Here is a 245,390-nt window from a genome sequence, read left to right as displayed (position 1 = left end):
TGAAGATTTAAAAGCAGCTGCAGTCAAGGCATTATGAGAGTGAAGGGAACTACCAGTAATTGCTGGCCTTAAGTAATTGGATCATGGAGATTTCAACTAGACAGAAAATTTAATCCTTAGTTCTGGTTAGTCCAGCTTAGCAGTGGGATAGGAACAGAGAGATAAAGCTAGACAACCCAAAGAGGATGCACCACACTGTATAATACCTTTTTTGTCTGGCTCGAGAGCCTGGTGAACAGAAAACAATAGGACAATGAAGTTTCTAAATTCTCATGAGGCACCCCAGCTGCATTTCTAAATCAAAACATTTTTTGTGTCCCATCCTCCCTCATAAAAGGACGCAGGAAAAAAACATCTCCAGTATAAACTACTACCAGTAATGTGCAATATTGGCATGTTACATTTCTCCCTTGTGGTTAGTCTTTTAGTGACAGTTCAGTGTGACAGGTTAGGCAACAGAATGCTGTACTGAAATTTTGAAGGCTTTCTGCTGAGAAAGATGTATCAGTATTGATAATAGTTGAATGTTTAAAAAAGCAAATTATGTATTTACTCATTGTTTCCAGGCTAATTTTAACTTCACTGGTTAAACTGTGACCCTGCATGAATACTTGTTCCTATGTAGAGAATGACAAAGACAAGAAGCTGATGATGGAGAAGGCAGTGAGACTGCTTTTTTCTCTGTCAGGCCAGTGCTGGCTTAGAGTTTCCTTGCAGCTATGGCTCTAAAGCAGAAATCATACCAGGCTCCCCATGTGCAGTTCTATTTACTTCAGCAGGAGGTTTATATGTAGAACTGATTGAACAATTGGGTCCTAGATGTACAGGGAACTTTGCTTGCATCAACAGGATTATAAATTCACCAGATCTGAAGTCAGGGAGGAATTTCCCTCACAAGCATAATGTCAGCAACATCATCAGGACAAGCAAACAATCTGCTAGCACACAAAGAAGGAATTATGTCAGGACCAGGTGGGTGTGTTCTACATGTTTCATTCAGTTCTAATGGACACTTATTTTGGGACTGTATTCTGACAGGGTTGTGCTGTTTGCTTCCTCCCCTGCCCCACCAAGAGGCACTCAGAACATATTCATGCAAAAAATCACTAAGACTTTCTATGTATATATAGAGCTTTATCATGTGCAATTAGCTGACTGGAGAGTAAATTAAGGTCAATAGAGGCTAGATGTATTTCAGGAAAAGAAAAACAAACAAACAAACAAACAAAAACTCCTTGAAACCCCAAGAGAACTCCCTGAGAACAAGAAAAAAAAGTGAAATGTTAAAAAAATTACAGAAATAATTTCAGGTATGTGGTTGTGAAGAATGGATCTACCCTGTTTATTTGAATCCACTCATTTCACTGAAATTCTCCATCTTTATTTAAATATATGTCTTACTGTGCATAGCTTCACTTTTTCAAAAAGAAATTATGAATCAAGAGAAGACAGACTAAATAGCAAAAGGTAGCATTTGTAAAACCAGTGTACAACAGAAAGGTGGATTGAGGTAGAATGTATCTGATTCTGTCTGTCTCTCTCTGAACACTATATAGGAACATGTCTGTTTTCTTGCAAGGATTTCCACAGAGCTCATTCACTTTGGGGAAGGCCACTGTGAGATTCATGTGACATGACCTACACATGAAGGAGGGACAAGAGCAGATTCAGGTGAGCTTAGGTGCAAACATCAGGAGAGAAGAATTAAATTTCAAAGTATGGAATGGTATTTTTACCTGTTTATAATATAGATTGGACCAGGCATCTAATACTTCACAGATGTTTGGTTTGTTTCCTTTTGATCTAAATTTGAAATATGCCCCTTACACAAGAAGACATTAACTTTTCAATTTGTACAGAATAAAAAGCTACCTAGGAGCAATCCTGTAAATATGATATTGTCATCCTTCTGAGAATAGTTCAAAATTCTTCCTTCAGCAGAAGGATGTTAGAAAATTTTGCCCTGATTTCTGTACCAGTTCCTTTCAGCACTGCTTTTCCCACTGTGTGGTAACCTGGTCTCTGGACTGCACTTCTCAGAAATCAGGATATGAGCCAACTTCATGCTGCTCTTGCACAGAATGGAACAAACGTGAAGTAACACATAAGGCAGAGGAAGAAAAAACCCTACAAAACTATGGGTGGTGGAAAAAGGAAAATGTAGTGAAAGGAAATTCCCAGTTAAAGGAGAGCTGTCATTAATATGCAAGTCCAGCCTTCTCATCCTCTCGCCTTTCATGGTTGTCTCTTGTTCCTTGAGTTCCCACCCCCATTCTGTTTCTTAAGTATGATACACCCGTGTAGGCATACAAGGAATCTGTCCTTCACTTGTTCACTTGAAGAATTTTCTGTCCACCAGTGTGGGTTTTTTTCCTCCTCCAACATGTAAATAAAGCAAAGAGGACAGTTTTCAGCTGGGTTTTGAGCAAGGCAGATGACAAAGTTACAGATAGGAAGTACTAAGAAACAGTAACAAGCTGGGTTTGCTTGTAAGGTCAGGGGTTTTGGCTCATCTCTGCTTGAGTACAACCAGTTAATATTAATAGGGAAAATGCACACGTTAAACACAAAAAGTAGGCTTGTTATCTTGGTAGTGTAATGAGAAAAAATAGCAGGAAGCCTGAGCTGGGATTTCCAAAAAAACAGGTCAGAAATTCCCGACTTTAGATTCTTGGCTCATTCACAGATTTATTGTGCTCTTCCTAAAGCAAATTACGTGACCCACCTGAGTAATTTTCTTCATCTGTAAAATGGCACAGTGCATGCCAGCTGCACAGAGTTTACACTGGTAGAGCACTCTTGTTTATCAAATTAATTTGGATTACTAATAAAAGAAGGAAGACATAAAGGGCAAAGTAGACCAGTTTAACACCAATCTGACATAAAATTAAAGACTCACCTATGCCCATAAATAGCTCCATCAACCCAGATATGTATTAAATGTAGTCTAAAATAGGGCATGAACTGGCATGACTTAACTTGGATTTGAAATAGGATTGAAACAGACTGTGGCAATATTTTTATGAAAATATTTCTTCTAGAGTTGAAGTACTCAGATTTTCAGAATGACTCATTCAAGCTTCCCCTATTACTTCCAGCAGCTCCTGGACAGCCCTTCAAATAAACTTCCTCCATTTTCCTGGGTCTTTGACTTAGATTTCTTCATTAGCCCCTTCTCTTGGTTCCCAGCTTTTTACCCAGTTTGCCTTTCTCATCTTGCTCTCCATCATCTCCTTTTTCAAACCAATTGCTTTTTTAATTCTGTTTAAATTGGATGGTTTCTTCCTTCATGCTGATTAAAGGTCAGCAAGGGAAGAGAGAATCACTGAAAGATTAGCAACTGCTTTCAGTTTCCTGATCAAACTTAACCCAAGCAGTCACAGGGACAGTTTTTCAGCAGCGATGCAGCAGAGTTTTGGACTCAGTCCTACTCTTTCTTTCTGAATGGCAGATATGCAGTCTGGTCATGCATGTGAGAGATTTATCTGCTAAGTAAGCATGGAATATTTTGAGACTTTAGTATTCAACTCTCACTTGTCTTCAACATGTGCAAAATGCTGTTTTACAAAGCCTCATAATTTGGCCAAATTTAAAAAGATTGTCATAGGGATTTCCATGGCACACCTTTGATATTAAGGCCTCTTTCTATGAAATCTTGGCCTCCTACTCGAAGGTAGGGATTGCCAACCAGTGAGATGAGAATATATTAAAAATCAGATGTAAGGCTTCCCCTGTTTCCTTTTCTCTTCATTTGGACTATACAAACAGCAATCACAATGAAAACCAACAAGGGATGAACTGTAAAATCAAGCTTAATGTACGAGGGAAATGGACTCATTTTCTCTAGAAGAATAAAGCTTCTTTCTTCTTCATAACCTCCCCTGTAATTTCACTTGATACAAGATGTTTTCACAGCCTTCAGAAAAATCAGACACCAGCTGACTAGTAGGATGATGCCATGTTATGTCAGTAGTACCCCAAATGTCCTTTCTTCACACATCCTTCAGTGTGACATCGCTACAACGCCCTCGCCAGCACCTTTCTGTGAAATTAACAGCCACTACCTTAGTGCAGCTCGGTAAAGGCCAGTGTTCCTTTACAAACCTTCAGATTACAATGCATTCTGAAATAAACGTCTGCTAGGGGAATGGCCAGTAAAGAAGCACTGGCCAGACAAGTTTGTCTGGGTGTATTTCCAGAGCTTCATCTCGACAGCAGAGTGAGCTTGTCCTGTTTTGTAGGAAGCAACCATTTGGTAAAGGGTGGTTCAGTTACACAGACAACATGCATTAGCAGCTGCAGTTATCAGTGCACTATTGTTTGCCATTAAGGCACAGTACTTTGCCTCTTTTGCTTAATTAGTCTTGACTGCATCCTGCATTCATGAACTACTGTGCAGGAGGGGCATTTACAAGAAGTGGCTCAGGATTATTTTTGTATTATCAAAACAACTTTCTTCAAAAAGTATGAATTATTTCATTACTCAGCACAGGATATTTCATCCCCTATGATTAAAGTTTTACAAAGTCAACAGTAACTGGATCTCACAGAGTGAAATGTCAGCCAGCTTCAATAGTCATAGGCATTACCAGCCTGGTTCATAACATGTGAACAAGCCATTCAGCTTTCTATGTGGACGTGAATATAACACATCTATACCATGTAAAACAGCAACATTAATTTTTCAAAAGCAGAAAATGTTAAAGGCAGTTGTTAAAATAAGAGTAGAAACAGCTTGACTTGTTATCCAACCTTGTTAGCCTTCACAAAGACACTCGTAAATGAACCTCATTAGTCTCAAAGAACTGAATTAAAGACTGATTATCCACCTCTAGGCGTGGGGAATTCCCTGTGCTCCTACTCTAAGATGTGTAACATCAAATCACAGTAAAAGTAGTATAAACAGTCAACTATATTCACTCAAAGCACAGAGAATGAATCTATTGCAATTTGGCCTTGTACATTGTTTCTTAGAAATTAATTTCGTGGGCTTGATTTTTATGGTTTACGCCCACTTTGCCATTCATTGTTGTAACAGAAATGACTGTGGTAGAAAATACTCACAGGCTTTTGCCTTCAGAGCTGCAAACTATTATGATAAACATTAAGAATGTAAATATTGTCATCAAAGAGTATGTCAAATGAGTCCTTTAAAATCACTACACTGTTAAACTGCATTCTCACAATATGTTCATTTATTTACAGCAACTTCTAAGCCATCAAGATTTTTACCCATCTTCCAGAACACTCAGTGCCTTACTAGTTGGGCTGCCCTCATACAGAGAGGAATCAACCACAAAACTAAAGGATTATGGCTATTTCAGTTTCCAGTGAGGAAGAAATCCAGTACAGGACAATATTTTCTTCTTTGTTCAGATACTTGACTTTAACTTGCTTTGAAAATAAGGGCTTTTATTCCCTCCAAACACTAGTTACAACAGGTATAGAAGTCCATTTCCTAAAAATCTCATCCTCTGTCCTAATTTACAGATTATACTTTAAGTAAGAACACAATTTTTAGAAAATAGCAGAAAAAGCAGAATGGCAAGAACCAGTTGCAAAATGGTGGTAGAATGTACATCTAATTAGCTGATGGTAGGATACATCCAAATCTACTTGCTTATTATTCAGTGGAACAATGCACTGGACTATTTATATGAGGACAGAAGCAAGAAAAGATACTGTGAACTTGATACACTCACAGCATGTCTCTTACAATTGAAAATTCAAGAGATTTATCCTTTTCTGTCTTTGAATTGTAGTTGAAATCCACGTGGAAATCTGATGACATTGATGGTCCTGTCCACATGCCGATTTGTCTAAGACTGTCCTGGTTATGACTTCAATGGTTAGTCTTGATGATCTAAAAAGACTTTTTCAACCTAAACAATTCTAGGACTCTATGATCTTTGTCTGTCCTGTTCAAAATTTTGAATAAGGCTCCTTGTCCTTTCCCCCAAAATAATTCATAGTTCAAGATCAAGGATTCTATTACAAATTAAAGTACTGTATGAACTAGTACTGGGAGTCACCTGCAAATAAGAATAATATGCAAAAATCTTATTTACAGTGAAATTAATCTCAATTGTAATGGAAGTCTGCATTGCTAGCATACTATTCTCCTTTTCTCTAGAGCCAGCCTAGTCCTCATGTGAAAGAATTACAGCTGTCCAGATGGTCTTCTATTTTAGTAGTTAAAATTATTTGCTGTTGCTCTCTAAAATCGAGAATTGCTTGGATAGCTGAAGAACCTGATTATGTGAAATAGGTGTCCCCTGTGTGTCACGTACAACCTAGTAAAAATGGGGGTGCTGCAGCTTATTGGACATGAGGGGAAAGAGCAGCTCAAGAAACTGCACTTGATTTTGTAATGTGTATTCTATTTCCAGTAGTTCTTTAAACTATTGGCAACCACTTCTACCCAGCTTCTTTTTCAGAGAACTCGAGAGGCACATTTGGCACTGCAGTGTCCAAGGCTTATTTGCAGCAGGTTATTCTTGAATCTTTGTTGTCTTGGTTTTGTTGAGATTTTTAAATTGTTGCTGAAACAGAGTCCTTTTCACCAAATTCATATCTGATTTGGCTCACAGAGAGAAGAAAGAAAAAAAGGGTCACCCTGTAACACTTTGTATCATGCTAAGTCTTAAATAAATATTTTATGTGCTTTCATTTCATCTCTCTTTTCTGTTCAGAAACAGCTGTATCTCTTGCTGCCAGTCTACAGAGCGTATAGAATTTCATATTAATGCATTCTTACACAGGGATTGTGATGGTTAGGGAGGCCCTTGATGAGGGACTGGGGCTGTCAGATGAAAGGGATGTTTACCAGTTATGGTTTTAAACAGCAGTGCCATAAGAATATATTAATCAGTTGAAAGTCTCAGATTGGAAGAAGAAGTAACTTCTCCCAGTATCTGGTAAAAGAATATTATAGCCTGGTGGGCCATTAGCAAACCTCTGAATGGAGAGAGACAGCAAGCTGTGGAACAGATACAGGGAGTTCTCTCCAACATTTTCACTGACCACTGTGATTTTCTCATATTTCTGTCCCTTGTAAGACTCATCAAGCAGGAACAGGGAAAATACAAAACTGAACATTAAAAGGATCCTGAATTATGATGCTAAGGCTAGCTAAAAATGAATCTCATTCTTACCTTTTTGGCTGCAACGTATCCTGTGAACTAAATGTGACAAGAGACCCAACACTGCAAACACAAAATTATTACTTAAAACAAGAGGGACTTACCATGGGCATTCCATGGAAAAGTGCTTTAATGCTAGTACCTGTGTGACACAGAATTCAGTAGGCACAGATAAAAAACAGGCACTTGGTTCTTGCTAAGCATCAGCTTTGAGTAAGTTTAATAGTTACCAGTTAAACCGTGCCTAGAAAAAATGGTTATTTACATAGGTAAATTTACAACAGCTGGAATTTTTATTGGATTGTATGTGCACACACCCAATAGAATGAAGGCCCCAAGGGGGAAAAGGAGACAGGAGATGATAAAACTCCTGTCCTTGACCAAAGGAAGAGTCATACTATGCTGTCTGCTATTCCCCACACTAATTAATACCTGCATAGGTTATACTGTGGTAATGCTGTAATTCTATCCATAACAAAGAACAGACCTTTTATGTGGTAGCTCTGTCATCAGTTCTGTTTTTATGAGTCTGTCCTTGGGAAAATTCAGTCTCTGTCCCTTTCATTGTTTTTGAGGCCTGCTCCATAGCTTGGTTACCATTTTGCTGTCTCTGCTGCAGGAATTTCTTACAGTACAGCCCCTTTTGCCCCAATCTAAAATCTGAGACAAACTCTTCTGCCTCAAAAGCTTTCCAACATGAATGGACAAGGAGATAGACTTTATTTTCTTTTTCTGGCATTGACTTACTCCCTGCTTGGTTCTTTCATTCTCAAATTTACAGAAAGTGTTTATCTGTAAGAGTTTGCCATCCAGAATCAAATTCTTTGTTGTGCTCACCCCAGAGGACCACTAGGAGGTTGCTCAGGTCTCCAGCTAGCTCAGATCAAGCTGTAGCACAACTGTCCCGGTCTCTTTTTGCATTGCTTAAACAAAATAGCTGTACAGAAATTGAGAAAGTCCTGTGAAAACAGGGACTTAAACTGCTGTATGGTCCCTCATACTCAAGAGATAAATGGCAAATGAGTATGTAGACAGACAAAAATAGAAGCTGTCTTGAATTGTGCAGGAACAGTATCACAGTGCACATGCTGTAATTCAGGTTCACACTGCAAAATAGGTGCAATGGATACCAAATTACTTTAATTTATCCACTCCACTATGCAGAGGACTTCAAGAACATTTCCTAATATGATTTTTTCAGGAACAGATTGCAAGGTATAAAAGTATAAGCCATCCTTCCTCTCCTGTCCTATTTTTGGACATAAGTAGCCTTGTGTAACTCTTAACTTTTCCGCTCGCCGAGAAGAAACAGTTCAGAGCTTTATCACAGTTATTTTAGCTTTTTGTTGTCAGGAACAGACATGCCTTCCTGAATTTTTTTAAATGCCCACTGCAGACAAAGATCCAGGTGCAACTTCAATAAAGAGGTCAGCGTTGGCAATAAATGAGCTAGTCTGGATATTATGGCAGCAGCCTGTTACTGGGGACCTGTGGTTACTCTGCACTAAATTAGTGAATTAATTAATAAGTAACCTAGAAAATTATCAGGCTATCCTGCTGGAAAAATGCAAACCAACTAGTTAAATTAGCTCAAATGTGTTAATACAATCTGTAGTTACTCAGGATCTGCAGAGTTGAGAACTGTATCTGTGATCTTAGACCCTAAATTGAACTTTGCCATGCAGCAATACATTACAGTCTCATTGGTCTGTAGGTCACCGAGTCGATCCAAAATTCAGGGCCCAGCATCCCCAGCTATTTCTCAGGCTTACACTGAACTGAAATCCAGCCAGGCTTGACCTTCTCCACCACCTGGTGTTGATGGGTGGAATAAGAACTGGATGTGAGGCCAGAGAGCAGCTGTGCCATGTTCTGCTCTGGTCTCTGATCTGGAGGAACTGAGGAACCAGGGTTTGGGCGTGTTGTGCAGCACAACACTTCATAGTTTAGACTGGACTTGTGAAAGTTTAGACTGCTTTAGATTAATAGTGACTTTGTTGAAAACTGTACATATAAAAACCTTTTTTCCCCTCTCTGAATTTAATCACTGGTCAATCATGCTTCCCCAACAGACAGTGCATAAATTAAAAAAAAAGTGCATAAATATTTCAGATTCTTTCCCTCTTTTTCTTGGAGTACTGTATCATTAATTTCCTGTTTCTAAACATGGGGGTGAGGGGAGCTTTCTTAGCTTGACCTTTGGATAAAGCAATAATTCCTGTTTGTATATAGCAACAATTTACCCCATATATTTAAGCACTTGATCTCTATTTTTACTGCACTCATCTTTTAAAGAAAGATTTCATTTAATTAATGATGCTATGGTTCTCTAACTCTCAACTTCTGTTTGCAATGTCTGAAAACTGCAGAAAAGATATCTCAAAAATTTCATGTTGTTGTCTTGCTACATTTATGTTTGTTTCATAAACGATAAAACAAAGACATTTATTAATGAAAAGCAGACAGTCAGTTAACCACAGACACAGTTTTTTATTCAAGTAGTATTTAATTAAATGGGAAAATCATCCTTTTGCAGGGCCAGAAGTATGTAATCTAATATATGTCAAATTCCTCTCTTCTGCATAAGTACTACAGCTCGCAACACAGTGGTTTTAAAATGCCAAGAAACATTAGCACCGGAACATTTGCAAATGTCAGAAATTTCTAGTTAAGTTCTTAGAGTTTTAACTCTACATAACTTATTCATATCATAACTCATTTAATCTCTTTCTTAAGTTTCCTTTTTCTGAGTTGGAAAATTATTTATTTGTACTGAGTGCTGAGTTCAAGAAATCTCACACTCTAATTAAAATATCTATGTGAAACAGCACTAAAGGTACTTTAATTGCTATTTTATTCCTGTTTTGATTTTAATAGGATTTCTATTAATATTTTCTTAGCATATTTCCTAAGAAAACAAGATTTGTATGAAGGGTTTGTCCTAACCTGATATATTTTTAATTAATTGTCTGATTTCAAATGAAGCTGGCAGTAGGTTAGTCGTCCAGTTATTCAGTCTCAAAATTACTATGAGGATACTTGGGATAGACACTACTAATATTTCCTTTGACAGCAAAGGAAGGAGAACTCAGGAGCCTTCTACTCTATTTGGCAGGAGTTGCTGCATCCTCATCAGTAAATCAACCCATTCTCCTACTGTGGTCCAGACAACAAGCTGCAACATGGCACACAGAGGTCACAGGTGGCACCTCGGCTAATGTACAAATGTCTGGAATAACAGAGTGGCAGAAAGGCAGCTGAGGTACAGAAGGCAGCTGAGGTACTGGAAGGAAGTACAGGAAGCAAAGAGAAAGAATATTTTGATGGCACCATGAGCGGAAGAGTAGGGAACACTGAACATAAATTTATCCAAAACCAACCTACATTGGGTTTATTACTCAAGAACACAGTAGTGGTTGCATAGGTTGGCATCTTCTTAGTAGTTTTTAACAGAACCTATCTGTAGATAAATTATTTTCAGCTAATGAACATATTGTGATTTATAAGTAAGAGAGATTTTAAAATGGATATCAAATTTTATGCCTTGATTTTGATTGAGTGATGCAAGCAAAATTTGCAAAGTTATGATTTTAAGATGATACTTTCTCTTTTGCACTGAGTTGAGATCTTCTCACTTTCTCTCTTGTGGACTGGCTGAACAGCATTCTTCCCAATGTGTGAAGTCTGTTCACATTTTTACCACTGTGTCCAAATATGTTTGAAATCAAATAAATATGGATATTTTGTGAGTATTCTTAGCTCGGGAAGTACACCTGTTCCTATGTCACTTATGTGAACCATCTAGTCTTAAATCAGAATTTGGCATCTTGTTCTTTAAAACAAATCTTTAAAGCTGCTTGTTGAGTGTATGTTTATATGGCAAGTCTTGCTGAGTGTTGTAGTTTGGGATTATTATGTAAATTCTCTCCCCTGCCACTTAACTGCCCAGGCCAGCGGTTAACAAAAGAAGCAGTTAACTGTTGATCGCTGGGGTGGGGGCAGGTTTGTCTCTTTTGTTTTTTTTTTTTTGGATATTCTCCCCAGTCTTGGCTCGGTGGAAAGGGGGAGTGGGGGCTCGAAGGAGGCAGGCTGCCCTGCTGGTTACTGCTGGGGTTTTCCTGGCTGTTTTGCCGCTGCCTACTTCGGACTACTTTTACGTGCCGTGCTGCTGTTGCTACCTGCCTTGGATTTGCTGCTGGTTGCTCGTATCTTTCTGCTTCTTGGACGGGGAACACAGGGGGAAGAGACTGAGTCCATCTGAAAGCCCACTGCTCGTCTGTCTCGCTGGAGAGGGACTGAAACTCACTCTGCAGCCAGCCGGGCTGTGATATGAACACTTGAGTATAACCTTTCCTCCAGGAGAAAAAAACCTGCTGGGTTTTGTTGTTGTTTTTTTTTGGTTTTTTTTCCTCTCTTGTGGTGTTGGGGAAGTGGGTTGCACTAGTCTGTTTACATATATATATATATATATATCAGTTATCCTTCTTGTATTAAAATTTTTTTTTCTTAAATTTGATAAAGAGTGGTGTGATTATCGTGGAGGAGGCCCCTCCCCTGCTTGTGGGTAAAACATTTTGGTTTTTTCCCCTCAAACCAAGACACTGAGAAAAACCAAGCATGCCTTTATCAATACGCAGTTATTGAGCAGGGGCGTATTCAAGCTCCTTGCCCTTGTAATTTCTGTAGTTTTTGTAAAAGTTAAGAAAAATACTGAACCTAAATTCTTTGAACTTTGTCCAGCACTGTGAGCTGGCTACCTTGAACTACCTGGAGCTGATTCAGACTTCCTCAATGTATCTGGGGCAAAACTCTTCTAAAACTTTGCCTGCAGTAGGTTGTAAGGCATTTTTTTCTCAGATCAATGGATGCTGCTAAAGGACACAGTACGTAAATGCATTTTGTAGAAATACACACCTACTATGGATTTTTTTTGAGTGATCTCTTCTGATTTTATTTGAGTATATGACTGAACAGTTGTGTAGAGGGATGCTTCCAAATGCATTATGAGGCTTTGGCAAATTAGTAGACTATGTGGTTGCCAGCAAGAGGGAAAGCATTGGAAATACAATGTATTTATACAAGATTACTCATGTTGTAATTGCCACTTTAACCTCAATGGTATTTCTTTAACAGGAAAAGCAATACCAAGAAAATGAGTGGCATTTGTAGATCGGTGATGACTAACAGTAGCTCAAAAACTTAATGGACCTATGAAAGAACAGTCTGTCCACAGAGCTGTCCACAGCGAAGTGTCTGTACAGAAATTGCCCCCATACGGCTGCTGTGTGATGTTGCGGTGCAGCAGCGAGGCACAGTTTCTGTGAATGCTGTTCACCTGTTTACAAATGGGACCTTCATACTGCACTGGAGAGAGTTTTTCACACTTTCTCAGTAAATAAAGAGCAGCTCCAGACCTTGTTGTAGGAAGGTGTGTAGAGGCACATAAATAGCTGCTGATTAATGCCTTCTGTTTTGTGCCTGGAGAATTTTATGGATTACAGTGAATAAAAGGCTAATTTGTCTCCTAAAGCATACATTGATATAAATGTGATCACTTTTGTGCACTTCCTAACTTGGGTTAATGAAGTGTTGCTTCAATGTATTGTGTTTCTGGCATGTTCTGACTGTATCCATAATGTCTTTGTGTGCCCTGAATTTCTTATTCATTACAAATGGGTGAACAGCAACAAGCACTTCAGCAAACAGGTATTTCTTAAGCTGTCAAACTCAAAGCCTGAATAACCGAAAGAGGAGTGCAACCATACCTGCCAACTGTAAACAATAAACACTTTTAAAATGCAGAATGGCTTACAAAAAATATAAAACTGGAAAGTTAAGTTGACCTCCAACTCAGCTGTGGTTTATGAAAACATTAATACACAAAAGAACGAAGGCAGCACCAGTGCCTGGTACCAACTATTTGCTTTTCTGCTTTTTTCTCTTTTCTCTTCCTGCTGCTTTCATGCACACCAGAGGCACACAAAAGGAAAGGGCTGTAGGGTTCCCTGAATTGTGCCAGTCAGCTCTTCATGTCTGACTGCTAACTTCTGTGCATAGAATTTAGAGGGAGACTTGAATAGACTTAAATGTCTTATGAAGAAGCTGAAGCAGCAGAAGAGCAAGAAGTACGTGTTCATTTCACTATGAAGAGGCCCAAAAATGTACAGCTACTGTCCATGTGAGTTTGGCTCTTCCCTTTAGCTTCTGTCTGTAAGAAATAATTCTGAAAAATCTTGAGTCTGTACACACTTTAAGCCGAGTTTGAAAAGATATTTTCATTTTCTTAGTTAACTTTTTCTCCAGAATCTCAATGCTTGCAAACTGCTTTGTCTGTTCCAGCATTAGTTCAGAATTCTCTGCTGAAGTTTGGACATAAATTTTATGTGCCACACATTTCCATTTGGTCTTTTGTAGCAGCATGTACTGAGGATAGCCAGGAAAATACCCAGGCTCTCCAACCTGGAGCCGCAGACTGCAATGTCAGTCTGGTCATTTTTTATGTGTATATGGTAGAAACAGAGCACCCCCTCCACCTTCTATTTCTACAGAGTAAGACCATCAAACACAACTGTATCATGTTGGAATTTTTACCCTGACCCACACCCACAGACAGCAGGCAAATATTAATAACAGAAAAGATTCACAGTATATCAAGACGTTAATTTAGATATTATTTTAAAGAAAGGGGTTGGGTTTTTTCTAGGAATAAGCAGTATGATGCCAATGAAACAGTTATCAGCAAATAGAAAACAAGGAGCTGAGTTTATTAGTCAAGGCTGTCTGTCTTTCACAGCAATTGATCAAAAACCTGCATGTGCTGGAAGCCCTAGAAAGATGAAAAGGTGTCTTTTCAGTCTTGGAAGGGGAGAGTGTCCTTTGAAGGACACAAGGGTGCTTTTCAGAAGAGCAGTGACTGTGCAGCCTGTCTGTCAATGGAAGGCTCTGTTCAGAGCAAACCTTTCTCTTCTGCTTTAGGTAGCTAGTCTCTAACATCTCCAATTGACTAAAACTATTGTTTCATAAAATATCTGTAAATATCAGCTCTGTGATATGAGTAAAAATCAAGGGAAAACCCAGAAAAATTGCTTAAGCAACCACTCCTTGTGGGTCTCTTCCAGCTCAGAATATTCAGTGATTCTGTAACTTTTGGAATGCTGTCTGTTGAACCAGACTCCTTCCTCACCACAAGCTGAGGAGAGGAGGAAAGAAAACTATCTGGACTCAGCATTGTGGGCTTTCTTGGCTGACTTAGCCCAGCTCAAACTGTGACTGGCCAACGGGACTTCTGCCAGAAACACTTCACCTCTCATTCTCTCCCCCCTGTTTTTTCTATTCCAATCCAACACAGTTTCCACAGAAACAGAGTAGCACAAATAGCACAGGTTTTGGGTGCCTTTCTGCAGAAGTAAATGGGTATCTTTAACAAAAGAGTCTGCATATAACATCTCACTTTGGTAAAAGGTTTTATTAGATTTAGAGGGTATCTGGATACTAAAAATTGTATTTTGAATTCTCAGTCTTTTAAACCTTGTGTAGTAACTCCATGGAAATACAAAATCCAGCAGAAATACAAATCCAATATTCTATTTTATCACTTGGTTCAAGCCTGTTTCAGATTTCTTCTCCCCACTACTCTTCATGAGCAACTTTGCCAAGTGTCTGACAGAAGAAACAGAACCAGGCAAAGCAGTGTATCAGCCCACTCTGTGGCTTCCACTGTGCCCCACAGCCAAGCAGAATCCTCTCTAACACTGCACTTATTTCATAGCTACAGGGTAAATTTGTACAGTAAAACATACAGTCAGGGTGGTTGCTCTCAGAACATACTCCATGTTCCCAGCTAACCAGCAAGAAAGTACCTGAGAGGATTCAGGATTTTGCTCTTCATCCTCACCTGCATAGGAGAACTTTTTTTTGTGTTCCCAGTACTGATGTCCTGGCTCAGGGAATGCTCAGCTAAACTGCTGGGAAATGACACACTGTGGTGAAATACATTCCTATTATCTATTTCCTATTTGAAATCATGAATGTTTTCTGTACTGCTTCTAGACAGTAGCCTGAAGTCTGTTGTGCTCTTTTTGTCAAGTAGCCAGGAGGACCTTGGGATTACTTCTGCCAGTGCTAATCAGTTTGAACAGCTCCCTAAGTGAATGAAGGATCAGGAGAATCTCCAGGCAGCAGGAAAGAGGTGGGTGATAGAAAGATGAAGGATTAACTGTATTCTGTATTTTATTGTCCATGAACTACATGCAGAGTTAGACATATAAAGAATGAATACCATGATGTGGCTATTTCCTAGATGTTAACCAAGCTCAGGTACCAAGATTTTCATTATGGATGATGGGGAATGAGATTAAAGTCATTCAGAGTATGAGTAAAAAAATATCCCAAGTATTGCCATAATCCATTTCAGTTTCATGTCTGTGAATCTTTCACATGAATGCTGTGACTTCTAAAGTGTTTTTAGTGGCCAGATCCAGTTGTGTTGAGGACAACAGGCATTTTACCAGGAGCTTCCTAGGGGACAAAATTTTACACGAATGACAATGATCAAAGGCAGCTAAAATAATGCCTGGAAAACCCAGTGTGACAGCAGGCACAGACAAGGCAAGCAGGCATAAAAAAGAGCACTCTCCACAGGCCAGCACTCAAGCAGCATGAGCTGCCAGGGTAGCTCATTTTCTCCCTTCACCTTTGCAGCCTTCCTTTTTTCCTCCTGAGTGTGAGGCAGCAGCTTTGCTGCAGGAGAGGCTCCCACCCAGCATCACTTTCCATCCTGGCTCTCTTCTGGCCCTGGTGAGGGCAGTGGGAGCAGTCAGCCCTGCAGACAGCTCACACTTCAGGCTCTGTCCTGTCCCAGCTGTTCTCCTCCTCCCTTGCACAAATACAAAGAAAGGTATTTCACCCCTTGGAGGTTAAAGGCCTGCTGAGATAATTGTGAATGGGGGCAGAAGTATATAATTATTCCCCCAGCTCAGATTCCTGTTTCATGCAACACTTGCCCTTTACTGTCTTTGCAAAAATTGAATGCTGCCACTCAGATACTTGATCTGTGGGCGATAACATCCTGTTTTTCTACACTGCTGCAAAGCTTTACAACATCCCTGAGTCAAATGTCTAACAGTGAAACAAAGGTGAAAAAACCAAAATATATTTCAGTTACCTTCCAATCCTATGGTGAAGGTTTTGCTTAATCTGCTATAGTAATATACATTCTTAATTTAAAATTGCCCTGTGGAGCACAGCACCTGATGATTTGTTTCCAGCTACCTTTGTATCATTAATTTGTAAAAGGAAACAAACTCTCTGCCTAAAATTCTCCTTGTCTGTTTAGATGAGATGCTTTGCCACCTTTCTTCTATTGCCAACCAATTAACCAAGGGATTTAGAGGGGAATTTGAAAAACAAGCAGCTTTTCATTTGAAAAAAGAATAGGTGAAGAGAAAAAGGCAAGTATCAACTTCAACGTGGTGGCCTATCAAAGTGCTATAAACTTTGATAATTTGTGTTCTCTGAAAATCCTTTTTTGTCATTATTTTGGGAATCTGTATGATTTGGCTTGGATTGTTTTCAATGTTCTTCAAGGAACCTTCTTACTGAAATTACCTTGTGTATTACGTTCTGTATTTTCAAAACTCCTCTTTTTTCATAATACTGTATTTTTAAATTTTGCATGCTAATGAATTATCACCTCCACTATTTCCTTCATGCAAGGCTTCAAAACAAGCATTAGAAATGCAAACAACCTACATATGAAAAATAGATCAGGCTTTTAATAGTTCTTTCATTTCAATTCTCTGTGGTGCTATTAGTGAGAGGTAAAAATCAGACTAGTTAAGCGCAGCTGGTGCAAAGAGGTGTAAAATTGCAACTTATCTGCCTGATTGTCTGTGCCCCTGGGAGGCATAAAACTGGAGAAGAGGGAGTGCAGTTATTGCTGCTCTATTTTATTAGCTTTTTCTACGGACTGGGAACAGCTCAACTTCTCACCTTTGGGTTTTCAAGGAGTATCTTTGGAGGAGACTGACTCAATGTGCTTCTCACTTGTGTTCTCTTCCTTGCCAGATTTATGCTCCCATCTGCCAAGATGTGCTATCCTGATTTCGCCTCCTGGGGAGCCTGAGAGTTGGAAGACATTATAAACTTATTACAGACCATAACTATGGTCAGTCATATTTTTTTCCCACAAAACAACTTCCTTTAGGTTACATTAAATGAAGATTCTACATGAACCTACGGATACTCTCATTTTAATTGAGATTGAAAATAATTTTAAAGGATACCACCCAATGGGTATTTTAGACCATTTATGATAGAGGGGTTTTTTTTAATTGTTAAACCAACCACAGGAGAAAAAAAATCAAGCTGAAGTGGCAGTCATTTTGTTATTTTCTTATTACATTTTACACTGTAGTTCTGTACATAAAGGAGCAATTGACTAATGGAAAGAGAAAGTGATGACGACTGCATACCCTTTGCCAGCTCACACTTGGAAACCATGAAGGGGTAGACTGTAACAGAAGGTGACTGAGCAAACCATATTTTAAGTACTGATGGTCTCTACTTGCCAGAATAGCTCAGTTTTATCTCAGAAGCAGAACTAGACATTCCCTCCTTCCAGCCTCTGAACCGTAGGAATAATGGTGTCAAGGATTTTGTCTGTAGATTCTCAGACATAGGCAAACATTTCTTTAATATGTCAGAGGATGCTTACTGGTATTGACAAAGGAGTAATAAACTTTGCTGAATATAACACAAAACCCAGAAAATGCAGGGCAATGATTATATTAGCTATTTACCATGTGGAAGCACCTGTAGGCCCTTCAAAGTGCTGGTTCTTCAGTGTATGATGAAGTACTTCACACCACTCCAAATTCTATCTGAGCTGATGGTAATGGATGATAGATGAACACAGTCAACAGGGAGAACTAACAGAAGGGTAATTATCATACCAAGCACAGCTGTAACACACAAACTACTCAATTACTGGCAAGAGTTTTGTAGCCAGGGAAGTACTGAATGTAGGAATTTGAAGGAGGAAAAACAAGTATTTTAGGGAAGTTCTCCCACATAAGATAGAAGAAGCAAAAAGTTACATGACAAAAAACATTGAACTGATGCATAGGAGAAGTCTTGCTGAAGGTTTGCCCTAGCCAGATATTTTCAGCCAGATGTCTTTGCCTGGGACAAGTGAAGGAACTACTTTTGAACATACCAGAGTCATAGCAATTGGCCAAATGACAGGAATTGGTCAAATGACACATAGCTCTGTGTTGCCCCTACCACCCAGACAGCCTGGGAGTTGGGCAGTAGCCCTAGCTCTGGCTTCCTCAGTGATGCTACAGTCTTCAGAAGTGCCATAACCTGCCTTGATGATTGGCAGATACTGTCTCTTGTTGTTTCCAATCCACCATTGACGTGTTCACAGGAGTGCACTAAACCCATTCCTGATATCCCTACTGGTGTCTAATAGGTTATTTAAATTTCAAGCGTGAAGGGTGAACAGTGTGTAAACTAAAGTTCCATGATAAAAACAAAGGTTTGATCCCATAGTGCTTTAAAAAATAAATCTCTATGGATCCATCTCTGCTCAGAAGTAAGGAGAGCCTCAAATCTTTGCTCCTTCCTTTTTTCCTTGATGGGGTCTTTTATAAGCTACTCATAGAGCAATGCACGTGTACCTGGGATTCTTTAAATCCAAACCAAAGTACTCCATTGTGTTACTTTCTTATTGTACTCCAAGGGGGAAGGTAAGTACAAGGGATGAGAAAATAAGTTACCCATATACACATAGCAGTTTTAAGTCTCATCACATAAGAAAAGTGTGAATACAAGATAACTAGAGAATGAGAAGTATGAGACACTAAGTACTGGTGTTAATAGCCCAGCAGAGAGAAAGTCTGAGGCAGGCTAGGATTAGAACATGACACAAAGGGTCTGGAAAATAAGGACAAATCTACATGTGGAAGTTAATAAAAATACATTCTTTGCACCACTGCTGAAAATAGAAAGGAGGGTAAAAACCGACATTGATTATGTCAGAAAGGGCTCATAGCACAGATCTGGCCTGGTTTTATTTAGTTTTAAAATGGTAGCATGATTTGCATAGGTACAGAGTACGTTTTGAAATGGTACTCGAACATGCCCTTGTCCTGGGACTAATGTTCAATTAGCACAGTGTGTTTCAGGTGCCAGGCGAGCTCAGGAAAGTCAGCATCTCGCCTTCGCGACTCCCTGCTTTGGCTACAGCCATATTTTGGAAACTGATCTTCCTAATTTTTTTTTTCCTGCAGAGTTGTAGTTCTGTAAATTCCCGCCTGCCTCCCCAGGCGGTCGGCAGGAAGCGCCACAGGCCGCCGGGGGCGGAAGCGCGGGCAGGAGCATCCCGGGGGCAGGAGCATCCCCGCGGACAGGGGTATCCCCGCGGGCAGGTACCACCCCCTTCCGCCAGCTCGGCGCTCGGCGGGGCGGGCACAGGCTGGGGCCGCCCCCGCATACGCGGGGCGGGGCGGGGCGGGCTCGCTGCTGCCGCCGCCGCGGCCCGCGCCTCCCTCCCCGCCGCGCTGACGCCCGGCCCGTGCTCCGTGCGGGTAAGTGGCTCCCCCTGCGCGGCTCTGCCTGGCGGCGGGCGGAGCCGCGCCCTCCCCCGGCAGTGGGGCCGCCTGCCCTCCCCCGGCCCCGGCCCCTGGACACGGCGGGCTCCGCTTCGGGCAACTCTGCCCCCGCTGCTGCCGGGACCCCGCGGCAGCGCCTACCCGGCCCGGCCCCCGCGCTCCCGCCCTGCCCCGGCGCTGCCCGCGGCCCTTCCGTCCCGGCCCGGGGCTGCGGGCACCGCTGTGCCCCCCTGGCCCTGCCCCTGCCCGCTCCCCGCCTCCGGGGCGGCCCCCGGGCGCTGCCGCATCAGCGCGCCCTCTCATCGGCCGCCGTTTAATCCCACGTGCCTCGTTCCAGGAGAAGCCAGCGCCGTGCCCGGCTCGGGCACCGAGCGCCCCTCGCCCCGCCGTGCCCGGCTCGGGCACCGAGCGCCCCTCGCCCCGCCGTGCCCGGCTCGGGCACCGAGCGCCCCTCGCCCCGCCGTGCCCGGCTCGGGCACCGAGCGCCCCTCGCCCCGCCGTGCCCGGCTCGGGCACCGAGCGCCCCTCGCCCCGCCGTGCCCGGCTCGGGCACCGAGCGCCCCTCGCCCCGCCGTGCCCGGCTCGGGCACCGAGCGCCCCTCGCCCCGCCGTGCCCGGCTCGGGCACCGAGCGCCCCTCGCCCCGCCGTGCCCGGCTCGGGCACCGAGCGCCCCTCGCCCCGCCGTGCCCGGCTCGGGCACCGAGCGCCCCTCGCCCCGCCGTGCCCGGCTCGGGCACCGAGCGCCCCTCGCCCCGCCGTGCCCGGCTCGGGCACCGAGCGCCCCTCGCCCCGCCGTGCCCGGCTCGGGCACCGAGCGCCCCTCGCCCCGCCGTGCCCGGCTCGGGCACCGAGCGCCCCTCGCCCCGCCGTGCCCGGCTCGGGCACCGAGCGCCCCTCGCCCCGCCGTGCCCGGCTCGGGCACCGAGCGCCCCTCGCCCCGCCGTGCCCGGCTCGGGCACCGAGCGCCCCTCGCCCCGCCGTGCCCGACTCGGGCACCGAGCGCCCCTCGCCCCGCCGTGCCTGCCTGCCAGGAACCGCGCCAGAAGTAGTCGCTTGGTGATTGCGGAGTAGAATCAAGCCTTTTATTTGTAGTAGTAAATTCAGTCTCCACTAAAACATTGTGGAGTTGCTGTTTATGCAGATTCCGGCTTCTATGGAAGCACCTGCTTGTCAGGGGAGGGACCGAGCCAGCTGAGCAGCTGTCAGGAAACTCAGGGCGCCTCTCCGTAGCGACCAGCACGGGCGAGGCGGGGCTGCCCCGCAGCCGGCTCCGGCCCGCTACTGCCCTGCAGCAATTACCCCAGATGAAATTATCCCAGATGATGGCCGCCAGTTGGCACAGGATAGTACTTTGTAGTACGTAAGTCACTCTGCTGTGAGAATAGTCTGCATGTGACAGCATGTGGAGTATTTGTGCCCAGCGTTGAATTATTCTAGCAGTTTGTATAATTCAATAACTAGATATTACAGTTTTGTTTTAGAAATATGAGATTTCTCTTGTTACCACGTTTGGCAGATGTCTCAGAGGATTTCACTGTGCCGAATGATTTCACTGTTTTGGTCGCCGTGTGAAGACATTCACAAGCCGTCTAGAAGCCTTTTCCACTTCAGTGCTTTATAATCTGGGCTCTGCAAATTTCAGTACTTAGGAGAAGAATCTGGGAATGATGGTGAATTGCTTCTCTTGCCTATGGTTTTATTTTTTGGTCCTTTTTAAAGAAGTGTTTTATGTACTTCTGTTTTTATTTGTGGCTACACTGAAGTTGGTGCTTTCAGCCTGAAGGTACACTGATTTGCTAATTGTTCTGCCTTCTTCTGTGTGTGTCTTGTCACCCTTGAGGCCATGCCATATATACACTTATTTTTATGTCCTGTCCCTTTTGTTCATTTATTTGTATAGCGGGTGCTTTCAGTTCTTCATTTGAGCAGAACATTTCAGGTGTTTCTCAAACAGTTGCTCTGCCTCTTTACCCTAAGTCTGTGATCTCTGCAATGGAGAGTCCAGGCCATGGAGTCAGCCGTGAGTAACAGCTGAGTGGTAACAACCAGTTACCAACCCAGCATGTGCTGATTATGAAGTTAGTAATGAGTCTTCCTTTAAAAACATACCATTTAAAATTAGAGTAAGCTATCTAGTGGCTGGAGAAATAATGCAGGATGATGTGTGTAGCTCTAAAATGCTGCTTTGTGCCTAGATTAATTTCTCAGTAACAGCTGAATCCTATTAATTTAGAAACTTGGCTGTTGTGGGCAAAGCTGGAGAATTTAATTAAATTTCATTTATTACTGGTTAACATAAACTTTTAATTACCAATTGGCTAGTGAGATACAAAGAAAACCACCACTTAAACACCTGGAGAAAACTTTCCTCCCCTTATCTCCTTAATCGCTCAGGTTAAGCTCTGACCCTTGCACAAGGCAGTGGTAGTGCCAGAGATTGGGGCTGGTACATGGAGGTTTCTTTCTGCTGTTCATTCCTTCTCATTTCTTCTGCTCCCATATGGGCCCCTCCACAGGCACCTCAAGGGTGTCCCTGCCCCTGTGTGGACACCTCCACAGGCCATAGTTCCCTCAGGGATGTCCTGGCTCTGGTGTAGAGTCTCCTTCCAAGAGTGCATCTCCAGCTGTGACCTCAGTGGTTGTCCCCTTCCCCATGCTTCCCTGTCTTTATTAGCACATTGTCATGTGCCTCCTCCTGCACTTTCTTTTACGTTTTCCACCACTGGCAATTCCTCCCTTTCTTAAATAAGCTGGAGCAGAGGCATCATGTGCTCATCTGATGAGTTGGAGGATGGCAGGCAGTGGGTTTATGGAGCCAGCTGGAACTGTCCATGACTGGCACAGGGCAGCTGATGGCCTTCTACCCTGCTACCAAAACCTGCACTTTGTCCCCAGTACAACCAGTGTGCCAGTGGGGTGATGCTGCAAGAGAGGTCCTGCCCTTGCCTAATTATAGTAACTCCATCATCCTTTCATAAACAGAAAATAAAACCAAAGTCTTCTCCTGTAGCTTGCTAAATATCAATAATGTCACTAGGTTGGTAACACTTCTACACCTGTATTTGTTATTAGTGTGTCTATCTGAGTAGCTGTGTCTGTTCTTGTGCAGCTGCTGATAGCTGAGTTAGTCTGGTTTCTGTAATGATCACATTCATACATGTTTTCATGGTCTGTTTTTTTGACTAAAACTTTCTCAGACTTGGTTTTCCTCTGTTTTGCAGATCTGAAGGTGCTAGTTCTGCTGATACAAAGGTGGCAGCTCAAGTTGCTAGAGAAGAGTCAGAGCTTTGTTCCACCAGCGTGAGTAGTCATGTTCTTCTCAGGGATCCTTTCACTTCCTTGTTTTGTTTGTCCTGCTCATTCAGTGATTTTGGTATCTCATCCCTTTTATCTTTTGGGCTGAATTGCTGCCACCTTGAGTTCCATGTGGTGTTGTGTGTGTGTTGGAAGAACTTGGAAGAGGTGGGATTTCAGATTTGGGAAAATTGAGCCGTCGTCTCTCAGTCATTGCAAGGTGGAATCTTGATAGAGAAGGGAATAATTGAGAGTAGTCATGTTTAACAGAAGGCTTGGGAACAAACATTTTCTTGGGCACTGAACTGCTGTTGACAGCAGAGCCTGTGTGTGCACAGGGCTGGATGCAGCTGTGGTAAGGGTTGGCAGGAGTGATGATGGTGGTAAATGGTCAGTGTAGTATTGAATCCTGCTCTGCTGCAGCCCAGCATGCATGCTGCCTTGGGGGGTGTTAAGTCCCCGTAACATCTTCCATCTCTCTTCCCAAATACATACTGTTTCTAGCTGTTCAAAATGTTAGCTTGGTGTTTAACTTAAATATGCAGAAAGTTACGTGGTTTTCCTGAACCATTGCAAGGGGCAGAGTCCTTGGAGTGAAGAGACTATGTATTGATACTGCTCTTAGGCAGACAAGAAATAAACCATTCTTCTTCCTCCTCAGGGCTTTCTATCCTACACTGTGCCTTAAACATGGAAACTGTAGAAATGAATAGTGTATCCTTGAAACGTCCTCACTCTGAGGATGATGTGGCTAATACAGATGAAATTAAGATACAGAAGATCTTGGAGAAGTCTAAGTCAGGGAATGACTCTGGGCAGGGTATTGAGACTGTTACAGAACAACCTGAGGACATGAAAAACGAAATAATTTCCAATGAGGAAAGTGAGGAGCAGGAAGAAGAACTGGAGGACAGTGATGAAGATGGAGATCCAGAGAGCTTTGCAGACATGATGAAGCATGGACTGACAGAAAGCGATGTTGGCATAACTAAATTTGTTAGCTCTCATAAAGGGTTTTCTGGAATCTTAAAGGAAAGGTAACTCTTTGTCTTGTTATGTATGTTAGTTCCTTGTGTAATGCTGCTGTAGTTCTCCATTTTTCTGTTCTGACTTGCAGGATACAACTGGATTATGTGTGGCCACTAGAGAGTGTCATCACTTTCTAGTGCTGAGACTGAAAGATAGGTTTAATTTGGGACTTTTTGAGATTGTGGCTTGTTTTTGTTTATTTTTATTTTTGTGTCAAATGGAGCTCTGAAGAGGGAAGTTGTTTATGAATAGAAATACATGACTACACTGACCTTTGCTGTTTGCCTTGCTCTCTGGCAGCAGCATACAGAAATCCTTATGCAGTACTCCTACCTTCTGTACCACTCCTCAGTGCTGATACAAGATGCACCAGAGAACAGTGTCGAAACCATCCCTCTTTGGTTCTTCTTTGCTTTGCCCTGACTTTTTTTGTGCTAATGGCTTTGAACACATTTTTTATCAAATGGTCCATTAGGCTTTAAATTATTGTCTGATTGGTGGTAATGTCATTTGCACAACATAAAAGGGAATTCTGTCATTCAGGATCTGGAATTTGCTATATATACACGTTACATATTTAGTAAGATATTTGGATTTTAGTAGCTTGTTTTGATGAAGCTTCCAGGTTTTTTAAATTAAAGAACATCTTTGAATAAAACAGAATGCAAATACAAAAACACACTGAAGTGGGAATCATTGTTTCCCTGACTTAGCAAAGCTGTTAAGGATGCTTTGTTTACACATGGAAAAGGTCCTATTTCTAAATACTGGCTTAATATGTAGATAATTTTACATAATAAAATGATATGTACATATTACGTATGTGTTTAATCCTTATGTGCAGCATTAAGCAGCTAACATAATTCCTTCACTAGGGAACACAGTCTATGCTGAATCTTCTGGGAAATCTGCCAATTTTTGGTTGGCCAAAAGTAGCTGGATGGTAGGAAATTTGTGGGCTTGTGGTTATTTTTTGATCCTAGTTTATAACACCTATTATTAAATCAGTCCTGACATTTTTATGGTACTAGTCACTAGTATGTCTAGACAGCCACAGATAATAAATTCAGAGAGGTCACATAACACTCCTCAGGAAAGAATTCAAGCAATATGATGTATGGCTGCACAGAGGGGTGGCAAACAGAGGCTTGGGGGAGGTAAAGTAGAAACATTCCCATGCTGAAGTTTTATTCATCTTTCAACCTTCATAGAATAAGAATTGGGTTTTTTTCCTGTTGAAAGCAAATGCTACTTAAAAATCATACAGTAATTGCAACACAGACTGTGCTCCGTTGAAGTAAAGATGTTTTTATTACAGGACATTAATGACTCAATCAAAAATGTCCAATCCTTTGTTGCTGTCATATAGTATGCAGAATAACTTTATTTGAACAATGTTCTTTATAACTGAATGTATGAACCAAGCTTAATTTGCCCTGCCTTCCTTAGAGCAGCTAAAAAGTGGCACTTCGTCCTGCAGGTGATTTGAAGCAATGGAGTTGATGCATTCCTATTCACACTGTGGCAATGCAGTAGAGGCTTAATTGTCAGTAATGGCTGAGACTGAGGATATGCATTACTGATCTCTGCAAGCTAGTGAGAAAATGACTCAGAATAACTGCAGCAGGTATTTGGTGATCTGCACAGAAGTCTGCTGTGTTTAGATGCGTGTTCTTGTGGTATCCTTCTGAGGGATGGGAATAGGTACAGCTTTCTCATGGTTTAAGTTTCTTTTCTGTGAATTGAATTATGTGAATTCAGAATTCTTCAGTGAATTCTGCTTGCTAACAAACAGCTTCTTAGGCAAGGACTTAATGTGGTGTGGGATTTTTGTTTTTATTACAAATGTAATGCATGTTTCTTTCTATCAGATACTCGGACTTTGTTGTCCATGAAATAGGCAAAGATGGACGTGTGAGCCATTTAGATGACTTTTCCGTTCCAGTGGACGATGAGGTAAATTTTGAGGTAAAGATTCGGTATGGCTGTGCTTTTTAATGCTTCTTAAGCAAGAATGTTAAAATATAGAAAGTTGTTCCCATGAGGGTTACTGGATGTTTGGTTTTTCCTCCCAAACATGTATTAGGACCCATCAGAAGAAACATTTACAGTTTTGTCGGACGAAGACAAGCAGCGTTTAGAGGAGCTCCAGCTTTTTAAGAATAAGGAAGCTAGTGTTGCCATAGAGGTAAAATTAATAAATTACATGAAATTTGGGGGTGGGGATAGAGGGAGCATGAGAGAGGCAATGAGTGCAAGTCTGTGCTTTCTAGTGCATGTAAGGTGTTAGAACAGTTTGAGCAGGATGCAACAGGCAATACCAAACTGTGTCCAGTGTAGGGTTTGGTTCTGTAAAGTCTTAGAGATGCAATCAAATTCATGCATGTGAGTTGTCATTTTTATTTTGGTGGGACTGAACACAGGAACTTAAACACAGGTTTTAATTCCTGTGGTGTTAAAATTATCTTGCAGTATTATGGTTTTCTGTCTAGTATTGCTTTAGAGGTTTAAATAAAACATCCATCCTGATGAAACACTGTTTTCAAGGTCGGAGTTTAGTTATAGGGTTTTGTGACTTAATAGAAAAGTAGATAATTATGGTCTTCTGGAACAAGAAAGATAAGAAGGTACAAAATGAAATGAGAACCTTGGTATTTTTAAACATCCAAATATCCTGTGTCCAATAACTGTTGAGCTGAATTTGGGACACAGAGATGAGTAGCATTAGATCTGGTAGTTTCAAATAAGCATTCAGACATTAAATAATGGTACATAGCCAATGTTTTTTCCTTTAAATCATATAGAAAGAATTGTTTTGCCAGTGTTTTCTGTAGAAGAGGGAATTTTATTAAGTTTAGAAGAGAGGAATAAATCTTGAGAATTTTCTTCTGTGAATGTTGAGACTGAAGTTTGGAACAGAGTTATTAATAATTTTCCAACTAATTTTAAGTAGGCCAGACTTTTAAAAGTATACCTATCCAGTATTTATTGTTATTTAGTAGGTTTTCTTTAAACATGCAAAATTTAATTCTGAGACAATCCATCCCCTTTTGTATTAATTTATTTGGTCTCTGCGTCTGTTTGTATTAACACAGGTAATTGAAGACACCAAAGAGAAAAGAACAGTCATCCATCAGGCTGTGAAGTCCTTGTTTCCAGGACTGGAGACTAAAACAGAAGATAGAGATGGAAAGAAATACATTATTGCTTATCATGCTGCTGGGAAAAAAGCACTGGCAAGTGAGTTTTAGTATCACAGCAGCTGGGTAAAGTAAATGCTAAAATTATCCTGAAAGTAAGGATTGTTAGTAAGTATTTCAAGTGGAGCATAACTCCTAAAGTAGTCTGGCTTTGCTTTCTCCTCGTTACAACTCATGCTGTGCATCTAAAGGACAGGAACACAAAAAATGTTTCAAATTTAAGTTTCTACTTGTTTTTCTTTCCAAATAATTAATCCAATACATGTCAGAAGTGAGAACAGCTTCTGCTGTTTCATTGGGAATAGGCAAAACAGAGGTTTTATTTTCAGTATTTTTTGAACTTAGCTTTCATGAACTTACCTGGATGTGTTGGTGGGCAGTGTGGAGTAGCTGGAATGTGTACATTACACTGACAGGCCATGTAATCTTGACTGTCTTGAAAATGCGTGACAGAATTCTCAATGAATTGAATAGAGACAAGCATCTATTTGTTTTCCCAAAGTTATAGTTTTATATAAACATAGTTTATTTACCATGATCTCTAACACTGCTTCTGCTTCCACAGCTAATTATATTTGCAAAAAATTGTCTTAATTGTCTTTATTCATTATATATCTCTCTTACTCTTTTGGAATGGTCAAAGTAATGAAGGATTTTCAAAATGAAGAGTTATCCACCAACATCTTGCAAAATACTGTTTTGGTTACTGGGAATAAATTAACATATTCTAATCTTTTTAATGCTATTACAAATTTGTTACAACTGTAAGTTTAGAGGATTATCTACATGAAGAATGGTGCACATTTAACAGAAGGTATTAAGGTTTGGTTTATACTGGTTACTTTCCTTGTCATTTTAACCTACTACAAATGACAGTATGTAAACCTAACCCTTTCATTTTAAAGATGAAGGAGATGAAGAAAGGATAGAAAAATTTAAAATTGGAAACAAACTCATGTCCATATTCAATTGAGTTATATTTTTACGGCTTGTTCTATGCAAATATGGGACTATTGTAATTTTATGGGTCCATTTATAATGTGTTTGTGTCTTATTTAACCATGTTTAGAAAATGTGTATGTTTGCATGCTTTATGCATGGAGTATGTATACTTACCAGCACAAAATCCTCCTCAGCCAGTTTTGTCCTCTGTTGGTTTGTGACAGTTTTACCTCCACCTTGTCCTTCTGCTGCTTCTATTCTTTAACCATTGTTACAGTCAAGTGGTTGTTGTTAAGTTGACCAGTCTGATTTAAGAGATTCTGAATTCAACTATTTGAAATATGCTGAAAAGAATTTAGTGGTGTGTCTCTAGGATTGAAACATTCTCTGGAGCACCATCTTGTAATGCAGAGAAGCATCATCTATTTAAACCTGGATTCCTGAGCTGTGATGCTGCAGGCACCTGTGCATTCTGGTGGAGATGTGTGCAGTTTCAGTGTGTGTGTGTAAATGCTTATGGGTGTAAGATTGAAGAGTGCAAACTCTTTTTAGTCAGGATTGTATTTATCTCTCCTGTTTATATAGCCACAAACATGTCTTAGTCCTGAGTGGGCTCCCCAGGCAAGAAACATTTCAGAAGTATAGAATAGTCAAATAGTAGCTGAGATACCTGATTACTTTGGTTGATAAAGTAAAAGGTTCCCAAACATACTTTCTAAAAAGTAAAATCAGAAGCTGCTTTGTGTCTATAGTAAGTTTACACCCCAAATACTTAAAATACTGTCTTACTAAGTTGTCACTAAACTATTGTTTCATCATTGTCCACAAATTAACTTTGTTGCATCTCTGAAGCTTTCCATATGTTCACTGTTTGCCTCTGCACGATTCCATTGCATAACTGTCTAAATTGCTGTCATCCACCACCTAACTGTTGGATGCTCCCTGAAGCATAAACAATCCCATATCCATAAACCTGCATGTTCACCTCTAAAACCCCTTTGACAGTCTAAAAATTAAATGCTACTCTTTTGTGCTCTTTATGCTCTGCATTGGGACAGAGGTCAGAACTGCAACAGGTAAGAGATGTTGACATTTCATGCTAACAAAAATGAAATGCCAACCATTATGACCTCCTAAACAGCAACAGGACTGGCCAAACTTGTAACAATTCCTAAAAAATCCCTACACATAAGTAATACTTAAAATTCCCTGAAGCAGCCAAGAATTGGGCTTGTTCTACCTCTTTTTCCTAGTGCTGTATAGGCAGTAGATGCAGAGGAAGTCTGCCAGTAATAAGTGATGAGAATTAGCAGTTTGGCAAATTTTCCATGGATTCAGTAAGCCAGGCCTTTTACCTTCAGCCTGTGTTTCAGGCACTACTATCTGGCTTTATACAACTTTGAAAGTTTGTATCATACATCCTGATATTAATAAAGAGGTTCCAGCCCTCAAGTTTCAGCGAAAGGTTTGGAAAAAGGGCTTGGAAACACAGTGTTTCTCACAAAAATGTTACATGGCTCTGAAGCACAGCAATAAGGACTGCAAACTGCCCCTCTGGTCCATCCATCCAGTTGAATACTTGAAAGTATTGGGTGAGGAATGGTTAAATACACAGAGGCTGCAGCCTCTGTTGGATAGGCACGTGGCTGTGATGCCCAAAGCACGAGGAGTCCGTTGGTGTGCACAGTATCCATAGAATCCTTTTAGTCTGGACCAGATTAGGGCTCACTTTTTGAAGTGTGTTGAAATGACCGTGTGCAAGGTGGGTTAGTTCACTTTAAAGAATTATGCCAACTGGAGAAGGCTTTCCTGGTGAATTGAGCTCTGTCTTCCTCTCTTCCTTTCTGATTGCCAAGATCTTCATGGAGGACCTTACTCTTCCAGCTGAATGCAGTGTTTCATTGTTAGTGTTTAAGAGCAGTGGTGGCTCAGAAGGGGAGACCAGCAGGAGTGTGAGGTCTCTTAACAGGCTTTGGACCATCCTGCTCAGTTTGGGTCCTGGGAAACTCTGTGGGAGGGGACTTTGCTTAGAAACTGATGGTGCAAGGCAAGTGGTGCAGTAGTTCTAAGTGACCGAAAACTCTGCAAATAGTATTTTATACTGTAGCATCCAAAATTATTTTTGCAAAGTGTGTGTATGGTTGGCAGCCTCTCAAAAAAAGAAAGAAAGAATTAAACATATTTACTGTCTCTGTGGGATATCTGGGCTAAGGTGAACAAAAAGAGCAAAATTTCCCAAGAAGTTTCTTCCTGCATTGGTGTTTATATACTGAAATAGGGCTAGCTTTTGTGCTTTGTTTTTGCTGTTATGAAAGGTGCTTACAACTGTTTTGTACAAAACCAGGAATGTCAGCTTTGTGGCTACCAAGTGATAATGGACTTATTTAAAACAAAACAAATTCTTAGTTTTGCTCTTGTAAAGCAAAGAGTTGATAAAGCACTTCAAAATTGGTTGATAAACCTGTGTGGAATCAATCCCCCTTCCCAGTAATGGCATCAACAGTGTGTTATTGTAAAAGGAAAGTTTTACCTCTGGAGGCTTTTATGTCCAACAAAAGCTTGACAAATCACTGACAGTTTTCTTCTCCAGAAAACACCAAGTAATTGCAGATAATTGTACTTCAGTTGTTAGTCTGTGGGAGCTGAAGTTACCTCACCCTGTGGGCTTCCCTAAGCACAGCACAGTATCAGCCTTGTTGGTATCTGTTGTGCCAGATACCTCTCTCCCATGGGATTAAAAAAAAATCACCTTAAAGTAATTTTTTGGTGTGTACTTTTTTAGGCTTTTGTAGAGATGTGATTCAGGCTTTTGCATGACACACAGAAAAAATGCTGTAGAAATAAAGAGTATGTCCATAGTAATTGCAGTCTTCCCACAAACAGGCCTCCCAGGTTCCTCAGCTATTAGTTATAAATGGCACTAGATGAGATGGGGGAGTGGCTTCTGCTGCTGAAAGTCAGTGTAATGATAATGTTTTTTAAAAATTTAATAGGTGATATGGCAGTTAAATGACTAGGGTGTATTTTTAGATAATTTCATGACAAATGAAGTTTCGCTGTTTCATTCAGGATTTTCTAGGTGACAGAACTGATTAAAGAGAAGTTCACAGCCGACTGAAAGGGGAGGTATTTTTCATTGTGCTTTACAGCTTTTGATGTCAGTAATTAACTCTTTTCATTTTTTTTAAGCAGATGGAAATTAGCAGAATTTGACTCTTACATATTTGTTTTAAATGTAGCTGCAATGAAAAAGAATTATTTTTTTTAAAAAGTGACACCAACCTTTTTGCTTTTAAAGATCCAAGAAAACACTCTTGGCCAAAATCTAGGGGAAGCTACTGCCACTTTGTACTGTACAAGGAGAACAAGGACACTATGGATGCCATTAATGTCCTATCCAAATTTTTAAGGTAAGGCTGATGTTTCTGCCAGCCTGGCAGTCCTTCATATTTCGTGTTACTGTAAATGTTGTGCTTCAGAGTGATGTAAGAGTAACACAAGTGATTGCTATTGCCTAATTTGTAGACAGAGTTCAAATAAAAAGTTAGTTTAGAATATCAAATTTGAAACTGAAAGGTTTTGCAGGGAGGTGAGAATGGAACAAAGTGAGCCTGATAAATTTAAAAGACTACTCTCTTGCTTCAAGGAGAAAAGCCCACAACTGACGCTGGCTGATCTGAGAGAGGCTTGGCAGTTCAAAGACTCAGTATGTGTAACCTGAATTAAAAGCCAGTTTTTTTCCCAGTTTGTGAATATATGCAAGTATGTTATGAACCTGTCAGATATTGTTGGGATAATATGTTGATCAGTTCCTAACCAGTTACACTTGATAGACTGTTGTTCCGTGTATTAATTTCTCCATGGCAACACAGGCTTAGTTCCTTTCACCCCATCAAGTGCAGAAACAAAAAGATTGGCCAAGGCGTGACATGAACACAGTGAATTGCAGAGGAAGGGCAGTTTTAAAATTGAGTCAGTTCAGTGATCTTCTGGTAGGGAAACTTACCCACTTCTCTCCTCCTTTTCCCTTGGCCCCTTCCTGTCCAAAAATAAATATTTGTAATCTGTACTGTAACTGGTATGCTGTTTAGTATTTGTATTTGAGAACAGAAAGGCAGGAGCATAGTTAGGTGGAAAACTGTGTGTAATGGCAATCCTGCTACCCCCTGGTGCCCATAAATGGAATAACTAGAACCACTCCCTGTGTTAACACAGGCTGTAAAATGCAAAGTGAAAAGGAAATTTTCTTTTCAAGGAAAGAAATTGATCAAATTTTAAATTAACTGCTCATACTCTCAGGCAATGTGCAGGCATGGTACTCAAACAGACATGTTGTTTGAAGTTGAGGGAAGAAGTGGACATGAATTATTTTTAGTGAATTTGGTGGCAGCTGTGCATACATATATATATATGTGTGAATATATGTAAAGAAGTACTTCAAAACTCATATTTTGAAAGCATTGTTCTGGTAAAAGTGAATTTGTCTGCATATAATTAAAACAAAAGTTTCCTTGTGTTTTATGTACTCCTGGATGACACTAAAAGGTGTCACATATCTGTCCCCAGTTCTGAGGAATGTGTGTATGTTTTTAATACAGAGGATTAATAATTCTAGGTAATTATGCTGAAAATTATGTTTGATCTGTTGCTATTTTAATATACATAATATCTGTTACTGTTGCTTTTAAGAGTGAAGCCAAACATATTTTCCTACATGGGAACTAAAGATAAAAGGGCTATAACAGTTCAGGAGATCGCTGTGCTCAGGTAAGTAAAAGTATACTCTGGAGTATGTGCGCTCCTGCCATGACAGCTTGGACATCTTGCTAAATACCTTAAAGCCTCAGTGGCACAAATGGCAGATTCAAGTCCTGTAAAGCACAGGTGTTCCTGAAGATGCCATAATTCTTTTTTATTCCATAGTGACTGTTGGTATGTTCAGTCAGTGGTGCTCTGAGCCATGGGCTGAAGCAGTGGGACAGGTTGCCTACGTGTTCTCATGCTGCCTGTATCCCATGCAACAGCAGAAAAGCAGAATGACATGAGAAAATTATGTCCCATTTCCTTCCTGACTTTTGTTTCCCCCTTTCTCCAGCTGGAATCCTATTTTCTTTCTCACTGAACTCTTGAACAGCTCCAGAGAAGGCTAAACCACTGCCTTTCCTCATCTGTGAGTAGCTAGAAGGGGAAAAAAATGATGAGGAATTTCTCCTGCCTTAACCTCAAGTTAACCTTAAGTCACCTACTAAGAGAAAATAAAATTTATTTTGTCATATTCCAAGATAATTATATGGTTTCTGGACACTTGAAATTAGCATTATATCCACAACTGAGAATGACAGATGTCGTACAGTCATATATTTCAATGTCAGTTTAGCTTGCTGGAATATTCTGCCTGTCCTACTATTTGCAACTTTTTGAAAACCACACTCAAGTGAGGAATTCCATGGTTTGAGAGCCAGAAGTTTGATCAAACCCTTGTTAAAAAGAGGGAATCTACTGCTGATTTGTTGATATATTTCCTTTTGGTGTTTTGTACATGCCTACATTTGCACATAAAAAAGGAAATACTGATTGTGAATTGTGAGAAAGCCCCCAGTTCCTGTTGCTGCAAGGCAGGTTTGCAAAGTGATGACAGTTAACCAGGCCTGTGGTGTGGCCATCTCAGGTGCTGTTCTGTGTACTTCTTAGCATGATCACATTTAATGTGCCCAAGAGCTCTGCTGTGTTGTAGGTGTGGACTGTATTATGTGTGGTGACTGTTCAGTGGTGTCACAGCACAGGAGAGGGGACATTACCAGCTCCTCAGCCCCTCTGAGCTGACTGTGCTGGCCATGCTGGTTCAGAAACTTCTCTATCCCGGTATAAATTTTAGCAGGTGTCCAAGAGCAGCTCAGTGATTTAAAGAACAGGATATGGTTCCAAAAATACTAGCAACAAAAACAACAGATATCAGTGACAGATTGGATTCCATGTTCCTTCATCTGCATTAAGTGTACACAGTGGCTAATTTTACTTAACTCTGCATTGATGACTGTGCTAACTGGAGCATATTCATGGAGCAGTTAATCAGATAAAGCACAGTTCAGCTTATGGGGTACACTACACATCAGTATTGCAACATACTTTTTTTTGGAGTGCATGTTGTAACATAGATGTGAAAAGACAGTGCTAACAGTCTTTGTGACAGTACAAATCTTGTCTTGTATGAGTAGCCTGAATAATTGTCTGCTATTTTCTTTCAGCTCTTTCATTAAAATATTTTTAAAAGTAGAAAGTGGGGGAAATGGGGCTCGCTGCTTTTTTTGTTTTGTAGTGCTGGAATTCCTATATCTATCTGCTTTTGTAGGCATAGGTTGGTCACTGTTTTCTGTTTCCTTTTAGAATCACTGCACAAAGACTTGCTCATTTGAATAAATGTTTGATGAACTTCAAATTAGGAAATTTCAGTTACAAGAACCATCCACTGAAATTAGGAGAACTGCAAGGGAATCATTTCACTGTTGTTCTCAGGTAGTATGTTAGTATGTATTAAGACAGTTCTGTTAGAATTTTTTTTTAATAGGTAAGAGTTATCAGTCCAACTTGGGTTACAAAACAGAATTCCTCTTGGCAGGATTTATAATACTACTCTGTTGAATTTATAATACTGATGTTGAGCTTTAATATCATAAGCATCACAAAACAGCATAAGCCCTTAATAATCTGGCTCTAATGTCTTTTTTTAATGCTAGAAACATAACAGGAACTGATGACCAGATAGAGCAAGCAATGCACTCTCTCAGGGAAATTGGATTCATTAATTACTATGGAATGCAAAGATTTGGAACCACAGCTGTTCCTACTTACCAAATTGGCAGGTATGGGTTGCTTTCATTCCCCTCTTTTTATTTTTTTGAATTTTATTCTTGTCCCTATGCCTGTGTAACTGAATATATTTTTGGGAACATTTTTCTGGCATATTGCATGTACCAGTTTTAATTTTAGATCCAAGAAAGATCTTGTTTCTGAACTTGCTTCAGCAGTTATCTTGCATAAGAGCACTACTTTTAATATTGCATAAGTCTAAACACTAATACTTTTTTTTTTTGAGAAGTTGGCTAAATCCCTTTAAAATACATTTAATTGGTTCTTAATACACTTTCCTGTTTGAATCTTAGAGCTATTCTACAGAACAATTGGAACGAAGTAATGGATTTGATATTAAAACCACGACCAGGAGGTAAGGACTGAAAAATGATACATCAAGTGTTTCTGTTCTTCTTCTCCAAGACTTGTGTGTTCAGGAAAAACACTTTTAGATTTTGATTCTTTTAATTTGAAAGGACATTCTTGAGGACAGCTTTGCACGTGCTAAACTCGAGCCAGTTGAGCAATGGAGAAGCAATCTTCAGACTTTGCCTTTCTGCTTCTCTGTCCTTGCTGGGCACTTCCCTGTAGTGTGTGTGAAAAGGGACCTGAATACTTGCAGAGTCTGCTCAGACTCCATGTGAAGCCTTCCAGCCTCCAGTGCTCTGTGGTTGTGTTCATTCCTGTAATTACTGTGACTGACACTTCAATTTTTCAACTGTTTTAACAAAAGGTGATGCAGATGCTTTTCTGGTGTGTAGTTAAAATGTTTTTATTTTACATCCTCATTCTAGCTGAAAAGGGATACTTAGTAAAATGCAGAGAAGAATGGGCAAAGACTAAAGATCCAGCAGCTGCCCTCAAGAAACTGCCTGTAAAAAGGTGCGTGGAAGGGCAGCTTCTCCGTGGACTCTTAAAGTATGGAATGAAGAACATAATCTCTGCATTTGGCATAGTGAGTGTAAAAGTGCTGGGGGGTATTTACTTGTATATAAATATTCTTTTGATTGTATCATGATGAATTTGAAGTAGACTGATAGATGCTTGATGAATACAAGGTTAAGTTTAAAATTTTTATATTTATCCTGCCTTTTTGGTTGAAGTACTGCTGTATAGTGACTGATGACACCTGTAATTAATATATGATTAATGAGCTTTCCAACTTATACAACAATGTCCCTGGTATGTTGGAAGCAATGGAGTTATACTTGGTAATCTTATACTTAGTAAATACATAATATGTATCTGAGAACTGTGCAAAAGTTCAGTTTCAGTGTTTTTCTGTTGCTTCACAAGTATAAATCAAACTGACACTGGGCTAATGAGTCAGCCTGGGATAGAGGTGATGGACTCACTTGTCATTTTCAAGTGCTGTAATCAGGATCAAGTCTTTGGAGAAAATACCTCATCACCAGCAAACTACTGAGCCCATTGTAGGAGACAAGGAATAATTTGTTTATGAAGAAGATAATTAGAATAACGCTGGGGTTTCACAGCTGTAAAGCTCACTCAAGACTTAGGAGGCTGAGTATGAATTCAGTGTTTTATAATAGCCTTATGTGCTTGATCAGCTGTTGAATTAAAAAAAAGTGTTGGTTTTTTCCTACATATAAGCACAGTTCTTTTTTGTGCAGATTTCAAATGTATAAAAGCTTTATTTCTTCACATGCCCTTTTCCCAAATAGTGAACAAAAATCAAATCTGTACAGCAAGAAATTGTGTTAGTCTTGTTACTGGATAAGGTAACATTTCAAATGTATGCCTTTTTGGTGATGATTGTGAGAAAAAACTAAAATTACATATTTCTTGTGTTTCACTTTTTTTTTCCTTTACCTCTAGATACCAAGAAATAATCGCTTAATGTATATTCATAGTTACCAGAGTTATGTGTGGAATAATATGGTGAGCAAGAGAATAGAAGAATATGGGCTTAGAGCTGTACCAGGAGATCTCATCCTTAAAGGAGGTAAAATCAGACAAAGCCAGTGATGCTGTGTAGTTCAGATTCTTAGGAAAACAAGGCACATAGCTCTTTGTCCAATACTGCTTACATTATTTCACCCATTTTGGCCCAGGGATATCTGAATCCATTGGCCTGTTTTAGTCAAATTTTTCAAGGAATTGCAAGTTCGGTATTGCACTTCCATGAGCTGTTGGCTTGCTTGTTTTTCCAAATAATTGGATAGGGAAGAGAGACTATGGAGGAGTGATTATTCTGAAGAATGACCTCACACCTAGTTAAGCTGTGAAGAATTATGGAAGGATGTTATGAGTGTTTTAACCATAAAGCTTTTGATTGCATCTTATAAAGCAGAAGCTCTATGCAGTTAAAACTTGCTTCACTTGGATTTGCTCTGGCATTTCCCACAATATTTCTCCTTTGTGAGGGGACTGTTCTCTAGCAGTCTTTACTTCATTCACCTTCAAGTCACTGGAAGCCAGGCTGTGATTCTGCCAGTAACTGTGACAGCCTTGAAGGCTGTTACTTCATTTCTTGGAAATGTTGTCTATTAGGTGGAGATAAAATAGGGCAGTTATCCCTCTCAGAGTAAGTTTATTTCAATCAAAGAGTTTGTTTTAAATTTAGCTAGTTCTAACTGTCAGAGGCACCCCTACTGGTAACTTTTCATTTTTCTGTCCTGACTGTAGCCACAGCTGTTCATATTGAAGAAGGAGATGTTGATAAGTACACTATCCACGATGTAGTGATGCCATTGCCTGGATTTGATATTATTTATCCAAAGCATAAAAGTAAGTCTGACTGTTAAGTGATGTATTTACTCTGCTTTAAGATTGTTCTTAAAAGGAAGATTAGATCTATGCCACCTTGGTGACCACTAAACAATATACTATTTCAGATCTCTGACACATTACTGTCAGCCTTTCGTTGCTGCCAAGTCTTTCTCTTTAGTTTCCTTCCCACTGGGAATCCCAGATGACAGTCAGCAGCATTGCTCCCCAACTGTACCACTGCAAGGAGTTAATCAGTCTCAAGTACAGGACTTTGTCCTTGCAGAATTTCATTGGGTTCCTCCTGGCCCATTCCTCTAGCATGCCCAGGTCCCTCTGAGTGGCAGTCCTGTCCTTGCATGTATCAAATGCCAGCCCAGCTTGACTTTGTCCACAGACTTGTTGGGATGAGTTCCAGCTCGTCCTCCTCCAGGTACACTGATAACTGTATTTAACAGGACACCTCCCAGTTCCTTGAGAAGCTCTGCTTCTGGGTAGAGCTCCAGTCACTAGTGTCTATCCTTTGACATGGTGAGCCAGACAGTTCTTACACACCCAGCAGTGCACCCACTGTGACATTCTAACCTCAGGTACAAAGATGCTGTGGGAATATGCTGACATCATTGCTAAAGGCAGGGTAGGCAACAGTCACTGCTCTCCCCTCATCCACAGATGCAGTAATTTCATCATAGAAGGCAGTAAGTTTGCTGGGTTTGTTGGTTTTTCTCTTCCTTTTTTTCCCTTTATTAAAACCACCCTCATGGTGTGCCCAGAGGAATTAGCTCCATTATTTTTTGCCAGGGACCAGGGTGAGTCTGACTGGTCTGTGGTTCCACAGATCAACCTTCCTGCTCTTTCTGAAGTTGGGTGCAACACTTAGTTTTCTGCAGTTGCCTGGGACCTCCCCAGATCTCCACAATTTTTCATTGCTGATAGAGAAAAGCTTTACCATGGTGTGAGCCAGGTCTCTCAGCCTGTTCATTCTTGCACTGCTGATAGTCCCTCTCTTTTTTGAACCTTTCCTCTAGCAACAGAGGCCTGGGAGACCTTGCTGATCAAGGCTGAGGCAAAAGAACCACTAAGACCATCAGCCTTACATCTGTCACTAGACCTGTTTAGCAGCAGGACAACATTTTCCTTGTTGTGTTCTTTCATTCCTTGTGTTGCAGCTTAGCTCCTGTTGCTCTTGATGTCTGTTGCTGATTTCAACTCTCGCTGAGCTTTGGCTTTCCTAACTCCATTCCTATATGCCTGGACAATTTTGGTATATTCCATTTTTATAGCTGACCCTGGCTTTCAGCTACTGTATTGTATCCTTTGAGTCATGAGTTCCCTGCTCAGCCAAACCAGACTCCCAATATGTTTTCCTCAATATTGGGTTGAACTGGTCTTGTACTTAGTTACTTTTTTCCTTTCCTCCCTTTTGTCAGTATGAAGAAAGTGACTCTATTGGGCATTGGCATTTTACCAGCTCAACCCAAGACAGATTATCAACTCCTTTCATTCTGCTGCTTTTTCAAAGAGAGTAATGGGTATTCTGGCCCTCTATTTTTAGTTTTTTTCTTTCCATATATCTGAGATTAATCTTGTGAAGTTTAGATAACTGGAAATCATGTATGAGATGGCAATGAAATGTCCAAATATTTTTAAAGGTTTGTTTTCAGCTGAAATTTGGATTTGATGAAATGCCTTCTTGGTTACTGCCTCTACTAATCAGGGTGTAGAAGCAAACATTGTAGGTAATAAGAATTGCAGTAATTTTAAACTTCTGTGCAGCATTTCTCGCATATATACTGAAAACCATTAAATGCAAGGGAAGGAATGATCCATGGAAACAGGCTGTTTTGACTGGCCACACTGTGCTATGTCCTATTAAATATTTTCTTCTCTTGCAGTTGGCGAGGCCTACAAGGACATGCTCATAGCTGACAATCTTGATATCAACAACATGAGGCATAAGATCAGAGATTACTCACTTTCTGGAGCATACAGAAAGATTATCATTCGGCCTCAGAATGTCAGTTGGTGAGTAGGGGATTACACTTGAATTGACAGCACAGAGTTTATGTGAGATGACTAAGGATAGAACACCATGTAGTTTGAAGCACAGATAGGAAGGAATCTCTCTGTGTGTCCTTCATGTTTTTAATGCAGTTGAAGTTGAAATATACCTTTATTTTCTCCTCAGTCCTCTGGTTCTGTGATGCAGGAGCATCAAGATGTCTGTCTAGTTCACTCCTTGCAAGGACTTGCCTGAACACTTCAAAGATAATTATTTATATTGAAATTATGATAGTGTTCCAAACAGGGGTTTTTTTGTAGTCTTGCTACGAGAACGTTGGTCTCCATTATCTGTCTCTCAATCAGAAGGATTTGTATCACTTAAACATATTAAATTACTATTGTTAGAGACACAACCTAGTTGTAACATGGCAACTGAATAAATACCTTTTAAGCAGATACAAATGTGCAGAAAGACTTGATCACTGATGCATAGAAAAAAATACAGAGGGTCTAGGAGGGAGATAAAAAATACAAATGTTTATACACTTGAAACATCAGTGCTAATTAAAATAAAGTTTATCTACTTCCCAGTTATTTTTTCAACCTTGTCGTTACATATGGAAGAATTTCATACATATGGAATTTCTGTTAAATGAATGGCAGAATATGTTTAAGCACTTTCAAAGTGTAGGTGACTGTACTGAAAGGCTTCACTCCTCCTAAGTACTCCTAGTGTTGACCACCATTCTTCCCTTAACTTCCTGAACTAAACTTCTTGTATAGTTGGAAATCCTGACAGCCCACAAAGGGAAAACAGCTGAGTTATGCAACAGAACTTCTCACTAATTCATTACTTTTAAAATAATCTTCATCAGAGGTAAGTCTTTCCATAAAGCTTTACTAGTTAGTGTGTCATAAATGCCTTGTATTATTAGAAAATCAACTCCAGTTGTGACTACCAAACTAGAATAATAATAAGAATATTATTATAATAAATATACATTGATACAAAATAATATGCTATCCTACATAATTAAAAATAATAAATCTTATGTATATTATAAAGGGAGGTTGTTGCATATGATGATCCCAAAATCCCACTATTTACTACGGATTTGGATAAACTGGAAGGAAAACCATTACCAGTTCTCCCTCCAGGTAAGTTGATTTTTGCTGATTTGCAAAGTAGTAGTTTGATCTGGCTGTTGCTTTCAGCTGCTGCATATTGAAAGCTCTTTTAAGGAGGAGCTGTCATTTAACTAGACTGTTAAGCAATGGCTTTACATTAATGATCTCCAAAGCCAGGTGTCCAAGTATTTCTCTAGGGTGGAAGCCATTCTTCCTGCAGTCTGTATTGACTTTTACATTTTCTTACAGGCATCTGTAAAATCTAATAAATACTTAGTAGTGAATGTCTGCAACTAGCAAAGTGGAATTAAGCTACAAATTATTTGTATGCTTGAGCTTGTATTATTTGTTTTCAACACAAAAGATTACTCAAATACTGAACTCTGGTCACAAGGTGTTCTGACACTGCTTTCCAGAAAAGTGAAAGAGAGGCTAGGAATTGAGTTTTGGAAGAACAAATGTTTGCTTTTAAAAGAAGAAAACTCTTATGTTAAAAAGGTTTTTTATGAAATGTCACTGTGTATTGTAAATAGGAATGTGATGATGCTGGTTGTTCTGTTTTATGGTTGGGGGGGTTGTTTGTGGAAGCTGTTAGTCCAGTTTAGGTGGCATCCAGAATATGTATGACATATGGCCTTTTTCTTTGTGTCTTCTGATAGATGGTAAATTCAGGGCACTAAAGATGGAGTTCTCTCTTCCCCCATCCACTTACGCTACCATGGCAATCCGGGAAGTTCTGAAAATGGACACAAGCATAAAGAACCAGACACAACTGAACACCACCTGGTTGCGCTGAATGGACTGCAAAATGACCTGATTTTAACATGCATAAAGAGATTCCTTATTTACATGTTCTGTACAAATCTTTAAAGATGGACAGTAAGAGATTTGTATTTTTTTAAGTTTTTTTAGTGCTAGCATTTAACTTCTGTAGTCATTTGCAAGATGGTGGCTCTAATATAATACAGATCTTAGTGAATGGTGCTTTTTACTGAATGAGTAAGTTGCTTGAGCTGTAACATGGGTGCATCTTCAAAAATGGGCTTTTAATAGTATCAGACCTGGAAGAATGTTTAGCTTGCTTTCCTTTGGCAAGCACTGAATGTTTTAATGAGTTCGGCACGCCTTGAAGTCTCTTCAAATACACTGAATTACCACTGAGGAAGATGAGTTACAACAGAATTGAGATACTGAACATATGTATCACAGGAATTTTTGCTGGGAGCATTTGCACTGATGCAGTAGGGGATTCTGTTCGCAAGGCTTTTTGTGTGCTGTAAAGGTGTACAGCTGTTTTAAATAGTTGGGACTTTTAACGGAGAAAATACTTGCATTTTCCAGCTATAATACCTGTACCAAAGAACAGGTACTGAAAATAAATTAACTAACCTGAAAGCTTGAGCGCCTATGTTTCCTTTGCGCCTCTCCCTGCCCCTTGCTGGGTTAAAAAAATACTCTGAAGCCGTTCTAAAATGACATCGCGTGTTCCGCCTCCTGCTGAACAAAAAAACCACCTTTCCTCGCCCGAATCACGTGAACAGAGGGCGGTCAGAGCGGCTGCGCCGAGGCGGGGACGGGGACGGGGACTGGGCAGGAACCGCGGCGGCTCCTGCTGCTGACGCGGCGGGGGCGGTGCTGGGCTGTGCAGCCCGCGCACGGCTCTGCTGGGTCTGCCGGCCCCGCGGCACCACCGCCTGTCCCGGCCCTGCTGGCCCCGCGGCACCGCCGCCCATCCCGGCCCTGCGGGCCCCGGGACAGCACCGTCTGTCCCGGCTCTGCTGGCGCTGCGGCACCGCCGCCCATCCCGGCCCTGCGGGCCCCGGGACAGCACCGTCTGTCCCGGCTCTGCTGGCGCTGCGGCACCGGCACCGTCCCCGTGGCATCACCGTCTGTTCCGGCCCTGCGACACGCCACTGTGCCTGCGGCACCGGCACCGGGGGCTGGCCCGGGACGCCCCTAGAGCCCGCAGAGCCTTCGTTGGATCCGTGGCACGGCCCAGCCCTCCGGCCAAGGTGGGTGCAGAGCCGCGGGCCTGAGCGGGGGGCACTGGGAGGGATGCTCCTCCCAAAGTTGTATGTCTCTCTCCGCTATCCCGATCCGTTCCTCTGGTAAGGAGAGAGCGCCGCTTGGTTAGTTGTTTTCTGCGGCGTGTCTTGTTTTCATTGCTGCCAACAGTCGTTTTACTGCTCTGTTTTCTGCATTCGCGTCTCCAAACACTATTTGCACTATCCAAACACTTGTCACTGTTGCGAGTCTTGAGAGGATCACAGTGGAACAGTGTCAGGTTTTCTCTGGGTGGTGAACACAAATGTGTGGATCAGCAAGTGCTTCTTATGTTATACTGTGTGTGGGGGTTTATAAGTATTTGTTATGCTTTCCTTTCCAAATCATTGTGAGACCCTCATGGACACTTCGTTAATAGTATGTCAGTCATCACTTAATATCTCCGGAACATCCTAAATGATGTGAAAAGGTAGAGCAGGAATGTTACTTACCTTTGCATTTGACAAAAATATTTTCCCAGTGCTTTTCATCAAGTTTTCTATATTATATGTGGAGGAATTACTTGTATGCTGAACTATTTTTAACGTATTTTGTGCTTTTGGGGAAGAAAAAACAGGGATAATTTTCTTCAGTAATTGATATACAATAAATCACCAATTGCATGTGTGAGCAAGGTGTTATTAGATCTCAGTTAAGACTCAAGCCAGCACTTGTAGCACTTAAGGCAGTATATTTTGTGAATATCTTGTTTCAGTTTAAATTGAACTGTCCAGCTTTTCATGAAGTTTTGTGTCCTTAATAGATCAATATTTATTTGTGCTTAGTAGTGGCTAATTAGACACTGTATGCTCAGTATTACAGAGACAGAAAACATGGCAAGCGTTGCTGTTAGCAAGAAAGAAGCCAGTAGAGATCTAGATCATTGTGATATCCCATACTATGTTTCTGAATTTGTGGAAAGAGAAGTTGGAAATGACTATGATTCCCTGAGGAATCTAGACAACCTGATTGATAAGCTATCTGAAAACAAAAAGCAGTTAGAAGAACAGGTAAGCATTTTTATTTTTCTGAATACGCTGTATGACTGATCAAGTATATTTAACTAAATGAAATGTATTAGTATCTCAAATGGCACTACTCTGCACAGTGCAGTGTTTTTATGTTAGACAATACTTCTCTGTGAATATAGGTACTCACAGTTTCATCCGAAGTCCCTAAAAGAATTCAGAATGCCTTAAAGAATGCAGAAGATTCTAAAAAGTCTCTGAGTCGGCTTCTAGAGGAAGAAACTCTTCTGTCTGATTTGATCAGCTCCCACTTACTGAAAGCTCAGCCGTGGATGGAGGATCTCGATGTACTGATCAGTCAAGTAGAAGAAATTGAGCGACATCTGGCCTATCTCAAATGGATTTCTCGAATAGAAGAGTTAAGGTAAGATTTTTGAGTACTGTATATATGTTCCAAGACTGGTAACCTAGTTTATTCCATCATTAAAATGTTTTAGATTCTAAAAAGCTTTTCTTCATTTTTCAATATACAAATGATTAATTTCTGCTGTGTTTAATGAATATTTGGCCTTGACTTTTATTGTATTTGACAGTGATAGCATCCAGCAATATCTGATGACCAACAACGTTCCAGAGGCAGCCAGTACTCTGGCGTTCATGGCAGAACTGGATATTAAACTTCAGGAGTCATCTTGTTCTCATCTTCTTGCGTTTGTGAGATCCACTGTTCAATTCTGGCATAAAATTCTGAAGGACAAACTGACGAGGTAAGAGACACGCTGTGACTGCCTCAGTGGGCCCTGTGCTGTGAGCTGGTGTTGATGTGCCTGGTTTGTGTTGCAGTGACTTCGAGGAGGTGCTCGCACAGCTCCGCTGGCCCTTCGTGGGGCCGCCCCAGGCTCAGGCACTCGGCCTGGCTGCTCCAGCCAGTGCTCCTGACGTGTACAGCAACCTGGAGGTGTTGTTTTGCCAGCTTCTGAAACTGCAAACCTCGTATCCTTTTACATAGTTGTGGTGTATTTTGGTAAGAATAATAAATGTTGGAGATGCGTGTTCTCAAGGATAATTATTTAAAATTTTGTTTTTCCTAAAGACAGAATATAATTTGAATTTGTGTTACTTTGTATTAACATTAGACTATTGTGGTGGGGGTTTTTTTGTCCTTTTGAAAATGCCAGGTGCCAAAGTTGTCCTTTTTGGCGGTAGCAACATTGTAACTCCAAGTCATCAGATCTAGTGGTCTCATGGTAGGTGACAGTTCAGGTTCCATGAGGATCTGGCATTACACACTTTGATACTTTTATGTTAGTAAAAATAAATGGTGATACATCTTTTATTTTACACAGTCAGTGCTTTTCCTTTATAGCCTTATTTTAAATTAGTCTTAATCACTTTAATATGTCCCACCACAAAAGAAAAAAAAGGGAAAATTAAAAATGCATGTCTTGGAAGGAGACTTTGCAAAAGGGGGAAACTACAGGAGGATTTTCATTGTGCAGCAATACTAGTCTGCCTTTGTGGTTACTCGGAAGGCACTGCTGCTTGTTCTGTTCCTGGGTTTTATGAATCAAATAAAGCACAGCTAACCATTTTTTGTGACTCTGGCTGCCTTTTTTTTTTATTATTTAGTCGTGGATTGGGAAGCTGCAAGGCCACTGTACATAACCCTGAGTTGGTGACAGTTTTGGTTTGACAGACTGAGTCACTTAAATCACTTACATGAAAATGGAAAATAATGTGTTGCATTTATTGATCCCAGTAGTCTTTATCCTCCTTTAACAAATATGAATAAGCATGTCTCTTGGGCAGCCACTGTGTTTGATTCTGACAGTGGTGGTTTGTGGTGTTCTTTTTTAAAAATTGTATGTTTCCTAAATTAAACTGGCTTAAGAGACTTGTATTGTCACTGAATAAATAATCCTTAGAGGCCTGAGTTATATTACGTTATATAAAGTGGAGTATTTTGAGTATCTTTTATATTTGAGGAATTGTATTGATTTCATAATACTGCCCTCAGCCAGTGAGGAGAAGTAAGTAGTGTTAATTTTTATAAGCCCATTGTATTGGAATTATGATGATGATGGGAGAATTACACACATAAATTCATCCTTGACTGTCAAACTTAGAGATGAACTGTTAACCAAGCCTAAACAATTGCCAGAAAAGTACTCTTTACCCCCATCACCTCCCATTGTCCTTCCGATACAGATCATGCTGAACCCTCTTCAGAAAAGATTCAAGTATCATTTCACTGGGAATAAACAAACCAATGTTCTAAACAAGGTATGGGAGAAAGCAGTTTGATATTTCTAAATTGCTTTTTCAAACAACAGATAGATTGCTCTATCTAAATTGTATAGGTTTCACACTTTCCTTTCTAAAATTATTATTCTTCAAAACTGTGCTGTTCATGTGCCTATATAAGTATGAAAAGACATGGAGACAGCACTTGGAGACTTTCCAGAGGCCCAGGCATTTTCTCTGGGCTAGATGATGTTTTTCCTTTGACCAGATCCTTTTTGTTGTACTAAGTAATAAAGACCACACAGAAGAACAGGAGGAAGTAGATACAAAGCAGTAAAGAGGCTCTCATCAGTGACAAAGCTGTAGAGAAGGGAAAAATAAAAATGGAGCTTTTGCTTGACAATAAACAGAATATTTGGTACATTTAAGAGAGTAGAAATCCAGAAATATTTCTCCGATAATACTTTTATAAAAGTCAAAGCTAAGTGAAAGAGAGTGAGAGACTTGTGTGACCTGAGATCAAGAGAAGGCAGGAGAAGAGAGTGCTGTTTTTAGAAATTTGTCGTAAGATACTCCTACCTCTTGAATTAATGTTGTTTGACTGCATTTAACAGTTTCTTTTCTTTTTTAAATAAGCCTGAGTGGTATTTAACACAAGTACTTATGTGGATTGGAAATCATGCAAAGTTCCTTGATGACAAAATCCAGCCAATACTGGACAAGGCAGGATCTTCAGTGAATGCTGGGGTAAGCACTTTCATGGTTCCATGCATGTGAATATCTAAGTCAGCTTCTGACTGGTTTCAGTATGTGGTGAGACTGTCTAGGAGCAGCTCTGTACATGTTTGTTTCCTATCTTTGACGTTTTATTCCCTTTCCTTTCAAAAGCTTGAATTCTCTCGTGCTCTAGTAATGCTGATTTTGGAGAAGCTGGCTGCTGATATTCCCTGCCTCTTGTACGATGACACACTCTTTTGTCACCTTGTGGATGAGGTACTTCTGTTTGAGAGAGAGCTGTACAGCGTTCATGGTTATCTCAGCAGCTTTCCCAGCTGCATGCATATTCTGTCAGAAGAGTCCTGCTTCCAAAGGTGGCTAACAGTGGAAAAAAAATGTAAGCATTCCCATGCAGTCAGAAAGTATGTGTATACTTAGACCACTGGCCTTCTCAAATAGGCTGTCACTTGGACAGGGCTTCTACAGAAAACATTCGTGGTTTTATACTCTGTGGTTACTCTCAATAAAAATTGATTAGGCTCTAATCGTGCTTCTGTAGTTTGTAGGACTCTTGCTCCTCAGCTGTATGGGATCAAATGGGCTTATTTTAAGACATGAGTGTGCAGATAAGGGTGAATTTCTAATTAAAATAAGGGAAAGGTATGGGGTTTGAGAAATGAGTAAGAAATACATTGGAAAGAAGCAAACCAACTCTTAAAAATCCAAAGCAAACCCCCAGTCAACTCTGACAGAGCTGTTAACAGCATTGTAATTACAGGTACATTGAAGCTGGTTTTGTATGAAGCCAGTTGTCAGTAGTTTTTATAACCTGAAATGCAAGATTTAACTTAGTCAAGATAAGGCTTTTATATTTATATATTTTAGAGGGCTTTTGTTAGAATTTTTTTAATTAAAAAACTTAAACAATTTACGAGTTTTGTGCATCTCAGTTGCTCTTCAGAAAATGGACTCTATGCTTTCATCAGAGGCTGCATGGATATCACAGTACAAAGATATCACTGATGTGGATGAAATGAAAGTTCCAGACTGTGCTGAAACTTTTATGACTCTCTTGTTAGTTATAACAGGTAATTATATCTATGGGCATTGCTGTTGTTTGTAGCAACAACAGTTGAATAGTAAAAAATCTTCAGCTAACAGATTTCTTTACTCAATATTCATTGTCAGCAGCAGTCACCCAATAATGTTGCAAAGTGTGATGTTTGCAGTTTAATGAAAGCTTCCTGTTTGTTTTGTATTTTGGACACTAATGCATTAATAATCTTGAGCTAGTGACATGTTAACAATAATAATTAAAAATAAACATACATTTACTGGGCAGAATATAATTTGTTGCAATGCAGTAATAAAGCATACTATTCTTTTTGAATCTGAGAATGCAGAAGCTATTAAGTAACATCTGCTTTTTTGGAACAGAACATAAGAGCAAGTATGTTTTCAGGAGAAAGTTGTATATTCAGTGGCTTTGTCTTCTCTGTGTGAGGATGCTTTAGGGGCCACAGGGGAGGGTGCAGCATAACTACACATTGCTTCAAGTGTTAGAATACAGACTGCTGGTGGAGTCAGGATGGGGGCACAGTGTTGTTTCTTTGCATGTTTAGCTTTTGCATGAGCTGTTTCCCTGAATCTGTTGAAATGTCAGCTGTTTTAAATACTATATGATGTTCTCACAGGCGTAAGGTGATGCAGTCAGATGACTGCAAAGTTTCTTTTGTCAGTGTTGGAAAACCTAAAAACATTTTATTAATGTCTTTCTAGACAGGTATAAGAATCTTCCAACAGCTTCCAGAAAACTACAGTTCCTGGGCCTACAGAAGGAGTTAGTTGATGATTTCAGGATACGATTAACTCAAGTAATGAAGGAAGAGACCAGAGCTTCATTGGGATTCCGATACTGTGCAATCCTTAATGCTGTTAACTATATAGCAACGGTGCTGGCAGACTGGGCTGACAATGTAGTAAGTAATTGTTCTACTTCAGGAAAAAAAAAAATTAAAAATAGACTTTGGATGTTTGTTTCATAACACTTTATTTTCAGTGCTGTTTAAGTATATTCAGAAGAATTAATACTGAAAAAATAGAATGAGATGTAAATTCAGATTTAATAGAAGATGTATAAATAAGGACAGGTTATTGACCCTGAGATTAGCTCAGTTGCTTAAAACATGGTTGTAATAATGCCAAGGTCACGGGTTCAATCCCTTGTATGGGCCACTGACTTAAGAGTTGGACTCGATGATCCTTGTGGGTCCCTTCCAACTCAGAATAGTCTGTGAGTCTGTGATCCTATGATTGTTTGAGATCTAAGCTGCATTAATTATAAACTTCCTAGGGAAATGCAAAGAGAGCCTGAGGACTGAAATAATAAGAACAGAAAAAAATAGTCTCCTTTGCATGTTTTTAATTGGAAAAAAAAACTACTGAGTTTGGAGATTTCTGAGTCAGTATTAACAGTCCTGATGTTGAAATAACCTATGGACAAGGCTTGAACTACTCCTGTGGCTGGAGAGTTTAAGTGGATGGAGGGTGGATAACTGTGTTGCAATGCAGTTTAGGTGTGGCTTAGAAAGGCCACTCACTGGTAACTGAGAATTAGTTATTTTGCTGTACAATAGCCTGGTGGCAGCATGGCTGTGTAGCATATCAGCTTTCCTATGGTTATTGGTGCACAAGGTCAAAAAGCCTGTAACATGTAAAGTGTGCAGAATTAGGTATTTTGTGTGATATAGGCAGCCTCCAAATTATTTTTGTCTTCAGAGGAAGCTGTGGCTGTAGCAGGGGGTAATCTTGACTTGATAGGACAGCAGCCTTCATGTTGTATAACTGCATCTACTACACTTCTTGATCTTCCTAAAAGCAAGATCAACAAGTTGGTTACCACAATGTCCATTACACTCAAGAAATTCAATCCGTTGTCTTGCTGTTGTCAGCGCAGCAAATTTATGATTTGATGAATGCTCATTTATAAAAAAATTACAATAAAAGTTTACTTTTGCAAATGTTAAAAAGGTCAAGGTAGGGTTTTTTTAAAGCATTCTGCTATCAATCTTAAAATGTCTTTTTAGTTTTTCTTTAGTTCTGTTCCCATTACTTATCTTCTGTTTTATCTGAAACTCAGTTCCATCACTAGAATTAAACCACTATGTTTTGTTTTTGACTAAATCAGGACTACAGGGAAAGATAAGAAAGTGGTTTTAAAATCTTAAATTTTGGAGCTTCCAATTGTGCCAGGAAAGTGTTTTCTAGAACTGTGCCTATCAAAGTACCAATGAAAATTTCAAATGGCAAGATTATTTTCTGTGGTGTTCATACCTGTTTTTGTTTCCCTAGTTCTTCCTGCAGCTCCAGCAGGCTGAGCTGGAGGTCCGTGCAGAAAGTGACGCTGTCAGTCAGCTCCAGCTGGGGCAATTGGCATCCATGGAGAGCTCCGTCTTTGATGAGATGATCAACCTCCTGGAGCGCCTCAAGCATGACATGCTGACCCGCCAAGTAGATCATGTCTTCAGGGAGGTCAAAGATGCTGCAAAGCTGTACAAAAAAGAGAGGTCATTGTCTGTTTAATCTCTTCCCATATTACAGTCTTAGGGGCAGTCCTGTGGTGTAGAGGAGAGCACTCTGGACTCTGAATCCCAAGGTCCCGAGTTCAAGTCTCAGTGGGGACCATCCCCTGGCAGTTAAAGCCTCCCTGCCATCCGATCCTGTCAGATCTCAGATGCTCAGCAGGGTCAGCCCTGGTCAGTACCAGGTGCTGTGACAGTCCCGAGGACTTCACTGTCACTGTCCAAGCTCGCTCGGCCGTGGCAGATGAACCTCAGGACTTAAACAGTGGGGCCAGTTCTGTGCATGCTGAGCCTCACCTAAAAAATCCACTGCACAGGCTGGAAGGGCACACCCACGTGTTCACAAAGTCTGGCCATACACACATTACAGTATTATTTCCTGTTAAAAATACTGAGGTAAATAAAGGCGGGAATAGGTAATACACAGAATTATTTTTTTCCTGAGTAGGAACGCTGCAGGGTAGTAAGTTTTGGAAAATTCAGTGCTTACCTCAGAACTGTTTTCATGCTATGTTTTCTAAAGTAGTTGCACCATTAGTGGGTGCATTATATTAAAAACCCAAGGAAGAATTCTGTATCTCTCTAGTTTGGACAAGAAATTCTATACATAGTAGTATTAAAGATTTGAAGCAAAATGGCATCTAAAAACTGTTCTGTCTTCACAGTCTCATAGGGCTTCTTGAATATATCCCCCAGAGTAGAATTTCTGAAGTTCTTCTTGAAAGGAATAGAACTCTGATTTCCAGACTAGATGGGGTTTCCTGGAATGACATGTTCAGAGATTTATGACTAAAGCATGAGTTTAATATTAAATGAAATTCAAACATACCATTAGACTGATAACTTTTAGATTCGAAATGGGAAAGGAGAACTGTCTCTGGACCATTGTAAATGTAAGATTTTTTTTCAAAGGATAATTTTAACTTCAGTTGTTGTAGTATGAATAATTTCATTGTAATGACTTCAGTGCAACGTTTTCTTTCAGGTGGTTGTCTTTACCATCTCAAGCAGAGCAAGCAGTGATGTCTCTGTCGAGCACAGCCTGCCCCATGTTGCAGACCCTACGAGACCGTTTGCTGCAACTGGAACAGCAGCTCTGTCACTCTCTGTTCAAAATTTTCTGGCAAATGCTTGCAGAGAAAGTGGACCTATACATCTATCAGGAAGTAGGTGTCAATGTGACCTGTGCAATACCCTGTAGTGTCAGTGACTGGCTTAAACAGCAGATGTGCCTCTTTGTCTTCATAGATAATTATGGCAAATCATTTCAACGAAGGAGGAGCAGCACAGCTTCAGTTTGACATGAGTAGAAATTTGTTCCCTTTATTTTCACACTACTGCAAGAGACCAGAAAACTACTTCAAGCAGTAAGTAGGCAAACTTCTGAACTACTGGTGTTTCAAAAGTGAGGGTGCAGATGAATATGCGTGTTTTGCATAAGACCAAGATTTTTTCACAGTTCGTTTTGATCCACACTTCTAAAATGTGTAGATGATTTTTGCTTCTGATGTTTTCAACAAGGAGAATTTTGATTCTGCAGCATGTATGCAGCAACAGACATGTTGTGGAGTGTTTGTGCAGTCAGGATGTTTGGATAGACTAACTTATGGAAGGAATGTAAAGTAGCACAGACTAAGGAAACCAGGTCCAAAGAAACTAATCAAAGATACAGTTACAACACAATAAACTTTATTGTTAGAAGAAAGACTATTTAAACTATGTTTCTGCTCAACACTGCCTTGTGTAGCAGTCAAGTTGCTGTTATGGATAAGAAGCTATTACCTTGTTTGTGGTTAGTCTTTACACAGCCCACAGTCTTGTAAAGAGTCCAGCATCAAACTCCGAGGCTAACTGCAGCAGAAATCTTAATATTTTTGAACCAACATGGATCATGGAAGTTGGTTTTTTTAACACTTAAATTTGTGCACACAGGGATTATGGCATGGGTGCTGCTTACATTAATGCATGTAACTTTTTCCTCTAGCATAAAAGAAGCCTGCATTATCCTGAACCTGAATGTTGGCTCTGCCTTGCTTCTGAAGGATGTCCTACAATCAGCTTCAGAAAATGAAACTTTAAAACCAAGCCAGCCCTCTGCAACAGCAGCACTAAATGAACTCGGAGTTTATAAACTGGCTCAAAAAGATGTTGAGATTCTTCTCAATTTGAGAGCTAGTTTGCCCAATACAGGAAAATAAAGACTTCTTCAGCAAGGATTAACATCTTGGTCTACATTACTTATTTCAAACAAAAGCAAGACAAATATGTTGTAATATACTTGTGTAATTTCTTTCAATTCTATATGCTGAACAACTGGTTTAACTTGACCTTCTGCTGATTCTATAAAGTTTTTTAAAAATTTCAGACAGAGGGAATAGTCACTTTGTTTACTTCATTCATACTAATTCAATTTTCAATTTTTTTTTGTGTATGAGAGTCTCCTAATTTTTTCAAAAGTTTCTCTTTAAAACTTGCATAGTGTGTGATAAGTTTGAAAACAGCACTTTACTTGGAAGTGCTGCCTCCCTTTACCTGTAGGCACTTACCATAACTTGCTGAAGTTGCTTTTTCCTTAAGGAAAAGACCCCAAAAAATGGAAACACAGCACAAGCCCAAAAACCAACTTAATTTATTCAGTGGTAATGAACTAACAGATAACAATCCCTTACTCTAAGCTACAACCTGAAGGAGAAAACTCCAAACCACTAATTTAGTTGCATAAGAGATCTCTAGTTTGGGGTTTTTTTTTTACCATCTAACTGTATTAAGAAAAGCAATTCTCAAAGGATATCCCTCCAGTGCCTGGTAGAGATGAACAAGTTCTTGCCATTTGTTCTTTTCAGCTGATTGCTCATCTGGAGCAGGGGGAGACAAGAGTACTACTTAAAATCAGCTATCCACAGCTGACAAAACAAGAACAATTGAGGAAGATGCCTGTTTTTGATATACTTAGCAGACCAGTGCTCAACTAATACACAGCCCAGCTCTCCAGCATCCTTTTCTTCCTAAGATATAAAAAGAAAACCTCTAGTTACATAACAATGTAGATAATTAGTTCATTACCTTTCAGTGATTGCAACAGTTACTAAAAATTGCCCCTAGAACCACAATCAGAAAGTATTAAAACTTTGAACTCATTTCACATACAGCTGTGGTACCACCCAAGGCAAAGAAGACAACAGAGCCTCACTGTTTTCACTCTTCTAGATCAGTATTAGAGGCCCTGGGCTACCTGATGAGGGGAGTAGGTAAGGTCAGAGTTCTCCTGGGGGAGCATCCTGGAACAGGCGGTGGAGGAAAATGGAATTTTGTTCAGCTTAGAGCAAGCCAAGCAAGGTCAGGCAATAACTGCCCTTTTAGTCTTGCAATGCAGAGTGACAGGGTTAAGCTTAAACCACCCAGTCCTTTAATGACATAGTTTTGTAAATAAAAAATGTATCTCCGTCAGATATTTCTTATATGTATCCATCCCCTCAAAAAACCAACTTTCAGTTAAACTTACACTCCTTCCTTGAATACATCCAGTGTGATACCTTCATCATCTCCAACTTCCAGATCCTCAGCACTCAGTCCCAAAGTTTTAAGAGCTGAAGTTAAGGAAAGAGAATTTCCTATGTGAGTTTTTGAAAGATGAACTTAACATCTTAAAGGGGCCTGGATCAAATAAAAGGTAAACATATGTAACTTCACAGCACATAATTTTTTTAACCTCCCGTGTGCCAAGTTGTGTATTGGCAGCTGTGCGGTAATGCTAAAGTAGACAGACGGGTAACTTTGAAACTATGTTGTTAATTCTGTGCAAACAAACGAACAGCCCGCCCCGGCCTGGCCTGTGGGCAAGCGGGACGCACCTTCCCGGTACTGCGCTGGTGTGATGTGGCCCTGGCCCAGCACATCCAGCAGGCTGAACATCGCCTCCACATTCGCCTCGTCCATCAGCTCCGGGTACTCGCCCTCGGCCCGCCTTCCAGCCTTCACCCTTTCCAGCACCTGGATCAGGAACTCGCGTGGCCTTTCTGCAACCAAGTCAGGCCAGGGCCCTCAGACCGGGCCTCTCCCCTTTGTCCCCTCTGTCCCCGCTCCCTCCTGCCGGGCCGGGGCCGCACCGGGGCGGTGGAAGAGCAGCAGCGCCCCGAGGTGGTGCAGCAGCTCAGGCAGCCGGTGCTGCCGCAGGTATTCCCGGCTCTGCTCCTCGCCCGCCGCCATCGCGCTGTACCGGGACACAGCACCGCCCCGCGGGGCGGCTGAAGCGGGGCCGGGGCGGTGTGAGGCGGGGTCGGGGTGGGCTGAGGCGGGGCACGGGGCGGCTGAGGCGGGGCCGGGCGGGCTGGGGCGGGGCCGGGTTAGTGTGAGGCGGGGTCGGGGCGGCTGAGGCGGGTCCGGGCGGGCTGAGGGCTGTGTGAGGTGGGGCCGGGACGGTGGGAGCTGTGCGGGCCCAGGGCGGGAGGAGGAGCGGGAGAGGAGCTCTCAGAGGCGCGGGGCCGGCGCTCCCTCGGGCCCTGGGCTGCGGACGGGAGGAGGAGCGGAACAGGAGCCCTCCGAGCCGGGGCCGCGGCGGGAGAGGAGCCCTCAGAGACCAGGGACGCGGGGCCGGCGTTCCCCCTGGCCGCTGGACCGCGGGAGGGAGGAGGAGCGGGAATGAGCCCTCAGGAACTCGGGACGGGAGAGGAGCCCTCCGAGCCGGGGCTCGGGGCCGGCCGCGGGCGGGAGGAGGAGCGTGAGGGAGCCCCCAGCGCCGGGCGCGGCTCCCTCGGGCCGCCCCGCCGGGGCCGGCGCTGCCGTTCCTGGCGCCGCCGCGTTACCCGGCACAGACACTCCCGCTCCGGCCGAGGCACCGCTCGGCGGCTGCCTCGGTGCGTGGGGAACGCGAACGACACGCGGTGGTTTCGAACCTGTATGCGGGTATGCAGGGTCTGTTTAGTCTGGAGAAGGCGGGGAGAGCATCTCATCAATGCATATAAGTGTCTCAAAGGTGGGTGCCAAGAAGATGGAGCCAGACTCTTCGGTGGTGCCCTGCGACAGGGAGGAGGAGCAATGGCCCTAGACTGAAACATCAGGAAGTTTCACTGCAACACGAGGGGGAACTTCTCTGCGATGAGAGTGGCAGGGCGCTGGAAGAGGCTGCCCAGGGAGGTCGCGGATTGTCCCTCTCTGGAGACATTCCAGCCCCACCTGGATGTGTTCCTGAGTCACCTGCTCCAGGTGTCCCTGCCTTGGCAGGGGTTGGACAGGATGATCCTGAGTTCCCTTCCTGACACTTCAAGAGTAAGAAAGGTTACATTAAAAAATCTTTACACATATTATTTTTATAGAGGCTTCCAGCATAGCCTATGCAATCAGAGAAGAGACATCAAGGAAGCTTTTGATTGTACCACTCAGTGTGAGTAGAAGAAAGATGTGTCCCACTTAAAAAAAAAAAGGCAAGCAAATTACAATGATATAAGTATCTGCCACCAGATAATAACAGATGATAAATAAATGTAAAGAACAATGGTATTCCTGTGAAAAGTCTAGCCCTGTAAATACTTAACTATTTGCCAAAACTAAAACATCACAAAACATTATAGAACCCACCTTTTTAAATTTTTGCATAAACTGGGAGCAAGGCAGCATCCAAAACTGCAGAGATTGTACAGCCATGCTCTGTTTACATACTCTAGTATTTTAAAGTGGTTATGTCCCTGCTTCGAGTTTTATTTGGGGGCTAAAGGAATTGTAGGTTTCTAACTGTTACCTCTTATGAGAGTTACCTGGAAGTGATGGAAATGTCCTTTTCCTAAGGAATAAATTTCATAGTTACTGAATCCATTCCTGCATTAGATTTTTCTTTGCCTTTCAACAGAGTTTGCAAAGCATTGGCAGATTTTTTTCCTAAAAAAGAGCAATGGGAGAAAATGTAGATTGAAATGAGAAGTACAAACAAGAGAAAGAGCTGGTCAGCAGAGGAGAGATAAAGACATGGAAAATTTTCTCTTAAAATGAGAACCTAAGGATAGAAGCGTTGACATTAAAGGAAGGAGCAAATGAAAGACTGGTTGGTTGGTAGGTAGGTCAGTGTTTGGGGCAGGAAAAACAGCATTTGGCTAAGGATGTTTCTCCTTGAGTAGTCAACAAAGACAACTAGTATAAAATACTATGCTGAAGACTAAAATTTTAAGAATAAACACAGGAATTACAGATTTAAGTGTATTTCTCTGAGGAATGGTTCAAAAAATCACTAAGCAGGGCAAACCTTGATTTGAATTACAATTAGAAATATACTTTTAAAAATCCTAATTCACTGTTAAGGAAGCACAATTCAGTTCCTTGAAAAAATGTTCTGATAATGAATCATGTATTTGTTATATAAGTAATAAATTATTATCCTCAGTTCATATCACAATAGTATCAGTTATACATACATGAATCCTAAAAGTATAATAGTTTAGGATAATTTGTGGGAAGCACACATGGACTGTTTTAAGAGAAACTGAACTTTGGTGACCGAGAAAAACAGGATTTGACAAACATCTGAAAATATTCTGGTTCCATTACAGAGATACTGTGATACTAAGAAACTAAAGGACCAAATTATTTTCATGTGTTCAAAGTGTCCTGGTGATATAAATTGAATTTGTTTGAAAGACTTAATACCTGTTGTGACAGAAGCTGAATATAATACAGAATATCGTTAGTAATTTAAGCCTTTTATCTATTTTAATAGGACTAAATAGACTACCTGGGTTGTAATGAAAAGGAACAGGGTCTACAGGTCAGATATGAAGCTGATTGTAGAACAAGCACTTGTCTTGCAGAGGAAGACAGGCAGATGGACATGTTCTTCCAAACGGGAATATTAGAAGACTGAAGTCAGGGCTGTGGAAAGAGACAAGAGCAGTATGGGCTGGGGAAGGTCTGCCGTAGGCTTCCTGTGCACACAGCTGCTGAGAGCAGGTCCTTTAATGCTCTGCCTGCCTCTGCTCCTCCTCAGCATGGACATTAGAAAGGATTCTGTGCTAGGGAGCACAGGATGAGCTGCAGGGATTGGGTCCTGCTATTTCTGTAGCTGCTTTGGAAGAGCCCTGCTGAAAGAGCACCTTTCCTCTGTGTGTCCTCAAGGACTTCCAAGACACAAGTGAGTTCCTCATCAGGGGATTTTACACTATACATTTATAGAGGGGAAGTGCTTAACTGCAGAAATATTGAACTTCTGGATATTAATTATCTCAACAACCAAAATGATATTTTTGGTTGATTTTACTGAGTAGAACAGCAGAATAATTTAGGTTGGAATCGTGCTCTGGAGATCATATGGTCAATCCCCTTCCCTCCTCAAATAAAATCTCAGGCTGTTCACAGCCTTGTGAAGTTTTTACTGTCTCCAGGATGGAGATTCCACATCATGTGGTCCCTGTACTAGTGTTCAGCTACATTGCAAAGACTTTTTACCTTGTCTCTAATCAGAATTCCCCTTGCTTTCCCTTACCTCTATTGCTTCTTGTCATTTTGTTTTGCACCATCAGAAAGTGGCTGGCTCCATCTTCTCTGTAATCACCCATCTTGTACCTGAAGACAGCACTCAGGTCCCTCTCCCCTCCTTAATCTTCTTGTAAAACTCAACAAAACTCTTTCTTTAGTGTATCATTTTACTTGATATGCTCCAGCTACTGATCCTCTCGTCAGCACTCCATTTGGACTCACTTTAGGCTGTGTCTGTGCAGACCCAAACTGGACACGGCTCTGCAGATTCAGCCTCACGAGTGCCAAAACAGAGCTGACAATCCATCCTCTCTGAGTGCTGCCTCCTCGTAAGACATGCAGATAGCACTCAGACTGCTGAAGCTCAGGCTGTGTAACATTCACTTCCCTTACTGACTCATGCTCAGCTTGTCCACCAGCTCCTTTTTCTGCAGAATTGCTTTCTTGCCAGTCAGCACCCAGCTTGTTCCATGACATGTGGTTATGCTTCTCTTGCAGATATAGAGCTCTGCATTTATTTAGGATGAACCTAATGAGGTTCCTGTCAGCCCAATTTTCTAGCCTGTTGAGCTGCCTCTGAAGGACAGCCCTGCCCCTGCGGTATCAATCACCTCCCTACCCTCAGTTTGTTACCCATAATCTGCAACCCATCACTAACATCCAGGATGGTAATGGAGCTCTTCAACATTATGTGGCCCAGTATTAACCCCCAAGGCATGTTACTAATACCAACCAGACCTCAAAGAGCCCACCAAAGCCCTCTGTGCCCATTTTCCACCCACCTCATAGTTCTCACCTTGAATCCAGCTTTCTCCAATTTACTGTAAGAATACAAAAGCAGATGGTGTCAAAAGCCTTGCTAAGGACCAAGTAGACAACATTCTCTGTTCAGCAGCTGAGGGGAGTCATTTCATCACAGAAAGCAAGCAGGGTGGTCAGACAAAGTTACCCCTTGGAAAATCCAAGTTGTTTGGGCATGGCTTCCAGGAAAGCTTGTTTCATAATTTGCCTGGGCTGAGCAGCCTGTAGTTCCCTGGGTCTTTCTTGGAAATGGACATTGCATTTGCCTTTTTCCAGTCCTTAGAACCCCTGTGCCCTCTTCATGATCTTTCAAGCATGAGAGAAACCTTGTCATGGTATCAGCCTGCATCCTTGAATCAGGCCCAGCTTTTCCCTTGGGCTGCTATAGATTCAGGATAAGTAGTGCTTAACTCAGGCTTCCTGTTTTGCAATTAGTACCTCACTGCTCAGACTATACCCAAAGTTCTGAGCACAGACCTTTCCAGGTAAAACCTGAAGCAAAAGCAGCAACAAGTGCACCCCAGTCATTTTCCTGTCCTGTGTTGCCAGGTTACCCACCCCATGAAGTGGGGTTCACATTTTACTTACCCTTCCTTCCATGTTAATGTACTGAAAGTGTCCTTCCCATCCCTCACTAATTCCAACTCCAGCTGAACTTTGCCTTCCCTAGTTCTGCTCCAGCATCCCTAGACAGTGTTATTCCTCTAGGGTAGCCCACTCTGTTCCTACAGTCTGTGTACTTGCCTTTTGCATCTGCCTTCAGTGAGGAGCTCCCCATCCAGCCATGCTGGCCTTCTCCCATGTCTGCTCAACTTCAGCCAGGTCAGGACTGTTCCTGTGCTCCAGCTACCTCTCCTGGGCCCTTCAGGGAAGTCTTCTCTGGGATTCTGCTAACAAACTGTCTGCAGGAAACAAAGTCTGCTCTCCTAAATTCCAGGGTTGCTATTCAACTATTTATTTTCCTCACTTTCCTCAGAATCCTAAGCTTTGCTATCTTGAAGTTGCTGCTGCCAAGGCTGCCACCAGTGTCACTGTTCCCACAGCCCTTCCTTCTGTGTGAGCAGCATGTCTAGCACAGCCCCACTCTGCTTGTGGAGCACTTCTGTCAGGAAACTGTCCTTGATGTGCTGCACAAGTAGCAGGATCACTTTTGCCTCCACCGTCTTGCCACCCCAGACCCCTCCACAAGAACAAGAGCCTGCAGCCAGCAGGCTAAGCTGTAAATGTTGGCTTTATTATTCTTTTTTTCCAATCAACTGCAAAATAAAGACTAAACCTGCCATCAGAAATCATGTACTGTGAAAAAACAAGCATCAGGAATTAGAAAAATACTTCCTGTGTCTGAATCAAGGAAAAGTATAAATATGTGTGTTTAAGTTGAGCTGGCAAAGTGCCAACTGCCCAACACAGAGAAAAAGGCTCCTCCCCACAACCAAGGGAAAAGGAGGGAGAAGAAAAAAACCAAAACCCCAAAGTAACAGGCTTCTTATATTAGACAAAAGGAAAACATTTAAAAACAGAATATAATACATATATATATATACAAGTGTGAGGAAAAACAAACTAACAACAATAGCTATCAAGTCACCCAACCAAATAATAGATTCCAACCACCCAAACCCCATAAAACCTCCCAAAAACTCTTCCAGAGAAACCTCCCAGCAAGAGAGGAGAAAATATAAGAAAATGCTCACCTCCCTCAATAACACAGAGCAGAGGGCAGCAAGGCCTAATCTCGGCAAGGAAGGGCAGGACAGTGTGTCCTTACCAGTCTGAGGCAAAACCCAAAAGAGGCAGAAGCTCCACCTCCCTCTCTTTTTATACTTCTTGACACATCTTGATGATGTCAGATAATAGGAAATACCTCTTTGGTTGCTTAGGTAAGACGATGCTTGTCCCTTCTAATCTATGTCACATCCTTTGGGCGTAGCTGAAACTAAAGCCAAAACTATCACAATATGTCACAAAGAGGCTAGTTGAATATCAAGAGACTTTGCTGTCTTACAGAACTGTCCACTTTCTAGCTCGCTGAAACCCCAAGAAACTGATTTCCTAGAACTACAGTGGGACTCCTGCTGAAGGTAAAAGGAAAAAAGAAGTTACTGTAGCAGGAAGCTGCATTCTTTGAGTACAGTATATTTATTTGTTTAAGTGTGGCTCTGAGCCCACAGCTCTTAAGACCACAGATGCCTTTATTCTAGCAGCATGTGTAGAACTTACACCAAAAGGTCTTTGCACCTGTGGTGTTTTGTAAATGTTCATGTGAGACAACTTTTCTGAAAAACTACTCCTGTGGTGTCACATTAACCATGTTGGCAACTGCTCCAAGTTAATCAAACCCAGATTCAATTTCAGAGCTCAATCTGCCAGGTTTGGGGAATCTGCAAAGGGCACAGCTGAATGTTGTGCTGCATCTCAACCCTGAGATGAGCTCAGCTGGTCAGAGCATGGTGCTAACAATGCCCCGGTCATGGGTTTGATACCTGCATGCGCCATTCACTTAAGAGTTGGATTCAATGATCCTCGTTGGTCCTTTCAACTCAGAATATTCTGTGATCTCAAATACCTATTGGACTCCTTACCCTCAAATCAAGTTCTGCTGGATCCTGATTATTATTGCTGGCAAACTTTCCCTAAAGCTCCTCCTCTCCTTTCTGTGGGGAGAGCAGATCACAGTCCAGAGCTAAATATCTCGGGGTCAGCCATAAGCAACAAAAACCCTCCCATGAAAGAATGGAGCCTGTGTTGTTTGTGGTACTACAAAATGGGAACATGAGTATGTGTTCTGTCTGCCATGGATCATCCAGCTGAAGGGCAAACAGGGACCTGCTGCTCAACAATCGGCTTCAGCTTTCCTCTACTTAGGAAAGTATCATTTAAAAGAGATCTGCACTTGTTTTGAGTAGTCTCTCAGAACCACTGGGAGTACTCAAGGAGCAAACAGCATAAAATTTGCATGAAATAAATATTCTTGTGTTCTGAAGCCTGAATCTGTTGTGTGACTCTCCTCCAAATATTTCTGGAATCAGTATTTGGCATTTTTTCCGATTGTGAATCCTGACACATTTGGAAGAATAAAACAGATACTGGTTGCACACAGCAATTACTTCTTTCTAAAGTAAATAGTTCTGTGATAAAAACAGAAGCATAAAAACTAGAGTGAAATGAATAGAAAAGTTACAGTGTGATCTGCCTCCCTCTGAAACTGGTGGCATTTAGAGAATACAAGCAGAAGAGTAGTGCTATCAGCATAACCAAAAAAAGGAGGGGAAACCCAACTCCAGTAAGAGAACAGTTTATAAATGACTTCAACAAACTTGCAAGAGCTAAAAAACTACTGATTCATATTTGGGGAAAAAAGACAGTGGTCTTCAACCTTTGCTGGCCATGGGCAATGATGGCAAGCAACTAATATGGCAGCAGTATTCTGTTTTCTTGGCTGTAGTTTTGATTTCTAATGGCTGCTAGAAATAGCAAAGCATCTTACAAACAATGTCACTCTTCAGCCATACATGGGGGCCACTCATATCAGATGAAACACCCTATCTACTGTCATTCATGATGTTAATTTTTTCTATATTGGAAAAGATAAACTCGGGATTTTTTTTTTAACAAAAAAAGCTTTCAAATATAAGCAGGTCAGACTAAGGCACTAATTGGACAGCAAAGAGGAAATTCAGGATTAGCTTTTGTGACAGGTATCAAAAGGTGCAAGACATTACACAAAAAGCTGTTTAACTAAAAGGTAAAATTTCCGTCCTTCGATTCCTGTTTCCTGCAATGCAGCTCAGCCTCCTAACTCCTCTGCCAGGCCTGAGTCTGTGCACATACAAAAATGCAGTTTTCAGTCCAAACTGCTTTCTTTTAAAAAAGATCATACCATAATTCTCTGAGCATCTTCTCTACAGTATCTCCAAATGGTTTCCAGATACTTCATAAAAGGAGCACGCAAATGTACATCTTCCCCAGATTTGCAGAAGAGGGTGGCTGCGAGAGAAAAAACCTGCAATCCTCTCTGCAGAGCTGTCGAGCCAATGAACAATTTAAGTCTCATTTGATCTGTAATTGGAACAGGCTTTACACAGAACAAGAATCTTAACGCCTTGATAAGAGCTGCATTTTGAGTATTAACAACGATAAAAAGACTGGGTATAAATTTGTACTGCCCACTGAAGTGAGAATTCCTAAATCTAACAGCTGTAACCAAGTTAATTCTTACGCTGATAAGGAATGAGAAAATGCATTCAGCTAAGCAAAGGAATTTAAAAATGATTTATCAGTGCAAAAACCCTCAGTGGCTGATCATTGCACGTGTCCTGACACATAAATACAGAAATATTTTAGACACGAATGCCAAAACTAATCCCAGAGCAATTGAGCCCTGTACAGAAAGCTGGGCAGATCTTTGGAATTACCCCTGGAATTCTCAATGCTGGGTACCTGCACAGTGTGTTTCAGCCTCTGTGAAGAGAAAGGACAGTCTTGCAACACATCCCATTTTAGCTTTGCAAAGAGAAAGAATGACAAAACCCATCTGTTTCTTACAAACATATAAATTATTTTATTTACAAAGCCATGTTACAAAAAAAAATAATAATAAAGCAAAAAACAAAAAATACAATCGCTCACTAGAGAATATCTCCAGGCCCGGTGTTGAACCATGGCAGTATCAATCAGATACATGTTTGTTCTGGTTTTCCTTTTTTAAACTGTAAGCCATAGAATTTACTATTTACACCTACTTTAGACATTTATTCTGCTTACAATTATCACAAGCATGGAATGAATTCTATTTGATACTGCTAATACATAAAGGTGCAGGACAAAGAATGAAAATACTTAGTGTTACAAAATATGGATTGTAGAAAAGAAATTGGCTGTACAAGTATGGCATTTTTTTTTCTTAGAATGATTGGACATGCTTTCTTCAAAAGTCTTCTGGAAAAGGTTCTAAAATCTGTAGTAGGAAAGCACAATATAGCAGGTGCAAATTCATTTCTGTGCAACAACAGTTATTTAATATATCCCATGACTGACCAGCTATGCAAAACCCACAGAGTTTTGTTAAAGTGCCATGGGTCAACAGCATAACAAAATATAAGGTGTAAATAGAAAAATTTCTTTTTTTCTTCTTTTTTTTTTAAACAATAGTTCACTGAGAATCAGCAATAATAGAATATGCTGTATAAACTATTCTCTACAAAGGTCGATCAGCACTATGTACAATTGTTACATCGATACAAAAGAAGGCATACAAGTTATCCAAGTCGCTTTTTATGGCTGACGGGCCTATGCATTGCGTATGTGGAACAACCAAAGCTTCTGAGCCTCTATTGCTGAAACAAATCACAAGATTTTCAGGCAAATGGGGAAGAAAAAGAACTACCTAGTGAATGCTACACTAAGAATGCATTATAGGCTGGTCCAGTTTGTATCCATTTTTTTTCCACACGTTTACTCCATTTCACTTTGCAGGCTAAAATTTTCGATACATTTAATTAATTAATGATTCTTTGATGATGAAAGAACACTGCGGGAATTTATTTCGTGCTTAACTTCCCTGAAATGCTGTCAGGTGTAAGCCAGTTGAAAACAAAATTTAAGCAGCATTCAAAGGACAGGCTCCATAATTCAGCTTTCCAATTAAAAGATGCATGGAAACAGCTAAAGCTTCCTAAAACTACAAAATTGCTCCTTCAGTCACTGATTAGCATTATTTCTCAGAAGCAACCACTGAATCTCACAACCACTGTTTTCCCTCAACAACTAGAAATAGCAGTTCATTGATTACAGAGGATGACTTTGTTACTGAGATTTTTAAAATCCTGCAGTTTTATAACTCAAAATAAATTAGAAAAATCAACATAGTACTGCTCCTAAAACTGAACAAGACAAAAATTGTGCAAAAATAACAAAGATATGTACACATTTTTCAGTCTGAAGAAATGTACAATAAAAACATAATTCAAAGAACATTTTAAAAATATAAACATTGCTTAAACTTTCCTAAGTTTCATACTGTTTCTGAAACTATACCGGTCAGTTAGCTCTGAAGTATAGCAAAACATAAATTATTACAAAATTAACACTATAAAAATTTATTTTAAGAATATTTCTAAACTTTTTTCAAAGGGTCTAGCCTTGTTTATAATTGCTTAAACATTTTTAGTCTTAAAATTTGCCTTAAGCCTTCTTTTTTTAAAAAAGAAAGTAGTAATAATCTCCCTATTTGCAGTCTCTCGCCTTTCCCCAAGATGTAAATAAACCAGCATATAAGTGCACTTTTAACACTGTAGAAATAAAAATTAACTCCTCTGTCCTATTGTTCCAGTACCTAATATTGGCTTCCTGATTATAAAATCTGTATTTTATTAAAAAAATTATTCAGTAATCCTATAAGAAACACTGTCAGTGCAATTCTATTAATGCAAGCCAATCTGCTCAACTCCTGTCCTTGCAAACCCAAACTGCCCACCAAGTTACCAAGTGCTGTGTTTCTAAGGGTGTGGCAATCCCACGGGATATGGGGATTTTACAGCCCCTGATAACAGTAACTGCAGTTTGATGCAAAGCTCCGCTGTGCATTGATCGAAGTACAGATTCCTTAAGAGCCTGATCCTGGAAGAGGCTGAACACTCAGAATTCCCACTGAAATTATTAAATGCTGTAGATACAGAGCACCAGTCAGGATAAGTCCCTAAAGTTGCAGTGCCCCAGCTGTTTGCAAATTACTAAGAAATGCACTCAATTTTTATCCATAGGACAAGCTTAAATACAGAATTACTGTAATTTTTATTTAATGAAAAAATTTGGAGGTCTTTTAAATAAATTCAAATCACGATCTGGATTTTTTTTTGGAATGTCCACTGTGTTCTGGTAAGGAAACAAAGGGAGCATTGCAATGCTAACAGCTTTAAAAGGCATGAAACATAACCAAGCAGAATGCACAGATCAGTGGCAAATACAAGTGGAAAAACTAAACAAATCACTATTACAGTTTTCTGTAAATTTAATTCTCTTTAAAACCACAAATTCATAAAAGGTTAAATCCATCTGCAGGACATAGAAAAGAAAAACCCTGTGGAGTAGGGCTGCTGAGAGCTAGAGATTATAGGCTGGTTCCTTTTCCTTGTTATGGAAGAGTCCTTATTCTACCAGTCCGGTTTGATGTCTTCTAAAAGAGAAACCAGAGCCAGGTTCAAAATCACACAATGTCTTTTGGTATATAACACTTCAATAACGTCTGTGTCTGACAGTACTCAAAGCAGGAACTTATTTCAAGTCCCTGAAATAAATTTCCTCCCTGTTTACTGACTACATTAGACCTTTAAGAAAAGGAAGTGCTTTGAATAAACAGCATATTTCCTTTTGGGACTGCATGATTTTAGTAAGCTTTGGTGGATCCCATGTTCATTAACTTGGTGTATCATTACAAATAAAGAGCAGCAATTAGACGACAACTCTGAAGAATCTTTTCCTCTACACAGCATGTTTTCATGCACAAGGAATCCTCACACAGCATACACGTTGTCACCTTTCCTTAATAAAATCATCTAGTTACTCAGTATTTAAAAACCACCGCATACTGAGGTCTTGAAGTGTTAACACTTTCAGGCACCTAAAAGCACTATGAAGACAAAAACACTTGATTAGTTAAAAACCTGAAACAAGGATAAAATCTGGAGAAAACAAACTTTTAATACATAGTTTGTATAAGCAGGCACAAATAATTTGACTGTAAAACTACCATTTCATTAATGTGGTTTTTGTAGGGAAAAGTAGTATTCTTTTTACTAAAGCAACAATAGTTGGAAAAACAGGCATGCTTTTATGTATACAATCCCTTGTTCAGGTCTCAAGGAGATACAGCAACATTCAAATTAAATATTAATTGAGAACAACCCATCTTAGTTTAACCTGGCTGAGTTTAATGCCATGGGAGAGAACGACAGGCCCACAACAGCCGTGCTCACAATCCACCGGTTCCGTGGGAGCGCCTGAGTGCACTTCAACACATGGAGCAAATGGCCAAGAGAAACTATTCATGTGACACCAAAATAACACTGGGCCACCTTCAGCTCACAACTCAGTAATGAGAGACACCCAGTTACCAGCGGCCGGCGACTTTCCCAGCACTGCCTTGTGTCCTCTCGGCTCCCACCGGTGCTTTTGGAAGGCCAGGAGGAAGCTTTCCCAGTGGGACTGCATGCAGGTGGGCACAGGGGCAAACACCACTGGGTCTACAGCCCAACACAATTCCCCAAATGCCTCATTCTCACCCAGACACTCAGCTCTGTGATGAGTTATGGAACCCTCTCCCTTCTCTTGAGGAACAACCTCCTCCTCCCTCTGGCTGCCCCTCTGCACCAGCACACAGCCCTGGCAGGTTGCCTGGCCAGGGCACACAGCAGAGCCAGCCCAGAGGAACTGCTCATTATGCACATTGAGCGTGTCGGCTGCTACTCTGCTTCCAACTGCAATGTTCAAAGTCTGCTGTTGTGATGTATCCATGAAAACTTGCCTGATTTTTCCAACTATAAACTTTGGTGTACAGCAAAGTTTGTCTCTGCCTACAGATCTTGCTTCACTTGGACTCCCTGATTATCATGGTTATAACAACACTAACATCAAAAACAAGACAGCTCAGGTTCCCCAGTATTATCTTTACTGACACAGCATAAACTGTAGATCCACTTATTATTACCTAATTATTACCACCTTCATAATGAAGTATTATAGCACTGTTTAAGACTGAAATTTTATTTAGAGATTATTTCATTGTTATTTTGGAGATGAAAGCTATCAACAAAACAGCTCAGATTTGAAAGTGACAAGCATTTCTTGAACTGGTAATTTTTATGGTTCCAAATACTAAAATCCTGTGTTAGTTAAAAAAAAAAAGTTTATTAAAACTTGGTATCAACTTGATTTTCTTTTCTGTTTGTATTCTGAGCTCCACATTCAACTACCAAACTGACATATTTTTAAAAATAAAGAGTTTGTGAGGCTTAACACAAGGCAAACAATTCTATTTTTGATAAAGTTATGAAAATAGACAGTGAAAAGCTCTGCAATGGCCTCAGTTTACATAAGGCTGCCACAAAATTAATGTTTTGTACTCTCAGGTTTTCCCCATGGGATCCAGGCAACAGATCCCAACAAGTTATGCTGCTGGGATAGTGAGTATGTTATACTAACACAGGAGCAGGAGGCTACAGCAAAACCAGTTTTATCCCAAGTTTGTCACTGGCAGTAGGATGACAGTGTCTCCCACAGGAAAATGCTAGCCTCTGAAAGTATGGAGGAACTTTGACTTTTTTCCCTTCAGAGAATTTCTTCCATACACACACTGGTTTGCATTCAGCACTGCGGGGAAAAAAATACTTTTTGGCAGTTCATCTCAAGATGTGAGTGATTCAGAGTATTTTGAATTGGGATACAGTGGTGGGTTGTCATTACTACAATCATTACCATTCTTTTGCTGTGTCTACACAGCAGAAACTAAGCAGCACAACCATTTGGAATAACTACTCCTGTATAACTTAGCCAAAATATGTAACAGAATTCTAAAACACTGACTGGCTGTGTACAAAAATCCTCTGGATTACTTGTGACTATGCCTTGCTGAGGTGGGAAACCTTTTCATACTATGGAAATGAATTCTTGATGAAGTACTCATCAGTTCTCCAGACAGGTGAAGGTTGGAGCATGGGTCAAACACCTGTCCTCACAAAATAGCTGAATTACAGCATTTATTATCATTATCTGACTCACAGCCCATGGGATAAACAGGTATGGTGGGAGTGCTCAGAAATTTCTCACAGTCCTTCTTAGAAGGACTCTGATTACACATGGATTAATTATGCTTTCAGATTAGTTTCTCTGAATAGTCAAGTGCCCTGTCTTCTCTGTCCTATTTCTGTCCTTTCTCTGCTCCTTCACTTCTGGCCTGTTTTTAAATGCTGTCCCTCCCATGCCAGTCTGGGGATGCTGCTGAGCCATCCTGCTCAGCAGGAGAAGCTGGACAGCAAAACGAATCAGCTCAGCTGAGCCCTGCACAGAGAGCTGGAGCTGCTGCTGCTGCTGCTGAGCTTGTATCACCAAAGCAACAGCCAGGGAGGAGCACAGGAGCCAACCTGAGGTGTAGTGCAGGGGGTGAAAAACAAGCAGAAAAATTGTAATTCATAAATCTGAGAGGGGAAAATAGCTGGAAAAAAATTACATGAGAGGAGAAATCTAATACTAGTTCACCAAAAGAGAGTTCCTGTAAAAAACTGTATTCATAAAGAAACTATATTTTAAGGTTTTACAGTATAAAATATTTTAAAACCTCTTACAGACTATTTAAGTACACTGTTTTAAAGCAACTTACTTGTCTGTTGTGTACTGGGTTTGATGTACTCGAAGGACTGGATTGTGACAAAGCTACACTGCTATTTTTTCCAATCTGAAAGACATTAATTGAGCAGTATTGAGAGGCATATTTGTCAGCTGAATGCAGATGCTGGTGATGGCCTTCCCTCTTCTCTGTAACATGGCACTAATTGCTCTGCAGTTTGAACACCAGTATTCTGCTATTGCAAACGATACACTTCAGACAGAATCATCAGTATCTCTCAGAGCCTGTATACTTTAAATAAGTCTTAAAAAGGCACATAAATGCTATTACAGGTCAGGAAACAACATATGAAACAGTTGCTGAGAGAATATAGATGTAAACCCCTGCCTCTCTATAGTGAAACCAGTTTCTCTAGTGCCTGGAGTCACTCAGAGCAGCTGGTCAGAGAGCACAGAGTGCTCGAGGTCCTGGGCTCCTCCCCAGGGGACCTTCACCAGTCCTGGGGAATATAAAGCAAGTGGCCAGGCACTAGGACATGGCCTAGGTTGTTCCATTTTCTTCCACAGAGTCTTCATTTATCATTGCTCAATAAAGCAAATATTAACCAGAAGAACCAAACTCCAGAGACTCAAATTTGCAATTGTACCCTTATACTGCGCAGGAAATTTCTCTGAGAGTGAGTGCAAATGGTAGTACATGTATATACATTTAAAAGATACTTAGTTATAATAATGCAATATTCAACTGCATATTTCAGTGTTTGAGAGATTACAGCGCTCTGCAAAAGCAGCCTGTCTTAGGTTTTTTTATAATGACCCATAAACATTGTGTAGATATTTCAGCTGCAATACAAAAAGGGAGACAGCTGTTGAGTCAGAGGAGTAGTTCCTCGGGGGTTAGAAGGCTGATAAAAATTAACCATGGACACCTGTCTGCAAATGGCAGATGACTGGAGTGTGAACAGTTATTCACAAGGTCACTGCAGTCCAAGTAATGTCAGCTTAAATCATTTGATGGAGAGGTAGCAAGGACCTGTCTCCTGAACAGTGAGAAGGGCAGTACCAGTTTCTGACTGACTCGGTGGGGCTGTGGCATGGGCTGGCAGGGCTGTCACAGCAGCACCTTCTCCTCCCTCCCACAGCATCGTTTGCTACTTTGCCATCCCACATGCAGAATGAAAGGTGGCCTCTGTCTCCCTCCCTACATCTGCCCTTTCTCACACAGTGACTGTATAAGAAAGTGTTCTCTGTCCACATGCTATCCACAAGAAATGCTGTAGTTTTTCTTTACAGCCAGTTCTGAAGGCACATCCAGGGTGCACAAACATTAAAAGGGTTGGCCTCTGCCCATCCTGTTGCCTCTCTTCAGCTTGTTGTTTTCTCTGCCTCAGCTATTCTCTAGGGAATAATACTCTTTAATACACAAGCCTTGACTAAAGATACACAACCTTGTACCTTTCCTAGCCCTTCAGAACATCATGAACACGTGCAAATCTTTCTTCTGTACGTACACCTTTACAACACTCATAAACGCCTTCATAATAAATACATGCCCACCTTTTAAATGGACAGTCACTAGGGAATCGACGTGCTGAGATATGAGAATCGTGAGAGGGAATTTTGTGCCTCTTTGGGCTTTCATTCCCTCCGTGCTCCTTGGACTAACAGACTGAGTCCCCAGATCAGACCAAGCAGCAGCAGAGCTTTGCAGGACCATGTTCAGCCCCAGGCACCATCCTGGCTGCGCTCCGGGACAGGGGGGCTGTTCACACAGGCTGAACAGCTACAGCACTCCGTGAAAATAAAGATTCCAGTAAGTCTTGGGATGATGGGAACACCATTTCAAGAGGATTGGTGTGAGGCCAAATCTCAAATACTTTTTTTTTCTCCTCTCTTTTAAAAATAATACACACTTCAAAAGCTCATGGTTAACACTTCCAGTTACTATCTTCCAGTTCAGAGTTGAATAAAATCAGAAAAAACTATACCTTAGCCTATCACCCATCCCTTGTTGTTCTTTTTGTGTTCCTAGTCACTTTTATTTGCACCATTACAACAGGGAACAGGAAGAAGATTTTAATAGTATCATTTTTTTGGGTGGGATTTTTTTGGATTGCATTTCTAGAACACATCCAGTCAAACATAACAGTTTAAAAGGAATTTAAGCATCATATTCTGCTGAGCTTTAATATTCACATGTAGAGTACATAATATAATTTGACCCATATGCTTAAGTGGGTACAAATTCCATTTATTCTGTATTGCATACAATATCCTTGTCACAAAGACAATTAGCTGCCAGCCAGACTTCTGCAATACAATGAACTCCACTTTATCTCCTATTTTTGATTACTACTCTAGATCCAAAACCCAACAGAATGAGGAAAGTGTGACCAACTTTTACATACATACATATATATGCATGTATACATATATATGTATGTATGCACCTGTATAGTATATATGAAAAATTATGTTTAAATATTGGTATATTGTTACACTCATTACAAATATTTCACCTCTTATGTAAGGAAAAAATATTAGTCAGAATTACATTTTTACAAATATTCAGTAACGACTTCTGATTGATTCTTTGTGGTTTATTTACTTCTATTACTGTGCAACATGATGAAATACATCACAAATTGGAATAGGAATGACCCCCAGGAACAGATTTCATCCCTGGGAGAGTCAGAATCTGAACTCAGAACCTCCTGCATGCAGCTGTAAGACTTCCTCAGACTGCAGGAGCTACAGAGACAGTCTGTGTCCTGTGAAAAGATGATACAATCCATTTCCTACTACCTATGTTTGTGGCAAAATAACAATTTGTACTTCCTTCTTCTTCCTATTTGACACCATATTCCTCAAGGCAATTTAACTTTTTTGGGCACACACATATTTCAAAAATCAGGTAAGTGACTGAATGAAGAATTTACAGTATCCTATGCTGACCTCAGTTACTTAAAGACCAACTCTGATTGCAGGACATATTTAAGAGGCTTTTCATAGAAAGACAATGCCACTACCCATTTTAAAAAGCCAAATAAGTCATCTCTGTTGCACCTCTGCTGGAAGTAGGAAAAAGAAAATACACCTGCTGCTAGGCCGTTCTTTGAGACCTTCATTCTGTCTGCTATATCAGTTTTAAGATTCATTTATTCCTTTCTTCCACTCACATTTCTGCCTGCTATTACTCATGGATTGCCTTGCCCTTATTGTCTCCTTTTCCAAATTCTATTTTATGCACGATATCCTAAGGAAATGACAGTTTCACAAACAAAAACCCCCAAACTTCCTAAGCTACCTTCTCTGGGTTCTCTGAGGTATTGTATTTTCTATGGCTTTGTCTTCCAGATGCCAGGGCCAGGCATTGTTCCTGTGCACTGCACAGCACCGGACATGGTCGCAGAATGAAACAGTAGATCACTATAAGGATTTTATTGGCAGTTTTCGCACCAAATTTTACTTCACATATACTTTTGTCCTTGCATGGCACCACTGAAAGAAAGGCCAAAGCTCTGTTGCTAATCTCAGTGAGGTGTGTGTGACTTTATCTGTTGCACTGACTTCAATATTCTGAACATATGGACACTAAAAAACATAATTAAATGTCCACTAAGCTCATCTGGTTAAGATCTTAATTTCTTAATTTCTCCAGTTTTGAACAGGCAACAGCATCTGAGGTCAGGTGCCTCAGACTCTCCCCAGGAGAAAGGTAGATGTGTTTCACAGAAGAGAAATAAGAAGACTTGCATAACATTAAGAAATGAATTGCCAACAAGTTTGGGAAAAGAAACAAACAGAAATTCTGACTTTCATCTTCCTGTTTTAATGACACAATTTATTTCAGAGAGATGAGAATTAAGAAAAAAATTATTTTCTAAAAATGATTCATTCTGGACATTCAATTTTACTTCCAGAGATACAAATGGTTACTTTATTAATTGAATAAAAAATTTCATAAAAATATTTTGAGAAAGTATATATATATATATAATTTTTTAAACTCTCAAAACATCTTTCTATGACTGGTACAAAACAAATACAAATACGTTTCTGTATTAACCTAGAAAGTAAGTTGGGTGATGAAGACCAATCTGAAGCAAACAGTACTTTCATTTCAGAATGCACAAAATATTTCAAGAAGTCAGACATGATCTGCAAAAAAATAACTGGAAGAGTCCCTTACCTGCCGAGAGATGGAGCTGCTTGTAGGGTCTGGCACCGCAGAAATAAGGTTGGCAGTGCTCTTTCTATGAACACTATTCATACCAGGCATTTTAGTGATTTTACAGGCTTTGCTACTAGAACTAGAGTTTTTACGTTTTTTTCCTTCTGATTTGTCAAAAGAAAGGGGTAGAGAAGACACTGCATTATGTGCTCCCAGGGAGTGGTCCCCTGAGTGGTGCACGAGAGAAGATACAGACAGGTTAGAAGAGTCAATACTGCTCACTACCATGCTCATGTGTTTCACTGAGTCTGCTGAACTACTGGATAATGAAGTCCGTCCTGAGGGCTCCGATTTGGCACTGAGTGGGCTTGTTCCGTTATTGGTATTGTGCACAGACACACTGTTGTAGGAGGATGTAGCCTGATAGGAGTTCAATGTGGAACTGGGGTTCAGGACACAGTTCTTTTTGTGGGACCCTGAAAATGAAGATGAGGAAGATGTTTGCAAAGATAATGAGGATGATGACGACGACGATGACGACGACTGCGGCTTTTTCTTTTTGTTACTTGAAGACTCATCACTGCGAGATGACAGGTCTTTCACTTTTGAGGATTTGCTGGTTTTTGTTTTGGATGGCTTGTGGGATGGGGAAGGGATGACTGCTGGCACTGGTGACACAGCTGAGGGCGCCTTGAAGGTGGAGTCCATGATGCTTAGGCTTGCAGCCACGTGAGGGAAAGCTGTAGTGTGTGACACAATGGAATTCGTCTCTGCCGTTGTCACAAAGGCTGCATTGGATAACATGGCTGATGTCATGATGTAAGAAGAAGTGATTCTTGAACTGATGGGTGTTGAAGGAATATACACCGCACTGGGGTTGCTGAAAGGCTGTAAGACTGAGGCTGGAAAGGGAGTGGAGACATGTGCTGCTGGAGAAGGCATGGGACTGTCTGCTGCAGGAGGGATTTTCCTAAACAGAAAAGAAAAAAAAAGATATTTAGATACATAAAAAGTTCCATCCAAACAATGCAGACAGGAAACCATTTTTATGAAGGATGAAATTATTCAAAAAGGTAACCTGAGTTCATTCTGATTTTGATTCCTATTCTACCAATTACATATAGTACCTAAGTGCACAGTATTACAATTTAATCACTTTGTTACAAATTTAATTTCCTTTTTCCCTCTTCTATTTTACCAAACAATTAAAAAACGCAAATTAAATGCCTGATGGTAGCACCTACAAACATCTTAGTCACTGTATTTCATTAATTGTGTATGTTTTGTTTGAAAGTTCAAGTTGTGGATCAGGTTCAATACCAATCCAACCACAGGTTAGATTTGATCAAAACAGTAAATGAGCTACTCTGGGGGGTTGTGGAGCACTTAATCACTGAGCTTAAAGATAAAAGCTCATTCCTTTTTAAATGCAGTGCTATTCCCAACAGCTCATTTGAGAGCTGGTTAGATGGGATTAAATAGGGAAGTTATTGATTAATTTTCACTGATATTGAAAAATTGACAAAATATTAAACAATGCTTGATAAACTTTATAAATAGTTGAATATTCTTCTGAGAATAAAATCTGCTACTATTACTTGTTAAATTAGTAGAATGTATTCAAATTCCTTTCCATTCAGCCACCATCTTCTATTATTTTATCTAGTGCAGTGTTATGAAAGAACAAAACCTTCATAATGTCTCTTGGAAAATTATCATGTAAGCTTTTCCCATTATTTAGGCTAAAATTTAATTCATAGTTTAATCCTATTTCTCTTTGTTAAGAAACAATACCTCACCATAAGTCTGCCCTTGTTATCCTCACTACTGACACCTTCTCAGTTTGTAAAGGTTTACTCTTGCCCTCAGAGAAGCACAATAAAAACAGCAGCACTGGGTGTGCTGTTTTATCATAAATCAGATCCTAATCACCACTGTTCCCTCCTGGTATTCCTCCTGTGGACACTGCTGGACAGAACACTGTTTAGGGCACAGTTACATAAGGGATTATTACACACAGTCCATGCCACCAGGAACAAGGTAGTCCCACTGGCTGCCACCTGATGTGCACACAGCCATTCCTCAAGTTATTGCTAACGAAGGGCCAACAATTCCTACCCATTTTTGGGAAGTACTTTGAAAACTAGGGATAAAAGTACTTTAATTATCCTTCTCAGAACACAGCCTTGCACTCCCAAACCTCCAGCCACAGCTGCAGAGCTGCACCAGCACCAGCTGTGAAGCACCAGCCCTGCGCACACCCCTGCTTGGGGAGCACAGGAAAGGGTCAGTCCAGAGGGATGAGCACAAGACAGGAATACAATGGGGGTTAAACACTGGCAACTTCCTGTGTTATACAGACAAGTCAGTACAGCTGGAATTCATTACGATATTAGAGATTACGTAAATAGCTAGAATTTGGGAAAACATTTACAACTGGATTTAGTGGGAGTAGGATGAGTGAGGCCTGTTTATCTTTAACATCGAATAACTACTACAGAGGTTATTTTTGTTTTCTGTGATAGTAGTGGCACTAGTGACACATTATCTCAGATGCCTGAGTATCTTTTCTCCTGACAAACAAAGCCAATAGATAACAAGTTTTAATCTTCCTATTAAAGGAAACAAAAACATTTTCATTTCTGGAAGGCGACAGACACGAGTTAACAGCCAAATTCCCACAGCAGAACAGAGGAGCCCCTTGCAGACTGACTCTCTAGTCTGTAAACAGACAAGAAATGGGGCCCTTTATGGCAAATCCAACCATTTCCAAAATATGTCTCCTAGCACAGTGGCACTGTTATCATCAAGTTACTCGGTTAGTCAGAGAAGTCAAGCTTTAGTGCTTAAAAATATATTTAAATAAAAATCAAACCTTGTTTATCTAATGGCTGGCATCCAATGAATATAACACAGTCCTGATAATAAACAGTGACACGAAACACTGCACTTTAGTGGCATTACATTGGAAGAAGAATGCATATTCTGCAGCAAAATACCCTCAAAAATCAATCCTATCTGCAGATGCCATGAGTTTTTAAATTTGTATTTAGAAGTGCAGTCTGTTTTAATGTATCTGTGTGGTCAAAGCCTATAGTGCTTGGAACCTGCATATGCCAAATAGAGGTGTTTCAACAGTGAGTAATAATCATAATTTTAAGATCCCAAAGACAGTAAGGGCACTATGGAGTTAAAAACCATCATATTCCATCCTAAACATAAAGAAATGTATATGAAGGTCCTTATCTCACAATGTATGAGTCATACAAAGCAAGGCCTGAATGGGTGATATGGGGGCATCACAAAGGTATACAAATCCAGGCAAAATCCAGATTCAGAGGGACTAAAAAAAGTCCTAAATCTGGCAGAAATTTACCCCAGAATAGGACATTGTTCTGTTAGGCTGCATATTCCCTAGCAGAAAAGAGAAGATTTGTACACATATTACTGCTGTGCCTTAATACAGAGATAATTTTACACAAGCTGCCTATGAAGTGCTTCATTTAAAAGTTCTAAAGAATTTAAACTACCCATCAAGTGTAAAAATTCCCACTTACTTCCACATCTGTGAGTTCAAGTGTTTTTCTACCATGGAGTTCAGTGCGAATCGAAAATGGTCCCATCTTCTGTCAAAGACATAGTACCCTCTTCCCATTAAGCGACTGCCATAGGAACAGAACTGAAAGGAAAAGTATTCCAATGTTGCTTATTAAAATGTGTTTCTACATTATAAAGGATTTATTGATAGATCAAGGAAAACCGTTGTAATTTGTATCATGCATCTAAAACATCTTTAAAAAGTAGTTTTCACCATCTGCAGCATAAATACTTTTTTCACAAATTACGAAATATGTGCATAATGCTTCAGCTCAGTGTAAAGGATATTTCAAACTTTGCTAATGAGTCACTGTCAGAGAAAATGTAACTGCTGAAGTACTTTTAAGGAGGCAATTCTGGTTAGTAATACTCTTACTCCCTCAAAAAGACAACTTACATTGTTCTGTGCATATTAAATCTCGTAACTGAGTAACAGCAATAAAATACAACTGAAAAGAAAAAAGGTGCAATAGGAACATCTTCAGTATGTATTTAATAAACAAGCCACTGACATTTTAGCAAAAAAGTAAATTATCATCCATGGCATCTGCACCACAACAGAACACACGATGCACTCTTCACAGTGCATGAAAATCATTTACAGGAATAATAAATATTTTGAGAATTCTGCAGAGCTCAGGAGAAACTTGCACTGCTTCCTCTGGAGAACTTCCTGTAAAGTCCAACTACACTGAAATGGTACAATCAGGAATCTGCCCTTGTTTCTGTTTAGTCTTAGTGATCTACATGATGTAGAGAACTGCTGCAACGGCTGTTTGTAGGAGAGAAACCTGTAATAAATCATCCTCAGAAAACAAGACAGCTCTCCATCACAGAACAGACCAAGGCACACAAATTCTGGCTGAGAGCAGAAGGACTGGTGTGGGAGAAAAGCATCCACTTAAAGCACTTTTCAGCCTAATGGACAGCAAGTGGTGACTGCAACTGTTCATCTTGAGTCGGTTTCATGACAAGGTTAAACAGGTTAATTAAAACCACCACCTGTGTTGATAAACTAGCCTCATGTCCCAATGAGCTGCCATTCACATCAGGTACCACTTAGAGGCAATTTAAGAAGTTACTGACTTCCCCTGCCACCCCATCAATTATTATGACCTAGCTGGGAGAGGACTTGGTAAGGGAAACGGTTCACTGCAATATGAAATTCAGCCATTTGGCATGAACTGTGCTGGAGGTGATTTACACCATCTTTTTGGATGTCACAATGATATGGACTGAGAACAATTACATTACCAGTAACTGCTTCAGGTGAGAGATGCTAAGATTTCAGAGAACAGAGGAGTCAGTGGGTTTGCCCTGACACAGAACTGGGACACTAAAGCACAATGGCTGTTGGCAGCCATGCCTCACTGACAAGGCCTGTACAAGAGCTGGCTGTGCTTGCATTATTTTTTAAATAATTCTGATTTTCTCTTTAGGAAAGAAATACAGAATTTCCTCTGACAGTCATTTAATGTTCAGGTCATACTTTTTCCTGGTGTTTCACAGTAACAAGTTCTCCTTTGCTCTAGGGAATATAAACAATGCTACAGTTATCACAGTGTTGTATTCAGCATATCAAATGGAAAACACATAAGTGTATTCCTTGGCTCAATTCTTATGAGATCCAACCCTTTAAAAGTTCAAGAGTTCTTCCACTGCATCTTTGTTTGTACAGTGTAAACAAATTCACACTGCAGAGATAATGCCACGAAGCAGCTCATGGTACTTACAATGAAATTTCTCATTACCACAGGAGAAACACAAAACCAACTACCAGAGAAACACATACTTAAGCCACCACCAGAGCCTTTCCATTTTATATGAATGAAGCAAGAGCTTCTAAGTCCACATACAATCACATAAATTATATTTAATGACCGCTTTCAACCACACTACAAAAATGAACTAGGCACTGTACTAGCCTTCTGCTGCCAACTGCAAGGTACAGTTTCAGAAGAACTGTGGTAACAAAGAGATTATCTGTTCATGTCACATTTAAAGCAACGTAAGTTTCCTCAGTATAGCAGAACTACACCCAAACTGTAGTCTACTGAGAGGACAATCTAAAGCTAAAACTTCTGATTTGTGCTGCCCATCTTGTTCTACAACCAATTTGTCATGTGTACTGACCAGTCTTCTCCTCCTACATTCTCTCATACATACAATTTTCTGTTAAATGTATTTGTTCTCTTTAGAACACTTTTCAGAATGTAAGGTCCTTATTTCTTACCTTTTTACTAAATTAGTTACTTTTTCTCCCCTCTCTCATTATATAAGAATAATGGCAAGGCATGCTAGAGACAGACACATACCCCAAGAGGTCTGGGATGGTGCCCAGAAAAATGACAGTCTAATTTCTCAGATTCTTCAACTCCATCCGCTTCTCCTTCATCACTGGACAATCTGCTTGTTATATCTCCTCCCATGGAAGGCAGTGGCAGTTCTGGTACGTACCCACTGTGGTTTGAAGAACTGTTGCTGTTTATGCTGTTTGCAGATGAAGGTCTAGAAGGAGAGAATATACATTTAAATCATCAGTGTTCAAAGGCTCTGCAAACCTACCTGCCAGCATCAAGCAACGAAGTAAATGGTACCAGAAATGATCATGTAAAGAAGGACAGAAGAAGACATTGAATCGCTGACATTTGGTCCTGTAAGAAATATATCATGGGGTTATCATCAAGTTAATGTTTGCAGAAGCACCTTTGTATTGCCTGAAGTTTTAAATTTGCCATGAAGTTGAGTTTCAGATGTTGAGAGAAGCAAAGTATATTTTAAATGCAAATAAAAATCAGATGTGTAAAATATTCTTACACTGCACCATTACTCTGCTACTTGATTCATTCCAAGGGTCCAGTAAGGAAGTTATATTTCATACCAAAAATTTACTGAAATTAGTGTACTAAATTTAATAAAAGTGTTTAGCTGACACCCTCTACAGATAGATTAGTGAGTGAATTAACTGGGAGAACCTCCCACAGCATGTAGGTTTTCTTCACCTATGTCTAAAATCCAACAAAACAAAGTAGGAATGCCTTTGTGCCACAGGACAGGATGGTGCCTTGCCTTTCAAAAGAGTTTGGAAACAAATTAGATTAGAATTGGGGATGGAAAAGGGTCTCAGTTACAGTCTGTACAACCAAGTATGTATGGAGACCTCTGAGGCTGGAGATGTTCACACTGGGCAAAATGTGCAGATCATCTTCTTCAGTCTCATGAATTCATGGCCTCAGGACACAGCAGTCACTAAGCCTGTGGACATCCCCTCTCCTGACCTGCACAGGGATTGCTCAGGGATGGCACCAGCTGGGAATGACTCAGCAGGGTCCAGCCAAGTCTCCCCAGTGAACGCTGAGAGCTGTGCCTCAGCAGAGCAGGGAGACTCGCTGAAGCCTTCCAGCAGCAGAGCCACAGGCTGGATGGTTCCCACAGACAGGTAGCAAGGCCGTCCCCTGGCACAGCTGCTGCCAAACCAGACAGGACGACCCAACAGAGGCACCCCAGCACAAGCAGAAGTGTAGGCTGCACAAATACAACGTATCATGGCTAAAAACCTCCTCCTCCTGTACCACTGTGTCTGCAATTTCTTCAGCTGACTCTCATGGAATTGCATTCCAGCTTTGCTACTTTGACTGTAACACCTACTAAAGCCATGTTTGCCTGTTTGTCTGTCTGCCTCTCTATGTAAGCGCTGTGTAAGGTCACTCCTTTTACAGGAATTAGGCAGATTCACACTGATTTATCTATGGGTACTCTTTCACTGACCTTTCACTCAAGTCCTGTAAGGCTCACCTTTGCCACTGCAATAAAATTTCATTAGGGCTTGGTGAACACAGAAAACATTTGAAATGGCTGTGTCTGTAAGACTTGAGAGAGCAAATACAAGAAATATCTCTCTGATATAGGGACTATCATAGTACAACAGCTCCAAAATGAACATCCAATCCTGACCAAGGCTTCTGCAAAGAAATGAATGATTAATCGATACAAATATGAACAAAACCAAATAGTCCAGCTCAATGCACTCCAGCCACAACTAGTACCAAAAGCTCCCCACAAATAAACAAAACACATGGGAAAGTTTTCAAGAGGATAATTAGAATTCAGCAAATCAAATACCTCATACTGTTCTTTGTAAAGGGATGCCTTCAGAACTTTTATTCCCAAATGTGCCAGAATGACTTGAATATAAACTTTCCTAATTATAACTGATCATTTTTGCCAAAGCTAGTCTGAGATTCTGAGCCAGAGATGGACACTACTCCTTACCTCATTATTCTCCATCAGACAGCAGGCTACCATGGGCAGATTTAGGATAATAAAAGTTAGCAAAAATTCTTACATTAGTATGTTTTATTGTGCAATAGCCTAAAGAAGTATCAAGTGATACTGTAAAAGCTGTATGAAAGACTAAGAAATTTCTTACAGCACCTTCAGAATGCAACATTCCAAACTGCTTACCTTGGAAGTACAGAATTTGGTGGTCTAGATTTTGCAGGAGATGTTACTTTAGATTCTTGCCCAGAGTTCACTGAGGATCCTGACAGAGAGTCTTGTGCTGGTGTGGGCTGGCTCTGATAGCTTTCCCTTGCAGATGGTGGATGCTCTTTGTCTTTTGCGACTTCTTTTTCCCTGGATCGAGCTTTGTGTTCAGCTAGAAGGATGTCAAACTGTTTTTTACGGCCTGGAACTGCTCGTCGATGATTAAGTGAATGAGTCTAAAAATAGGGTGGTTAAAAAGCATTTGTGTGTGCATGACATTATTTATGAGTCCTCTATACTTCTGATACACCACAACTCTAACAGATAAAATCTACTTCAAACAACTTTAGCCACAGTTATGGAAACAGAGCTGCTATTCCACATTATCTTTGCTGATTTATGAAGTCATTCTTAGGAAATGCCAACATTGAGGCTTAAATTACTTTTTGCAACCATTTTCATATAATAGACTATTGACTTACCTTTTCTAAGACAGAAAATAGAATTCCAGTAATTTTAAGATATTAAGAAATAACATCATTGTAGCTTTTAGCTTCCAATGAAAAACTGATTCTATTGGATTGAAAAATGTGAATACATCTTAGAGTGAATTTAACCGATCATCTCTACTGACAGGCAGCACATACAGATACAAATATTCATTATAAATGTCTTACATTGCTGCTAATTTTCCACGTGAGAGTTACTACTGTCACAAGGGCAGCCTCCAAGTAATTCATTATACAAAAATATGTTAATTTTTCTAAACTAAAAACTGACTACACTTCAACATTGTTGCACACATGAACTAAAAAGGAGCATTTAAAATAATACTTGTGCTTCTACATGAAACGTTAATGCTTTCTGCATAATAAAATGACAAGAAAAAAATATTTTTAGAAATATCAGTGGAATAATGCAGATGCTCTGATTCAAAGAAACAGAATTACTCAAAAGAATTACCTGAAGACAGCGTCTGAATACCATACCCATTGTCTGTAAAGACAGGAGCAGGTATGACCTCTCAAACTACTGTGGCAGGATTTAAACTATAACAAAGCATCTGATATTTTATCTTCTAAGAAAAATACCTTGCAGGTGAGCGATCTTGTGCAAGGTTTCTTTGTTTCAGGATCCAGTACTCCACAGTGTTTATTTGGGTCAAATTCTCTTTCTGTTTGATGGGGGAATGAGAAAGGAATAAAAATAGATTATTACAGAAATTTTAACCAGAGTAACTTCTAATTTTTGCCTGATAGAACTTTCTTCAATCAGGCTCAGCCTGAACCACTGATCCCTACCCCAGCACCCCATAATAGTGTGCATCACTCGTACAGGTGTGCATTCTTTGGTCCTTGCATGTTTTAAACTATTTAGAGCAGGATTTCATGGCAATAAGCTGCTTAGAGAGCTGTACTCAACCAGTGGCCCCACACAGGACCAAACCCAATCCCAATCCCTGTGACTTCCATTCCATCTCTAACCCACTGCCTCTGAGGCTGTAAAAGACAGCAAACCTCACTCCTGAGTCGGGCTAAGACACATTCGATGTCTCAAGTGCTTCGAACATTTCTCTGACATAAGCTCTGGAAAACAACCCATGGTGTCTCCAAAGTAAATGCAAGATTATAGATGGCATTTAAAAAACAAAATGTATCTACATCTGTATAAAAATAACGTGTCTGTTAGTTTCTATTCCCTAAGTGAAGGGAGGCATGGAGTTTTAAGTTTGCAGAGATTATGAAAACAAGGCATTTACTGGAGTTCCACTCATGATTAACATTAAAAATGCATTAATATTTAATATGCTGTATTTGCATATTTAATTTTCGTTAATATTTTAGTATTTATATACCACAGATAGCATCACCTCCCTTATGTTATGTTAATATAATTTTAGAATTTTCACTAAGAGTTGTAACAAAACTATGGACATACACTTTTCAGTTTAAGCCACCAAAACCCCTTACCACTCTCTTCATACACCTTGAGGAAATATGGTCTAATTGACAGACTGGTTTGCTTTTGTTTGATAGGGGAATATAAACTATTTGCCAAATCCTATTTTAACTATACAGTGGTGTTACATTCAGATATAATAAACATCCTGTACTCAAATACAGCACTTAATCAGAGGATCTAAAAATTCTCTATAAACGAACAAACGAGGGCTGAGAGACAGACAGTGATTCACAGCTGTGTTACAAGTTATGACAGCATCACAGCAAGTGGAACAGCTGGAAAAGTGAGGCCAAGCAGCCTGTGTGAGACAGCAACTGTCCTTCAGATACCACAGGTACCAACAGTTTTATGTATTCTGCTACATGGACTTAAAAGTGCTTATGCAAACACTGAACGGTTATTCGACTGACCAGTTAGCAGAGACAGACCAAAAAGTAGGCTTAGAAAAAACAGTGGGCACAGGTTTTTGGTGAAATCTCAGACAGACTGAAATATGTCACAAGTAATTGTAGTTTCTGCGGCAATAACAGCACACCAGAAAGAGAAAGGTAGCTGTGTATGAGTCAATATAATAAATATTTTTTCTACTTAATGGATGAAAACACATGTTTATGAACTAAAGCAATTAATTACTCCTGGAGTTTAAGATGCTCCTATCACAGATTACTGAATCACCCATCTAGAAACCTTCAATGCCAATGAAAAGAACAAACTAAAAAGACCATACAGACTAATGAACACGCCTTCAAATGAAAAATCCTGCAGGCAGTCATAAGGCTACGGAAAGTGTTCTGGGAGTCACAGAGCAAGAACTGGTTTGGACCAACAGGGGAACATATTTCAAAAATCCAAGGCTCTCCAGATTGCTACTTGTCAACAAGTGTCCCAACGAAGTAAGACTTGCAGGACTGATTATAGCAAAGCCAGTTATTAGGAAAACATATACACATACAATCAATATAAGGAACTATAGTCAGAAAAAGTGGAAGCCTGGTTTGGGCAATACAGTATATGAAGCTTATCACCTTCTTATCAATAATAAGATGCAGCTTCTGACTACTTCTGTATTAGGAAACGTGTGGTGTGACAACCCCCAGACTCCTGTGCACAGCTTGAGAAAGCTGTTTCTTTGGAATGGATTCCCCTTCTTCATGTTGAGTGGACAACATAAAGAGCATTTGTTATAAACCCACACAAAAAAAAGAGGAAGGGCCAAAACTGAACTGTCACAAACTCCTGTTTGCAACACAACCGTTATCCTTGGTGTTAGCTGGCCATCTGACTTCACCCCAAAGAGAAGAATGACTAAGGAAGATTTAGGAAAGAAATTAATTTTTCTGCAGTTTGCTACTGGAAAACACTGATCCACTTATGCTGGGCAGCTACAGACTGTCTTTTGTGGTTCCACAAGCCGTTTCCTCTCTCACCAAGGACAGTGCTCCTGGAAATGGGCAGGTTCACTCATTACCCAAACAACCACTGTCTCTCAGCAAAGAAAAAAGCAAACTTCAATCACAATCGGGGAAACGGTGTGAGAGAGAGTAGAGGTTGCTAAAAAGAAAAGGAAACAGATGTAAACTGGCCAAACTTATTAAGGAACTTCAAAAATTAACATCTGTACAGCTCCAGAGCAGTGGACTGAGGGAAACCTAAATCTCTGAGCCACTGCTTCATTCTTTGAACTTGAAAGGAATGAAATTATGGAATATCTAAAATAATCATCTCATTGACCTTCCAAGATCTTTTTCTCAGCCTTTGTATAATCCTGTATAATAATGGAGAGGGATCCATCATAGTGACACACAATCTACAGGCAATTCATCTCCAGTGCTCTCAGGACTTCTACCATTTGCATCATCACTGAATTATTGTGTTGCTGCATCAATACTCGAGGCAGTGGGAATAAGACTGAACAGATTGTAAATCTGATAATGACAGAGTAGCTGTAAAAAAATCTCAGTTCTGTGTATTTGTTAACCATATAAAAGCAAACACATGCCTTTTGGGGGGCTCGATCAGTCCTTAGGAAAAATTCCCACCAGTGAGATGTTCCCTAGCCTAGAAGATACTGCAAGTGAGAGCTCAGAACACAGAAGAGCAGAGGAGTCACCTCCATGGAAAAAGCCAGCAAGCTGAAGGAAGGCCCTACAGAACTGATTCTCCTTCATGAACACATTTCAACAAGCACTTGTACAAAAAGTACAAGTGTTACCTACAAGTCCTGCAGTGGCACGTGGTGACATGAGGAAAACTGCTCCGAGTTTCAATTGCACAAGGAGAAATTCAGAATTGATTAGCTAAATTAAACCATTAAAGGAAATAACAGGTTAAAAGGAAGCAGTATTTTAAATTAATTGTAAAATAGAGTTTTTATTCGAATAACAAAATTGGATCTCAGAGAGTGAAATGTGAAGGTTACAGCCTAATCTTAAGCTACATTCTTGTAATATTTTTTCATTTTGTTAAACACTATAAATGAACAATGGTTCTGTATTCTTACACACCACCTTTAACAAGTTAAGAAAGCAATCAGTGTTCTGAATCCTTTCAGGGAATGGCATTGTTCCATGCCCCACACAGCCCTAGCAAACACCTCACACTGGACTGGAATCCAGCCAAGGTAGCCATACCACAGCTAACTGCCAAAATTGAGAAAATGAAAAAAATAAACCTGATATTTAGGCAAAAAATAGGGCATGCTCATTAAGTGGAAATGAAACCATTTATCTTGTACAACTTATACTTGGTTCATAACTAGTGCACATTTAGAAATCATGTGAACCAACTTAGTGCCAAAGTGACGACCTAATGCGGATCATGCTGCCATTAGCAAAATTAGCCTTTCAGGACACACAAGAAGTTCCTGCCCGAGTCACAAAGTACTGCCAGCTGGTGAATAGATCCTGCACAGCTTCTGGAGCTGCAAACGAGTCAGTTACTTTTGCTTTAAAAAAACCCCATAAAATAAACCCCCTCAAAACACTTTGTTTCCTTTCATTCAGAGCAAAAATTGGTTTTCAGCTTGAGGTGGCAAATTCTCTACTTGCTGCCCAACAGCTGGCACAGGTCACCTCTGGGAAACTCCATGGAAAATAATTGTGGATGGGAACCTTTCTAATGGAGCCTCTGCCCTCCCACAACGTGGCAATCTGTGCTTTGGTGGCAGGTTTGGATAGGGATCACAATTCCTCAAAACTACCCTGCCTAAGGCCGTCCAGGGTGTTCCTATTTAATGTGGCTTCCTCAGCCCCCTGTTCTGTCTTCCTAAGAAAGATAAAGACCCCTGTGCTAGAAATGCCTCCACTCAGATGTGAATTGCAGGGGAGTAGAGGTGGAGGGGAATTATGACATTTAAGACTTCCACAGCATTTCCTGTATCTTCTTAGAATTTTCTAGCATGTAAGACCAAGAAAAAAGATTCTTCAAAAAATCATGACTTGGAGGATAATCCAAAGTCTTAGAACTATTTAACTGTTCATCTTGATCAGGACTGAAACTAAAGTCATCCAATCAAGGCACATTTTCTTTTGTTGTAAACAAACCCAAATCCCATAATGGCTTGAGGAAGTCTTTTGCCTTTCTGTTTTAATGATTTGACTTACTTAAAAGCTTACATTTGGCCTGTTGACCAGTAATTTCAAGCTAAACAGACTGTGTACTTTGCAAATACTTTACACATCCCAAGACTATGAAAGCTTTTTTCATAGATGCAAACTGGCATTTTACAGTAAAAAAAAATCAAACCAAAAAAAGGCTGCAGCATTTTATTAACTTTATTATGAGTTACAGAAATATTAACATAGAAAGACAGACAAACTATCTCAACAGATGAACTACAACATCACTCACCTGAAAGTCTTTTGTAAGGCTTGTTACTGCTTTTAGTGCCATTTTGGTGTTTCTTGTCTATTGATGGAGCTACAATTGCTTTCCCGTTCAGAATCTTTTCTGGTGACGGTGGCACTGACTTGGTTGTCAAACCAGATTTAACCAAGGTTGGAGCAGGTATGGTGGATGAAGAGGCTGAGGAGGAGGTGATGGTGGTAGTGGTTGCAGAATTCATTTTAACATTGGCACCATCTGCCTTCACTAGGTTAGGAATTTTCTCTAGACTGACTACTGGAACAGGAACGCTGCAAAACCAAAGAAAAATCTTCAAGTGGTATTTTCTGTACCAAAGATTTACAGTTACTTAATCCCCTTCCATAGATATAAAATGTTTTATGCAAGTGACACAGTATCTTAAGACCAGACTAAAATCAGATACTTGGTACCATTATTGACTATTTTTGTACAATCAGCCATTTCCAAAACCAGGCAACTGTAAAGCCTGGCAATGTAGAGAATTAGGAAAACGAACCTTTGCATTTTTTAAAAGATCCAGTCCCCTACTATTCATTAAGCAAAATCAGTATTTGGTACTAAGCAAATCATACCCCTTACAAATATGCTCTCATGCCTTTAACACAAGCACATACCAGATACATGTGTGCTGTACTAAACTCAGCATGATAATGAAGCAGTTTGCTAATAATATTAATATTTTTAAACAAACACAAAAATAATTCATTTTCTCAGATGTGTCTGAATGACATACAAGTTCTGAAAACAAAGAGAAAAGACATTATAAGCAGTCCCTTTATAAGTACTAAAATTCTTGATGACTTGAGCATTAGTACAATGTATTTTTAATAAAATCTTAGGAACTTAAAAACAAAAATCCCCAATATAATTATTAGCTTAGTTGTCCTTTTTCAAAATAAAGTTTGCAAGAACTACCTTGCTCTAACTTACCTACCACCACAGCATATTTGTGACATTAACAAATGCCACCTTCTCAGTTTGGCAGCAAAAAAGATTACACCATGTGATTTTCAGTTCCAACAGTATTTTAACAGTCTGGGTTCTATCTCCACAAGGAAATATTCAGTAACAATAACTGCTTTTTGCCTACTCAACAACTCAGGAAGAATTGGATGTCTTGTGACTGTCAATTAATACATAAATTATATAGCCCTTCTTAGTGAAACAAACCCAAATAAAAAATACCACAGAGCTGTATGGTTAGGGGGTTCCCCACATTCACAATTCACACATAATTTCAGTCTTCTGTGTCTGAAAAATGGCACCTCCACTGCACCTTCCTACAGAAGGAATGGTTAATAGGTGTGGGGGTTTTACAATCAGAAAAAGACGACTTGGAGACGACATTCTCCATGGGACACCCTTTGGACATAACAAAGCAAGGTTCAAAATTACTTATGTCTTGACCCTCCCGGGCTCCTCCAAACTTCTGTTTCTCTGTAGCTGCTGAGGAGGATAAGCAGAAAGTGCAGAGTGTGGCTGGAGTGGACTCTCCCACATTGTCCAATATTTCTTCTAAGCATATTTTAACATGGGAACATGTATGAACTTTGATATAAACAATAAGTATACACAACTATTAGGAAGATTTAGACACCAAGACATAAAAAGGAACTGGAAGTAAATTATATGGAACTTCCATATCTGTGGTACCACAAACAGAGCAGTTAGTCAGTCAGAATCAGAATCAGATCCGACTGCAGTGAAATGTAGGTCACTGGTCTGTAGCCAGGCAGAAAAATGTACCTTACTCACAAAATCAGAACAGCATTAAGTGTTTCAGTGAATGCAAACATGTAGCTATGAAAGGTAGGAATTGATCCTCTACTTTTTTAAACTGCCTTGAATTTATTATTTATAAGGCAAACAAAAATTATAACATCTCAGTGTAGGAATTGAGTTTTTTGCCTTTAAACAGATGGGAATTACATTTTGTGAACATAGGAGACTTTTACTCTACATCAAGTAGTTTTACTATATATAAACTATGTAAAAACATATGAACAAATCTTCATACCCAGGTTCTAAGATCTACCTTAATTCTAAGTACTGATACACAGTGAAAAGGTCAAACATATTATCTGGTCCAGAAGTAAAATATGGTTAATAAAAACGAAAAAGGTTTGTCTGTTTTGAAGTGTTCAGAATCTCAGCTCCTGGGGCACATATGGATGGATCACTGTGATAATGAAAAACGCCCAGGGGAGGAAACATTTTCACTTCATTTTGTTACAGCTCAACAAGTCAACCTTCATTATGCATTTCATTGCAACGCAAAAGAAAAAAGAAAAACTTCAGTATTTGAGGATACACAAATTCTACAACACCCCTGGCTCTCTACAGTCAATTATTGGAGATCTCGGAAGCTACAGATGATAATTCCCCTCTCTTTTTTAAATACATATACATAAAAGATACTGTATTCAACAGTGAGGAACTCCAGTTTCATCTTAGCATAACACATAAAGATGAATTGATAACCAAATGGCAAACTGGAAGCTGCACAAGATCAATGATCATAGTCAACTATTAAAGGTCTACATAAGTAAATAAATCACAAGTGCTTATATTTATATTTGCTGGTTAGAAAGAGTTTTTTCCTTGAACATTTTTTTGAGTAAAAATTTGGGATTTATTTAAAAAGTTTCATAGGAAAACACAAATCAAGTTTTTAATTTTATTTACGAAATTTTAAGTTGAATTTTTGAATTTAGAGCTTGTTTAGATTTTTTAAAGACAATTGTTGAATGGCACAATTAGAAAAACATCCTGCAACAAACATAAAAATCGAGGAAAAAAAATTAGTAAAAACAAATTTGCTTTTTCTGAGAAAAGAAACTCTAATAAGAATAGCAGTATCTACCTAAAGGGTGATAAAGTAGTTACCAGCAACACAAACATGTCAGAAACATTCATTTTTTATAAGAAGGAAATATAATTCTCCCCAATCAGATAAAAATGCTTTTTGATTCCTCAGTAAGTGTATAGTGCCAGCTGAAAAATAATGACTAGTTTTTCTTTTTACATAAGGAAATCTGCATAATGTGGCCATGAGTTGCAAAAGAGATGGAGAGATATTGAGTTTCAGCATATTAATTTCTAACTGAATCTTGGAATATTTGTCAACTCAGAGAAGGGACCTGACTGCTGCTCTTGCAGCCCTGCTGAAAACACAAACCAAAGTGTCTCGGAAGAAATAAGGGAATAGCTAAGAAGAATAAACTGATAAACAATTAGTTCACACAATTGTGCTGAAAATCCGATCTTGGCAAAAAATCTGATTTCACTTTTTGATGAGGTTACCCGTTAAGCTGACAAAGACAACTGTGATAATGATTCAATTTTTTAAAAGGCATTATAAAACACAAATACGAACAGTTAAAAAGCAAACATTAAATGATACAAAATTCAAAACTGGTTTTTCAGATATTTATGCTTCAATAAGGGTGCTTGCTAGGGGAACCTTTTAGCCACCATCACCAAACCTGACATGACTGAAAACTTGGGTGAATGAGAAATATATACAGGATTACTGGTGATATCATTTTCTGATGGAATCAGGATCAAGGGAAACAAAACAATGAACAGACAAACACAGATATAAGAAGCAGAATGGAGTGTTTGGTAAAGCTCTAGAACTCCAAAAGACATTTTAATATAAGTGAAAGTAGTTGCATATGAAATAACAAGCTGCTCAGTCTGGAAAATAGTGACCAAAATATTTAATGGTCACAGTGGTCGACCAATATTAGCTGATATTATATTACTGTGCTTATATTGAAAAGGGATATGGCAAATAGATAAGGGAGCAAAAGTAACTTTGACATGTCCCTGGTTATACTGACACTGGAATATGGAGCTTCCAGTGTTGCTGACCAGTGGTGTAAGACCAATGGCGATGAATTAGAAGGGAATTAGAAAAAGGCTACAAAAATGTCTGAGCTTGAACATGACAGGCTTTAGAAGATCATTCTTGTTTTCAGATAAGGTAACATTTCCTTCTGTTTTTTCATGTTTTGTCAGGCAGTTGGACTAGATGATCCTTTTAAGTCCCTTCCAGCAAGCAAGAAAAATAATTGTAGTATGTCACAACACATCTCGTACCTGGAGCTCCTTATTACCTGTTTTCCTTTCTTCACGTTTTTAAAAATTACTACTCCTTGCTGTTAATGTACAAAGACTAGGAGATGATTAAAATATACTTTGGAAAGTGACATCATAAATTTTAAATGCTTATCCACAGGTACAACTTTGTGATTCTACTTCTCTTTACAGAAGGAGCGTCAGTTGATGAAACCCACATTATTTTCATCTAATTTTCTTCATTTTCAGAACTTCTGGCAGGCAATGGCTAAGCTTTGTGAAGGGCCACCAAGGAGACCTGCTTCAGCTGGTATCTCAGGGCTAGCTCCCTTTAACACTTGACCCTAATTTTATACTGCCTTAGGATGGTGGATGGGTAAAAATGAACACCCTGTAGCATCACAGCCCCTAAATCCTCCATGGCAGCCCCCAGAAGCTGTGCTGGGGCACAGCAAGCAAAGCAGCATCCTATGGGCAGGTCAGCAGTGAGGGAGAGAGCTCCTGGCTGCAGGGTAAGCATCTGGGCTATGCTTATTAATTACGATCACCTGTTCATTATTATTGTTATTGCTACCAACCATCTTACTCTTTGCCTTTTTCTCTCCACTTCCTACCCTTCTGCTGTACCTCTCACCACCTGAACTGCAAGCTGCAGGAAATGATGGGTGGCATTTATCTCGTGCACAGAGCAGTGGTGCTCCAGCTCTGCTCCAGTCTCTAAGCACTGCTGTATTAATAGCAATGTTAGAGAGATACAGGGAGAAAAAAACCAGAGCTGACAGATATTTCTGGATGATGTATTCACAATAATACTTTATATTCCAACTACAGGAAAGGAAGTATTAAAACAGCAGCTAAAAAATGAAACAGTTAGATCTCTTTCATCTGATCATTCTGATCATGCTTTTTAAAGCATTAGCCATGGGGCAACCTGGACCTCTGCAGCACACCTTAGAACAAAAGTGAAGAACAAAAATGTGGAGAAGAGAAAGAGCTACTCAGTCAACAGGCAAGATGATGCTTAACCAAAACCATAATGAATTAAACAATGGAAGAGTTGGTCTGCATGAAGGCAGGCATGGCCAAAGACAGATCCACTGGGCCATGCTGTTGCACAGGCCATTCCTGAAACACTAATTGTAACAGCTAAAATTTAAAGGAGATACTGTACAAAAGAATCAGGCAAGCCTAATAAAGGTTATTCCAGGTCTGGAAAGCAATTAAAGTGACACAATTCCTGAATTAAGCTAATTTGACAACTGTCTGGAAGAACTTATGTCAAGTAAATGTTTGGTATGAGACTACAATGTAACAGGCAAAAGCACCAAACAATGGGAAACTTCCAAGGATCATAAACCAAAACACACTCGGATATACAATGAATCCTACTTGCATTTTTGAGACAAACGTTTTTGCATTGAGCATTTATTTCTAAAAGATAAACTAAGAAAATCTATGGCTTGTACAATACAGAACATTAAAAAATAATTAATTTTATGCATTATTTTATGAATTATTTTTTCTCTTGAAAAAATTCAGATCTGCTGAGTATTTTCTAAATAAGTATTATAATCCTCTAATGGAATAGGAACAAATACTTTCTTCTGTAACAGCTGTCAGCTCTCTATAACCTGTGATGATTATCAGACAGGTTTTATTCTTTAACAAGTCATATAATCTAAGGCACTTAATACTAAATTTGACAACTTCATTGATCTTCACTTCAGAGTGTTTGTGACTTGTTATGTGGTAATTACAATATCTTTAACTACTGTGTGCCTCATTTTTCCCCACTGGTAAATAAAATTGCAGCATGATCTGCCAGCAGAGCTGCAAGAATTGGGCAGTTCTCAGGTACAACTACTGTCATATTCACTGCCAAACGATCAGCAGAGCAGTGTCAGTTTTAAATGGCTACATCTATGCTGTTAATCATCAGTAAATATTTGGGATGATCCCAATAAAAGGAAAGGGGATTGGTGGAAATGCTCAGTTATTTTGTTCCCTTCCAGGTTTTACTGACTGCCAGAATGCCATCTGCTGCCAGAACGGAAGATATTGTTTATAGATTCAGTTACTCTGCTGAAATGTGGATATGTAAGTTGCAGTAGGATGACAAACAGGTTTATAGTCAATAGTGTTATTACTCTGAAGTCCTTTCTGATTTTCTTTTAATTAGATTTTAAAAACAAAATCCTCTCTTGTATAAAATTCCCCTCCAACATTCAGAGGAAAAAGTCAGCAATATTTAGTTTTAAGTAGCAAATGAGGAATTTACAGATGAGACGGAGGCTATTCTATTTAACATGTATGTGTGTGTAGTCTAAACATTCAGATTTTCTATTTTCAGAATTATATATCATAACTGCCCACAATGCTCATCATACTTGAAGAGATGGTGGATTCAGATCTATGGGAAGAATAGATTTTGTCAAGGTTGTTCCAGTGCAAGGTAAATTCTAGAGCTAGGCAGAAGCTGCTGTCTGAAATCACACCAACTCGTGCATGTTTCAGCAAGTACGAGCTATTCCTTTAACTTAATTTGAACTTACGCTTTGCCTCATGAGTGAATGGTTTGCATTAATGATTTACTGTTTTTAGGCATATATGCCCAGAAACCCTGCCTAAAATCATAACCCTCTTATGCTAGTTATTACATATAAAAGGGAAGGATCTTTACAAAGAAATTAGATAAACCTTAAGAAAAAGGAAGTCTCACAATCTCAAATTTACAGACAGAGAACTGAAGCTGAAGAGACTAAGGTATAACAGAACTAGGAACTGAACACAGATCTCAAGCCAATTTCAAGTCACCAACCTAGTGACCTAATCACAAAGCATCTTTCCTGTCGATAACTAAAGACAAAACGGTTTCTTATGGGATAAAATAGTGACCCAGTTCTGCTGTCATTTACATTTTTGCAACTCTGCTGCTGCCATCACAGTCACGGGAGGATGGGCAAGGCAGTCTCAAAGCCTGCCTGTGTATATATATCACAGTACATGATGTAAGACGCCCCCAAAATAGTGATTTTTGCAGCCAGAATTTTCTTCTGCCATCTTACAAAGTACCAAACATTATCAAAATACAGAATAATGAACTCCAACAGCAGCTGCTGCTGAAGATAAATGACTCTAACCAGTAAGTTTTCATGAACATCACTTAAGCCAATATTAAGAACTCTGCAAAAATTATCCTACTGTTTAAAAGTATCAGTTTTAAGAGCTGATACTGTCATGGAAGATGGACCTTAAAGACAGCAAACTGGGTCAGTATCTAACTCACTGCATGCATCTTAGAAAAGCAGCCATTTGATGGAATATCAGAAAGTAATACAGTCCTTTTTCCTCTTCCTATATATAATTTTTTCTTCATTTAGAAATATCCCAGTTTCCTCCTTTAGAAATGTAGAGGCCTAAACTGTAAACTTAGGTAAGATGAGAATACGTATTTTTTTGATGATTGTGATATATACACAGAGATATGTTGAACACCAACATCTTTGATAACCATTATTTTGGTACTTACCATGGTTTATCCCGTGACACTTTTGCAGGAAAGACTGTGTGCTGTTTGCTACTGGAGGTAAGTAGATTGTCTTTGGGCGTTTTGAATGGCTTTGAGTTGCTGCTGACAGGGTTATGGCCGCTGATACAGGATTTCGGTTTCATCTGTACTAGGGATGTCCTGGAATTACAGGCTGGAGAAGCTGGAGAAGGGGAAGGTTTACACATTGAACCGTGTCTTCGTTCTGGAATAGAAAAGGAATGAATTTTACAACATTGTACAGGCTAAAAGAAAAAATGGAACTCGAAAAAGAGGGAATTGTTTCTCTCTATGCTAGTTACAATAATTTTATCACTCTGAAGAATGCCAGCTCGTTACTATCTTGGATGTAATTAAATGATAATTAAACAGAATCGACTCTGTGAAGTGCTCTGAAAAAAAGTAAAAAGTAGTAAAACAAAAGGCAATAATCTACCACAAAATTTCAGCAAGAAATCTCAAATAATTTCTTAAGCAATCAGAAGCATCTGTGTGAGGTGCACTTGTGTCCCACCTCTTTCACGTCAAGAAGAAAGGGGAGAACGGGTAACAACAGTTCAGATGACCTGGTAAAATGATCTCTGACAGACATGAAATCACTCCTATAATGGTCTATGAAGAATTCATGTGACCTGATTATTGGGCAGTTTATTTTATGGCTATCTTGTTTCAAGTTTAATCGGAAAAGTAAGAAAAAAGCAGGAAGACTGAAAAGCAGCGGAAGGTTTCCTGCTCCCGGCCCTTCCAGAGAGGCAGACTCTTCCTGGTTTGTATCTTGGAGGTTATCTCCAAGCACCATTCAAGGTAAAAAGCTACTGTTCTCCAGAAAGAGCAAATGGCAAGTGCAAAAAACCAGGAAGTTTGTGTCTCTGTAACAAACATGGCACCTGGAGGTGAGCATTGCTTGTGCTGCACTAGAGACCTCTCTAGCACTGCCAGAAACAAGCCCTGGCTGTTCCCACAGAACAGGCCATGGGACAGACAGCCTTCAGTGGAACTGTCTGGGTTTGCTTGTTACCAGTATGTTTTAAAATCTAAATGTCCTATTCCTGATATTGTTAAGTATAAAGATTGTTTTGTGGAGGTATTTGGCCCTTCCCTACAAATCATAATTTCTTTACAAATCATTCCTTACAAATGATGTATTTCTGCCCGGTGCTTGGCCATAGCTGATCAATGTGCTGCAAACACTGGGCTGTGCTGTCAAGTTCAGCACAACTACAGGACACTACAGAAGGCAGGAGCTGATGTTTGCCGAGGTGCTGTAAGTCCTGAACAGCCTGTCCCCCATTTGAGGAACCCCCTTCCCCAGCCCTTGACCCTCAGGGAGCTGGCTCTGGGGCTCCCCAGCCAGAGGAGCAGTGGCACAGACGGGCTGTGGGAAGAGGAATTTTCCATCAGCAGGGCCGTGCCCAGCAGCAGCTGACTAAGCAGGCAGGTGCCCGAACTCCAGAGCCCCCCCAGCAGGATCAGCCAGGTACCCCCACTGACACAGCAATCAAACGCAGCAAGGGCAACATAATCACAGACCAAGAACTGCAAAACCTCCACAGTTTCCCTTTCAACATGCAGCAATTTTTCCTGCTTTAAAGCCTTCAGCACCTGTAGAATCCAAGTGGGTGCTACTCTTTGAGCCTGAACAGCATTGCCAGTAGCCAAGAGCAGGTAAGGGAAGCAACAGTGACCTCCTGCAAAGGAAGGGTTTGTATTTACATCATCAACCCTGCGCTCACTAGTTTGATATTTCAAGGATAACTAAGAAAATTTTCCCACAGAGAATCAAAACATGACAATTTGTCTGGCATCCTCACAAGTAAAAACTTGCCAGTAGCAGAAGGACTCATCCATGATTAATTTGCAATAGGCAAATACCTCAAGAACAAAGAGAAATGCTTAAAAAAATAAAAGACTATTCCAAACTGTTTCTCTTAGATCTCCAATGACTAAATAAAGGCATTTTCTATTTAAGATCAAGCCCTTCCATCTTCACATTCACAGCTTTAATTACCAATCCTGAAATTCCCTCCAGATTCTTCTGCAACTGAAGAACAAAACAGTCTTCATTTTTTTCAAGTACTAAAGTATCCCTCACTCCCAAAAAGGCCAAGTGTCATTTGCCAGTTTTCACCACACATCTCAGTGTGCCTTTAAAAGTGGTTTGTAGGATGCAGGGAATTTACATTCATTACACCTTACGTTTGTGGCAACAACCATGTAAGCTACACATCTGCCTCTGAAATGCAGTGTTTCATTCACAGAGTACTTATTTTGTTAAATAATAGTTATTATTTCAAGATTTACTATCCGTCTCAGCAACTCTTTAATCAGTTTTAATTAGCTCAATCAAAATTTGCAACTTTCCCATTAATTACTTGAGGACTGATGAAAAGGAACTACTACGTAACCAACAAAACCAACCCATATATAAAGTAAAACTTGAGGAGAAAAACATGATTTCCATACAAAAATTATATAAATTCAGGATTAATTACTCAAATTTTTGGCACAGCTACTGATTTTCTCAAGCCTGACTGCCCTATACTAAACTCTGTCCTCGATATCAGTCCTATGGATATGTTTAGAAATTAAATATATTAATTTGTTATTAAAATGAATCTCCTGGAAAGATCAACATACAAGATACTGATTATCTAACTTTATATTTTAAAGTATCTAAGTACCTCATGTCATAGCAAGTTATTTTCTAACAGTCTCTTTGTACTGGATTTTTAGTCAAGCTAAATATTTGGTGCTTTTCCTTAGACAATTTTCTCCTTTTATTAATTCCCAAGAGCAAACCGGTACAATAATCTTGGATTTTCTTATTCTGACATAGAAAATGGTGGAAGAGGCACTGTTGTGATATGAAAATATAATTAAGTCCATCCCACTATTTTAAATGGATGCTTACTTAAAAGATAGGGAAGGGAAAGGTTACTTGATTACTTATTTTAGCTGAGTGTGTCAGATTGGTGGTCATTCTTGTGATCAGACACACCTATATTTGGCATTTCCTTTTACCTTCTCTAACTGCTCTCTTCCCCCAGAACATGGCTACAGAAAGTCTTCCACCTTTTAGATAGACTCTAATACATATTTGAGATTCATCAGCATTACCCAGCTTCTCTTAAAATTTCCTAGAAGAGAAATGGAAACTCTGACCACTGTAAAGTCATACACGAGAAAGAACGTAAATAGCCGGTGCCTCACGACCATTGGTGTTCTCAGACACTGCTCGGACAAGGAAAATCTGCACAGTTACTCACAAAAGTGAGCGTCACGTCAGTGTCAGCAGGCGAAGACAGCAGCAACACTTTGCACGTATGGCACAGTGGAAAGCTGAGGAGTAACTCCCTACAAAGGGGCAGAAAATCCCTGTTTGATGAGCACAGGCAAGCATGGACACAGGAGGCTGGATTTGCCAAAGGTGTCAGTTCTCAAGAAAAACCTTGATGGTGGGGGCATAAATTGTAATTAGATATTGATATATTCCTTCTCAAGGACTATCGGGTTGCCTGTCACTTCCTCCTTCCTTCCTATGTATGTGGTAGTGAATCAGCCTTAGACATGGGTAATATGTTTCAGAGAAATAATGGTAATATATGACAAAACAAGAAGGCTGTCAGCTGCCAAAATCAACAGCTTAAAGCAGGATGGTGGTGGCTCCTCTATCAAACTGACTTCCCTAGGCACAACTGTTTTTTAAAAATTTTGTACTAATTTGTCTGTTCCTATTTTACCTACACAAGGTATACAAGGAATTACACACAATATACAAATCTGCTATTATACAAACTAATTAATGAATTAGTATGTGAATAAAAGACATTTGCACATCAAATAGTTATTACAAAATTAAATATTCACATACTACCATATTCAGGAGACAATCAACTTTCTGTGCTCATTTGCAGTTGATATGTAGACAGATTAGACCCAGCAGTGCAGGTGAACTTGTACTCACACAGCTGCGGACGTGGCTGCCCCTGCTCACAGGCAGCAGTGGCACAATCAGTGGACATAAGTGAACATAAAGTAGAATGAAAGCTTTTGTCCCTAAAGGTAAAAAACCCTGCAAAGCAACTGGAAAAGTAGTGATCAACACTTGTAACATGCAAAGGTAAATTCTTTACATACTGTTCAGTTTCCGTAGAAGCCTGCAATGCTATCTAAAAATGTGTGTTCAAGTTGGAAAGAGAACTTTCCTGATTAATTTAAATACTTGCAAATGGATGTTTACATTCCACATAAATAACAACGAATATTCTGTTTTGTTTCTAAATACCAACTGCTGTCAAATCCAAGAGCACAGGAGCACAATCAAAGTTACAATCCTCTTTACCACATTAATCCTTCTGCAACCTCTCAGCTGTCTCAGTGCAGCCACTGCAGCAAGTGACAAGGAACATGTGACTTGTGCTGTCAAACAGTTAAGGTATTAATGACATTAATCGTGGAGGAAAGTTTAACGCTCTCTCACTGAATTAACTGCAGTTTCCAAAGAATCAATTTCAGATCAATATCTGTTAATTTTTCTAGTTAGAGGCAAGAGCCTCAAAGCCCAGTGCTACATATCATCCTAATGCGCATTGCAAACTCTGCATCAGTAGCATTGCAAACAATCTTAAACTATTCCAGGAGATTCTCCATGTCCTATGGAAACATGGATATAGTCCAACTTTCTCAGCCAAATCTGAATTGTTTGTAGACGTGAAGTCCTTATGTTGTTAGAGACCTAACAATCCCTGAATCTCCAGTTTCTCTCTATGCCCTTGTACTCCATTTCTAATCCTCCTTCCTGCATCTTGCACAACGCAACCCCCTACCTTTCCCCAAACCTCTGCTGCAGCTGCCAAAGTCCTCTAGGTCTGCCTTTAAATCTGTAATTCCACTGGATCCTCTCTGACAAGTCACCAGGGAATACTAGCAGCTGTTTTGCAGGAAACGCCACATCTCCTTCTAATCATGAGCAAAAAAAGCAAAGCAATAGAGGGGCAACGTGAGCTTCAGAGCCACAAACACAGCGTGTGGGAAAATGAGGCAAAACCACATTCTGACTAGAAAGTCTCTTCTCAAATTTTTGCCTTGACTCTCTCACACAAGATCAAGCACTCACTTAGCTCAGAGCAAACCTTACAGACGACGCTACAGCAAATATGTTGCCAGAAAAATATACCAAAGATAGTAGTTTTCTACACAAACAGATCTTCATGTGATCCTGAAACTGCAGATATCTCTAATTTGGACTACAAACAAAAAATATGTCTTAGTATATCCCACCTACATCCATTCTTACCCAACACATGCTACTCAAAATCCATCAAATCCAGTGACCAGGTTTTGCCTGCAGTGAAGTGTCTTCTCCATCAATACAACACAGAAGATCATGAAGGAAAAACGTCATGGTACAATTTGAGCGTAGAGAAAGATATGCCTTTGCTCTTTCAGTGGGGTTTTTTCAGGTAGTTGAAACAAAGCAAAAAAAATTCCCTCTTAACATTGTCAGAAGACTGGCACTAGGACTTTTTCAGCACCAGTCATTTTGAAACGTTACTCGTTTGGCACCATTTGACTTCCTGCGTGCAAGAGGCCTACAGCAAAAATCAATTTAGGTTGACTCACAAATAACTCAGAGACCCAATGTTATGGATTATAACTTGGTATTACACTAGGTAAAAACAAGAAAAATATAATTGCTAAAACTCAGAAAGGTAAGAGAAAGTTATTAGTAAACATTGGTAAATATTTACAGAATAACAAAACTCCTATTAAGCTTGCATTCATCACAACATGTGAGTTCACAGCCCTTTTACTTAAAATAGCATGAAGTAACTGATCCGACTGCCCTTAACACAATATGAATACTGTTTGTTATTCCCCATTTATAATATTTAAGCAGATGGTAATGAAATTTAGTATCTCATCCACAATGTAATTCTGCAGCAGTAACATATCACAGTCTTGTTGATAAAGATGTTACTTACGGTAACTCACACATGACCTATGCACAAATTACAGTTTTTCTATTTACAGTATATCCTGAAGTGTTTTGTTGCACAGCCCTTCACTATGCAAAGTTGAGCAATGTACACTCACAATTTCAGTAAACAGTAAATGAAACCTACCACCTTGTACTGATCCCAGTTCAGAGTTTGTAAATGTACTTGGCACTAATCCTAATAAAACCAAAACAGCAAAAACCCACACATGCCCGAAAAGCAACAGCCAGCAACCAGAAAACTGAACAACTAGACTCTTGCAGAAATGTGTCATCCTGCAGGAACTGGCAGCTGGTTCATAACAAGAATTCATAAACACCTTGTAAGCACTTTCATTTTGCAGCCACAGTCTGAAAAAAACTAGCAAAACTCAATACGTGAGGTTAAACAAAAATAAAACTGGATTTGATGTTAGCAAACTACAGCATAATGTTGCAAGATCGAAGGATAACTTTACCAGCTTTTTTGACAAAACACTATTCCAAGTCCAGCTGAAAAAGTTTGGAAATAATATCCGCAAAGTGTTCCACCCTTCTTGCGCTGCGCACTGGAAAGGAAACAGCACAGTCGGTTTCATTTTGATACTTCTTGTAAACTGACAAAGGAAATAAAGTGCCAGCTCCAACCCCCAGACTGATCCGCTGCATAAAATGCTGCTCAACAATCACAAGCTTCATTCCAGGTCAAATGACATAATTGGGAAATTATCAAGTGCTAAAATAACCACCTTCTGCTGGTGTTTATTTACAATAAACACAAGCTTCGCTTTCTGACAGAAACCCACTAAAACGATTCTCCATTTCACAAAGTCTACAAGTGAGTAGGATCAGCACAATTATGCAAAACATCCTGCTAGAAGAAGAAATGTAAACCGAGCCACTTACAGAGAGGAGCAGGCTGCCAACTTAATCTGATTCTACGACGACTGTAAACATGTACTTTTGGAACGTGAAACGATTCACATTGCCACAGATGCCATCAGAGAAACACAGCAACGTGATTAGGTATTCTGCACACGGGGAAAAATCAGGCAGATGACCTGCCGCAGCAAATACCAGATCAGCGCTCGCACTCACCAACTGTTTTGACTACAGGCACTTGTTAAGCACCAAGTTTCGGTCCTACCAGTTGGACACCAGAACTGAACCTGTGCCAAGAACAACATGAGCTGAAAACGGCTGCAGGGTTGGGGTTTTTTTCTTTTCTTTTCTTTTTTTTTTAGCAATTGTTGATACAACTCAAGTAACTGCAGAAATTAACCCAAGTACAAAATTAAAAGCAGCAAAAAGCACTGTGTGTCTTTGGAGGAAGACACTGCATTTTTACTTCCTTGATTCAGGAAAGAAGGAGGGTGTTTGTGTGTAGCACAGAAGGATGAACCTGCTGTTTCCCTGGAAAAATTTTTATTTATGGGATAACTTGGCATTTGTTGGCGTAATTACCAGAGACAGAAGAAATAATCTCTAGAATATAATTAAATTACACTTAAGTGGCCAAATACCTTAAAAATGGCCAGATTCCATAAAAAGCCACACACTCAGCATTTCCTGGAATATTTCCATTTCTCTTCAGTAAAAAGCATGTAAAGAAAGAAAAAAAAAAGTCAAATGGAACTCCAGCACATAAAAAAATGCCTCAAATAGTGGCAAATTATCCTAAATGTAAAATGAAGCTTCTGGGTACTTGTCTGCTTCTTTTACAAGGATTCTGAGATCTGAATATGAAGCTCCAAGGTACCACTGAAGCATCAGAGAGACAGGAAAACAATGGAAGTGTGAACACCCTGCCCTGGTGACAATGTCAATCTTCATATCATTGAGCTGGAAGTCCCAGATTTAACTGTAGTGTCAAGGCCTGTTTCTGCAGCTATAAAAGGGGGATATTAATGATTTAGGGTATTAACTTGATTAAGAAAAGAGCTGAAGATTTAAGCAGGCATTCATCACTTCTGTAATGACACAATTCCACACGTGTAATCAGCATTTGCCACCTGACGCATTGCTGCTGCAGGAAAAATGACAATTTTCAACTGTAAGTCGTACATATTCCCCAGTTCAGCAGGGCCAAAAATCCCCAGGCAAAAAAGAAATAATAGAGCAAGCAAATCCTGGCTACACACTTTGTGAGTGACAGCCTACCACAGAAAAGCAAGGAAAGCTTATGCACAGAAATTTTCCATTCTGCTGGAGGAGATGCTCTGTAGTCCACCATGAAACCAGTGAGACATCCTGATGTGCCTGGGAGTTTGAGCTAAATACCATCTCACACCTCGTGGCCAGGGCTTACACTGCAAGGACAGCCCTCACCACCCTTCTGCACCAGCAACTTATGACCTGCTGATCAGTGGTGATGACATTCCCACCATTTCTTGTACTCAGAGGATGGAAATGCATTATCAGCCCTAAATTTAGGACACATGTATCAGGAAAAATGCTAACGTATTTCTAGCACTCAAGCCAGGGTGCTTTCAAAGGTAAGCACTACTGATAAATCAGAAGTTTGTGGGTGATTTTATATGAGAAATCTTTTATTTGGCTATTTATTGGATGAAAGAAAAAGGTATCTTTACATTTAAGGGTGAAATATAACAAGAGGAACAGTTTACTGAAGATACAGATTTACATGAACTCACCTACTCATTCCTTCAAACACGCAACTTAAATAATTTCACTCCAGATTGTTGCAAATAGAGGAAAATTTAATACTGCCATTCTCTTGTGCCATGTAACAGACCTGTTTCCTCAGACAGATCATTCACATTCAAGATCATCTGATGATACATATTTTTTAAAATTTACTTATCAGGTAGAATAGTCCATCTTCATCACATTTACAAAACAATAAACCCCCTCATAACTCATGCACATCATTGTTTTAATTGGATATTTCCCCTCATCTATCCTAAATCAGAGTAAGTGGTACGTCCTTAACGCTTTCCTTAATCCAAGCAGATAAAATGGCATTTCTTGTCAGAGATAAGAAGAGATAAGCCATTGAAGAGTGAGATGGGACTACTGAGGTTGTTTGGCAAAAAATGATGTGCTGCTATGACTCTGAGAAAACAGGCTAACCTTTATAAGAGACTTATGTTCTTGATCTGGTTTTTGATTTTTTTCAATATCAATTTTTTTCAATATCAGGCTAACATTTCAGTAGCTCATTTCATCATTTTAACTGATACAGAAGCAGTAACTTCACTGAAATTATCCCAGAATAATAACTTTGCAGGACTTGCATGTATAATCTATTGTTTAAACCTTCTGGCTTTTCCCGTTACTTGGGATCCAAAACCAGCATTTGGTGAATCAATATAATCCTTAACAACCTGCTTTCTAAAAGGAGAAATAATCCAATTTTTTTTCTAAAAATATGTGGGTTTGAGCCCTAAATTGCTTCCTCTCTGTTACCCTGAGCTCCTTTGCCTCCCAGCAGCCTCACTGTTTCCTCTTGTCCCCAGCGAGTCAGGATAAGCTCTGTTTGGTCTGCAGGTACATGTGTGCCAGCTGTCAGTACAAGCTACCAGTGCCACTGCCACATGAAAGACTGTTCTCTGGGGCACTTTAAGGTGTCTCTTCACAGTTGCTGATTTTCACAAGACTGCTGAAACTTTGTATTTTTGAACCAGATTAGCAAATAGTTAAAAATTCTTAGACAAAATAGGCATAATCACATAAGGTTTATTGCTACTATTGTTCTTATTACTAACACAGTTATTATAGTAATTATAATCTTCTAGGAAATCCAAATTAAAATCTATATATGAATTCTTTTACTTGCTTTTCTGTGTTTGCCACTTCTCATGGGTATTCCCAAGCATCAAATTAATTCCCTTGGTATATTTAGACATGTTTTCAAAATCCAGGTAACCATCCAGATCTGCCCAACTAAGGACACTGATTTGTTTTACAAATTGATTGACCTTACTTTTAAGTTTCAATTTGCTTTATCAAAACCTGCTATAAAAGCAGCATAATTGTCAGTTCAGAATACTCCCTCTTTCCAGAGAGTTTAGATAAATCAGCTCACTCACCTTTCAGGCACACTTACCTTGCCAGAGGTAAGAAAATCTATTGTTTAGAGCGCTGTATGAATATCCACAAGTGACAACCCCTAACATGCAGCCTCCAAAGTCAGTGTGCAAAATAACTCCCAAAGAGGTCACTTACTCATGTTTTCCTCACTACATACAATAGCTCTTAGAACAAGAAACCAAACTCCTACCTGCTACAGAACAAAACCTAACAGACAACACTGAAAGACATACCCAAATACAAAAGTGGGTTTGTAGGGCATTCTTAATCTGTTCCTCTCCCTTAAAAGTCTCTTTATTCTATATTTACATACAACTTTACAGCTAAAAAGTTGGTTTCTACTTTAACTTGCATCGTTTATGACTTCTAAGTGTGTGAACTAAAGAATCTCAGACCTAACAGCATATGAATGAAATAGATGCAAATCAACCTTCAAGATTCCAAGTGACAATTCCTTCACGTTGTCTCTGCATCCAACTCTTGACCATCATCACTGCAACAAACTTCATGTACTAGAAATTAATTCTTTTGAATAAACTATTTATCTATTCAAAATCTTAACAGCTTTTCCATCGCTGCCCTGAATGTATTTTATGCCTACAATTTTAAATATATATATATATTAAAAAAAGATTTTTTTCAGATAGGCCTTTACCCAGTTTTTTGAAGCGATTAGATAACCAGTAACAAATTGAGACTCACAAAATTTGTTGGACTGAGGTTATTTGTTTCAGATGCTGCATGAAGAAGGGTGTTTTCCAAGGCCACACAGCCATAGAGTGCAGATCTCAATTTAGAGCATTCCAAGCTTATTCATCCACTGATGTTACCACTGTTATGGATTAATGTGGCTGGAATGGCACAGGGGACAGACGGGTGATTTCTAGTACAACTACCTACCAAGGTGCACAAACTGCTCAATGAGACTCAGCTGTGACTGCACAGCTGTGCAATTCAGTGTTCCCCTCCAACTGCTTCCAATGCCTTGAACAACCCGTCACCCGGTGCAGGTGGTTCCAACTTTCTATGCACCTTCTCAGAAGCACACACACAGTGTATTTAAAAAAACCTTTCAGGTAAAAAGAAATATGCAGATGCTCACCAGCTGAAGACACAGGATCTTTTTCCTATGAGGCATTCTAATTACTTGCTATGATTACTTATATGAGCTAATTGGGGGAAAAAACTCTCTTCTCATTAAAGCACCATATAACTCAACTCAGAACAATTCTTGTGAGTTTTAACACGGACAGTGAGCCAACAAAGCAAGATCATGAAGACTGGATTTGCTTGCAAGCAAGTCCACATAAAGGAATCTTAATTATGACATCTGTAACAGGATGTCTCTGAGAAGAAGTATGCAATAAACACCTTTCCAAGGTAGCAAATGTTTGATGTGCATCAGTCATTTTTAGTGCACAGGTAGAACATTAGGATGATTATTTCCTATCAGGACTTAGCTGGCTTTTCATAGTGCTAGAACCTGTTTTCATCCATGCTTGGTGTAACATTTCACTTCAGGTGGAAAGAACAAATAGTACAACTGTTTGTCAAGAGAAGAGAGTAGTCTTTGGTCAGCCAAGAAATTATTACAGAGGGAGTAATCTTGGAAGCCAACAGGAAGAAGACAAAACAATTTTAAGACAAGGATTTCAAAGTGGGTTATTTATAGAGTCAACACTCAATTATCCATGGTCAGATTATCTGTACCAGAGATGCAGAAACAAATCAGCTCCAGCTGGGCTCATTATCTTAGGTGCAGCTCGGTACGACTGTTCCTATATTTCTAGGGATGATGTGGGTTCAGAAATTATGCAACACCTTTTTTCCAATATAAGGCTGAAGTCCTTTTTTCAATTTAAAGTGAGTCACTTTGTTTCCATATAGCATTTCCAAAGGCAGGAGCACTGGGGAAAATGGCAAAGACTTCAGACGAGTCCACAGCCTGGCAGTGTTACCCCTGTGCTCGGGGTCCCAAGAAATGTTATGAACTCGGGCACAGTGTCCAGCCCAAGCTGGCTGCACACATTCCTGCATCCTGTGTCAGGGCTGCAGCCTCGCTGGGACACTGAGGGACTGGGTGCAGACAAGCACAAGATGCTTGTGACATGACAGGAGCCAGGTGCCAGCCAGCATGGCAAACAGCAGTCACCTCAAACACAGCTGGGGTGGCCTGTGCGCAGAGGGGCTGAGCTGTGAAATCCTGAGATCACAATTTAAAGTCATTTAAACCAGATACTCTAAATAAGGGAAAACTTAAACCACAAGCACTTTCCTAACTGTAAGAAAAACAGCCACAGTAATATCAACCTACACTGAGGCTGTTTTCCCGGCCACAATACCAAAAGAGTAATTGATAGTGAATACAAAGGTGGATGGGGAAGGAAATGGAAAAAATCCAACATTATGTTTCCTACCTACCAATTGTTTTTCTCTGAATCAGACTGTCTGTGTTCCTGCTCAAGGACTGGAACCTTTCTCCATCTGTCAGGAGACAGCAAACTTCAAAAGATACTCCTTACACTCTTTCGGAAGTTGTCCCTTCTCATCAAATTGATGCTGCTATAGTTGAAAGAAATCTTAGTATTTAGAGATAACGAGAGATACTTCTAAATTAGAGGAGTTTGAGATTCAGGTAATTTTTTTTCAGCAATGGAAGTCGCTTGACCAAAGAGACAGGGAAAGGACCACAAGAAGGATACTGACATGAAAAATCTCAGCTATAACCAACTGACTCCAACTTGATTGCAGAGAAGGAACTAAACTCTGTGTTTGGCAAATGGATCACAGAGCAAGCCTTTTCTAAAGCTTTTTGCTGAGTCTGCCAATTGGTAGCTACACAATACAGCAGATTTAACCAGCAATGGCTAACAAGTGAACCAAAACTAACCATGGCTGAGATATCACCCCTGGGATTTGACTACTATGTATAAATACTGAGAGAAGAAGGTTTGTTTACACTGAACAGCTTAAGTACTTTAAAACAACAGTTAGAAACAGAGGGTTACTGAGTGCAGGATGACGTAGAGGGTTACCTATTCCACCCTAACATCATTGTAACACTTGAGGAAATCTGCACATCCTAAATCTACAACCTTATTACCCCTCCTTTCCTCTTGCCTAGTCCCAAAAGTTTGGACTTTCCAGCTTAAGGTCTGGAAAAAAAAGTAATTCAAGTGAAAAAAAAATAGTTTCAAAGCAAAATTCATTATGATAGATATTACTTATCAGAGAACTGTGGTAATTTTAGTTGTTCTTATTTCTCCTTACATTTTAGGTCCCTAAATGCCTGTTGCCTAAAAGGTGATAGCAGTGGAAGTTACAGAAGGTCTGCTGTCTGGCCTAAGGACATGGAGTTTACTCTTAATATTAGTGACTAACATATTTTGGAAGGTGTAACTTTCAGCAAACAAAACCAGAGAACAGATCTGCTGCTGTACAGTATTTGCAAGTCTCGTGTAGGGTTTTTATCTTGGAATACATACTAATGAGGACAGCCACACTGTAAACAACTGGGAGCAAAAGACTGTTACACATTCAACAATTCACATCAACAGAAGGTTTAAAAGTCTTTACCTCTTGTTTAGTGTAACAAGATTAGGTCAACACTTCCCTTCTCTGCCTAGTAAACTAGGAAAGACTGTTAATGCAAAACCACTGCACTAACTCACTGCCCTGCTCAAAGTACCAACTCCTGTAAGGTCTGAGAGACAACCAAAGGATGGGGGCTACTGCCACAGTAAACTTCTGCCTGTAACTCTCAGGTAACCAGCAGTATAGGTCAAGCACATAGATGCGAACTGCACTTACATAAACTTTCTGCTCTGTTACTGCTCCCTCACTCCAAGATACCAGTTTTAGCCAGAAACTTGATTAGCAACAGACTAGGAAACACTTTCAGAGAACTTCGGAGGAGGCACTTACAACAGGACAGTGAACTTTTATGGCATGAAGGCCCAGAGCAAAGTGTGGCATCAGGCATTGCATGTTACAGCTGCAGCCATACTACAAATCAAACAAAGATGCAACTTCATTTTCTGCTCCTCTTCCCTTTCAAAACATTCCTGGCACACCTTTGGCTTTAACCCGCTATTAATCCATGGTTGAATTACAGTGTATGGATAGGGACTGGACACATTGTATAATGTAACCTTGAGTCTTTCAGCAACTGCCTCCTAGAATAGGCTGCTCTGATCCTGCAAGTACAGCAGGTATTGCTCGTGCCCAGGTGCAGCCTCACAGATACAGTATATTGAAACAGGCTTGCTGAGCCTGCTTTCCCAAGCAATCTTGCTTCACTCTGTATCAGGGACCTCTCTCGTTAGTAATTTTATGCCAATTTGCCAGTTACAAATGTTATATGCTATCCCCTTCCCCAGTTAACTGTAAAATTATTAAATACCTTAGTTACATGGACTACTTTTGTATGACTTCCATCTTCTCCTTCATAATTACCTGTCAAAATCTGGCACAATGTGAATTTTAAACAAATTATTCTATGCTGGTTTTGTATTTTAATTAAATACAAAGCAACACTAGTTAGATACCTCGGGACATTTCTTCCTTTACAGATATCTGAGCTCATTTAACAGCCATAATATTTCACAGACTTACACAGACACCACCTCTATCCCATAATACTGGTTTTGGATAAACAAGTAGGTTTCTTTTATTCTCCTGAAAGCTCTAATACTAGTGTCACTTAGATTTATAACCATTTAAAAAATGTAATGGAGATATGGAACTTAGAGTTTTTCTCCTTTTAAGTTCATTAGAACAAATAGAGGGAGGCTGTAATCCATGCACACAGCAAGTAATTTAGCTGTAATTCATACCACAGCATAGCAGAGGTAAGGCAGCAGTGCTGACATTAAACACGACACTATTTAGCCCTTAAAACTTGCAGCTATCCCTCTTTTTCCACAAACTCCACACTGAGAGAAATCAGATATATTTAAAGAATAATTCAGCATAATGAAAGTACTCACTTCCTTTTAAATTAAACTTACACGTCTAGAACCATATCAAAGCTTCCAAAAAGCAAACACTGAGCAATTTCCTTGTTGTTTATTTAAAAAGCTCTATGGAATTTATACAAAAGAGTCCATAAAAAAGTTGACACCTGCCAATTCAGGAGTCAGCGGTTTCCCACCATAGTGGCACATTGTGTTTAAACTGCTTTGGTACCACTGTCATGAGGTGGTACCAACTGAAATTTTAAAGAACCCTATGAACTACATATTTCTAAAATACTACTTACCTATTACCAATGTAACCAAATAGTTTATGCCACTTTTTAAAATCACATTGTCACATACGAAATAATGTAGCCAAACAAAACATTGAACATACAAATACATACTATGCATAAGGGACAAATCACAGCAACTTCTTTGCACATACAGGTCTTGCTAAGTTTCTATTTACCTTGCTAAGTTTCTATTATGCCTCTATTTTTCTTCAACTTTTCAGATGCTGCTGCAAATGAAGCTCAGTGTCTGCTCCTTTGCAGCAATTTGTGTAGATTTTTGCAGCTAAAACCAAAAAATAGATTAGATTCCAAGACTGTAAGCAACACGAGCTATTGTATTTGCACAGCAGCAAGCTGATATAGTTGGGGAAAAAGGCAAAAATAATCACAGTACAGATAACCAAGGGTCAAAGTTCTGGTTATGCCTGAAGTTTCAGTATTGGCACTTCCTGTTCCGAGTCTAAATACTCTTAATTAAATCTATTTTGGTTCTAAAGTAAAGAACTGCTATTCTCTCCCCACTCTCATTTATCTATCTACACCTGATTTTGCTCACTTACATGACTATAAACTATTAGGCCAATTTTAAAAGGTCTTCGGTCCACAAGCGGCACTGCCACAATTAGTCACGCAGGCCAGGGCTGCGCTCGGGCTTCCTGCACAAGGCTCAGCCCCGACCACCCTGCGGGGCGGGGTTGGAAGGCATCCATCCCTGCGCCCTGGCCCGCCTTGGCTACCCCGACACCGCCGGTCTCTGACAGCCCTGCCGCGCCACCTCCCTCCTCGCTGCGCACGTATGGAAGGAACTCTGGGGATGCTGCTCTCCAGGGAAGGTTGCGCTCTGCAGCCTCGTGCGGCTCCTACGGCAGGTTTCTCACGCCGCTCGACCTCGGTGGCAACACAGGCAGGCAGGGCAGGGTCTGTAGAGGTCCGGACTCACATTCACCCCCGCGGTGAAACCCACCGGCAGGGCCTTCCCCTTGCTGCGCTGACAGCCCCGCCTGGGGGTCTCCGGTCTCCTTCTCTGGAGGATGCCGGGCCGCAGGCGCCGTCAGCGGCTGGGAGGCTGCCGGGAGAAGGGCCGGGAGGAGGAGAGCAGAGGAGCGGGCCCGCAGCTCCCCCTCCCGGGCCCGCCGCCCCCGACATCGTCTTTCTGCTCTCTGCCGTCCCCATTCAACGCGACGAGTAGGAAAAGCTCAGGATCGGCACAGTTCAAATGCAAAACTTTTAACCGTGAAGACCCCGTTTTATTTATCACTTCATTCTTCTCCTGAAACGTTGTCAAACTTAGGATTCAGTTTCGGAAGGCTTAGGAAAGCCAGTCCTTTGAGCAGCCAAGGTCCCACAATTTCAGCCACCGCCAGCAAGGTTACATGCTCCATCCACCTCTCCTGGCCTCCAGCATTTGCTGAACTCCACACACTGATGTATAGTATGTATGGTAATTAAAAATTAAGTTTCTGAGGAACTGATTATCTTTGAATTTTACACAGTAAAGTACAAGTGGGCTGAGGATTAAGATCCTGTTATAGTCAGCTGCAGGATAAACACAAAGTTCTTTATCACCTATTTTTCTTCTTACAAGTACTCCATACTCCTAAGTATGCAGATGTCAGAGCTATGGTGTAACCGCCTGAAATAAAAAGCTACATCAACAAGCTGAGCTCTGCTGTGGCACAGCTCTTGTGTGTTAAAGCATCCCTCTGCCAAACCCTCAGCCAGCTGACTGCTGCTGGAAATGGCAGGTTCTCCATTAATCAGAAAGACCTCCTTTGGCATAAATCTCAAGATTTGGAATAGCAGTATGTTTAATGTTTACCTGATGCCATTGCAAGTAATTTGTTTCAACAAGACTTAAAAGAGCAGCCCCTCACCTCTTCCCACATACATGCAATTCCTCTCGCAGCATTTCTTGGTTTGTCCACGAAAACCAGCCAAACCCATCCATTTACATCCATGTGCAGCAGACCAACACAGGTCCCCAGGTTAAATGCAAATTTATTCTCACAGCTGCATCCAACATGAAACACACTGATAAATGCATGATATATTGCAAGGTAGTTTAAAATGTTGTAGGATTAAATTCCATATATTTGAACACATGAATGGACTGGTGTTTTGTGGGAAATTTAAGCTGGAAGATGTGCTCTGAAGTGCTGCATTCCCTGGCTGTGCACCCTCTCTGACTATGCAGGGATCCCAGTGGGACAGGACAGGAATAGCCCCAATTTATTCAAGTTTCTTAATCACAGAATACTCTGAGGACTTGGAAGGAGACAGGGAATGTGAAAACAGAGAATTTTAAGATTAGGTATGGTAAGTAAGCTCTTCAGAGGGCACTGCAGGTCCTTCTGTCAGTGATTTCAATAGGATAGAAAACATAACTGGATTCAAGACTTCCTGACCCACTGAATCAAAAAATGAAGCCCAGAAATTTGGCCAACAGATCTTTGAAGGTGCATAACCAGTTGGTTTGTGGTTTTGTTTGTTTATTTGTTTGTAATGAAATTTGAACATGAGGCTTGAAGTAAAAACTAAAACAGATTATATGTTTGAGGCATTAGCCCACCTAAGTAAAATAGTCCTGAATGCTTCTGGGATTTCTGTGTAGGAAATCATTCACTGTGTATACATGCCTCACAGAAGAGGCAATCACTGAAGTCAAGGAATAATGAAACAAAATAAAATATGGAAGGACAAATAATAAGAAGAGAAACAATAATAGGTATAGAAATAATAGGCAAGTAATATCAGCATGTAAATAAATAATAAGACAAACAGGTAAAAAGTTTAAAACTGACTGGAAAAAAACCCAGCAGAAATATAAGCTCATAAAAAGCTCCAGCAAAGCTGAGAAATTGAAGGCTAAAGAAGCTCCAGGTTGTGTTGCATACGTCCATCATTTCACGGCTAGGATGTCAGACACTGCTAGCACCTATCTGTACGTCTCAGATCTGTGCCCGAGGAGCAGCTGTCAGAGCACGCGGTAACACATAATCCTCGGCAGCCACGGGGCTGCAGGGCTGCTGCAAAGCCAGGGGTCACTGCTGCCTCATGTCAGCATGTGAGAAAGGTCATACCACAGGTCTTGAATGGCCAGTAAGGCATTTCATGGTTGTGAATGTTTAAAACATAACACAAGGTAATGGTAAGGAAGGGTTTAACTTCCACGTAGAAGCAAAACAATGCACCAGAATTTGAAGGGGGTGGGGAATATGCACACACAGTAACCATGCAAACAATCTAGCAGAAGTAAATTCAAAGTGGTGCTTTCACTATCTGAAAATAAAAATCCATCTTCTGAAAACCAAGGCCGATGTTAGCTTTTGTTTAAGACATGATCAAGATGTTGACAGTTTTCTGTACCTTAGTACTGGGCATCTCAAGTGATCCATCAACAGACCACCTAAACCAAATGTTTCAGGAAGTGATAACCAATGCTTTCTTTTTCAGTCTAAAAAGGGGAAATTATCAACAATATCAAGATGCTTACGTAAATAGGAAAGGACTGCTACAGTTGAGCTGAAGACCACAGACATTTACCTTATAGACCAACTGTCTGTAAATGGTTTTCTTTATACAGTGTGATACTAACAGAGTCTGTGCTAATGACAGACAAGTTCTACACTCAATCATATTCAGAAAATATTGCACAGTCAATAAGTACTTCTTAACTGTAGAATCTTAATATAGAAGTTTTAGCACAGAACCCAAAATCTGCAAAAAGGCTGAGAACAAAACAAGCCAATAGTTAAAAGAAAAATTCATTGTAGGTAATGTGGGGGTGGATTTTTTTTAAGGACCACTGTCTTTGCTCATCTTGCAGGCTTTAATTAAGTGGCTATGAAATAAGGAGTAGCTAAGAGTGATTCCTTTGCAACCTGATTTTTTCAGGCTATAAATGTGTTTCTGGTTATAGCAATACTACATAAAAAACATTAAGGAGACTGCCTACTCACTAAAGCCTAGATATAGACATTAAATTGCCTGAAGTCAGCATGAAGTTAGGGTATCAGGGTGTTTTATGACTATCTTGAAAAGAAAACATCCAATCTCTAGCTAGTTTTGGACTGACAGAGTTGGGTTTGTCCTTATTGAAGAAAAGAAAGCAGTATGCCAGCAGCACTTTATAGCAACTCTTTTATGCTGTGCATCAGAAGAATATTGCCACAGAATTTTCAACAGGAGGCCCGAAATTTAAATATTAAGTGCTTTGCTGATGGACACTGGCACTATCAGACAGCTTGCACATTTAAGCTACTTGAACCTGGGAACATTTCTTAGTACCCACTGCACAGAGACTGCCTGGTCTGGAATGCGTTCTGGGACTAAAACTTTAAAACGCAGGAACAAGAGTCCAATCTGAGTACACATGTTTCTTGCTAAAGCTGTGCAGGCCTAAAATAGTGCCAAAATTAATTTTGTTTCCTCATACTGCTAGGTAGGTCAACATGCAGGGGTTTTTCCCCCACTTAGAAACAAGGCTACGGCTTCACGAATTCAGCACCAGCAAAAACAACAGAACAGACTTCAGGCAAAAACTTTAACCTGACAAAGAACCAAAACATCAGCATGTATATTTGAGTGGCAGCTGTATGAGATGGTTTGGGGTTTTCTGTGGCTCTGTATTAATCTCACTCTGAGTCCCAAATCAGGCTTCCTGTATTTCAGTGCCACGGATATTTCAGCACCAAAGGACAGAGGAGGGGTTTTAGAGAAATGCAAGTCATAGTGCGTGAGAAACCCAAAGTTATATTGATTTTGCCTGTGGAGACTGTTTCAGAGGAATCCCTAGAACTCCAGCTGATCATTTCTGCAGACAGCTTTTAGAAACTACCAAGGGTATCTTATCAAAACGACATTTAGCAGAAGAGAAGAGAAGGGACACAGATTTCTATGAATTCCAAATATCCTGACTCAACTCCTCCAACAGGTCAAGCATCTGATCCATTTTTAGCAACACACTCCATAAAGCTGTGTTTGTGGCCTACAGAACGCTCCTGTTACTCTTAAAGCATTAAAGACATTCATAAACAAATCAAACTGTTGTTGTACTGAGGAAAAGTACAAAGCTCCAGCTAACAAGTGGTGCTTGACAGACACTCAGTTACGCTTACCTTACCCTACAGATCAGATTGATGTCTCAACAATCCCGCATTTCTGCGGCAGCTCCTCCAGAAATGCCATGGAATTCTGGCTTCTTGCTTAGACTCTTGGAAATGAAAAGTGCTGAACACAGACTATTATTTTTGGGAAATCCTAGACAGACTGAGATATATCCATATCCTGAGATACTCCTTTTTTTCTGCTTGCCCCCTGCATGTATCTGAGGTTTGTTCATATTTAAGGCAAGGAACAGCTACTCCACTCCCTTTCACTTGATTTCAGTCAGTCCTTGCATGAGGTTTGCTCCATCCTTTCCATACAGAGATTTAGGACAAACACATTTTTCTCCCTTTTCATTCTTCATTCAGGCCAAGAAGGTGTTGCCCATTTAGATGTCAATAAGTATACAATTCACATTTGTAAACAGCTTCTAACAGGGTAAGAAAAGACAACCTACCATCTGCTTTCTTAGGAAAACATCATCTTTTCAGAAAGTGTTTATTTAATGTCTAGCACAGGATTTCTGTTTCTCTGTCAGGCTCCCTGGGGGTTCCTAGAGATCAGTTTCTCTTATTAAAAACAAACTACCATAACAACAAAATTAAGAATGAAATTGTTTCCATTCTGAGTTGAACACAGCTTTCTTGCTGTAAATCTTCTAATCTAAACTACCTAGGCAAATTGAAGCACCCAGAAAATGATCACACAGTCTCTTCAAAATAGCCAGAGTTAATATTGTACAACCACGTGAAACCCAGTCCTTGTTCTCAATTGGTTACAAATTATGTTCCAAACACTTGGGCACCTCACCAGTGCCGTGGAGCTCAGCAGTACCACTGCAGGTGCAGATGTGCTTGCAGGATAACAGATGAAACTAGCCCAACAAGGAATTCCTCCTCCAACACTTAAACCTGCAATTCTCCAAGCGAGCTTATGGAGACAACAGATCCTCCAGTACTTCTCTCACACAACTTTTTCCACTGCTCTATGGCTCTGAAAGTTTTTCAGTATTCTTAAACAATACTTACATGTTAAATGAAACATAAAAGAGCTAATGAATTCACAACTAAAATATGCAAAAAGAGTATTCCTTATAGAAGCAATGCTGCTCTACATTGAAGTGATTTCTGAAGTTTATTACTTTTTTCCTCATTGCTTCCTTAAGGTGTTACATGGAAAGGTCTCAAATGTATCCTTTACATAAAGCAAACAAGAACAAATCTGTTATTGATGTGTGCAATGCTGCATGGGTCTTCCTTCACAAGCACCCCGACGTCATGTATTTCTTAGCTGTGAAATTATTTCACAATCCCAGGTACTAGCTGGTATCTCTTACTGACTTAATACAGCTGATAATAAAGGGTTTATTTCAATTAGTCTCACATTAGAATCACTGATTTAGATTTAAATTAAATTCACATAATTCTCATGTCCTGTGGGTATGCATGTTTTGACAGTGCTGCAAAAATGTGCTGCAAGTTGCGTAGAAGTTGATTGAAACCATCAAACCAGTATTTAATTGCTTGCTGACATGTACCTCAAAAATAGTACAGAGTGGATTTATCTGAACATACAAAAGTAGACGCAGAAAACACATTTTAAAGTCATCTGCCTGCATTGCAGAAATACAGGTTTGATTACATTTTTAATTCCTGAATCACACACCACAGCTTTTGTCCATCAATTGCTCTGACTTCAAGAATTCTTTTTTCCATGTAATTGATAATTAAAATAGTACTTTAAAATTAAAACACATTTTTAAGAAAAGTTTTAAACATAAGAATTTCCTTACTTCTTTTGTTCTGATCCCCAGCCTTTGAAAAACTGTAACATCTGTGCATGTCATTAAATACATTTGTTCAGATAATGCAAGTAAAAGAGACCCATAAATAAAATTCAAAAAGTTTTTGCAGAAACTTGTTTTTGATCTGTTCTCTCCTCCCTCCTGAATTCAGTGCTGCAGAAGGCAATACTCTGGATTTGCAGTCCAGCAGTCCTCACTACTTTTTCCCCAATTAAATCTCATTTTCTATAAATTAAAATTTTGACTTTAATTCCAGTCTGTCAGAATAAGTGGAGTTTTAGAGTTGTCTTCTAGACTTTCTATGTCTTTTGATAATAGTTTACCCCAGACTTTAAAACCTATTCTTCACCACATCCCTCTTTTGGGTTGTGAATTTCTGTTAAGAGAGGAGCCCTTTTGTGCAAAAAAAATAAAAATTGCATACTGCCACCAATTCTTGAACCACAGAATCACAGAATGGTTGGGTTGGAACCTTCAAGATCATGTTGTTCTAACCCCTCTACCATGGGCAAGGACACCTTCCACTAGAACAGGTTGCTCCAAGCCCCATCCAGCCTGACCTTGGACACTTCCAGGGATGGGGCATCCACAACTTCTCTGAGCAACTTGTTTCAGTGCCTCACCACCCTCACAGTAAAGAATTTCTTCCTTACATCTAATGTAGACCTGCCCTCTTTCAGTCTGAAGCCATTCCCCCTTGTCCTATCACTCCATGCCCTTGCAAAAAGTCCTTCTCTGGCTTTTCTGTAGCCCCTCTTGGTACTGGAAGGTGCTCTAAGGTCTTGCCAGAGCCTTCCTGCTCCGGGCTGAACAACCTCAGCTCTCTCAGCCTTTCTTCATAGCAGCCCTCTGATCATTATTTGTGGCCCTCCTCTAGATATGGCCAAACAAGTTCATGTCCTTCTTATGTTGGGGGCCCCAGAGCTGGACGGTGCTCCAGGTGGGTCCCATCAGAGCAGAGCAAAGGGGCAGAATCACCTCCCTTGACCTACTGCCCCACAGTGCTTTTGATGCAGCCCAGGATACAGCTGGCAATATATCAGTGTATTTATGTTAACAGTCTGTAGCTACCAACTACAAAAAATACTCAAAACTGGACAGGCACAGCACAAAACCCCACCACTTTAAGATAAATTCAAACAGTAAATCTTTCATCTTCAATTCAGGAGTCCTTTTCAAAAGATAAACTTCTCTGATTGTAGTTTAGAGCAGACAGGCAGAGCTGAATTAATAATTAATTGCTGCTGCTATTCCCTGTGTAAGTGCTGCTCTGAGCCATGCACTTACCCTGCTCTCACCTTGCAGCATCTCTGGCATTCACCTGCTGCCCTGATGGGTGAGCTCAGCATGCTAAACCAGCAGGAAACTAACTAAAGAAAGGGGCAAAAGGTGCTAAACCACAAATAAATCAAAGTGAATAGCTTCCTCCAATTATTCAGTAACAAGTTGGATAGTGTCACTACTGTGTGAGATAAGCAGCAAGTAAGAAGAGGATCCCAGGACTGGGTAGGAAGGACGAGGTGCCCTCTCCAGCAGTGTGTGCCTTCTGATCCATCCAGATGTCCATGAGATGCTCAGTGAGTGACACCCTGCCACAGTGACACTCGAGAGAGCTGTATAAAGGGCAGTGATGTCACCTACAGAGAAAACATCCCAGTGAGATGGTAACATTTTAAAGCTGCTCAAGGTTTTGCTGCTGTTGAAACAGGTTCTTGCCTATTTTACATTGACCATGGTTGTCACTTGGTGACCAGTCCTCTTTGGAAAAGAGCATCACTGCACCTCATGTGCTCTCACAGCTCAGTCTCCAACCTGTATTGTCTTCTTCCAGTCTTTGTCAGTCAACGTTCAACACTTTACTCCCATGAAGCATCACTGACTGCTGTCCTATTTCAAGCAATGCTATTTTATGGCAAGTGTGACAGTCTGGCATCAATCGCCTGGTACTTGTACCATGCTGGCTGGTCTGAGTTAACATACCTGCCTTCAGTTACAGCATTAGAGAGGACATGGCAAGTATAGTAAGAAGGAGTAAAAAACTAATATTTTGAGAAACGTGTTCAGGAGTCTGTAAAGAACTGGATGCAGAATGGGAGAAACACTTCATTCACTACCACTGTGTATCACCAAGAAAAAGTGCACTTCGTTTTCAAGAACAGAACACAAGAAAAACTTAGAGCTGCTGGACTGCAGACCTGCTTCATCAGTGACTTCAGCATATCTCAGATAACACTATTAGATAATTAATACAGAAGACAGAGAATTTGTTATAAAGCTTCTCCATGACTTGGGACTCAACACTATTATATTATTAGTACCATCCTTCTGAGACTAATACAGTTCATAAAAAAAATCTAATCCTGACACTGAAAATTCTCTGTATCCTAAACTTCAAAATGAAAACATTTTGCATTTTTAATTTGCCCCAGAGTTTTCAATTAAAATGTGAACTGGAAATACAACAGTTGCACTATTTATTTTCTCTCAGTTAATTAAAAAACATTTTTTAGTTAGAATTGAGAATTTAAAGAAAGTAATCTCACTATATTAAAATTAAGTTGTACATTCAAACAAAGTTTCACTATATCAAAATTGGTAAGTCAGCATGGAACAAATAAAACGCAGGTTGCCCATCAAAAAAAAAATTAACTGAAAGACAGTGTAACACTGCTAGTAATGAAGGTGTAAACGTTCATTTGTACCACAAGCAATGTGGTTATTGCATTTCTTACAACACTATATGAATATTCCACACATTAAGGAAAGAAAGATCACTAAAGCAACAGACATCAGGAAGCCTTTTGATAATGTAAGAATAAATGGATTACAATAAACGTTAAAAAAGCAAACTGCTACAAGTCTGTAAACGACTAATCCACATTTAACAAAACCACTATTAAACATCACTGCAGGTAATAATTTACTTTAGATTAATATCAACTAAGTCCAAACATATTTTAATGTAACAGTGTGGGTTACATTTTAAAATTGTTTAGTCGTTTTTGCCATCAGCACAATCTAATGTTTCTAGGAATGCAAGTCATTTTTATTAGGCAGCCTGCTGCAGACATTGCTGGAACTACATAAAGTTCCAGAAAAACTGGGAAAATTACCATTCATACGCTTTCAAAAGCTTCCTGAACACATGAATGGAAGCTGTGTTGAGTAACAAAAGTCAAACAATTTGGAAACCAGATTAAAGGAAACAAGTAGTGATTTATTTGCAGTGTATCTCTTTATGCCACATAAAAATGCTTGTGCTTAGTGACCAAGATTCGGTCCATGCTTACGAGAAGGTACTACTGCAACGATGTATTACGAAATAATCTTTAAAAAACGCACTCTGAGCAACTCCTGTAAAGAATGGCTTTCATGCACACAGCACCAGGGAAGGCAGTGATGACTAATGGGGAGAGGCGCTGCTCGGCCAGCCAAGTCCCACAGTGTGGGGGAGGCGCTGCATTCCAAGGAACGCTCGCAGGGAACGCAAGGCAGATACGCTTATATCACAGGGAAATACAGGGCAGTAAAATAAACAAAGTTGCTCAGCCTTTCCTCCTGGAGCATTTTCTTCAATACAATTGAAACAAATGGCTAAATGTCAGTGCAATCTTACAAAAACTGCTTTTATTTTCCTTATGTAAAGCTAATACTGAATGGCAGCACCCCCACATAGATGTCTATACTGCCTCCACCTAAAGACAGGTAAGCCCAGGTCCTCATGCCTGTTCCACACGATAATATATGCAAAGTCCACATGATAAGATCTTGATGCTCAAACTTTCACCATTTTTCCTTTTCATATGTAAATCAAACATTTTAAGCCACAGTGCAGCTTCCTATGCAATAGTTTTTGTCATTTTTGAATTTAAACAAATTATTAATTACTACAGTTTCACCCAGCAACACTTCTTATGCATAGTTCTAGATGATCTAAAGCAACTTCTTGGTCTGAATTAAAAAAAAGCAGAGTTTAAGTTCTTGCACACAGGTACACTTCTTTAAGAAAAACCCCAACAAAACAATAAAAATAGACAACATAGCAATATTTCCAGAAGTATCTTCAAGTGATCTGAATCAGACACTTAATACATCCAGCTACAGTCTCTAAGAAAAAGCACAATTAGCAAACATTACGATGACCACCCTGTATCCTCTCAGTGGGCAAGGAATGGCATTAGCTCAGCACTGTGGCCACTCAACTTTCACAAATCTTTGAAAACTTATGTGGAACTTCTTGGCAGAAACTTTGCAGACTTGAAACCCCCAAGCCATTTCTTTCAAAGAAGACCAGTATACATCCTGCAAACCAGGGGGATCTCAAGGAAGTCAGCTATACCTGAATGATGCAACATGCTTGTGCTATATCCATGGTCCTCCTTCCACTTGGAGGGTTGAATTATTTAAGAACAAACCAGTCTTTCCTAAAACTAATAATTTAATGGAACATTTTAAAATGTTGGGACTGATCTGTGTGGTTCAGCTGAAGCTGAGCTTGAAAGTGAAGCGTATCAGAAAAATGAGAAAGGCAAAGCACAACAAATAAAACCAGCTTAGGTCAATAATGATGCTGTCACATCCACTGTAAATGTCTTATGCGAATTGCACTAAAAAAAAAGTATCCTAGTTGAAAGGGAAAGAAAAAAAAAAAAAAAGGAGGGTTAGAGAGGGTGAAATAGAGCCTTTAAGAGCCCGGAACAATTTGCAACACAAACACTGAGGAGTGAGCAGCTTCCTCTTTGAATGAAGCAAGGCTCTGACCCCTTCCTGTGTCACAACTCCCTGCATTTACTTAATATGCTTTCTATTGGCAGTAAAACAAACAGCATTTCTATCACCTTCACAGACACGTGTGCACCAAAAAAGACACCGTATTGTATTTCATCTGGTTTTAGAGGAGATAGAAGATGCATTTGAATGACCATCTTCACATCTTTGTTGTCTGAACTGCTCCATAACATATGTGATGTTATACCTTCATATACTAACATTCAATCCATTGTTACAGCCACATCTAACAACACAAAATGATTGCTACAAAATTTACACGAAAAACACAAGAAGATCATGAAGAAAATGGTACCTTGGCCTCTCACACAACTCCATAGGTACACCTTACAAAGCTGAGTTAAGCCATGCTTTATGCATTCTTATTTTTCACAGACATAAAATGGCCAGGTTAGATCTGCAGTTAACAGGCTGTTACACAGACACACACACACAGAGGTTTCCATGAACCTATGCATGGAATACTTTTTCAAAAAATGAAAGTAGTAGCAGACCCCTCAGGATCTTGTTTAGATGGAGCACAGTTTGCATTTGCCAAAGCTAAAGAAGAGAAGGCTGCAAAGTGGAGGTGTGATGTGCTGCCACAGCAGGGGAAACAGTTTTGATAGATCATAAACACGGAAAAGCACCACCTGTTTTACTTGTTTAACAATTGATATTATAAAACTAACTGCAGAGAGTCAGCTGGCGTTCATATATTATTTTCCCATTAATCAGAACATTCCAACAGGTTAATTCTAACTTTCTTTAAGTGGTAAAGAAAATAATGACATTGTTGGGGTTTTTTTGTGTTGTATCTATGTTTTTCTGGGAAAAAAAGTAAATCTAACTGTACATTAAACATCAAAGTTTAAAACAACAAAAATATGAGGCAATTCTACTATAAAAACACTAAACTAAAATAGTTTAAAAACTGAAAATATTTCTGTTTTTTAAAATAGAACTATGGAGCAAAACCTCAGTGAATATCTAATGGTTAAAACAAAGTCTTGCATTAAACTAGTTGAAATTTTAGAGTGTTCAGTGGGATGTATTTGTTTCCACAGCTCTTTTGAACAGTGATACGTGAAGCTCCATGTATCATTTATTTGAACTCTGTTTCATCTCAGCAATACTATCTAGCTAGAATTGTCACCTTCAAACCTGTCAGTTAAAAACCAAATTAAACCCAAGTTACCTTAGCAAGGAGTGCTTTTGCTGCAAAGGCTGGCAAAAACTTTGTAATTCCTTCATAAAACTGCATCACGTGATAAGCAACTGGAAGTAAAACTGTCCTAGCACAGGGAATACTGAGTAACTTGAATCCCTCTGAGGATGAAAGGAAAGCAGAAGAAGCTGAAGTAAATTTTGCCAGGTGTCACTGACACAGATCTGAAAATGCAGAAAGAGAAAAGGCAGTTCACCCTTTCCTGCCTGCATTTCCAAAATCTGTCTTTGTATTTTGACTTTTCATCACACAAAGCGCTACCAGGCCACTCACAGGTTCAAGATGACTGGGCATCCTCGAATTAGGGCAGAAGCAACAATTCAGCTTTGTTCCTTTATGCCTCCCTACAACAATTTGCACAGAGTGCTATGAGAATCACCATAGGAAGGCAGGCAAGCACATGGATGACAGTGGTGCAAAGTGTTGAAGAGGAACAACCTCAGAGAGTACACAGGCACAATCTTCACTTGATCCCTGCTAACTGTAATAAAATCTTTTCAACAGTCTAAGATCTCCTAAACTGGAGGATGAATAAGTATCATAGTGATGTCAAAACTACTAGTATCTGTGAGACATGGTAGTCCAGTCTTTGTGGTTTTATTTCTCTAGTTTATGAAAGTAAACTAGAGTGAAAGCTGTGAATGTAACATGGACTGGATATGCAAATATCCTGACCTGCCTCTCTTCCTAGTTCCCCTAAAATAAACCCAAACCCTGCTAAGTGTGTTCCCTGCTGCAGCATTGCCATTGACCTTTCATCCCATCCCTTTTCAGATGCAAAGACAGGCTAATTTTTATCTAATTTATTCCCAGTCTGCCAGATAATGCTTATGGAGAATTGAGAATTAGGGATCTGGGACATGGAAGAGAAGAAAGCCCAAAATATTCCAGTTCTTCTCAAGTCTGTCAGACTAGACGAAGTTATCACAAGTCCCAGGATTTCAAGCTAGGACATGTGAACTGTGGCACTGGGGTTGTGTGTGATGACCTGGCACACCTTCTTCTTCTGCTCTTGGGAGACAAGATAAAGGGTTAGGATTTTTAGTTTTTTGTTGTGGTTTGTTTCTGGTTTTTCCACTCCCCTTTCACCTCTTTGCAAGAAAAAGACTCTGACTTCAACAGGGCAAATATTGCAGGGCACCTGGAGTAACACCATGCCACGTGTTAGGGAATATTTAACTCAGTGTATGTGTAGCCCATAGCTCCCTACAGCCACCACACCAACTGGACAGGAACTATGTCATGGAATCATGAGGGAATGCTCAGGCTTTGTCAACCAACACACTGCTGGCAACTGCTGCTTGAGTATTCTGACTGTCCACAAAATTATTTTATATTCACAACACATCAGTGGTTATCACTGCCCCACCAAACTCAGCAGGTGATATTACGGCTTTCCCCCCCAATATCAATTTATGATTCTGTGACAATTCTGTAACTGACTTAGTTCTCCCTTACAATCAGCCACTTTGGCTTGGTTCAGAAAGTGGATTTGTATTTAAAATTCTGACAGATAGAATAATAAGTATTTCTAAATATATTTTTTTATTAAGAAGTCATTGAGTGCTAGGTCTCTGAGCAAGAGAAAGGTGGTGAAAGGGAGATGACTACTTTCCTGATTAAAGCACTCACCTTTCTGTAATCAATATGAACCCAAGTCTTCCCCTCTTCATAAAAGGGCTCTGACAAGAGGATAAAGCCTTGTGAAGGGTGTTGAGGGGGTGTTCTCTCTCCCTCCTGCTGAAATTATTTCAACCTTTTAAAAACACATTTCCTGAACCACAGATTGGATGCCAAGTATCTTACTTGTCAAAGCTGGGGATAAACTCCCCCTCTTACTCTGTTCAACAGCTGTTTGACTATTTTATGCAAAATAAAAACATCAAAAATGAAGAAGAAATAAGTGTGGACTGGAACTTCTGTTTTCCAGTAGCAGAAGCACAGAGTCTCTTCACCTGCAGGTAATTCCGAACCTCTCTCAATCCTTTCTGGTTTTTTTCCACATAAAACATGCAACTGGAGAAGCAGGCAAGGCCCTGCAAGCAGAGTTGTTCCACCATTCCCTGGCAGATGAACTATCCTAATTCTCATTAGCATTTCTTTATGGAAAGGAGAACAAACACCATCAACACTAGGTAGCCTGCTTAAGGTGCTCTTGATTCAACTCTCCCCAGATTAGGGAAGAAAAGGGTAAAGAGGACGTTCCACGTTGCACATTAACTGTTCTCATCACCACACTGGCGGATAAAGAATCAAAAATAATTTTGCAGACTTTCAATTTAATTTCCTCTGTTTTTTTTCAGTCTTCAAAGAGATTTTACCTCAAGCCAAGTGCAACATTTCACCTCTACGGGAATGGAAATTATTTTGGTAAAAAAATGAGAGTAAAATTACTTATGCTCAAGCCATTTTTAATGTGAAAAACCTGTGTCTTCTTCTTCAGCAGGCTATAGGAAAAAAATCCAATTTTTTTTCCAAATGCATCTACCCAAGAAGTGGCAATAAATCACTCCCTAGTAGTTTTTCCAGAATTAAGGCTACAAATGCATTTGGGGTGCAATGGACAGAACTGCTGATATATATGAATCCACACAGAAATGCATACACAGACATAGACACATATGCACAAATAAAACTGCTTCGTTTATAGGCCTGGTCCAGTAGGATCAAAGGACTTGGAAATCCCATTTCCAATGGAACCAGTGGCTTGGACAAGGGAAATCCAACTGACACAGTCTATTTGAATTTCCAAGTGAAATGAGGCCATGTATACACATTTCTTAAAGCAAAGATACCTGCTGTTGACACAGAATCAAAGGTTGCAACCCTCACCTAAAGGCTAAGAAACTACTGACACGGCAAGGAAAAGAGGGTAAAAATGGTCCTCAAAGGATGAATTCAGCAATGCCACTCAGGAAGAGCCTGTACTAGGTTATAACTGGAAATCATTTAAAAAAAGGTGGTGGTTAGTGAGAGAACAAGATCTTTGGTAAATAATTGTTCTAGAGTACTAAAGATGAAAATCAACAGATTGCAGGAAGACCTAATACTGACTGGTGTAATAAAGCAGTAAATTCAATTCAATGTAGAGAAATGTAAAGACACAGACATGGAAGAAGAAAACAATCTTCACTTTATATACAAAATTATGGTATCTGAATGATTATTACACAATAATGAGACACTGGTCTTGTAACAGTTCTATGAAATCTCAATGATCTGTGGTGGTAACAAAGGCAAACCAAGTGTTAGGCAAGGAATACAGCACCTCATGCCGTGGCTTCCCTACCTTCAAAAATGTTCAGAAGAGTTAGGCAAGATATAAAAACACATAGCAAAGACATTTGGAGTTTCCACAAGAGTGACAATTAGACCGATCTGGACTTGTCAAACTGGATGAGTGATGACAGAGGAGGGTTACGATGCATATTTATTATGAAGGTGGATAGGAAGTGATCGTTTGTTGCTGGTTCAAAAACAAACAAAGAAATGAGGTATTTCTTCACACAGGGTACAGCTGAGTTTTGAGAAACCTTTTCATGGGACCCCATAGCTCCCAAGTTTCCATTAAGTTCATAAAACCCACTGGGTCACCATAATTGATTAGCAGCACAGTGACAAACACCAGACTTGCCTTTTCAAGGTTCCATTTTTTGCTGCACCATTTCTATACTCATCTTACTAAACATGCAGTTCTGCACAGTGCTCTTCATCTCAACCTTATCTGTCTGGTCCTGACTGTGTCTTTTCTGCCCTGAAAAAACTCCTGAAAACTTTTATTGCTCATTTCAGCATTCTCACTACATTCATCAGACATTAATGACAAAAAATTATTTCAATAGCAAACTAATCCTTTGCTGTCCTAGACAAATTCAAAAGCATTATTTTTACTCGTATATTACAGTTTTCATCTATCTATTTAGAGTCACAGAATGAGAACCACTTGCCTTCAGACTCATCTGGACATGCACAACACTACTGCATGAGGATGCACTGTCTCCACAGCTCATGCAGTCCTGTCACCATCACACACACACTAAAGTCACCTGAAACCCCTGTAATCCACGCAGACCTCTGCAGTATTGTTGGCCAAGCACTGGTCTATGTTTCAGCTTGCACAGATGTACTCCTTCTTCAACACTTTGAGGTGGAAGTGACACTGAAATGAGACTTCTCCCTGCCAATCCTAACCAACTGAATTTAAAAAAAATCAATTTTTGAATCACCAATCTCAAACCTAAAATTACATTTAAAAAAAATAATTCAAATTCTCTAGTTACCCAATTAGTAAACCACAATATTGATGACATACCCATGTAAAGAATACCTTATACAATACAGGGAATGAACTGAAAGCAAATGTATCAAATAATGATACATTAATGCTTGCCTTAAACACATTTCTCACACACAGTGTTTGATATTTTATATAAGTATGGAATTATTTATACATCACTAGATGCAGAGCAGATCCGAGGCATGATAAAAGAGTATTTCACAGAAACAAGAAGTCTGTCCAAAAAAGGAGGTGGGGGGAAATATGTTATTTCCCAGAACACCAGTAAAAGAAAACGTTCTGGTCAACACCATCACTAGTATCACAAACAACTGAGTATCACAAAAACTGAGGCAAGTTTTCTAAATTTTATTTAGGCACCTTATCAATAGGGAGGGTTTGGTGCAGGAAGCTAAATCAAGTATTTGATAATTGATCATAATGAAAAGATGCACGCAGTAAGGTGAACCAGGAGCCCATCACAATTTGCATAACAAATTTTAAACAGTTCTTTCATTATATTTTGAAGAATATAATTTCATTAATCTATCTAAATTAATGCAAAATAAATTATTTTGAAAACAGAAGTCTACAGTATTTTTAACCTACATGTAATAACAAAATACATTTTAGAACAAGTTCTAATTCAATATTTTATGTTTTAATATGACAATTATTACATTAATATCACCAGTTAAAGAGAATAGCAATAAACCATTAAGATAATTATATGAATCACTACAGGGCTATGAAATGGGAAGCACAAGGAGCTTCAGCTGTACTTGAAATGACGAGAACCTTTAAGTACAAAATTCTATGCCTACTGTACTTTTAAGCACAGTATCCTATTATGCTATAATAATTTTTATATTATTCAAAAATAAAATGTTTTGAGTAGGTTTGGCACTGGTGAGGTACCAAGAGGTTATGTACTACTATTACACTGTAATAAACTGAACTCAATAGTCTGAACATGGAGCTGTGACAAACACGCTTGCATGCTAGATGAAAAAAATCACATTAAATAAACAAAAAGAAATATTTCAAAGATTAAAAAGGCATACAAAATCTAGGATAAACATTACTACTGAAAACTCTGGGAAAAGTAGATTTGCAAACCTTGTTCTAGCTGGTTTATCACAGGTGATACTTCCCTCTGCTAAGAATAAGGCTTTTTTTGAAACAGCAAATCAAAAAATCATTTCTTCATAAAAGGCATTTAATGTAACTATTTCTAATTTGAAACAAATCATTTGAACTACACCCAATATCAAATTTAATTGCAGATCTATGACTCCCCTGTCATCTGCCTGCATGCCAAGGGACTTCTGTATTTCCTGCTGCACCCCAAGTGGCCTGGAGATATTAGAAAAGGCAACGGAAACATTGTTGGAAAGTATTTTGCCCTCTCAGAAATACTTCTGGAACCCAAGGAACTGCTGTTCCAGTTTCCTTTCCACTCACCAGTGTGCACAGCCAGGCAGCTGTGAGGCTGAGCTACACTCTGGGGTCACCCAACCTCCTGCCAGGCGGTTCTCCAGCTCTGGAGGAAGCCCTGGACGCCCAGGATGAGCTGCACTTCCAGCCCCACCTGCCACCTCACCTGCAAGCTCAGCAACCACAACTTACGGCACAGGAGACGTTCAGGTGCCAGAGAAGACACTACCCAAAAAAGGTGCTGCTGTTTCCATCAGGAAAAGCCAACAGCGAACAGACAAGAAGCAACTTCATGAGCCAGCTTATAGTAAAGATTTTAATATGAGGACAGTAATAAGTTTCTAAACTCGTGATATGCTTTGCAAGAAAATGCTAAAAAACTATCCAGTAGAAATTGCAATAGTCAGAAAATGAGCTAAACCCAATGTATTTAAACAACCACTAAAAGTTAAGGTCAATGGGTAGGGCTATATGTAGACATGACTTCTACAGATTTGAAATGGAACTTAAAATATCTGGTAGTGGCTAATCCAAATATTAACACCTTCTGTAACGTATGTAAAGGGACACACTACTACCAAAAAACTCACACCCCACACTCCAAAACCCACCACATCTTCCTTGTCTAATCACATGCAGGAAGTACAAGGAGAACACAGAGAGGAGTGCTCTTAGCACTCCGATACTTCTGAATATAGTTAAGAAACAATGACTTGTTATTTGGGTCTTTGGCAAAATCAGATTCCACTTTAAATTTCCTTCTTTAGAGTGCATCATAAATTGATACAAAAAGGGATTTGGTTTTGCTTATCTTTTACTCACCAAAACACTTGCAAAGAGTGACTTCAAAAAGCTCTTAATTCTGTTTTGGACTTTATTTAGGAATAGGGTCATGAAGTCTTTCTTTAAAATGATTTTAAAAAACATTCCTTCTCTAAGATAGAAGGCATCCACCTTTCTCAGACTAATTAAGACATGCCATGGAAGACTTCAAGCCAAATACTTCTAATTTTGTCAGGTTTTTATATATTCTGATAGAAAATTTTCACTATGTTTTTCTCCTCTCTCCCACTATCACAACCCCCATTCCTCCACCAGTGAAGCAGCTGGAAGACTGATGCACTAAACACAGCCCCGTAAATTATAGTATGTAGGAGATTAAACTTAAGCCTAATGCTACAGTCAACCTTCAACAGCTGAGTTCTATTAATGGACACTCCTTAAAAGAAATCCTTATCGGTTACTATTTAAAACTACAACTCTATTAAAATCTTGACTGAAAGAAATTACATGTGATATGTATTGCCCATCACTGCCATGACAACAACACTCAGTTCCAGTATGTACTGCATCATTTACCACAATTTATATGAAGTAAAAAAATATACAAAAGTATTCACTAATCAAATACTATCAACGAATACATGATATGAAAGAGATAAGCTAATTTATAATGACAGGAATTATGTGTAAACTAGAACAATAAGAATTCCAATGCACTGAAAAGCCCAGCGCCATTATTTCCTTCCTACATGGATTTATTTAAGATCAGCATTGCAAAATTACAGCACTGTCAAGGCACTGGAAAGGACTTAATAGAAAACATTAGGGAAAAGACAATTAATTGATGTTTCACTTTCAGACTTCCATTTCACACACAGGACCAGAAACAGAGGGAGGGTGTGTAGGTTACTAAGCTGAATAGCAACTGCACACGTGTGGCATTCTGTTCACTGCTGAATGTCTTCTCCTACTGAATACTCACTCCTCTCAAATGCACAATCCTTTGAGATTCAGCTCTCCCAAGCCTTCTTGCTTCCTCATTCAAAGAATCTTTTGAATGAAGAAACTTTCAATTATTGACAGATCATACTGGGGCCAAGCTATCTGTGGGGAGCTGTCAGCTTCCTACTTACACTACTCCTTGACCTTGTAGCTCTATGTATTTCATACCTATTTCTATATCTGCTTCCCTGTTTTACGCTGTGTCACTGATGATGGGATGATAGTAGAAAACATGTAAAAAAGCCAACCCTATCAAATATTGTGCTGCTTGCTTCTAAGAAAGCAGGTCAGCAGATCTAAACACAGCTCTATCATTAATTCACATGCTAGACTAAGAAAGAAAGCACAACAAACTCCTTCGAGCCTTGAGAAGGTCTCAACAACACAAGATGTAGCTTTGAACATCAGATGCACATTTTTCAGTCCCATCACAGTTCATCCCTTGGAACTGAGTGCTACTTTCCACATTCAGGTTCACTTTGTCTGGCACATCTCTGATGCAAGAAGCATGTGCTGTCTTGCTTTAGTCTGGGTTATGGAGGGCCTGGCACTCAGGACATTTTCCTTTCTTAGGAGGTGGAAGGTGAATAGCTCCGAGGTGGTAAGGCTACCAAATCCAAATATCTCCCTTCCTGGACAAGTCAGTACAGACAAGGTAAGATTTTGTGGTTGTTTTTCTTGAATGAACATGGCCTTGTCAATCTCCCTCCCTGAAAATACAGGAAGGCCCAGGACTGTTTGCAGTCCTGGATGAGCACAGCAGGCAATACTGAGGTGACCAATAGTCTCATGCATGGAAGCAGCTAGGAAGCAGTTTTCTTTATTGCCTCACTTGATTCAAGTATTAAAATGTCAACTGATTCCCTTTTATTTACCTAAGTGCTTTACTGAATCTGGCCAGACTCTATCAGCAGTTAGGACAAAACTAAGTAACACTTTGTAAGAGAGTAAACAAAGACAGATTTTACATTTCTGTACCTATTCAGAGTCTCAAGAATTGCTGACAGTCTAAACTATATGAGTCCAAGAATCTGTAGGGAAAAAGCTGAATTCAAGGGAGTGCTGGTTTAGTTTTGCTCTTCAAGGCTAATACTGACTCGCCCTGGATGGTCTGTGCAGAGATGTACTATTTAACTTGTACGGGAATGGTGCAAAAAATGTCTTGTCACCTCAGTTTCACAGCACCTGCCATTATGCTGGGCATGGAAATCTTGCACTGACATGGACAGGACAGACCCACACGTGCCACTGCAGGAACTGCAGCTCAGATTTTCATCACTGACAGGAGACAGAGGTTTGCCACTGGCTGTGCTTTTGTCTTGAGAACAAGATTTCTGGTAGAAAGACTGTAAAGCTACTTCAAAGTTTTTTTGGAAACCAGGAGTTTCTGTTTTAAAGCAATGGAAATGAAAGCTGCAGACAAAATCAGTGTATCCTAGGCAGTCACATACATATAAAGGTGCCCAAAACATTCAGTTCCTTCTGTCCCCACCCCAACCAACAGGAAAAGAAAACTGAGAGTCTTGTCAGTCTAGCAGCTACCATTTCCATTTTGAACAAAAAGCCAGAGGGACAAGAGCAATTTGTATTATTTTAATTATTTTATGCAGTGAAACCTAACCATGTGACAAGCAGAAAGTTATTTAATCAATAATTATATCACATAACAAGTTTTGACAAGGCTATGAAAAGTGAAAATCACAGTCACAGAAGGAGAGTGACTCTAAACGTCATTGTCCTTGAAGGGCACAAGAGTGTTCCCCCGATTAAAGGTCAAATGCAACAGGTAAAATATTAACAATTACAAACCCCCAAACAGCTGTATTTAATAAAAAACAAGGCATTGAATAACTGAAAACATAAATACTGAGAAAAATCTGTCAAATGTGATACGTGTATCAAAATCCTTATGCAAAAAAAAGATGCCAACTAGTGATGTTCCAACTAGTTTTGAAAAAAGCAAATAATATTTATTCACGCTATAAGCTCAGCCTTCTTGTATTTGATCATGGTTCATTAAATTGTAACACACAACTAGCACCATGTAAAACAGCTAGTGTGAGTAATTCAAGATATATAAGCTCTGTTAGGAAAATAATTATGATATGGAAGGGAAAATAATTTATTTATATTCTTCAGTACTCCATTACTTTCTAGTTTGTTTTCCTTTTAAATGACACTTCTACAGCCAAGCAGAAGGATAAAAAGGAAATATCCTTTTGTAACTTTCATGAGGACATGAAGATGTCAACCCAAGGATTTACAACTCAGAAGTAACGAAAATCAAGTCCAGGGGTCTTTTCTTTTTTTAAGGAATACAAGTTTCTCAATTAAAAGCCTGTTAAGAGAACCTTGGAGTCAGGCAGGATAGATTTCAGTGAGTGTTCAATAAAGAAATTAGCAAAAGAAGAGGTCTTCATGGCCATTTCTCCTTGACAAAGCAAAACTGGTTTCCTCTCTATGCTACAACTTCATCAAATGGGGATCTTAATGATTCAGTTCATTAAGATACCAATCACAGTTTTGGAAATTGTTCCAGAGCATGTTTGGAAGCTTTCTTTGATGGTTATACTGCCATTATTGTTTAACCAAGCTGCATATTTAGGTTGGCTAATTCACCTCTTCCCTCCAACTTTATGCCTTATTTTTAACACTTCACCATCATTAATTTATTTCCTCACATCAAAAGTCAAGATGTTTTGACAAGCTCTCTATATGGACAGTGTGCCAGAACCACCTTTTATGAGAGGTTTTCCTTTTAAGAGGGAAAGGCCAAAGTTAAAAAGACTCTTACTGTACAAAGCATTTAAAAAAAACCCCCAGAACTGTACCTGATGCTCTTTAGTCTGGTAAAGAACAATGCAGTAGAAGAATATGAAGCATTACTCTTTCTGGGGCTACGGGAAAACGGAAATGTCTCCTGGAAAAAGGTACATGTGCCACCTTAACAAGTATTTAATAGCGACACAGAACTGGAGTTAACAGCAGTCATAGGGACAGAGCTCAGTATAGGCTGCCAACCAAAAAATCTCACAGAAAACAGGTATTGGAGAAAAAACCCTAAACAAGCTTTGTGTCTTCACTGAGGTTAGCATTTGAGAATAAATTAAAATTCGTTAAAAATCAAACCCAGAATTCTTCATATGCTAAGTACACTTAAAAATACTATAAGCTGCATAACCAGACTGACTTCTAATTTCAAACTACTTTGTGAAGGAATAAATACAACTACGTGTTTATACATTGGAAAAAAAAGAAAATCCATGATATTGAACCACTGCAAGAAGTTACTAAAAGGAAACGTCTTCAGGAGCAAAGAACAATATTTCAGTGCTATTGTTGATGACATTATGTTATGCTATTTTCTAAGAGCACAATAATACTGGATGACCTCAGGAAATTACTTGATTTACATGGTTTATCCAGCAGCCTAGAACAGCAAGACTATTTCAAGTGGGCTTATGTCATATATGTACATGAATGGTTTAATCCTTACTAACGGATATAAATGTTTATCCCACAGATACAAGAATGTGAAACTGCTCTCAAAAATAGTTCAGTATTTCTCTGACTTAGATCTACCACCTTGCAACACTGAGCTTTACATTGCCTTCACTACATACAAGTTCAAGTCCAGCAACTCAGGCTTCTGATTAGCCAGATCTCTTCTTTTACCTTCCTGATTTCTGCCGTCTAAGGTTGTATGATGCATTGCCTCCCTTTAAAAATACCCTGAACCACAACCAGATTTTTCTCATTTTCTGCTTGATATTCAAAGAATCAAACTCTTAAAAGTTAAATAACATCTGGCTCTATAATCTTCACAACTTTCCAGAGCCAAGGATGGCTACCACATGTCTGAAATCAGAGGCAAATGAAACAGTGGGTTGTCTTACGCTCTGGAGGAAGGCAGATGCCAGTGAGGGCTCAGGAGAAGTGTTACAAAAACGTTTGTTAAACTAAACATTCCAGTGCTGCTCCAAAGCCAAGACCTTCAAGTTACAATACAGGGGAACTACAAACATAAGGCATGTGTCTGGCATGGACCTAATTCCTTACTGAGAATATGGACGGGATCTTACCAGGGTTATTAGCAACAAAACACACTTTGTGGGAGATTCTGGGATAGATCCCTACAAGACCTTGTCAGTACCAATAAAGACTCCCCATGACACAGACTACAAGAGCCAAAAAACCAGTAGTGGCTTCTAATGCTTTCTCATTCCATTGCCCGTGTTACAATTTTGAAGCTGCAATTCAAGACATTTATAATAATGCATTTTATGGTAAATATGACAGTCTAAACACCTCAAAGTCTACTGACAGACACACTCAGCATCCCTGAATTTACAGATATACTGCTGCATGGTCTAACTAGTTAAGGAAAATCTGATCCACCAAACTGGTTGTGTCCAAGGGTGATAGTGCTCTAAATGAAACAGGTAATTAAAAGTTGCTGCTTCACAGAAGAGCCCCATGCAGCCAGAATCTGTCTCAACTGAAGCCTTCTCCAGACCTTTCTCAATGGGCTATCCATTGAGAGACATATCCAGCGAGAGACTATTCAGCCACAAGCAGCTCATGGTTGATATATTTTCTTATAGGAGATTTTTATCATTTTCTACCCAGACAATGCAACTACAGATGAATTATTAACATCTATGTGTAGCTCTCCTTTAGATCCTACTCATTTCTTATGAAAACTCTATCCTACTAGATGCATTTCACATAAACAACATTAAGTACTTTTAACAGATCCATTTTTTGAAAATAAATTATTAGTTACATTACAATAATTCTCAAGACCCCCAAGAAACCTTCTATCTTCTAAAACTACTTTTATATGGTTTTAGTACATTGCCTTTACTGTTTCTTCTTTAAAGCAAAATAATTTATCTATATATTTAAAGCCCTTTCACAGGCCTTTCAGCAATATTCCTGGACATCTTTCCTCAAACAAGTCTGACTAGAGTAACTGCAATCTTCAAGAGGCAACATCTTTGTTCAAATATTTTCAGTATTCTCCTTTTTATTTTTAATACAGTCTATTTTTTTCAAGTTTTTATTGACCTTAGGTTCTTAAAACAAGCAATTCAGAACTTAACATTCAATCATTCAGTGTAACAGGACTGCTATAATGAAGATAAAGTAAAAGGAATTGTATAAATAATGGAGTAATGGAGAAAAGAGAAAAAGAAAAAAGGACAAGGACTCACAGGATCTTTGCAGTTTACAGGCAATACACTAACACTTATGACAACTCCTTACATACAAAGTGCTCAGAAAGTCCTTTCTAACATGGATTTATTTACTCTCATCTAGAAGTAACATCATTCTACATGCCTACTACACGAAAACAGGACCAATTTTCATAGTACTCCCTAACCCAGGTCAAGTCCAGGAAAAAGCACAACTATGGAAGGTGACGGGAAGGTGTTACCCAGGTTCTGTTTTGCAGCAGATCTCACACTGATGCACAGGTCAGTGTTTATGGTACCCACCGTACCTGTGACCACATGCAGAGAAGCTTTTCTGTCACTGAAAGACTCATAAGATACCTGAAGCTGGGCAGAAAAGAACCACAACACTAATTGCAAGAAAAAAATTTTAAAAAACCAAAATAGCAGGATGGCTTGCTAAAACGCTAAAATCAACACCTGCCCCCACCATTAAACTAATAAGACCTCCTCACCCTGTAATTATACTTTCAGATCTTTTTTATTCACTGGATATTTCACTATTACAATTTTTCCACAATTACTTCAATCTAGGTCAAAGCTGGAGGCGAGTCATGTAACTGCCTCACAACGTGAGTGCAGCAGCTCCTGGCTGGTTGTTAGCAGTGAGTCCATACAAATGCAAGGCAGCATTTTGGTAACACATCTTTAAAAGTAAATAAACTTATTTTCTGTCCATCCCACTTACATTTTACCCTTACTGATTTGCTTTGCTGTCAAGAAAACTGAGAGAACAACAGAATTTGTGACATTTACCTCTTGCATTTAGGCAAGAAAAAGCTCACTGGGCTTTTTTTCCCCACCTTAATATATTTAATTGATTCCATCCTTACTACTAGCTGCCTTTCATTATTATGCAATCACCTTCAAATTATTTTGATTAAACTAAATCTGATTAAACCTCATGCAAAGATACCTATTCCAGTCACATTTTGCAATCCTTAAAAAAAAAAAGGAAAAACGACAAAAAAATCACCACAAAAACAGATCACTGGACAAATAACAAATAAACCACCAGATAAGTAATAAATAAACCAGACCCTGGGATGAAGTTTTTCAGAAATAATTGAAAGTAGTTTGTTAATCAATAGCAAAAATTTCTAACTGGAGTAGTTTTGCTTATAAATAGTCAACATAAAAATTATTTTCTCAATGTTGTCATACTAATTCAGAAATAAATATCTGCAGATTTCTGCTGCTTCTCAAGCTTCTCTTGAAAAATGTTAATTTAAGAAATGGGACTCAAAATGCCAATTACATAAAAACCCTAAACCCTATGATAAATATAAAAATAAACCCTATGTATAGTTATGCATAAATCCCATCAGAAAACAATCCATAACATTCAACTTCCAGTTAATGCAGATCAGTATCATAGACCTCACTTTGCAGCTTTGACAGAAGACAATCCAATGTTGTCATAATAGTTTTAACCTAGCTAGTATCTAACTAACAGGATTTATTTGCTGTAATAGGTTAACTTAGTATAACAAGTTCAATGTGAAAAGCTCAGCTTCTAGAACAACTAATTTAACTTCCTCTACAGGAAATATGCTAACTTGAAAGCATTGCTGGCATTTTCTGTGGAAAGAACACAAGATAACCAGAAAAGTCTCTCTGCAATGCCTCTGTCATGATCGTATGCAATGATTCTTAAGAGAACCAAACGCCAGTTTGGCACTGTAATTCAGGAAAGAAAACATTCACTTACCGCAGTGTGACTGGAAAACCTGTGGCTTGACTACCTGATTGCAGATATTGCACACTACAAGATAGAAATCATCATGAGCTGGATAATGGCCAAATAAGTGCATATCTGTGGGAAAGTTAAAAATATATACAAGAATTAGAAATTATGCTTTAAATATATATTAAGAAAAAAATTGAAAATACCGTAGGGCCACTACTGTTATATTAATTTATACAAAACAAATTTATACATTGCTCCGTAAGAGCATCTTACTAAAGAATCTTAAAGAGACCTTTTTCCCCTCTTCTGGGTCTCAAGGTCCTGTACTAATGCTGCAGTCTCATCCCTCAGTCTGAGTCAGAACACAGGCTGCAACACCTTTGTCTTAACACTCACTGCCAAGAAGTGGAGTAAACATTTCTGTATTGGTCAACTGTTGACACAGTAAAGCAATATGTTTTTAAAAATCTCTAAACAAGTTGTGTAGGTTGTGCTCCATGTTACAGTATTCCCAGCTTGACTACAAATTGCTAAAGAAAGGCTCCTGCTTAAAAGCAAGTTATAGTAACCAAGGTCAAAGATCCTACAGCTTAAATCACAGTCAGGAAGTTCATGACATGATATGAAATTTCTGATTCTGTGCAAATGCCCTTCCCTACTTTCAATGCCCTGTTGTGTGTCCCCAGCAAATACTCAGGGGAGACACAAAGTCAGTTAATGAGGTATTTCTCAGGCGATGGTATGAGGAATTTCAAGAAATCCAAAGATGGATACAGTCATACAATGACAGGCACTTGTCTGTCTCGGCTGCAACACATAATGCAACACATGCATTCTTAAGCCATTACAAACAGATTAAAATGGGCTTAAATTACTAACTGAAGGCCTCAGAGCTCTAACATTACACGTGAAGTAACCTGTTTCACTTTGCATTGCTATAACTTAAGAACAAGTACACATAGTCATCCACCACAATTCAGCTTAAAGGGCAGAACTCCAGTCACTTTTATGCACTCCAGTGGGATCATGTCACCATGTCCAGTGTTAAGGAAGGTGTTGCTGCATTAGTAACCCCATGACAAGTATCGGCCCCACAGATCACACTCCCCCTCAGAACAGGGCAGTGACATCTTTATTTAAAGATGCAGCAAAATCGCATTCCAGTCTTACTCAGCAGCATCTGAAATCTATTACAGAACTTGCAAATGCAGCTTCTGACTCAGACTGAAATATCAACCTGGCACCTTTTAAACATGAGGAAAAATGAGAAGACCCTCAGTAAAGACAAACACGGAGAACAGTAGCTGTGATTGATGAATGTCAACAACTAAATCCTATTTCTCCAGTAAGTCATGCGTTTCTAAAAAATAGTGATTTCTGTTAAAACCTGACTCAAACAGGTACCTTATTTCATTAGTTCTTAACCAAAGTGATCATTTTGGCCCTAGAACTATTTTTATAAGTAATTCTGCCCTGGCCTGTATCACTGTAGGTACCATCACTGCTTATGAGGGCAGTTGTTTGCAGGATGAAGCGCAGAGCATCTCCAGTCCTTGGAAACCCCAGAGGAATGAGACATCCCTCTCACAGTAATTCAGGCAGTACCACTAGCACATCCAGGGGCTTGTCCAAGCACTCTTGGCCACAAACCAGCCCCACCAACCTACAGGTATTTCACAGTATGATATGACATGAATCACTCCTTTATCCCCTGAAAACCAGAAGCTTCTTGCTGTTACTGCTCATCCGGGGCTATGAAATCCAGGTGAAAGGTTAACCAGTTGTGACCCCTTTGCGGTGCAGGTCTTGCACTAACCAAGCCTTTAAATGCAGCACAGCCAGATGAACACAATCAGCAATTTCAGCTTAATTTTAACAGAACACCAGTGGTGAGGTGTACACTCCTTTGGTGTAGTTAGTGTTAGCACTGGTGAAGCCAAAACTCCTTACAGATAAAACCAATAAGCAAAACCATCCAGGCACTACAACTGGCCTATTTATTTTATGGCTGTAATGTGATAAGTCAGTCATCTGAAAAACCACTTTACATTGGAAATTCTTAGCTGGCTAGTTTTGACTGGAACCTACAGATTTCCACTAACAGCACTGTTAACTCCACAGAAAGGAGTACTTCCTCTGGCTATGATTTGACACAGAGTCTCTGCTCAAAAACATGCATTTAATAATTAATACGGGTATGAAATATTTCAAAAGGGTTAAAACATCTCAGCAACTTAAAATACTTTTTTTTCTGTTGTGTGAATGGTCCAGTGACAATCTTTTTATGAAAACATACAGACTTTGCCCTTTGCAAACACAAAATTCAGAATTTTTTTCCAGTTTGAATTCCTTAAGTTCATTTAACCTTCGCAGCTCTGTATCCTAGCCTTTAAAACATGCCCAGCTCTGAGGCATCTGCAGTCTGGCTGGGTCTGAGTCTGAGCTTTTATGAAGTCTGGCTGCAGGGAGTAATTTATAAAAAACATAAGGTATTAATACTGGAGAAATCTATTCAAGGACATAGGTGGAATAAGGAATCAGGTTAGTTTACAGATGACAGAACCATCTATGTTTTCACCAGGCACTCTCAAGGAGACAGAGCGGTGAAGGGACAGTCCTGGTAGCTGTGAGCTCACTCTGTAACCCAGCAAATACCACTGCACCCAATGGGCAAATAGCACTGGGTAAAATCTGAGTTTACCACACTGCGGTGGCAGAGGTTGATGTGCACCCATGTGCAGAACACACCAAAATGCTGCTGTGAGAAACACAGCATGAAAAGGATGCACAGACACAGAGTCTAAGTGACATCCTGAAGCAGTACTGTGGGAATTTTCTCATTTTGCAGATGCCAAGGAATACCCCAGTGGAGGTACAAATGTTTACTGTAAATGGGAGTTTTCTGATACAAACTGAAGTTATTAGCCCCCTCTCAAAAGTCCACTTAATCCATGAATCTCAAGCACACAAGACCATGGGTTGGAAATAACAGCACACAAATATACTGTCATTATTGGCTCAGAATAGATAAAAAACTTAAACGCTATTTTTCAGACTTCTAAGCTTCCTTAAAAATCTCACTATATAGGAGTTTTTAAGAGAGGAAAATTCATCAAGTCCAAACAGGTTCAACTACCTCTCTTAGTTCATCGATGTGAACAAGATTGGCACAAATCTGTTTTCATGATTAAACTCATGATTTGTAAGTACACACATAGTATATATAAATTACTTTTTAATTGAAATTGCATGAAGTATTAATATTGGCTCACTACAAATTCCAACTGGGAATACACTTTATGAGGTATAATAATATTACAAATGCAATCCAGATCAGAGCATTTATAATGAATAAAGGAATATTTGAAACTAAAAAGCAAGTAGAAAATATAAACAACTATATATGTTTTTATACATATTTTTCTGTTTTTAATGAGAACAGTTCAATGCTACCATGTCCTACTCAAAGCAACCAGGACTGAGGGGTTATTCTGGACACTGCTCTCATGCTTAGATCAGACTATAGCCATTTCACAATTTAGACTTTCTGCACGCAGCAAAAAAGACAGTGGCCTCCCCAGCCAAAAAATTATCTTCTAAAGGCAACAATCACATCTCCCTGTCTGCTTAGACAGAAGCAATGGTGATTAGCTTTCCAGGAAATTTTGGGGAAGGAAACACATGTCTCTAAAGCCAGCTCAGGAAAGACTTCACGGAAAAAGGCAAGACTACTGCAGAAGACAGGCTATAATAATCAGAGAATGAGATGAGTGACCATCAACTAGTACTGAAGTAATTATCAAAGTACAATTAATTATACCAAGTAGAGAAAAGTAACTGCAAAGTGTATTTATTTTCTACCAAAACCCACCAATACCATGGAAACCATAGAAAATGTTTCTTCTGCAAATTGTGGCACAAACACAAAAATGCAGGTGTCAGATATGATTTTTTATCTTCCCCAACAACACACATAAAGGAATTACTTTTAGTAACAAAGGCAGATGACTTATATGAAGTTCCTTCTCTATTATTACATAATTCATAATCATTTGCATCGCACTGTATAATCAAACACAAGTTAGAAATAATCTAAAACATTCTTCCACTGCAGAATTAAGGTTGTCAGTTAGATCTCACAATATTGCATGGGAAATCAAGTTTTTAATTATGGTATTTTGCTATAAATTATACACATTTTAAACATTTGCTTATATATCTGTTGCTCCACTAAATATACATACAAAGCCTGCTTGGAAAAATATTAGTGCTGTTTATGTGTCAAGAGAGAGAAGGGAAGGGAGGAGCAGGGACAGAAAGACTATTCAAGACACATTGGTTAAAAACCAACAAAGAAAAGCTGAAAGAAAAAAAAGGCAATGGCAAAAATGGCAATGGACAAAACCAAAACTATGTGGTTCCTCCAGCTCCTGGAGCTACAGATTTTTAAATTCTATGTCTAGAAATGTACCCACTATTTCCCTCTTGTTCCAAAAAAGTCACAAATCTGTACATCATTCAAAAATTGGAGGAATGTCCAAAATCTTTCAGTACATTAGATTCCTTCTACATTTGAGATAACTTAGTTTTTTAAGTAATTTGAATGGTGAATTGAAACTTGAAACTGGAACAATAAAAAGACATCTTCAGGGTATTACTCAGACAGCAGTTAAACACACTTGCATAGATGGGTTAGTCTTATCATAGAAATAAATGTCACACTCTTTCCATTTAACATCAGCTTATTGTCCCCAGAGTGCAGTTTTCCTTTAGTTTTCCTTTTTTTGCTCAGAAACCAGCAAGTTGCTTCAGTAATTAGTTAGCCAATATAAATTGCATTTTAGTCTTGAAAATGTCAGTCACAGTTGCAATTAATCACAGAGTAATTTAAACTGAAAGAGATGGCAGGATGTCATTTACTCCAAGACCCTGCTCAAATTGTGGCTAACTTCAGAGTCAGAACCACAAAGTGATGCTCAAGCTCTTTTCTTTTTGATGGAAAAATGCAGGTCATGGCTAAAGTAATCATGAAATTGAGGAAAAAATAAAAAACAAAATATTCATGACACAGCTAACATAGGACCAAACACACCTGTCCTAGTACTGACTGATGTCCTTCGGGTGTTTATACAAGGAACTGAAGACTGTGCATGCTAAAAAGGCAAGTGGGAAATCAATGAGAAGAAAACAAACACCAGCCTTTTCAGCAACAGCAATAACAAATGAAACATGACAGTGACAAATTAAAAAAAAACCCACAGAAAAAGCAGCAAATAAACTTAAGTGTCAGTGTGGTGAAGAGTCAAGGTCATGACACCTTTAAACCAGTCCAGTATAGTTGAATGGTATGCTGCCTCCCTGGTTAGAGCAATCATAAGGATACTGGCAATCCTAGAGAATGCTAGGAATAGTTAATTAATTATAGTTTATACAGTAAATACTACCCTGAATGACACAGAAAGACTTTGTACTACACTGCCTTATCCAGGCATTATGAAACAGCACTGAAGATACAAGTGGTGCTTTCCATTCCCAAAGACCCATTAAAAAAGAAAAAAAAAGTTCATAATTGGGAACTAGTGATCTAAACAAGTATTTTGAATTAACCATATCGGCACACCTTTTGTAACAACCTGTGTTTGCTAGCCATTATAAAGTAAGCTACACAACACTGATGTTATTATTTTGCATAAGACACCACTTATCAATACAAAAGAAAAAAGAAATAAGCATGTGAAAATGAGACAAAGCTTTTCTTCTACAATTCTGAAGACTTCTATGTAATTTATGTAGGTTATTTGCCTTCCCAGTCTAAAGTAATTTGACAACATAGGACCAGAATTGCCTAGACTATCAGATTAATTATCAGAAGAATACTGGAAGAGAACACCCAAAACTCACAGGTCAAAAAGTATGCTGCATACCTATGACACCAAGAAATCTCAGTTTTCCACATCTTTAAGGTATCCAGAGGATAAGACAGTAGCTAATGTAAATTTTTCCTCCTTAAAACTTCCTACATGGAGGCACATGGCCCCTTAGCTCCTGGAGGCAGAAGATAGTTCATCCACTTATGGAGTCTTTATTTCACTTTCTGTACACAATTTAATATTTAAACTGATCAAAGTTATGCACCAGTACAGTCCTTTTGGACTCCAAGCTTCATATTCCTGCCCCTCCCTTGTGTTTGTACCATCTATTAACTGATAACACAGAGTCAAATTCAAGACAACTCTGAATCAGGAGCAAAGTAATATGAAGAAGAACAAAACAGGAAGAGGTTTTCTGACCATTTAATTTCCTAAGGTGCCCCTCAGTAAAACCTGACAAATGCTACCACTAGAGCTGAGGGGAAGGAAAAGCAGAGCCTAGAACTGGATGGCAGGAGGACTAGCAGGACCAAGACCACATAAAACCACTGTGGAGCAGCTGTGCATCTGTAGCTTATTCTGAAATCTGTCACACAGGTATCTGTGCAATATTAAAGGAAGACACTTGGCTCAAAAGGAAGTTGTGTAAAACTAAGGCTACTTGGCTCTCCGTTAAAGACACCGGTAAACACATTTATTAATTTGTGACACATAAACCATTCAGAAGCATTGCAGTGGATTTGGGCGGCAAGGTTTTGGTAGTGGGGGAGGGCAGGGCTACAGAGGTGGCCTCTCTGGGAAGCTGCCAGCACTTCCCCATGTCTGGCAGAGCCAAAGCCAGTCGGCTCCAGGAATGATCTGCCACTGGTCGAGGCTGAGCCCACCAGTGATGGCAGTACCACCTCTGTAACAACACATTTAAGAAGCAAAACTAAAAACTTACTGTGCAGAAGCAACTGTGGCCAGAGAACAAAGGTGAGAGAATATGTGAGAGAAACAACCCTGCAGACACAAGGTCAGTGAAGAGGGAGGGGGAAGAGGTGCTCCAGGCACTGAAGCTGAGATTCCCCTGCAGCACGTGTTGGAGATGATCGGCTACAGGGGGACGTCCTGCCTCACCATGTTGGTCCACAGTGGTGCAGAGATCCACCTGCACCTGTGGAGGACCCCATGCTGGGGCAGGTGGATGCCCAGAAGAAGGATGTGACCCTGTGGGAAGCCCACGCTGGAGCAGGCTCCTGGCAGGACCTGGGTACCCATGGAAAGAGGAGCCCAAGGCAGAGCAGGTTTGCTGGCAGGCCTCGTGATCCCATGGAGGACTCACATTACAGCATTTTCTTCTTGCAGGACTGCATCCCATGAAAAGGCACCCACACTGGAGCAGTTTTTGAAGGGCTGGCATTGGAGAGTTTGTGAAGGACTGTTTCCTGTGGGAGGGACCCCACACTGGAGCAGGGGAAGGACTCCTCTCCCTGAGGAACAGTCAGAAGCAGAAACAACATGTGATGAACTGACTGCAACACCCATTCCCTGTCTCCCTGCACTGCTGGGCAGGGAGGAGGTAGAGAACTGAGAATAAAGTTAAGACTGCGAAGTAGGAAGGGGTGAGGGGAAGGTATTTTCAGGATTTGCTTTAATTCTCACTATCCTGCTCCAATTTTGACTGGTAATAAATTTAACTAATTTTCCTAAGTCAAGTCTGTTTTGACTGTGACAGTAATTGGTGACTGATCTCTCCCTGTCCTTATCTCAACTCATGAAACTTTCATTATATTTTCTCTTCCTTGTCCAACTGAGGAGGGGAGCAATAGAACAGCTTTGGTAGGTACTTTCTTCCAGCGAGGGTCCAGCCACCACAAGCATATCATCTCCTTTCATATAATTCTTTATGTTTCTAACATTTCATATTACTGACCTAATCTCTAAAACCAGATTCCCATTACATCATTTGACTTCAATAATTTTGTGAAATGTAATCAGACAGGATAATTTTTACCTTTTCAGTTCCTGAACACACTGGCTTTGCCTGTCCTTCAGTTAAAGAGCCTCCCATTTCAGATATGAAGGGTGTAGGTACTAAGAAACCAGTGCACATTTAAGAGAGGAAGTTATAGACCACTGAGGTCTATTTGAATAGTTTGAGAAATTTGGTTAATGCTTTTTTTAAAAACTTTTTTATCATCAGTTTAAACTAAGGACAAATACAAACACTAAATTCGCTAAAATATATAAATAAATTCTAACAAACATTTGCATTTGGACACTGCAGCCCAGGACTGGAGTGACAGAGGATTTGCCCTGAAAAGGATCAGGCAGAGCAAAGACAAGTCATTCCCCAATGTGGCAATGCTCTGCACTGGCCCTTCTCTTGCAAGTCCACATGGAAGAAGTTGGAGAATGGAACAAGGCTGCAGAGCAAGACAAAAGACAGTTTAGCAGAGTGCCAGGCAATAAACCCCACGTTTGAAATTGAAGGGGACATAATTCAATTACACAGTAATATTTAGTCTTCAGTAGGTAAGTGTAATTGTAACATGAACAAGGGGAAATTGTAACAACTTCTGTAACATCAAATTATTGTCTACAGAGTGATTAACCCTCTTACACTTTTCGTAACTGCTCTTATATTTTTCTGTAATTATTATATTGTACCAAGTAGCTTTCTTCTCATGAATCTGGATTTTGAGTTGGTTCCCATTTTACACCTAACTACACATTCCAGGAACTAGAGCAACAGCTGGCAAACTCTACTATTATAAAACTGTACAAAGTCAATACCAAGGAAAAAATCCTGTTATATTGTAAAATAGATACCAGTTAAACATGTTAAGGGGTCCAAAGACAAAAACAAAACAAACCCCCAAAAATATCTTCCACAAATCGGTTACAAAACATGCCTTAAAAATCTAGGTGAGCAAAATATAAGGAAGAAACAAACTTTTCATGTGATCAAAAGCAAGCTAGAAGAGTCAAGTAAATGTACTCAGTGTCTTCAAACAGCCCAACAGGTTAACACTCAGATCTGGCTTTTGGGCTTTAAGCAGATGCGTGCCCCCGAATGTGTCTATCTGCCCTATGAGCTACATTAGTCTAACTAAAGATATCACCTTCAGCAACAAATTTCATCTTGCTTATGTCTGGAAATCTCCAAGATGGCAGTGGTATTCTTAAATGACAGAAATATTAAATTTCTGAGGGCAAGGAAAAAAGGACACATCATTTGTAAGGATCCAGACTAGGTCCCCCGTAACTAGAAGCAGAGGTGACATTCCCTGTGTAGAACATACAGCGTAACTGTCCCCAGGCTCCTGAATATGGAGAGTGTGGTAAAAACCTGATGAGACTTTCTAACTTTGCACAAACAGTGGATTTCTTTTATATCTCACACACATCACTATCAAAAACCTTGGAGACTGAGCATGGCTGCACACAGGTGTGCATACAAAGGATGGAGAAGGCATAGGAAGATTATCAGTCTCTGCATTAGACCTCTGATTTCTCAGCTTCCCACAGGGAGACATAAGGGAATGAATGGCTGGAAATCATCTTCATTTACCTCGTAATTCAAAGCCAGTGTCATCCACCTTGACTAGTCTCCATGAACCACAATATAGCAACAGAACAACCCTTTCATCCTCAAATATGTATCAAGAGAAGTCTCACTGCAAATGAGACTTGTCGGCACAAGTAGCACCCTTCACGGATGATGGCACTAAATTTCGGCTCAGATTGATGTATGGCTCTCCAGAATTAGACATCTGACCTTTAGCAACAGTTGAGAGGGTTGTACCATATCCACACTCCCTGCAGTAGGTAGACTCTGACAGCTTCTCTGCTAGGAAAACACACCTTGACACAGGAAGAGATGTCATCTCTGAGTTCACTAGAATAACTCACAGAAATATACAGTGTTTCAGCTTTGGACTTTTCTGCCAGAAGATGGTTAAGCTTTCTGATATGTAGCCAAATAAACTAAAGAGGCAAGGAAACACCATGAACATACTGGTCCTGCAGAAGCAGTAAGGTGAAGATCTGGAAATATCAAATGCCAGTTGACATACGTGGCACCTTTCAAATTTTTTCCTCAATATTTCTAAGCTACAGAAGTACACAGGGTATGCAGAATGTACCTGGGACCCCTTCTCAACTTTGGCATCAGAACAGCAATGATTACTGCAGGGCAATAGTTTGGTGGTGCTGTCCTTCATTTGTGGAGGGAGCAATCCTTGCTGGAGTCTGAGACATAGATGGGTTTCAGAAAAGCATACTGGACTTCTGCAAGTCATTAGTGTCCTGAAAATTCCATTATATTAGTCCATCTAGAGCCAAATGTGGAAACACAGTATCAGTGACAATCAAGGAAATCTTTTGCTGGAAACAGAGCCCATTCAAATAGTCCTACCATAGATCTAACTTATTGCCTGGTAGCAAGAGTTTGGCCAAGAATGCCAAAGAGAAAGAGATTTCTTCCCTTTTACCTGTGATTCAGCCTATGTATGTCATACCTCTACTGCTGTACTATCCACCCAAACAGATTTCAAAAACTGCCAAGACTGATACCAATCCAGCCAGTAAAGCAAATAAGGAATTGGGAAAAAGGCTTTTCAGGTCCTACAAAATAAAACCTGCAGCATTTGAAGAAGACAGCTTTGCTTGACAGATGGGAAAACACACCTACTGTATGGTAACAGAGAACAACTATTTTTTCAGGAAGTTGCCATTATAAAAGACATTGTGGCTTATTAGGGAGTCTGTAGTACTGTAGGTTATTGACTGATACCAGCAGACCTGCATCTGCCTGAGTCTTGCTCTGCGAAGGCAGATATAGTTGGCAGAACACTAACATTTGCAATCTGCATAGCAATCTGCTGCTTCTCTTCACATCTGGGCTGTAAAAAGCTTCTCTGCCCCTTTTGTTATGAGACTGATCTTTCTTTCCGAGCTTCTCGACCACCACTTGGTTTGATCCTGTTTAGTGCTAATCTTACCACTAGCAGCAAACCTTAGTTTGCTAACTAAAAAAAAGGTGGAGAATGTTTGTAAAAAGGTTGACACAGAGTTAGCTTTGGTAACATAACCTATTCACCAAGTACAATCTTGCTGGCATGACATGAAACCAGGGGAAAATGACAACTGTCATCAGCCCCCTCCTGACTTTGTATACAGAAGATTCTGAAGACTAGTTTTCCAAGCCTGTTAGGAGAACCTGACAAAGTTAAAAATACTTGGTCTCACATATAAGAGTGTCATGGACTGCTGCAATGGGACCATCAGCAACATCTGCTCCAAGAACCTTTTCATTTGCACAATTCAGATTTTTAAAAACAAATAAAAATGCAGTAATTTTCATTCTGAAGAAAATGCAGATCTTCCTCTACTCAAAAATCAAATCTAGCAAATATCTTTTAATGTTCAAATTTAGTTGACAACCGTTAGCTGACTACCTCAAACAACAAAATGAGCTCTTATGAGGTTATTGGAGTAGCCAAGGAACAACCACAGTGACCTGAGAGATTTATTTGGTTCTTGCATGCCTTCTGGTTACAGCTGGCTGAAGAGGTGAGAAGACAGCATAAACTAACATCAATTTTTCTTCTGTATTACAGCACAATAATCCTCAGGGTACACTAAAATCAGTAAGTATTTACTACTGATGCAGGTATGCTATTACTTGATTTCAAAACAGTAGGGTTTCAACATGGACTTAGGGCAAAGACTTGAAGCTTTCCACTGTGCAAGTCAAAATAAATACTTAGAATCAAAATACATTAACACATCTCTAAACTACACAACAGTATTTCTGTACTACATATCATTTTTATAGTGGGTCAGGGTGAGCATTAAAGTGGTTTTTCCTTACTTTTCCCCATTTGCTAAAACCATAGCTTCAGTGATGTCACATTAAATTATCTGAAAAATAAAGTTTGAAAGAAAAATAACTTCTCTGATATTTACTGGCATTTTCTTTTATCTTTCCTTTTTTTAATTTAAGGAAACATTGAATACATTATATTACAGACTACTACTAAGTCATATTAGGGACTATTGAATGTGCAGCAAAAAGACAGAAATCTTTTAAATACAATGAATTTACAATACTTTTAATAATTTCATCATTTGGAGTGCTAGCAATGAAACACTACAAGGATTGCAGGTTTTCTTCTTTCATTTTCTTGTCAATGAACACTAACAAAAAGATGTTATTTATGCAGTAAAACAGTTCTCAGGAGAAAAATCCCACGGCTGAAAACACCCTTCACTCATATTTCTTCTGTGCAGACTGGCAAGAAACAAGACTTTAATCCTACAACTGGTGTTTCCTTCATAAACACTCAGCAAGACACAACTGGCACTCACATGACAGCCTGTAAAGCTGTATTATCTCCTGCAGAAGAGCAACTCTGGTCTAAGGCAGTACAACTGGACTGAAGGGGAGAGCTGGCTTAATTCCTGGCTCCCAAACAACATTCTTGCATGACCCTGATTAGATTTTTCTGTGCCTCAGTATCCCATCTCTAAAATCTGGATAATATCCTCTTTGTCTGTCCTGCCTGTTTAGATTGCAGCCTTTCAGTATTCTCTTACTATTTGTCCATACACTGCGGCCACAATGGGGCCCTTCATTTTGGCTGGGACCTCACTATGACAATGGAAAAAGCAAGGAGCAATAACTTTCAGTGTGTTTTAGAAGTGGTGTGTGACAACTGACAATTAAGATATATTAAAGGAGCCTTAAAAGAGCATTTTCTTATCCAGGTGGCATATATAACTGCAGTAAACATTCTTCTTGGTTGACATTTTCAAATAAAACTTCTGTTGTGCATTCTTGACAGAAATCCTACTTTTCTGAGTAATAACATAAGTTATTCAGGGTTGAAAAAAGTAATATAAAAATGAAATGTACACAGTTTTCTAGCCCAGCTTTTTAATAACAAGATTATTATTCTTATTACAAGAAAAGTGTAACAATAAAGATAGCATCATCAGGAAAATATTTCTCAGACAATGACTAATCTTTGTAACAGAGAAAATGATGAGTAAATGATCAAAAAAGAAGTGAGAAAAGTAAAATCTCTAACCTTACCTATGCCATTCTACAAAATGCTAAGTACCTCACTGAGTGTTACTTTACTTCTCCCTACAACCAAAGCCAAGGGCAAGAATATCTTTTAATTTAACTCTCTTCTCACCCAAAATGGAAGATGTCTGCTCTCTCTTAATCAACAGGTGAATATTAAATGGAAATGTATTGTCTAAACATACTGTCCAAAAGGACACAAATAATTCTTGTAGCAATTTGCTGAGCTCTTTCTATATTGCCTCCTACATCTATAACAGACCCATTCTCCAGGAATATTGCTTCTCATGCGACTCAACTCTCTGAAAAGTTACCTTCAGTTAGACTTTCAGTAATATAACCTTTTTCCTTCACACAGTTCCAAGTGAAATGGATTTCGTTCTCTTTCTTGTTGGAGTGAAGATCAAGGTACTGCCTAAAGTGTTCAACTGTGAGATTTTTACAGTTGGGTTTTTTCAGTTAGAGGACTTTACGTCAAATACATGAGAAAAATTATTAATGGATAATAGGGTATGGAAAGATGAATGAGAAGCTTCCTAATCAAAGTCCAAACATACAAAACCCTCTATCCTAAGGCAATTTAGACAAAACAGTTAAGAAATTCCTACAGATTGAAGCAGCCTTTAGTTCCACTAACACACAACTCCAGAAAATAGCTGTCATTTTAAGAATTCTGCTCTCAAGGGAATAATTACCCTTGCAAGTGCAATCAGTCAAATACTTGTACTGTCTGAAAAAGCACACATACATCATCAGCTCTTACACTGAGATCTATATAGTAAACTTACATGCACACCATAAACACTTTCCAGGATAGGAATACGTTCCTACTCATTCAACACGTTACATACAAACTAGTCTGGCAACACAGCACTGTGTGCTGGTACCGTAGTCTCTTCCCTGTTCCAGGAAACTAAAAGCAGTTTTGCCAGACTAACAGAGCCCATGACAAGAGCCAGCTGCACAGCTCAGGGAGAATTCTTACCTCCAGGAGATACAACCCTCAGAGAAGAATGTGGTCATGAAGGGCCCAGATCAGTACAAGTCTGCATGCCACTGAACTGTCCATCAAATCTTCCATGTGAACACCTTAACACACATATACACAGAGGTATTCCTTTTCTTCCCACTCCCTCCTTCTTCCAGGAGCACTACCAACAGTTTGTCAAAGGTACAGGATCAACCACAATTTAAAGCCACAAAATAAAGTTCTGCAGTTAAAGTGATCACCCTGTAAAGGAGCAAACTCCACCAGCAAGACATGCTCATGAGATTTTCTAACATTAGATGAGAGAGAAAGGAATATTTTTGTTGTTGTTGCTACATCAAGCAAAAAAAAGGCCTAAAGAAACTTGAGCTTTTATCAACTAAAGAACGAACAGAATCAGTATTTCCCCTCTGAAATATCACAGTATTTCAATTCTGAAGACGTAAAAAAAATTCAGAGTCTAAAGAAACCTGCCCACCTAGTAGTACTGAAGCAGCCAAAGAAAGAAATGAAAAGCCATGAGAGACACACATGCTACTTGTATCTCTCAAAAAAACCCTGCACTTTTTATGTTGCAGAGTACCTACTCATAAGACAAATAATTGGTTTAATAGTCACTCAAAGGCATACATGCTAATATAATAAAAGCTATTAATAGGACTCTTTCCTTTTAATGAAAGAAGTAGTTTAATAGTTCAATCACATTACTGTTCTGTTTCAATTTCTGCCACACTGAATACTGAACAAATCATATTCTGACCTGCACATACGTAATTCTCACTATCTGAAAAACAAAAAACCTGCAACAATTTAATTTTCATGTTCTCAAACAGAGACATGGAAAAGCTTCAGACATATCTGGAGCTGTTTTTTTGTTTCCTGGATCCGAGAAAAAAAGCGGCTTTTGTGAAATAAACTACTCAAAATATGGGAAGATAACAGTTTTTCCTAATTTTAATCTTAAGTACCTGACTACTACAAGGATCTTTCCAGCTCACTGTTCTTCACAAGAGCAGATAATTTTCCACTATTTGGCAGCAGCAATGACTTACCTAGTACTTGACTGGTACTTCAGAGGCGTAACTCAAATACCACAAAGTAGCATTTCTGAGGGTTGAGAAGTCTTTCTCTTTAAAGAAAAACCACTGCTTGTAATTAAGACTCATCAGGCTGAATTGAGATGTGCTACCCTGACCAAAAAAGTAAGAATGTTTCAGAGCCGTTTGAGGAAGATGGTAGGGAGTTCTCAGTGCAGCCCTGAGTCGCAGCTCCTTGCAGCAGATACACTGCAGCTTCACTGCTGTTCACACCTGACTGAAATTAGGATATGAAGGGCTCAGACATTTTTACTGGGGTGCTAAGAACATCCTAAGAACACACACAAAGAAAACTTCACCGAGATTAAAGTAAGCTGCTAAAAATGGGTCTGCTCAATGACTGTCTTAGGTTCTTGGCACAAACGTGCAAAAGGCCAGCAACAACATTTGCTGACACAACCTGGTCCCAGCAGCAATGCTTTCACCAGCACCCAGCTTCCCAGATTAATCTCATCCACTCAACAGATCACTGACATGAGCAGACCACTTAACACTTCTTACGCTGCAGTCTGATGCCTGTCAACTTTGCTTAGAAGGAATCTCCCTTCCAGCATTACACTATTCTGAGGATTTGGGTGTAGCAAAGCAATTGTTCATTTATTTCTGAGGACTGGAGTGTAGGGAAGCAGTTACTAATTTATTTCATGCTGTATTACAGTATTGTGCTAGCTCTTCAACAGTTAATAAAATATCAACAAACAGTTCTGTTTAAACACTGATTCTTCATGTGTTTGGAATCCACGTCGTTTTTTCTTCACATCGGCTGTGCCCTCTAGTACACCATGACTTATCTAATTGTAGGGTCATTGGAACAAGAGGTTTCCTAGACAGAGTTAAAGACACAGCTTTTCAGAGACACTCTCAGTTCTCTGGCATGTATCTGTCTTCAGCAATGATAGTGCCCTGAGCAGACAGAAGAAAAAGGAGATAGAGAAGCAAAAATACACTGTCTTGTCTCATGCATTTAAGGTACACTCCAGCATCATAAAGCTATAACAGGTCATCAAGATTCATGGACAGACACCACTTAGGAAACTTCTTCACCAATCCCATTAAATAAAAATATCTTCCACATTATTACAATGAATAAACCTTACGCCATTTACTAGCAGTAACAGTATGGGTCCTTGGAGGGCTGTTACTAATTACTGTGTAATCCAACAGACAGGACAGTGACCAAAGGAGGAGTCAAACTCTGCACTCCTTTATCCCTGACTGGGAAAACTTTAGCCAAATTTCTTGAAGTTTTAGTGTCTTTCCCTGTACATCAAGAGGAATTATTACATTGTAACTCTTAATTAAACACTTTGAAATTTACTAATGAAAAGCATCGCACGAGAAAAGAAGTATATCCATTATTATGCGTATCTGAATAAATGTTAACAACTCATCTGCAAGCTTATGCGATAATTACAATGGCATAAGAGACAGCTAATTCCTACCACAGCATTTCATCTGGAAAAAAACACTGGTATTACTACTTTTCTAAAAGGCTGAGTTCAACAAAATTCAGCTTCGGGAAAAAAGGCCCAACTAGAAAAGTCTGAATATGGTACAGCAGCCATGCAAGTGAATATCTGTCCACTGAAAATTGTTTGCATGTTGTCCAAGCTGCAGACCAGAGGCAAACTCTAGAGCTGCTCGTGTGAGCTGAAGCTGCCTCAGCGTGGAGAGGTACACACGCAGTTTTGAGGGATGCAACACACCTCAACACAGGACTGCACCGTGCAGCTGTTACAGCACCAGAGCTGAGGAAGGTTCCTGCCTCAGGGACCTTGCCAGCACTTGGCTGAGAGATTAACGTGTTTATGGATTGAATGAAGGCCAAGTGAATATAACACCAGACAGAATCGTCATTCTAACCAAAAGAGTCTGAAATGCTTTGGAGACTAAATACTTAAAGTACAGAAAAAATGCAGAATGCACTAACACCCTACTTAGCACAGTACAAGAAATGGCCATATCCATCTATAAAGTGTATATTTGGAGCATCACTCACAAATCCTTCAAGTTAATGATCTGCACTTTCCTTCCTGTTTGATAGACATGTGAGTTTTGTTGAACTCTGGATCTGAATGGCAGACACCACTTACTAACATCAATGAAGCTTCTGTAAATGATTTATCCAACTACTCTGCAAACAAATACCATCCTGTTTTCAAGATGATTGTAACTATTTTTTCCTACAACTTTCCAACTGGAAGGATATTCTGTAGTTATTAGAGCAGAAAGGTTGAACAGTACATTTTTTTTACAAGCATTCATCATAGAAAGCCTCATCCTAAGGAAAATACACTTTTCAGGATACCCTTTCTTTCAAAATGTTAAAATATAAAGCATCTTCAAAGTTTCTGTCATAGACAATTCCTAAACTAGTTTCATATCTCATTTGTTCCTTTAAGTCTCCAAGTCCAAGTGCAGTATTTCATTTGATACATAAAATGTGGTCATTTGACTTTGTTTAAAACTTGTCTCTAATTGCAAGCATTAGAGTCAAGAATCTTTGTAGTTTATAAAACTGAAGTCTTTTTATTTTGATTATAACAACATGTTTCTGCAATGTAAAAAGCCTCCAAGAGCTGTAAAAAAGAAAGCACTAACCATGGGGAAGCACATACTCTAAGTAAGTTACTATAACGCATAGTCACTGCATAATGATATAAGAGAGTTAAGGCAGTCTGGATACCTTATTTGTAATTTTTTTTACTGATTTCATGAATTTCTTTAATGTCTGAAAAATTATTTAATAACTTTATCACTCTACCTACTCTATCTATATTTGCAATACTTGAAGGATACTTGCAGCAAAATTTTAGCTACTAAAATTACTGTAATATTACATTTTTTCAACATAGTTTTGTATTAGTGAAAAGAAAGTTTTTTTCTTCCTGACTGTATCATCCCAAACTCTTCATAAACACAAATTAGAACTTGCTAATTACTACTTGCTATTTCTTTATCACTTACATGGAAGCAATTTCCATTTCATGCACCAGTTGAATTTTGTGGCTAACACTCTCACAGTCATTGGTGATTAAATTCAACAGCAATACACTAATATTTTCAATAGATAACACTGGCATAAGTAAGATCTAGCCCTGGATTCAAAGTTTTTGTCTATACCTCCACATATATAAAGAGAATATTGAGTATCATCTCACAGTTATAATTTACAGCAAGGAGGATATTGCAATGATCTACCACTTTTAGTTCAGATGGTGGGCACTTGGCCATTCACAATTAATTTATTTTGGTTTGCTATCAACAGGGTAGCTACCAGAAAGTAACAGATGACAACTCTGCTTGTGAAAGAAACAAAAAAAAAAAAAAAAAAAAAAAAGAGAGAGAGAGAGCAATCATGAAAAGGAAATTATAATACCAGAAAAATCACTAGTAATCATTCATGCCCAGTTAATTACCAAAACATGCCCCAATTCTTATTAAAATAACATATTCACAGCTAGCTCACAATCACTGTTTACATTCCAAGTGCTTTACAACTGCATGTTTCAATAACCTTACAAGGACTTATTCCTCTGTGGAAACAGAGCATTACAAAATGTCAAACTTGTTGCAAAACCGTTGATGAATAAAATCATCTCTGTTGAAATTCCATCAAAAGGATATGCGATACAAAAAAAAAAAAGAAAAAGAGCTAGAGTATTCCTCCCAAGTGCAGATTTCTTAATATTAAAAAAAAGGAAAATTAAAAAAAAATTAAATAATGAAATAAAATATTTAAAATACGTAAATAACACAGGACTATTTTTTCTAGTTCTACTATCAACTGTTGTTTCACCTGCTGGAACTGCATTTACTTTATTAAAAGTTACAGAAAAAACATACATTTTAATGACTGGATTACAATATTATCGTCATGACATCTGCATACAAAGGATATAAGGATCCCTTGAGTGACATGCATGGATTGGACTGCATGGCTCTCAGTTACATTCAGAAGACTTCTAGATTTTACAACCTCCAAACGTAAATGAAAAAGAAATGTTCTCATTTTCAAAACAGTCAATACTCTGAACTTTTAAGAAAAGATTTTTGGACATGTATGTATGTATGCATGGCCAGACTTCACGAAGGAAGATTTGGGAAGGGCTCTCCCCACATGGGTGTGCCCTTCCAGCCTGTGCAGTGGATTTTTTAGGTGAGGCACAGCGTGCACAGAACTGGCCCCACCGTTTAAGTCCCAAGGTCCATCTGCCACAGCCAAGCAAGCTTGGACAGTGGCAGTGAAGTCCTCAGGACTGTCACAGCACCCAGTACTAACCAGGGCTGACCCTGCTGAGCATCCGAGATCTGACGGGATGGGATGGCAGGGAGGCTTTAACTGCCAGGGGATGGTCCCCACTGAGACTCGAACTCAAGACCTTGGGATTTAGAGTCTGGAGTGCTCTCCTTTACACCACGGGACTGTCCCATACCACGGGACCGCCCCAGTTTTGGACATATAAGGTGAGCAAATCACTCCTAATGGGAGCTATGCTGCTGTTAATGAAAACTTTGCCCTGTATTTGGCCAAGCAGACATGCTGAACAGACACACCACAGGACCTGTAAGCCACCAGCAGCCCAGACACATCAAAACTTGGGACACTCTAAGCAAATGAAAGCTTAGTCATTGACCACTCTTCTTGACTCCTTCAAACAGATTCTGATGATTTGCAAGCTCCCATCATATTCACATTGGGTGCATCTGAAGCACTTACACATAAAGCAAATTAGGCAAGAGGGCACAGTACTAGCCAGGACACATCCCCTGAAACTCCAGCTGATACATTCACAGAATCCTGCCACAGTGAGAATTCCCCGCTGCCACTCTGCTCCATCCTCCTCCAGGGTAATTTCCTCTCACCTTTAGCCCTCCGTGTCCTTTCACTTGCCCAAACCTCTCTAATTAAAAGCAAACCAATGGCCAAAAAATGCCAGGAGCAACTCAAAGCCATGTAAAAGGAGATATCACATACAACACAAGTTCCTTCCTGCAAAGTGTCTCTGAATGAACCAACCCCACAGGAGAGTTAGATTTGCTCTCATAAGAAGAAAATAATGATCTGAGACCTGCTAAAGTGAAGGAGAGCCTCTTTCAAGCTATGGAACATGCACAGTAGCATAAAATTGCTACTCTGCCAGCTGCTTTTATCGAAACACAAAGTCTGAGGAGAACCAGCCTCACAATTCAAAGCTACCTGAGGTTTCAGTACATAGGTTAGTAGATGCAGTTCACAGACACTTCTGCATACATTGTACACTCCAAGGCAAGCTTTGCCAGTGCTGTCTGACAGAGACCTGGATTTTAATAAGTACCTACATTAGGTCGATTAAAAGTACAGCAAATTTTAAACACAATGAAAGAAAACACCAAGAAATAAAGCACTACTATTCTGATGACAAAATCTCTTCCATAAGACACCAGTGCCAGTTCAGACAGGCACTTCCTCCAGAAATGCAGTTTTTCTGTCCTCAAACAAAGGAAGAATTAAAACTTAACTTGACAACAGTAGTGTAAAGCTGTGGCTGGTCAGCCTCTAAGACCCCACATATTTAGCTGCTACTGCATTATCCTTCGTAACAGTATCAGTGGTAAGGGGGATGTAGCCTCTGTACAGATACAACTAGCTACACTGTGTAAATAACAAGATACAGTCTTTGGTCAATGTTGTTGAAAACATGCAATGTGCTGCAATTATATGCAGCAATTTATTTATTTTTATTCACCTCAGCCTCATTAAAATTTCCAAATCAAATGTATTTAACCAAAGCACTCCAGCAACACAACTGGATATTTATCTTACACCTCTGGAGCTAGTCACTTGGCCTCTCCGTGTTTCTCTGTTTTTCCATCTGTGACGCTTCACAGAAAGCTTGAGAGGCTTAAGTAGCCTGCCAAGTGCTTTAGACAAGTGTGTTACTAAAGCATTAAAACTGTGTTCATTGGTTCTGAAAGGGTAAATCATTAGCCAAACCAAAATATCCTTAAAAGGTGGCTACACTCTTTAAATGTAGAAGAGTCATGTTTACCTTATTTGCCTTTAGAGGAAAAAAGCCTCCAGACTTTAGGTATTTGATTACATTAGGACATGAAGAGAACTGATTTTCTTCTGAACCCCCTTTCCGTTCATTTCCTGTTCCACTCCCAAAGGAGGTGATCAGCAAAGAAAAACAAACCAGCAATGCCAAAGCAAAGTGACACGTGCCCAGCCAGACTCACTGTCCCAGGCCACAGACCTCTACTAAGGCATCAACAAGGTTTCTCTGACAGCAGATGTCAACTACAGGTCGCCTGATCAGGGCAGGGAACAGTTTGGATGTCAATACAGACAAGGGCAAACCAACACCTGCAAGACAATACATTAAATACTGGCAGTAAACTTAAGCCCTATTTATGTGCAAGTTTTCTACCTATTCAAACCCAAGGTACAGAATTTTGCTCTTTTTTAAATGTCGTTTTTGCTGCAATATCACTGAAAGAATTCTCAGGAAGCCATTCCTGGCAAGAGAAACAGTCCACCTAAAACTGACAATGGACAAGAATCGTCTAAAAATACCAGCTATATAAAATACAGACACATATCGACCAACTCCCAAACACGAGTTCCACTTAAGAGTATATAATGTACACTCTTTATAGCTAGAACCAGCTGCTACAGAAGAGACAGCTGAAGCAAAATAAGAAACTCAAAAGAGACAAGTAAGTAACAGTTCTGATTTCTTGTAATTTTTCAAATTATCAAAATATGAATAGCCAAATAAGACCAATAGTCTCCAATGTATCACAGTCTAAAACCAGCTTTCATTTAGGCAAAAGACCTCCAACACACTGTATAAAATCTGTAACATCAGATGAGGGAACCCAATTGATGCCTTGAAAGAGGGTCATTTTGGAACACCAGATAATTTAAAAAAATCTTGAAACCCAAAGCAAACATGATTACAGAAGATTTTCTAAATATATGAATATATGTGTACACATACACATATCTTTTTAGGATATCTGCCTGTAGATTTTCAGCATATAAATATAGCAACTCTGTGGTGCCATCCCTCATCTTGTTCTTGCTAACCTTCTTGAGTGCTTTATATCTCTTTCAGACTGCAAATGTATATTTGTACTGCACTTTGCTGCTAGTTTATCCAGCACAGAATTTAGAAGATGGCCTGATGCAACTGTCAGGACTGTGCACTAGTTCTCTGCATCCTTAAGCTCCTCCATCAGCAGAAAGTATTTCAATCCCACACTTCCACATTCACCCTGCAGAACCTCACCTGCCTATAGCATCGTGAAGAGTCATTATGGTAAAAATAACATAAATAAATAACAAACAAAAACCAACATTTTTTCCTCCTGACAGGTCAGGAGGGTCTCTCTCTGCAGGTGACTGGCAGTAAGAAAGCAGAGTTCCTGTTTCATCAGGTGCATGGAGATGGACCTACTTCTCCCCTGGAACTGATATCTGACCTATGCCATATCAAGAATATACTGTTTAGCAAGAGTTATCAGGCTTCTGCACATTTCAAGACACAAACTCTTCTGGTGTGAGTGACTTGCTGCCATTTGTCTCCTGCAAAAGCACACTGATATTTTGGCAAGGGGAGTGGGGAAGAGAGGAAGGGCTTGTAGTCAATAGACATCAAATGGAAACACATGGTTCAAGACGCCCAGGCTTTTGGCAGGCAGGACACTGACACAAAAAGTCAAGGAAACACCCAGAACGGTTTGGTGCCATCATGTGCTATATGAGGTTCTGAAACTTGGCATCTTGTTTCTTCTGAAACAAGCACAGTGTTTGTAAGATGTCAGCACTGATCCACTTAAACTTTGAGACTGTGGCATGACAATCTAAAGCATGACTTTTTTCAACATGTACTTTGTTCCTGTAGAAAGCAAATGAGAAGTAAGTACTTTGATGCTCTTAACCTCCAATTTGAGTAAGAGCCATGAAGAAGACTGCCTCATAGGAAGGTGAAGCCTTGAGCTTTTTACAGTACCCTGAGTTTCCAATCATTTTTGAGATCTTTATCTGACCGTAATAGTGACGTAGCTCCGTCTAATACACAGATCATCAAACCGCTGCCCTGGCTGGACAAAACGTGTTGGTAGAGTAACTTTATCTGACTGCTTCCTTCAATGAATCTATCCCTCCTGCAGAGTGTTAGTCTGAACTCCTGCTTTCAGATTAGAAATTACCCTTTCAATTGCCTTACATCAAAGCAAGTATCTTCTGTTGTTGCATTTGCCAGAGTTTCAAATATAATTTACCTGAATGCAAGTATGGATTAAATGATGCTGGGAAGGTTAAGCAGACCAATCATCTGATTGATTTTAGCAAGGCTGTTGGTATTCTGTAGAGAATATTGGCCTAACAGCAGACCCTGACCCACCCCAGCATTTGTGAAATCATGTGAAGAATGACACACATAGTGAGAGGACCATGACAAGGACACTCAGTCCTAACATTCAGTCCAGCTCACTACACAAGCAACATTAAAGGCAACTCCAAGTGTAAATTTCTAAATATTCTGTAATTACTCAGACAAGAACTGATGGATCATGTATCTGTCAAGATGTGCCACACTGTCACAGGCGACAAAAAAGAACTGAGGAAGATCTGAATTCCCTGAACCTTTAACATCTCCTCATGCTACTAACAGGATATGTATGACCCTGTATAGTCCCAACCAGACAAAGCCCAAGCTCACACACAGAATTCACATGGCTTTAGAATAAAACACACACTAATACTATTTGGATCAAACCTCATCATCCAATTCAGTTTGTTCTAACCTTTCCAACTGCAGCAAAGCCAACCACAACAACAAAATCCATTCTTCAGTACTGAAATACTTTACACTAATATTTCATAAAAAGAAATTCAGTATTGCCTATTTTTTTTAAACCTCAATTCACGCTGCTTTCTTTTAGAAGTTTTTGGAGGCAGCAATACTGGTAAGGGGATGAGGGTGAAGAGTTTATAAACTTGAGATACAGCACATTTGCTTTCCACTTATTTTGTATACAGTGCTTATGAGAGTTATAGTTCCACTGGTGCTGGTAAACCTCTAGAATTAGGTTATGTGCTTCCTTTAACCCAATACACAACATTTCCCATCTAAGTTGATTGGTACCTTAAATCAGCACTCACTGGCCTTGCTGTGGGCATGACTTTACAAGAAAGAGGCAAATTGAATGATGTCAGTGCTAATGTCCTTCAAAAAACTCCTACTATCTCTCTCGCAAAACTAGGACAAAATGAGTTCTCACACAATTCATTAGAAATTACAGAGCCTTTTACTCTATCACAAAGATTGACCTGCTATGTCCTCATAAATCCATGGCCAAGAAAGCAGCATCAGGGAAAACATGTTGATAAAGGTTTCTTTGCTTTGCAAACAAAGTCAAAGAAGGCGTTTGGGTCCAGCTGTCAGTCACATGGCCTTAGAGTGAGAAGGCACAAATTATGTGCAATGCTTCTGAGAAGGCCAATAATTACATTGGTAAATGATTGTTATGCTTAGAATTAATGACTGGGGGGATATTAGCATTTTTGATTGCCAGAAAAATATAAAGTGAGACTGGAAAGTGTTAATTCTTCTTCTGTCTGCTCTTAAAGGATGGTCCCTTCTCACCCACCATGCTAGAAAGCTGGATTTTTGATTGGATCACCTCATCTTTCATTCAAACTTCCTTTTTTAACAAAAGAAGCAGTTCCAGTGTATGAAATTTCAGGGAGAGGAATTAGAACAGAAATCTTCCTTATGATCTGTACTGAATTTTGATGTTAAAAAAGGCCATAGAATTTCAACATATTATTGTAGCTTCAAACCCAAACTTTCTGGCCCTGGATAAAGCACCACGTGCTTCCTGGGAAAGCATCAGGGCCTTATGTGAGGATTTTGTGCAACAGAGAGTCTACTACACCCCTTGATAAGCTGTTCCTATTTAATTGTATCATTAGAAAAATGCATCTTATTTCTAGTCTGAACTGATGTAGCTTCAGCTTTCAACCACGGGAATCCCCTTAATCTACCTGACAAAGAACCATCTAACTGTCAGATACCTTCGCCCTGTCTAAGTACTTATAGACTTATCAGGTAGCCTCTACTGTCTGTTGATAAACTAAATAGATTGAGCTTCTTAAATCTTCCATTCTAAAGCTGATTATCCAGGCCTCAAATTAATGTAGATTTTTCTGAACTCCTTCCAGTTTTTCCAAAACCAGATGTGGACATGAGAACTGGGATACAGTACATCAGTAAAGCTCTATAAAAAATAGTAGTATTCACTTCTTTCCTACTCTCCCATTCATGCACTTTCAGCCTCCTTCAGGAGTGCTTTGCACAGGGAGTAATACTTAAATTAAATTAATCAACCCTCAATGGTAATTCTTCTGTTCCTACTTTTATTGTAGATAGAAGTTCTTCCTAATACAACAAATTCAAAACGGACCATGACCAAACTTACTTACATTTGCTATAAAGAAAAAAGTATGTATTTTTTAACCCCAGCTACATCAACTCCAAGTATGACAGACTGTATAAATTCAGTGCCTGTATTTTACAGGAGAAACACTGCAGAGAAAAAGATTACATTGCAATCATGTAATAGTTACCTAATTGAAACCTACCTCTTTAAACTATTGCATTCAATGAACTCACCATTCCCAGCCTATTTTGCACTACGGCGTTCTGATGCTCACTTGTATATTCACCTCTTGAGATGCTGGGTGGCCACAGCAGGCTTTGCTCTCAGCAAAATCCAATGGGCACCACGAAGGATTGCTTCAGGCTAGAGCCACTGTTCTTCCAGACAAAAGGCAGAGCTGCAGGCTAGTCATGGAGGATTTGCTAATGTTATAAATCTACCCATGTAGTGAAAATTAATTGCCAGTTATAATCTTTAATTATTACTGTATCACCAGCTAGTTTCCCTTCCTATCTAGGATGGAAAAAGAACCCAAGTGAAATCACAAAGTATCCAGGATGACCATTTCCACATACAGAACAAAAAGTAAACTGCCAAACCCAAAAATCCAATTAGAGATTATAAATTCATATCCTACTATATCTGGTAAAGTAAACATGGTCCTCACTGGTAGAGCAGGTGCAGAAAAGAAGAGAATGCTCATAATGTTTGCACAGCAAAGGAGCAAGCTAGCTTTTGGTGCAGTAACATCAAATATGGCTTTCAAGTAAATTAAAAATGATTAAAAAGCACCAAACTCGTATATGTGGTGAGTTGCTAAAATATAGTGAAGTACTGTGGGTTTTTGCTATAATAAGAACTGGTCTATTCTCATAAGCGTGGTTTGGGTAACTGTTATTTGAGAGAAAGATAAACCCTAGCAACGTATTTTGAAATATGGCAGTCTTTAACGAGTAAAATTTGGCGCCAATGGCAGGATTAACATTTGAAAAACAGTAAGCAGAGTGCTAGTCAGTAAAGCCTTCTGCAGTCTCTCACAAGGAAATGCAACATGTGTGGCATTTTACCCTTTTTTCTGTTTGTTTGGGGTTTTCCCCTGTAAATAAATACATTCTATGTACCTGTATTCAGGTTTGTAATCTAGAAATAAGGTTATTGCCTCTTTCCTTTCCAAATCATTATGCAATAACATATTTCAGTGAGGACTGGATTACATCCTATCAGTACACAGTAGGCTTTCAGCATTTTTTCATTAAATTCCAGTGCAGGTAGGATTGGGCGTTCAGGAGCAGCCATGTTTGCCCATCCTCTTTCAGTGACAAATGGATTAATTTCTACTCATAACTGGTAGGACACTTTGGGCCTCTTTTCAAAGAAAGGTAATGTATGAACATTATCAGTAGTCAACTTTTTAATTCTTGTGACTTCTTCCCATTCACTCACTCCCTCTGCTTCTCCTCACACTGGCATGAATCACACTTCATACCCTTCTTTTGGATATACAGACACCGTCCTGATTATTACTCAAGGCAGCTTCAATAGCATGATTTTGAACACAGCTAAATCTCTCTCACAGCCTTATAGTACTAAAATTAGCAAGCTTTTAAAAGCACTTGTTCTGTGTATTGTTTTCATTGCACACTATGCTTGCACATGGTACATCAGAAATCTTCCATGAAAAGCCCACGTTCAAAGGGTTCTTCTAAAAAAAATTCAAACTACAAAGGAATTTGGACACAACAGACTCACTCTAAGGTTGAAAGTACAGAACAAGAGTCAAAGTTGCTTAGAATTTTCCACATCACTTATCTTCCAATCCTGTAATATGCATATAAACAAATGGGCATAAAAGAACTCATGCTGAAGAAAGAGTATAAAAGAATGACAAATGTTGTTGCATACACCATGTGTTAGTTTCTCTTCACTTTTTGCCTAGTAGCAAAACTAGGGCACTATTCAAAAGAAGAGATGAGGCTGAAGCCTAATAAAAAAGGGAATGTTTAAGTATTTGGAGAACAGAGGGCATGTTTAGGGAACAGAGTTAAGAAAGATTAAGATTTATATTTCAATATTTATATTATTCTTGCAGTCTGGCAATTACAATTCGTTTTGCTTTCCAGCTCCCAGACAGTAAGACAATATTAACAAAACAGGGAGAGTTTATTTTCACAAATAAACTGCTTTCACTAGGAATCTGTTCTGTATGCTACTTTCCTGTGTGCTATACTATCAGCTTTGATGCCTCCTTCCTCCACATCAACTAATTATTCTTTACCTCCCTCAAATACTTTCTTAAAATAGCTTCCTGCAAGAAATTTTTCAGCACTCATAGACTGATTTTTGTCTTCACAACACACACTACTTATGGCTTTGTCTGAAATGCATTGTAAGCTCTCTGAAATATGGACCATATCTTGCTGGTTTCTAAAGCTAACACTTTGATGTGTGTTACATCATTTGAACACATATGCTACATATCTCTCCAGAACTTTTCCAAACATATACTTAATAACAAGGAATTAGGAATTAAAAAACTCCAAACAACTCAAAACCTTACAAAAACACCATACAGGATAAATTCTTACCTTCCAGGAAAGCGATAAAAGTTTACAATACCTTTCATTTGCTAGGGAGCTTGGAAAACAAACAATCAGAATAGTGGCACATATCTTGAAAAGCTGGAAACAATAATAAATGCCACAAAATAAAACTTGTAGCATTCCCTCCTTCAGCAATGCAGTCAAGAATAATTTTTTCTGATAAGCAAGAAACCCAAAAATATGTAAAGCTGCATTACCTCTTTCAAAATTTAAATACCTGCAAGGCTTGGTAATGTTCACACCCAGTGTGTTGTGAGTTAGGAGAGTAGCTGAAGAAGACTTGCACCAAGCACTGCATGTATGAAGACTCTATTAAAAGCACTATAAACACAGCTCACCATAATTTCAAGAGCTGAAACATTTTTGCTCCCATTTCTCATGTTTTTCCATCGCCATGCATTCAGTTTCTTAGTATATTTGCCCAAGGTTCTCCAAGTCTTCTAAAAAGCCAAAAATACAGCAAAAGCATGAATACAGATGAGAACCACAAAACTTTAGAACAGTGCACAAAAAATCCCTGAGAGACTCTGAAGAGAAAATCTGAAGACCTTTTTTCTTTCCCTTTTTTTTCAGTACCTCTGCATGGTGACATGTACAAGCTGCTGGGATGACTGAACATTGATAACATACAGGGACATGCAGAAAGTTGCTTGGGAAAGGCAAGCAAGGTAATGAAAAAGCCCTCCAAGTCAAAGGATCAGCTCAATGCTCAGTGCGTGAGCGGACAACTCTTTCCCACAGCATTCTCCTCTTCCTTAAAAAGATGTTTGGATCTACTAAAGAGATGTTGAAACCTGAGATTAACTTCTTAAACACTGAGGAGCCTGCATCATGAATGACAGCCATTCCATGAAACACCTCTAAAATCATTGTCCTGCTTTCTCAGAGAAACAAAAAAAAAAAAAGTGCTATATCATAAAGCATGCCTGCCTGTAGCATGTAGACAGGAACAAGCTTGCTTTGCCCTGCAAGACAAGCAAAAGCCATACAACAACCATGGTTACTGCAGCACCGCACCCAAGCTCTCATGATACACCCTGAGCAGTACGACATTACCCGGGGCCCAGTCCACGAGAATGCAATCCGTGGCCTTGTCTCGGCTCTGGAAGCAGGAAGCACAAGTCAGTATCAGTATGTGGCAGATCACATAGACATATTATCTGCTTATGATGCACTGCAAGGAACAGAACTACTCCTTTCACGTCCATCACACGATATGATAGATATGACCAGACACACACTTCTCTCTCCCTGAAGGGCTTTTTTTTGTGAAGGTTTTTGCTTCTACTTGCCAATACTAGGTCCACCAATCCTGAACTCATGCTTGCCTTAAACATTGATTTTCTTCGCTGTATTCTCGCCTGTCCTAGAATTTGCAGTGGAAAAGAGAACCAGTCTGAAAATGAGGTTATCGCACATTTTCTCTCTCTATCCTGCTGCTTACTAATCTGTGCCATTCCTCCATTTGAGCTGAACCCACACCTGCAATTTCAGCCTTTTTTCTTCCTACTTTTGACTCACTCCTCAAACCTTTTCTTTTGTATCCATTTCTTTCTCCACAATAGAATGCAAATATTTATTCCAAGAGAAAGTGAGAAAACATAATAACCATTTCACATTCTCCCTTCCCACTCTTTCTCTTCCTTACAGCTCTCCCTTCTTCCACGTACAATAGATACAAACCACATCTGTCCCACCCTCTGTTTGCCTCACCCACATCACCCCATACCTCACATTTCCTTTCTCCTCCTGCTCTGACAGAACAGCAGGGCAGTGAATCAGTCTTTTCTGCTTTGAAATCTACTTCTGACCCCTTGCTTCTCTAACTACACTACTCCTTCTGTCCTTCTTTCACCTGTAAGCTCATTATGATCTGTTTGATAACAAACTACACCTTTAATTTGTGTCCAACTTTAGCCTGAGATTTCTAGAGCCACACTACACTGAAACTATTCTTAATAAAATGTCTAAATACCTTTTACTATTGCAGCATCACAACAACTTACTTATTTCCATCAGAATAACCCTTGTGCATTCTTCATAAAATTAAATGTCTTTCTCCTTTTGAAGGATTATTCTCTGTTTCTGACTTCCAAGACTCTACCCTCTTCTGCTGCCCTTCCACCCTGTACCAAACCCCTCACAGGTCACTGGCAGGCTCCTTATTCCTCTTCTGTCTTCTAGCAGGACTCCATTGAGCTGTAGCTTTTGTCCCTTCTCTTACGGGTGAGAATTTTACCAACACATTCAGTTCCTGAGGAGACAGGTCTCAAATACAGTACACTTATGTCTAAACAAAAAATCTCAGTCCACCTTTCTGACACCTCTTGCCACTGAGTAGCTGTCAGCTTCAGCTCAATACAGCTAGAAGAGAACTTTGATCTCGTCACTCCCACCCTCTTTTCTCCACCTTCTCTCTTGATCACCCTGGACAGCATAATCATCTTGCCCATCATTCAGATACAAAATACTATGATAACATACCATGTCATCTTTGCCAGTGACTTCTGCTTGATCCATTCATTCAAGGTTACATCTGTATCAAAGGGACCCTTCCTGTCTTACATCCCTAGGACAAAGTCTTCTGTAAACATCTTCAGAGCTAAAGGTTTGAATGGGCCTTCACCTCATATTAGTTATTTATATTTTCTTTTTTCATATTGACAAACATTATCCTGCTTGTTCACTCTGCTCCAAAAGTTCTTTGTTCTATATTGTCATACTCCTTTACCATTATTCTCTCTGCATCCTTCTATGCACAATCCTTATATCCTGGGAACGACTCCTCTTTGTTTTCCAGGCTACTCTCTCTTACATACACTATACTGTCCACATGCTACTTGCTGTCACACCATTTGCGCACATTTCTAGTTGGTTCACGATGTCAGGATCTGTTTATTAAGCTTTTAACGACCAGCGTGTATTTTCATTCAGGCCAACTTCTACACTAGAGTAAGAATACCTTCCAAGCTCGTGTAAAACCACTGCCCTCCAAACATCACCTTAAAGCTTTCCGTGCCACAGTTCTAAGAAAGCCACTTTAGTTTAGGCTAAAGTCAACCACATACCACGTTGAGAAACTAAGCGCTTTTGTTTGTCAATATGAAAACTCCTACTTTGTCATATATTAAAAAAAATTGTTCTCTGCAGCACAGCAATTTCACAACACACACAAGCGCACACCCTTCCTTCCCTATGCTGATACCCAGCACAGTAGTGTCCAGTTTGATGGGGCTGCCAGGCATTAGGACCACACAAATAATAATACAGCCTCTCTAACCACAGCAGTAACAGATCAGTTACTTATGTTCATCCAGATCACTGTCCTCTGACTATCTCCATCATCAGCCCCAAACAAACAATGTTTTGGCTCTGTCAGTGGTTGTTGTGGTGGTGTGGCTCCAACAAACTTTTCAGATTTAAATCATCATAGCATCCTGTCTCAAAAGACATAACTAAGAGCAGTTTAAAAAACAACTGGATATGATACCACCTGATAATCTTATCTAATCTAGGCAATGAAAAGCAGCCAGCCTAAAGGCCATCTAAGGATAGAATACCTATGAGACTTAAAAATGAACACACATAATGATTTACACATCTTTAAACCTCAGCTTCCATTCTGACCATTTCATCTTAAATTGACAAGCTCAAATCACCTTATTCTGTCACTGGAGAGGTCCAGTCCCATCCTGTTTTGTCTTGCTAGAGAAGACACTTTTGATCCAGCAAACTTCTCAACAACTATTACTTATGTGACATTAGCAGTGCTCAATCCAAATAAATACAGCTTCAAATTTCCAGACTCTGACCTCCCCCTATGCCTAGCCCCCTGCAGCAGGAAAAAGGAAGAGAAGAATGACTGGAGAGAAGACTTAAAACACTGTAAAATAGAAAAAAAAATAAACAAAACAAAGAACATAACAAAGATCACACAAAATCAAAACCCATGTACTCTTGCCCTTTGTCAGTCATTCCTATGTCTGGATGTTACTTCATCAGTCACCCTCCTGTCTCTTCTGCTGAACACCTGCTCCAAGGGAACGGAAAGGGAAGTCCCGTGTGCCCTGCACAGCTCTGTCACAACACAACTGCTTCCGTTTACAGATGATTCAGGAGGGGCCTGGGGACTAAGGGAAAATGCACCAGACATGCATTGGAAACAGCAGTTGGGCAGAATCTACAACTTTTGTTGTCAAGTTCTTTGCTACTTCTGGCTGATGCTCTTTCTGGTCTGAGAAAACTCCACTTCTTTTCTGCCAAACAGCCCACATTTTCTAAATACATGAACACAGAAACCAAAAAGCTGGAAACCCAAATAATTCTGAATTCTAATTACTGTCAAGAAAACAGATAAATAGGAATATGTGTTGGGCTTAAGCACTGTATTATTCATACAACTTAGTAAAATATGAAATTACTGAATAGTAAACACAACATTTCAGAAATAAGGAAGACACTTCTATTGAGTACAAGACTGAGAGCAATCACAAAGCTGACTTCTCCAGCAACATCAGCGGCTTTCAGGCATAACTTTTAATAAGCCATACAAAACATTGTGACAAAACCAGTGTCTTAAAATCAACACAGAAAGGGACACAGAAAAAGAGAGAAATCATGCATGCCATAGTTGATTTTCCTCTGTCCCACAAAGGTTGTAAGTAACTGTGCTGGATTCCTCCTCCAATTTGAGTCAGCTTACTCAGCTGCACAGCACTACGATAAAAAACCAGACCATTTTTACCCTTATAGCATCTACCCTTTCATCCAGCAAGGGACCATCAGAGTTTCTTGCTATAATCTTGCTGAGAGACCTCTGTCAAACACTCTTTCTGTGTCAAGACAGCACTTACCACAGGTTTTTTGGCATATTAATTACCTAAAGACACCAGTTTCACCCAGCATCCTGCACCTTTAACTCCTGAATCAGCTTTTTCAAGGACAAGCTGAAGAATTTCTGCATCAGGTTGAACTTGGAAGACAGAAAGATCCAGCAACTTAATCCATGTCCATACAAACTGAAAATCTTTCTTGCTAGTTATTCCAAAATTACTCTTAATAATGAGGACTCATGGCATTCACATAACCTTATAGTAGAGTTAACTCTTCAAGAAACACTCTTAGCAATATAATACTTTTACTGAAGGTGATCTTTCTTAGTAATGCATGCAGTGACTACCAGAAACTCCACAACTAAAACAAAATGTAATTTGAAACGTTTTCTATAGGATTTTCCACTGCTTCCATCTCATTCATACACCTCAGCCTTGGTTAACTGACTAATATTTTTTGCCCCAAAGGTAAAATAGAATCTGATAATGTCCTAATTTTTAATTAAATAGAACAAAAGGCCCAATTCAAAGAAATTACTCCATTTCACTGCAGAAAAGGTTCAGCTCTTGTGTAGTCTTCCTTTTTATATATAGAAATCTATATTTAATCTATAAACTATTAACCACATACAGAGGAAGATAAACAAGAAAACACACATGTGTTTTTATATCTCAATCACAATTAGATACACAAAGTCATTTCACTTTCTGTGGTGACAGCAGTGCTTGGGGTACCCTCTAGTAAAGACATAAATTTCCCTCTTTCTCAAGTCTGGGTATAAATTACAAGCAGAAGGAATGTCAGAGACAGATTCTTAGTGACAGAGCTGTCAGTTGACAGAGAATCACACATGGTTTCCTCAGATGCAATCAAAAGAAGTACCTTAAACTGCAGGAGATTTAATCTCCTTAGAACAACTGTTGCACAGCTTCATCCAGCATGTGCTACCTAACAAAACCAGAATTTTTAAAGAAGTTATTTACAGAACAACAGTTTCAGATACATATTCAAGAACATCGAAATCCTGATTCAAAACACAGAATGTCTGATCAGAGAGCCTTACCATTACTCCACTCCTTTTATCCAGTGTGTGGGCTGAAGAACTAAACGACAGGTTTCAGAAAATAACTATGTATCTATGAGAATAAACTACAATTCTGACTAAATTTTCTGGGCACCATCATACATAACGTTTCATTCTTCCTCTGTCATCATTCCTTAAAACACATTAAATGAGGTGACAGCCACAACCAGGAGCCACGCCACCCCCCTGCAGAAGCTGTCCACATGAAAAAAAATAAAAATATCAGAGTCAGATATCATATGCAGAGCTGATCAAGCACTTACACACCAGAATCCACACTAGAATTCAATCCCAATGTCATTTCTCATCCTAAAGAAATCCCCATGGGGACCTTTGCTCTCTGTTCTTATTGCCAGCATAAAGATAAGAATGGTAAGAAAAAGTTTCTCTTGAAAACAGCAACAGTTTTGTGCCTTGACAATTCTCAGTTCTCTCACTCATCAAGCTCCACCGGAATATTACATCTGTTTCAGAATCAGTGTCTCTGAAAGACCTTATGAGCTTACAGAGAAGAGACAGAAAATTATAGAACATTCAACCCTTTCTTTTGCCCACTGCAAAACCAAAACCAACCCCAACCCCAAATCACCAACTATGGTGGTCTAAATTCAATAACCTCACCTCTTTCTTTTGGGGTATATGTTTAAAACCTTGTTATAATTTTCTTTCCCTCTCAGCCCTTTCCAGCATTCCCTACTGCCACAAAAAGGTGAATGATGAAGGCGTCTAAGAAAAACAAGAATTTTTTTTTTGTTTAGTGTGTTTTTAAAGGAGACAAACAGCACCATTGGCAAACCACATGTAAAAGAAAAATTAATAATAATAAAAATCAAGTCCAATCCCTCTGCTTACATGAACCAGCTGGTTTTGTCTTATCTTCTTTCACAATCTCCCCATAAATAATTTTTGTTCTCTTTCTCCTGCTTTTCATAAAGTAGAACATTGCAAGTCATACCCTTTTCCCCTATAGAAGTGTTCCCTACCACCATCTAACCTCCTTAACTTCTTATTTTTTGGAGATGATAAAATCATCAAGGTATTTTTCCGAAGAATTAAAAGGATACTGAAAGCAAAACTTGCTTTAATTTCATTCTGATGTTGCCAGAGGATTTATCAAAAAGCTTTCCATCAGACGTTTGTGTGGGAAGTCAAAATAAAAAAAATGTAGTGTAAACAACTATCCAATAGACTTAAAACTCCAGTTTGCATGTGTAATTGTGAAGTAAAATGCTGCAATAATAATTAAGAATCTCTATTTTTAACACAAAATCAGAAAAAACTATTAGATTTTTTTATATAACATCCTTAATGACAAATGATAATGAATCAGTATGGTCAGTGAAAAAATTATCTAAGACAAAACACAGACATCATCAGATTGAAACTTCAATAATATCAACCCAGTGAACTGGGAAACTGAGGATGACCATGACACCAAATACCCAGATATAGACCTAAGTCCCTCAGGTCATACTTAAAACCCTGCTGTAGTTCACAAAGATACACAGGACATCTTTTGCTCCTTTACATCCTATGCCTACCTAGAAACACCCACAGCACTCAATCCTTGCACACTTACTCAACCTATCAATACAAGCTCTGCACACAAAACCAAAAAATCCCATTCTTCCGTTATTTTCTTCAATATTGTATAAAGTAAAACACCTGCCTCCAAAATTAATCTATCATCAGTTACAGATTAAGACTGATAATAACAGAACACTATATCTACCTCAGGCATAGTTACTGTGGTGTTTTACAGGACACAATTTCCCAAATAAATACAAACTTCTTTTACTATGCACATTATCTACAAGAAAATCTTTAATTCTTCAACTATGCCATTCAACTTCTTAAAATTCAACATAAATTCTGAATGCTGCTCCAATTCTGATAACCCCTCTTTTAGCTAAGCTGGTTGCTTGGTAGTGATTTGTCAGATAAGTTACACAATACTGTTTCTGTTTCCTGATTAGATAAGCAGATAAGTTTTTTTTTCTGGCACAAACATTTATGCATAAAATTTCTCATTTTCTGTGAACACTTGCAACTTTGTAATCCCCTCTCCACAGATCTACATGCCAGCAAAAGTCAACCATGGACAGACTGCATTTGCTGAAGGAAAACTTTGAGTAAGTATTAGCATGCAAAAAGCAATTCTATCTACAAAACTGAACAAACGTTCAGGAAATTTCTCTCCCTCTGTGCTGCCTACATATACACTGCAGAATAAAGGAAAGCAGTGAGCAGCATTTCTGTGTCTTTACTTTTACCCTTAAGATGGGGCACAGGGCACAGGCACGTGGCCTCAGTGCATCTCTTGCATTGCAGAAACTGAATGGCACATCAGACTGTGACCCCTTTGCCCAGGGATGTGCTAAGAAGTATCAAGCCCTTGGGCAGGTGGAGACTTGGCAGTAAGTGTTTCTACCCATCACCTCTGGGTAATGCTGCTTCCCAGATCCTGCCTGGGCCAAAGGGAGGAGGAAGAGCAGCCCACCACACAGAGCACACAACCAGAAAGGAGGCAGCAAAGCAGGGATGAAGCTAACTGGAAGCATATTTTGCCACCTGACACCGTATTTTCTACAAAACCAAAGTGAAACACCTTGTGGTGGTCTGAAGGAGACCACTATCTTCCCACCCCTGCCCCCCACCATGCTCTGCACACAGTTTCACTAGTCTAAAAGGACTCCTCACTTAACTGCTTACAAAGGAATGGTTGCATAAATCCGGTCATATCAACTCAAGATGACAAAATGCAGACAAATATGACAAGAAGTAAATGCAGAGAAATCAGATTTTACACTATCTTTATCAAACAGGACAGTCATTCTTGATACTTAAAATCCTGTCTGTCTGTCGTCCTCAGTTACTTGATACAAGTAACATTTGATTTTTCTAAGACACCGCTTACAATCCCCTGGCAGCACAGATGCCACAAAAAGGTCTAGTCAAACACATAAGAAAAAGGAGTTGGGCTTGGTATTCAGGCCTATTATGACCACAACCCTTGCCTCTGAACAAAGCAGGCAACAAAATTCAACATGTCACATGACAGTTGTGTGAAAGATCACAGTAAAAGCATTTCTGCAAATACATGAGCAATGTTTCCTGCAGACCAATCTAACTCTTCAGATTTTTTCCCACCTTTATTAATAAGGACAGTGAGGCCCAAGAAGATTTACAGTGGGTGTTCAGCCACACAGATGGGTGTGGTAAAAACACCTGTATTAACAGACTGCTTAAGAGAATATAATAGAAATATTTCAACACACAATAATTTATTCTAACTTCATGAAAGTTCTTTCTAAATGATCTAACACAAGTTACTACTTGGAAGAAGTAAAATTTCTAAAGCTTTTTATTTTCTAAATATAACAGTAAGGTTTGGGGTTTTTAACATTTATATTATGACATAAGTACTATAAAAGCTAGTAAGTGCTTCACACCTGTCACCATCATAATGTCAGCAATGGCATTACACTTTGTTTGGAAAAATCTTTTCCGGATAGTGAGTTTAAATAGAGCAACTTTGACAGTGCCTCTAACCCCTTTCAAAAAACCAAACAGGACAAGAACTGATAATCTAAACTGAATCATTCTAGGAAACAATTTGCATATTATTTATGATTAGGGAGTAGGGACATGCTTCAATCTTTATGTCTCAAGTAAGCTTACAATAAGAATTTGTGTTCAAGGACTTCTGAACACAGAACACTCTATCTCAACAAATTAAGCTCCTTATGAAGGCCAGGCTGAAGTAACAAGATTTTTGTTCAATTATTTTTGAATGAACATTACTGACAGATGTACAAACTGTGTCTTGAACCTTTTACATATATACTATATGAAAATCTTGGTTCTGCTGCTAACTTTTTTTGGGCTGGCAAAGTAGGGAGATTCAGGCACCTAAGAATCAAGACAGAAACACAATCAAGCTTGGCATCTCTATAAAAGTCTTCCAAAAGGGAAGTTTTATGGTATTTTAAATAATTTTAATGTGTACTCCATGTAATTTTATAGTTTATCACACAAATCTACATCACTGATTAATTCATTCTTTTTTCAAGAGGTTGTTTAGAAAACGTAAGATTCCTTTGAGCTGCCAAAGTGCTCAGAATTGAATGCATGTGTAATGACAACTATAATATAATGAGAAACTTAACATCATTTCAGAATATATATTATGACATTACAGGTAATAGCAGGATTTCTCTCAGCATGAGTAAGTTACAGTGAAGTTTCACTATGATGGAATCGCTCATTATGAGCTGATTTCACAAGAAGTATTTCCCATGGCAGAGAGTTTGTATACGTAAACTGCTTTTTTAACACAACAGAAACAAACACAAAGCTACATGAAAGAGCGACCCAAAGCATTTCACTAGTTGCATTAGATGTTACCCCAGCATGATGTTAAGGACACATATCACAATTTGATTTGTTTACGCTCACCACTAAAAAGTTTCTCTTCTCACAACTGACACAACTGTCTCAGGCATGGCATCTTCTCATTGACCGCTAGCCTGGAATCTGCCTGTTCACACGGATGGTACCAGAAAACTTTATGGCCCAAATGAGTCATTATATTTGTTTTTGCATAATATGCATGGCTTAGTGTAATGTAAGATAATACTGGACACTGTCTGCTTTGTTGTCTGTAAGTCACACTCACACTCAGCAGTGAGAATAAAAAAACCAAAATGCGACTTGAAGCTAAAGTGACTGAACTCAAAAAATCGTAACAGACCCTTTCTCTCCACAAGTGAAAATGTCTCCACTGCAGTCGCTGATGATAATATAATGTCTAAAGCTGATGCACAGGTTTATATGTCTATGTTCACACAGAAGCAACTGAAACGTTGCATGAAGGGACAGGGTCCACAAAAAGAAATCCAATATGGCCACTGATGTGTAGGTTGTCTTTTGACTCAAAATTGCCTTATCTTTTACCATGTCTGTCAGTTGCACATATACACCTGTTATACTCATACTTCAAAAGAAGTTGACACAGTGACAGTCATCTGCGTGTATCCAATCCTGAAACATTCTTCATGGCAGAGATCCATATGCTTTGAGACTACCCCGTCAAGGCCAAACCACAGTCACCCACAACCACCAAGAGATGAGACAGGTAGAGAGGTGTGCCAGCACTATCCACTTACCTTCTTTATTAAGCCTCATAACCTCTCTGCTTTTTCCACCCTCCTTTCCAGTCTCTTCTAGATCTACACCTGCAGAAGAGAAGCAGAGTCAGGAAGCGCCGAGGGCCCTGAGGTGTGCATTTATTGTTTGGCGAGGGGAGGAGGAGGAGGAGGAGAGGTGAGGAGGTGAGCAGTGTTTCTATTTGCAACAGCAAAAGCACAATGGTCGGAGCATCTGCCAGGGAGCGGAACCGCCGGGCCCCCCGCGGTAGCACCCTCCGCCCCCCCGCGCCCGCCCGCGGCATCCTCCGGCCCCTCCGCGCATCCTCCCGCTCGCCCCTTCCCCCACCGCGGCGCCGGCCCAGCGCCGAGGGGCAGCGGCACGGCAGCGGCAGCGCGGCGTGCGCCTCCCGCACACATGGCACGGGGGCTCGGCCCGCGTCAGCTGAGCGCCCGGGGGGGCGGCACCTCCCGGCCCCGGCGGGAGGAGGGAGGGAGGGAGTGCGGGGGGGCGGCCCGGCCGGACCCCGGCCCCGCTCCGGGGACAGCGGCGTGCGGAGCCGGACCGCGGCCGGTCCCTGCCCTTACTGTGCGGGGGGGCGGCGCCGTGCGCGTGCGGGGGGGCGGCCTCCCGCACCCAGGCGGCCCAGGGCTGGCCCAGGAACGCCTCGGGACTGGGCACGGGCCGCTCCAGGGCCGCCATGGCGCCGCGCCTGCTCCTGCCTCCTTGTTGCTTTTCCCGTTTCCTTCGGCGGCGGCGGCGGCGAGCGAGCGAGCGAGACACGGGATTCGAGAACGCCGCACGTCATCCTCGGGACGTTCCGCCGCCCACACGGGGGTAGTGTCAGCCCCTGCTCCCTATCAGATCGGGCTCCCCGCCGCACAGCGCGCATGCCCGCGCCCCCCGCGCCTGCGCCCCGCGCCGCCGGCACCGGGCCCGCGCCCGCCCCGAGGGGCGCCGGACCCGCCGGGCCCCGCTCCGGACCCGCACCCGCCCCGGCACCGCCCGGCCCGGCCCGACCCGGCCCGCGGAGCGCAGCGCGGCCCGCGGCCGGGGAGCCTCGCCGGGAGGGCGCAGCCGCTGGCCGTGCGGTCCCCGGGGCTGCGCGCCCCGCAGTAAGTGCTTGGGACGGGCTCTGGGGAGCCGCGGCACGGCCCCGAATCGGCTCCGGAGTGTGGGGTCGGGGCTTCCCCCCCCTCCGGCTGCTTCCAGCTGCGCCTCCGTGATCACCTACAGCCACAGCCATTTTGTTGTCCAAGGGCTGCCGCGGCTGCAGGAGGCTCCGTCTGCGGGCAGATGCGATTGCTCTGGTTTGGGCGGTGTAGGGTTCGGTGCCCCAGCCCCGAGCTCGCAGGGACTGCTGCTCTCAAACAATACGGAGGTTTGCATCTCGGTCTGCATAACCCATGGGACGTACATGCTTTTAGTTTAGGACCGTGTCACTTGTGTTTATTTCTTCGTTGAGGTAAGAGTAGAAAGTAACCGTGAAAATTATTATACTCAAATATACCTGATTTGGGTAGGGAGTTACACCACAAGCCTATTGCTCCAGTTCACACCTCTTAAGCCAAACATAAACCCCACTGGTGAAGAACTTGGTATTATTTAATCAGCCTCAGTGATCTGACATGAAGCACCTTCCATACAGCTCTACATCCCCAGCAGGATTGCTGATGGCTGAAGTTCATAGTTTAACAGACACTTCTTGGAGTGGTGATGTGGGCTTTGCATGGCCCTGTCCCCCTCCTATGTCTTGCCAGCCACTCATTTAAGCCCCCTTGTCACCATTCACTTTTTGCTGGTTCAAGCCAGTGTGACAACGCTGATGTGGAGCATGGAATTAGTCTTAACTCAAGAAAAACGAGTAACATTTAGGCCTTGCTCAGGATTTGGCCTTGTGGCCATAGGGGCAGGACAGGAGTTACTGAAGTCAGGACTGCTCCCTGTCTAAAGGTATATGATGCTACAGTTTACAATGGATTTAAGTAAATTTCTCACAGGCTCCATTAAGACTAGGCCCTTTACAGTGCTAGAATGGATAAATGTTTTACGCCAAGGACAGACACCCTTTGCCTTTTGTACACGGAAAGCTTTTGTAAAGTGTGGCCTGGCCAGAGTGCCTCTAGTCAAGTAGTATTAGCCACAGGAAACTTCAGGAATATAAAGAAGTTGAAGGCTCACTAAAATATGCCTCAAATGAGAACCAGTCAGTTGCAGTAGGCTTGTTGGCAGTCAACATGAAGCAGACATAAGATGCATGACCTTAGATATATTATATGTGGAATTTCCAGAACCAGGAGGGGTGGTTGTGGTATAATAAAAAGCCCTGGCAAGGTCTATTCTGGAATATTAAGTACAGCTCTATCCACCAGTTTAAATTAAACAAAAAAAAGTGTTACTAACAAAGATCAGAGGAATTAAGATTCTATCATATGAGAAGAGTTTGACTTAGTCTAACAAAATTCAGCTGGTGGTGGATGTTTTTGATGTTTTTAATTATAAGGAGACATAATCATCAATGAGGAAGAAAAAGTAAAGAATAGACATAAGCTGCTTATGTTGAGGTTAAAAACCCTACCCACTATACTGAAAAACACTTTGGTCAGGAATAGCAAGATGGAATTCCTTAGAAGGAATGAAAAAGCACATGAAATTAATAGTCAACCATGTTCAGCACTTGTGTTCAAATTGAGAGCGGCCATATAGTCTCATAATTAGAGAAGTTGCACTGCACAGCTTATACCATAACACTGGTGTGATTATCTAAGATGTGCATCTGGAGACAAGATAGAAAAGAAAGGCATGTGAGCCAGGAAATCCCCACCAATGAAAGTCAATGTTAAATTTCAGGGAAGTACAGATGACCAAACATCTCATATTAAACACTGCCATAGGATACACATACAGTAAAGCAATTCCTAACCACACAACTGAGAAAAAAAGGGAAGAGGGAAAGTATTTAATACAAGCCGCCTCAAACCAAGCAAGAAAAGTGAAGAAACTTCCCAGCTTTAACACATGGCACTGATCTCCATGCTGCTTACCATCACACACTGCAGAACTATAGTCTAGACTTTTAATAGAAACAGATTAATAGAAACAGACCATGTGAAGGAAAATTAGCATAAAATCAAGATTTAAGATGTATCAATTCCTCCCTAAAAAGAAACAATTAAGTTTGAGAGAAAGGTTTCCAAAGTCCTCCCAAAGGAATTCTTCCTCCTTCCTACCACATGTATTCAAGAACAACATTATCGTTAAACAAATGGTTCCACAATCAGAATCATAGAATCATTTAGGTTGGAAAAGGCCTTTAAGATCAAGTCCAACCATTAACTTTGCAGTGCCAAGTACGCCACTAAATCATCTCCCTAAGTGCCACATCTGCACAGAAGCCTGACTTTCCAATGATCAACATCTTTTGTTTAAAGAGTGTGAGTTCTGCTTTTATTACCTCTATGCTGCCTCTGTCATCTGCACCAAGGAAGGAACCCCATTGCTGAGCAAACCAGCCATCAGTTTGTCTCCATTGGCTTATGGTGTGCAAGCCTTGTAGCTGCAGAAAAGTAGCTCTGTTCTGCACCTCTGTTCTTGGGCTCCTCCCCAGGAACACTATTTCTTTCATTCCAGATTGGTGCCAAATCAAACCAGTGTATGTTGCCTGAACAGCTGTCCCTTACGCTCTAGAGCTTCATGGCAAAATAGGAAGAGAACTGACTTGATGTTGGGAATATTGTAGTTCTGTCTTGTAAATATGAACTCAAGCTGCAGCATTACCATAGCAAGAGCATCCAGATTGTTTCTTCCCCCTGTCTCTTGGCATCTGCTTTCACAAAATTCATAGAAAGAAAGTCCTGTTTAAGACTTACTCCTTTTTCCATTTCATTTTTCTTAATCAGTAGAGCCAAAAGTTATGGATGGAGATGAAAAAAGGAAGGAAAGGCATAAATAGGATCACTTGTTTCCACAGGAAATGAGTAAAAAAACCCAGCACATGAAAGTGCAGATTAAAGATCCTGTTTCTTTTCCACCTGCGCACCAATACAGAAATTTAGTTCTATGACCTTGAACAAGTCTTTTTGCTACAGAAAAATAATTAAATGAGTCAGGAATGATACTTCTTTCCCTTCCTGATCCCTGAGGATCTCTTATTTCAACTGCCAGTCAGGGGTTTCCTTTTACTGTGTGTTTTTTCAGAATTCAAGGTAATGCAGCCTTGACTTTGGTTGCAGTGTCTAAATACTACAGTGATCCAATCATAACATGCTAATAAAAAAGTAAACTATAAGCAAATTTTGGCCTTTAATTGATAAACAGCAAAATACAGATGAAACGTTAACTCTAATAATTTTAATCCATATATCACTGTCTTTTAATAAGATCTCCAAATGTAAGCTTTTTGCTAAGTAACCAGGAGATAAAAATCATATGTTCCTATATCTACTTACCAGAATTGTAATTAAAGACTTGGGCTTTATAAAAGCACAGGAAAAGTTGCAACATTTAAAAGACATCCAAAGCTGCATATCAATCTTTGACTTATTAGGAGATCAGTCTAACATTTCTATAATTTTCAGGATCTGAATGTGAAGAGAGAAACTAAAACAGCAATTCTCACATGTGGCTGTCAGGAACATCATATGTAGTCGCTGCGTACAAATAAATAGTGACATGATTACATTTCAGCTCCACTGACAGACGCTGAGTTTGCTGAGGGTGCACGTGTAGTCACAACAACAACAAAAACATGCATACCTGGCAATACGTGCACCAGATGGCTTTAAACTGGCTACAAAAGTCTTGAAAAAACAGCTGTATAAGGCTTCAGTGTCATAACAATATTATAAACATATGATGTTTGTGACAAAGCAATTATGATTTAAGCAGTTTGGCACGAAATTTGTTAATACTTCTCAGGATCCTGTTTTGCAATGGGTTTACCACAATAGTAGTTTTATCTTATATAGCAGAAATTGTTACATAGTAGACAGTTTTATGAAGCCAAGTATCTACTTTGGTGGGAATGGAACAGTAAATAAATCACAAGACTGTCTTAAAGATAGTCAGTGTTGGAGTTTGCATAAGAAAAGCATCAGCAAAGTAGCTGGCTGTCAGTCACACGAGCAGAGAAACTTCAATCCTCCTCCAGGATTTTGAGAAGTGTAAAACTAATTCGTATGTTGACTTGTGTGCAAATGATTTTTATAGCGGATTTTTACACTCTTGCCAACTTTCACATGTAGATTATCTATCTATTGTTTCTCTTTCCACAGTGGATAAATGAAAGTTGTGTTTAATACTACAGCAGCACCTCAGGGTACCAGAGAAGTTTGTATCAAGGTGAAAAATGCACCAGATAGATAGTCCTACATTTCTCTGGTGAAACTGATTCTGAAACTTTTTGCTTCTTAATACGGTGTCACATCTTGGTATGCTATGTGATTAATTAGAGTAGCTGAATTCATTAAATAAACAAATAATTCAAAAAAGTCCAATATCTAGATTTCTGCAAAAAGATGCATACAGGATGGCCATTAAAACAGTTTAGCACTTACCAGGCCAAATGTAGAAGCCACCCTAGAGAAGCCAATCTCCCCAGAGCCACTCTGGCCAAAAGTGCAGTCCCTGGACTGCATCTGATCTCTTTGTAATTTCAGAAGGTGTCTCAAACACTATATGAGTGCAATCAGAGAAGACTTGAGCTGGAAAACTGTATTAAATAGACAGTTATAGCAGAGAAATCTATTTTTAATGTCTTCTGAAATAACACAAGAAAAAAAAATCTGAATTATGCTTTCAGTTCCATTTTAGCCAAAGAAGCCAGCACTTAAAAAAGAAACAGTCAGAAAAAATGGAGAACTGAAAAAGAAATTCTAAGTGAGATACTCTTGTATCCCAACAAAAACATGTTTCTCAAACAAGGGTTGCAAATTGCTTCACACAAAACAGAGCAGTGCTTGAAAGGCTACAGCAGCGCTAATCAGATGAAATGGAAAATCTAAATAGAGGTGTACTGCACAGATTTATGAACTGACAGGGCACAATAAGGTAACATTGCAGGGAACTCTGGGAAGTTTAAAGAAAAATTGCTACCAGAAAAAAAGACCTATGAACTGGAGATGAAAATCATCAGATACTACACATTTCAAACCCAATAGAGTTGTGCAAGCACTGTGAAAAATGCACATCCTTTGCTTCCAGTGTCTAAAAGGTTGTTCTAAACAATTTTGTGTGAGTATTGGCTGTGGTCTAAGTGCATTAACATAGTACTGTACTGTATTTTCAAGAGAATAATTTATATTATATCCTTTATTACCACAAGTATTTCTGATACCAAAGCTTGTAATGGTAACTCTCAGTGTACCACAGGACTTCTTTGTGCAGAGCAGACAGGCATCGTTGCTGGACACAAGGATTTACCAATTGCTTGTAAGAAGCAAAAAAGTTTCTTTTTTTTTTTTAACTCTGCAACATTGTTGTTTTTTTTTCACTCTGCAACAGTTTCAGGTTTTAGCCACGAGTCTTGAGAGTTCAGTTGAGACCATCTTATATCCAGTCTTTCTGCTCCCTCAAGAACATTCCCCATGTCCTGCCTCCACCTGAATGTCCAGTCTCAGTGCCATAGTATAACCTGTGTGAAACATGGATCTCAAACTGTCTTCTTACAACACTCACAACCCAAAGACCCTGTCTAACACTTCATTGTCTGGACTTGTGGCAAGAAACTGAAGATTAGACCACATCAAAGAAGTGCATTCACTGCAGAAGACTGGGGGGCAGATAGTATATCTATTTTGGAAATTGGAAGACATGAATGACAGGTCAAAGAGTACTCAATTGGCTAAAATTCAGTTTCCCTCTACTGACAAGTACTCAGGAAAGACCACAGTGAAATTGCTTAAAGCACAGTCAGTGCATGTTTCTTACTGCTTCTTAAAGTTGTTAAGCACTTCTAGCAGTAATGCAGCAAATCACTTGTATTTTACTTGCTGAATATCTATCTGTGTTTTTCTAATTTGAAATATTTGGTAAATAACAGCATCAACAGTATTTTGGAAGGCCATATCCAGATTCTAGAGGTAGGCTTTTGAGCATGCAGTTGGGACAGAAAAGAAACTTCAGGGAGTTCCCTGCATTTTTGAAAGCATGGCAAAGTTCTTTATGTTTTGAGATATAAAATCACCTGGGGATGGAGAAAGTTACCTTGCCTCAGTATGAAGTCTGCAAACACTGTATGACTTTTCTGTGCTTTGCCCGTGTGAATAACTGAAATCACAAAACATGGGTCCCCAAAGATCTTCACACATTTCTCATGGGGTAGACATAGAAATATTCTTTCATTAAAAATTAAGTTTGCCCTGATGAATAATGTATATTTTAACTTTCCATGCACCAGCCATGTTTTTGTGTGTTGGCAGCACACAGCAGCTCCTCTCCCTCACTCTATCCTAACCAATTTCTTCAGTTCTTTCTCAATGCAGATGCCATATTTCTCCTGTTTGTGTCTCTCTTTCTCCCAAATGCTTCCCTTTTCTGAATTTTGTTCCCTCTTTTCTGTCACTTTACCCTAGTGCTGCAGGGTGGGTTTTCATCTCCCACCAGGTTACTCCACTGAAGAACCAGTTTGGGGCCTGTTTTTTGCTCCCAGCTTCTCTCTCACCCACCCTCCCACTCAGACCCAGCTGTCTCACCAGAGGCTACCGTGTCTTTTACTATTCCCTGCCTTGTTTTTTATTCCTTATTTTGCAGTTAGGAGAATTTCCTCTCTTTTCCCCTATCCTTTTCAATGGAAGACAGGTATCTCCTATACATCTCTCCCAGTCCTCTCTCCCACCCCACCAGAGAGCTGCCTCTCCTATTATAAAGCTGTTTGAACTTGCCTTCTCCTCTCTAAACGCTTCCTCACCTTTTGGCAGAAGTTCCCTTTCTCTCTCCCCTCCTCTCAGCAGCCAGCTATCCTCTGACTCTCCCTGAGTCGCCAGCAGTCCTTCCCAGCCTTGTCCTGGCCCTGAGCAGAGCCCCTTGCCCTAAGTGCAGGGGTCTGCCTCCCCTCCCACCATTTCCCACAAGTGCTGGTGCCCTGACTGTCCCGCTCTTCCTGAGCTCACTGTTCCCCTCTGTAGGCAGGGACTTATCCCTGGCAGGGCAGGGCCAGGCACCATGCATGAGTGAGCTGTGGGTGCACCCAAGGGCTGCCAGAAGATTTCAGGCTGGGTGGGCTGTCCCTTGGTGTTTCGGAGACACTTGAGCTCCCCTCAGCTGGGCTGTGAAAGTTTAGGGGCACCCAGACAAGAAATTGGAATGAGGGTCAAACCGCAACACCTTCGGGGGGATCACGTTTGGTCACTACATCAGGGGGCAGCAGAGGGGGCCCAGCCTGCTCACGTGGCTCCCCAAGTCCTTGCTGCCTCCAGAAGCTGCCTCCAATCACACCTTGCTCAAGGTTCTGAAGTGGTTTGACAATTGTGATGGTATGTCCTATTTCCAGCTTGTACAGGAAACAGACATGTTGAAATCACAGAATAAAGAGAGCCTGTTTGTCTTGTATTTCTGGCTGAGGCTGGAAATGGAGTGCCAGAAATCACTTGTGCCTCATCTGTTGTACAGGGAATTCTCTTGTAGTTCCTTACACTCCGGGTGCTAACTTTTCAAGGAGATTTTTCTTAGTAAGATTCCCAAAAATGGTGTCTTCTAATAACACTGCAAATTCTGTACTCAGTCCAAATGGATCTCAAAGGCCTTATCAGGAACTGGGGTATGTGATGTCCCTGACAGCCAAAGGCTGTAAAAAATACATTTGATATTTAAGAATTGGCTTACACGCATAAACCTCTCTGCACTTCTGTCAGCAAACTCTTCACTAGGCCTTTACAAAGGCAATGTGGTGTCTGAGACAAGAAGTGGATGGACCTCAGTTTCAATTTGTCAGGTCTAATGATTTTTTTAATTAAATCCTCCTCTTAATGATACAAATACATTGTCCTTTGCTAGTCTATTTATTGGAAACCTATGGTTTGACAAGTGTCAGAGCTAAGATTGCAACTTTGCAGGCTCAGATTAAGAGAATCTTTGTATATCTGTGGCCATCAAACATTTCAGCTGGTTAATTGCATCCAGTGATGCAGCTCTGTGCATTGAATCCAGTCTTGTTTTGTAGATACTCAGCATGTGACATGTGGTATATGCAAAAGTTACAAGACTGATGAAAAGTGAACAATAGTGGTTTAGGGATAAAGAATTAACTAAAAATCATACAAAAATAGCATTTCAGAATCTTGTAATTCAACCTCAGATACACATTTAATGCAAGATTATAGCCAGAACTGGCTGTTGTTTCCCAAATCTTTCAATTGACATATAAAAAAGTGCTTTTCCCCTAAGAGACAGCGGGCATCTGTGGACTCCCACTGTGTGTGTTTAATTCTGCTGAATAATATATAGTAATAATAGATGAATAGAAAATATTCAAATTCAAACCATTATCTATACCCTAACTCCTCTTCCTTCTTGTGTGGAATTGGAGTCTCCCTCCTTGTGGGGAATTGGAGTCTTATTCTGATACTAAATCTGAGTTCCTACATTTTTACTTGCATTCATATTTACATTCAAGGATTGTGGTAATCTGATAATACAATGCCTGCTTTTCCTTTTGCACCAAGGGCAGTATTGGCATTGCAGCTACTGGTGACTTCAAAAGACCATTACAACTGTGGCCTAGGATATAGGAGTGCTAGCAAAATCAGAATGCTTTATGTAAAGTGGGATGAAAAATTTTATGTAGGATCATCTGTCTAGGCACATATTGACTGTCAGTTCTCTATGGCAAGAGGTGTCTACTCTTCTGTTTATAAGAACAGTAGAGCCCTTTTTTTCTGTGCCCTCACACATCATCATAATTAGCACAATTAAGATAACTCAGTCAAATCTACTAGTAGCATAAGCAGTGGCATTTTATTGAATTATGTGTTCATGTCACAGTAGAGTTGGCCCCTTCAAAGTATTTCTAGTGTTTTGTAACTGATGGAGCAAAACTTATATCATGCTGTTATAAACAAGTACAAATAGGAAGTTAGAGCTGTATGGAAACAGTGAGTTCTGGTGGTGAAAAAACCTAACAGTCCCTTGGTAAACACAAAATTTAATAGCAGTACAATAGGAATTTCTAGAGAAATAAAAAGAGGAGTCTACATTGGAGGGGTTAGAAATGGTCTTGTATTGAGAACAGAGAGTGCACAGAGCCATGAACATATGTCTTCTGGATTTGCAGAGGGAAAACTTGAAGGGCACCTCTAGGTCCTGAAATTGCTCATATGTGAGTGAATTCCTCCATATTTTCAGGGTTTAATATTTTTACCTATGGAAATTTTTACCTCAGCTTACAAAACCCCCTCAATCTGTCTTTGTCAGTCTGAATCTTAATGTAGCCAACTGTTCTGTTCAATTCTCACACTGCAGTTGTGGTGTCAGAGTCTAAGAGCATGCTGTGTCAGCCATGGGATTATTGGTCCTAGATTTTGCAAAATTCCCCATACACATTTTTAAAACAACAGCAGATAATTATGAGAGTTGGCAAATACCAGAGACATAATTGTTTTCAGCAGTTACAATAGATGTTTTAAAAACATTTCCATATTTCAACCTTTAGTTAATTCAGGGCTAGTGAAATACAATCCTTCCTATTGTCTCCTGCCCTTGGGGTATCCTCTGGGGATACCAACAAGCAGGGCCTCCCCCTTCCTCACTCGTTCTTTTCACATGCCTGTTTCACCTTTTAGGTGACTGCTTCAGTTGGTTTGCTGGGCTTTTTAATTTCAAATGTTAGTATTTAAGGAATGATGATGATGATGTCACCGTCATTTTACTTTCCTTTTCTCCTGTCTTTCTCTCAACCTTGACCTGACCTGGGATTAAACAACCAGCAATGTTGCCACCATAAGATGCTTCCTAATGCTGAAAGAGCACAAGTAGGCTGACCTCAGCACACAACAGCAATTGTTGGAGTGGCAGAAGGAAAGCAACAGTACAAATAAGATCTTCACCAATACATTTATCCCCATGCCTCTCCCACACACAGCACAAGTGGCCACATGTCAGTGAGATGATAGAAGTTTTCCTTTCTTTTCGTTCACTTCCCTACTCTGTTTACCTAAGCATCAGGAGTCATTCTAACAGTTGTTAGTGAGAAAAGGTACAGAATGTAATACATCTTCTTGTCCCTCAGGAGAGACATTTGGTAAATCTGGAATGAATATCCAATTCTCTCCAGCATACTCTGAATGTAAATTTGGAAAGAGGAATTTCTCCAAATAATTACAGTGTAAAAGTCGAATTCCAAATATATTTATTTTCTTTGCTTTCTTGTTGGTGCATATTGCATACATGCTGGAAGAGATTTCATTTTTGTGGTTGCTATGGTAAAAAGCAGTCCCCAGTTCTTTTACTTAAAACCCATGAACTGCAATTAACTGTTTAATGTTGTAACATGCAACAGCTCTAGTAACACCTTAACAGCTTTGAGCATGATACTCCCATCATCTCAGCAGATGGTGATTTTTGGCATTCTGTGTTTTCAGTTTATTCTTCTCCTTCTCCTTTATAATCTTTGCCATTATATCTTTTGACAAATGCTTCTGGACTCAATTGCAATTTGATTCTAGTGAAACATTCCTCTGATCTTTTTGTATTTCTGTTAAAGATGACCAGTGTATGAAAAAAAGTTTGTATGTGTATCCCTATCTACAATTATAAAACCAGATTTTAAAGTAAGAATCTGTTTCTTCTCATCTCTAACCATAAAAATACAGCCTTGAAATACACTTAGCGTAGTGTAGGAGCCCTAATCCTGAACAGAGGAGACATGAATTATTCTTTTGTGAAGAAAGAGTAACCCTGAACATTTGTCAAGAGTGAGTTAAATAAGAGTTCCCAATTTCAACTTATTTTATAAAGGATGTTGCCCTTTATTATTAATTCTATAGAACTGGAGACTGAATTTCTTATAAATTTTGCTCATTGTTTCAAAGATTTATGACTAATATAAATCCTTTTTAACAGAGAGTTTCAATCATGTTTAGGAAAATGTTGACTTTGTCCAGACATTATCAAAAGCAAGATTGTCCAGTGAAACTGTTTTTAGCTACTTTCACTGTTTCTCCCATGTAATACATTTGTATTCAATTTCTATTTTTTTTTTTGTTAGAAATGGATTATTTGGATTTAAAATCAGGACTGTTCTTCATATTGCTGTTTGAAGGGATTTTATGTATTAAGCAGGCAGGACACTTCAGATGTGTAATTCTGTAATACAGGACCAAATAAACTTTTTTTAGTACCTTCAGCAGCAGTATTAACATTTCTTCTTCTTTAGGAAAAGGGAAGAGGGGAAAAGGAAAAGAATAGTTTTTCCCAGAGTCATAACAAGATAATTTTGCAGTTTCAGGTTTTAAAATATGAATGTCTCATCCATAGCTATTTCCTGGCTGACTCCAGGTTTCTACGATTATTATTTATTCAGTGCTGATAGTGCTTGACATTGTGCAGATACAGAAGGAGATATTCATGTGGACTCTCTGCCAGGATTTCCTAGTTGTTGGTGGCAGTGTTAGCCTCTTTAAGCAAAAGCTTGAGGCTGTCTTTAAAACAGAGATGCTTATCCATCCTGCCAACACACAGCTTCATACTTATGGCCGTGAGAAACTGCTCAGATGCACCCAGCAAGGGTGGAAGGATGGACCCAGTGGAGTTTAATGTAATTAGTACAGCAGCAGCGTGTGGTGGCTCTGACTAATCAAACTTTTAAGACCAGTCATGGTAATTTCAAAAGCTGGAAATTTTTTAGGGAAAGGTGACTGGGAAGAATCAATCCTTCTGATCTGACATAAAGCATAAAAACACTATTTGCCTGAATGCTACATGGTTTAAAATACTGTGTCTTCTGTGAAGTCCATGAACTCTTTTGTAACTTTTTTGTAGGTGCTTAATGCACCTGGACAGTGATGCTGCTGCTCCACAAGTGTTACTGCCATTGGCAGACTGTCCATTGCTGACTGACATCTGCCACTGGCTTTGTCAGAATCAATGTGTTCCAAATGGAATCAAAGGATCCTGTCAAGGACTGGTTTAGTGACACTTTACTAGAGGAAATAAAAAAAAAAAAGGTAAAAAATCTTAGTCTAAGTGGAAGGCATATTTGTCTTTTTTTAGAAAAGAGTTACTGTCTTTAGATTTCCTTTCCAATCATTCTAAGGATCTTTAGTGACATTTTCTTGACTTTATACATGAAAGAATGGAAGGTTTGCAGTTTTCTATCTGCTTTTTCAGAAATGAATATTTTCCCCCTTATCACTTATAATAAAACTCCCCAAATCCCACCAAAACCCCAACTTGCAGTGAAGAAAAAGGTGGAATGTAAATACTTGTCCTTGTTTTCTCCCTGGCTAGGATAAGCATTTCATTATCTGGTTCTTTCAGTTACCCCAGCAGAATGAATGAACGAATGATGACAGTAAGCTTATCTCTGCCTGAGATGGTGATGCCACCCATCCAAACTAACATTGCCTTCCTTGGAGCAACACAAATCTTATATAGGAGTCAGTATCAAAAAGCTCCATGTCCAGAAATGAGCACATCTGCCATGTATGGTACAGAAACAACCAGACCAAAAGACTCATAGAAAAATAAGCAAACTTCTGAGGGATTTGAATGCTGAAGTCCAATGTCTTGAGGTCAGTTCAGAACTGTGAAGAAAATTAGAAAGGGATATATCAAATCTAATGTATAAATTACAATCCCTGTATTAGTCATGGTTGTTATATCCTAAATTTTGTTTGGAAAAGGAAAGGTAGTACTCAAGTCTCCTTGTCTCTCCACTGTTCACTCCTTTACCTTGCAAGGAATTTTTTTGCATTGAATGAAATGTCTGGTTTACATTCACAGGAAAAGTTTTAATTAATTCTCATTTTGCAAATTCTCCATAATATTTATTCGAAAGATTGGCAAATTCCAGGAAGTTCACCCATCCTTGAAAAAAATAAGTTTTGTAAACAAATCTGGCAACAAATTTATTTTAACAGCAGCAACCCTGCTAATCTGTCAAGATGCAGTTTGTTTCTGACACTTGATTAAATTCTTTTTTCTTAAGAATAGAAAATAATTTGCTACAAACAAACCATTTAGCTGGGATGTGATGACTGTCCCTCTGCTATTTCACAGAGCATTTAATTCAACAGAAAAAAGCTGATAGTATAATGTTTAAGTCTTCTTTTTTTCTTTTTTTTTTTTTAACAAACAGAAGCAAGGATAAATTTCTGTAGTCACAAACCAGCAAAAACATTAAAGGTTTCAGGGTCTGTAAACCCCAGTTTTGGTATATCCCACAACCTGGACCAGCATTATTCCACATCCTCTGAATACAAATGAAGGGAGTGTTTCAGGTTGTAGTTCCACAGGCACTTTGTTGTCCAGACCCCTGTGTCCTGGCCATTTGTTGCTGGACGTGTCAGCCACTCGCTCAGTTCTCATTCAGGCTCAATTCATGGATCGAGTTCCCTGTGCAGCAACACCAGCAGTTGTGTGGGTGTGTTAGCCTGGGATAGCCCAGGCTGGTGTGAAATAACTGGGTGGACTCTGCAGTGTAGTCTGGTTTCATCAAGAAAAATGCCCGTGTCCAGAAAAATGTTTCATGCAAAGAAACAGTCTCAGAGGTTTGCAAATATTAGTAAAGCAAAATAGGAAAGCCTCACTGCCTGCCATTAGTGTTGATTGAAACAAAAGATAAATAGGTGCTCATATTCAACATCACCTATCTCTGCATTAAGATTGTCCATCCAACTGGATTGCTGGTGTGTGGACATTTTGGAGTGTTACCTCTTGATTCCTAAAGAGAATTGGCACGTCATCTTACTGCTGCCCCTTAGCATAGGAAAACAATTTGTGAATGTATTTTCTGTCACAACTTCAGAAAACTGTGTGTCCTGGTGTACAGGCTCAGCTGATGCAAAAGTCAGTGTAGACATGGCAGTTTGTACCAGACGGGAAAACATCCATCCCTCCTGCCACTTCTTCAGCTCCTTCAGACTTAAAGGCTGATCCAGATCCCAGTGAAATCAGTGAGAGCTTTCTCACTGTGCTGGATCCAGCTGTAGGCAGCCTCTTAAGTACAACCATTAAGATATTGAGCTAATGTTAGTAATCCTTTCCTGCCTGCCTTGAACACCCAAACTGTCCGAGCCAGACTTCGTTTCAGGCAAAAGCCTGAGGAAACAGCTGAGTTTAAGCTGTGTCTGAAAGGTCAGTCTGTGTCCCCGTGGACTAAGAGGTATGGGGGAATTCCAGATTCTGCTGCCAGGTTTTTGCTATTTATTTCTGGAAGCTGTTAGCTTAGAATTTTTTTAGCTAAACTTTGTTACAGAGAACTGAGATGTTAAGAGTGAAGGCTTGAGAAGGTCACATTTTTAGGTGCTTTAAAATGTGTTTATAAACCAGCATCTTTTCTTTTCCAGGTTCCTTTTCAGATAGAGTTTTAATTCACATTATGGACACTGAGGACAGTGGACATATTCTATTTATTTTCTTATATCATATGTTAAGACTTTGCCAAGTGAACCTCTCTCTCCAAAGCTAAGAAAATACGCCTGAAAATCCTGGCAGACTTTGACATTGGTAACTTTATACACTACATTTATTGTGAGACATTTTATTACCTAAATAATTCCTCATTTAAAGGAACTTCAGATACACATTTTTTGCAGCATATTTAAAATCAGTGTGGGAAAGGAAAGAATTTATATTTGATGTAAGGATTTATATTTGATGATGTGAAATATGAATTTTTAAAATACAAGCAAATTAATTTAGCAGGTTCTTGCTTAATTGGCATCTGTGCTATTTAAAAGAAAAAGAATGGTGGGTGTTTAAACCCTTCTCAGACTGAAAACCAGTGTTCTTTTACATTATTGACTGATTCTTTCTGTGATTTAATGATTTTCTTTACATGGTTACTGAGTAGAAAGAGTGGGAAAGTCACAACCACAAGCAATAACATGGCAATTAACACAGCCATACAGGAGGGACAGTTAAATAATTTTAAGTCAACATATATAAACATGACATTCCTGGCTTGAAAATCTGGACATTGTTTGCAGCTGGAAGATTTGATTACTTAATAGATTTTGATTTTCAAATTGCTTTTGAAAATCAACCACTGATTTGAATTCACTCCAGATGGGCAATGACTGAAAACTGTTATAATCTGGCATGTATTTGGTAGCACAGATAAGTGAGTTGATGGCCTCATTAAAAGAATCTCAAACATATGCACTGATTAAAAAAATCCTCATCTCAGGCTCAGCAGGGTCTTGGCTGAAGGAAACTGAACTGCTGTGTCATCCCTAAGGGCTTTTCCTGGCGTGACAACAGGAGGAACTTCATAGTGCTGCTGCACACAGAGGTGAATATGAAATGTGTCACAGTCCAGTGTGTGCCTGCCAGCAAAGGCAGTGTGGTACAGGCCAACACTTGTGCCCACTGCGGCCAGCAGGAACTCCCCTGCGAGTATGTGTGTCCCCCACAACCTGAATGACAGTCACACAACTGAGGTCATGGAGTTTAGGAGTCTGAAAGGGGTATTTATTGTTTCTCTGACAGGTCATCAAAGATTTGAGATGGACACTAAGGGTTGGAGGGCTCTGACCATCAGAATTATCCTTCCCAGACCCTCTTTATTGTCACCGCAGCGAAACACGTTCCAAAAGTGCAGTACTTCCCATCTTGAAGGCAACAGCTAAGGCTGGTCTCACCAGTTGTGCCCTAGTTGTGCCTTAGCAATCTTATGTTCCCAAAAGAAGCCTCGGGTGACCATATAACATTAACATATACAGGTGTGTGGTTTAGTAATTTCAAGGCAGGCAAGGCAAACCCCATCCTCAGCAGCATCTCGTCCTGACTGTTGCTTCCTAAACCACATTGGGAATACTTTTTCACAGCCTCTGAATGATGGAACACAGTTTCTCCTCCAAAGCATTATGACTCAGTTCCCACAATATAGTAATTTTTTTCAAGGAGAAAATGTACCATTTTTAATAACAAGCCTGGCTAAGACACTGACCAAAATGATGTCCCTGGCACATAATGTCCCTGTTTTTTAGGATGCTTTGTAACCACTGCTCACATGAACTAAATGTCTTTTTTCTGTTTAGACAGCTGGATTTCTGTGTGGCACTAGATGGCAATATTCCCTTAGCTCCAGCAATGGTCAATGGGAGCCATACATAGCAAAGGGATGTATCCTGACCTTGTTTCCTTTTTATTACCCCCATAGCTCATATTATAACAGCCAGGTTTTCTGTGAGTAAGCCCAATCTGAGCTGCAGGGTTTTTTTAATCCCTGTGCATTCACTCACCTCTCTTCACAGCTTCACAGTTCTCTGTCACAACATTTTTTTGGACACCAGGTTTACTGTATGGGATCTTCTGTTTCATTAGGAAAGCTCTCAGTCTGTTCTATGATGCTGATTCTCAAATCCACAGGCAAGTGTCTACACCCAGAATATTACAGTGGTTTCCAGCTGCCTTTTGTGTATTAATGTGGTGGCAGACTCAAGTCATTACTCAGATATAATGTTGCTGCATGTCAATTGTAAGAAAATTATTTTTCCACTCGTGCTTGCTCTCATATGAAATAAGCATAGTCTAGAATCAGCAACTATAAAAAAGTGATTCTGTGTCTGTTCCCAGATGAATTTTACCCTGTCCTTGTGTGATATTTCTAAAGGTCTCTAGTCACAGAACTTACAGGAAGCAAGGAACAGGGCCAGTGAAGAATATTGCATGTTTCCTTTGTGTGATTAGGATTTTGTTTGCCTTTGGACCACTTTATTCAGGGCCAGGTCTGTTGAAACTGCTCCTTTAAAAATCAGGCTTGACATTGATCTTTGTGAGACCAAAATCGTTATTTTCCAATAGCCTAAATTAAATAATAGTCCCACTCAAAAGTAGGATCATAGAATCATAGAATCATAGAATCGATTGGGTTGGAAAAGACCTCCAAGATCATCGAGTCCAACCCTTGGTCCAACTCTAGTCCATTTACTAGATCATGGCACTCAGCACCATGTTCAATCTGCGTTTAAAAATCTCCAGGGATGGTGAATCCACCACCTCTCTGGGCAGCGCATTCCAACGCCTGATTACTCTCTCTGTAAAGAATTTTTTTCTGACATCCAACTTAAATTTCCCCTGGCAGAGCTTAAGCCTGTGCCCCCTTGTCCTATTGCTGAGTGCCTGGGAGAAGAGACCAGCCCCCACCTGGCTATAACTTCCCTTCAGGTAGTTATAGACAGTGATGAGGTCACCTCTGAGCCTCCTCTTCTCCAGGTTAAACAACTCCAGCTCCCTCAACCTCTACCCATAGGGCTTGTGCTCCAGTCCCTTCCCCAGCCTTGTTGCTCTTCTCTGGACTCGCTTCAGCACCTCAATATCCTTTCTGAACTGAGGGGCCCAGAACTGAACACAGTACTCAAGGTGTGGCCTCACCAATGCAGAGTACAGGGGAAGGATCACTTCCCTGGTCCTGCTGGCCACGCTATTTTTGGTACAGGACAGGATCCCATTGGCCTTCTTGGCCACCTGGGCACACTGTTGACTCATGCTGAGCTTCCTGTCAATTAGTACTCCAAAGTCCCTTTCTGCCTGGCTGCTCTCCAGCCACTCTGTGCCCAGTCTGTAGCGCTGCAGGGGGTTGTTGTGGCCAAAGTGCAGGACCTGGCACTTGGCCTTGTTGAACTTCATCCCATTGGAATCAGCCCATCTCTCAAGTCTATCCAGATCCCTCTGCAGAGCCCTCCTGCCTTCCAGCAGATCGACACTCCCTCCCAGCTTGGTGTCATCAGCAAATTTGCTAATGATGGACTCAATCCCCTCATCTAAATCATCAATAAAGATGTTAAACAGGACTGGACCCAAAACAGACCCCTGGGGAAAGATTCCAAGGATGACTTTGGACAATGGGTGTCCCAGTCAAGATATTGAGGTAAAAATAGAAATTACTCTGGAAAAGCAATTTTTTTTCTGTTCTCCTACTGTCTTAAGACCACCCAAGCCTCCTCTTCAAGCTGATGGCTGCCACTTTCCATGCACCCCATTTACAACATACAAACCTGTGTCTGTGCTGCCACAGCTGTTCTACCACATGCTTCTTACTGCAAAGATCCCAAAACCACAGCCACTGCCTGCCTCATCCTCTTATTGTGTATCTCCCTGTCCTCAGATCAGGACCCCAGCTTCATATGCACTCTTTTTCTTTCTTCCACTCCTCACCTTTCCCAGCAGAGATCCAACTTTTTCTCTATCACACCCCTTCACTGTCTCATACTTCATTAGCCCCAGTCCTCTGCCTCACAAGTGTCTGCCCTCATGTAGCTGAGTAAATCATGGTGCTACTGCATTGGGTATTGCTAAGCATGAGAATGGAGCAGAAACAAAAACAATACACCAAACCCTCCGATGGTATCAGGCTGCTGCATGCCATGTGATCAGTGGTAGGATTGAGACTCCATGCGTGCTGTGGTTACTGTCTGGGTAGTCATTTGATGGGGACAGAAGCTCACAGGAACACCAGAAGCATAAAGCCCTGAGCAGTCACCTTGCAGTTATTGAAGGTCCCACATAGGAGAGTATTGTTGTCTCTCTTATACTTCAGTCAAACAGCCAGACTGAGCTCATACTGTGAAACAACAAGGGAGAGTGAAACGTTCCTCCTTACACACCATGCCCCCTAAGGGGCCTGGAGCAGGTCAGTCCCCATGACAGCTCTGGCAGTCCAAGCAAAACTGCAGTGTATCCAGAACTACATGCCTTTCTCTCCTCAGACTCCCCTCCTCTGGTGCCTTGGAGAGCCACAGAGCCCAGCTAAAGATCACAATGTTCTTGAAACCATAGACAAAGAAAATTTCATACTGTTAGAAAGCAGTGCATTATCCTCACTCCTCTTCAAAGGATGGAGTAACTTATGGATAAAATCCTGTTCCCCTCTGAGTGAAACTCCACCACTTGAGCCCTCACCCTGTGCCCAGCCATGCTCTTTTCTGTTAGTTGCACACTCTTCACAAAGCCAACAGAAAATACTTTGTTTGTGCTAAAATGCAAAGTTGCTTTTGCTAAAACAAGCAAATTCCTTTTGCTGATAAAATAGGGAAGGCCTGGTGTGTTTCATGATGCAAAGGCCTGTCTAAGTAATTCTTAATGAAATACTTGACTAAATGAAGTGCATCACGCTGTGTACATAGAAACCTCAGTTTGTGTACCCGTATTTGCCCAGAGCATTCTTTCTTGTTGCATTTGCATCTTTTGATACTTCATGTCCTTGTTTATATATTTACCAAACAGCTCAGGTGGCCAAGCAAGTGCAACAACAGACAAAAGGTGTGATATGCAGTAAATGTTGTTTCATGAGATACAAAGTGTTACTGCAGGAGTTCAGAGCCTGAGCCAATAACCAGTGAACACAGAAGACTTCATTGGCTCAACACATGTTTCACTGAGTCTTTACTGTCATTAGAACTCATTTTGGAAGACAAATTATATGATTAAAATTCAAATTCTGGTGTGGGTAAGTGACATAATTTCTCATACTGAATGTTCTACACCACCATACATTTTTGATCTTGAACCAAAAAACACAAAATAATTGCTGGTAACGTCTCCTTTTGATCATGTGAATGAATATTGAAGCTTGTTATCACTGACTTCTGTGTTTTGTTAAGGCAGAAGAAAATGTATTTTTTAGCAGCAGAAGAACTTCTCAAAGAGAAAAACATTTGGCAATAATGTGCTTTTTACAGTCATAATGTCTTTCAGTAATCATGATTGAGGTTGAGAGCGGGACCACGCACTTTGGCTTTTCTGGACCTTTAGTGTGGCCTTGTTGAACTCCATTGACCTCTTCATAGGGAGGATTCAAGTACATCTGAAGCTTTCTTGAATTCATGTCCTTGTAATCATTTGTCTGCCTCAGTCCACATTTGTCAAGATGAAGTGGGGGGAATGAGAAGGATCAGAACAATCTCTGCTAACTAAATCCCTTACACACTCCTAGTGCTCCTAAAATAAGTGCTCAAATTCTTAGTTGCAAAAGGCAGACTCTCATGATTCCTTCTTCTCTCACAAAGTCTTTCACCCCTCCTGTGTATAACTGCTGGAGCAATGGAGGAACTCGTTTTGAACACTGTCAACAGCATAATTTTCAGCCTTCTATGTCTACTCACCCAGATTTTAGGTGGTTCTTTACTTAAACCTGGATCCCCCCCAAACCACTTGGTATGATGGAATCTCTTGTTAACAAGCACCTCATGTTAATTATTGGGGGAGTGACTGGTGTGGTTACATGTTTATAAGTCAATGTTAGAAAGGTATCTGCCTAGGAATTTTTTTTTCATAATTGCATGGGTTACTGACCTTGCTAGGCTGGGATCACTTTAAGTGAGATTAAGGTAACATGAGTAGTACTCAATGACTTTTAGTTTGTTCTTGTCACTCAGACATGGTACAGAGGAAGCTTTTAGCTGAGAAATGAAAGGAAATGGTGCATAAGGTTTTGTTGTAGGATGCTTAAGGTACTGTTTTAATATTTTAGGAAAGGTTACCAAGACAGTGGATGAAGAAGCTGTACTGTTTAAAGAGAACAGAGATGAAAAAAAACCTGACAGTCTCAGTAAATTAATTAATGAAATAACAATAATAAATACTCATAAATGGATGTTGGATCAGGTGTATGAAAATTCTCCTTAGGCTGCTCAATTTTTCTTGAGTAATTACCACAGTAAGAGCAAAATGCCTCCTTTCCCATGAGTTGGCTAAGAGCAAGAGAGCCACTGCTCTGGCTGAAATAGCCATTAATGGGAAAATTATGTCCTGAACCTTAGATGTGTTTGAAAAGTGAGAGAACATTTCCTTCATGTTGACAGACTGGAAGTCAATTGAGAATTAAATCCATAGAAAACAGATGAATGTTGTTGTCATGCACATTTTGTTATGCAAGAAGACTCCTCTGCAGCTGGCCTCTGTTGAGGTCCCTCACTTTCCTGAGGACAGGCAATCAGAAGCTTGCACATCAAGTCCTGTTCTTTCCTACCTGGTATCCCTCCCTTCCTGTGTTCTTTCTCTCGGCATCCCAGCCTAAGACCAGTGCAATCAGTCGTACTCCTATCTGCTGGTCTTTCCCTTGGAAACAGGATTCTTTGGTTTCTTGAGAGGTGTAGCATCTTCCTCATATTCTCCATTTACCTGAAATCCAGAAGACATCTTTTCAGAAGTGCGTTTCTTCTTCACTGCTCTAAAATGCCCAGATATCAATTCATCTTGAAAACCAAGGAATTACTAAAACCCATTTTTTCTCTTGACCTTTTCATTTGCTCTAATTAATTTTCTTTCTCCTATTTTGTCTGCAAACTCCCTGGTTGTATTTTTGCTTTGAGCTCTCTTCATCTAGTTGCTTTATGTTCCCAGGAATCTCAACCCTGACCTTGCAGCATAAGAGCTGCTGTTGCCAGCCTTGCCAGGGAACCTCTGCCTTGCACACCTTCTCCTAATTCATCTGTTCCTAGCCAGCTTGTATACTTATTTCTATGTGATTTTCAACCTGTTCTGGGCTGCCTTTTAATTCTGGCTGCTCTTTCCCTTCATGCCTCACAACTTCACAGGTTGAATCAGAAAACCACAGAAATCTACTCAGAGGAATATGAAAAAATAGGGATCTAAGGGAGGTACTGAGAGATACTGGCAGTGACTCAAGGAAGAAGAATGAACCAGAGCCCTTTCTGCTCCCACTTATTCCACACTTTCCTTCCTTGTTCCTTTGTGCTATGCTTGGCTCTCCCCTCATCTCCCTGGTCACCTCTATAGTCTCTTCTCACAGCATGCTTGAACCATGAGGCTTAACAGGAACTACTTGAAAGCCCTGGAGACAGATTTGGAGAGAAAGCAGAAATTAACTACTCCATGGGTATTCACTTTGCACCTGAGACAATTACATATTGCACTTCCAGGTGAGGCTGGGGAAGGGTTAGCATTTCAAGCACATGGGTATTCCAGATGTTTTTCCCATCCATGCCTCCCATATCCCTCTATGATGTCTCTATCACGAAATGGGCAGAAGAAAGTCTGATTTATACACACGGACACTAAACCCTTGCTGAAAGTAGATCTGTGTACATTCTCAGAGGAAGGAAGGACAAAACAAAGAAGTTGGAAAATGTATTTATAGGAAAAAAAACACCTCAAGCCACACAAAACCCAAACAAAGAATAAAAGAATAAAAATTGTGACCTCTGAGTTCGGGAAAGGGGTTGGCTGTTCACAGCATAGGATGGAATCAGTCCTGTCACTCAAAGAAGATATTAAACAAATTTAGACATGTATCTGAAAGACTTTAAAACTTAATCCAGATGTTTCTATAATTTTTTCAAGACTTAAAGATAAAACCTTATAATAGGATAAATTATACGTTGCAACTAAGAGGAGGGAATAAAGCTAGGAGCAGATTTACAGTGTTGTGGTAACTAGTAAAAGATCACTGTAGGAGACATCACACTGAACAAGCCTGGTTCATGCACATGCACACAGACCTCATCTTTGTGAGATGTCCAGTCAGATCAAAAGCTTCTTTGTGAGCTCAGGAAACACATAAGAAAGGGTGGGCAAAGATCGAGTACGTAAAGGGACGGGTTAGATATTTTGCCATATAAATATATTAATGTTATTACAAGCATAGCTAAGTCACCTAAGGGTGAGGTTTTCCGTATACTTTTTTACTAACATAAAGTCTGGGCACACATGTCCTGGGGCAAAGGAAAAGTAGCTTCCTCACTACTGCTGGGTGATGCAGTGTGTGTTCCCAGATGATACGGTGTGGCCACATCCACTTCAAATCCAGGCTGCATCACAAGGTCCAACAAGCACTTTAAAATAGATGCAGATTAGCCATCAAGTGAATATTTCTCATGATTCCCCAAATCTGTATTAGATATGGAGATATGGCTCAGTTCCAATCAGTAGGCTGTAATGATGCATCTTCTCCAGTTTCATTATGTCAGCAGAATTCTCCAGGGCATGTATGTGTATTAAACCATAGTTAAGGTGCCAATGCAACAAGCACAGCAACGCCTGCACCAGCGTTAAATTAGCTGCTCATGTTCAGCATGTTCAATTAATATGCTCATGCTACACAAAACACAGGAGCACAGGGCAGAGCTTTCAGTGGGACAGCCACAGAGGGTCACGCAGAATCATCTAGCAATTCTAACTTAGCTCACAAACCAGTCAGGCAGTGGGGCTGATACAGCTGTGTTAAACCTGAATCTCAAAATTCTACGTCTTAGCAGAGCTGATAAGTATTTGTGGAGTTGTTTGAGAATCAACTACATGAATCCCTGAGCAATCTGATTTAATTAAGCCTGCTTTGAGCAGAGTGTTTGACTAGATGACCTCCAGAGGTCCTTTTCAGCCTAAATTATTCTATGAGTTGATTCTAATGCATCTATATTGCATCAAGTTCCAGCATTAGTGTCACCTTTATACTATGCTCCATGAAAAAACGCTAGGACTGCCCTTAGTTAAATTAAAAAAAAAAAAAGAAGAAGGAAAAAAATTGCATGGCTCTGTTGTGGACTGACGAGCTAATTGCCTAACCTAAGGGGACCAGTGCACTTTGCATAGGGGTCTATGTTGTTCCTGAGACAGCTACAGCAAATCCTAACCCTAACCCTAACCCTAACCCTAACCCTAACCCTAACTCTAACTTCATTGTATAGAAAAGCATGAGGACTTAATTCTGGTGTGTGAAGAGAGCAGCTCATTGCCAGAGTGGTGAAAGCTTCACGGTATTTCCAGATTTAGAACATACTAGATTCTATTCATAATGCTTCATTGAATAAGATTATTGCAGTGAAAGGACATTTAATGTTTGCTTTCTCAAGTGCAGACCAGGCCTGTGGATGAAGTGTCAGCAAGGAGCAGTTCCCTGACAAACAAACAAGCTGACGGTGTTTGGAAACTCCCTTAGAGACACAGTCCTTTGTTTCAGTTCTCACTGCACAACATGACAAAGAGGAAGAATTCAGGTGGAGCTGAGGTAAACTAGGGAAAACATACCATGATCTTCCTTCAGTTTGCATCCTGGGAACATGAAGGACAGGATTGCAAAGACAATGAAGAGCATTCTCCTTTTCCTCATTTTGTTGGGAGTAGTATCTGGTAAGAACATGATTTCATCATGCTGCTAAAATTAGAACACTGTTGGCTGTTATACTTTCTCTTGGGAGCTTTATAATACATATTTAGGGATCAGACATGGATGGGAAAAATTAAGTAACAATTATTTTCCTACTGAAATGGGCTGAGCTCTGCGGTAACATCAGTATAATGAAGAGAACATGACTCTTTGCTAAGACACTTTGTTGGATGAGGCGTTTCATGTGTAATAGCCACTTCTCTGTGTGACAGCAATGGAGCAGGAAAGGAGGTCAGCTTTCCAAGAAAATTAAGTAGTATTAATACTCCAGCATCCTCCTTTCAAGTATTGATAACATTTCTCTTTGTTAAAGTAAAACAAGCAACCAAGCAGGACCAAACAGAAAAAAACTTGTGGAGAATATTACTAAGATTTTATCACTATCCTTGTTCAGTGTAACTACATGCCAATATAACATGTGCATGTTAGCAACTTAAAGCAGGTCATCAAACTGCAGTCTGTGTGGCTTATGGAGCACTGATGTTGTTTGTGGTCAGCTCAGGGAGGATCACTTTGCTCTTGAGGAACTGAAAGAGTTCTGCCATCCCTCAGGAGCCTTGTCAGTATTTGGCGATTTTCCTGATGTCCCCAAAACTGTGATGTGGACACTGCATGTGAATCTCAGCTTCCCTTTTTCTAATCTGCCTGGTTGTGGAGAGAGAAGGTGTGACTCAAATACACTGTAAAGACTAACAAATCACAGATAAATAAGACATATATTCATAAACTTCTCAAATCTAATGTCCTTATTGCTTTGCCTTGGCCTAGGCATTTGTCAGTGTTTGGCATTTTTAATTCTGATAAACAATGTATTAAATTTCTTCAGGCACATTTTGTTCTGCAAAATAACGACTTAAGCAAGGACTTGTGAATATGGAAGGAGGTCTTTTGTAAAATTGATTAAAAAAAGAAGAAGCCATTTAGATGAAGTACCAAAAATTTCAGTTAAAAAAAAATCAAGAAGTAAGAACTTGTGATTTAGAAAAACAGATCTGGAATAAACAGCCAACAAAATTTTAGAGATAATATAAAAATAGCAACTCCTTTCTGTATTTCTAAATGCTGCAAATTATTTTGTTGTTTTTATAAATATCTTCCATTAATGAACTGTGGCTTTGTGAGGGAGCTGGATTCATTAGGCACTGTCCACAGGAATTAGATTCCAAGTTCATCTCCACTTATGGAAACGTATCCCTAGAAGCCCCTCTCAGCCCAGTCTTGTTTGTGTGGCTGATTTTTTGTTAATGATGTTTTCCAGAATGTGTAAGAGCAGTAACAAGCAGTTAGTTGGTCACTGTGTCTTGCTCCACTGACATGTCAGTATCAGCTCAGCTGAGCTCAGTCCTGCAGGGGTGTTAGCATGAGCTGTTCAGATTAACTCCTACAGGCAGACCCTTACAGTGTTCCCACCTCACTGCTTCTCAGCCTGTACCTCAACCATCTCAGCTTCTCCTGCTTCTGAGCCTGTACCTCAACCATCTTCAGAGTATCTCCACAGCTTTTTTTTTCCATAAATGCCAGAGCAATCCCAGCCAGATCAGTGATCCATGGACCTGCTGTATCTGGCCTGTGGCAGCAGGAGAATCCCCGTGCAGCTGTGGAGAGGCTCTTGGGCTCCAGCCCTAATGGCCCCAGACTAGTTCCCATAGCAGCTTTCTACCTTGCAGCTGTGTAGCAAAAATAAAGATGTCCTGGGGCTTTTGCTACAGTAATTGCTGATTTATGAACCTGTCCTGGCCCCTGAGTGAGCACTGTTTGCCTTCATTTTGGCACACAGTGCATAGGAAGTTCAACTGAACACAGCCAGCTTTCTTGGAGAGTGTTTTGGATGAGCCAGTGAAGTGTTCCAAAGCAACAAGCAGTCCTGCCATAGTCTTGTGTTGAGGTACATTGCCAGTTCACAAGGGATGTGAAATTACTAAGATATGTTTTCAGGACATGCCTTAAAAGTTGTCTTGATTTATGTTTTCTCGACATTCTTCATGAGATAAATCGCAACAGGCCTTTGTCAGATATAACAAAAGCTAAATAATAGAGAAAGCAAAAAATTTTGGTTTGGGGAATCCAGAGATCTGACTGACAAACAAGGAGCTCATGCAAAGCTGGTGAAAGCCTCACCAGTATGTGCTGCTTCGAGACAGTTCTGAACCACAGGACGCTTTTGTGGGTCTGCATCTCTTCCAAGGACTCCAGCTTGCTCTTCTGTGCTCCCAGCAGGAGACACAGGCACAGTCCCCAAAGCTGTTGCCAACCAGCACCACTCACGAGCCAGGCTTGAACACAGCTGTCCTGGAAAGAATTAGAAGAGGGAAAACAGAGGGAATGGGTGCTGCATGCAGTGTGGTTCGCAAAAAATGTGTCTGCAACATCCTGGTCTGTGTGATTCTGGGTGCTTTTTGATGTCACGGTAATCAGAGGCAGCAGTTAATAGAGAGGGAAAAATGAAATGATAGAAACATCTTTGGTTTCATTGTTTCTATATGAACACCTATATGAAGGCAAACAACACAGTAACAATAATTAATACTCTAAAAACAGCCACTCTAGATGACAACACTATAGGACTAAATTAGAGAAAAGATTTATTCTTTTGCTTTAGCACTGGATTTACTACCATGCAATACTCCTGTTTATAAGAAAAAAGAGAATCAGGCCATTTTGTGCTCATTAATGACAGCCCTTGGCAAAAGTTGTGTACTCATGCTACCCAAGACTCCCAGAAGTAATTTTGCATTTATTTTCATCTTTCAGGAAGAAGAACCCAGTTACTTAAAGGCTTACCTGCAATAAGCTCTGTTGAAGAAAATGCAGGAGCTGGTGTTTCAGTCTATGACTTTAATGTAACTGTTTCTCCATTGTCTTCTGAAGGTGTTGCAATTCTTCCTACCATAGTAAATTCAAATCCACTTACAGAGGCCTTTGATATTGAATCAAAAGGAGGTCTTGAATATAGGGTGAGTTTTGCATTTAGCTTGAGTGATGTTCAGTCATGCAGTCTGATGTTTCTTGGACTACTGAGCACTGACAGTGCACAGTGTCGCATCTTTTAATCAGGAAAGGGTTGTAAATGCAGACTATGGTAGCATTTGGACATGCTGTAATAGATATGACAAATGAATAGCAATACTGAATAGGATTTTTAATTGCATCTAGGCAAAAATCACTCATCACAATAATTCCATTAATTCTCTGATGGAAAAAATGTGATTTTTAGAAAAAAAAGAGATGAAGAGGAGCATGTAGGACCTGCCTCTGTTATAAGGTTTTGTCCATAGTTTTTCAACTTAATTTACATGAAGTCACTGTGAATTTAAAGTGGCTTAGTCAAACTGCATGGAGCTCCTGTTTGGCTACTCTCACCTAGAATTAATTAATTTGACTCACTTCCAAAATAAAGTCAGATCAAAGTAATTTTTGATTCTTAATGAAGGCTGTGACACGTGAGTAAGTTATCTTGAGGTAAGAAGTTATCACCTTTCCACACATCTATTTCTATCTATTGTACACTCTTGTCCTATGGCAAATGCAAAGCAATTTCCATTACTTCAGGCTAATTTTCATTGTTGGGTAAATTAGCAAGTATTAGCTCACATTTGTCACTGCAATGAGTGTTCAAATGCAACTTGTCATCCCATTGCAACCTGCTTCTGTGTCTGAGACTGAACAGTGAAACTGAAAAGCATTTTTCAAGGATACAGATAGTAGAGTAGAGTCTCACAAAGGTGATTTGAATACCCTTTTCTTGGTATTTCCAAGGAAGTTCAGGCTTTCACTGAACTGATACAAGGGCTCTTTTCCTATTCTCATTGCTAGTGTTTCTGGGAGAAAATTTGGGAAAAGTGAGACTGTGGCCCTGGGCAGTTGTGGATCATTGATTTGATCTACCTGAAGGGAGCTGCTGCAGCTCCAGTGCTCCCACTTCCCAGCAGAGTACAAAGCTCAATTGTGCCAGCTCTGCTGGGTCTTTACTGCTCCCCAGCCAGGCCAGTGAAATCATCAAGAAAACTTTTTAAAAAAGCTCTCTTTCACCTATGAAGCATAGGGTGTGGCTGGACAAACACCTGGACTGGGTCAGCTGGAGAGATCACAGAATCACAGAATATGTCAAGTTCAAAGAAACCCATCAGGATCACCACATCCAACTCCTGGCCCTGTGCAGAACACTCCAAGGGTGTGCCTGAGAGCATTGTCTAAACACTTATTGAGCTCTATCAGGCTTGGTGCTGTGACCACTTCCCTGGGGAACCTCTTTCAGTGCCCAGCCATCCTTTGGGTGACAAACCTTTTCCCAATATCCAGCCTCAGCTTCCCCTGACACAGCCTCATGCTGTTTTCTCGAGTCCTGTGTGACAGTCAGAAGGAAATGGATGCATCCCTTGAGCTGACTTTGCTGATAGAGATTTCATAAAGTGGGACTCCCTGGAAGGCTGCATCTTGAATTAAAGCTATCACTCCCACTGCAAAACCTGGCCCTTTATTATACCTGCTTGATCCTGTCCCATGCAATCTTTATGCTGTGCAGCATAAGAATTTGTTGCTGCTTGTTGAGTGGGACTGAGAAATTAATCTGGAGGAAAAATAACTCTGCAAATACAGACAAAAAGTCTCTTCTTTTGTCATGGCACAGGTGATGGAGAAATTCTTGTTCTAGCACAGTGCAGAGTGACACAGGGATTGAAATGAGTGGCTAAAAAAGTTGTAGTCTAGAGACTGCTTCTTCCCAAGTGCCAGTTTATATTCCTTCCATACCACAGCCCTGTTAGCAGAATGGCCTGTGAACCTTTGTAGGTTTTGCTTGAACTGGAGCTGTTTTCAAGGTTTCCTAACACACTTGGAGGACTAGAACAAAGAGGTGGAGCCAGTGACTATCAGTCATGAGAAAAGCCTAAAGCAAGCTACATAAAAGTTCTGCAATTTAGCAGATGAGTGCTAATTACAACTCATGAGGCAAGGATAAAAACATGGGTGTTCTTAGTTCATTTATTTCATGAACATTGCTACTTTTAATTACCTACATTATGTTGTAGTGGATCTGTACAATATATTACAAAATGATGTGATTCTAAATGAGATAGCTCTACCTAGTGCCATTAGATCTTTGCTAAGATACAGAAGAAGGCAGTGTTTCATGTTTTCAGGTTAGCCAAGTACCTGCTAGCACAGGCTCTTATGTGTTTATGAAGCACATTTACTCCTGTTGCAGCAAGACAAAGCAGTATCACATTTCTTGATATGTTTTGAGATTTCTGAGGAAGTCACAGTTTTTGACATCAAAGCCCTGCCCATTCTTGTTTGAAGATTCCCAAGGGCAAGATGTATTGAATGCATGAGACCATACTGCTGCTTGAAACTATTTGGGTGCTGTTAGTGATGCTCTCTGAATATCTTGGAGGTGAAGAGGGGAGCAGGGAGCAGTGAGATTCTCATGTGGAATGAGGAGTAGATAGTTATGGGGTGACTTTAGACACCCTTTCACAAAGTCTGCAGCTACTTCAAGTGTGTACAGTCCTGCCTTTATCAGTAAGCATTGCTCCTGCCTGGAGTAAAGGTGAATAGTGGCTCAGCCTATGCCAGTTGCAAGCTGTTATCAAAAAGGTTGAAAAGAACTTAGAAAGAGACCATCAAGATTCACACCTTTATTTCCAAGGCCTCTATAAAGAAGGGTGTAAGATATGTATTTAAACACATTAATCTGGCTGCAGTTACAGCACCAATGAAAATATTTGGCTGTAAACTGGAAGGATAATCCCCAGAGCTCATAATTTCTGCTTAGAATTGGACAGTTTCTTGTTTTGAATTCATTGCATCTGCTTACTGTATTTAGATCTCCAGCAAACATTCATTTTGGAGAGCAACCTTTTCACTGGCACAGCAAACTTTTTAGAAAGGTTTTTCTGAGGTAGCAACACTCTTATGGGAAACTTCTACCTGTATAATATAGGAGGAAAGGAGACCATCCAGGACACAGTTATTTTCCCCTGCAGTATTTTACAAAAAGATCCACAAGGTTCCAGACAGCAGCTGTTTTACATACCAGAAGGCACAAAATGTTTGTGATTCTGTTCACTCTCCTCCAACTGTCTTTGCTAATTGGCTTTATTTTGGCTTCTGTCTTCTAACTGTGCTGACATCACTTTTGTATTTGTCCTCTGGCCACAGCATCTAATCTAAACCCAAGGATTTATTTCACTGTTCTCCTTCTGCATCCTCTCCAACCTCCTTTCTTCTGCAGTACTGTGGATACATGCTCCTTTTCTCACACACTCCTGAGGCCCAGCTCTCCTTCTCCAGTTCCACAGCACCCTGTTACTGTGTTCAGGTTTTGCAGTCTTTTAGCTACACAACAGAACGAACAATCAGTCACCTTTTCCTTTCTTGTCCAAGAAAGCAAAGTTCATTAACCTCAGCAGTGAACAGTGAGACATTCAACTTTCAACATCTGGCTGTTGCTCTGGAGTCATCCAAAATGCAAAATGTATGCACTTATTGGTTTATCATGGAATGTCAGTCTTGTGTTTGTATATATTCTATGTTGAGCAATATGCAGGGCTGGATGCCTTAAAAAAAAAACAAAAACCAAGCCCAGAGCAAAGGTTTGCCTTATTAGTTTTGCAAAACGCAAGGCCAAGATTACTTTTTAATTAGTTCAACATTTCACCAAACAGTTCTGGTCCCTTTCTCATGCACTGTACTTGTGCAGCTCCCTTCTCCCTGTGGTGTCCTGCAAGTTTTCTCCCAGACACAGCTTACACAATGAAGGGGCAAAATGTAGTCCTGAGCTTGGAGGCAAAGTATTGCCCATGAGGCAGGACAGCTCCTACCAGGCTTTCCCCTCCTCAAACTCCTTCTCACATAAAAGAGCCTTGAGTTGCTCCATGAAACCACAACAATTTGGTCTCTCCACTCTGTTTTTGTCACATTTTTGCCACTGACAGGAAATGTACCAGCAAGTAAAAGATGATCTAAAATACTGTTCTCTTATTAAAGTGTCCCTTTACTTGCATTCACCCATACAGACTATAACTTACATCTCTTGTATCATGTGCTAATAACAATCTTTATTTTCAGGTTGTTACCACTGGAAACCCTGTCCTAGATTATGAAACAATGCCAAAGAGTTTTGATTTACAGATTTTTGTTGAAGACAGAGCTGGAAGAACTGACCTTAACATATTGACTATTCAAGTAACAGATAAAAATGAACATCCTGTATTTCGAGGAAATATGGCGATTCAAAGTAAGATCATGGTAGTATTTGAAGAGTACAATACTTGAAAAGATCCAATCAGCTTAAAAAACCCTATAGCTGCATACAGTACCCATAGCTAAAGTAGTCTAAGCATTTTCCTTTAGGAAAACAAGGGAGGAACAGGATGAATTTTGGGTAGGCTTCATTGCTGGAAATCCCTTTTTTTTTTTTTTAAGCTTAGACCAAAAAATTATTTAACCATTTTGAAGCACCTGAACAATTAAAAGAAAAAACTTTATACCAATAAATGTATATCTTGGTTTTTTATGAGATGAATACCTACCTAGAAATATGTATTAGAAACTTGAAGTTTGATGGGGATATAACCATTGAGCATAGGTACATGTTTCAGGAGTTTGTTGAAAACTGGACTGATTTAGACAAGCAACATAAATTTAAGTAAGTGTATACTGTATGTGCAAGACTTTCTGAGGGAAATCAACTAAAAAATTGCTTTGCATATATTTTACACCTGTATATTGCATTTGCACCTGCACATGAGGAATTAAGTGGAAGATCATTTTGCTGAGTGAGACCTCAGTGACTGTGATCTATGGTGGTGCAAGTGGAAAGAGGCTGAGAATTCTGTCTCCTGTGTGGGGCAGAGGATATTAACCAGGTTAGGGCATGGGCAAGGATGCAATGGGGAGGAATGTGTAGTAGCCTTAGGAATGAGGCTGGAGAGTCTGGACCCAGCTGTGGCCTGTGCATGCTGTGCACCCCATGCAGTACCAAACACAAGTGGCAATGCCATGAAATGGGTAGGAAATAATTGTCCTACTCTCTGAGCAATCCTATCTTTTTCATTTACTAATGAGAAGAACCTGGAAAAATTGTACCAGGAGGCACCATAATATAAATGATAATTTATTATGTGTTCACATGCAGACAGAACAGTTCAGATTATTTCATGACATACTGAGAGTCCGTTTGAAGACTTGATATTCTAACTGCACGGTGTGGCAGAGCACACTTCAATATTCAGTTTGTTAAAGTCTGAAAGTGTTAAACTGTGTTCCCTTCATGGTAGGTATTGAGAGCTGGCTGCTGACCTCCCCACATCTGGGCTGGCAGCAACACTATTTGGGGTGTGATTCGCCAGTTCAGACTGCTCAGGTTCAGCCGCTTCACTGATGCCTCCTAAGCACGTTGACATTCCCGATTCCATACAATACTTAGTCTGTAAAGCAAATTAGCTTCCACTAGGGGAGAGGCTGTGACATCTTCTCAGTATAGCTGGTGTCTTGCATATCATGGGTGCTGCTGGAATCTAATAATAATTAAATGTGACACTTCAGGGGATCGACACAGCATGAAACACACTACGTGGGAGCTTGTTACAAATAAGTGCATCAGCTTAACTCTCAGCTAGAGCTGCCATAATTTGGTGAGCACAGATGTCTGATCTGTCTAACTGTGTGGCTTTAGTTAACAGTACCAGTTACAATGAGACACTAATTGCGCATTTGCTGTTTATGAAGAAGTATCTCCCTCTCATTAAACTTTATATTCATGTTGTCCTCTGGGAACAACTCATTACGCTGCTCTGGGATTCCCGCTGCTCTGATGAGAAGGAGCAATCAGTGAGGGTCACAGTGGAAATTAATAGTCCAGAAAGAGCAGGTCCAGCAGACACAAAAGGGTATAAAGCAAGTAATGTGATCTAAAGAGCTGTTGTCCTGTTAATTGCTCTACTCAAGGAGAGAGAAGTCTGTTGCCATGGTCCAGTACGGGACAACCCAGCTGTGAAAATCCCTGCTATGGAAAGAAATAAACCTGTACTGTATTATCAACTTAATAAAGCAAACATTCAAGTCAGTGCAGGCCATCAACATTCATTTACCTCTGAGCTGTAAAGGAAAAACAGAAATGAAGAGAAAAAGCTCTGATCTCTCTTGGCAGGGCACTAGGGGTGGACAGGAAGGGGACAGTGATGAGGACCTAGCACAGGACTGTGTTCTCCCCATCTGCATAGAAAAGAAAGACACAGATGTAGCCCAAATGCATAATTTTACTCCATAACCTGTGAACAGTTGAAGACAGGCCGTATGAAAAGATCAGCCTTTTCTCTGAAGACACAATTCATGTTGCAATTAGCAGTGATGGTTAGCTGTTTACAGATCTATAATTTGTTTCTTTTTATCTTTTGAGTATTTGAGATTTTTGTGAAGTTAGAACATGAATCAGGCATGGGTCCTTTATCCTTACCCAATTAACACTGCTTATATCCATGCAGCTCTAACGATCTATGTGTTGGAAGGAACACCCCCAGAACGCATTTACCAAGTTGATGCAGCTGATCCTGAAAATGCAAAACTCAAAGTAAGTTTTATGAAAGAAAAAAAACCCCAGAGATTATATAATCCAATGTATCTGAAAAGTTAATAATGTCTTTCAACAACTTCCTTTCTTATCAGGAACACAGGAAAAGGTCTAGTCAGTAAAAACGAAGCACTTCTAATACTAAACTAAGAAAACCCAACCTTAATGTTTGGACACAAATTGGATTTTGAGTTCTTAGCCTTCCAAAGTTAAGGGATATTGAATGCAGAGTTTGATACAGTTAATCAGAGAAGTCATAGAAATAGTGACTCTTCAAAAAAAAAATTAAAGAGGCTTTCAAAACTTTTTTTGTAGATGACAGTGACTAAAAGTAAATAAAAATTTTAACTTTCTGTATCACAATGTAAATTCTTTTAAATGAGACTGTAAGGAAATCACTTACAAGGAAACTGAATCTCAGGTTTCTGACAATCCCAGGACAAATTGTGACCTTCAGTTACAAAAAATGTGTTAGCTGATCTGAAAAGACCAGAAAAAAATCTGAAAAGGGATAAGTTTGTTTGAAGACAGGGGAAAAGTAACTTTACTTACCTAGGAATTGTTTTACATCTTTGATTTATTGACTTTGGCTTACAAAGCCAATAAATATGGCACATTCAAGAACAGAACTCAAAGATGCTACTTCAATGTGTAGCATTATTCAAGAAAGCAAGTAGCTTGAAGTCCATCCTCAGGTTTTGCCCAGTGAAACCTCCGAGCCTGAGGGAAACAGAGCTGCGGGGGTTTAGCTTTGCTTTGTGTCTAAAGGCAAGGGCAGTGAGTTCCACATGCCTTCTAACCCCTGACACGTCTCAGGCATAAGAAGCTGCAAAGAGAGAAATGCTGTTACATTCTTGGTCAGATCTGCTCAGCAGATTTTGCAGTTTACTTGCATGGTGCATGGCCCTCTGTTGTTTCATAGTTCAGATTTTGTGGGTATTATTAACACCTGCACTAGTAAAGGAAATGTCCTTGAGGGCTGTTGGTGGTGGCTTGGCATGTGAAGGATAGTGGGGAAGATGGAGTGGGCATGTAGTAGCCACCTCATGGGCACAGGGAGCAGGTGCTGCCTCTCTCCCTGCTCTGTACGGTGCTGAGATGCTCTGCTCCCTCCCACACCAGTGCACAGGTGTGGTACCCGTTTGTGTTATGCAATGCACAGAGTGGCTGCTGTTATGTGCCACCTTTGTTAGCACTGGGCTGTTGTGGACACCTTTCAGTCTTATTCCTTCATGTGTTCTGTGAAAGTCCACTCTGTCCTCCTTGCCCTCTCCCATCATCTGGATCCCCAAGCTTCACTGTCTCCTCCATAGCGTCTCTGAACCCAAATCCAGCCTTGCCCCTTCTCTCTCCTTTGTGTATGCATGAACTCTGCTGCCACCACAAAGCTGAGTTTCACCTGTGGTGCTGTGGTCCTGCTGGCTGCCCTCTCTCTGAAATTCCCATTGCAGATCTGTAGTTCTCAGAGGTAGAGAACAGTGTGAGCTTTGATGTAGTTTGGTGTCTATGGCTCTTCACTGGCAGTGAGCAGTTTGAGCTGCTCCAGGAGTGATGCTCAGGGCCTGTGAGAATCTGTGTCAGTGCTCCATTATGAAGTTTGAGGCAGATGCTGTACCATAACCTGGCCTGTTCTACAAGGCAAGGAATGAACAGAGGGATGTTTAAATATACAAAGACTAATTCCTTGCTCTCTTCATTTCAGTATTCACTGCTCCCTGCAACAGTGCCATTCTTGATCACAGAAAGTGGAGCCATTTTCTCCACAAAACAATTTGATTATGAGAAAGATCCACATTGGTAAGAACGTATTTTGTTCATGTGGTTTATTAGCTTACAGTAATGAGGGAAATATTTTCCTACATAGCCACAGAACAATTCTTGTTTTGTTTTCTTATTTACCAGTTACTTCTTGAACATAACAGTGACAGATCCAGATGGGCTCAACTCAACTAAAACAGTGAATATAAATATAATTAACATCAATGATGAAAGGCCTTACTTTACCACGTGAGTGAAAATTTTCTGTTGCACTCAAAATGTAGATGTTTTCCCAGGTTTACTGCTTTGACATCAATGGGAGGATGTAACATAAGGGCAAATAAATATGACAAAAAATGCTACTGAAAAAAGTATTTAAATTTTGTTATGATTCCTGTTCTTTGTCCTAATTTCCCTCTTTTATTCTTATTTATATTCTTAATAGTTTAGAATTTTCCAGGCTCTGCCTTCATGCCAACAGCAGCCAAACAAGCTTGCTGTACTTGTTAGTATTTAGAGAAGTTTAAGCTATGCAAAGACCTTTGGACAAGTTCAGACAAGGAGATTAATTTCAGCCTGTGTGAATACAATCATGTAGAATTTACCCCTTATGCAGGTGTGCATTTCACCATAATGATGTTTATTCATGCAGAAATGTCTAGACATAAAAAGGTTTCCCTTTTGATCTCTCTTCCTCTTCTTCCAAGACACACTTGTAAACAATCCCAGCGATTTTTGAAACATCGTTGTCTCCTACTGTGTCATAAGCAGGAGATTATGTCATAACACACAAGTCAGAAATAGCTTTTGAAGACTAATGGAGTTATAGTTGGAATCAGGAATATTGTTGAACATTTGGAAAAATGGGAAAGAAAATGCGTGTGCCACACGCAGGCTGTTTTGTGGTGGAAAGCACAATATAGGGTTGTTTCTGAAGCAGGAGCTTGACAGTTATTACAGTCAGCCTGACTCTGTTGTTGACATCTTTGTCACTTGCATGAGACACTGATGGAAATCAAGACACTCTCTTTATGTCTCCTGATTCTGAAACTCTACAAGGTCTCTGCTGAGAATATTTTTGATGGCTGCTCTCCTGCCATCGATGCGAAGGTGAAGGCAGGGTAGCACCTGGGGCCATCCCAAGAGCTTCCAGCCACTTGTTTGGAACAATCTTCTGGGTGTTTTGTGGGGCCAGAGCAATGCATGGCTCATGGACCAAGGCCAAGGATCTGGACATTGATGCGTAAAGGGCTGGAGAATGTGAAGAAACAGTAAAATTGCATGTTAGAAATAGGAATGGATTTTTACTGTTGTTTTTGTTGCTACTTCTCTGATACTTGAATCTCATATCTGCACTGCACAATCATCTTAACAGCCTGGTCCATGTCACTGCACTTCTGCAAGCAGGAGGAATCCTCTTCTCAGTCCAAATGCCTGCACATTGTGTTCTAGACTGATTATTCCCTCCAAATGTTGCCATTTCTGTGTATTTATCCTTGTGTCTGGAGTGCTAAAGGAGCTCTTTTAATATTTATCTACTTGTTTTAATTAGTGAAAGCTGCAGTGACTTGAGCATCTGTAACACCGAAGTTCTAAAACTCAGTTTTCACATGGCACAAATACAGTCTAGTACTTGTTTGAATCTTCTCCCTTTTAGATTGACACTACAGACCAAAAAGGGCAGCTCAGTTTTTAAAGCACTTTAAATTAAATTACACTTCATGATCTGTCCTTAATATGCACAGATATGGTGTCTCCCTTGCTGCAATGTGAGCTGCATGCTGGATCTACATACTTTCTGACACTACAATAATTAGTGCTGGGATGGGAGCTGCGGAAACTTGATGAGTTAGAAAACATCCTTTATTTTCTGCTGATCAAAGCTGTCAAGAACAGTTTCAAAGGGCCTTTTTAATTGTTCCCATAGTATATGCAAGCACATCTGGTTTTGGTGTTCACAACACTCCAATGGCATTCAGCCTTTTGAAATTCTGTCTGTTAAAATCCGTGAAAAACTTGGAGAGCCAGGAAAACAAAGGAGAGGACAAGAAAACAAACATATGCTCCTTTTGCAATGACATTGCAGTGTCTGAAAGGTCTGTTTGAACCATCCTGTAAAAAGCCACTGACAGGTGGCAGATGGCTGGACAACAGGACACATTCCAGACTTGGCTGTGCAGAAAGTGGCCCTCAGCTCCTCCTCAGCTGTACTGGTAATTGGTGTTATGGGAATGTGCTCAATAACGTCCCACTTCTTCCTGAAAGGTCTGGTAGAGACAGGACAACGGCCAGTGCAGGGTGCAGGAGAGTTCGTAAGGCCATGAAGGTGGAGCCGCGGTGAGTTTGCTGCCCACAGAGTAGTTGGAGTTGTGGTTCCAGTGGATCTAGGAAGTTCCTATTTGAACCAAAACCAGTTAGAGCTTTCTCTCTTGTATTCTTCAGGCATTTTGGGGTGACATTTTTGGTACAAGTGAAGGAGATCTGTTACTGTTTATTTCTGAGTGACTCTGGAAGCAACAGGAGAATAAGGAATCCAATACCAAGAGTGAGATAGAAACTTCATAAATACACTGACAGCACTTCATAAACTCCTTGTTAACTTCTGGCTGTAAGTTAGGTGTTTTACTGGGAAAACTATGTGATTTCTCTCCTGTATGCTTGCCTCTTTTCTTATGATCTCACAAAACAGTTGAAGATAGTGTGTCTTCTTAACCATTTTTAAAATTGCAAGTGGAGACCTGGAGGTGTGGAACCTTATGTTCTGTCTCTGTAATGCTCTGCTTAAATGGTTAAGTGCCCCATGATGTCATTTTCAGAGAACAGCGAAGGGTTCATGCTTTCCTATACTGGGAACTGCAGACTAGTCAATTAGTTAAGTGGTGACATAGAAAGTTTAAAATGTGCAAACAGGATTTAGTCTTGAAACACACTTCTAATGCTTTTCTGAACCGTTGAGCACCTTCAATTCCCTTTGAGTTCTAGAAGCAGGAGATGTCTGTGTTTGTGTGTGTTTCAGTAGTATAAATCAGCCTTCAGAAATTTCTTTCATAATTTTTGTGTCCTGGTCCATGCCTGTTTTTGTGTGTGATTCAAGTACCATAATTGCCTACCTGAGTATCCACATGAACATGCAACTGCAAGCACTGTAAATAATCCTGCACAATTATCTGCCAGACTATGTCTGAGCTATGAAACTCAATTTGTGGGAAATTTGGGAGCACTGGCACACCAAGCAGCAGCAGTAAAGAATAATTTTCTCTATGTAAAATGCATCAGACAAATGCTGCTGGGAGTCTGAGGCATGTTGGGAACTCAGGGGAGTTCTCCTCCCTACCTCTGCCTACTGCAGGGATAACTCAGCTTTTCTGTAGTACTATTGTCCCCCCAAAGTCTCCAGCATTCATTCCAAATGATTATTAACTACATTAAACTTTCTCTACTTTTGTTTTTCTCTTGCAAAATGCAGGAACTAAAGCAAGTGGCTTTATGAGCTGGCAGGCTGCTTCCATCTTCAGCTTCCATGATTCTGTGAAAGTCAAATTGTCTTTACTGTGAAAAAGTTGCAGGGGAAAACCACCTATTTGTGTGGCTGTGTCATGCTTTATGAACACATGAACACATGCCAGTTCATCTACTGCTACTGTCCAGCTGGCAGAGTTGGTGACTGGGATATTTACCCTGACTTGAAAATAGCCACCTCTGAGCCCAGTATGGCCATGGCTCTGCTGCTCAGAAAAGTCTGTAATCAGTTGCCCTTGTAAATGCAATGTGTGCCTTGTTGAGTTTTGTTTTATTTTGTAGAAAACAAAGAATCTACAGAATTCCAGAGGAGCAAAGCCTGGGCACCATTGTTGCCAATATAACAGCTAAAGACCCTGATGATGAAGACTCTCCCAGCAGACTTTTCTACAGCATCCAGTCTTCTGAAAGATATTTCTCCATAAATCCAGGTAAGACCAAAAAAAACATGCCTTCTGACATCTGGAAAAAAAAAAGAAGAGTGGCCACTTTGGAGAAAATGTTTTTGCCTTAGTTTTAAATTGACTTACTTTGTTCTGTGGCTTCCCTTATCAATAAGGAATGCTCAGTCCCTTATTAGGGTTAAATTCTTTGGTCAGCAACTTATCTTGAAGAAAGTAGACCAAAGGTGACATTTTGACAAATATTGACTTGTGGCTACAGGGTGATGGTCCTTTGAGTGGAAGTAAGATTAGATGTCTTCTTTTTAATCTCTGAGGACTGCAGTGACCCTTCTGGGGCTCTTGAAACAGCTTCACATGTTTAGACCATAATGTCCTCTCTCCTATCTAAAATCCTTCCTAGCATTAAGGTGCACAACAAATCTACACCTCAGGTTCATTGTTCCATTCATGACCCTCCTCAGGTAAGGCCATCCAAAACAGTCCCCTCTCTCATGGTGGTCTTACCTCCCTCCTCCTCTCTGGAGTCCATATAACTGTTCTCCAGAGGTTTGTGTTGCAGGGCTGGCATTCAATGACTGATTTGCTCCTTGTCTGCTCTTGCTTTAGAAGTGCTTATCACAGCTGTGACAGGTACCATACTACACAGTGCTGTGGGGGATCCTTAAATGCTTTGGATTCCCTATGCCCTTCAGCCATGTATTGTCACCCTCCCTCTCAACTACACTCAAAAAGGCAGAGGACATATACACCTTTGTGCTCTGGGAATAGTACTGGACTGTGCCATAAAAACCTTCTATTTTTGAACGGAGGCTAATAGAAGTGGAAAAAATATTAAGTGAAGGGCTTACCAGAGCACTTGACACAGTGTGTGACAGCTAAGAGCAGCTCTGCTGATGGACCAGTAGATTTGGAGGTGCTGAAGGATGCACAGTAGAAAGTGAAGCAGTCTCACTAGCTAGAGAGCAAGGACAGCACTGGGATTAGCAGCTCATTGTCCCTGATGCTCTGTGAATGCACTCAACTCTGACTTGCACTAGCAACTTGAAAGGGAAACCTAAACTGATTTATAAACCCTCCTCTGAGGCCTCCTAAGGCCTGTTTTTGAGCAGTGAGTATGTAGCCATTAGCCTTAGCCAGAATACAGTCATTTTGTATTACTTTAAAAAAACAACTAAACCAGACATGATTTTCACAGAGTAGAAGACTTTGGTACCTGTCTACTGAGCTCCCCTGTCCTCTTGCATGTACACCATGACCATTTGTTACTCCCCGCCATGGTGAATGTCTAACTTCTGGCTGCTCTCTGCCCAGCGACTGGAGTGCTGCAGATGACCGGGAGAATCGACCGAGACGCCCTCCCACTGCGGCTCCATCCCAGCATCTCCCTGAGAGTCCGGGTGGAGGACAGTCCCAGCAATGGCCACACCCGTGAAATGGAGATCACAATCATCATTGAGGATATCAATGACAACTCACCAGAATGCAATCCTTCTGCCTTCAGGTACTGAGGGTCTCATTGCCTTGGTGCTGCCTTGCTGCCCCAGACCGGTGTGCAGTCCAGGGCACATCAGTTGGTCTCCCCAGACCCATAGCTAGAGGTTCAAATGGACATTTATCATTAGCCTGCTGTTAGGGCTGTTGTCTGTCACAACCTATGGATCAGATTCTGTGTTGCTTCATCAATTATTGCCTATTTAGATCTAGGATTTCACCTAGAAAATAAAGCAATGTTTTGGCACATGATATATAAAGAGTTCAAAAGAAGAAATGTAAGTTGCTCTAATGAGAAATGTGTTTGTTTTAAACAGGAAAGAAGTAAATGAAAATACAACTCCTGGGACATTTCTTGTTGATCTTAGAAATTACTGTAAAGATATTGATGTTGATCCATCAAACAATCAATTTAATTTCACTGGATTATCTGGTTTTGGAAGCAATAACTTCGCTCTGGAGTCCACTGTGTCAGGAAGACTTGTGGTCAGTCATTTCAGTAGTCAATATATGAAATACTATAAGGGTTTGTTTAATTTATTGTACAAAAAAAAAGACTGTAATCCATTTCACAGTGGGTATGATATGGAGAATGACTGTTTTGACTGGATGTGAACTAGATACCCTTTGATTGGTTGCTTTCTAATGATTCTACAGAATTTAGTGAACAGAGACTGTTTTCTTCAGTTTTAAATAAATGTGATAGATAAGATTGAAAAAATACCCTTTTTTAGGGAGTGCAAAGCACCAATTTTGATATGGATAACAGAGAAATCTGATGCTATTTCATACCCATTTACTCATGACAGACTGTGGAAGATCCTTGCCATACAGCATAAAGAATTCAAATACTGGAGAAATCCCACACTCAGCAAGTACTTCCCAGCTTCATTGGTCAGAATTGTAAAACCACTTTGAGTGACAAATTTTCCCAGAAGAGTGGTGGGGTTTGCACTTATGTGACTGTATGTCAAAGTATGTGTTCCTTATGCTGATAGCTGCTGGCAAGCCTGCATTGGCCAGAACCCTCACCAGTTCCTGGATGTGTTGAAATGGTGGTTGTTTTGTTGCTTCAAAAAGAAATGTGGGCGACTACAGAAAAAGAGAAACAACAAAAAAATTGGCATTCTGTCTAAAACCAAGAGTGCTACAAGAGCAGTAAAATGATTTTGTATGGTTTACTTTAATTCTGGATCTGAGATATCCTTGTCAATAACTACTGCCCTTCATTGCTTCATCTGCCAACCCAGAAAGCATTTTCCTTGCCGCACAGGATACGATTGCTGTCAGCTGTTTGATCACTGTGTCTTTACAATGTAACAGGCTCTCTGAAGTGACCTGTTCCTCCAGGAGTTTCCCTGTGGAGTTTGATGAACAGTGGATGTCTGTATGTTAGTCCTCCTGCCCCAAAGTTTATGAGTTTATACAGCAAGATAGAGAATTCAGGAGATGAGGATTTAAATCTGTGTGAGCCACTGTTGAGTAACAACTTGGTTCCTGCATAAACGTTTGTAGCTGGACGTGATACCTTCAGTAAATATCTGCAGGCATAAGCTCCAGGAGTAACTACTTTTGTTTAGCAATCTCAGATTCTTGTTGAGCCAACAAAGGGCAGAGTAAACACCCAGCTCATTACACATGCTTTGCATCAACTAGGTAAAAGGTCAAGACCTTATGATCCAAATGAGAAAACTTCCTACACTCGAGGAGAAGAAATTTTGCTGGCAGAGGAAAAGAGTTTGAAATTCCAAGAGACACCAGAGCATGAGCATGTAGAAAAAAAGCCTGGATTCAATCCTGCAATTGATTAATAGCTTTGTTATTCCTATAGAACAACTCTATATGACCAAGAGATAGAGCACACTTACAGAATGCTGAAAAAAGTAATTGCCATACTGTGTACTGTGACTTCACATAAGGAAGTATAAATACAATTGTGTTCCTTTTTAATTTAGATGACTGGAACTATGGATTTAGAGAACCCAGCTAATCCACGAATTGAAGTTTATACTTTGACTGTCAGGGTGCAAGATATTGCCCATCCTAGCTACTTAAGCAAGTATCCCTTTTGCATTTTTTAATAGTTTTCTGTGCTGTAATGGCATGAAGAGAGGAATACCATATGTATTTTGAATATGCATGAGAAAATTTCACAGCCATACTTAACTATGATTTAATCTTGTTTTATTTCCAGATATCATCTACATTTACATCAGGATAAAGCCTGTGAATGAATTTTTTCCAGTCTTCAGTAATTTACCTTATGTATTTAATGTTTCAGAAATTACTAAAGGTACAGTAACACTTACATGATAGGCATAATATTGTCACGTTGGTGAGTACACTCCTCACAAGAATTTTCATATATTTAATGAGGGGAATGGCTCGAAGTTCCAGTTCAACCAGGGTCTCACCATACAACCACCTACTACCCATAAATAGACTAAACTGGCAAAAACTCCAATTGTACAGATGGAAGCTGAGACACAGACAAATTCAGCAATTGCACAAGAAATCTGTGACAGTGCCAGGAAATGAACTCAGATGTCTTGTTTTAGACTGTCTTTCTGCTCTTTGCTAAATTAGCCTTTTGGAGGGACTGTGATGGTGCAAAGAAACCATTATAGACTGACACAGACAAGTGAGGACTCCCTTGGCCCAGTCATGGTGCTCTTCTGTTGTGGTTCTCTGCAGACTCTCTGTGTTTGGTGTTCCCTGCTGGCAGGCAAACCCATGCAGGGGAGCCATGGCATGGTGTGGGGAACTAGTGCTTCTCACACTATTGCTTTGCTTTTCTGGGGGGTGAAAAACTCTAAACCGAATCTTTAGTTCAGTTTCACCAAGATTTTGTTGGAACAAGTAATTTGTACCTCCTGTTCCCTAAAATGTTAATGAAATATATATTTTCTGTCTCTCAGTTGGATCCAGCATTGGAAGAGTGCATGCCACAGACAAGGACTGGCCACCCACTCTCATCACTTATTCCATTGTAGCTGGAGGAGGCACCAGGGATTACACAAATATCTTCTGGATCAGCCCAACCAAAGGAGATGTGAGGATTTTAGCTAGATTAGACTATGAAGCAACTCAGAAACACATTTTCACAGTACAAGCCTCAGACCAAGAGAAGTCTACAACAGCATCAGTGAGTAAATCTACTCCTTGCCCTTTATCTACATTTTTCTCTTTTCTTTCTGGCAAGAACAGTAAGACATTGGGCCAAACAATTCGATCTGCACAGGGTTGTATATTACTCAGATGAAACAGGTTTAGTCAGTTCTCTCGGTTCATTTCTTACCAAAACAATTAAAGTAGTATTTTAATATTTTTAACTTCATGGGTTTTGTTTCTCAGTCTTTTTTAATTTTACCTGGGCAGTGAAATTTGTTCTGTGCCACAGACAATTTAAGTTTTTCTTTATGACTACATATATACCAGAAAATAGAAAAAGGATAGGGTCTTGAGGCCAGGTAGGACAATCTAATTGTAGCCATGCTTAGTGACAAATCCTTTTTGGAACCAGTGTAGTGTTCCTTGGCCCTTAAACATCATTTTGATATTGTCTGCGATGTTTCTTCACTGCAAAGCATCCAAAATAATGTGAGAATTGTGTTGCAGCCCATCAGAATTGTGATTTCATGGTGTGGTCCAGAGAAGATGTGCTACATACCTTGGGGATGGGCGGAGGGCTTGGGCAGCCTCTTGGGTTAGTGTCAGAGGCCTACTGGAGTTGAACCCTTACATGTGCCTTCCCCTGACTGTGATCTATTCTTTACCCTGACGGTGCTATCTGGTAGGAGCCAACACCATGCCAGGCACCAGTGATAACATTTAACAGCAGGGTTGTGCTCTAGTTTGTTGCCCAGACCTATTTTATCCAGAAAAAAAATATCCCAGTGTCCTTCACAGGCAGACTTTTTACTTCCTTTCACATTTTCTTTCTTGTGACTGCTTCACATTTGATTTTTGCCCATCTCTTGGAGGTAACACAAGTACTAGGCCTCCATTTTATTACAGCAAAACACCACCCATAGAAATGCTAGGTGGGAGGTACTTAATCTCTTTATTATCTATAATATTTCAAGGTGATAATTACTGAAAATTCAGCATCAGAAGATTTTAATGATGACAAATTTATCTATTGCCTGACTAAGAAAGAACTTTGAGAAGGGTAACCTTTTACTCTCAGCCAGATAATCCCAGCTGACATTAAACACATCTGGTGCTACTCAGGGTGCTCCCAGCCATGCATAAGGCCATTACCAGCATTTCTCTCTCATTGGGAACAGTCTATAAGCACTCTTTCTTCCATGGATCATGCACTGAATGATTATTAAATATGCTAGGAAGCCAACTAATGACTGTGAAGCAATTAGAGAGGTTTGAAAGGGAGTTTAATGAATATGTGGTACTATTATTATTTCTCATTCTAACTATGACACAATTCAGGTTATTCAAATGTCAGCTTGAAAACTCCACAGTTTTGGAAGATGGTTCAGGTTAAGGAACCTGTTCCCAGAAGAGCACTGATCACAAGAAGAATTGAAGTACAAATGACCACAGACATTTTCTGACAGCAACTAGATGACAAGCAGAGTTCAGCGCTCAGCAGTGGAGCAGCTTCAGCATGCTATTTCTCTTTTCTTTTAGGTAACTGTGAATGTTTTAGAAGTAAATGATGAAGAACCAGTTTGTTCACCCAATTTCTATTCATTTCAAATCCCAGTCAGCTTAGCTGTTGGGACCAATATTAATGGCTTCAGGATTGAATGTCAAGATCGTGATTCTGATCCCAGGTCTTTCCGTTACTTCATTAATGAAGGTACCGTGTCACACTCTGCTAGCTGGGAACAGTGAAAAAATTAGTGAAGGCTGATGGTTCACTTGGATTTGTAAAGAAAAATATAACACAGTTTATGTGCTATTTCTCGTGGTGAGCAAGTTCTGCACATCATTACTTTTCTGCTTACCAAAAGAGATGTCTCTCCACAAGCTGGCTGCTGGTGTTAACACCTGCAACCATTTCCTCACAAAACTGGATTGCTTACCACATGAATTATTTGGCAATTAATTACATAGTTGTCACAAACTTTAGAAGAATGAGCTGGAATGATATGCACTGTCAAATTTCCCTTCCAATGGCTGCTGAGTAAAAGTTGTGAGACACGATGGAGAATTCTTGTTAGTCTGCATATCACACATCTAGATGCTGGTCCACAGTTAAAAACTGCTCAGACCTGCATGTCCTAGATCTGTGCTGTATCCATTAAACCTCCATGTTAAAAACCCTTATTTGAACCTACAGTTATATCCACTTGGAGAAATGTTATGGGATGACATTCAGCTTCACAAAAAAAGGGAACACACTTTCTTGCAGTAATTACTTTTTTGTTGCTAAGGTGACTGCTGTGAAGAAGGGAGCAGACTGCCCAGATGCCAGTAAAAAACTGAGAGCATCCAAAGAGCATCTCTGTCCTACTTCAGCCCCTTGATGCCAGAGAGAGAGCTCTGCAGCAGTGGTATTGACACATGAACCCATACAACGTCTGTGTTTGTGTCAGTCAGTCAGGGTCTGCCCACAGGTCCAGTTCTGGCAGTCCAGAAGTGAGCTGTGCCATGCGCTTGGCCTCTGAGCCATAGAGTAGCCCATGGCTCATTCTGTGCTGTACAATAGACAGGGCTTTCAAGGTCACACCAACTCTGGAACTCTATGGGGCAACAAGAACAAAATCTTTTCATGGCTCTGATCTCCTGTATGTGTGGTCTGTCCAAGGCCTAAGACCTGGGGGTGTTCTACCAACTTGTGAGCAGCTCTTCAGCTACAAGGACAAAAAGCAATGGGTGAGCAGTCAGCATCCCTGAACTCTCCTCCCTGCCCCATGGTGCAGACAAAGCCCTGGAGGCAAGGAATTATTAATGTCTTTGAGTCATTAGCTCTCTTCTGGGAGACCTCTTCAAAGGCCACTGGGCAGAGGGAGAAGCCATGGAGAGGGGCTGGATTGACACTCCAGGGACATCCCAGTAGTGGAATAAGCCCTGACACAATGTGGGGTCTTCACCCCAGTTAGGTGTTGCTGGGTGCTCCCCAGGATGTTAAGGACAAGTCACACCAGTGACCTCTTATGTGCCTTACGGCTCTGAAGTGTTTCTACAGCCTCCTCTCAGCTGTATCCCCATAGAGGGTCTTATTCTATATTGTAATACTTTTATGACTGTATTGTTTTAAATTATTTCATGTGGTATCAGAAAGATCAAGGAGCCATTCTTGTGACTGGCATTTCACCGCATCTCATCTCTGTTCCACACATTTACTTCACAGTGGGATTAAAGTAATTTTTTGGCATGTTGGTGTTACTTTTTTGCAGGCAATGAGAACAATCATTTCACCTTTTCACCAAGTGCTGGCTCCAACACGTCTTGGCTGATTCTTGCATCACAGTTTGACTATGAGAGTGGTCTTGATACAAGCTGGATTTACAGTCTGCGTGTCTACATAACAGATGACAATTTACTATCTGTCAGGGACAAAACTACACACTTAATTAAAACTGGAGTGGTAACTTTAAGCATCAGAGTTATCCCAAACCCAACTACTGCCATTACCACAACGGTGAGTTCACTGAAATTTATGTCCAGTTCTGCATTTCCATTAGGAACTAATCTCCACAGGAGTGAAGAAAAAGGGGTAGGTGTATGCAAAAGGAAAGCAAAAACCTAGAGTGGGCCCAGTCTTGGGAAGTGCTGAGCCCTGTGCTCTTATGATGAAGCCAGAAGTGCCTGATGTGCTTAGTGCCATGAAGCATTATTCCCAGGCACAGAGTCATAACATGCGTTTTGTATTTCAGTTTCTAAAACAAAAAGGGCAAGTGGCCAAGGGACTGGGCATGCTGCCATTACCATGCAACCGGAAAGTTAAAGATTTTGGCAGCTTTATTAATAAGGAAAGAGCAGGGATTAACCTTTGCCTGGAACCTTAAAATTACCTCATGCATTTTGCACTACTTCTTTTTTTATTCATAGCTATTCACTCCCTCAGCTGCCTTGCACTTCTGTGCTCTTTTTTAGCAGTGGAACATATTATCTGTGTCTACCAAAGCTGAAACAGATAACAAGAACAAGAACAAGAAATCCTCATCACTTGGAAGGGTCTTTATTCCATCCCTGAGGTCACCATTGTGTAAAGCCTGGAGCAGCCTGTCAGGAACTGAAGCAGTTGTGCACAGCCTCAGCTTGTCACTGAGGTTTCAGCAGGTTTCAGACAACAAATTTAGGGGTGTGGGATGCACCTTTTCTGAGCTCACTGCTCACGTGGTGGTCCATAGCTAAGCTGGGGAAGCCTGCACAGCTTTTGGCAGCCCAGGTGGGATCTGGTCTGGCACAGCCTGTGGGGCTGTGGGGCTGTGTCCCAGCAACACAGTTCACTCCTCTGCGCAGCCATCCCAGGCAAAGTCTGGTTTACCAGCTTAATTTTGGAACTCGTTTCTATCAGGCTGCTGCAGGATGTGAGGAGAGTTTGCTGTTGTCTTGCCTGCAGAAGCAGCACAGCCTGAGAGTATGGGGCATTCTGTCCCCATCCCTGTGCTGGTCTACTCCTTCATCCCTTGCTGCACCATCTTCCATCATCCAGAGCCCATCCATTTCCTGCCTGCCTGCAGAGGGCATTACTCTTTTCCCTCTTGCACACAGGAATGAAAATATGAGTATCCAAGGTAAAAGAGCTCTTCACTGTACAATGGTCTGGGTCTCCTAGAGGCTACTGAGCCAGAACCAAAGGATCCTGCAAACACTACACACTAGTCTGGAAGGTTTTGTATGAAAATGCTTAGATCCAAATTTGCAGACTGATTAATAACCCTGTTATTATCTAATGATCTGTTGGGAAGGAATGAATGGTTTTCTCACAGCCTTCTACTCCCCCTACTTGATGTGGAAATGAAAAGCTAAGCTGAATAAACTTATTCTGTGTTTCTTTCCCGTGCTTTACCACAAATACAAACAGTCTCAAACACATACCACAGCATTAAATCTGCCTCCCCAGAGATATCAGCTTTCCACTTTGAGTCTATTTTCCAGAAGAGCACTTCCATTACAGCAAGTTCTCCCATCACTACTCATGTGTGTAGTGAAGCAACTTGATGAATCAGATGCTGGAAGGCCGGTAGTGTAGAACACAAGTCCTGTCACAAAAAGTCACTTGTGACTTTAGTCCAAGTGGTGAGATTATTTGAGAATTTCTCTAAGGATGGGATGTATCTTTTATTGACAAGGCTAAACAGATTATTTTAAAATTATTGTGGAAAGAAATAGACAACCCACTAAATTTCATACACAGTGTGATTATAAATGTCTCAAAGAAAATTAAATAAAACTTCAGTAGATGATCAAATCTAATAGTACAACACCGGGTAATGAGCCAGGTAGAGCAAATGAATCACTTCTGAAATGTGAGGTTAGTTTCATGATGAGACCTTAATGAATGAGTTGCTAGCACCAAGTGATGTGCCAGCTCAGAGATGTGTCTCCTGACACTCAGGAAGATGTGGGAGATTGCAACTGCTCAGGAAATGTGGGTTTTCCCTTCTGGAACAAGTCACAGGGTGAAAAAAAAAAAGCAGTTTCATTTCTATTTGTACAATAATCCAGTTCCTTAGGGTTCAACTTCTTTTACAAAGGTGGCTGAACGATGACTACAGTGAAGATGACCTACTTCCAGTTTTGCCTTAGGTAACAAGAAACCATTATCTCAGTAATGGCAGTATTCCCTGAACTTGCTCACCCTCCAACAGTATGCTTACACTCTCTCGGGCAACCTGTGGCTTTTAAGCTCCACCATGACATGCTTGCTTTAATGTAAGATATTGAAACATGATATGGAACCTCCTTTTTGGATTTTGAGCAGGCTCCATTTCACCTGCCTTTGTTTGCTCCAGGAGCTCAGTGATCCACCTCAGCCACCTGAGCTGCATTGGCAGTTAGCAGGCAGGTCGTGGGGTGAATCACTGCCTCCAGCAGACACTATTTCGCTCTGCCCATCGTCTGCAGAGCCCTGGGGCAAGCCTGGACCAGGTGCTTCAATGCAGAATTTAAACCACATGAAAGGTGCTGTTGGTGACAGTAACTTTACAAGTATTCAGCCTTAAGGAACTTTTCCTGTTTTCCTTTAAAAGCCTGGCTTCACTGTTGTGACAAAAAGGGAGAACCTCTACTCCACATCAGCGTGGTATGTGCCGTTTGTCATCACCCTCGGCAGTTTGATGCTCCTGGGTCTGCTGGTCTTCCTGGGCTTCCTGCTGGTGACCTGTGTCCGCACCCGCTGCCCTCCGGCAGGGAGAGCACACGGCACACCTCTGTGAGTCCCCCCAAATGCCATGCTGGGGAAGTCTCCAGCAGCACCTGGCAATGACAGGGTTAGCTCAGGGCTTCCAGCCACAGTAAAATCTACACTTTAAATCTTTTATGGTATTGTGCCCTTCACTGTAGTAAAAGCCGCTCCTGGCTATAGTGATATTTAGTGTTAGTGATATGAATTCAAGGAAAAATGTCCATGGTGGGTTTTTTCTTGGGTTTATTAACATTAGCATTAGCTGAAGGTAGCAGTGGAATTAGCAATTATGACCTATAAAGGCAGCTATGCTCGTGAAGCTCAGTCAGAGCCTGTGCCAGACTGTGCTGCCCACAGCAAATATAAACACTTTTGGTTTGTATTTGACCCCCATTCCAAGGAAGTTCCCATCAAGGTAGTTACTGGATGAAGTTTCCTTCCTCTTGGCTACAGATGCCAGAGTTCTTTGAAAATCTTGGTGCTCATGCCAAATTCGTTGTTCTGGCAAAACTCCTGCAGATTTCCTGTTTTACCCAAGCCAGTTGCAAGACTCTAGCCCATAAAGCTTAATGGTACCTCTAAATGCTTGTGCTTGGCAAAGCCATGGAAACACCTGGGACTGGGCTCTGGTTCACTGTGGGAAGTGCAGAGATCCCTGCTGGCTGCCTTCTCAGTGTGCTGGGGCCAGGCTGCCTCTAAATTGACTTTTTACTTTGCAAAACAAAGATAAACAGTCCTTTAAGTGGACTGGGCTTTAAAAAAAATGGATTTCTGTGAGTATTCTCTGGATTTGGACATAAATTTAGAAGTTACAGGAAATGTAAAGAGGTAATATATGACTGTGATTTTAATTCAAATAGTGTGTGCAAGGCATTTAGCAACTTGTGATAAAAATGACAAATAAACCTAAGCTATGGTTATTATTTATTAATATGGAAAATGATTCATTTGGAGCCAGGCTCTCCCATTAAAAAGCAATTTCTATATTTTCAAAAACATTTACAACTTTTCCAGTCTTTTAAAAGGTATTATCTGAGCAGATCAGATCCAAAAAGCTGACCTTCCTCCAAGGATGGAACAAGATGACCATATCTGAAAATATATATTTCCAGATTACATAAATCCGTCATGCTATCGTCAATCAGACTTTATTGGTTTACTATCATCCCTTCTTGAAGAGGTGTTAGAGCAGTGCTCAAGGCTGCTTTCCTGTTTGAGTACAGCATTAAACAATGCAGGCCTTCAGTGAAAGCAAAACCAGAAACCAAACACATCAGACAGATCTCAGAACTCAAGAAAACACATCCTTCTGGTCAAATGAAAGAGAACAAAGCATGACATTTTTATGTAGGCAAAAGTATGACATTTATTAACTGCACTCAATCTTTTTCTTCGTTACAGGATAAACATCCCAGGTATGTACCTCTATTTTACATTTCAGTGCTTCACAAAGAGACCGTGTATATGATACAGTGTAAGATTTGTAAACTAATTTCTAGACAAATTAATTTGACCCACTACAAGGGTACTGAGATTAGATAAGCCTGGCCAGTTATGGGAGGCCTGACTAAATGATTTCATGGTCCTTTTGCTGTTCAAATCTATTAACTATGAGGTAAGAACCAAATCCAGAGTAACATGGTATTCTAGCATGAATGCTAAACAATGACTGTATTTTTAGATAAGATTCATATACTATCTGTTAAAAAATAATCCCACCCATCTATAGCACCTTCAAGAGCCCTCTCTACTCTAATTCCCTGTTCTCTGATAATTTCATTTGTTCTCTTCACAATATTACTTCATGTACTTTCTCTGATCATTTCATTTGTTCCCTTCACATTATTACTTTATGTACTTTATATTCATTTTAAAGTATTGGTGCTTTTAAAGGAGTTTGGATAACTTAGCAGGGGCACAAGTTGCACATGAAAAAGCATGCTTTTTAAAGTAGTCTTGTTCCTTTTATCCCATTAGCTTTCTGCTAGCAAGCATTGCTCATAGGAGCTCAGTAGGACTCTGTTCTTTAACTCCTTCTCCTCAGTTAGTATCTTCCGGCTTGAAAAAACACAACACTAACAAACCCCACAAAATTAGCTGTTCTCTTGGTTGCCCAGTTTGAGACATTTCAGCATTGGCTGGTGTCCAAAAAATGAATGCTTGGTGCTTTCTGAAAAACTGGTTCCTAAATGCTGGGCAGTAAAGGCCAGACGGAACAGGTTTGCCATCACTGCTCAAGTTGAGACCCATCTGCAGCACTTCAGAGTATTGCACACCTGGCTGCAAAGCCCATTGGCGGCCACACAAACAGTTCTCCAAAGAAAGCCCATTAAACAAATGGGCAAGGAGTGAGCAAGAAGAAATCACAGTAACTAGCTGGGTATCATCCATGAATGCGTGCTGTCAGGATGCCCATGGCATTGCTGCTGTATTTGTTTGCATGTGGAATGAGTTAACAGTGTGGTAAATTCACACAACCAAACTGTTCTTCAATCTGAATTTTACTTGACTGAAACTGCAGCACTTTCCTATTTTGTCTCCAAGTGGGTGTTTGAAAGTTTTGGAACTACAAACATTCATGGAAAACAATAATCTATATTTATAGTTCAGATATCCCCAAAGGTGAACTTCTATACACATTCATATTATTTAAAAAGGGAAATTCATTTAATAAAACATTGTCGATCATTCATTACTGAAGGAATAAAACTTTTCAAGGCTAGATTTCTGATTAGTCATCGGCAACTGTGGATTCTCACTCTAAAATACTATGAAGGAGTTTTCTTTTCAAAAGCTTTTCAGCATTGGAAAAGAAACAAGACTCATTTGAGATGTCTCAGAAGTTAAGGAGCAAGAACATTTATTTGTCTGAGGAAATCTTGGCTTTAGTTTCTATAGTTTCACTCAGAAAAGTCTGATCCTTTACAATATGTGTTTTCCTTTCTGTAGAAAAGAAGAAACCTAAGAAAGAAGTGGTTGTGGTAAGTACTGCTGGCCTAAAACTAAATCCCCATTTTGCCAACCCCATCATGCAACAGGATCATAAGACCCTTTCTATGAAAGGTGCCTGTTTTCCAAGGAGAATATAAAAATGATAGGCAAGGAAAAAAGATTGCCCTCAAGTGCAAACATTTCAGTGCCCCATTCTGTGTTTGAATGCAACACCAGGTGTGAGGGCTGCTCACCTGCACTGGGGCCCCTTTGCTTCCAAGTGCAGAAATTATGTACTTGAGAGGCCAGACAGGCTGCTCCCACAGCAATGACAAGAAGACTCACTGCAGCTACAGAGGTGTGATGACAGGTGCCCCAGCCTCACTGATGGCAGTGGTGTGCTGCTGACACACCACTGTCCTGTGCAGCTGATGCTGACCCACCTGAGTGCAATCAGTAAGGTACATGAGTGTGCCCAAGCTATAAAGAGTCTTGTCTTCATAAGCTGTTTGCAGCAAAATTCCATAGTTGTTTCAATTGTTGTAGGAGTTTCTTTGCTCCCAGATCTCGAGGCTCTTTCCTTTTCATGGACATAATAGCATAAAGGCTGTGATGCTCTCAGGCACATGATATGATTCTTGGAGTAATCCAGTGCACGGCCAGAAGCTGGACTTCAATGATCCTTGTGGAACCCTTACAACTCAGGGCAAGGCACTTTCATCACTTGACTCCCTCTCCTCGTGTTCTTCAGAGAGGGGATTCCCAAACCTCCCTTGTGTGGAGGAGACCATCTTGTGGTTACCCACGTGGAGGCATTTAGTATGTCACACATTATCCATTCTCCTTTGAACATTCCATGGCGAAACCTTACACGACAAATGGCTCTTGTTGCTAGTTAAACCCAGCCTAAAGGAATGCAATATGCAGGTCACACAAATCCATCTCTTCCATGTAGATCACCATTTCCCAGTCACTGCCCCTTCTTACTTAACTAATTCACAGGATTTACTTCACATTTTGTGTCTCTTCACAGACAATGACTAAGCTAAACACCGTCTTTGATGGAGAAGCCAGAGACCCAGGTAATAAAAAGCAGTTAACAGTGGATATGAGTATTTGGCTGGAAACAAACTGGATTAGTTGACTGGTTCGACATTGACTTTTCATGTTTCAGGTTTGCTGTTTTCAAGGAAAATGGGAATTATATCTCACAGACAGTGAAAATCAAGAGTGCCCCAGTAATACTTCTCATGGTAGAATATACTTTTGGTCCTTGAAAGCACACATCCAACAGCCAGATTATGCACTACCCCTCTGCTAAACATGAATGTATAGATGTGGTATAGGGAGGTTGGAGGGGAGGAGGAATTTGCTGCAGTCCTGGTGCTCTGATGCTGTCATGGCTATGTGGTTTCACTCTTTCTACGTCTGGGAAATGTCCAGGACATTAATGTACTGCAGAAGTACTGACTTTGTCTCTTGAACCTCTCCCTAGGTGCAGTGTAGGTGGGTGAGTTACTCACTCCTGCGCAAACTTCTTCCCCTGCAGCAACAGAGCATTGCTGCTCTTTGTCCAAGGCTCAAGCATCTCTTGTTGGGGAGGAAAGGGAAGACCATTTGCTTTTAGAGACAGTTGTGGTGGCATCAGCTACCAGGTGTTGTCACCAGGCTCTAGCTATGCTAACTCTGAGCATGTCTGACTAACCAGCTGGGAAAAGGGAAAATAAGGCAAAAGCTACAAATCTCAGGATGATCCAGGAGTTGTGTGCTTATCCTCTTCTCCAGATGAGAGCCACCGTGTTCTGCAGCCAGGTTCATTATGAAAAAGTATGGTTTTTCATAAGGGTTGATCTGACTTACCTCATTGCCCTGAAACACAGCCCCTGCCTGAGCCGCTCCCTGTGATGCTTGGCCTGGAATTGGGATGCCAAGCCCTGTGCCTAATGGATGATGCAGGGCTGGTAAAATGTGACAGTTAGTTCAGATAGTTCTTTAATAAATAGATCTGAAAATAGGTCTGAAACAATAGGTCTAGAAATTACCCAGAAAAAGGCAGGCTTTTTTCTAGGCTTGGATTCATCTGGCCATTTTCCACCCAAGTGCCTGTACCTTGTGTTTCTTATTAGCTGGCTTGGAGCTGTTGGATGCCTTGAGCTAATGGGAAACACTAGGCATGGAGACTTCAGTAGAATTTGGGCAAACAAATGGGGCTCTACTGTGCAATTAAACACATCCACAAGGCTGCCCAAGGCCAATTTGATCCTGGTCCAAGCCCACCTGCTATTTATAAAGAAATCTGAAGGGATGGGCTCCAAAGTCCCTGCTTTTTCCCTGTGTAATTTTATTTGTAATATATTAAGCATGGACAGCTTCTAGACTGCTGGAAGAGCTGCTTTCCAGTGTCCTTGCAGGACAGCTGGTGGGTCCCTTCCTCAGCAAACCTGACCACACTGGACTTGGGGATATCTGAGCCCATCCAAACTGCACTCCAGAGCCATAGCAATTTTGTCATTCCTGACACAAACATTAAGCTGTAACAAAGCTTCGTGGTGCCAGCAGGGAAAGGTGTGCTCCCCATTCCTGCCCTCTCTTCTCCACAGCTCATCCCAAAACCTAGAGGATCAAGTGTTGCTGGTTTGGAAATGAGATCTAATAATTCCCAGGACATTATGTGTTGAATATGATTAAGAGGGATGGTCAGAAGCTTCTTCCTGATCTAGGCTGCTTTAATGCGCCCACCTTGTAAGCACTCAGAAAAAAAGAACATGTAAAGAGATCCAGTTTCATCTTTAATTGCTTAGATTCTGCTGCAAACTGTAACACGTAGCAACATATAACACCATTTCTTTCCAGGCCATAATGGCCTTTTGTTTGTCTCATATTACTAATCTTTAATTACAAGAAGTTCTCCTGGTTCTTTGTTTAGCAAGAACAGAAATTTAGACTATGAGGCAATCACACTGGAGACATGGCAATTTTTCAACCTATCTCTAGGTAGCAAACAAACTGAAGGAGAAGATATATGCTTTTAATGTACAGGTAGAAATTACCCATAAAATCTAAATAGAAACAGACACCTCTGTAATAAGGAAGTGTAGTCACGTATGCCAAACAACCCAAATTTAACAATATTTTATATATATGAGGGAAACGTACTTTTACAAACTGAAAACACACAGTATTTCACTCTATTCAGGACAATGTGCACAGTAAGCCTTGAAGAAAGTGATTTGTGCAAATGGAGAAAGAACACACACAGCCAAAACTCACTGGAGGGCCCAGATCTCCAAATCTTGTGTCAGCCCAGATGAGCTGCCATGGTCTGGAAGATGTATGCAGCACATGGTGCTCCTAATCAGGTTTTGCTACCTCTGGTAGGCAAGTCTATTTGAAAATAGGCACAGATATCTGCAATGGCCTTATTCCGTATGGCCAAAGACAGAAGTTTGGGGATAGTTAGTCCTTTCAACTAACAACTATGGATGTGTTTGTTACACTGCCCATGTTAATCCATGGTAACTGTAACTTGGATAGAGATATAGGATAAGAAGAAGGCGGTTTTTTTGGAAGAGGAATGTTTTGAATACTCCTATCCCCCAGACTGCAGAGCCAGTTCTTACAGTGGCAGAACAGCAGCTCCTCTGAGTGGCCACTGTGGTGCCCATGTCCCCACACCCTCATGAAGAAATGAGACTTTCCTTCTCAGGGCCACCTCCCCAGCTGAGCTGATTTTCCAAGTGCTTTACATTTGTCATTTCAATGCCATGCTGAGAACTGTCATATCTTAATCTGCTAAAGTGGAAATGATTTTAATCACTTGTCTTTTTATTTTTGCAAGTGACTGGCAGAATGTATGAATTCAACACACGGTCAGGGGCCCGGAGGTGGAAGAAGAGCAATGAGCCCCTTCAGCCAGCACTGGCTGGTCAGGTAACGTCCAGTGCCACAGAAAATAGTGGCCAAGGGACAGACAGAGCAGAGGCAGCAAGCAAGAAACAGCCTTCAGAGAAGAGGAGAGAGCTGACTGCAGCAGCAAAACCAGCTGCCAAGCCCTCAGCAGGGCAATCAGAAACACCAGGTCAAGATGGGCTGAGATTACAAAAGTAGAAAGAGGAGTCTGAGGCCAGGGGCTTATCCTCACCAGTCCTTCAAGGCAGGAACTGACCTCCTATCCCCAAATGAACCCTGCATTGCCACTAAGACAGAGTCCATCAGACTCCAAGATGCCTTCCAAATGACCCCTGACCTGAACAGCCAAAGAATCAGATGTGACTTTTCTCTATATATATCTAGGCTGCAAAAAAAAAAAAAGTGGCCATTGGAACATAAACTGAACCCAAAGGCAGGATGAAGCTGAATGTACCTTTGGCAGGTGCATGTAAGAGTGGGAGAGAAAGGGAGGACATGAAAGCAGGAGAAGAGGAAACAAGAGCAAAGCCAAAGACAGAAGCATTCCCTGCCCACTGTCTGCTGCAGACACTGGCAGTTTCCTCCTGGAAGAGCTCTGCACCTCCAGCCAACACAGCCACATCCTCTGACTGCCTTGGGAATGGAGCATATACACAGATGTGCTTTCTCACCAGTGAATGGGGTCTTTTGTCCCTGCTGAGCAGCAGAATGGGTGAAAAGCACATCAGGGTAGAAACATGTGCTGGTGAAAGCTAAAAATATTTTCTTTTCATTCAGTATTTTATTTCAGCCCTTCCTTGCCCTCCCATCTTGCTGTAGAAAAGACTGTGGCTGGAAAGCAGTTCTGGAGGGGAGAAAACTCACAGCTTGTTGTGGTGTCTCAGGCTGTCATGTCAACACTTTCAGCTTATTTATCTTTCATAACACTAGCAGCATTCAATATCTTCACCTTTGGTATTTCCTCTGGCATATTTAATGCTATGCAGAATCAAGTGGAACACACCAAAAGGAATCATGACAGTAAACACATGGGGTGAAATAATCTTTTCTGAGTGTGGGCATGTATAATGTAAGTGCTGTCGAAGAACCTGATATAAAATAAGCAAATGGTACAAGATTTCAGAAAACTATTTTAATCTGAAGAAAAATAATTATAAATTATGACTTAATACTCCACATCTTGGCTTCTTTTCTTTCCTGATTACAAAAAGGATTTTTGGCAACAAGGGGCTGGTATCAGGTAGCAAAAGAAAATCTTGGTTTAAGTAGAGCAGGGACAGTCAATGAAGATTTTATTCAGTCTGTCAGATACACTGGGGTTTTTTTCATACAATGAAGGATGTGAATGAAGAGGTCCATGGTAATTTCACCAAGGATCCTACACTTCACAAACCTGTCATGGTGCTGTGACTCTTTGGTGTGCTCCAAAGCAGTGGTTTGGCTCAGCAACAACTTCCTTTACAAACACCAACCATCTTCAGTCAAATACCTCTTCATTACACAATCAGAAACCCAGCATGTAATGAGCATCATAATGATAGAGGTAGGAAAGAGTGATTTATACTCTCTGAGCATGTTATCAGTTTATTGTGTCCGTCGTGGTTGTCATAGTGTTGTTTGACTCTCCAGCACCAACAGGGCCAGCCACATGCTCAGTGTTCCAACCCACTATTGTTTACATTTATTTGTTGTAAATATGATACATTCGATTTCCATGCAGGTGGTTCCAGTGACATAGAGAAACTCTGCAGTAATGGGTAGTATTGCTGTAACTCTCATCTGCCTAGCAGGCTGTCACCAAGCTACCCACAGGCATACATGGTGCCTCCAAATAGTAAATTTTGTTACCTGAAGAAGTTAATTGCATTATTTTCATGACAGGAGGACACACAAGCTTTTGCATTTACTTTCCTGGGTATTTCTCTAGGGCAGCTGCTCTGCTTCCTTAATTACACTCCTTTTACTTTAGTAATTAAGAGATAAATACCTTTTTAAGGGGAGGTAAAGACAGGCTGTAGTTTCAGCCAGGAAACCTGCAAAGAAGCAGATGAATACTGTTTTTTCTTTACTACTGTTGCTGGTGCTGCTGAACTACACAACTTATTTCCTTCCCTTTCATAATGTTGCATCGCAGCATGCTCTCAACACCCATGTATGCAAACACACTGTCATGGCCAGTGCTGCTGGTGCTGCAATCGCCCACAGCTGGCCAACAGCTGGGTGAAAAGCAACTCTCGTAGTGATGCTCACATACTCTAACCTCAAAGCAACTCTGAGTTCTAAAAACAGGTACTGTGGACCTAAGAGATGCCAGATTCAAGAGCTAACACTGCCCAGAGTGCCTGCCCCTGCTTGGGGTGTGTTTAGCTGGTGTACTCAGAGTCTGGGGGAGCAGATTTAGGCCAGATAAAGCATCCTGCGAATCCCATGCAACTTGCTGCATGGGGAAACAAGTGTGCTGACCATAAAGGGCAGCTGCACCATTCCTTACAGTGTTGCTTCAGTATGTGCAATGCTGATCTCCAGCTCCAATTAATTTTTCATTCTGATCTTCACTGCAAGATGTTTTTTTGGACAGGACTATTTTCCTTCCTTGTGATCTGCAAAACCAAAGAATAACTAGGCTTTATATGAGCAATAGCTTTATGCAAAAGCAGCACCATTTTCCAGTCAGCTGCCCCTACTACTGCTGATATTCCTCCCTGTGAAGGAACCATGAATGAATTTAGGTCTCATTGAGCCAAAGCACAGCTATGAATTTCTCTGGCCTGTCTTTGGTAAGGCAAAAATCAAAGAATACAGATCTGACTGACCTAGATATACAGTTGTTACTTATTATATCAAACAATATGTGAAAAGATACTTTGAATATATGTAAAAGCAACATATATTTTTACATAAAATAGAAATTATAATATGCTATGCCGTGCAGCTTTAAATGTTAGAAACCTCCCCTAATTGTCATACCAGGTTTTGTGCTTTTATTCATTCAGAAATGTCTTTGTGAGCACAGATTGTGTCCAGAACTGCTGCTAGATGGACTGAGAGCAAAGACTGAGTGCAGCTCTACACAATAAAAGCATTTGATAATTGAAACAATTAGCTAAGACTGTGAGGCCTTTCTGTCATTTGAAGTCTTCAGAAGTCAAGAACAGCTGCTGGGTGCTGTGGAGGGTCAGACTACATGACAGGAACAGCCTCTCTAGTCTTCACCAGCTCTGTTAGTCTCTGGGCACAGAGATACAAGGTATGAACTTTGGTGCCATTTATTTTAGAGTGATAACACTGATAAGCTTAGACTAGAAGAGGAACAAAGGCACCTGGTGGTTCAAGCAGAGTGGCTAAGGGCAACAGTTTCCGACCCGCAGCTGCCTATTACATGTTATGCATTAATTTTATTCAAAGTCTACAAAAATCAGTATGAGTTCTGCCACAGCTTTTGATTGCTGTGTCTCCACCTATTACACATCTCTGAAGTGCTTCAAGATCTGTGGATTAACATTGCTCTGCAAGTATCAAGAGTGATTAGGAAAGAGTACAGGTCATTTTTTCTGACTGGGTCTAATTCCCCCAGACGTTTGTGTGTGACTGTGTTACTGAGGTTTTCGTGCTGTTCTCCAGAGTGAATGTACTTCTAATGCATAAATGCTCTGCTTTCATGCTTGTGTTATAAATAGCAGTTGTGATAAACATCAGAAGTCTCAGCTTCTGGCAATGTAACTTCATTTTTATCAAAGAATGTAAAAGTGCTGATACCGTATTGGTTTGTGGCCTCAAAGAGACCTACACATGAGAACAGCCTCAGCTGTAGGGATGAAAAATGCATTCCTAGGAGGCTGCCACTTCATGACTGCTCACTAGGAGCAGGAGATGGTGCTTGGATCCCCTCAGAGAAGGAGTGTCAGACAAGGAGAGCAATGCTCCTCCTCCTGAGCAAAGAATCCGGCTGCTAGGTTGTTTTATGAGACCCAGATTGCAACACCAGAATGGAACTAACAGTTTAACAGCAAGTAGCCACAACTACATATTGCACATGTCCTGGCTGATTAGTTGTCTGACACCCTCAGCCACAACAGGCCCTTCACAAGGCTCCCTCACTGGGCTCCATCCATGCCTTGACTGAACTAGTCACTGCAAGCTTTCCATGTTGTCACTGGGGAAAAAGAAACACTTTGGGGGTGACATTAAAAACAAGATGTCTGGAATAGATCAGATGAACTGTGCCCTAAAAGCAGCTCTCTCTGCATGGCTAGATCAGATAGCAATGCCCACGCAGTACAGACAAAGGTAGATCAGCTGAGTCTCAGCCCAGGTTGTTCAGGTGAGGGCAGGTCTGCACTGCTGCACCAATGCCAGGGGAAGCTGAAAAGCAGGAGAAAGCTGAGGACAGAGGTCAGTCAGGCTCTGCTGCTGCCTGCTCAGATCCCAGGGGAAGATGGGGCACCACCCATGCTTTGTTAGTGGTCCAAGATCCACAAGATCTTGCTTTCTGGGACCTTACATGGGGTAATTCTGCATCTGGAAGCATGGTCTGAGATGAGCTTCAAGGTAGCCCAGTAGAAAAGCAGGGGCCTGGCCAGGAGATCAAAAAGTCAAATACAAGCTTCAGCAAGTTTCTGCAGTGACCTCTGTGTTACTGAGTGAAAAAGACTCTTGAAAACAAAATAGATAAATAGAACTTATTCTGAATGGTATTAAAGGATGCTGCTGCTCTGCAGTTCTCTGGTACTGAACTCCAGCTGCTACAGATCAATATACACCCTGACATTTGAGGCAATGTCCATGCTTAATTTCCAAGGCTTGAAAATAGCAGTTGGTGAACAACACAATCAAGGCATGGCTTGGTCTGGCCATGCAGATTGTGCCTCAATTTCAATTCTTTCTGGAGGATTCCAGCTGGGGCCATGCAGACAGGAGCTGTGTTTGCACAAGCCCCACCTGGCACAGCACAGCGTTGCACCAAGCTCAGCCTATGGTGCCCTGCCTGCTGGCTAGCCAGGACAGCCAGCTGTGTCCAGAGGAGCTTTGCATAACCTGGTGCACATGAGCCTCACTCAGGGAAGGTCAGCAGGCTGGGTCCTGTCTGTGGAAGCAGCAGAGCTGGTGGGCCCACAAGCTGCTGGATCTGCACATTTGGCACAGGTCTGGCCACAGCTCCCTGTGAGGTCCAGGCAGGATGGCAGTAGAAAGACAAGGAGAGGCTCCAGTGGAGGGCAACAAAGATGGCTGAAGTGTGTTTAACTGGAGCAGTGCTGTTATGAGGAGAGACTGTGGGAGCTGGGCCTGTTTAGTCTAGAGAAGACTAAGAAGGGATCTCGTCCATACATGTAAATATCTCAAAGGCAGGTAGCAAGAGGATGGTGCCAGACTCTTCAATTGTGCCCAGCAACAGGAGAAGGAGCAATGGCCATAAACTAAAACACAAGAAGTTCCACCTCAACATGAAGAACTTCTTTATGATGAGGGTGGGAGAGCACTGGAACAGGATGCCCACAACTGGAAAGTTGTCGATTGTCCCTCCCTGGAGACATTCCAAAACCACCTGATCACATTCCTGTGGGTGACCCTTCCTTGGCAAGGGAGTTGGAGTGGATGATCACCAGAAGTCCCTTCCAACGCTAACTATTCTGTGATTCTCTAACGACACCTGGCCAGACTGGTCCCGGAGGGAGCAGAAGCCCTTTGCTAGCCTGGTCCCACCTTGCTCCAGCCATCTCTCCTCTCCTGCAGTACTGAAAGCAATGGCAGAGAAGGGCCCTGTGCAATCCTGTCAGTGACCAGTCAGCTGAAACTCTCACCGGGCGCTCCGGCAGCTGCCGGCAAAGAGGGAGGCAGGGCATGCGCCGCAAACTGGGGCACGGCGTTCCTCCCTCGGCTGCGGCACGTGCGACCAGCCAGGGCCCTGCTCCTGCTGCCGGCCCGGGCATGGCTCCCACGGCCCTTCCCGGCGCTTCCACTGCTCAGGGCAAGCCAGGAGCGGCCCCGGCGCTGCCGCAGCTTCGCGGGGCAACACCGACCCCCAGTGCCCGGCCGGGGAGCGGCGGCGCCGGCCCGAGGATGCTCCTTTCGGGGTACCTCCTTCGTACCCCCGCCCGCACCCTGCCCTGCACAGGATCGGCAGGTGCAAAGGCCCAGGAGAGAGGGCGACAGCAGAAATAAATCTGAGAAAAACGAGGAAAACCAGCCGGGTCGTAAGGCACCATAGCAGTGCAGGCGTATCCAGGAAGAGATGATCCCCTTAAAGGATTAATCCGTGGCAGAGCACATGGGGTCACTTCAGGAACCATCAAATGACCTATTTTCTGTTTGCTTCAAGCTTTGCCACACGGAACTGAAACCATTCCTTGCTGTTTATCTTAGCCACAGGATGGATGCTCCTATACTTCATCAACTACCCTTTTATATCCAGGCAGAACACTATGTGCAACTGGCAGGCAGGGAAAGCTATGGATGCCAAAGCAATAAGGATCCATATTCAATCCATTTTCAGACTGAATTTCTAAATGCTCCTCCCTGCAATATCCAGCCTGATCACATCTTCCCACTTCATGCCAGCAGTATAACCACACTGACACCTACAGAGGAGACTGAGCTTTCTCTGTTAACTACTTAACATACCCTGAAACATCCTGACAGATGTGAAGAATGCAGCCTGTGGCAGAAGAACCTATGAGATCAGAGACCCCCAAAAGCCCAGGAGGAAAAAAAACCAGCATTCAAAGAGATAGAAATTGACACCAGATTCTGCCAGTGACTTTCTGTGAGAAGGTATTTGTTGTTCCCTATACCAGGATACAGTAGTGTTTATGTGCTATCTATCAAAAATTAAAAGGTGAGGACTAAAATCCAGATATGCCATCTCACATATTCAGCTGCTACCCAGCTCTGAAAATGTCTGAAGTTAGGCAGCTTGTTCTGTCCATCTCCACCCAGAAGCCTTCCCCTATGTCTGAGCACATCTTCTGAGCCTGCTCAGAGAGACCAGAGTCCCACTAGTGATATATAAATCTCAGTGAGGAATTTCCCCAGATTGTGTTTTGGTAACCTACCAACCCCACTGGCTCTGGAGGGGATGAGAGGGAAGAGGGAAGTGAGCAGAGCACTGGTATAATTCTCCATGTCTGTCTGCACAGGGTGTTGAGTCTCCATGGGACAACTAACCAGCTTTAGTGCACCCTCCAGAATCAATGGAGCTGCATCTGATATCCTATACCCTTCTACCCACTCCTCATCACTGTTGATCTTGCAGTGAGGGAGCCAGCTCAAATGATCAACAAAAAACTAAAGTAACAGACTTTTCAGGATAATGTTTCAGTATTGTTCTGACAGGTAAGTCAGGACAAAGGTGGTTGGTCCCAGGGGTTTCCCCAAGCACAGCTAGTGTTGAATCAATACAGTGTTCTTGCGTGCTCCTGAAGAAATGCTGTCCCATCACTGAACCAGAAGCTTTTCCCCAGAATTAAAAGAGCATGAACTTACCCACTTAACAATATAAAGCAGCAGCCAGCCCCTGGGTGCTTCCAGCCAGAGCTTGGCTGTAACTCACTCTGCTGGCTCTTCATGCATGAAAAATTCACTGTCCTTTCTGCATTTTTAGCCATAGGTCACAACACGTGGTTGGAACTGAATGGTAGCCCAAGGGACTAATCCCGGTCCTTCACAGTCCTGCCCATGTTGGGACACTAGCACAGGTGCATGGCTGGTAAAGTTGTCACTCCAGCCTGAAGGCCTATTGCACACCCTGTAAGTCCATACGAGTAACTGTCCAGGTCACAGAAGAATAGGTTCATGGTCTCTTGACAAAGAAAGGAGAGATCTTCCACGTTTCCAGCAGTTCTGCTCTGTTTGCATCAAGTAAAGGTTGAAAGCTCTGAAGTGCCAACATTGGCCACATGTTAAACCAGACAATCAGTAAAGTTCAAAATTAAATTAGTTGCTTGATTAAAATCTTCCAGGGCCTCAGGATAAGATGGGAACACAGGCCCTTTGGCTTTTTTACTTTAGCAAAGCATTTCTCAAATTTATTTCTTGGTCCAGCTTCATCCTCAAGATGCTCTGCATGGAGCTGAGTGTAAAAAGCCTCCCGTGCCTGCCAGTCCTTTCTCATTACTTGTGATGCACAGTCTCTGTGGAAACTAAAGCTAAAAATAATCATCCTTATCTCGTCTACTGGCACACTCTGTTTTATTCTTTAACTATAACTGCCTGATCTGCTTGCATTTGTGATCTTCTGGGGAAAGACCTTATGAGCACTATGCCTGTTTCTTCTCTCCAGGGGCACTGCTGGTGTTGTGCCTGGGGTCATTGCCTGTACACTGTCAAAGATGCCTTGTATGTCACAGTTACTTCCAGGAACCTCCAATAACCCCAACTTCAGTTCTGAGCTGCTGCAGCTCAAAGGAGTTTATCTCCATTCTTCTCCTTTGGGGCTGTTATTAGAATAGTGTATTCTTTTCTCTCCTCTTCTGATCAGAGATCTTTTGTTTGCTGTCCAGCTCAAAGTGAAATGTCCAGTTAAATTGCAGGCTGTTTCCATAGTGTAAATGGGATGTATTCTGGGAGCACAAGAAACACATCATATCAAGTAAAGGGCCCAAAGCCAACACTGGCCCCTCTGAAGAGTGGGAAGGCTCCTGAGATGCAATACTCCATGAATCCCTTGTAGCTCAAATTCGATCTGAAGGCATCACATCCTCTTGCTGTGTGCAGATGAGGCTGTTGCATGGCACCAGAAAAAGAATGTTTTTCATTAAATAGCCAGAATCTATCCTTTAGAACTTGCCCAGTCTTTTGTGGGTTTTGCTGGACAACAAACTATGTCACTGCAGGCAGAGACCTTGGCAAGCCACTAATACCACCCAAATTATGCCAAATAAGAATCTGAACGATATAAGAAAAACAACAAAATGTCCCCCAAGACCTTCCAGGCTACAGACACCCTTCTGTGGAAGGAAGGATGTATCGTTTCTGCTTACAGGACCAGGCATTATATAGAACAAATGTTCCCCAGCTACTGTAGAGTGATTACAAAATGAAACTTGAGGGTGAAATTCCTGTATTACTGCGACTGCTGAGGGAATAGCTAGAACATTTTGTGCTGATAGAGCCAGAGTAAAATCAGACAATAATTGCTTTGATCTGAAAACTGTTTTAAAAGAAAATACTACAGAACTTAGAAAGAGATACAGTCTAGTGGTTCATAAAGGTAATAGTGAAATACAGCATTTTTAATTCAGAAAAAAGGCAAGAAAACCACAGAAGTATAAAGCAGCAGAATCCAGCAGAAGGATTAGCACACACAGTGCGGCCATTCACCCTAGAGCAAAGGAGACTTCCAAGGGAACCTGATCATATTAAATGTGAAGCTAAAACTAGATGCTTGCAAAAGCAAATTGGGATGCAAAAAATAAAAATAGGTGCTGTATCTGCAGAAAGTGGTGGAGAATTACATTTGAAGTCACCAGAGGAAGATGATTTAGAGGACAATAGGTATAAATGAGAAAATGAAAATGAGCTGGAAACAGCATCATGTATAACAACAGATAAGTTACCCTCCCAAGACAGGGGGACACAGCACATAAAACTACTGCTGCTTTACATGGCAAGAAACAACCCAGGGGATTTGCGACAGGTAGGTGCTGATCTTGGGCTACAGAAAGCAGCCACAGCTGTGGACTTGTGAGGACTGCTTCAAACTTTGAATGAAACAGGTAAATTGATTAGAGCTTGTGCTTACTCAGAGTAAAGTGTCTGTGTACAGCCTCCTCAATGACTGCATTGAGGAAAATTGCTGCACAGACAGGTAAGAAGAAAATGCAGCTGGCAGCAATAACATGAAGTCAGAACCTAAGAAAAGACAGAGCATGTTTTGTGAATAAATGAGGAGTTGCTCAATTGCTGGCAGGCCGTAATAGCAAGTTCAAAACACCCATTGCTGATGGTGCACACTTACCTGCAAGCAGCAGGAACTATCTCCTGGCAGCAAAGCAATCAATCAGATCCCTCAACCTGATGGATTATGAGAATCAGCTGTCCAAATACACCCCCCCTCTATTTGCATGAAATGCTGATGGAGCAGAATCAGAGGGAACCTGCTTAGAAGAATGCTTTGAAATCTTGCCAAGTATTGTGGGTCTGGTCCAGGAGGTAGAAAAAAAACCCCAAACCAAACCCCAAACAAACAAACATCAAAACCACAAAACCGAACTCCACAAAGTTAGGAAAAGTTCCTGCGTCAACCAAACAATCAGCAGTGAAAACTTAACTGAAAACATGATTAGCATAGAATAGGATGTGGCAGAGGCAGATTTCCTCAAGAAAAGAATGAAAGAAAAACATGATCAGGATTGGCACAGATTTCTATAGCCCCTAGAGTGTGTACCCTGGAACAGAGGGCAAAACCCTTGGCTGTGCCCCTGTGGGAACAAATTTAAGGACGGCACAAGTCAGCTCCATATTGCTGCCTTACTGACTCAAGATGAAGAATGAAATATTCTGGGAAGAAACATGCTACTGAGTGCAAGCAATTTTTTGGAAACTGCAACTGAAAACCATGAGGAAAATTTTTAAAATCCCAATCATGAAGGGTTAATTTCTTTTTCCCTGCTCTAAATACCTCGTGTCTGTAGGAGGGCAGTGTTTATACAGGCACACCTGGATTCACTT

The 245,390-nt window shown here is 40.3% G+C and overlaps 5 protein-coding genes and 1 long non-coding RNA gene across 15 annotated transcripts; 3 read left to right on the top strand and 3 right to left on the bottom strand.

The window, feature by feature from the left end:
• The first annotated feature begins 19,648 nt into the window (after positions 1 to 19,648).
• PUS7 (pseudouridine synthase 7) lies at positions 19,649 to 42,322 on the top strand. Of its 5 annotated transcripts, none has more exons than XM_071552651.1 (19): positions 19,649 to 19,732; positions 21,274 to 21,427; positions 22,979 to 23,057; positions 23,713 to 24,088; positions 25,952 to 26,036; positions 26,167 to 26,268; positions 27,176 to 27,320; positions 29,281 to 29,298; positions 31,521 to 31,632; positions 32,912 to 32,989; positions 34,607 to 34,735; positions 34,957 to 35,082; positions 35,383 to 35,444; positions 35,866 to 36,026; positions 36,911 to 37,037; positions 37,721 to 37,822; positions 39,697 to 39,826; positions 40,872 to 40,963; positions 41,593 to 42,322. In XM_071552651.1, the coding sequence occupies exons 4-19, from the start codon at positions 23,742 to 23,744 to the stop codon at positions 41,727 to 41,729; spliced, it is 1,953 nt and encodes a 650-aa protein (XP_071408752.1). In that variant the 5' UTR covers positions 19,649 to 19,732; positions 21,274 to 21,427; positions 22,979 to 23,057; positions 23,713 to 23,741; the 3' UTR covers positions 41,730 to 42,322. The 5 variants fall into 5 exon arrangements, with proteins under 5 accessions (XP_071408752.1, XP_071408750.1, XP_071408754.1 ...); XM_071552649.1 differs by having other exon boundaries at positions 25,952 to 26,048; XM_071552653.1 differs by lacking the exon at positions 29,281 to 29,298.
• Positions 42,323 to 42,517: 195 nt separating this feature from the next.
• On the top strand, positions 42,518 to 52,850 carry RINT1 (RAD50 interactor 1). The gene is made up of 14 exons (XM_071552648.1): positions 42,518 to 42,945; positions 43,791 to 43,986; positions 44,127 to 44,368; positions 44,538 to 44,711; positions 44,788 to 44,937; positions 46,071 to 46,227; positions 46,825 to 46,935; positions 47,077 to 47,302; positions 47,856 to 47,993; positions 48,685 to 48,884; positions 50,257 to 50,471; positions 51,472 to 51,652; positions 51,735 to 51,853; positions 52,471 to 52,850. Exons 2-14 carry the CDS (start codon positions 43,810 to 43,812, stop codon positions 52,682 to 52,684), a joined length of 2,304 nt encoding a protein of 767 aa, XP_071408749.1. The 5' UTR covers positions 42,518 to 42,945; positions 43,791 to 43,809; the 3' UTR covers positions 52,685 to 52,850.
• LOC139670637 (uncharacterized) lies at positions 48,939 to 50,770 on the bottom strand. The gene is made up of 2 exons (XR_011697522.1): positions 50,239 to 50,770; positions 48,939 to 49,776 (listed from the first exon to the last, which is right to left on the bottom strand). It is a non-coding gene; the product is annotated as an uncharacterized lncRNA (long non-coding RNA).
• A 247-nt stretch (positions 52,851 to 53,097) lies between the features above and the next one.
• Positions 53,098 to 54,731, bottom strand: EFCAB10 (EF-hand calcium binding domain 10). The gene is made up of 4 exons (XM_071552654.1): positions 54,593 to 54,731; positions 54,338 to 54,502; positions 53,989 to 54,073; positions 53,098 to 53,491 (listed from the first exon to the last, which is right to left on the bottom strand). The coding sequence occupies exons 1-4, from the start codon at positions 54,690 to 54,692 to the stop codon at positions 53,455 to 53,457; spliced, it is 387 nt and encodes a 128-aa protein (XP_071408755.1). The 5' UTR covers positions 54,693 to 54,731; the 3' UTR covers positions 53,098 to 53,454.
• Positions 54,732 to 63,284: 8,553 nt separating this feature from the next.
• Positions 63,285 to 177,382, bottom strand: ATXN7L1 (ataxin 7 like 1). Of its 6 annotated transcripts, none has more exons than XM_071552641.1 (12): positions 177,126 to 177,382; positions 176,559 to 176,627; positions 137,428 to 137,532; positions 94,778 to 95,000; positions 87,151 to 87,434; positions 82,431 to 82,513; positions 81,319 to 81,575; positions 79,170 to 79,362; positions 76,815 to 76,936; positions 73,276 to 74,227; positions 69,118 to 69,192; positions 63,285 to 66,372 (listed from the first exon to the last, which is right to left on the bottom strand). In XM_071552641.1, exons 1-12 carry the CDS (start codon positions 177,238 to 177,240, stop codon positions 66,364 to 66,366), a joined length of 2,487 nt encoding a protein of 828 aa, XP_071408742.1. In that variant the 5' UTR covers positions 177,241 to 177,382; the 3' UTR covers positions 63,285 to 66,363. The 6 variants fall into 6 exon arrangements, with proteins under 6 accessions (XP_071408742.1, XP_071408741.1, XP_071408743.1 ...); XM_071552640.1 differs by having other exon boundaries at positions 63,285 to 65,919; XM_071552642.1 differs by lacking the exon at positions 69,118 to 69,192 and having other exon boundaries at positions 63,285 to 65,919.
• A 24,331-nt stretch (positions 177,383 to 201,713) lies between these two features.
• On the top strand, positions 201,714 to 235,835 carry CDHR3 (cadherin related family member 3). The gene is made up of 19 exons (XM_071552646.1): positions 201,714 to 201,783; positions 204,572 to 204,774; positions 208,889 to 209,057; positions 211,306 to 211,391; positions 213,094 to 213,188; positions 213,294 to 213,398; positions 216,951 to 217,099; positions 218,384 to 218,573; positions 218,881 to 219,049; positions 220,519 to 220,618; positions 220,758 to 220,856; positions 221,482 to 221,708; positions 223,214 to 223,385; positions 224,929 to 225,173; positions 227,731 to 227,912; positions 229,287 to 229,300; positions 230,835 to 230,866; positions 231,850 to 231,898; positions 234,655 to 235,835. Exons 1-19 carry the CDS (start codon positions 201,714 to 201,716, stop codon positions 234,921 to 234,923), a joined length of 2,625 nt encoding a protein of 874 aa, XP_071408747.1. The 3' UTR covers positions 234,924 to 235,835.
• The last annotated feature ends 9,555 nt before the right edge of the window (positions 235,836 to 245,390 follow it).

Source organism: Pithys albifrons, chromosome 3, assembly GCF_047495875.1.
Source record: "Pithys albifrons albifrons isolate INPA30051 chromosome 3, PitAlb_v1, whole genome shotgun sequence".
Lineage (NCBI taxonomy): Eukaryota > Metazoa > Chordata > Aves > Passeriformes > Thamnophilidae > Pithys > Pithys albifrons.
Note: the sequence above shows the minus strand (reverse complement) of the source record. Positions and strands in the feature narration are given on the sequence as shown.

Excerpts from the sequence above, each read along its gene's own strand:
- PUS7 (XM_071552649.1), top strand. The coding sequence starts at position 23,742 with ATGGAAACTGTAGAAATGAATAGTGTATCCTTGAAACGTCCTCACTCT. Across the intron at positions 35,083-35,382 it reads CCTACTTACCAAATTGGCAG|AGCTATTCTACAGAACAATT; the intron begins GTATGGGTTGCT and ends TTTGAATCTTAG. Across the intron at positions 37,038-37,720 it reads AGATCTCATCCTTAAAGGAG|CCACAGCTGTTCATATTGAA; the intron begins GTAAAATCAGAC and ends TCCTGACTGTAG.
- RINT1 (XM_071552648.1), top strand. The coding sequence starts at position 43,810 with ATGGCAAGCGTTGCTGTTAGCAAGAAAGAAGCCAGTAGAGATCTAGAT. Across the intron at positions 46,228-46,824 it reads AAACCAATGTTCTAAACAAG|CCTGAGTGGTATTTAACACA; the intron begins GTATGGGAGAAA and ends TTTTTAAATAAG. Across the intron at positions 46,936-47,076 it reads GATCTTCAGTGAATGCTGGG|CTTGAATTCTCTCGTGCTCT; the intron begins GTAAGCACTTTC and ends TCCTTTCAAAAG.
- EFCAB10 (XM_071552654.1), bottom strand. The coding sequence starts at position 54,692 with ATGGCGGCGGGCGAGGAGCAGAGCCGGGAATACCTGCGGCAGCACCGG. Across the intron at positions 54,503-54,592 it reads GCTGCTCTTCCACCGCCCCG|AAAGGCCACGCGAGTTCCTG; the intron begins GTGCGGCCCCGG and ends ACTTGGTTGCAG. Across the intron at positions 54,074-54,337 it reads ACCAGCGCAGTACCGGGAAG|CTCTTAAAACTTTGGGACTG; the intron begins GTGCGTCCCGCT and ends CCTTAACTTCAG.
- ATXN7L1 (XM_071552640.1), bottom strand. The coding sequence starts at position 177,240 with ATGGCGGCCCTGGAGCGGCCCGTGCCCAGTCCCGAGGCGTTCCTGGGC. Across the intron at positions 87,435-94,777 it reads GTGTCACGGGATAAACCATG|CGTTCCTGTTCCAGTAGTCA; the intron begins GTAAGTACCAAA and ends TTGGTTTTGCAG. Across the intron at positions 76,937-79,169 it reads ACCATCCCAGACCTCTTGGG|TTCTGTTCCTATGGCAGTCG; the intron begins GTATGTGTCTGT and ends TTTTCCTTTCAG.
- CDHR3 (XM_071552646.1), top strand. The coding sequence starts at position 201,714 with ATGAAGGACAGGATTGCAAAGACAATGAAGAGCATTCTCCTTTTCCTC. Across the intron at positions 209,058-211,305 it reads AGGAAATATGGCGATTCAAA|CTCTAACGATCTATGTGTTG; the intron begins GTAAGATCATGG and ends ATATCCATGCAG. Across the intron at positions 223,386-224,928 it reads CCGTTACTTCATTAATGAAG|GCAATGAGAACAATCATTTC; the intron begins GTACCGTGTCAC and ends ACTTTTTTGCAG.